Raw genomic sequence first — 243,793 nt, forward strand, 5'->3', positions numbered from 1 at the left:
CCGTACACAAAACCATACTGACTGTCTCTAATTAGGCCACTCTTTTCCAATTACACATAAATCCTTTCCCTCACAATTCTCTCTAAAAGCTTCCCAATCACTGAAGTAAGAGACACAGGTCTATTGTTTCCTGTATTATCCCTATTTCCCTTCTTGAACAGAGGAACAAAATTAGCTACTCACCAGTCCTCCAGGACTTGTCCAGTGGCTAATGAGGTTACAAAGATCTTGAAGAAAGTGAAGACTGCAAATGCTGGAGATCAGAGTCAAAATGTGTGGTGCATTAGGTCAGGCAATATCCGAGGAGCAGGAGAATCGACATTTCAGTCATAAGCCTGACAAAGGCTTACAAAGATCTTGGTCCATCGCTGCTCTTGCCTTTCTCAATAACCTGGGTTAGATACCATCAGGCCCTGGGGAACTTATCCTCATTAACATTCATTAAGAGACCCAACATTACTTCTTTCGTGATCTCAAAATGCCCTAACATATTTGCATGTTCCATAGTAATGTCACTATCCTCTATACTTTCTCATAGTTAAATACTGATACAAAGTACTCATTTTGTGCCCTCCTTTATCCTTGAGTGGTCCTACCTTCTCCCTCGTTATCATATTGTTTTTAATGTATGTATAGAATGCCTTGGGATTTTCTTTAAGTCTAATTGCCAAGGTAATTTCATCACCCTTCCTTGTTCTCCTAATTCCCTGGAGTTTTTGCCTGTTTTATTTATATTCATCACAGGCCCTGTCCAATTTTAACTTCCTAAATCTTACATATGCAAGGTAGGAGGAGACCTTGCAAGCGGTGGCATCCCCTTGTTTCTGCTGACTTGGTCGAGCTATAGGTATAAGCAGCCATGGGTTTGGAAGATGCTGTCTTAGGAACCTTAGTGAATTCCTGAAATGCATCCTGTATTTTTGTACTCATAGATCATGGGCAGCACTAGTTGGCCAACATTTATTGCCCATCCCTAGTTTCCCTTGAGAAGGTAGTGGTGAGCTACCTTCTTAAACCACTGCAGTCCTTGTGCTCAAGGTTGACCCCAAATGCTGTCAGGGTGGGAATTCACTGTCACCTAGTGACAGTGAAGGAATGGCGATTTATTTCCAAGTCAGGATAGTGAATGGCTGAAGGGGAATTGCAGGTGGTGGTGTTTCCATGTATCTGCTGTCCTTGTCCTTCTAACTGGAAGTAGTTGTAGGTTTGGAAGCTGCTGTCTTGGTGAATTTCTGCAGTGCATCTTGCAGATAATAGTTAAAAATCACCAACACCAGGTTATTGTCCAACAGGTTTATTTGTAAGCACTAGCTTTCAGAGCGCCGCTCCTTCATCAGGTGATTGTGAAGTATAAGATCATAAGACATATAATGTAGAGCAAAAGATTGCAGTGTCATACATTGATATATTGAACAAACCTGGATTGTTAAGTATTTCATCTTTTAGAAAGCAGGTTTTGGTTCATTAATATGTAAATCCCAGAACATTTTTTAAGTCACCTTCTCAAGATAACTTAAGGTTTTATAACAAAGTGACATCTAAGCTCAGACAATGCAATGTAAGGTCAGAGTCTGTTTGTATCCCAATCTTGAGTCAAATTGGTTCTATTTCCAATGTGGAATTTACAAAATATTACATGGATAGACTGCTTGCATTTACTGCTTGCAGATTGTGCATTTTTGAGCAAAATAAAATATATCAGTAAATGTAATTCTGCAAATACAAATTCACCCTATAGACTTATATGTGTGTGCGTGCGTGCGAGAGACAGAGAGAGAGATTGCGCATATGAGTGTGTGTATTTGTGTAAAGTGGGTGTCTGGTGTGATGGAGTATAAGCATGTGAGAGGGTATGTGCATGCGCGAGAGTGTGGGGGGGGTATGTGTATGTGTGTATGAGAGAGAGCGTTTATATGAGAGTAGGTCTGCATGAGTGTGTAAGACTGTGTGAGTGTGTGTGCATAATAGAGAGTATATAATGTAGTTGGGTCACTGTAGTGCAACATGAACCCAAGATCCCAGTTGAGGCCATCCTCATGGGTACCAACAGACTCTGACCTTTGATTCCGGGAGATTCAAAGTGGTGATGCCGTTGAATGACAAGAGGTAATGGTTAGATTCTTTCTTGTTGGAGATTATCGTTGCCCAACATTTGCTTGGCACGAATGTTACTTGTCACTTGTCAGCCCAAGTCTGGGTAAGGTCCTAGGGAATGTTGCTGAACAAAGACACCTTGGAATGCAGGTTCATAGCTCCTTGAAAGTGGAGTCACAGGCAGTTAGGATAGTGAAGAAGGCATTGGTATGCTTTCCTTTATTGGTCAGAGTATTGAGTACAGGAGTTAGGAGGTCATGTTGCGGCTGTACAGGACATTGGTTAGGCCACTGTTGGAATATTGCATGCAATTCTGGTCTCCTTCCTATCGGAAAGATGTTGTGAAACTTGAAAGGGTTCAGAAAAGATTTACAAGGATGTTGCCAGGGTTGGAGGATTTGAGCTATAGGGGGAGGCTGAACAGGCTGGGGCTATTTCCCTGGAGTGTCTGAGGCTGAGGGGTGACCTTATAGAGGTTTACAAAATTATGAGGGGCATGGATAGGATAAATAGACAAAGTCTTTTCCTTGGGATCGGGGAGTCCAGAACTAGAGGGCATAGGTTTAGGGCGAGAGGGGAAAGATATAAAAGAGACCTAAAGGGCAACTTTTTCACGCAGAGGTTAGTACGTGTATGGAATGAGCTGCCAGAGGATGTGGTGGAGGCTGGTACAATTGCAACATTTAAGAGGCATTTGGACGGGTATATGAATAGGAAGGGTTTGGAGGGTTATGGGCCAGGTGCTGGTAGGTGGGACTAGATTGGATAGGGATATCTAGTCGGTCTGGATGGGTTGGACCAAAGGGTCTGTTTCCATCCTGTACATCTCTATGACTCTAATGTCCAAGACTTATTGCAGACTGGTCAGTGTGGACTTGTTGGCCAACTGGCCTGTTTCCACACTGTAAGGGATTCTATGATAGGAATAGGAAGATAAGTAACATGAATATGTGGCTAATGGAAAGGTGTAGGAGGGAGGGTTTTACAGTTTTGGATCACTGGGACAGCTTCTGGGGTAGGTGAGACCTGTACAAGCTAGATAGGCTACACCTGAACCTTGCGGGATTTGTTTGTACTGTTGGGGAAATTTTAAACTAATTTGACAGGGATTAGGACACACAAGTTGTAAAGTTGGGAGCAAGGTCCAATCAGATATAAAAGGAATGCTAGGACAGCCCAGGAGGTGGAAAGGACATGACAAGTTAAACATATGGAAAGTCCAGAAAGCTAAATTGCTTTAATGCAAGGTGCTTGACTGATTGGGCAGATGAACTTAGAGCATTGATCAGCACATGGGAATAAGATATTGTTATTATTATCACTGAGACACAGTTGAAGGAAAGGCAGGACTGGCAGTTCAACATTCGTGAGCATAGGTGCAATAAGGGGAGAAGTAAGCGAAGTGAAGGCATTGTATTATTCATAAAGGAGACCATCATTGCAGTAATGAAGGAGGATTTTCCGGAAAGGTCTTCAAATGAGGCCATCTCGGCAGAGCTTAAAAATAAAAATGGGCAGATACCTTGCTGGGATTATACTGCAGGCCTTCCACCAGTTAGAGGGAGATAGAGTAGACATGTAGGCAAACCAAAGAAAGATGTGAGAGTTAAAGGATAAGAGGGGATTTCAACTTTGTTAACATTAAACTGGAGTCACCTTAGCGTGAAAGGATTAGATGGGTGGATTCTTAAAATTGCATCAGGAGAGCTTTTTGTGCTACTGTGTAGATAGTCCTACTACAGATGAGGCAATGCTATACCTAATCCTAGGGAATTAAGTTGTTGAGGTTTCAGTGGACAAGCCTTTTGGGGAAAACGACTATTAGTCAGTAGGTTTATGGAAAGGGTTGCGTAGAAGTTAAATTGCGGGAATGCCGATTTCAATTTCAATATCAATAGACATAATCTGCACAACATTGCAGGTAAGTCTACATTAGGAATGTGGGAGTTGTGTAACGTAGAATTAGTGAGAATGCAGGGCCTGCATCTTCCTCTAAGAATGAAGGCAAGGATAGCAGGCCCAAGGGACCATGGATACCAAGGAATATCAAGAGTTTGATAAAGAAAAAGGAAGCATGTGTCAGGTACAGCGTATTGAATCAAAGGAGATCCTTCAAAATTGTAGAGAATGTAGGGGATTACTTAAAAAGGAAATTTGGAGCCAACGAGCAGCCACAAAATATCTTGGCAGATGGGTTCAAGGCAAACCTCAAGGCTATTTATGAACATATTAAGGGTAAGAATGGGAAAGACTGGGAAAGAGTGGAGCCTATTGGAGAGCAAAGGGCCAACCTGTCTTAGATGAGGTCTTAAATGAATACTTTTCAGCTGTATTCACATAGGAGAAAGACATTATAGCTAGCTATTTCAATCAAGATAGTGACGTTCTAAAGCATGTTGAAGCTTAATAAGGAGGAGAATTAGATGTTTTAATGGGCATAAGGGTACACAAGTCCTTAGGCCCTGATGGATTTATATGCCAGGCTACTGTGGGAGGCAAGGGAAGAGATTGCTGGGCTCTGGCAGAGACATTTAATATCTCACTGGTCACAGGTGAAGTGCCAGATGACTGGAGCTAATGTGGCTCCTTTGTTCAAGAAGTGCAGCAGGGCTAGGTCAGATAATTACAGACCAGTTGGTCAAAGGTGAGATATTATTAGAACAAATTGTAAAGGATAGGATTAATCAATACTTGAATTGTCTGGGATTGATCAGGAATAACAGATTTGATAAAGGGAATTCTGTCTGACTAATTTATTTGAGCTTTTTGAAAAGGTGAATAAATGTATTGATGAGGGTAATGCAGTTGATGCGGTTTACCTGGACTTCAGTAAAGACTTTGACAAGGGTGGCACAAGGAAGGCTGGTCCAGAAGATAACAGCCCATGGGATACAAGGCAAATTGACAAAGTGGATCCAAAATTATCTTACAAATAGGAGGCAAAGGATGATGGTTGAGTATTGCTTTTGTGATTGGATACCTGTGGCCAACTATGTACCATAAGGATCAATGCTAGGACTCTTACTGTTTGTTATGTACATTAATGACTTGGATGTGAATGTAGAAGATATAATTAGTAAGATTGCAGATGACATGAAAATTAGTGGTGTTGTTGATCGGAGGATGGTTTTAGTCTACAGTCTGATATTGATAGGAAGGTAAATTGAGCAAAGCAATGGAATTTAATCCCAGTAAGTGTGAATTAATGCATTTCAGGAGATCTAATAAGGGAAGGACATACACAATAAATGGTAGGTACCCTGGGAGCATTGAGGAACAAAGGGACATTGGTGTACATATCCGTAGATCCTTGAAGGTGTCAGCACAAGTATACAGGGTTGTGAAGATAGCATAAAGAATGCTTGCTTTCATTAGCCAGTGCATAAAATACAGGAGTAAGATAGTCTTGTTACATCTTTATAAAACATTTGGTTAAGGTAAAGATGGAATACTGTATGCAGTTCTGGTTGCCACACCAATGGAAGAATATGATTGCACTGAAGAGGATGCAAGGAGGTTCACTAGGATGTTACTTTCATGAAAAGTCTCAATTATGAGGAGAGTCTAGATTGGCTTTGTTTTCCTTGGAGCAGAGAAGGCTGAGGGGTAATCTGATTGCAGTAAACATAATTATGTGAGGCATAAACAGAATAGGTTGTGAGAATGTTTTCCGCATGGCAGATGGACATACGTTTATGGTGAGGAGCAAGTTCTTTAGAGGAGATCGGAGAAAGAATTTTTTTCACCCAGAGGATGGTAGAAATATAGAATATGTTGCATGAGAAGGTGTTGGAGACTGATATTCTTGCAACATTTAAGAAGTAGCTGGATGAGCATTTAAAATCCCAGGGCATAGATAGTCAGCTCTGAACCAAGTGCAGGTGAATGAGATGAGTGTGTTTGGTGCACCGAATGATCTATGCTGTATAATTTTCTCTCCTTCTTTAAATAAGGAATCTAATATTCCAGATATAGCTTCATCAATACAGCCCTTTACACCTGAACAACAACCTCCCCACTTTTTAGGACATTTTCTAGCCAACCTGTTCAGAGCTGTATTACACACCTCTGGAGAAGGTGAGACTTGAACCCAAGCCTCCTGGCTTTGAGGCAGGGTCGTTACTATTGCATTACAAGAACCGCCTTCTTTTGTATTCATTCCACATATAACAAATGATTACAATCCATTAGTGCTACTAATTACTTGCTCTACCAACATAGTAACCTTCTGTGATTCACACACGAGGACACAAGGAAAATGGGTTTAGAATGGTTAGGTCGAGAGTGTGGCGCTGGAAAAGCACAGCAGGTCAGGCAGCATCCGAGGAACAGGAGATTCGACTTTTTTGGGCATAAGCCCTTCATCAGGAATGATGGTTGTGGGCTGAGAGGCTGAGAGATAAATGCAAGGGAGTGGACCTGGGGGGAAGATAGCTGAGAATGTGATAGGTAGGTGAAAGTGGGGGAGAAGGTGATAGGTCAGAGAGGAGGGTGGAGTGGATAGATGAGAATGTTGATAGATAGATCAAGAGAGTGGTGCTGAGTTGGAGGCTTGGGACTAGGTTAAGATGGGGGAGAGGGGAAATGAGAAAACTAGTGAAATCCACATTTATCCCGTGTGCTTGCAGGGTGCAAGATGGAAGATAAGGCGTTCTTCCCACAGGATCGGATGGTTTGGGTTTGGCCCAGGACCTGCATGTCCTTCTTGGAGTGGGAGGGAGAGTTGAAATGTTCAGCCATGGGGCGATGGAGTTCATTGGTGTGGACATCCCAGAGAAGTTCTCTGACACGATCTGCAAGTTAGCATCTTGTCTCCCCGATGTAGAGAGACCACATCGGGTGCAATGGATACAAGTAAATGACGTTTGTGGGGGAACAAATAGATTTCTGTCAGATGTGGAAGGATCCTTTGGGGCATTGGAAGGAGGTGTGGACACAGATTTTGCATTTCCTGCAGTGGCAGGGGAAAGTGCCAGGAGTGGGGTGAGGGCTGCTGGGGAAGCGTGGATCTGACAAGAGAGTCATGGAGGGAATGGTCTCTCTGAAACACTGATAGGGGTGGGAGGAAAATATATCCCTAGTGGTGAGGTCTGTTTGTAGATGGCACAAGTGACGGAGGATGATGCGATGTATACGGAGGTTAGTGGGATGAAACGTGAGGACCATGGGGGTTCCTAAGTATTTGCTGCCTTTGCCTTTGTAAATGGAAGTTGCCTTGGGTTTGGAAGCTTCTATTTAAGGGTTCGTGCTGTTCCGTTTCAGGTACAACTCATCAGTATTGCACAGGTCCCACCATCCCCAGAAATGAACCCAGTGATCAAGAAATCTAAAGCCCTCCCTTCTACTCCAACTTTTCAGCGACACATTCACCTGTTCTATCCTCCTATGCCAGTACTCATTTGCATGTGGCACCATGCAAAATTATTTAGTAGAATAGATAGAGGAAAAAGTATGTTTAGTGGTTGAGTCAATAAAAAGATAAATTCAAACTCCTTCACAAACAAACTAGAAGTGGTACAAGAATTTGTTTCACTCACTGAGCATTTGGAATGTGTGATGCTGTACATTAAAAGGTGAAAGCTAATTATGTAAATAATTTTAAAACTTAGTTCAACAGGTAATAGTAAAAGAAACTTAGTGTTAACAGATGAAAAGTGGAGATGTAGGACTAAATAATCCTCTTTCAAAGAGCCAGCACATGCACAATAGGCCAAATGGCAGTCTGCTGTAATTTTCCATGATTAAATGGAGCTCATCAATCCCACATTATGCATAGGTCAAAGAATCAACAAATCAATATGATAACCCTGTTTGTCCCTTTGACAGCTCTATGAACAGATTAACATGGACTCAATTTAGCTTTCTTTTGAAAGGAGCGCCTCAATTTGCACAACTCATTCTTTACTGCAGCATATGAATAATTAACTAACTCGTGATCTTTTGACCAAGCTGACAGTTGGTATAAACACAGTAAATCATTAAAACCAGATTTTTAAAGTTTCCAGTGTCTCCTGGGGAAATCATCTTAATTTAAATATGTAGAGATCAATTAGATTCCCTACAGTATGAAACAGGCCATTCGGCCCAACAAGTCCACACCGACCTCCGAAGAGTAACCCACCCAGACCAATTTCCCTACCCTACATTTACCCCTGACTAATGCACCTAACACTATGGGCAATTTAGCATGGCCAATTCACCTGACCTGCACATCTTTGGCCTGTGGGAGGAAACTGGAGCACCCAGAGGAAACTCATGGAGACAATATGCAAACTCCACACACAATCACCTGAAGCAGGAATCAAACCCAGCTCCCCGGTGCTGTGAGGCAGCAGTGCTAAGCACTGAGCCTAAAGGATGTTCCTCCTTTTCCAATTCTAGAAATATTTAAACTGTTAACTATTGTGAAATTAAAGCTAAATGATGAACTTGTAGTGAATCATACAGTTTAAAGATAAGATTTTGTACAGTGCTTCCGCATGATTGATTTTATGTGTTTTTACTTAGTTATGTTTCTTTTCATTGCAATTAAGTTGACAAAAACAACCATTATAACTAAATTCAGTAAACATAAGTTGGTTTGCTGTCCCAGTCTTATGATTGCATTTTATACAAGTATCCTGGTAGAAATTATTTGTATTCTGTGTTGATACATAATGGCAATCAAAGACTGAAATATCTCACCTTTAACTTAGTACAAGTACAATAAAATTTAGGGAGGAGCAAATCAGTTTAGACAATTCATGCTTTTGTTGCTATAAAGGTTTGCTGAACAGTGCCTAGAAATATGATGACTTAAAGTGCTCTGTAAGTTATAAAAGTTTAGGAATATTTTGCATTCAAAAAGAGTACAGCTTTTTAAAAAACATTTTCTCCCTTCCCCTGTACTAGAGGGCTTGGTTCTGTTTTCCTGTTACTAAAATGCACATCCATAGCTTTGCAGAGTATAGTAATGATTGGAACTTAATGCAAGATGATGATGAGACCTCTCCCCATCCCTTCTCTCTTTTGTCTGTACTCACTCAGGTCCAAGCCTATTATGGGCAGGAAGAATTTTAATCCACAGGATATTTACTGTTTGTATCAAGAATTGGTACATCCAAACTACCAAAATGAGCCACAACTAATGTCAGAATTTTCTCTTCCCAGGGATAATTTGCCCTGATCTAGGCTATCAATTAAAATGAACTAACCTGAGCAAAGACCCAGGTTAAGGATTTCATTTTGATTTCTATGACTCAAAGTTGACCTTATCTTTGCATCCTTCTAAATCAATGTTAATTATTATTTTTTCAATACCAAGCAAATCCTGCAGAATCATTTTTTAGAACCTATGCTTTTCTTTATTTTTACTTAGTTTGGTACAAGTATGATGAGTGCATCACTACTCAACCTACATTTGAGTTGTCTTTCATTTCCTTCCAGAGTGTGCAGATACCACTTGGAAAATTGGTATGCTATGAATGAGGGATTATATTTATGGTTCGACCTGTTAAAGGTGAGATTCCTAAAAAGAACATCTTAAACCACTTCTTTTTGACATCTTATTTAATATAATTCTAATGCAGAGTCATATCTGGTTTCTAAACTATTCATAAGGCTTGGTGGCTCAGTGGTTAGCACTGCTGCCTCTCAGTGCCTAGCACTGCTGCCTCTCAGTGCCAGGGACCTGGTTTCGATTCCTGCCTAGGTGATAGACTGTGTGGAATTTGCACATTATTCCCATGTCTGCGTGGGTTTCCTCCCACAATCCAAAGATGTGCTGTTCAGGTGAATTGGCCATACAAAATTGCCCACAGTGTTAGGTGCATTAGTCAGGGGTAAATATAGGGTGGGTTACTCTTCGGAGGGTTGGTGTGTATTTGTTGGGCCGAAGGGCCTGTTTCCATTCCGTAGGGAATCTAATCTAAAATAGAAACAAGTGTAGTTACAGCGCAGTGCAGGTCCTTTGGTCCATGATGAGGCCATTCTGCTCCTAGGTTCTACTAATAGAATATAATAAGATCATGGCTGATCCAACATTCCTCATATTCACTTTTTTACATTTTCCCCATAACCCTTGATTCCTCTATTGAACCAGAATCTATCGATCTCAGTCTTAAATATACAAAAGGACTCTGTCCTATAGCTCTCTATGGCAAGGTGTTCCAAAGTCTCGCAACCCTCTGAGGAAGAAATATCTTCATATTCTCAGTCTTAAATTGGCACCTCTTTATTCTGAGACTTTGCCTTCTAGTCTGAGACTTTCCCATGATGGGAAACACCCTCTCAGCATTTGCCCTCCCAAACCCCTTAAGAAGCCTTTTCTTTATTCTTCTAAATTCCAGTGTGTAGAATCCCAACATGATTAGCCTTTGCCCATAAGACAATCCTTCCATACAAGGAATCATTCTCATGAACTTCCTCCAAACTGCCTCCAATGAAATGATATCTTTCCTTAAATAAGCGGACAAAAACTGTTCACAGTACTCCTGATGGGGTCTCACCAGCACTTTGTATAGCTCTTATACTCCAACTCCTTTGAAATAAGAGCTAATATTCCATCAGCCTGATTATCTGCTGCATCTGTGTGCTAGTGTTCTGTGCTTCATACACAAGTTCTCCCAAATCTGTGTTGTACCTTTCTGCATTTTTCTTTATTTAAATAATACTGTGCTTTTGTTCTCCCTTCAAAAAGTGAACAACTCTACATTTTCTCACATTTTACTTCATTTGCCAACTTCTTGCCCATTATTTAACCCATCAATATCTCTCTGTTTGCGTCCATCTCGCAACCTGACTTTCCTTATTTTTTGTGTTGTCTGCAAATTTGACAACAGTATATTCACTTCCTTCCTCCAAGTCATTAGTATATACTGTAAACTGTTGTGGACCCAGCATCGATCCCTGTGGAATCCCACTGATCACAGGTCACTAATCAGAAAAATAATTCCTTATCCTCACTTGCTGTTTCCTGCCCTTGAGCCAATTCTCTGTCCATGCAAATATACTTCTGCAAAACCAAGGACTGTTATCTTATGATTTACATGAAGTACCTTGTCAGAGAGCTTCTGAAGACCAAATACAACACATCTACTGGTTCCTCTCTATCCATTCTGTCTGAGACTTCCTCAAAAATCTCTAATAAGTTAATCAGAAATAATTTCTCTTTCATGAAACCATGCTCTGTTTGGTTAGATTATGATTTTCAAAATGTTCTGCTATTACTTCCCTAGTAACGTATTCCAGTACAATAATCAACCTATTGTCCCTGCATTTTGCCTCCTGTCTCTTTTGAATAGGGGTGTCACATTAACAGTTTCTCAATCCTCTCCAGAACCCAACGATTTTGGAAAATTACAACCAATGCATCCACAATCTCTGTAGCCACTCTTTTAGGATCCAAAGATGCAAATCATCAGGCCAGTGGATTTATCTACCTCAGGGCCCATTAGTTTGACTAATACTACTTCTTTAGTGATGGCAATGATACTTAATTCCTTTCCTCATATTCTTTAGTACTAGTGGGATCTTCACACTCTTCCATTGTTAAGTCTGTTCAGGATTGGATCTCCTGGGACCATATTAAATTAGAACATAGAAGAATACAGCGCAGTACAGGCCCTTTGGCCCTCGATGTTGCGCCGATCCAAGCCCACCTAACCTATACTAACCCACTATCCTCCATATACCTATCCAATGCCCGCTTAAATGCCCATAAAGAGGGAGAGTCCACCACTGCTGCTGGCAAGGCATTCCATGAACTTACGACTCGCTGAGTGAAGAACCTACCCCTAACTTCTGTCCTATATCTACCCCCCCTTAATTTAAAGCTATGCCCCCTTGTAATACCCGACTCCATACGCGGGAAAAGGTTCACACTGTCAACCCTATCTAACCCCCTAATCATCTTGTACACCTCAATCAAGTCACCCCTAAACCTTCTTTTCTCTAATGAAAACAGCCCCAAGTGTCTCAGTCTTTCCTCATACGATCTTCCTTCCATACCAGGCAACATCCTGGTAAACCTCCTCTGCACCCGTTCCAGTGCCTCCACATCCTTCCTATAGTATGGCGACCAAAACTGCACACAATATTCCAGATGCGGCCGCACCAGAGTCTTATACAACTGCATCATGACCTCAGGACTCCGGAACTCAATTCCTCTACCAATAAAAGCAAGTACGCCATATGCCTTCCTCACCGCACTATTTACCTGGGTGGCAACTTTCAGAGATCTCTGTACATGGACACCAAGATCCCTCTGCTCATCCACACTACCAAGTATCCGACCATTAGCCCAGTACCCCATCTTTTTGTTATTCTTCCCAAAGTGAATCACCTCACACTTAGCTACATTGAATTCCATTTGCCACCTTTCTGCCCAGCTCTGCAGCTTCTCTATATCCTGCTGTAACCTGCCACATCCTTCCTCACTGTCAACAACTCCTCCGACTTTCATATCATCCGCAAACTTGCTCACCCAACCTTCTAACCCCTCTTCCAGGTCATTTATAAAAATGACAACCAGCAATGGTCCCAAAACAGATCCTTGCGGAACACCGCTAGTGACGGCACTCCATGAAGAAACTCTGCCATCAACTACTACCCTCTGTCTTCTTCCATCCAGCCAATTCCTAATCCAAACCTCCAACTCACCCTCAATGCCATATCTCCGTATTTTCTGCAGTAGCCTACCATGGGGAACCTTATCAAACGCCTTACTAAAATCCATATATACCACATCTACCGCTTTCCCCTCATCAACCTCCTTCGTCACCTTTTCAAAGAATTCAATAAGGTTTGTGAGGCACGACCTGCCCTTCACAAAACCATGCTGACTATCCTTGATCACATTATTCCTATCCAGATGTTCATAAATCCTATCCCTTACAATTCTCTCTAAGACTTTACCCACAACAGAAGTGAGACTCACCGGCCTATAGTTACTAGGGTTATCCCTACTCCCCTTTTTGAACAAGGGAACCACATTTGCTATCCTCCAGTCTTCTGGCACTACTCCTGTAGACAAAGAGGACATAAAAATCAAGGCCAATGGCTCTGCAATCTCCTCCCTTGCTTCCCAGAGAATCCTAGGATAAATGCCATCAGGCCCAGGGGACTTATCTATTTTCACCTTTTCCAGGATTTCCAACACCTCTTCTCTACATACCTCAAAGCCATCCATTCTACTTATTTGTGACTCAGTATTCACATCGACGACAATGCCCTGTTCCTGAGTAAATACTGAAGAAAAGTATTCATTCAGTGTCTCCCCAATCTCTTCCGCCTCCACACGCAACTTCCCACTACTATCCTTGACTGGACCTATTCCTACCCTAGGTCATTCTTTTATTCCTAACATACCTATAGAAAGCTTTAGGGTTTTCCCTAATCCTACCGACTAAGGACCTTTCATGTCCCCTCCTTAGCTGCTCTTAGCTCTCTCTTCAGGTCCTTCCTGGCTACCCTATAACTCTCAATCGCCCCAATTGAACCTTCACGTCTCATCTTGAGATAGGCCGCCCTCTTCCATTTAACAAGGGATTCCAATTCCTTATTAAACCACGGCTTCCTCGCACGACCCTTTCCTCCCTGCCTGACAGGTACATAATTATCAAGGACACTCAATAGTTGCTCCTTGAACAAGCTCCACATATCATTAACACTCTTGCCTTGGAGTCTACTTTTCCAAGCCACACATCCTAAGTCATGCCTCACCGCATCATAATTTCCCTGACCCCAGCTATAACTCTTGCCCTGTAGTACACACTTATCCCTCTCCATCACGAGAGTAAAAATCACCGAATTATGGTCACTATCCCCAAAGTGCTCACCTACCTCTAATTCTAACACCTGGCCTGGTTCGTTCCCCAGAACCAAATCCAGTATGGCCTCACCTCTTGTTGGCCTGTCTACATATTGTGTCAGGAAACTCTCCTGCACACATTGAACAAACACTGACCCATCTAACGAACTTGAGCTATAGCTTTCCCAATCAATATCAGGAAAGTTAAAGTCCCCCATAACAACCACCCTATTACTGTCACTCATCTCCTGAATCACCTTCCCTATCCTTTCTTCAATGATTCTAGGACTATTAGGAGGCCTGTAAAAGACTCCTAACAGGGTGACCTCACCTTTCCTATTCCTAACCTCAGCCCAAACTACCTCAGATGGCAAGTCCTCATCCATCGTCCTTTCCACCACTGTAATACTATCTTTGACAAGCAATGCCACACCTCCCCCTCTTTTACCCCCACCTCTGACCCTACTAAAACATTTAAATCCTGGAACCTGCAACAGCCAATCCTGTCCCTGTTCTAGCCATGTCTCCGTAATAGCCACAACATCGAAGTCCCAGGTACCAACCCACGCTGCAAGTTCAGTGTAGTAATCTGATCTCAGTGTAGACGTGTACCTTCCCTACTGTTCAACCTTTCAAGTAACTAATTCTTGCAAGGGAGGTTCATGAGCTCAGTAACCTCAGTGATCTTTCCTGGGTGGGACCAATAAAATTAGTCAGGTGGTAGATAAGCAATGCAAATTGCTTTTCCTACTTCAAACCAGTGCAAATGAGTCCTAAGTTGCAAGGAGGTTGTGAAAAATATCCTAGAGTCATTTATGACATAGCAAGAGGCCATTCAGTCCATCAGATTCATGCTAGTTGTCCACAGATCAATCTAGTCAGTCAAAATTCATAACTCAGTCTTTAAAAACCAAAATAATTGTGGATGCTGTAAATCAGAAACAAAAGCAGAAATTGGCAGAAAAGCTCAGCAGGTCAGGTGGCATCTGCAAAGAGAAATCAAAGTTAACATTTCAGGTCAGGTGACCCTTTCTCAGAACTGATGGTAGCTAAGAAAATATTTTTTTATGCAGAAGATGGGGTGGGGGAAGGGGGTAAGGAGTAAACGATAGGTGATTGGGATAGAGCCCAAAAATGTTTGCAACGGTTGGACAGAAAGAGGAATAGATAATGATCTGGCTAGGGAGGGTGAATATAACTGTTAATGGAGACTGTTAGTGGCTAATAATCCCCTCCACTTCCTTGTCCATCTCCTGCAGGGACCGTTCCCTCTGGGCCACCCTGGTCCACTCTTCCTTCGCTCCTAATAAACCCCCACAGCCCCATGGCACCTTCCCCTGCAACAGCAGAAGAATCACAAAGAAGAACAAAGAAAATTTACAGCCCAGGAACAGGCCCTTCGGTCCTTCAAGCCTGAGCCGATCCAAATGTCCTGTCTAAACCTGTCAGTCAATTCCTAAGCATTTGTATCCCTCTGCTCCCCACCTACTCATGCATCTGTCCAGACGCATCTTATATGAATGTACCTTGCCTGCCTCTACCAGCTCTGCTGGCAACGTGTTTCAAATGCCCACCACCCTCTGTGTAAAGTACTTGCCGCGTGTATCCCCCTTAAACTTTCCACCTCTCAGCTTGAAAACATGACCTCTTGTTATTGAATCCTTCACCCTGGGAAAAAGCTTGTCTCTATCCACCCTGTCTATACCCTCCATGATTTTTAAACCTCAGTCAGGTCTCCCCTCAATCTTCTTTTTTCTAGTGAAAATTAACCTAACCTACTCAACCTCTCTTCATAGCTAGCACCTTCCATACCAGGCAACATCCTCGTAAACCTTCTCTGCACCCCCTCCAAAGCGTCCACATTCTTTTGGTAATGTGGCGACCAGAACTGTTCACAGTATTCTAAATGAGGCTGAACCAATGTCTTGTACAATTTTAGAGGAGAAAGTGAGGTCTGCAGATGCTGGAGATCAAAGTTGAAACTTTATTGCTGGAACAGCACAGCAGGTCAGGCAGCATCCAGGGAACAGGAGATTCGACGTTTCGGGCACAGGCCCTTCTTCAGGAATGAGCAGAGAAGCAGAGAGTGTTCAGCAGGAGAAGATAAAAGGTAGGGAGGAGGGACTTGGAGGAGGGGCGTTGGAAATGTGATAGGTGGAAAGAGGTCAAGGTGAGGGTGATAGGTCGGAGTAGGATGGAGGCGGAGAGGTCAACCCTTGCAACCGCAGGAGGTGCAACACTTGCGCCCACACCTCCCCCCTCACTTCTCTCCAAGGCCCCAAAGGAAACTTCCATATCCGCCACAGATTCACCTGCACCTCCACCCACATCATCTACTGCATCCGCTGCAGCCGGTGTGGCCTCCTCTATATTGGGGAGACAGGCCGCCTACTTGCGGAGCGATTCAGAGAGCACCTCTGGGCCACCCGGACGAACCAACCCAACCACCCTGTAGCACAGCATTTCAACTCCCCCTCCCACTCCACCGAGGATATGCAGGTCATTGGACTCATCCACCGCCAAACCACAACAACCCGACGGTCGGAGGAGGAGCGTCTTATCTTCCGACTGGGAACCCTCCAACCACAGGGGATGAACTTGGACTTCACCAGTTTCTTCATCCCCCCTCCCCCCACCTTGTCTCAGCCGAATCCCTCCAGCCCGGCACCGCCTTCCTGACCTGCAGTCTTCTTCTTGACCTCTCCGCCTCCATCCTACTCCGACCTATCACCCTCACCTTGACCTCTTTCCACCTATCACATTTCCAACGCCCCTCCTCCAAGTCCCTCCTCCCTACCTTTTATCTTCTCCTGCTGAACACTCTCTGCTTCTCTGCTCATTCCTGAAGAAGGGCCTGTGCCCGAAACGTCGAATCTCCTGTTCCCTGGATGCTGCCTGACCTGCTGTGCTGTTCCAGCAATAAAGTTTCAACTTGTACAATTTTAACATGACTTACCAGCTCTTATACACAATACCCCGTCCAATAAGAGCAAGCATACTATACGCCTTCTTGACCACTCTATCCACCTGTGCAGCAGGGTACAATGGACCTGCACTCCCAGATCTCTTTGCCCATCAACTTTTCCCAAGGCTCTTCCATTCATTGTATACAAGGAGGTGTAACGTTTGCCCATTTACCTCCTCCCTCCTAATATCCAAGGGCCCAAGTCTTCCTTCACCTCCCTTTACCTATACCTCACACAATCTAGTCTACTGCATTTGCTGCTCATAATGTGGTCTCCTCTACACTGGGGAATTGAAGGGTAGACTGTGAAGCAGAACACTGTATTCAGCTTGCAAAAATGACCCTGAGCTTCCAGTTGCCTGCCAATTCAACAGACCACCTTGTTCCCTGGTCTCAGGCTTGCCAGAGTGCTCCAGAGAAGCTCAGCGTAAGCTGGAAGAACAACACCTCATTTTCTGCTTGAAGACCCTGCAGCTTTCTGGACTCAATATTGAGTTCAATAACTTTAAGGTTTCAACTCATGTTCTAACCCCCAACCCACACACCAGGACTTGTGATCACAGTCTGCTATTACACACAACCCATTGTTAGCCACTAACGGTCTCCATTAACAGCTATTCACCCTCCTATCCAGATCGCTATCCATTCCTTTGTCTGTCTAACTGTTCTGCTCTGTGTTTGGGACGGCACGGTGGCTCAGTGGTTAGCACTGCTGCCTCAAAACACTGCTGCAGTTAGCACTGCTGCCTGGCACCAGGGTCCCAGGTTTGATTCTGGCCTTGGGTGACTGTGTGGAGTTTGCACGTTCTCCCAGTGTCTGCGTGGGTTTCCTCGGGGTGTTCCAGTTTCCTCCCACAGTCCAAAGATGTGCAGGTCAGGTGAATTGGCCGTGCTAAATTGCCCATAGTTTGGGGGCATTAGGGAAATGGGACTGGGTGGGTTACTCTTCAGAAGGTCAGTGTGGACTTATTGGGCCAAAGGGCCTGTTTCCACACTGTAGGAAATCTAATCTAAATCACCTATCATTTACTCCTTACCCTATCTTCTGCATAAAAACCAAAATTTTTCTAGCGAACATCAGTTCTGAGGAAGGATCACCAGACATGAAACATTAACTCTGATTTCTCTTTACAAATGCTGCCAGATCTGCTGATCTTTTCCAGAAATTTCTGTTTTTATAATTCAGTCTTTGTAGCCCTGTAGGTTTATTTTCTTCAAGTATTCATCCATTTTCTTTTGAAAGTATTGTTTCCTCATCTTCATCTTACATTGAGCTCCATGTCATTACCACACTGTGCAAAACTATCACAATGCATTTCTTACTCAGATTTTGTACCCACATTCACTCAATCCTTGATAATCAGCTAATTAGACAAGCTTTTCTTTGCCTACTTAATCTAAATTTATCATAAACTTGTACACCAATTTCACCTCAATCTCTTTGATCCAAAGAGAACAGCCCCAACATTTCCAACCAAGCCTTTAAGTAAACACTGGAACCTTCCTAGTAAATTTCAAAATCCTTCACATATTTTGTCAAGTGTAGTGAGCAGCAATAGTTGAGAGAGAATGTGAGTTTTATAAAGGTTCAGCATAATTCCCCTGCTTTTGTACTCACTCCCTCTATTTATGAAGGCCATGGTTTGCTGATCATCCTTATACTGATCAACATTTACATTCACATTGCAAGGTTTATTAACAACTATTTATTAGGCCCTATTATTCTTATATATCTCAACTCTCCATTCATAAATTTACAACTGGTGTTATACAATGATGAATATTTTATCCCTATTGATAGCTGTTTCCAGGACCCTATCAGCTGATGCTGTTCAATATCATACACACTAGTTAGGAGATTTCATTTGTGCTACAGATCAACAAGGAAGGGGAAAATGTCATGTTAATAGATATCTTAGGCTCTTGTGACAGAATTTTTTGAATGTAAACTCAAGTGAAAGAGACAAACTCACTGTTAAAATATACTAAACCTAGGACATGCATTTTCTTTAGTATTAGTGACCATGGATTTTTGAACTGCTGGTCTAACTCAATAGTGGTGCAATTGTGCAGGCACACACAAAGAGTATCATACTTTCTGAGAAATAATCATGTGAATATGTTTCATCCTGTACAGTTAATTAAAATATTGCCATCAATTAATAAACCTGAGAGAAACAATAGAGTACTTCCCAGTTTGTGCCTCTTATAAAGGGTCCCACCTCTATCCTTACTACTGATTCACAGAGGGGTGTGGCTCACATTTTGTTTTCTAATCATCACATGCATTCAAGGTTATGCAAGGAAGTTACGACACCAACAAAAAAATATGCAAGTTGACATTTGTTGTTATAGAGACATAGAGATATACAGCACAGAAACACACCTTTCTGTCTGATTCATCCATCCTGACCAGATATTTATATGAATCTATTCCCATTTGTCAGCTTTTGGCCCATATCCCTCTAAACTCTTCCTATTCATACACCCATCCAGAAGCCTTTTAAATGTTGTAATCATATCAGCCTCCACCACTTCCTCTGGCAGCTAATTTCATACAAGCACCATCCACAGTGTGAAAACGTTGCCCCTTAGGTCTCTTTTATATCTTTCCTCTCTCCACCTTAACCTATGCCCTCTAGTTTTGGACTTACCACCACAAGAATCAGTGCTAGGTCCACTTCTTTCATCATTTATATAAATGATTTGGATGTGAACATTGGAGGTATAGTTACTAAGTTTGCACATGACACTAAAATTGGAGGTGTAGTGGACAGCAAAGAAGATTATCTCTCAGAGTGCAACAGAATCCTGATTAGATGTGCCAATAGGCCGACGAGTGGCAGACAGAATTTAACTTAGATAAATAAGAGGTGCTGCTTTTTGGAAAGGCATAATCAGAACAGGATTTTTATACGTAATGGTAAGGTCCTGGGAATGTTGCTGAATAAAGAGACCTTTGAGTGCAGGTTCATAGTTCCTTGAAAGTGGAGTCGGAGGTAAATAGGATAGTGAAGGCGGCATTTGGTGTGCTTTCCTTTATTGGTCAGTCCATTCAGTATAGGAGTTGAGAGGTAATTTTGTGGCTACACATGACATTGGCTAGGCCACTTTTGGAATATTGCGTACAATTCTGGTCTGCCTGCTATAGGAAGGATATTGTGAAACTTGAAAGGGTTCAGAAGTGATTTATGAGGAAGCTGCCAGGATTAGAGAATTTGAGCTAAAGGGAGAGGCTGATTAGGCTGAAGCTATTTTCCCTGGGGTGTCAGAGTCTGAGGGGTGACCTTATAGATGTTTATAAAATTACAAGGGGCATGGATAGGGTAAATCAGAGAATCCCTACAGTGTGGGAACACTGAAGAGTAACCCACCTCCTACCCCACATATCCTTAAACACCATGGGCAATTCAGCAAGGCCAATTCCCCTAACCTGTACAGCTTTGGATTATGGGAGGAAACCAGAGCAACCCTACACAGAAATAGGGAGAATGTGCAAACTCCACACAGACAGTCGCCTGAGGCTGGAATCGAACCCAGATCCCTGGTGCTGTGAGGCAGCAGTGCTAACCACTGAGCCCAAGCTTGTTAAAGGGGTATTGTTAATTCTGGTAAGATGTTTCCAATGTTTGTAAACAGAGTGTACACAACACCATCAGGAGATTCTTAGGCTACATCACGACAGATGACATCCCAGTGGTTTTAATAAGTAGTTTATGAGTGAAAACATGGTTACTGAGATATTTGTGCTGCAGCAGTTGAAGTAGACCAACATTAAAGCATCTGCTGCAAAGAACACTGATATGTTACATGACATAATGATACTCTTTAGTACGTTTCAGGGTCATGTGTTGACAACCTCTCTTTCAATTCTGACACTCAGCAGTCTGAATCAACTACATCTCAAGACTTACATTCATTAAATGTTGGCGGAGATGGGTTTTAATATTTTAGATTAGATTAGATTACTTACAGTGTGGAAACAGGCCCTTCGGCCCAACAAGTCCACACCGCCCCGCCGAAGCGCAACCCACCCATACATTTACCCCTTACCTAACACTACGGGCAATTTAGCATGGCCAATTCACCTGACCTGCACATCTTTGGATTGTGGGAGGAAACCGGAGCACCCGGAGGAAACCCACGTAGACACGGGGAGAACGTGCAAACTCCACACAGTCAGTCGCCTGAGGCGGGAACTGAACCCGGGTCTCTGACGCTGTGAGGCAGCAGTGCTAACCACTGTGCCACCGTGCCGCCCACAAAATTTTGCCTTCAACATTTCTTGTTCAGCTGTTTTTTACACTGTACCAATGTACCACAAACTTCATATTCTTAGTGAAAAAACAGAACTAGCATTATTGGACATTTAATATTTATAGGCTTTATCAAATCTTGTCAAAGGGTTATGATGTAGCAAAACTAGGAACCTATATAAGTTAACAAGCACAAAGGTTATCCGGACTTAGAACATAGAACATAGAACATTACAGCACAGAACAGGCCCTTTGGCCCACGATATTGTGCCGAACATTTGTCCTAGCTTAAGCACCCATCCATGTACCTATCCTACTGCCGCTTAAAGGTCACCAAAGATTCTGACTCTACCACTCCCACAGGCAGCGCATTCCATGCCCCCACCACTCTCTGGGTAAAGAACCCACCCTTGACATCTTCCCTATACCTTCCACCCTTCACCTTAAATTTATGTCCCCTTGTAACACTCTGTTGTACCCGGGGAAAAAGTTTCTGACTGTCTACTCTATCTATTCCTCTGATCATCTTATAAACCTCTATCAAGTCACCCCTCATCCTTCGCCGTTCCAACGAGAAAAGGCCTAGCACTCCCAACCTATCCTCGTACGACCTATTCTCCATTCCAGGCAACATCCTGGTAAATCTTCTCTGCACCCTCTCCAAAGCTTCCACATCTTTCCGAAAGTGAGGCGACCAGAACTGTACACAGTACTCCAAATGTGGCCTAACCAAAGTCCTGTACAGTTGCAACATCACTTCACGACTCTTGAATTCAGTCCCTCTGCTAATGAACGCTAATACACCATAGGCCTTCTTACAAGCTCTATCCACCTGAGTGGCAACTTTCAAAGATCTATGAACATAGACCCCAAGATCCCTCTGTTCCTCCACCTCACTAAGAACCCTACCGTTAACCCTGTATTCCGCATTCTTATTTGTCTTTCCAAAATGGACAATCTCACACTTGGCAGGGTTGAACTCCATCTGCCATTCCTCAGCCCAGCTCTGCATCATATCGAAGTCCCTTTGCAGCCGACAACAGCCCTCCTCACTATCCACAACTCCACCAATCTTCGTATCATCTGCAAATTTACTGACCCACCCTTCGACTCCCTCATCCAAGTCATTAATAAAAATTACGAACAGCAGAGGACCCAGAACTGATCCCTGCGGAACTCCACTTGTAACTGGGCTCCAAGCTGAATATTTACCATCTACCACCACTCTCTGACTATCCAATTGGCCAAATTTCCCTCTATCCCATGACTCCTGACTTTCCGCATAAGCCTACCATGGGAACCTTACCAAATGCCTTACTAAAATCCATGTACACTACATCCACTGCTCTACCCTCATCCACATGCTTGGTCACCTCCTCGAAGAATTCAATAAGACTTGTAAGGCAAGACCTACCCTTCACAAATCCATGCTGGCTGTCCCTAATCAAGCAATGTCTTTCCAGAAACTCATAAATCCTATCCCTCAGTACCCTTTCCATTACTTTACCTACCACCGAAGTAAGACCAACTGGCCTGTAATTCCAGGGGTTATCCCTATTCCCTTTTTTGAACAGGGGCACTCTCGCCACTCTCCAGTCCCCTGGTACCACCCCCGTTGACAGTGAAGACGAAAAGATCATTGCCAACGGTACTGCAATTTCCTCTCTTGCTTCCCACATAATCCTAGGATATATCCCGTCAGACCCGGGGGACTTGTCTATCCTCAAGTTGTTCAAAATGTCCAACACATCTTCCTTCCTAACAGGTATCTCCTCTAGCTTACCAGTCCGTTTCACACTCTCCTCTTCAACAATACGGTCCCTCTTGTTCGTAAATACTGAAGAAAAGTACTCATTCAAGACCTCTCCTATCTCTTCCGACTCAATACACAGTCTCCCACTACTGTCCTTGATCGGACCTACCCTCGTTCTCGTCATTCTCATGTTTCTCATACGCATAAAATGCCTTTGGGTTATCCTTGATCCTATCCGTCAAAGATTTTTCATGCCCTCTCTTAGCTCTCTTAATCCCTTTCTTCAGCTCCCTCCTGGCTATCCTGTATCCCTCCAATGCTCTGTCTGAATGCTGTTTCCTCAACCTTATGTAAGCCTCCTTCTTCCTCTTTACAAGACATTCAACCTCCCTCGTCAACCAAGGTTCCCTCACACGACCATTTCTTTCCTGCCTGACAGGTACATGTCGTATCTGTTCCTTGAAAAAGTTCCACATTTCCACGACATCCTTCTCTGACAGCCTATGCTCCCAACTTATGCTCCTCAGATCCTGTCTTACAGCATCGTAATTACCCTTCCCCCAATTGTAAAACTTACCCTGTTGAACGCACCTATCTCTCTCCATAACCAAGGTGAAAGTCACAGAATTGTGGTCACCATCACCAAAATGTTCACCCGCTAACAAGCCCATCACTTGTCCCGGTTCATTACCGAGTACCAAATCCAATATGGCCTCCCCTCTGGTCAGACAATCTTCATACCGAGTTAGAAAAGCTTCCTGGACACACTGCGCAAACACCGCCCCATCCAATCTACTTGATTTAAAGAGCTTCCAATCAATATTTGGGAAGTTGAAATCGCCCATGACTACTACCCTGTGGCTTCTGCACCTTTCCAAAACCTGTTTCCCAATCTGTTTCTCCACATCTCTGCTGGTATTGGGGGGGCCTATAGTGAACACCCAACAAGGTGACTGCTCCTTTCCTATTTCTGACTTCAGCCCATACTACCTCCAAAGGCAGATCCCCCTCGAACTGCCTTTCTGCAGCCGTTATACCATTTCTAATTAGCAATGCCACCCCCCCTCCTTTTTTACCACACTCCCTAATCTTACTGAAACATCTGTAACCAGGAACCTCCAACAACCATTCCTGTCCCTCTTCTATCCACGTTTCCGTGATGGCCACAACATCGTAGTCCCAGGTACCGATCCATGCCTTAAGTTCACCCACCTTATTTCTGATACTCCTTGCGTTGAAGTATACGCACTTGAGCCCATCTCTGTGTCCGCAAGTAGTCCCTGTCAGTGCTACCTTCTCCACAGCCTCCCTACAATCTTGGACAGCCTGACAAACAGCTAGCCTACTTGCTGGACTACAAGTCCGGATCCCATCCCCCTGCCAAATTAGTTTAAACCCCCCCGAAGAGTGCCAGCAAACCTACCCCCCAGGATATTGGTGCCCTTCTGGTTCAGGTGCAACCCATCCTGCTTGTACAGGTCCCACCTTCCCCAGAATGCAGTCCAATTGTCCAAATACCTGAAGCCCTCCCTCCTACACCATTCTTGCAGCCACGTGTTCAACTGCACTCTCTCCCTATTCCTTGCCTCACTGTCACGTGGCACCGGCAACAACCCAGAGATGACGACTCTGTCTGTCCTAGCTCTTAGCTTCCAGCCTAACTCCCTGAGCTCTTGAATGATCTCCCCACCCCTCTTCCTACCTATGTCGTTGGTGCCAACGTGCACCACGACTTCTGGATGCACACCCTCCCCCTTAGGGATTCTGAAGACACGATCCGAGACGACTCGGACCCTGGCGCCCGGAGGCAACAAACCAACCAAGAGTCTCGCCATGTCCACAGAACCACCTGTCCGTCCCTCTAACTAGAGAGTCTCCTATAACTAGCGCTCTCCTCCTCTCCCCCTTTCCCTTCTGAGTCTCAGAGCCAGACCTCGCACCACAGACCCGGTCACTGCAGCTTACCCCTGCTAGGCCGTCCCCCCCAACTGTATCCAAAGCGGTATACCTATTGTTTAGGGGAATGACTACAGGGGATCCCTGCACTGCCTGCTTCCTCCCCTTCCCACCTCTAACTGTTACCCAGCTACCTCTGTTCTCTGGCGTAGCTATGTCCCTGTAGCTTCTATCTATCACCCTCTCAGCCTCTCGAATAATCCTCAGTTCATCCAACTCCAGTTCCAGCTCCCTAACTCGTTCTGTGAGGAGCAGGTGCATTTCCTGTAGATGAAGTCGGCAGGAGTATCGGTGGTCACCCCTACCTCAAACATCCTGCAGGAGGAACATTCCACTGCCTGCGCTGCCATTACTCTACACCTCGTTTCCAAAACAAGAACACTGAGTAGCTTACCTGTGGACTTTAAAATTAGGTTAGAGGAGGAGGATGGGAGGGAGGCCCTACTATGTAGGGCCTGGGGTCTAGAACACACCCACTCAAATATCAATCACTTACCTTCCCGACCAGCTCTGCGCTCCAACTCACTTCCGCCCAGCTCGCGCCGCTCTCTGCTGTGAAAAAAAGACTTGATGTGACGTAAGGCAATGGCAGCAGAGTATTTGATAACTACATGATTGGAACAATGTCAGCCATATGGATCTCACAGAATATAAGTTTTCTGATTGGGGCTGTTAACCTGATCCAATCAGGGAGTCTTGGCTGACAGAAAAAACATTTGTGTCCGAGCCCAGGTGTCACTGGAGAAGGAGCACATGGTGTCTACCAATACCCTGGAGCTGTTCAGGGAGAAGTGGGCACCGCAGGGAGTGGAGCATTTTATTTCTCCCTTCAACTCTCTTGATTTAACCCAGACCCCTTTCACTTTTTTGATCACCCAGCATTGCCCTTTGATGTGAAGGGCACTGCTTGTCACTGGCCACTCGGGTGTTTGCCTATCTTGAGAGTTGGATCAGTGTGAGTGTGAGTGCACACGTGCAAGGACTCTCCTCCTTGAAGGGGACGGAGAGGAAGGGGACTGTCCCTGGACTAGCTGCCCCACATTGAGAGAGAGAAGGAGGAAGAAGAGGAAGCAGAAGGAGGTGAGAGCTTTAGAGTCTGGGGCCTACGTTTGGAGCTGTAGCCTGGGCCTCACCCAGGTCAAGGGTGTGTTGCTGCTGACCTGGGGCCCACTCCCACTGCGGGTCTCTGGGACCCCGCCCGGACCTGCCTCAGCTGTTGCTGCTTGGGGCCTGCCTCACTGCTGCTGCCTGGGACTTGCCTTGGGGCCCCTCCCAGGACCTCCACTACTGCTGTTGTTATTACAGGCCCACCTCCACTGCTGCTGCCTGGGACTTAATTTTGGGGCTGCCTGGGACTTGCCTTGGGGACCCTCCCCAACAGGTCTGCCCCCAACTGTTGCAACCAAGGGCCTGCCTAGGACTTGCCAGAGGCCTGCCTCCACTGCTGCTGTTGCCTGAGGCCTGCCTCCACCACCGCTGCCTGGGACTCGCCTTGGGCCCATCTCCACCACTACTGCTGCCTGGGACTTGCCTTGGGGACTCTCCCCAACAGGTCTGCCCCCCACCGCTGTGACTGAGGGCCTACCTGGGACTCGCCCGAGGCCTGCCTCCACCGCTGCTGTTGCCTGAGGCCGGTCTTCACCGTCGCTGCCTGGGACTCGCCTTGGGCCCCTCCCCACAACCTCCACCACTGCTGCTACCAGGGGCCCACCTCCACCGCTGCTACCTGGGACACATCAACATCCAGCAGCAGAGTATGGTGAGCCCGAAGGTCACGGGGCCCAGCCGCACCTACGCCGGGGTAGCCGCTGCCTTAGGCTCGGCTGTCCCAACCTCGGCCGCAACCAGGACCCCCTTCTGGCACTTAACCAAACACCTGGGGGTGAAGGCCTATCCCCACCCCAATATAACCATCGAGGCCTGCAGCAAGGCCATGGCCAGTGTGGTCGGCCCACTGGCCATCGTCGCTGCGGCCCGGATGTACGGGAAGGCCGTCATTTTTCTTAAGACCGAGCAGGCGGTCCACCTGGCCGTGGAGAGGGGGCTGACTGGGGCGGGACACATCTGCCCGTCGACCCTTTGGAGGTTACGGCCCAGAGGGTCGTGATCTCCAACGTCCCACCCTTCATTGCAAGTGAACTCCTTCTTCCCCACCTCAACAGCTTGGGGGAGATCCGGTCGGGTGTCCAACTGCTCCTGCTCGGTCTTAAGGACCCCGCCCTCCGACACATATACTCCTTCCGACACCAGGTGTTTATTTGCCTGGCCCGGGAGGAGGTCACCGAGGGCTCTTTCACCCTCCTCCATGAGGGCGCAGCCCAAGCGCCTTCTGGATGGCGGACGGCATGCGGTGCCACCTGTGCCGTGAGGTGGGGCACATAAGAAAAACTGCCCCACCCAGAAGGCTGCCCAGCCCACGCCAACGGCTGATGTTGGTGCCACCGCACCCACTACCCCTCCCCCGAAGTCAACACCACAAGCCCCGGCACCGGAGGCTAAGCCGGAGGCATCCAATGCTCCAGCCTCTGGCAGGGAGGGGGTGGGGGGTGAGCGTCTGGCCGGCCAGAAGGCGCTGAAGAAGACGCGACGCGTCATGCCCGCCCATGGGGAGACCACCCTATCCCCTTCCCCGACCCCTAGCCCACGACCTGCCCCGCTCCGGCACGACAATGCCCCTGCGACCGTGCCAGCGTCGCCCCGGCACGGGAACCCTGACCGCCAAACCACGAAACCCGTATCTGACCCTGGCCCCATTGACCCCAAATCCACCCCCCACCCCGATAGAAACCCCTGGGACTTCAACACCTGCCCCTAGCATTGTAACACCTGGCCCAGGCGCGCACGAGTCTGAGGCCCACCCCACCCAGCCACACCCTGGCACTAACCTGGGGGGAACCACCGCTGCCCCATCTCCTGCGGCGACCGTGTCTCCGGACCCCGGAGAGGGAACTGGGCCCCTGCCCCACCATCACCTGGTAAACCAGGGTCAGGGCAGGAAGTGACATGGCTGACCCTCCCCACCCTGGCCACGCACCCTGTCTTCCCCCAGCCAATCGTATTCCAGGAAAGGCGGGGGGGGGGGGGGTGGGGGGGAACCTCGGGCCCCATGACCACCAAAGCGGGCGGGGAGGGGAAGGCCCATAAATTCCCCCCTGCCCACCTGGGGAAGAGGGACAGGCCCTTGGAGGAGAGTGATACTCTAGTAGCACACCGGTGGTGCTGCCGCCCCTCTCCAGGGATTGAGCCAATGGTGCCTCTTGACTGTCCTGCACTGCGGCCTGACCTACCAAAACCCCCAGGGGCTACAGTAGGGCCTCCTGCTGCCTCAACTCCTCTGGCCCCTGGGAAGGTCTTTAACAACCACACGGGCCACGGTGTGGGCGACGACGGAGGACCCTCTGCTGGGTAGTCGAGCGGTGGAGGGGAGGAAGGTGTTATCCTTGCTCCTCCCTCCCAGACTATTTCCAGGAGCCTTGGCCCTGGGGGATGACCTTTTCCTGGGGGAGGACCTCTTCTGAGGAGCCGGGCATCCTGGTGTCGGGAGAGGAGCGGGGCCCCGAGCCTCTGCCGCCTGACGACCTGAACTCGGGGTGTTCTGGGAAGGGGTGTGCTGTGGAAGGTACCGCCGGTGACCCTGGGGGTGGGGTCGCTGGGGTTTGAGGCCAGTTGGCGGCGCCGGACCAGCCCCATCCTCTCAGTGGGGGAGGGGTCGGTGACCGAGGGCGACCTCCCAGAGGAGGGTTCGGGATCGGTGGTGGACACCGGGGACGACGTGGACACTGTCTGCAGTGACATTTTCGAGTCCCAGGTGCCCCCCACTGATCTCCCCCTCATCCCCCTTGAGGAACTCTGGGAATTTGTCAAGGAAACTCGGTGTCGCCGGGATAGAGCCCAACTGGTGCTCGACCGCTGGAGTCCTTTGAAAGAGTTTTCTGGTCAGCCCACGCTGCTTGCCAGGCACCTGGGCTCAATGTCAATGAGCGAAAGCGAGTCAGGAACTTTCTGGGGGCGCTCCTGGTGAGGGTGACGGACTTCTGTGCCCCTCTCTTGTCCTCCCAGTAAATATGTATATAGGTTTTTAACTGTACTGGTGGTGGTTGCACAATGCTTCCGACATGGAGACAACTATAGCCAGCCTCAACATCAATGGCAGCAGGTAGTCACAGCGCAGATTCCAGACCCTCTCGGTCCTTCGGGACGGGAGGTATGCGGTGTGCTTCCTGCAAGAAACCCACACTACCCCGGGAGACGAAGCCACCTGGCTCCTGGAGTGGCAAGGGGGGGTCTACATGAGTCACCTCACCTGCAGATCTGGTGGGGTGGCTATCCTGTTTGGCCCTGCATTTTCAGCCAGAGATCTTGGGGGGCAGGGGGCCCGTGCCACACCGTTTGCTTCACCTGACGGTTCGGCTGGGGGGGCGCGGTGCTTCGCTTGGTGAACGTCTACGTTCCCCTGGCCGGGCCGAGGCAAGCGAGCTTCTTTGAAGAAGTGTCCGCTCATCTCGCTTCCATCGACGAGAACCAGTGCGTCGTCCTTGAGGGCAGGGACCACAGCGGTGCCCACACTGGCTTGGCGTGGGGAAGGAGGTTGGGGGACTTGGTCAAGTCCTTCGACCTGGTGGACGTCTGGCGGAATCTCCATCCCGACTCCATCACCTTCACTTTCGTGAGGCCTGGGGTCGGAGCGTCTAGAATCGACTGCCTGTACGTTTCGCGGGCGTACGCCTCCTGTTTTCCACAGGCCTCCATGCGGCAGGTGTCGTGCACGGACCATCACCTGGCGTGGGCAGAACTCCTTCCGTTCGGCGCCAGGCTCGGCTCCGTGTACTGGCACTTTAACAACCTGCTGCTGGAGGACGGGCAGTTCCGGGACTCGTTTCGTCGTTTCTGGGCCGGCTGGAGAAGGAAGCGGGGAAGCTTCCCCTCCCTGAGGCTATGGTGGGACGTGGGCAAGGCTCACGTCCGCGTCTTCTGTCAGGAGTACGCGAGGGGGTCGACGAAGAGGCGGAAATCCAGGATCGGGGCGTACGAAGAGAAGAAGGCCGCGGTCCGGGACCTGCAGCTCGTCAGGGCTCGGGGCGCATACGTGAGGTCGCGGATCCAGCTCCTCCAGGAGCTGGACCGCGGCTCCCCCTTCTTCTACTCGCTGGAAAAAAGGCATGGCACCCTTCAGCAGCTCCTTGTGCTGCTGGCCGACGACGTGGGCTGCATCAGGGCCCACGTCCGAAACTATTACACGGCTCTGTCCTCTCCGGATCCGTCCAGCGAGGATGTTCGCAGAGTTCTGTGGGAGGACCTGCCGCAGCTCAGCCCGGAGGACGCCGGAAGGCTCGACGCTCCCGTCACTTTAGAGGAGCTGACCGGCGCTCTCGAGAGGCAAGTCCCCGGGGCTGGACGGGCTGACTGTGGAGTTCATCAGGGCGATCTGGGACGTCCTGGGGCGCAACTACGCTCTGGTCCTGGGGGAGTGTCTAAATGCCGGAAAGCTGCCCCTTTCTTGGCGCAGGGCGGTCATCGTCCAGCTGCCAAAGAAGGGGGACCTTCATTTCTTGAACTGGCATCCAGTCTTCCTCCTTAGCACGGACTATAAAATCTTCGCCAGGGTGTTGTCTTCTCGCCTGGCCTCCGTACTGGCCCACATGATTCACCCGGACCAGTCCAACACGGTCCCGGGCCGGAGGATACACGACAACGTTCACCTGGTCCGGGACCTGATCCATTTCTGTCGACGGGCTGGTCTGCCGAGCGCCTTCCTGTCTCTCGACCAGGAGAAGGCATTCGACAGGGTCGATCACGAGTACCTGCTCGGGACTCTGCGGTTCGGGACGCAGTTCGTCGCCCGGATTTGACTTTTGTACGCTGCCGCACAGTGTCTGGTTCAAGTTAACAGGTCGCTGACGGCGCCCCTTCGCCCCTGTCCGGCCAGCTGTATTCCCTGTGCGTGGAGCCTTTCCTGTGCCTCTTGCGGAGGAGGTTGTCGGGGCTGGTTCTGCGCAGCGTGGGCACGGGGGTGGTCCTCTCTGCCTACGCCGATGACATGCTCCTCACTTTCACCGACCCGGCTGACCTGGGGAGGATGCGTGAATGCCAGGCCATGTACTCGGCAGCGTCCTCCACCAGGATCAACTGGGCCAAGTGTTCTGGACTACTGGTCGGCCCGTGGTGGGTGGACTCTCTGCCGGAGGAGTTACGGGGGTTCAGCTGGAGTACCACCCATCTCCTCTACCTGGGGACCTACCTCAGCCCGGCTGAGGAATCCTCGCCGGCCAACTGGCAGGAGCTGGAGGCCAAAGTCTCTGCTCGCCTAGGCCGCTGGACAGGACTGCTCCGAGTGCTATCTTACAGGAGTCGAGTGCTGGTCATAAACCAGCTGGTGGCCGCCATGCTGTGGTACCAGCTGGTCACTTTGGTCCCTCCTCCTGGCTTTGTCGCTGACATCCAGAGAACGTTGGTTGACTTCTTCTGGGACAAAAAGATGCACTGGGTCACTGCGCAGGTTCTGAGTCTCCCTATTGAGGAGGGCGGTCAGTCGCTGGTGTACGTCTGCACCCAGGTCGCAACATTCCGCCTTCAGACCTTGCGGCGACACCTTTACGTCAAGCCTCCTCCTAGGTGGTGCGCCCTGGCGACGTATTTTTTCCACCAGGTGCGTAACCTCAACTACGACACGCAGCTCCTGTTCGTCGACCGTGATGGTTTGGAGGTCGCCCTCAAGACGCTTACCAGGACCTGATCACTGTCTGGAACATGGTCGAATTGCGTCGCGCCTACCCTCCGGCTGGAGTAGCGGCTGTCGTCAGGGAGCCTTTGTGCAGGAATCCACACCTCCGTACTCGCGGGTTCGAGTGGCTGCTGGAGGGGAGGGCGTGGAGGCAAGGGTGACCAGGGTCGGGGACGTGCTGGGTGCCGGGGGCCTGGGCTGGACGCTGCCGCAGGTCATAGCGAGCAGGGCAGCGGTAGACGTCCAGTACATGGCCACCGCCATCCGACGCCTTAAAACGGCGGTGCTCGGACCCGACGTAGTACACCAGTTGGAGGACGCTCAGGTGTGCGGTGGGATCCCGTCCGCGCTCACCCCAGCCCGGACGGAATTTCACATTGGGCCCCAAGGTCCCGTACTTCCCGCGGGAGCCTGTGCCCCACAACCTGAGCCGCCTCCGGAATTTTAATTTTGTTCCCTTCCAGGGGGTAAAAAGGAGGGCCTTATATCGACTGCTGCTGCACACCGTCCACCTCTTCTCCCTCACCCACCGTCCGGACACGCCTTGGCGTGCCCATTTGCCACCGGGCGGTGGGGATCCCCAGTGGAGGGCTCTCTACGCTGGAGTCCTCCCCCTTTCTCTCGGGGATCTGGGGTGGAGGGTGCTGCACGCAGCAGTCCCCTGCAACCGCAGATTGTGGTGGTTCACGGACTCCCAGCCCAACTGCTTGTTCTGTGGCGCTGTGGAGTCCGTGGACCACGTATATATTGGGTGTGGGCGTTTGCACTCCCTTTTGATTTTCTGAAAAACCTCCTCCTCTGCTTTTTGGTTGCACTTCAGTCCCACGCTCCTGATCTTCGGGCACCCGGTACGCAGGAGGGAGGGAGGGCGATTCTGAAAACCTCCTTGTGGGTCTGCTCCTGGGCCTGGCCAAATTGGCCATTAACAGGTCCAGGCAGCAGGCCATGGAGGGGGTCGTTAGGGCCGACTGCCTGCCCCTCTTCCGCAGTTACGTTAGAGCCCGGGTGTCCTTGGAAAAGGAGCACGCGGTGTCCACCACCACCACCACCCTGGAGTTGTTCAGGGAGAGGTGGGTGCCACAGGGAGTGGAGTGCATTATTTCCCCCTCCAACTCTATTTTGATTTAGTCCCTACACTCCCTTTCACTGTTTGATCACACAGCATTGCCCTTTGTGAAGGGCACTGCTTGTCACTGGCCACTTGGATGTTTTCCTATCTTCCTGGTGGTGGAAATCGAATAAAGATTCGTACACCTTGTGTCTCTCACTGTGTCTCACACCTGCGCACACACCCACCCTGGTGCTGGGGATAAAATAAGCACTGCTGCAGTTAGGTGGTAGTGTGGGGGTTATAGAAAGGAAAAAAAAACAGAAACAGCATTAAAAAAGAAAATTAAAAAAAAAATAAACAAACACGAGTGTCCGAGCCCGGGTGTCACTGGAGAAGGAGCACATGGTGTCTACCAATACCCTGGAGCTGTTCAGGGAGAAGTGGGCACCGCAGGGAGTGGAGCATTTTATTTCTCCCTTCAATTCTCTTGATTTAACCCAGACCCCTTTCACTTTTTTGATCACCCAGCATTGCCCTTTGATGAGAAGGAGACTGCTTGTCATTGGCCACTCGAGTGTTTCCTTTCTTCCTGGTGGTGGAAAATGAATAAAGATTTATACACCTGTTGTCTTTCACTGTGTCTCACATCTGTACACACACATTATCGCTGCTGGGGAAAATGTTAGGCAGTTCAACAGTAGTGTGGGGAAAATTTTTTAAAATATATATAAACATGAGTGTCAGGGGTTTTGTTCACTCTAGGAGATAGCTCTGAGCTAGCGGAATCAGTGTCCTATTCTATTCATGCATAAGTAAAGGGTAACTTGGAGTTACTTCAGTGGCGAAAAGAAAAAAAACCGCCACTGAAGAGATTTGCTTGCAAAAATCGTCTTTGAGTTAGGGTAAACATTTCTTGCATCGTGATGCTATTTGGGAAGCTTGACTCATTCGATCCTGCCTTCAAAAGACTGGCCCAGTATGTGGAAAGAATACATTATTTTTTCCAGGCAATTGACATTGGATCAGATGAAAAGCAACAAGTAATTCTCCTGACAGCTTGAGGACCTTCAGCTTTTTCAGTTATTAAGAGTCTAACTTTCCCTAAAGGGTGGCACAGTGGCTGAGTGGTTGGTACTGCTGCCTCACAGTGCTAGGGACCCAGGCACCCACCCTTGGGCAACTGTCTGTGTGGGGTTTGCACATTCTCCTCATTCTGTGTGGATTTCCTCCAGGTGCTCCAGTTTCCTCCGACAATCCAAAGATGTGCAGGTTAGGTGAATTGGCCATGCTAAATTGCCCATAGTGTCCAGGGATGTACAGGTTAGGTGCACAGTCAGAGTAAATATAGGGTAGGTGAATGGGTCTGGGTTGGTTATTCTTCAGATGGTTGGTGTGGACTTGCTGGGCCTAAGGGCCTGTTTCCACATTTTAGTATCTCATCTCAGAATAGAATCCTTACAACCTTTCAAGAGTTGATGGATTCGACTAAGGAATATTACAAATCCAAGTTTCCTCTATTTCTGAGATGCTTTTGGTTTTACTCGACAGTTTGAAAACCAGGGCAATCCTTATTGGGATTTTTGATGAGGTTAAAATGACATGCGACTTTGGATTAACCCAAAGTGACATAGAGAGACTGTTTGGTATGTGGGGTTAATCATGTGTTCATGCAAAATGTGTGGCAGCTGAAGTCCAACTGGACTTCAAACAAACAGAACAATTGGCATTGTCATTAGAAAATGTGACAAATGGAACTTATGAATTCCAGAGCATTCGACAGAAGTAGGCACCTTTGCCAGGCCAATTGAGCTTGGGGAACACCACCTGCATGATGGCAGTTTTGTAGACTCACTCAGAACATATCTTCAACGGAGGGATTTTAGGTCAACCAACAGCAAAGCCCCAAAACACAGCCAAGCCCCTGTCAAATGGTTAAAATTTTCGACAGTATGGGCCAGCAGGCCATTGTAGTTGCTGCCTTTACACAGACCCAAGACAGCAAATGAGTCCACTAGTCCTGCAATAAGTAAGAGAACTCAAAGGCATCTGTTATGTCTGCATAACAAGGTTTGCTCGGCAGACAAAGTCCACACGCACTCAACCCATGTGGCGGTGTGGCCCAGCACTGGCAGGCGTCAAATTATGTATTTTTCTCAGTGTTAATGGTGTTTAAATTTCACTTTGAAAATGCCAAAAAGAGCTGCAGGTGCACCTATGCCTAACAATAATAAGAAGCAAACGAAGCATCTGACGTTATCAGTAACGCAGAAAGTGGAGTTATTGCAGAAGCTTGATCGTGGTATGTCTGTGCAGCATCTTACTGAAGAATATGGTGTCGGAACTATCACTGTGCATGACTTAAAGAAACAGAAAGATGAGCTACTGAAGGTTTTATGGTCACAGTGATGACCATAAAATAATGAAGAATAAGAAAACACTGCATAGGGCAAAAAAATGAAGATCTTAATTGATGGAGTGGATTCGACAAGGAAGAAGTCAACGTACGCCACTGACTGGTTTGTTGGTCACAAATCAAGCTGGAAAATATCATAAAGAACTGAACATTAAAGATGAGTGTCAATATTCAGAAGGTTGGCTGCAGAAATTTACGATGTGTAATGGTGTAAAATATCTGAAAATCTGTGGTGAAAAGACTTCTGCTGACAATGAAGCAGCTGAAAATTATATTGACGAATTTGCCAAGATAATATCTGAGAAAGCCTTAGTCCTGAACAAATTTACAATGTTGATGAAACAGCTCCCTACTGGCACTACAGCCCTAGAAAACCATTAATCATAGCTGATGAGAGAGCACCAACAGGTTTTAAGGATACTAAGGACAGGTTAATTATTCTTGGGTGTGCCAATGCTGCAGACACACACAAGGTGAAGTTGACAGTGATTGGAAAAAGCAAACATGCGAGATGTCTGAAAGGTTTACACAATCTACCTGTGCATTATCATGCAAACAAGAAAACAGGATAACTCGGGAAGTGTAACTGGTTCAGTAATCGCTTTGTACATTAAAAGCTCATTGCAGACAAAGCTGGACTGGAAGAAAAGTGTGAAATGTTATCGTTCCTGGACAACTGATCCGCACATCCCCCGCTGAACGTCTTGTGAAAAGTAATGTTTTTGACATTTACTTGCCCCCTAATGTGACATCTGTATTACAGTCTTGTGACCAAGGAATTTTACGCTCCATGAAGAGACTATTTTTTAAACTGTATGCTTACTGCAGTCAACAGAGAGGTAGGAATCCAAGAATTCCTGAAAGAGTTTATAGTGTTAAAGATGCCATTTACGCAGTTGCTAATGCTTGGAAGTATGTTGATAAATCAACATTAACACATGCTTGTACAGACTCTGGTCTACAATGACGGTTGATGTAAGTGTACCTACAGATGAAGACTTTGAAGGATTTTGTGTTACTGAAGAGAAAAAGATGATAGCAAACCCTGTAAATGATGCACAAAGTTTATCGGATGCAAGTGTAAATAAGTTACAGGAAGCTGACATTGAAGAACTGCTGAACATTGACAATGATGCACCTATTGTGCATTTCTTGAGCAATGGGAAAATTGCTGGTATGGTTTTAAATACACATAAGTGTGAGGAGAGTAATGATAATGACGACTACTATGTGAACACAGTTGAAGAAGTCCCCATACTCGATATGGTGAAAATGTGTGATCAGTTAATTGCTGGCCTTGAACAATGTCCACTTATCTGTGAGCAAGAGATTATGGCAAATCAGTCAATTAAACAGAGATTGCTTAGACAGAAACCTATGTTAAATGAGACAGATGACACTTGAAGTCTTTAAAAACGCCATCTGCCATAGTGCTGAAGCTGTGTAAGTTTTATTGAATGTTTTTCTTGGAATTTTTTTTTCTGAAAATCAGTATATTACTCTACAATTAAACTGTGGTAGTATTTGTAGTCTTAATTTATCCCACTTAGTGTGAGTATTCATATGTTTTTGCCACAGTATTGGTACTTGATTACGAGGTGCTGCCCTGGACCCAACAGGGGCACTACATTTGTTCTGAAATCCGAAAAATACCAAATTCTGAAAAACAGCTGGCCCTGATGATTTTGGATAAAGGATTGTCTATCTGTATCAGAGCTAAGTCTTTGCTTGGGTTGGTGAATTATTATGGAAAATTCATAATTAATCTGGACTCCATCCTGGCACCCTTACATTTGCTATTGAAAAAGGATCAGCCTTGGAAATGGTCACATAGCCAAGATGTAGACTCTAGGGAAGTGAAGAAGCAGCTGTTGTCAACTCAGGTGATGGCACACTACCATCCTAAGCAAGATGCGGTGTTGACATACAATGCCTCCCCATACGGCATTGGGATAGTGTTAGCTCACCAGTGGCCCAGCAGACAGGAATGCACGATAATGTATGCTTCCTGGACTTCAGCTGATGCCAAACAATAGAGAATAGACAATGGACAATAGGTGCAGGAGTAGGCCATTCAGCCCTTCGAGCCAGCACCACCATTCATTATGATCATGGCTGATCATCCACAATCAGTATCCTATTCCTGCCGTATCCCCATAACCCTTGATTCCACTATCTTTAAGAGCTCTATCCAACTCTTTCTTGAAAGCAGAGACTTGGCCTCCACTGCTTTCTGGGGCAGAGCATTCCATATATCCACCACTTCCTGGGTGAAGAAGTTTCTCCTCAACTCTGTTCTCAATGGCCTACCCCTTATTTTTAAAGGGTGTCCTCTGGTTCTGGACTCACCCATCAACGGAAACATGCTTCCTGCCTCCAGAGTGTCCAATCCTTTAATAATCTTATACTTCTCAATCAGATTCCCTCTCATCCTTCTAAACTCAAGTGTATACAAGCCCAGTCACTCCAATCTTTCAACATATGAAAGTCCCACCATTCCAGGAATTGACCTCGTGAACCTATGCTGCACTCCCTCAATAGCCAGAATGTCCTTCCTCAAACTTGGAGACCAAAACTGCAGATAATATTCCAGGTGCAGTCTCACCAGAGCCCTGTACAGTTGCAGAAGGTCCTCTTTGCACCTATATTCAATTCCTCTTGTTATGAAGGTCAGCATGCCATTAGCTTTCTTCACTGCCTGCTGTACCTGAATGCTTGCTTTCATTGACTGATGTACAAGAGCATCTAGATCTCGTTATACTTCCCTTTTACCTAACCTGACTCCATTTAGATAGTAATCTGCCTTTCTTTTCTGGCAAAGTGGATAACCACACATTTATCCACATTAAACTGCATCTGCCATGCATCCGTCCACTCACCTAGCCTGTCCAAGTCACCCTGTATTCTCATAACATCCTCCTCACATTTCACTCTGCCACCCAGTTTTGTGCCATCAGCAAATTTGCTAAATCCACATCTAACATGTGGGAGTCTTTTAAAGGCCAGTTGATCAGAGTTCAGGAACAGCATGTGAGGATGATAACAAGGACAGCAGCATTCTAGAACCTTGGATGACAAGAGATATTGAAAGTTTAGTCCAAAAGGAAAAGGAAGCATTTGTAAGGTTTAGGAAACTAAGCTCAAGCAAGGCCCTTAAAGAGTATAGAGGAAGCAGAAAAGAATTTAATAAAGAAATTAGGAAGACTATTAGGGATCATGAAATATCCTTGGTATGTATGATTAGGGAGAATTTTGTAGGCATTTTGTATATTTTTAGGAGCAAGAGAGTAACTAGGGAAGTCTACTCAAGGACAAAGGAGGGTATTTATCCCTGGGCAAGGAAAAGTGGGTGGCTTCCTTAGTAAGTATTCAGCTTTCATCAGAAATGTCACAAAGAAAGAAAGACGATGTTAAGTCTGTTTCTTTTCTTGCCCTGAAGCAGTCTGTCCAACTTACTTCAAATCTAGCAACTTTTTATCCACAACCATGAGAACAGCATGGTGGCTTAGATATTACCACTGCTGCCTCACAGCACCAGCAATCCGGGTTTGATTCCAGCATTGAGCAAATATGTGTGTGGAGTTTGCACATTCTCCCTGTGTCTGTATGGGTTTCTTCCCACAGTCTAAAGATGTGCAGGTTAGGTAGATTGGCCATAGTAAATTACATATAGTGCTCAAGGATGTGAAGGCTAGGTGGATTAGCCATAGGAAATATAGAGTTATAGGGTAGGGGGATGGGTCTGGACCTGGACATTTTGCATATTCCCAGTGTTAGAAAAGTCCAAAACAAAAAGGTCACAGTTTAAGAAGCCATTGGGTAAGCCATTCAGGACTAAGATGAGGAAACATTTCTTCACTCGAAGTTGTGAACCTCTATCACAGGCAGCTGTTGGGGCTAGTTCATTCGGCGGCACGGTAGCACAGTGGTTAGCACTGCTGCCTCACAGCCGCAGAGACCCGGCTTCAATTCCCGCCTCAGGCAACTGTGTGTGGAGTTTGCACATTCTCCCAGTATCTATGTGGGTTTCCTCCCGGTGCTCTGGTTTCCTCCCACAGTCCAAAGATGTGCTGGTTAGGTGAATTGGTCATGCTAAATTGTCCGTAGTGTTAGGTGAAGGGGTAAATGTAGGGGAATGGGTCTGGGTGGGTAGCTCTTTGGAGGGTCGGTGTGGACTTGTTGGGCCGAAGGGGCCTGTTTCCACACAGTAAGTAATCTAATCATATATTCAAGAGGAAGCTGAACATGACTAAAGGAATCAAGGGATATGGGGAGAGGGCAGCATGGGATACTGAGATTCCATGATCAGCCATGATTGTATTGTATGGTGGTGCAGGCTCCAACAGTCAAACAGCCTACTCTTGCACCTTTTTCTTTGTTTTTATCCTTCAAGAGCTGGAAAACATAATGCAAATATGAACATGTTTCAGAGCATAAGAGTGGTCCCACACTTCAGCTATGCCTCTCTGCAGATATTCCTGCAGAGAAAGGTCTGGGAAAAGCGAGGGGTTCTGTTTCTCACTGAATGCAATAGGAGGTCCTCCCATCTGACTAAACATTGAGAGTTAGGACGTCTGGAGCCTACAGCAGAACCTGGGTGTAATTCTGTAAAAGAATGACCAATTTGCTGTGAACCACAAGGATACATGAGATTTAACATTTACAGAAATTTAACACTGTTAAGTGCAGCAAGCTATTGCCATCAACCTTCTCCACCACTTCATCACAAAAATCAATTTGATTAGTCTAGAACAATCTGCCATTTACAAATCCTTAATTAATTAAATCTCTCCAACTACCATTTGATTCTTGTTCCCTTGAATATCCATTCCAAATCTTCATCTACCACTAACTGACTTGTCTAGGATTGTCCTCACACTCTTTCTTGAATAAAGATATCACATTTACCAATCTCAAATCTTCTATTACCTGCACCATCCTCACATTTTGAGGGAAGATTGAAAGATTATGGCAAGCCCTTCAGTTACCTACATCCCTACTTCCTTTTACAAATTGGGTGCAAGCCATCAGGACCAGGTAAATTATTATTTTTCCATGAGGTGCTAGCATTGTTGGCAAAGCCCGCATTTTTGCCCATCCGTAATTGCCTTTGAGAAGCTAGAGGTCAGCTGCCTTCTTCAGTCACTGCAGTCTATGTGATGCAGGTGTACCCATAATGTTATTAAACAGGATGTTGACCCAGTGACAGTGAATAAATGGTGGTATAGTTCCAAGTCAGGAAGGTGTGTGGCTTGGAGGAGAAATTGCAGGGGTAAGTGTATCTATTGTTCTTCCCTTCAAGCTGGTTGAGGTTGTGGGTTTGGAAGATGCTGTAGAATAAAGCTTGATTGCTGCAATGCACTTCATTGGAATGACTGACTATCTAAAGTGGTGGATGGGGTGTTAGTCAAACATTTTTTCTGGATGGTGTTAAGTATTTTTGGACTGCACCCATTGCTGAATAATCATAGAGTTATAGAATCATAGAGTCCAACAGCATGGAGGCAGGCCCTATGGCCAAACTGGTCCATGCCGACCAAAATGTCTGTCCACACTAACCCCATTTCTCTGCAATTGGCCCATATCCTTCTAATTCTTTTCAAGCTATGTATTTGTTCAATTGCCTTTTAAATGTTGTTAACGTACCTGCCTCAACCACTTCAGCTGGCAGAAGTGTACATATGTGTTCTATGTGTTCTATCTGTGCAAAAACGTTGCCCCTTAGGTTCCCTTTAGCTCTTTCCCCTCTAACCTTAAACTGAAAGCCTCTAGTCCTCAATTCCCTAATCCTGGGAAAAAAACTGGGTGCATTCACCTCATCCATGTCTCTTATACACCTCTATAAAGATCCCACTCAGTCTCCTACATGCTAAATAAAAAAGTCTTAGTTTATCCAACCTCTCCCTGTAACTCAGACCATTGAGACCAGGCAACATCCTCGTAAATTTCTTCTGCATTCTTTAATAACACCACATTCCTTACATGTGCCTTGCAGACAATGGGAGAAAGTGAGGATTGCAGATGCTGAAGGTCAGAGTCGAAACGTGTGGTGCTGGAAAAGCACAGCCGGTCAGGTAGCGTCCGAGGAGCAGGAGAATCATCATTTTGAGCATGAATGACACACAGTTCACGTTTGAAATGTCGACTCTCCTGTTCCTCAGATGCTGCCTGACCGGCTGTGCTTTGCCAGTCCCTTACAGACAGTGGACAGGCTTTGAGAGTCAGAAGGTTAATTACTTCTGACAGAATTACCAGCCTCTGACCCAGTTCTTGTAGCCACAGTACTTCTATGGCTGGATCAGTTCAGTTTCAGTCAATGGTAACACCCAGGATGTTGAGGTCAGAGAATTCAGTAATGAAAGTGTAATTGAATGTCAGGAAGAAATGGTTAAATTCTCCTTTTTGGAGATGGTCAATGTTTGGCACTTGTATAGTGTAGATGTTACTTTCCACTTATCAGTCCCAGCCTGAACGTTGTTCTGGTCTTATGCTGAGTATATGCACAATTACTGGTCTGGTAGGAGGAGATGTCAGTCTGTAGTTCTGTAAGTCATGGTTCTTCAAGTAAACATGTAAGTACTTTTTACAGACAAAAACAAAACAGTACAGCACAGTACAGGCCCTTCAGCCCTGGATATTGTGCCGACCTTTACACTACACTAGCATCAAACTAATCAATATACCCTTCAATTTACCATCATCCATGTGCCAATCCAAGAGTCGCTTAAATGTTCCTAATGTAATTGACTCTACTACCACTGCTGGCAGAGAATTCCACGCAACCAAGATCCTTTGTGTAATGAACCAACTTCTGACATCTCCCCTGAACCTTCCTCCAAATCACCTTAAAATTATGTCCCCTTAAGATAGCCATTTCTGCCCTGGGAAAAAGTTTCTATCTATTCACTTTATGCTCTTCAGCATCTTATACACCACTATCAAGTCACTACTCAACCTTCTTCACTTTAAATGAGAAAAGCCCAGCTCCCTCAACCTTTTTCATAAAACATGCCCTCCAGTCCAGGAAGCATCCTAGTAAATCTCCTCTGCAACCTCTAAAACTTTTACATCCTTCCTGTAATGATTCAACCAGAACTGAATACAATATTCCAAGTGTGGTCTAACCAGGGTTCTACAGAGCTGCAGCATAATCTCATGGTTCCTAAATTCAATCCACCTGCTAATGACAGCCAAAACACCATAAGCCTTCTTAACAACCCTATCAACTTAGGTAAAAAAGTGAGGACGGCTGATGCTGGAAATCAGAGTCTAGTTTAGAGTGGTGCTGGAAAAGCACAGCAGGTCAGGAAGCATCCGAGGAGCAGGAAAATTGATGTTTTGAGCAAAAGCCCTTCATCAGGACTGGTGAAGGGCTTTTGCCCGAAACGTCGATTTTCCTGCTCCTTGGATGCTGCCTAACCTGTGTTTTTCCAGCACCACTCTAATCTATCAGCTTGGGTGGCAACTTTGAGGGATCTATGGACATGGACCCCAAGAACCCTCTGTTCCTCCATACTGCAAGAATCCTGCTTTTAACCCTGTATTCTGCATTCAAATTCAACCTTCCAAACTTTCTAAAGCTTCTGTCTTTTCCATGTTTTTGAGCAGTGAACGTCATGCTGCCATTGGTTTTGGTTGCCATGAAGCTATGGCTCCAGTTTCTACTTTGCACAGTAGAAAGATGGCTGTCCTCATTCCTGCTGGTGTCTTAGAACATAGACCAGTACAGCACGGGAATGTTGTGCCGAACATGCCGTCAAATTAAACTGATCCCTTCTGCCTGCCCTTGATCCACATCCCTCCAGTCCTTGTGTATTCGTGTGTTAATTTAAAAGTCGCTTAAATGCCCTGTATCATATCTGCCTCCACCTTGACCCCTGGCAGTGCATTTCAGAAACCTATCACTGTATAAAAAAACTTGCCTCTCACAACTTCTTTGAATTTTCCCCTTCTCACTGAAAATGCATGCCCCTAGTATTAGGCATCTCAACTCTGGAGAAAAAAGATTCTGACCGTCACTCCTATCCATGCTTCTCACTTGTTGTTTGCTTTTGGTTTCCTTTACCCAAGAGTGACTGCTGCCTGACTCACATAGGTTTATGCAAAGTCTTATTTACATTATTGCATAAAATGCTGTTCTTTGCATGTACATCTCTCACTACTAAGAGAATTCTCTTGCACATGACTGCAAATGTAATATTTGATTAGAAAATGAGATGGTAGCATACATCTTAACTACATTTACCACCTTCTGAGTAGAAAACAACTGCTTACTTACACCCCTCTAATCCATTAACAATTACTTGCCTTGACGAGTGCAGCTCCAACAATACTCAAGAAGTTTGACACCATCCAAAATAAAATAGTCTGCTTGATTGACACCACATCCACAAACATACTCCATCACTGGTGCTCAGTAGTAGAAGCACATACAATCTAAAAGATGTACAGCACACATTCACCGAAGTTTCGGTAACAGCACCTTTCATCCAGAAGGACAAAGGCAGCAGATACATGGGACACCACCACCTGCAAGTAACCCTTTCCAACCACTAAATCATTTCTTCCATGTCGCTGGATCAAATCCTGGAATTCCCTCTCCACCAGCATTGTGAGCCTACCTAAAGTACATGGACTGCAGTGGCTCAAGAAGGAAATTCACCACCTTCATGAGGGCAATTAGGGGAAGGCAATGAATGTCAGCCCAGCTACCACAGCCACGAGTGAATAAAACACTAAATTATGCCCCTAACTTTAGACCCCTCTGCTAAGAAAAATATTTCATGTCTATATACTGAATTGAGGCCCTTCATAACCTTATGCAACACAAATCAATCACCCCTGTGTCCTTTGTCCCAAGGAAAACCCCAGCCTTCTATTTTTTTCCTTATAGCTAACATTATCCAGTTCTGTCAAGAGCCTTGTAAATCTCTTCCTCACTATCTCCAGTGCTATCGCATCATTCATTTGATGTAATGTGATCTAATTTGTGTTTTATATAATGCTGGCTCTTATATTCCAGGCCTCAGTTATTAAAGAAAGGCCCTATGACTTCTTAACTACCAAGGTAATGATGTTAATTGATACCTTGACAAACTCAAGCACAAAGCTTCAACATGATCCCTTAATAGAATCGTAGAGATGTACAGCACAGAAACAGACCCTTCAGTCCAACTTGCCTATGCCATCCAGATATCCCAACCTAATTTAGTCCCACTTCCCCCCAGCACACAGCCCATATCCCTCCAAACCCTTCCTATTCATATACCCATCCAGATGCCTTTTAAATGTTGTAATTGTACTAGCCTCCGCGACTTCTTCTGGCAGCTCATTCCGTATATGTACCACTCTCTGCGTGAAAAAGTTGCCCCTTAGTTGTGTTTTATATTTTTCCCCTCTCACCCTAAACCTAGACCCCTCTTGTTCTAGACTCCCCCATGCATGGGGAAAGAGCTTGCCTATTATCCTATCCATGCCCCTCATGATTTTATAAACCTCTATAAGGTCACTCCTCAGCCTCCAACGCTCCAGGCAAAACCTCTATTCAACCTCTCCCTATAGCTCAAATCCTCCAACACTGGCAACATCCTTGTAAATCTTTCTGAACCCTTTCAAGTTTCACAACATCTTTCCGATAAGAAGACTAGAATTACATGCAATATTCCAAACGTGGCCTAACCAATGTCCTGTACAGCCACAACATGACCTCCTAACTCTTATATGCAATACTTTGACCAATAAAGGAAAGCATATCAAATGCCTGCTTCACTATCCTATCTACCTGGGGTTCTACTTTCAAGGAGCTATAAACCTTCTCTAAGGTTTCTTTGTTCAGCAACACTCCCTAGGACCTTACTAGTACATGTAGAAGTCCTGCTAAGATTTGCTTTCCCAAAATGCAGCACCTCACATTCATCTAAATTAAACTCCATCTGCCACTCCTCAGCCCATTGGCCCATCTGATCAAGATCCTGTGTTAATCTGAGGTAACCTTCTTCGCTGTGCACTACACCTCCAATTTTGGTGTCATCTGCAAACTTACTAACTATGCCTCTTATGCTCACATTCGAATCATTTATATAAATGAAGAAAAGTCGTGGACCCGGCACAGATTCTTGTCGCACTCCACTGGTCACAGGCTCCAGTCTGAAAAACAACTCTTCACCACCACCCTCTGTCTTCTACCTTCAAGCCAGTTCTGTATCCAAATGGCTAGTTCTCCCTATATGCCAAGAGATCTAACCTTGCTAACCAGTGTCCCATGGGGAACCTCGTTGAATGCCTTACTGAAGTCCATTCAGATCATGTCCACCCCTCTGCCCTCATCAATCCTCTTTGTTACTACTTCAAAATACTCAATCAAGTTCATGAGACGTGGTTTGCCATGCACAAAGCCATGTTGACTATCTCTAATCAGTCCTTGCTTTTTCAAACACATGTACATCCTGTCCCTTAGTATTCCCTCCAACAACTTGCCCACCACTGATGTCAGGCTCGCCAGTCTATAGTTCCCTGCCTTGTCCTTACCATCTTTCTGAAATAGTAGCATCTCGTTAGCTAACCTGCAATCTTCCAGCACCTCACCTGTGACTATCGTTGATAAAAATATCTCAGCAAAGTGCCCAACAAATCCTAGCTTTCCACAGAGCTCTAGGGTACACTTGATCAGGTCTGGGGATTTATCCACTTTTATGCATTTCAAGACATCAGAACTTCCTCCTCTGTAATACGGACATTTTTTAGGATGTCACCATCTATTTCCCTACATTCTATATCTTCCATGCCCTTCTCCACAGTAGACAATGATGCAAAATACTCATTTAGTATCTCTCCCATCTCCTGCGGTTCCACACAAAGGCCACCTTGCTGATCTGAGGGGGCCTATTCTCTCCATAGTTACCCTTTGTCCTTAATGTATTTTGAATAACCCTTTGGATTCTCCTTAACTCTATTTGCCAAAGCTCTCTCTTTTCGTCCTCCTGATTTCCGTCTTAAGTATCCTCCGACTGCTGTTGTATTTTTCTAAGGATTCACTCGATATATCCTGTCTATACCTGACATACACTTCCCTCTTTTTCTCAACCAAACCCTCAATTTCTTTAGTCATCCAGCATTCCCTGTACCTACCAGCCTTTCCTTTCACCTTGTCTCTGGGCTCTCGTTATCTCATTTCTAAAGGCCTCCCATTTTCTAGCTGTCCCTTTACCTATGAACATATGCCCCCAATCAGCTTTTGAAAGTTCTTGCTTAATACTATCAAAATTGGCATTCCTCCAATTTAGAACTTCAACTTTTTGATCTAGTCTATCCTTTCCATCACTATATTAAAACTAATAGAATTATGGTTGCTGGGCCCAAGGTGCAGATCAAATAGATCGGTTGGAGAGACAGTTAGAAGCAATGAGGAATTCAAAAGAGCAAGGCAGATGTGATGGCAGTTATAGGAAGGGGGAAAAAGTCGCAAATACAGTCACAGATGGGTTAACTCCAGGAAAGGTAAGCAAGGTAGGCAGGTAGTATAGGAGTCTTCTGTGGCTATCCCCATTTCAAACAAGTATGCTGTTTTGGAAAATGTAGGGGGTGATGGATTCTCAGGGGAATGTAGCACAAACAGTCAAGTTTCCGGCCTCAAGATGGGCTCTAATGCAATAAGGTATACATCAGGTTTCAAGAGGTCAATTGTGTTCGGAGACTCTAGTCCAAGGCACAGGCAGACATATCTGTGGCCAGCAGCGAAAAATCAGAAAGATGTATTGCCTTCCTGGTGCCAGGATCAAGGATGTCTCACAGGGTGCAAAATGTTCTCAAGCAGGAGAGGGGCCAGGAGGAGGTTGTTGTACACCTTGGAAACAACGACATAGGAAGGGAAAAGGATGACATTCTGAAGGGAGAATATAGAGAGTTAGGAAGGAATTTAAAAGGCAGATCCTCGAGAGTAGTAATATCTGGATTACTCCCAGTGCTACAAGCTAGTGAGGATAGGAGTATGAGGGTAGAGCAGATGAATGCGTGGCTGAAGAGCTGGTGTATGGGAGAATGATTCACATTTTTGGATCATTGGAATCCCTTCTGGGGTAGAAATCACCTGTACAAGAAGGATGGATTGCACCTGAATTGGAAGGGGACTAATATACTGGCAGGGAGATTTGCTAGAGTTGCTTGAGAGGATTTAAACTAGTAAGATGGGGGTTGGTGTGTGTTGGGACCCAGGGAGATAGTGAGGAAAGAGATCAATCTGAGACTGGTACAGTTGAGAAAAGAAGCGAGTCAAACACAGTCAGTGCAGGCAGGGACAAAAGCAGAGAACAAGGTAGGATTGATAAATTAAACTGCATTTATTTCAATGCAAGAGGCCTAACAGGGAATGCAGATGAACTCAGGGTATGTTTAGGAACATGGTATTGGGATATCATAGTAATTATAGAAACATGTCTCAGGGATGGACAGGTCTGGCAGCTTAATGTTCCAGGATGCAAATGCTACAGGGAGGACAAAAAGCAAGGTAAGACAGGAGGGAGAGTGGTATTTTTGGTAAGGAATACCAATACAGCTGTACTGAGGGAGGATTTTCCTGGAAAACATCCAGGGAAGTAACTTGGGTAGAACTGAGAAATAAGAAAGGGATTGTATTATAGACCCCCTATTAGTCAGCAGGAAATTGAGAAACAAATTTGTAAGGAGATTTCAGTTATCTGTAAGAATAATAGCATGGTGATGGTAGGGGATTTTAACTTTCCAAACAGACTCGGACTGACATAGTGTTAAGGGTTTAGATGGAGAGGAATTTGTTAAGTCTGCACAAGAAAAGTTTCTGATTCAGTATGTAGATGTACCTTCTACAGAAGGTGCAAAACTTGACCTACTCTTGGGAAAGAAGGCAGGACAGGTGACTGAGGTATCAGTAGGGGAGCACTTTGGGGCCAGCAACCATAATTCTATTAGTGTTAAAATAGTGATGGAAAAAGGATTGACCGGATGTAAAAGTTGAAGTTCTAAATTTAAGGAAGGCTAAATTTGACGGTATTAGGCAAGAACTTTCAAAAGCTGATTGAGGGCAGATGCTCGCAGGTAAAGGGACAACTAGAAAATGGGAAGTTTTCAGAAAGGAGATAACGAGAGTTTTCAGAGACAGTGTATTCCTGTTAGGGTGAAAAGAAAGGCTGGTAAGTGTAGGGAATGCTGGATGACAAGAGAAATTGAAGCAAAAAGAGAAAATGTTGGAAAATCTCAGCAGGTCTGGCAGCATCTGTAAGGTGAGAAAAGAGCTGACGTTTTGAGTCTAACTTTGTCAAAGCTAAAAAAGGGAGAAATAGGGAGGTATTTATACTAGACTGAGAGAAGGTGAGTCATGGCTCCAGAAGCCAAGGTAGTAATAAAAAGAGATGATAATGACAGCGGCACGGTGGCACAGTGGTTAGCACTGCTTCCTCACAGCGCCAGAGACCCGGGTTCATTTCCTGACTCAGGCGACTGACTGTGTGGAATTTGCACATTCTCCTCGTGTCTGTGTGGGTTTCCTCCGGGTGCTCCGGTTTCCTCCCACAGTCCAAAGATATGCAGGTCAGGTGAATTAGCCATGCTTAATTGTCTGTAGTGTTAGGTAAAAGGGGTAAATGTAGGAGTATGGGTGGGTTGCGCTTTGGCGGGTCGGTGTGGACTTGTTGGGCCGAAGGGCTTGTTTCCACACTAAATAATCTAATCTAATCTGACAGTGCATAGAGAGATTATCGGGAGATTCAGATCTGTGAATGACCAAGGCTGAAGCCAGTGCTATGTGACAAAATATGTGGGGGATGGGTGAAGCAGAGGCTAATTGGAAAACAGGGGAAAGGGGTAGTCATCGATGACTATGTCGGTGCAGCTTCATGCTCTCGTCCTGACCTGGAAAAATTCATAAACTTCACTTCCAGTTTTCATCCCTCCATCACCTTCACCTGGTCCATCTCCAAAACCTGCCTTCCTTTCCTTGACCTTTCTGTCTCCAATTCCAGCAATAGTTTATCCACTAATATCCATTACAAGCCCACTGACTCCCACACCATCTGGACTACAGCTCTTCTCACTCTACGTCCTGTAAGGACTCGATCCCCTTCTCTCAGCTCCTTCGCCTCCGCCGCATTTGTTCCGATGAGGCCGCTTTCCAAAGTGGTGCTCTTAATATGTGTTCCTTCTTCTCTAACCGTGGCTTCCCACCTACAGTTGTTGACAGGGCTCTCGACAGCGTGTGGTCCATCTCCCATGCCATGACCCTCACCCCCTCCCTCCTCTCCCAGAACAAGGATAGGGTCCCTCTTGTTCTCACCTTTCACCCCACCAGCCTTCACATGCAAAGAATACTCCTCCGCTATTTTCGTCAACTCCAACACGACACCACCACTAAACACATCTTCCCTTCCCTCCCCCTGTCTGCATTCCGCAGAGATCGTTCCCTCCGGGACAACCTAGTCCACTCCTCCATCACACCTAACACCTCTCCCATACACACGGCACCTTCCCATGCAATCGCAGAAGGCGCAACACCTGCCCCTTTACCTCTTCCATGCTCACCATCCAAGGCCCCAAACACTCATTTCAGATTAAGCAACGTTTCACTTGTACCTCTTTCAATTTGGTCTATTGCATTTGTTGCTCCCAATATGGTCTCCTCTACATCGGAGAGACAAAACACTAACTGGGTGATCGCTTTGCTGAGCACCATTGGTCTGTACACAATCAGGTCCCAGACCTTCCCATGGCTTGCCACTTCAACCCACAATGCTGTTCCCATGCCCACATGTCTGTCCTTGGCCTGCTGCAATGTTCCAGTGAAGCTCAAGCTTGGGGGGAGGTTTGCTAGTGCTCTTGGGGAGGGTTTAAACTAACTCTGCAGGGGCATGGGAACCCAGATTGTAGCTTCAGGGTGCAGGGCCTGGAGTGTAGGGAGGTTAGGAACATGGCATCAATTTCCAAGGAGGGTGCCTGTAAACAGGAAAGTGGCTTGAAGTGTGTATACTTCAATGCAAGAAGTATACGAAATAAGGTAGGTGAACTTGCAGCGTGGGTTGGTACCTGGGACTTCGATGTTGTGGCTATTACGGAGACATGGCTAGAACAGGGACAGGATTGGCTGTTGCAGGTTCCAGGATTTAAATGTTTTAGTAGGGTCAGAGGTGGGGGTAAAAGAGGGGGAGGTGTGGCATTGCTTGTCAAAGATAGTATTACAGTGGTGGAAAGGACGATGGATGAGGACTTGCCATCTGAGGTAGTTTGGGCTGAGGTTAGGAATAGGAAAGGTGAGGTCACCCTGTTAGGAGTCTTTTACAGGCCTCCTAATAGTCCTAGAATCATTGAAGAAAGGATAGGGAAGGTGATTCAGGAGATGAGTGACAGTAATAGGGTGGTTGTTATGGGGGACTTTAACTTTCCTGATATTGATTGGGAAAGCTATAGCTCAAGTTCGTTAGATGGGTCAGTGTTTGTTCAATGTGTGCAGGAGAGTTTCCTGACACAATATGTAGACAGGCCAACAAGAGGTGAGGCCATACTGGATTTGGTTCTGGGGAACGAACCAGGCCAGGTGTTAGAATTAGAGGTAGGTGAGCACTTTGGGGATAGTGACCATAATTCGGTGATTTTTACTCTCGTGATGGAGAGGGATAAGTGTGTACTACAGGGCAAGAGTTATAGCTGGGGTCAGGGAAATTATGATGCGGTGAGGCATGACTTAGGATGTGTGGCTTGGAAAAGTAGACTCCAAGGCAAGAGTGTTAATGATATGTGGAGCTTGTTCAAGGAGCAACTATTGAGTGTCCTTGATAATTATGTACCTGTCAGGCAGGGAGGAAAGGGTCGTGCGAGGGAGCCGTGGTTTAATAAGGAATTGGAATCCCTTGTTAAATGGAAGAGGGCGGCCTATCTCAAGATGAGACGTGAAGGTTCAATTGGGGCGATTGAGAGTTATAGGGTAGCCAGGAAGGACCTGAAGAGAGAGCTAAGAGCAACAAGGAGGGGACATGAAAGGTCCTTAGTCGGTAGGATTAAGGAAAACCCTAAGGCTTTCTATAGGTATGTTAGGAATAAAAGAATGACTAGGGTAGGAATAAGTCCAGTCAAGGATAGTAGTGGGAAGTTGCGTGTGGAGGCGGAAGAGATTGGGGAGACACTGAATGAATACTTTTCTTCAGTATTTACTCAGGAACAGGGCATTGTCGTCGATGCGAATACTGAGTCACAAATAAGTAGAATGGATGGCTTTGAGGTATGTAGAGAAGAGGTGTTGGAAATCCTGGAAAAGGTGAAAATAGATAAGTCCCCTGGGCCTGATGGCATTTATCCTAGGATTCTCTGGGAAGCAAGGGAGGAGATTGCAGAGCCATTGGCCTTGATTTTTATGTCCTCTTTGTCTACAGGAGTAGTGCCAGAAGACTGGAGGATAGCAAATGTGGTTCCCTTGTTCAAAAAGGGGAGTAGGGATAACCCTAGTAACTATAGGCCGGTGAGTCTCACTTCTGTTGTGGGCAAAGTCTTAGAGAGAATTGTAAGGGATAGGATTTATGCACATCTGGATAGGAATAATGTGATCAAGGATAGTCAGCATGGTTTTGTGAAGGGCAGGTCGTGCCTCACAAACCTTATTGAATTCTTTGAAAAGGTGACGAAGGAGGTTGATGAGGGGAAAGCGGTAGATGTGGTATATATGGATTTTAGTAAGGCGTTTGATAAGGTTCCCCATGGTAGGCTACTGCAGAAAATACGGAGATATGGCATTGAGGGTGAGTTGGAGGTTTGGATTAGGAATTGGCTGGATGGAAGAAGACAGAGGGTAGTAGTTGATGGCAGAGTTTCTTCATGGAGTGCCGTCACTAGCGGTGTTCCGCAAGGATCTGTTTTGGGACCATTGCTGTTTGTCATTTTTATAAATGACCTGGAAGAGGGGTTAGAAGGTTGGGTGAGCAAGTTTGCGGATGATACGAAAGTCGGAGGAGTTGTTGACAGTGAGGAAGGATGTGGCAGGTTACAGCAGGATATCGAGAAGCTGCAGAGCTGGGCAGAAAGGTGGCAAATGGAATTCAATGTAGCTAAGTGTGAGGTGATTCACTTTGGGAAGAATAACAAAAAGATGGGGTACTGGGCTAATGGTCGGATACTTGGTAGTGTGGATGAGCAGAGGGATCTTGGTGTCCATGTACACAGATCTCTGAAAGTTGCCACCCAGGTAAATAGTGCGGTGAGGAAGGCATATGGCGTACTGGCTTTTATTGGTAGAGGAATTGAGTTCCGGAGTCCTCAGGTCATGATGCAGTTGTATAAGACTCTGGTGCGGCCGCATCTGGAATATTGTGTGCAGTTTTGGTCGCCATACTATAGGAAGGACGTGGAGGCACTGGAACGGGTGCAGAGGAGGTTTACCAGGTTGTTGCCTGGTATGGAAGGAAGATCGTATGAGGAAAGACTGAGACACTTGGGGCTGTTTTCATTAGAGAAAAGACGGTTTAGGGGTGACTTGATTGAGGTGTACAAGATGATTAGGGGGTTAGATAGGGTTGACAGTGTGAACCTTTTCCCGCGTATGGAGTCGGGTATTACAAGAGGGCATAGCTTTAAATTAAGGGGGGGTAGATATAGGACTGAAGTTAGGGGTAGGTTCTTCACTCAGCGAGTCGTAAGTTCATGGAATGCCCTGCCAGTAGCAGTGGTGGACTCTCCCTCTTTATGGGCATTTAAGCGGGCATTGGATAGGTATATGGAGGATAGTGGGTTAGTATAGGTTAGGTGGGCTTGGATCGGCGCAACATCGAGGGCCAAAGGGCCTGTACTGCGCTGTATTCTTCTATGTTCTATGTTCTATGTTCAACGCAAACTGGAGGAACAGTATCTCATCTTCCGATTAGGCACATTACAGCCTGCCGGTCTCAACATTGAATTCAACAGCTTCAGATGATTATCCCATCTCAACCCCTCTGTTTTCATTCTGCTCCAGAATTTCATTTCATCTAATTTTATTTATCTTTATAAGTTTTTTTTTCACTGTTCTGTACCTCTTACATCTTGATTGTCTCTCTTTCTCTCACTCCCCACTCTCTCACCACCTTTTTTAGCTTTGACAAAAGGGTCAGTTAGACTCAAAACGTCAGCTCTTTTCTCTCCTTACAGATGCTGCCAGACCCGCTGAGATTTTCCAGCATTTTCTCTTTTGGTTTCAGATTCCAGCATCTGCAGTAATTTGCTTTTATTAAGAGAAATTGAAGGTTTGGTTGAGAAAAAGAAGGATAGACAGGATAGGTATAGACAGGATAGATCGAGTTAATCTTTAGAAGAGTATAAAGGGAGTAGGAATAATCTTAAAAGGCAAATCACGAGAGCAAAAAGGGGACATGAGATAGCTTTGGTATATTTATATTTTTCGTCCATATCCCCACACCAAACCAAACAATAAAAGTTCCCTATAATTGGTTCCAAATTGCTCGAGCTGCCTTTCAAATCTTTATGAATGTTCTACAGATTGTGTATCATTTTCATGTTCTAAAGCTGATGTGGAAGAAAGAGGGTGAAGTTCACAGTTTGTCAGAGGAGATAAGTACTCAAGAGGATCTAATCACTGATAATGTATTCCAAACATATTTTACAACTTCTGTAAAGCACAGACTATGCTTCTGACAATTTTTCAAAGGCATTGCAAACTAATGAATTGACATGAGGTTTTTCATTCCAACTGTGGTGCTGTTTTGACAAATTGTTTTACTTCCCTACTCAAAATGTGCATGAGGAGATGAGGTGCTACTGAGCCAAGCATATTTTTTGGGTGTTATGTGGTCCCCTGAGGATTTCAAAATGGTGTCACACACCCAAAAGGAGTTTAATCTTGTGGATGTGATTTGGGAGGACATGGGGAAGATCATGGCTGGCTGAAAAGCTGGGGAGATCTACATGTTAGCTTGTTTTGAGATGACCTAGTAACTTCTATGCCACTCAGATCCCCACCAAGACAGTAGTGAGCCTTCCCTGGAATCAAAAACCCTAGTGGAGGTCTCACTCACAAAGAAAAGTGAACCAATCTGAGGCTGGCACTTCTTCTCTCCTTAGAAATGTCATCTTCTCGATAGTGACTGCCACAACACCCCCTGAGATTTTGGATCAAGTGTACCCAGGTGAGCGATAATAGAAAGAAAATTACAGGCTGGGGGTCACAAGAATTTTGATCAGCACAAAACTCAGGTTGGTTTTCAGTGGTTTTAAGAGTTTTATTGTAAACATATTGGTGTAAACATTCATTTTCAGCTTTCCCTTCTGGACCCTTTCCCTCTCCAGAAGGCCTACTTGGGATAAATTCAGCTCTTTTTACTTAAATAAATGAAATTAAAAATGTTACTAGCCACAAAAAAAAAAGGGAACTAAATCAAAGTAATTTTACAGGTTGAAATGATGCACTCCTGTCTCTGTGGTGATTTTCTATCCTGAAAAGTTTTAAGGGTACCAAGAGACACCATGTACTTCCTGTTGGGAACAAGGGGAGGGGAGCTAAATGAAAATAGTGTTGATGGGTGGGATAATGAATCCAGCTTCCTTCCATGGTGTTCACCTAACCCAAAATACTTCAAGGCTACCAGTTAGAATTGAGCTGTTTTAAAATTTTTAGCATCTCCTCAGAGACCAGGCTCAGGATCAGGTCCATGAGGATATCTTTGGATGTGCCTGGTCTCTATATACTGAATGAAGATCTCAGCTCTTTTTTCAAAACCTCTGTAGTAACCCAGTGCACCTTCTTAGCCCAGAAGAATGAACTATCATCTTCTGGATGTTTGTGATAAAGCTAGGAGGAGGGATCAAAGGAACCAGCAGGTATCACAATGTGAAGTTCACCAGCTGGTTTATGACTAGTACCCAACTCCTGTAAGGGATAGTTAAAGGTTGTTAAAGTGCCAGCATGCAGATCCCAGCCAGCCATAAAATGCAATCTGTTCTGCCCACACCAAGTGATGGTCTGAACACGGCACTGGCCAGTCAAAGCTGTTGGAACATAGGAGCTGCTGGAACAAGCACATTATTCAGGCATATATCCAAGGAGCAGGAAAATTGACGTTTCGGGCCTGCAGTCCTGATGAAGGATTTTTGCCCGAAACATCAATTTTCCTGCTCAGCATCTGCAGTCCTCTTTTTGCCTATATTACACAGGCGGTCAATTCTCAAAACTGACTTCAGGTCTCAACAAGGAGAGAGATCTATCAGGTCGAAAGACATGATGAAGTCCCTCAAACTCTTCCACAATGCTAAGCCAATCTGGCTATCTCTGCGATTCTTGTCCTCAGGGATGCAGTTGAAACCAACCCCTAAAGTCTCCAAACTCACCTGTTGCAATTAGCCATTTTTTGCTCTCAATCAACTCTGGAGATGTTCAGGTTGACCCTTAAAAACTTAATTTCTAACACTGGAACAAATAATAAAGCTGATGTCCATTTGAGTCCATCTTCACCAAAAGTGCAAAATAGATTGTCCATTTCAACATCCTCCAGGGATTCACAGCATCACTGTCCCCATGTTAAGATATGAGGACAACAAGCCAACCAAATCAGCCTTACTATCATTGGATTCACAACATTGTGAAATTAAAATATTCAATGACCCTCAAAATTGCTCAATTGTTCCTAACCAGACATTATGTATAACAGATTTTGGACACCAAGTTTATGGTCAAACAAAAATTGACAATTTATTAATATTGTAACTTTAGCAGGACAAAGCTAAAGGACAAAGTAATGCAATTAATGTTTGTGATTTAAACCTAATTTTTGGTCATAACCTCCACTCGCAGACAGACAAACAGTTAAGGGACGAACTAAAATAAAGAAATTGTAATTTGCCTGTTGAACTAAACAGTTTCAAATGATGGATGCTTCATGCCTTCATGCAATCCTTGGATAATGAGCTGTTCACAAGTTCATAGCCATATATCTAATTTTTAAGTCACTGGTGAATGTGAAGCCTCATTAGACTTCAAGAAATATTTACTTATTTCTTACAGACTGGGATCTTGTTTTCAGAATATCCAACAATTTGATAACTGGATAGAAAACTAGAGAGACTGAAAAAACAGCTGTCAGTTCCAGTACTTCCAAAAATCACTGTGCCTGTGAAAGCCAGTCAGAACTGGTTTTCTCTTTTTTAATCAATATTCTCTGTGGTTGGCTGGTTAGCACCCGTCCTCCATTGATTGGCCAACTCAACATCAAAGCAACTGCCAATCCTCAACACCAAATGGTTCACAATGTTCTTCAGACTAAGAATTAAATTGTATAATCTCCTCAGCCAGTCACCAACAGCAAACATCTGCATTCAATTTTTTTTCCTCTTTTAAAACACTCAGCTGTTCAAAGTTTAATTAACCCTAAACTCAACTCATGGTTCCACACAAAATGAGTAAAATAACAAAACAACAGCCTCTATACCAGTCTTCAGTCAATATGTTACAAAAAACTGACTGAAGGCACTGAATACTGTTTGGGCCTGACAAGATTCGAGCAATAACACTGACACTGTGCTCCAGAACTAGCTGCACACCTAGCCAAACTGTTCAAGTACAGCCACAATCCTGGCATTGACCCAGCAATGTGGAAAATTGCCTGTATATAAAAAAAAGAAAATCAAATCCAACTTGGACAATTATTGTTCCACTAGTTGGTTTATATTCGGAAGATAGGTTGGGGCGAAGCGATAAGGAGTAAATAATAGGTGGAGAGAGAGCCCAAAAAGAGAAAAAACAGTTAGACACACAAAGGAGTGGATAACAGTCTGGCCCCTTCCCCTCCCTTGTCAGTCTTCGACAGGGACCAATCATTCCAGACATTCTGGTCACTCTTCCTGCACTCCCCGCCATTGCGTTACAGCCTGTGATCACAGAAGGTGTATTACTTGCCCATTAACTTTCTCCCTCCTCAATATCCAAGGGCCCACCTTCCAAGTGAAGCGACTCTTCACCTGCACTTCACACAATCTGGTCTCTGCATTCGCTGCTCACAATATGGTTTCTTCCACAATTGGGAAACGAAGTGTAGGCTGGGTGATCGCTTTGCAGAATGCCCACATTCTGTCCACAAAAAAGACCCAGCGCTTCCAGTTGGCTGCCACTTTAACACAGCACCCTGTTCCCTGGCCAACATCTGTGTCTCAGACTTGCTACAGTGCTCCAGCAAAGCTCAGGACAAGCTGGAAATAAAGTACCTAATTTTCTACCTGGAGACCCTGCAGCCTTCTGGACTCGGTATGGAGTTCAATAACTTTAGGGCTTGAGCGCTCCCATATCCTTGCCCCAACACCCACACACAGGCCTTGTTATTACATAGTCTGCTATTACACACAACCCATTGTCAGCCATTAACAGTCCCCATTCATCCTCCTATCCAGATTGTTCTTCACACTTTCTGTCCAGCTGTTCTTTTTCTCTTTTTGGAATAAATCCACACTTCTTGTTTACTCCTTACCCCTTCCCACGACCCTATTTTCTGCATAAAGACCAACATTTTCCTGATTTGGAGATGCCGGTGTTGGACTGGGGTGTACAAAGTTAAGAATCACAACACCAGGTTATAGTCCAACAGGTTTAATTGGAAGCTAGTGTGCTTCCAATTAAACCTGTTGGACTATAACCTGGTATTGTGATTTTTAATATTTTCCTCACTACCATCAGTTCTGAGGAAGGGTCACTTGACCTGAAACGTTAACTCTGACCTCTCTCCAGAGGCTGCCCGACCTGCTGAGCTATTCCAGCAATTTCTGTTTTTATTTCCCATTACAGCATGCACAATTCTTTCGGTTTTTACTGTTCCATCGGTTCCTGACTTCATTAGTCCAAACATGGACAAAAAAGCTGATTTGGGGCCCCTAGCAGAACTATTTTAACCATGTATAAACACAGGTGAAGTACTGAAGGACTGGAGGGTGACTAATGTGACATTGTTTACAAAAGGCTGTAAGGAGAAGCATGGAAACTATAGACCTGCGATTCTGACATTGGTGATAGGTAAGTTGTTGGTGATGATTCTGTAAGGTAGGCAAAGATCAAATAAAGATGGTAAGCTTGGTTTTGTGCAAAGAAAACTGTGTCTCACAACCTGATTGAGTTTTTTAAAAAAGTAACCAAAATAATTGAGTGCACAGCAATAAACATTGTTTGCTTGGACTCTAGTAAAGCTTTTGACAAAGTTTCTGCATGGTATACTAATTAGTAAAGTTAGATCCCATGGGGTTTAGGGTGAGTTTGCAAATTGGATACAAAATAAACTTTATTGTAAGGGACAGAATATGGTGGTGGAGGGTTGGTTTTTGGACTGGAGGCCTGTGACCAGTGCTGTTCCACCAGGATCAGTACTGGGTCCACTGATAGTAGTCAGTTTTGTTTGTCATTTATATAAAGGATTTGGATGAGAATATAGGAGGCATGGTTAGTCAGTTTGCAGAATACACCAAAATTGATGGTATAGTGGACAGTGAAGGTTATCTAAGATTACAAAGAAATCTTGATCAATTAGGCCAATGGGCTGAGGAATGGCAAATGGAGTTTAATTTGAATAAATGTGAGGTAATACAAACAAGTACAGGACTTAAACAATTAATGGTAGGGCCATGGGTAATATTGTAGAACAGAGAGATCTAGGGTTCCGGTACATAATTCTTTGAAATTTGCATCACAGGAAGACAGGATGGGTTGCATTTAGCACAGATTTTCATTGCTCAGACCTTTGAGTATAGGAGTTGGGACATCATATTGAGGTTGTACAGGACGTTGGTGAGGCCCCTGCTGGAGTATTGTGTGCAGTTCTGATCACCCAGTTATAAGAAGGATATTAGTAAACAGGAGAGGGTTCAGAATAGATTTACTAGGATGTCGGCAGGAATGGAGGATTTGAGATATAAAAATAGACTGGCACAGATGTGACATTTTTCATTGGAGCGTGGGTGGTTGAGATGTAACCTTATTGAGTTTTATAAAATCATGAGGGGCATAGATAAAATGAATGGCAAGAGTCTTTTCCCTAGGATGGGGAGTTCAAAACTGGGGCTGAGAGGAGAAAGATTTTAAAAAGACAAGGGGCAAACATGCTACACAGAGAGTGGTTCATGTGTGGTATGAACTGCCAGAGAAAGTGGTCGACACATTCAATGTTCATAAGTAGGGGAGTTTTGGAGGGATATGGGCCAAGAGCAGGCAGGTTTATTTTAGTTTGGGAATATAGTTGACATGCACTGGTTATAGCAAAGGATCTGTTTCCATGCTGCAGGACTCCAGAGGTGATGTGAAAGTAAATTGATATCGAGACAGTTTTTGGGCAAGGGGACCTTACAAAACTGGATCTCTGCTGGTAGTGAAAGATTGCTCAACTAGAAATTGGTTGAGATTTTTGAGGATAATCTTCATGGTCCCAGGACATCTGTTTCGGAGCTCATCGGGCTATTTTCCTCCACCCAACTTGAATGTTGAATGTTTGCCTGAAAGCTCGTGTCTAATGCATTTTCTAAAATTCCATTTTATCCTCCTGCTGTTTGGCATGAAATGCCAAAAGACCTATGCAACATTCATGCTTGAACTGTTGAACCATACATAGCATTTTCCTTCCAATGAAATGCCCACTTCTGACATTATGGTTTTATTTAAGATGCTGCTAAAATGTCCTGTCACTGAGATGATTGGCCTCCCAAACTACAACCATCTTCCATTATGTTAAGTATAACTCCAGCTTACAGAGAAGGTTTCCCATGATTACCATTGACTCCAGTTTTACTAAGACAATTTTTCAGTGTTGGAAAATGAAGTCACCATACAAGAACAGCTTGTCCAGGGGTTTGGAGACAGTAAGGACTGCAGATGCTAGAAGTCAGAGTCAATAGAGATGGATCTGGAAAAGCACAGCAAGTCACACAGATTCTGAGGAGTAGGAAAGTCAATGTTTCAGGCCGAAACATTGACTTTCCTACTTCTCAGATGCTGTCTGACCTGCTATGCTTTTCCAGCTCCACATCTATTGAGCTTGTCCGGGGAACAGCTACCTCTGGAACATAGGTTATCAATATGATAATCGTTCATACCCATACTGTGTTTAGTGCATTTATATATTTCTTGATAGCATATGGAGTGAATTAATTTAGTTCAAGATTGGCATTTGTGATGATGAGCTTCAAGAGGGGACCAAGATAGATCATCCTTTTGGTACTTGTGGTTTGTAAACACAAGCTGTGCATTTTACATGGTGTGCTAGCCTCCACTATCATTGAGGATGGGGATGTTTATTGAATCATCATAACCTTTAGTTATAGAATCATGAAGCTTTACAGCATAGAAACAGGTCCTTCACCCCACCAAGTTTATTCTGACATAAGTGCTCATCCAGATGCTTCTTAAATGTGGTAAGTGTAGCTGCCTCTTTCACCGTCTCAGGCAGCACATTCATATTTCTATTACTATCTAATGAAATAATTCACTCAGGTCTCCTCTAAACCACTTATTACTCACCTTAAAAGTAGTTGGGATATCATGTTGCAACTGTACAAGACATTGGTGAGGCTATTTTGGAACACTGTGTACAATTGTGGTTACCCTCCTCTAGGAAGGATGTTGTTAAACTAGAAATGTGCAGAAAAAGAATTACAAGGATGTTACCGGGGACTGGAGGATTTGAGTTATAAGGAGAGGCTGGAGAGACGAGGACTTTTCCTCTAGAAGCATCGGAGGTTCAGGGATACCCTTAGAGGTTTACAAAGTCATGAAGGGCATAGATAAGGTGAATAGCCATAGTCTTTCCCCAGAGTAGGGGAGTACAAAACTAGATAAGTTTAAAGTGAGAGGAGAAAGATTTAAAAGGGACCTGAGGGGCAACTTTTTCAAAGAGGGTGGAGTGCTGGTTTGACATGAACTGCCAGAGGAAGTGGTAGCAGCAGATTCAATTACAACACAAGACATTTGGACAGGTACATGAATACAAAGGGTTGTGAGCTCTGCTGAAGGGTCATCTAAACTCCAAACATTAACTTGCTATCGCTCCATGGATGCTGCCTGAGCTACTGTGATTTCCAGCTTTTTTGTTTTCAGGTTTAGAGGGATATGGACAAAATTCAGACAAATGGGATTAGTTAAGTTTGGGGTCAGCATGGACGCAAAGGTCCAAAGGGTCTGTTTCTGTAGTGTGAGTCTATGACATCTGCCAATTTGGAAAAGATTCTCATGACCTACCCCAACTATGCCTCAATTTTCTATTCCTCAAATCAGATCTTTCTTCAGCCTTCTCTGCTCTAAAGAAAAACCAACCTAGTCCAACAGTCTTCATAACTGAAACCTTTTATCCATGGATAATGAGTTCTGTATGCTCTTCACTGTAATCAAATCCTTCCAATATTGCTAACCAGAATTGCTAACGTTTTACAAAGTTGAAGACTTCTTCAAACATCCTGTAAGCTTCTTCACCACCCTGTCTCCTTGTACTAACACTTTCAAGGATCTATTGCTCATCCAAGTCCTTCAGTTCCTCAGTACTCCCTAGAGACCTACCTTTCATGTGTATATCCTTCAATTATTGGACTTCCCAAAATGCATCACCTCACACCTATTAGGATTAAATACCATATGCTACTGCTCTGCCCACATTACTGACTGATTAATATCTGCAGCCTAAGACCATCTTCCTCACTAGCAATATTATTTTTTGTTTATTCAGCAAACTTACTAAATTATATCCCTGCTCGTTAGCTGGTTACAAATTATTAACCAGTCCACCATCCTTCAATTCTGAATGAGTGGCAACTATAGACCTGCAACCAGATGAGTTTTGTTTGGGGGCTTCTACATCAGTACTGTGGAGAGGGAGGGAGCCCAGAAGTAAATAGAGGGAAGAGGGTGGGGCTGAGGGAAGAGTAGGTGGGATGGTGGTAGGTTGATGCAGGTAGGAGGTTAATATAATTCATCCATGAGAAGGGCAGAGCATTTAGATGAATAGGAAGATGGACAGGTTAGGTCAGATCAGAGCATCAAGGAGGGAGAGTTTCCCCTCAGTAATTAAGGTTGCCCTCAACAACTCCTGTTTCCCACACTTCTGCACTCAAACCACCCCGTCCCCAACAAGGATACCACCTCACTAACCTCCAAAACCAATGCATCATCCTCTGACATTTCCACCACTTACAATCAGACCCCACCAGCAAAAAAGATACATCCTTCCCCACCCCTGTCCACTTTCTGCAGGGACCATTAATTCTGCAACTCCCTTGTCAACTCTACACTCCCCACCAAACCTTTCCATGTGACCTCATGACATGCAAAACCCACCCATACACCTCCCCTTTCACTTCTGTTCAAGGCCCCAAACAATCCTGCCAGATCCAGAAGAGATTCACTTGCACTTCATCCAACCTGATCTATTGTATCCATTCCTCCCAATGTGGTCTCCTCTGTATTGGGGAGACCAAATGCAGACTTGGGCATCAATTCAGAGCATCTGTGCTCTGCATGCATCAACAAACCCAAACTTCTGGTTACCATCCATTTTAATTCTCCCACCCACTTCCCTTCCATCCTTGGCCTCCTTCACTGTCAGAATGAGGCTAAGCTGCCCTTAACTCACCCCTTCCCTCAATTTACTATCAGACTCCTCAGTCCTGAAGGGTTTCCACCTGAAATGTTGACTTTCCTGCTCCTCAGATGCTGTCTGACCTGCTGTCCTTTTCCAGCTTCACATTTATCTCTGGCTTATAGCATCTGCAGTTCTTACTGTCTCCAGAGAGACAACTGGTGGTGGTTTAATTTATCAAGGACTATGTGTCTAGAAGATACTCTTAGCCATCCTCTGGAGTGTTTTAAATACCTCCAGGATCAATCATGACACTGTAGGTATGGTCACACATTAACTGTATGTTATGATTGTGATTCTGTTGTACTATTCATTTAAAATGTGGAACCTGCAGTATTATATGTATGCATTCAATGGCTCAAGGCACTACTGGAATTTCAGAATCCTGGCTGATCTCCAAGCTTGTCTTCTGGTCAGAGAAGACTGTAAAGACCCCTTTCCTGGCATGGAGGAAAACTGTTCCTGATGCAGAGGGACACAAAGTGGAACATGCTGACAATGTAATTTGAGGGTGACAGTTACTTTGATTACTGGTACTGCCATCTTACACCCTGCTCTGCAGCTACAGATCCCATTGAAGCAGCTAGCTTGCAGTCTCCTTTATGGACAATACACACCTTAGACATTGCTTCTGGCTAAAAAAGTGCTCTCTTGGGGTAAAAGCCTCCTTACACAATCCTTAGGCACAGCTTTGCCACTCTGCAGTCTGCTGCATTTCCCTGTCGCCAAGAGAAATTGCAACTTTACTGCTTCAGTTATCTCTAATCGACTTTCGTACACATGACGACTGATCGCACTGCCTGCATGTGGAGATGCTCCCCTCAAAAATTCAGTCTCGGAACTGCTGCAAGAACTCTGCACAGTATTTCACAATCTTTGCAAGACACTTTGTCCATAAGTTGGATGACCGTGCCTTGAAGATAAATTGGGTGCAATGTATCCCTCGTTGACGACCCCATCCCTCACACTAAAAAAAAATGCCATGATGCGGATAAAATTATTAGCTTACATAGCAGACTTCCTGGTTTCACTACTTGGCCGAGCAGAGGCTGATAACTAAGTTCAGTACCCATAGGGAGGGCCTCAACTGGAACCTTGGGTTCATGTCACATTACAGGTGATCACCATTGCACTACACACACACACACACAGATACAGGTAGACAGACATGCACACAAACACCACCACACACCCTTATGGACACACACAATCCCACATGCACCCCCTCATAGACTTAAGACACTGCACTCACCACACACACAATGGTTAATTTGTACTTGCAGAGTTACATTGCACTTTGCTCAAAAACTGCATAATTCATGTAGAACTCTGAGCTCAAGAACTGCATGAATTTATGTAAAACTCTTATCTCACTTTTTAGATTAGAATCAATCTAAACGTCAGGTCAGAGAACACAGGGGGCTAACACCTTCAACATATTGTCTAGCTATCACCATTGTTAACAGCTAACCCGAGAATGCAACTTAAAAAAAAAGGGTTTTGTGATTTACACATGAAAGAAGTGAAACTATCACTGTATTCTAACAGATGAAAGGCTTAACAGACAATCAATTTTGCAATGTATACTTTCAGTTACATCACATTGCAAATTTTTGCCATAAATTCTGAGTTACGATCGAGCCCTCCACAATCACCTGATGAAGGAGCATCGTGCCGAAAGCTAGTGTGCTTCCAATTAAACCTGTTGGACTATAACCTGGTTTCACTACAACAGTCAAATGCATTGAACACAACGTCCCAATCTCACACCTTGAACTCCAATAGTAGTTTGTTTTTTGCCTGTATTATTACGTAACAACAAAAGACTATAGCATTAACCACGACGTGAAAACGGAACAGCTGACACTGCAAAGGAACGCGCTCCAGCCTTCCTTTTATAGTTACCTATTTATAATGTCCTGAACCCATTGGCCAAGAGCATAATAAGGCGTTCCCTGTGTAAGCATTCCAGGAATTTGCACCAATCAGGTGATTGACTCTAATTAATGCTCTCTGCCGATAAACCTTGAGCTAATCCTCTTGCATCGCAGTAACTCTGCCGTTACCTGACACCTAGCCAGTTACCATGGTCACAATGTTTGTGGACAAACCTCAGACAGGGTTCAGCCGTCACCTGATGGATTCAACAATCAAGATTACATTTCTCACAGTAATTTATCTGGAACCAGCAACCAGCCCAAAGTGTTCTGCATCTGTACGTTTCCAAATTCTGATGTTTAACTGAGTGCAGCCAATGATATTTTCCAATCCTTAACAATCCTCTTTTCCATCTGTGTAAAGAGATTACTTCCTGCTTCAACTGAAATAGTTTTACATTAGGGGGATTCCTACAGCACTTAATTTTCTCATTTGTATAGAAGATTTGTATAGAAGGAATGACTTACTAATATGAATTCCAAAGCACCTGGGTTTGTAAACAAAATTATACTGATCTTTCTGTCTCTTTCTGAAAACTATTTTCTTAATTGTTTAAGAAGTTATTCAACAAATTAGGTTTTCTGTATAATCACCTGTGTTTGGACAAACATGAGCTCCAGTTACTTATCTAGTTGTTTTCTAATTTTGTGATTGTCCATTGCACAACTAGCAATGAAAACAGAATCTAGTCACTTAGATTATAAATAGTTTACTACAAGGCCCCAAAAGCTGAAGCACAACCAAAGGCTGACCAGGAGGGGTTGAAGTAGTCAGAGACAAGGGAGCAGTCTCTGAAGCAATCCACAATTAGGAGTAGGTTTTGGAGTGGCACGGGCCTGGGGAACAGGTTCTGGAGTGGCCATAGTCTCTTGGGCAAATTTAGAAGTGGATGAGGACTGGGAGAAGGTGCTGAAGCAACCCAAGACTGGGAAGCAGGCTCCAGAGTGACCTGAGACTGAGGATTAAAGTCTAGAGTGGCCCTGGGAGAATCAAGCAGGCCAGGGCTGAGGAAGCTGATTTTGGGCCAGCCACAGACTGTTGAACAGAGTTTGGAGCAGGCAGGGCAGATTTTGGGGTAGCACTGGACTGTCAAGCATTCTGGAGCAGTCAGGGTATGGCGAATAGATTTTGGGGTGGCCACAGACTGAGGAGCAGATTCTGCAGAGGTTTGGGCCAGCAGAGTAGTGTCTGGAATGGCCTGAGACTGGGAAGTAGTTTCTAGAACCCCTTGAAAATGGGGGAGCAGGTTCAGGAGTGGACTGAGCCTGGGAGCAGATTCTAGAGTGGCCCCAGATTTGTGAGCAAGTACCAAGGCAACCCCAGAATGGAGAGAAGGCTGTGGAACCGCTTAGACTGGAATAAAGTTCTAGAGTGAGCCCAAATAGGACAGCAGTTTCTGGAGTGGCCAGAGACTGGGGAGTAGGTTTTAGTCTATGAGAATGGGGAGCAGGTATCAGAGCAACTTCAGAATGGGGAACAGGATCCTGAGTGGCCCAATACAGGGGAACAGGTCTGGAGGTGGCCTAGACATGGAAACAGGTTTCAAGGTGGCCAGAGACTGGGGAATAGTTAGAGTGGTCCAAGACGGGAAAGCATATTCTGGAATGGACTGATACTGGGGAGTATGTTTTGGACAAACCAAAGTAGGACTTGGTGCAGTTGCATTGCCAAATGCACTAATGGCATATGCTACACACAGTCTAAGAGAACTGTATGCTTTAAGTTTACCACACAGGCAGAACTACTGCCCTACCCTGCCCAAGGATATCACTAGCAGTTACTACACACAACCAGGATCAATTACGAAAATAGAATGGAAAGGGGATAATTAGGGGGTTGAGAAAATGAAGATAGTTTTGGGGAATGACTTCCCTTGGGAGCACACAGCAAAATAAGTCTTTTTGTTATTAGCATGACGGTCTAACAATCTGAGGTAACTGACCAGGAAGTGACACCCAGATCTCTCTTTCCTAGCATAAAATAGAGCCCTTTGCTTTCTTTCTTTCCCCCAAATCATCTGTGGTTAAATATAGTAGGACAGATAAAATACACCATTGTGAACAGTCTGTTGACATCAAACAAAAACAAGGGGTGGGGGTTCCAGGCTGTTCAAAAGTTCCATTTTTCTCCTCTCTCCTGTACAGAAAAGTGGTGAGTCTTTCATGCACACTAATCCAGCTCTCTCAGAGTGAACAGAACATCAAGCCATTTTTATCTGGGCACAGCTATCTGGAAAACACCTTCTCAATTAACATCAATTGCAGTGGGTGGCTCATCTCACGCTGGAAAGCTTCCAAGTGAATACTTAGTATCACCTGCTTGTGACCTTAATGGAACAGGAAATCTGACTCTGCCAAGTAAATTGGGACGACAATTCAAAATTACAATTAAAAGAAATGTTAAACCTCCCCCAGCACCACCCGGAGATGCCTTTATTTGCTCATTTGCCAGTAGGCAGTGGGGCTCCCCAGTAGAGGGCTCGCTACATGGGAGTGCTCCCCCTTTCGCTCAGAGATCTGGGCTGGAAGTGCTGCACACAGCAGTCCCCTGCAATCACAGATTGCGGTGGTTCATGGACTCTCAGCCCAACTGCTTGTTCTGTGGTGCTGTGAAATCCATAGACTATGTATATATGGGGTGTGGGCGTTTGCACTCCCTTATTGTTTTTTAGAAAACCTTCTCCTCTGCTCCTGATCTTTGGGCATCCAGTGCAGAGAGGGGAGGGTAGGTCAGAGGATCTCCTCGTGGGTCTGCTCCTGGACCTGGCCAAACTGGCCATAAACAGGTCCAGGCAGAGGGCAGTGGAGGGGGTTATTATGGCCGATTGCCTGCCCCTCTTCCACAGTTACCAACACCCTTGAGCTGTTCAGGGAGGGTGGGCACCACAGGGAGAGGAGTGCTTTATTTCCCCCTCCAATTCTATTTTGAATTAATCCCTGCCCTCCTCCTCATTTTTTTTATCATGCAGCATTGCCCTTTGATGAGAAGGGCATTATTTTTCACTGGTCACCCTGGTATTTCCTTTCTTCCTGATGGTGGAAAATGAATAAAGATTTATACACCTCTTGTCTTTCCCTGTGTCTCACACCTGTGCACACACACACACACACACACCATGGGTGTTGGGGAAAATATAACTACTTCCGCTGTTAGGTGGTAGTGTGGGGGAAATAAATAAAATAAGCAGGAGATTTAGAATCTCATTAGTAAGGAAAAAGAAAACCTCTCCCAACTCTACTCCCACCCCAACCCATACCCGCAAGTCTCTAAAGGTAGGTTCCAATCCAGGTAAGCCAGTCTGCAGTCTTGTTTCCATTTGCAAAGCAGAAAATCAGCCAGGAACCTAAACATAATAATGTTCATTTGAGCTGAAATGTATCATGTGAACACAGCCTAGCTAGAACTTACTTAATAGTAGGGACAGTGGGGCAGCTTAAAATGCCACATTCTCAATTGAAATAAATTGAACTAGTTTGCACTTTTTCTTTGGCAAAGTTCAAATGTGCTGCAAGGATTTTTTGTAAATGGTATAAATACCATATAAGTTAGAAAAAAGGTCTTCTGAGAAACAACATGAGTAGCCACATATCTCTGGGATTATAACTATGTTATGTAGGATATTGAATTGTTAATGAGTTAATTCAAATCATGTAACAAGCTAGTCATTTGTTAGAACATGTTGTATGATGTTGAATCACATCATAACTTGTTCTCACATTCAGCCTCATGGAAGATATAAGCCAGAACAGTGTAATGTGTTCCAGTAAGGCTTCTATGGCATATGTCTATAGACTCATTGTGTTTTTTTTTTAATCAATTTAACACAATAAGGGTGGAATTTTATAGAGGTCTAAGTATGGGCAATGGCACAAGTTTTCACAGAATCATGCAATAAATCTGGCAAAGCCTAACTATCTAACATCAGGAGCAACTTACTATATCTCTAATGCATTTGCTGAGCAGCAAGGTGAGATTCATATTAGGCAGCAACAAGTTACCAATTCAGGGGGATTCTTGCTTGTTAAATGCCTTATTAATGCAGTAACCACTCACCTCATAAATATTCAGCTTCCTTTCTTAGCAAACACACTGAATAAGTTGATGTCAAGGATTATTGACATAAAAGTCAAAGCTGTAGGTTTGATATCCAGACATTTCATTACCTAGCTAGGTAACATCATCTGTAGCAACCTCCAAGTGAAGCAAAGCTGTTGTCTCCTGCTTTCTATTTATATGTTTGTCCTGGATGGGGTTCCTGGGGTTTATGGTGATGTCATTTCCTGTTCGTTTTCTGAGGGATTGATAGATGGTATCTAGCTCTGTGTGTTTGTTGATGGTGTTGCCAGAGAATTCCTAGAGGCCTGGCACTCCAACCACAACATCTTGCTGAGATATTTGTATCATCAATAGTCACAGGTGAGGTGTCAGGAGATTGAAGGTTGGCTACTGTGGTGCCACTATTTAAGAAAGGTGGTAAGGAAAAGCCAGGGAACTAGGCCAGTGAGCACGACATTGCTGGTGGGCAAGATGTTGGAGGGACAGGATGTACATGCATTTGGAAAGGCAAGGACTGATTAGGAATAGTCAACATGGCTTTGTGCGTGGGAAATCATGCATCATGAATTTGATTGAGTTCTTTGAAGAAGTAGCAAAGAGAATTGATGAGGACAGAGCATTGGACGTGATCTGTATAGACCTCAGTAAGGCGTTTGACAAGGTTCCCCATGGTATACTGGTTAGAAAGGTTGGATCTCGTGGAATACAGGGAGAACTAGACATTTGGATACAGAACCGGCTCAAAGGTAGAAGACATAGGGTGGTGGTGGAGGGTTGTTTTTCAGACTGGAGGCCTGTGACCAGTGGAGTGCCACAAGGGTCCACTACTTTTCGTCATTTTATAAATGATTTGGATATGAGCATAAGAGATATAGTTAGTAAGTTTGCAGATGACACCAAAATTGGAGGTGTAGTGGACAGCGAAGAATGTTACCTTAGATTACAACGGGATCTTGATCAGATGGGCTGAGGAGTGGCAGGTGGAGTTCAATTCAGATAAATATGAGGTTATGCATTTTGGAAAGGCAAATCAGAGCAGGACTTACATACTTAATCGAAACGACCTGGGGAGTGTTGCTGAACAAAGAGACATTAGAGTGCAGGTTCATAGTTCCTTGAAAGTAGAGTCGGAGGTTGATAGGATTGTGAAGAAGGCGTTTGGTATGCTTTCCTTTATTAGTCAGAGCATTGAGTTTAGCAGTTGGGAGGTTATGTTGTGGATACACAGGGCATTGGTTAGGCCACTTTTGCAATATTGTGTGCAATTCTGATCTTCCTCCTATCGGAAGTATGTTGTGAAACTTGGAAGGGTTAAGAAAAGATTTACAAGGATGTTGCTAGGGTTGCAGGATTTGAGCTATAGGGAGAGGCTGAATAAGCTGGGGCTGTTTTCCCTGGAGCATCAGAAGCTGAGGGGTGACCTTACAGACGTTTATAAGATCATAAGAGGCATGAATGGGATAAATAGACAAGGTCTTTTCTCTGGGGTGGGCGAATCCAGAACAAGAGGGCATAGGTTTAGGATGAGTGGGGGATAATTTAAAAGGGAGCTAGGAGCAACCTTTTCAGGCAGAGGATGGGGCATGTATGGAATGAACTGCCAGAAGAAGGGAGGCTGGTACAATTACAACATTTAAAAGGCATCTGGATGGGTGTAAAGGAAGGGTTTAGAAGGATATCGGTCAAGTCCTAATAAATGGGACTAGATTAGGATATCTGGTCATTATGGACGAGTTTGACCGAAGGGTCTGTTTCCATGCTTTACATCTCTATGTCTCTATGACCTGAAGGGTCCCTATCCTTGGTGATCTAATGCATCGGCTCCTTGTGTGTCTGCCTCCTCAGCAAGATATCACTGATCCCTTTCATACCAACACATTTGGGCTCAAAGGCATCTTTATTTGGAATGTTTTAGGACAAGGATTATTGGCGTTCGCAGGACCCATAGACTTACATAGTCCTTAAACTAAAGTAATGAAGAGCAGGTGCTGGAAACCTGAAGTGAAACTAGAAATTGCTGGAGAATCTCAGCAGTCGAATGGCATCTGGAGAGAAAAGGCAGAGATAATGTTTCGATCACTGAACTCAAAACATTAACTCTGATTTCTCTCCACAGATGCTGCCTGTTGAGTTTCACCAGCAATTTATTTTTTATATAGATTTTGTTCCTCTATCTTCCACAAGTGGCAATTGGCTCTCAACACAGATGTTGATTCATGGCACTCCTGTATGGAGAAGAAATTTGGTATCATGCCTACACAGTTATGTCCAAACTTCAGAGTCAAACAAATAGTTGCAGTACAAAAACAATCAAATGTACACTCACATGCAACTTTATATACAGTGCAATGTCATCTGTGCCATCAAAGTGCCCTCAATAGTTTTTTTCTTTCTCACTCTTCCAATACACTTCATGCAGTCCCACCTGGGATGGAGGGAGCCTGTTCAGCTGTGAAGCCCATTGACCCTGAAAGCTTGGTCAGGCAACTCCAGAGACATTAGTTTCTGTATAACCCTGGCATGCTGATGGTCTCCTTTTAAGACGCTAGTGCATGCTTTTGAGCTTCCAAACGTTAGAGATTGGATAGACAGATTAGAGGTGGGGGACCCAACAACTCTGCAGCATTCTGAGTGGAAAGTTCAAAGGGCCTGTGTGTGGTTTCATCTCTGCTAGGTACCTCTGGCATTGCCCTGTCTCCTTGTGAGGAAGGGACACCTGAAGTGTGCTCCATGTTGCCAGTCCCTAGGCCACCATGCCTTGGATCCTGAAGACCAATGGCTGAGGCAGGAGTGTCTCCTGTCTATATCCAACCCGTCCATAGAAGCCACCAGACAATTGCATGCTGGGATAGCTGAGTTCATGCAGCATCTGGGCTAAGAGAACCATTAGGTTCCATTTACATGTGTAACTGCTCCTATTCGTCCCCATGCATGTGGATGAAGTTCCTGATTTCCGACACCATTGGGTCCTCTCTTGCCTGGGGCTGAGCAGTTTGGGGCATTCCTTCCATGGCCAGTTGTCGAGCTGAGTCAGTGAGGTCTGCACCACACTTTCTAATGCTAACATTCCCCACCAAGGAGTCAGTATCTGAGCTAAAGGGGTGCAGGAGGCAGCCTTGCCGACACTTCCTCTGAGGCCTTGGTACTCTTGTCCTCAGAGTTCAGGGAGATGGCTTCTCGTGGAATAGTTCATTGCTCCAAGAAGGCTGTGGACATCATGCTCGTACCTGCAAGACAAAAAAAAAGCATGCATTTGACCAGTGGCTAGAAGTGGTTTGCAATGAAAGACCCTGACAATGAGGTTAATGGGAGAGTTGCAGTAGAATGAAGAATGGTTGATGGACATGAATATCTCAGCATTCCTGCAGAAGCAATCATGTCCTTTTCTTCTTAAAGAGCCAGGGCTTTCTCATCACAGAAGCTTAGAAATTTGTTGGACACGCCTCCACCTGTCCAGAGGAGGCATGTCCACCTCTGATCTATTGTAGGCTATTTTCTTCCAGTATTGACAGAAAGGGAGTAAGGAAATAAACTGAAAATGGGTGTCATGGTTGTTAGTGCTGGTGTAGGTGGTAGGAACATGGTGAAGTGATCCAAGGTAGTGAGTAGATAGCACAGAGGACATGCAGGATTGGTGATATGGAAGGTTGGAGTGGTGAGAGTCAGTGAGGGAAGATATGTGCAGTAATGATAGTGATAGTGCATGAATCCTTGTAGGAGGTGGGTGATGTATGCATGCAATTTCATCTATAGCAGTGATAGAGACATAGAGTCATAGAGATGTACAGCATGGAAACAGACTCTTCAGTCCAACCTGTCCACGCCGACCAGATATCCCAACCCAATCTAGTCCCACCTGCCAGAACCCGACCCATATCCCTCCAAACCCTTGCTAGTCATATACCCATCCAAATGCCTCTTAATGTTGCAATTGTACCAGCTTCCACCACGTCCTCTGGCAGCTCATTCCATACACATACCACCCTCTGCGTGAAAAGGTTGCCCTTAGGTCTCTTTTATATCTTTCACCTCTCACACTAAACCTATCCCCTCTAGTTCTGGAGTACCCAATCCCAGGGAAAAGACTTTGTCTATTTATCCTATCCATGCCCCTCATAATTTTGTAAACCTCTATAAGGTCATCCCTCAGCCTCCAACGCTCCACGGAAAACAGCCCCAGCCTGTTCAGCCTCTCCCTATAGCTCAAATCCTCCAATCCTCGCAACATCCTTGTAAATCTTTTCTGAACCCTTTCAAGTTTCACAACATCTTTCCGAAGGAAGGAGACCAGAATTGCACGCAATACTCCAACAGTGGCCTAACCAATGTCCTGTACAGCCACAATATGACCTCCCAACTCCTGTACTCAATACTCTGACCAATAAATGAAAGCATATCAAACGCCTTCTTCACTATCCTAACTACCTGCGACTCCACTTTCAAGGAGCGATGAACCTGCACTCCAAGGTCTCTTTGTTCAGCAACACACCCTAGGACCTTACCATTATGTGTATAAGTCCTGCTAAGATTTGCTTTCCCAAAATACAGCACCTTGCATTTATCTGAATTAAACTCCATCTGCCACTTCTCAGCCCATTGGCCCATCTGGTCCAGATCCTGTTGTAATCTGAGGTAACCCTCTTCGCTGTCCACTTCACCTCCAATTTTGGTGTAATCTGCAAACTTACTAACTGTACCTCTTATGCTCACATCCAAATCATTTATGTAAATGACAGAAAGTAGAGGGCCCAGCACCAATCCTTGTGGCACTCCACTGGTCACAGGCCTCCAGTCTGAAAAACAACCCTCCACCACCACCCTCTGTCTTCTACCTTTGAGCCAGTTCTGTATCCAAATGGCTAGTTCTCCCTGTATTCCATGAGATCAAACCTTGCTAATCAATCTCCCATGGGGAACCTTGTCGGCGTCTTACTGAAGTCCATATAGATCACATCTACTGCTCCGCCCTCATCAATCTTCTTTGTTACTTCTTCAAAAAACTCAATCAAGTTTGTGAGACATGATTTCCCACGCACAAAGCCATGTTGACTATCCCTAATCAGTCCTTGCCTTTCCAAATACTTGTACATCCTGTCCCTCAGGGTTCCCTAGTTACCCTTTTGTCCTTAATGTATTTGTAAAAACTCTTTGGATTCTCCTTAATTCAATTTGGCAAAGCTATCTCATGTCCCCTTTTTGCCCTCCTGATTTCCCTCTTACGTATACTCCTACTTTCTTTATACTCTTCTAAGGATTCACTCAATCTATCCTGTCTATACCTGACATATGCTTCCTTCTTTTTCTTAACCAAACCTTCAATTTATTTAGTCATCCACCATTCCCTATTCCTACCAACCTTCCCTTTCACCCTGACAGGAATTTACTTTCTCTGGATTCTTGTTGTCTCATTTCTGAAGGCTTCCCACTTTCTAACCGTCCCTTTACCTGTGAACATCTGCCTCCAATCAGCTTTCGAAAGTTCTTGCCTAATACCATCAAAATTGGCCTTTCTCCAGTTTAGAACTTCAACTTTTAGATCTGGTCTATCCTTTTCCATCACGATTTTAAAACAAATAGAATTATGGTTGCTGGCCCCAAAGTGCTCCCCCACTGACACCTCAGTCACCTGCCCTGACTTATTTCCCAAGAGTAGGTCAAGTTTTGCACCTTCTCTAGTAGGTACATCCACATACTGAATCAGAAAATTGTCTTGTACGCACTTAAGAAATTCCTCTCCATCTAAACCTTTAACACTATGGCAGTCTCAGTCGATGTTTGGAAAGTTAAAATCCCCTACCATAACTACCCTATTATTCTTAGCTGAGATCTCCTTACAAGTTTGTTTCTCAATTTCCCTCTGACTATTAGGGAGTCTATAATACAATCCCAAAATGGTGATCATCCCTTTCTTATTTCTCAGTTCCACCCAAATAACTTCCCTGGATGTATTTCCAGGAATATCCTCCCTCAGCGCAGCTGTAATGCTATCCCTTATCAAAAATGTCACTTCCCCTCCTCTCTTGCCTCCCTTCCTGTAGCATTTGTATCCTGGAACATTAAGCTGCCAGTCCTGCCCATCCCTGAGCCATGTTTCTGTAATTGCTATGATATCCCAGTCCCATATTCCTACCCATGCCCTGAGTTCATCTGCCTTCCCTGTTAGGCCCCTTGCATTGAAATAAATGCAGTTCAATTTATTGGTCCTACCTTGTCCCTGCCTGCCCTGACTGTTTGACTCGCTCCTGTTCTCAACGGTACCAGTCTCAGATTGATCTCTTTCCTCACTGCCAGTATTTCCCTGCCAGTATATTATTCCCCTTCCAATTTAGGTTTAATCCGTCCTTCTTGTACAGGTCACTTCTATCCAAAAGAGATTCCAATGATCCAAAAATGTGAATCCTTCTCCCATACACCAGCTCCTCAGCCATGCATTCATCTGCTCTATCCTACTATTTCTGCCCTCACTAGCTCGTAGCACTGGGAGTAATCCAGAAATTACTACCCTTGAGGACCTCATTTTTAAATTTCCCATATTTCTCTGTATTCTCCCGTCATAATCTCAACCTTTTCCCTTCCAATGTCGTTGGTTCCAATGAGGACAATGACCTCCTGCTGGCCCCTCTCCCCCGTGAGAACATTCCGCACCCTCTCTGAGACATCCTTGATTCTGGCACCAGGGAAACAACACACCATTCTGCTTTTTCTCTGCTGGCCACAGAAACATCTGTCTGTACCTCTGACTACAGAATCCCCCATAAAAATTTGATCTCTTGGAAGCTGACGTACCCCTCGTTGCATTAGAGCCAGTCTCAATACCAGAAACTTGGCTGTTCGTGCTACGTTCCCCTGAGAATCCATCACCCCCTACATTTTCCAAAACAGCATACCTGTTTGAAATGGGTATATCCACAAAAGATTCCTGCCCTACGTGCCGACCTCTCTCACCCTTCCTGGAGTTAACCCATCTATGTGACTATATCTGAGACTTTCCCCCCTTCCTATAACTGCCATCCATCACATACTGTTGCTGTTGCAAATTCCTCATTGCTTCTATCTGTCTCTCCAATCGATCCACTCGATCTGATAACATTCACATCCAACAGCATTTATGGCAGGTATAATCCACAGTAACCCTTAAACTCTCTTTAGACTCCCACATCTGACAAGAAGTACATATCACTGCAAAGGCCATTTTTGCTCCTTCACAATCTACGGACCCAGAAAATAACACTGTCTTATTCCTCTACAAACATTGCCCCAGGTTAAATTAAGAGCTATGGCTTATATTTTAAGTTTAATCAAGAGACTTATCTCCAAAAACATATAATCAAGAAAGAACCCACTGTACTCAATAATACAACCTTTCTCTTGGACAGACTTAAAACAACAATTAACTTATCTGATTCTGTGTTGTGAACTTCATCCAAACCGGTTCCTCCAAGATTAGTTGTGAAATTCACTGTTTGTTAATTTTTCCAGATGCACTCCGACATCCAGCGACACATGAATTCAAAAACAGCAAAGGCAGTGATTGTGCAGGTTTTCTCTCCCTCTCTCTCTCTCTCTCTCTCTCTCTCCAGCACTGTCCTCACCATGTGCTTCCTTTGTCTGCTCTTCTCCCTTTTAAAACTGCTGTTGTTTTGACTTTTTTTCCCAAAGTTCCAAAACAATGCAACAGCATATAAAACAGTAATTGCTGCTCCTGGAATTCGAGGAAATCACCTCCAGCACCTAAAATACCTCAAAAAAAGGAGCAGCTCTTACAGCCAGAAATTTTTCCCATCCTCCATCTTGGATTATCCAGAATCCAGAGCCGATAGAGTGAATATGAGATATCAGAGAGAAGGTGGTGGCACTTACCCCAGTGAAACAGAAAGTTGTTGACCTTCTTGCGACACTACTGAACTGCGACACCAGTCCTCCCCACCATGGAGACTGCACTGGCCTCGGACTATGCTGAAAAGTCTAGTGACATGGCCTTCTTTATTAATCTCCAGGAAGAAGAGAGTGTGGCAATCTCCTGGCCAGGGCATGGTGGTCTCTTAGCCTGGTGTGGCGGTTTTCAACCGTATGGTCTCAGTGTGGACTTCCGGCCTCAAGGCAATTCCACAGCAATTCCTCCCAACCTTGAGAGCCTCGAGAGCCTGGCATAGCCTGGAGTCAAGGCCTGGCGTGGACTGAAGAGAAAGCGTTAACATGGACTGGATTGTGTTCCAAACCTTTTATTTCTCCATTTTCTAATTTATTCCTACGATTTGTAATGCTGGACTTTTATTTCTTTACTTTTCTACTTTTTCCTAAGAACTTGTACTGAATAATCTGTACCTAGGTACAGATGGCCCATAAGTGGAGACTTATAAATTTTTAACTGTACTTGCTTGAGTAAATTTGACAATAAAACTAATTCAGTTCAATTCTTTCAGATACGCTTAGCAAAGTAGGCCATTTTACTTCACATCCATTTCACTGACAGAGACTGAAGAGATTATGAAGTGATAGAGAAAGGAGAATTATCTGTCTCATGACCTGATGATAAATCCATGGAACATGTTCTTGGCCTCCACCTCATGATAGAAATATTTGATATGCAACTCAACAACTAAATGAAACAGCAGCAATCTGATTTAAAGTCTGTTTTAAAAATGTACCTCAGATCAGAGATTATACACCATTGAAATCAATTCTCAATAGGGCAATAAACACAGAGAACACTGTGTATCTGATGATTTATTAATCTTTGTGAACAAAGTAGTGATTCAAAAAATACTAAGATACAACATACCACAATGTGCCACAGTGGCTCAGTGGTTAGCACTGTTGTCTCATGGTGCCAGGGACCCAGGTTTCATTCCAGGCTTGAGTTATTGTCAGTGTGGACTTGGCATATTATAACTGTGGCATATTATAACTATGGGTTTCCTCTAAGTGTTCTGATATCCTCCCTCAGTCCAAAGATGTGTAGGTTAGGTGGATTGTCCATTCTAAATTGCCCCTCATTGTCTAGGGATGTGCAAGCCAGGTAGACAAGGGATGGGATTGATTGGGGTGCTGGGTCTGGGCGGGATGATCTTCTGTGAGTCAGTGCAGACTTCATAGTCTGAATGACCTCTTTCTGCATTGTAGGGGTTCTGAACCGGTACCAAAATGTCAAGTCAGGATAAAGATATTTCATTTGGTGGCCAGATCTCTGCAAATCATTCTGTATGATATCAGCATTAACACTTGTGCTGTTTATTATCAGGAGACCAAAGAAATATTGGTGTCATCTTCGTTCCCATTGCAACTGTTGTAATATTTTCAGATGGATCTTTTCTGAAGAAGAACTGTGATATTCAACAGGTAGTTTTGAGCAATTGTTCAACTTCACTTCAGAATGGTCTAGCCATGTAAAATCCTCATAGGAAAAGGTTTTACATCTCTACACTCTCACGTACATTCATGCAACAAGTACAAGCTAATGATTTAGAAAAATTGAGAGAAAGGGAACAACTATCAATATCATCGAAGCCAGTTGTGAAAGCATGACAAATGTGACAAATTGTACAATGGCATGCAACTTGCCATTTCTCCAGCTAGGAAAACTAGTTTGGATTGAAGACTAAGCTGATGTGGACAAGTGGTTCAACAAGCATCACATCTGCAGTCCGACCTTCATCCAAACAGAGTATGGTACAGTACGATAGAAAATACAAGCATTGGTTGCCATATGGAAGCATCTATCTAATCCATGAAACAGTCATCTACCCAATCTAAGCTGCCATGAATGTTGCATTCATCCATCAAATAGTGGAATGGAGTTTCAAATTCATTTCCTGCCCAGCAGAGTCTGAGGAACCACCTGCAGAGTTCAAATCCCCAATTCCCTATAAAGCAGGAGAGGGTTCATTCGGGTAGCTTCATGAATTCAACGCAGCAGTTGTCTATATCGGTAGAAGGGAGGAAAGAAGTAAACAAGATTATGTACTGCAAAGCACCAGAATTTCAAATGGTGGTTTGTTTGATCTTCATCACAAAGAAATAGGAATTAGTCTGAGGGGAGAAATGGAGTGTAACATGTTATTTGGATATTGGATTATTAAATATTAATCAGGAGTAGGTCTAGGCCATTCAGACCCTTTATTTCCAGATGAAGGCCTTATGCCTGAAACATCGATTTTCCTGCTCCTCGGATGCTGTGCTTTTCCAGCATGATACTCTTGACTCTAATCTCCCGCATCTGCGGTCCTCACTTTCACCCATTTAGACCCTTTAGCCTGCTCTGCCATTCAATCAGATCATTGTTGATCTTATTGTGGTCTCACCTCTACATTACTGCCTATCCATGAAACCTTTTACCTCTCTTGTTGGTCAAAAATCTATATTCCTGCCTTCTACCACTCTCTAAGAAAAAGATTTCCACAGATTCACAACCCTCCAGGAGAAATACGTCTTCTCATTTTCAGTTTAAATGAGAAACCCTTTATTTTTAAACTGTGTCCTCTTGTTTTAGTCTCTCCCACATGGGGAAACATTCTTTCAGCATTCATCCTCTCAAATCGCCTCAGGTTCTTGAATATTTTAATAATAGCACCTCTCAATCTTCTAAATCCCAATGGATAAAACCTCAAATTAACAATCCTTTCCTTAGTGGAAAACCTCTCATCCCAGGAATCAGTTAGCTAACTTTCTCTGAGCATATTCTGTTGTAATGATGACCTTTCTTGAAAAAGGAGACCAAAACTTACCACAGTAGGCTAGGTGGGATCCCACGAAAGCCTCGTTCAATTGTAGCAAAACATGCCTACATTTTATATTCCATTCCCCTTTCAATAAGAGATAATTCCATTTGCTTTCCTAACGACTTGCTGTATGTATGAAGTAGCTTTTAGTGATTTATATTCCATGTCACCCAGCTTTGGATGACCCCAGAGGTGGTTATACTCTCAAGATTTAAATAATATGTTGCTTTTCTATTTTTCCCACTAAAGAGGACAACTTCACATTTTCCCTCATTGCACTCCAACTACCAATGTTCTTAACTAGTCACTTAATCTTCAAGGGCATTTTGGAAAATTAAAATCAGCACATCTATCTCAGCAGCCATTTATTTTAAAGTCCATCAAGTCTGAGGACTTGTCAACTTTTAGTTCTAGTACTTTTCTCAGTACCTTTTCGCCAGTGATGTATTTATTTTAAGTCCCTTCATCCCCATCACTTCATCATAGAATGGTTACAGCACAGAATGAGGTCATGTAGCCCTTCCGTCCATACCAGCTCTCATTTAGCTAGTCCTATAACCCCCTTTTCCCTGCAGTGTAGCATGTTTTTATGTTCAAATAATTATCCAATACTCTTGAAAACCACACTTTAATCTGCCTCCAAACACTCTCACATATATTCCAGATCCCTACCAATCACTGTGGAAAAACGATTTTCCTCCTGTTGTCATTGACTTCTTTCACCTTAACGAGATGTCCTCCATTTTTGACCCTTCTACCAATAGAAACAATGTCTCCCTATTTACTCTTTCCAGACTTGTAATTGAAATAACTCCACAGAAGCTGGTATCTTGCCACCAAGTCACCCTTTATTAACATGTGGAGGGTCCTTGACACTCATTTAGCTCTCTCAGAGCCAACTTTCAGAGTAAGTAGGATGTCTGACACTCCTGTTCTTATCTGTAGCCAGACGTCCCTGATTGGACCAGATTAACAGACCAAATCAGAGAACCCATAATCTATGAGATCCATCTGGCTGGCTTCATTACGATTACTATTTCCTTCCCCGTCTGAGTCCAAGGACATAGGCTGATTCTTCTTTTTGTGGTAGCTCCTCTTGAGAGTTCTAGCACTAGGTTCCTCCAACTATGCCTCTGATATAGGTAGTGTTTAATGCACAGTGGCTCGTGGATTGTGCCTGCAGCATCTCAGAATAAATTCATTGTCTCCTTCAGGGTGCAAAGGCATCAAGTTGGCGACATCTGCCATGTCATAGAGTTATAGAGATGTACAGCATGGAAACAGACCCTTCAGTCCAACCTGTCCATGCCAACCAGATATCCCAACCCAATCTAGTCACACCTGCCAGCACCCAACCCATATCCCTCCAAACCTTCCTATTCATATACCCATCCAAATGCCTCTTAAATGTTGCAATTGTACCAGCCTCCACCACATCCTCTGGCAGCTCATTCCATACACATACGACCCTCTGTGTGAAAAAGTTACCCCTTAGATCTCTTTTATATCTTTCCCCTCTCACCCTAAACCTATGGCCTCTAGTTCTGGACTCTCCGACCCCAGGGAAAAGACTTTTGTCTATTTATCCTATCTACGCCCCTCATAATTTTGTAAACCTCTATAAGGTCACCCCTCAGCTTCCGACGCTCCAGGGAAAACAGCCCCAGACTGTTCAGCCTCTCCCTATAGCTCAAATCCTCCAACCCTGGCAACATCCTTGTCAATCTTTTCTGAACCCTTTCAAGTTTTCACAACATCTTTCAGATATCTTCAAATGCTTGATAGAGGGAGAACCCAGGGATTCTGGAATAGTTGGAAAGGCTGTCAAGGAACCAGGCATATTTTGTTCCTACATCATTGCGAGGTTACAGTTTTCATATGTTCCACATGCTTCTTCAGGACTGTTGCACCTATCTGAACTTTATACATCACTGGACTTAACCTCATATCAACCATGCCTCTCACCAAGAGCCATTCCTGTGATTCCAAAACCAAACTTTGTCCAGAGGTAAACTGTCTCTCTTGTATAGTGGAGTTTTGTGTCTGTTATTGGCGTTGCTGATGCTGATTCATTCTCCCCTCCAGGTCCAGTAAGATCAGATTTAACCTGGTGTGGAGTCTTGTCCCCATTAGCAACTCTGCTGGAGCTATCCTTGTAGTTGCATAATCAAAATAAGGACAGGGATAGTTAGGTACGTAGTGAAGCTATAGGTTGTTTCTTTAAGCCTGCCTTCAAAGTTCGGACTGCCCTTTCTGTCAGACTATTGGATAATGGATGGTATGGTACAATCCTTATGCATCAAATGCCATTTGACTTTAGGTAATACTCAAATTCCCTACTGGTAAATGAGGGCTCACTTTCTGAGACCAACACTTCCGAGCGAATGTGTGTTGCAAAGTTTTCTATCAGCGTCCCCATGTTTGATGAATTAACTCTCTGCATGTCCAGCCACTTTGAGTAAGCATCCACAATCACTAAGAACATTGAGCCCATTAAAGGACTTGCATAGTTGAAGTGTAACCAAGTCCTGGATTTACAGGCCATTTCCACAAATGTTGGGGAGTGGCTGGTGGTACTTTCCATCCCTGCTAGCACTCTTGGAACTGCCACACCAAGGCAGTTATGTCTGCATCTAATCCTAGACAATGGACATAACTTCTTGCCAACATCTTCATTTTGGAAATCCCTGAAAGACACTGAAAGAGGTCAACCAGTATCTGGTGGTGACCTTTGCTTAGGACAATCACTCTTGCTCCACGTAATATGCCATTCTCTATTGTGATCTGGCCTCTTTGAGTCCAAAAATGTTTCAATTCTAGTTGTGATGGCCCTTTGGTTTCCCCTATCACTACCAACTGTTTCAGTTTTGTTAAGACCAGATCTTTCTACATCCGAGGTCTAATCTTGTCAGCTGTGACTGGAAGTGTGTACAGAAAATTTAAAAACATTACAGACTCTTCCAGTGATGGTACAACCTGTGGTGCATCTGCCAGTGGGAGATGGCTCAATGCATCCGCATTTGCTACTTGGCCTCCCAGGCAGTATACCAACTTGTAATAATATGCACTTAGTATTATAGTCCACCACTGAATTTGTCCTGATGCTATGGGTGGCACTGCTTTGTCCTCTTGAAGTAGACTGAGCAGGGGTTTGTGGTCTGTTATAATTTCAAATGTGCCTCTGAAAAGATATTGGTGGAACTACCTGACTCCAAATATGACCGCCAAATCTTTCTTCTTTATCTGGGCATGTTTACAGTCTGCATTAGCTAAAGTCCCAAATTCATACACTATTGGAAGTTCCTCTCCATTTGGCCACCAATGAATTAACACTACCCCAATGCCGTATAGAGAGGTATCACATCTCAATACCTAGTATGCCAACACCTTAGAGAATGATAGATGTTTCTTCACTTCCCTGAAAGCTATGGCTTGGCCATGTGACCATTTCAAAAGCTGACCTTTTCAACAGTTGATGCAAAGATACGAGGATGGAGGCTAGGTTATATTCGAACCTTCCATAGTAATTCACCAGCCCAAGGAAAGACCTAAATTCTGGTACCTCCGTGGGAGCGGGCATCTTTGATTGCCCTTATATTATCTTCCAACAGGTGTAACCTGGTCTCATTAACTCTGTAGCCCAAGTAGGTTACTTGTGATCAAAAACAGAAATTGAGGAAAAAGTTCAGCAAGTCTGGCAGTGTTTGTGGAAAGAAATCAGAGTTAACATTTTGGGTTGAGTGACCCTTCCTCAGAAGGCTTTGATTTAGGTCACTTGCGATGCCTGAAATGCACACTTTTTCCCTTCTAAGTCACAGGCTCACCTGGGAGAAATGTCTAAGGACTATGACCAAGCTCTCTCGGTGCTTCTTACTGGTCTTTTCTGTTATTTGCATATCATCTAATTAAACTGAGACCTGAGATAGACATTGAAAACGTTCTCCATTATATGTTGAAAAATTGCACAGGCTGACGATACCCCAAATGGCAGTCTCGTATATTTGTGCAATCGCTTATGGGTATTAATAGTAGCTTACTTCTGGAAATCTTCTTCTAACTGTAATTGCAAGTATGCATAGCTCCTTCCAGCTTTATTGATAGGTCCTCTATGCAAGGGATTGGGTATTTATCCAGCTGTGAAAACTGGTTTCCCGTTTGTTTCAAATCCCCACAAAGACAAACCAACCCATTTGTAAAACTGGTGCTGCCCATTCCATCGGCTGGACTGGTTTGATGATTCTTTTGCTTTCTGGCCTTCTTGATTTCTGCGTCTACTTTTTCCAATAGGTAAATGACATTGGACAGGCCTTGCAGAATCGTGAATTGCTTGTTGGTCAACATCCAAGGTGGCCTTGATTCCTTTGATAGTCCCTGGACCTTCCTGAAAAACATTTGGATGTTTAATCAGGGCTTCACTAAGGCAGCCATTTTCTAACTGAAAAATGTTGAGCCAATCTAGATGAATCTTTCTCAACCAATTCACCCCATCAAGCTTGGGCCCAAGCCTTCTACTACAGTTAGTGGTAACTGAATCAGTTGGTTTTCATAGGAGTCCCATGCCAAATTTGAACCCTTAATCTGTAAAGGTTCCCCTGTATTAGGTTCTCAGAGTAGCCGAGGGTTTGTGCAAACATAAGCGTTGGTGTATAAAGTGATTTTTGTTAAAGACTAGTTCTGCAATTACTGAAATAGCCTTGCCAATATCCACCTCCATTAAAAATGGGTGACCATTTAACCAATGTTTATTTTGATTGATTCTGATTTGAATGTTGCTAAGCAATTTGATGGTTCCAAACCAGATGGAGGTGGACTTTCCAAGATGTGCACTCTCTTGGATGCCAGCCTATGAGTGATCTTATTCAATTCAGGCTTAGCAGCACCCTTTAGCTGTCTCAAATCTGCATAACAGCAGCAACTACAATGGTTTGGCGGCCTGTATCATGAAGAATATTTTAACTATTTGGCTGAGGCTTCGCTTTGTTTTGGGCTTTTGGCTGTGGGCTGACCTAGACTTACTGCTTCCCGGATGCTGCCTGAATTGCTGTGCTCTTCCAGCTCCATTTATCCAGAATCCCTCTGATATGACCTGAGTGAGGCTATGCAATTACCTTCACTCGAGTGCTGTTCCCCAAGCTCAGCTGGACTGCCAAAGGTGTCCACTTCCATTGGAATATCCTGCAACCCATATGCCACCCTTGCTGCATTTTTCAAAGATATAGCCAATTATAGTACCTGTTGGAAGTCCAGTTGGGTTTCAGCTAGTAGGCTCTTTTACATGGTTGCATCATTAATCCCATATACCAGATGGTCTCTCAGCACTTTTTAAAGCATTAAACCAAGGTCACATGCCTCTGCCAGTCATCTTAACATTGTCAAAAATTCCGATACAGATTCCCCGGTTCTTGAATTGCCAAGTAACACCAATAACATCTCAGAATTAGAGTCACAGAACCCTAGTGTACTACAGCACAAAGACAGGCCCTTTGGCCCAAACTGGTCCATGCCGACCAAAACATTCATCCATCCATCCCATTTCCCTGCACTTGGCCCATATCCTTCTAAACCTTTCCTATGTATTTGTCCAAATACTTTTTAGATTTTCTGAAAGTACTTGCATCAACCATTTCCAATGGCAGATCATTCCATATGCATACCACCCTCTGTGGAAAAACGTTGCCCCTTAGATTCCCTTTTATTCTTTCCCCTCTAACCTTAAACTGATGTTCTCTAGTCCTTTATTTCCCAACGCTGGGAAAAAGGCTGACTGCATTCACCCTATCCATGCCTCTTATGATCTTATATAATTATATAAGATTCCCCCCCCAATCTGTTATGCTCTAAAGGAAAATATCCTCGCTTGTTCAACTTCTCCCTAAAACTCAGAGTGTTGAGTCCTGGCAATATCCTTGTCAATTTCTTCTGCACTCTTTCCAGTTTAATAGCATCCTTCCTAGAACAAGGTGACCAAACTGAACACAATACTCCAAGTGCAGCCTCATCAACATCTTGTACAACTGCAAAATAACTTCCCAACTTCTATACTCAATGCCCTGGCTGATGAAGGCCAGTGTTACCAAAAGCCTTCTTCACTGCCCTGTCTACCTGTGACTCCACTTTCAAGAACTGTGCACCTGAACTCCAAGGTCCCTCTGTTCACTACACTCCTTAAGACTCTACTGTTCACCATGAAACTCCTACCTTGATTTGACTTGAATTGGAAGAGGTTTGGGATCATAGCATTCCTTAACTAAATCCATCAACTCTTGAAAGGTTTAATTTCTTGTGCCTCAGAGAAAGTTAGGCTCCTAGTAACCAAAAGGATCCACAAGCTGTCAGGAGAATTACTTGTTGCTTTTCATCTGGCCTAATATCATTTGCCTGGAAAGAATAATATATTCTTTCCACATACTGGACCCAGTCTTCACTGGCTGGATCGAATGAGTCAAGCTTCCCAAATTACGGCATGGTGCCCAAAATGCTTACCCCAAATCAAAGGTGATTGTTGTCAGAAAATTTCTTCAGAAAAACGCTTTACTCTGCTAGCTTTTAATTCTCTTAAAGGTAGAGTACACCCACATCTTCATAACAATATTGAGACTTTGACCAGACAAAAGGAGGAGGCATGGCTCAGGTACAGGCAGCTGAGGTCAAATGAATCCACTGAAGGTATAAGGGATACAGAATTTACCGAAGAAGGAAATCAGGAGGGTGAAAAGAGGGCATGAGATAGCCTTGGCAGAGAAGATTAGGGTGAATTCAAAGAGATTCTTTAAGTATATTAAAGGAAAAATAATAACCATAGAGAAGATAGGACCCCTCTACTACCAAAGTGGATATGTATGTGTGGAACTACAGGAGATGAGTGAGGTTCTCAATGAATGTTCCTCCTCTGTTTACCATGGAGAAAGACATGAAGGCTTGGAACATGAGGAAGTTAGAGGTGATATGGACTGTCCAAGTTATCACAATAGAGGAAGTGTTGGACACATTAGAATGTATGAAGGTGGATAAATCTCTTGGTTGTGACCAGATATACCCAAGAACCCTGCATGAAGCTAGAGAAGAAATTGGGAACTATAGACCCGTAAGCTTAATATCTGTGGTAGGTAAATTACTTGAAAAGATTTAGAGACATAAGATATACATGCATTTAGAATGACAGGGTTTGATTAGGAGTAGTCAGCATGGCTTTGTGCATGGGAGATCATGCCTCACAAATTTGTTAGCATTCTAGGAAAGTTGATGATGGCAGCACAGTAGACCTAGTCTGTGGATTTCAGTAAGGCCTTTGATAAGATTCCACGTGGTATGCTGCTCTGGAAAGAGAGATCACATGGAATCCAGGTGGAACTGGCAAACTGGATACAAAATTGGCTTCATGGTAGGACTTAGAAAGTAATAGTGGAAGGATGGTTGTTGGACTAGAGGCCTATAACTGGTGGAGTGCCTCAGAGGTCAGTGTTAGGTCCATTGCTGTTTGTCATCTATATTAATGATTTGGATGAGAATATACACAGCATGATTAGTAAGTTTGCAGATGACACTAAAATAGGTGGTATTGTGGACAGAGGACGGTTATCAAATTGCAGCAGGACTTTGATCAGCTGGGGAAATGGACTGAGAAATGGCAAATGGAATTTAATATTGATAAGTGTGAAGTTTTGCATTTTGGAAAGTCAAATCAAGGGAGGAGTTTCATGGTGAATGGTAGCACCTTAAGGAGTATAATAGAACAGGAGGGATCTTGGAGTTCACGTGCACAAGTAGACAGGACAGTGAAGTTGGCTTTTGGCACACTGGTCTTCCATCAGGGCACTGAGTATAGAGGTTGGGAAGTTATGTTGCAGTTGTACAGGACATTGGTGAGGCTGCATTTGGAGTATTTTGTTCAATTTTGGCCACGTTCTTATGGGAAGGATGCTATTAAACTGGAAAGAGTACAGAAGAAATTTACAAGGATGTTGCAAGTATTTAAGAGTCTGAGTTAAAGGAAGAGGTCAGACAAACTAGGACGTTTTTTCTTTAGAGTATAGGAGACAGGGGATTCTTAGATAAGTGTATAAGATCATGAGAAGTATAGATAGGGTGAACACATGCAGTATTTTTTCTCCAGGATTGGGGAAATCAGCTTAAGGTAAGAAAGGAAAGAATAAATGGGAATCTGAGGGTCATTTTTTTTTAAACACACTGGGTGGTATGCATATGGAATGAGCTGCCAGCATAAGTGGTTGATGTGAGTCAATTAACATTTAAAAGGCATATTGGCAAATACATGGTTAGGAAATGTTTAGAAGGCTATTGGCATAACATGGATGGACATTTTGGTCGCCATGAACCGGTTTGGGCTGAAAGGCCTGTCTCTGTGCTATAGGACTTTATGACTATGACGTGGAATTCAGGGAGAGCTTGACAATTCGAGATGAAAATAGAAATTGCTAGAAAAGCTCAGGTGTGGCAGCATCTGTGAGGAGAAATCAGAGTTAATATTTCAGGTCGAATAGCTCTTCCTCAGAACTCAGTTAAATATTAAAATGTGAAACATTAATGATTTCTCTCCACAGATGGCATCACACCTGCTGAGCTTTTCCAGCAATTTCTATTTTCGTCTCAGATTTACAGCACCCACAGTTCTTTCAGCTTAATAATTGGATGTAACATTGGCTTGATGGTAGGAGACAGAGTGTGGTGGTTTCTCAGACAGTAAGCCTGTGACTAGCAGTGGTCCACAAGGATCAGTGGTGGGTCTGCCTGTTGTTAATATGCATATAAACAATTTTATGAGAATTTAGGAGGCATGGTTGGTAAGTTGGTGGATGGCACCAAATTTGGTGGCATAATGGACAGTGAAGAAGGTTATCTAAGATTAAAAAGGAATCTTGACCAATTGAGCCAATGGTCTGAGCTATGGTAGTTGGAATTTAATTTGAATAAATGTGACAAATTGTATTTTGGTAAAACTAACAAGGGCAGGACTTACAGGGTTAATGGCAGAGTCTTGGATAGCATTGTCAAACAGAAATCTAGTGATTTAGGAACATAGCTTAGCACACTTGCCTCCATTGCTCAGACCTTTGATGTCACATTGAGGTTGTACAGGATGTTGTTCACACTACTTTCAGAGTACTATGTATAGTTCTGGTTGCCCTGCTATAGGAACAATATTAAATTGGAGAGGGTTCTGAAAAGATTTAAGGATATTGCCAGGAAGGGAGGATTTGAGTTATAAAGAGAGGCTGGAGAGGCTGAGATTTCTTTTCACTGGAGCGTAGGAGGTTGAAGGGTGACCTCACCGAGGTTTATAAAATCACAAAGGGCATAGATTAGATTAGATTACTTACAGTGTGGAAACAGACCCTTCAGCCCAACAAGTCCACACCAACCCACCCCCACTCCCCTACATTTACCCTTGCACCTAATACTATGGACAATTTAGCATGGCCAATTCACCTAACCTGCACATTTTTGGACTGTGGGAGGAAACCCATGCAGACACGGGGAGAATGTGCAAACTCCACACAGTCAGTCGCCGAAGGCAGGAATTGAACCCGGGTCTCTGGCACTGTGAGGCAGCAGTGCTAACCATTGTGCCATCGTGCCGCATAGATAAGGTGAATAGCGAAAGGTCATTAAGTTCAAAGTTAAAAGATATATTAAGGAGAGTTAAAAATCGCACAACGCCAGGTTATCTTCCAACAGGTTTATTTGGAAGCATTAGCTTTTGGAGAGCTGCTCCTTCAGCCGTTGATTGTGGAGTATAAGATTGTAGGACACAGAATTTATGGCAAAAGTTTACAGTGTGATGTAACTGAAATTATATACTGAAAAAGACCTGGATTGTTTGTTAAGTGTCTCATCTTTCAGAATGAATACATTGCTTTCAGTTTTCATATGTAAATCCCAGAACTTTTTAAAAATTACATTCTCAAGTGAACTTTAACAATTGGTGTCATGTCAGCCCAGATAATGCACTGAAGGTGTGAGGTGCCCTGCGTGAGACTGTCTGTGCCACAATGTTCAGACTGATTCTAATCTAAAAATCAGATTTACAGAATCTTACATGGATTCATGTAAGTTTTTGAGCAAAATAAAATGTAATTCTACAAGTACAAATTCATCCCACAAACTTATATGTGTGTTTGTGCATGTGGGTGTATGTGTGTGTGTGTTTGTTGGGGGGGCGGGGGGGAGGAGGTGGGAGGGAGGTTCATGAGTGTCTGTGAGAGAGTGTGTATATGTGTGTGATTGTGAGTATAAAGGGGTATAAGTCTGTCAGAGGGTCTGTGTGTGCGTGTGAGTGTGGGACTGTATATATGAGCATATGAGAGACAGCTTGTGTATGAGAGAAAGTCTGTATGCGTGTACGGGTCTGTAGAAGTGTGTGTGTGTCTGTGTCTCTGTGTGTGTATTCCCTGAGATGGGGAACTGGAGAAACAAGTGTTAGTTACTGCCCCGCAGAGTGAGAACTCAAATCCAGATGTCGTGGAGTTTGGTGTACCTCAAAATACGTTAAACAATGAGGAAATCCTTGAGGAATGGGATAGGTGAGTGAACTATCTGTCTCAGGAGCAAAGAACCCAGTTGAAAGATTTGTTGCAGCAGTACGAGGATGCAGGAATAAAATGCGGAAGACTAATACTATTGTGCATGAGGTGGAAGTAGGGAATGGTGTTCCGATAAAAAAAACACTCCTTCAGATGTAATCCTTCCAAAGCCACACAGGTCCAGAAGGAAGTGGATGCAATGCTCAATGAAAATATCATGAATCAAGTCACAGTGAGTGGAGTTTACCAATCGTGTTAGTTCCCAAATCTCACTAGACTCAATTATTTTGTCTGGACTATCAGAAGGTCAATGCAGTAATAAAATCAGACTCATGCCCAATACCAAGATTGGAGGATTGTGTAGAGCAAGTTGGATAAGCCAGTTATATCACAAAGTAAGACTTAGTGCATGGTTATTGGCAGATACCTGTATCAGAGAAAGTGTGTTTGTAACTCCAAATGGGCTACATCAACTCAAAGTGATGCCTTTGGAATGAAGAACACACCAGCCATATTCCAAACACTCACGAACAGAGTTGTGGCTGGATTAACAACTGTGCACTTTATTTGGATGACGTAATGATCTTTAGCGAGTCATGGAAAGATCACATGGTACATTTGGTAGAGCTCTTTGAACAATTACGAGAAACAAAACTGATAATAAACTTAAAGAAAACTGAATTCACAAAGGCAGAGGTGACTTTCTTGGGACATAACATCGGTCATGGAAGGTTGATCCCAAAGAATGCCAAACAAATGCCATCAAGGAATTTCCATGACCAACCTCAAAGAAAGAAGTGCTTCAATTTTTGGGACTAAGTGAATTTTACTGTAAGTTTGTTCCAAACTTCAGCAGCATGGTGGCACTGCTAATAGATTTACTGAAGAAGAACACAACATTTTGGTGAACAGAACAATGCCAGGAAGCATTTGAGAATTTAAAGGTAGCATTAACCACTGCACCAGTTTTAGCTACACCAAATTTTTTGAAAGCATTCAGAGTTGCAATTGATGCTAGTGATAAAGGAATTGGAGCTGTACTGCTACAGGAAGATAGGAGAAAGTGAGGACTGCAGATGCTGGAGATCAGAGCTGAAACTGTGTTGCTGAAAAAGCGCAGCAGGTCAGGCAGCATCCAAGGAACAGGAGAATCGACGTTTCGGGAGATGATGATGGAATTGAACAGCCAATTGGATACTTTTCAAAGAAACTCAACACCCACTAGAGAAAATACGCTACCATGGAAAACGAATTATTGAGTTTGGTACCAGCCTTGCAACAGTTTAATGTTTACGTGATGAACAATGTGTTGGAGACAACTGTGGACCCGGATCACAATCCTCTTACAGTCTTGGAACAATTTAAAACAACAACATGAGACTGTTTCATTGGAGTATATGTTACAGACATTTAATTTACAATTTTCATGTTGCAGGTCGTAAAAATGTGATAGCAGATGCTTTATCATGGATTTAAAGGATAAGATTGGACAGATTCCAAGGTTATATATATGTGTGCAGAAATTAATATGAATTTAGATTAATGTCTTTTGTACTTCGTTGTAATGGGATTAAGAAACAGGAAAAAAAAAGAAACCATCTTTTCATTATGAAGTGGGGAGGTGTTATGAAGTTGAAGGCGTGTCTTGTACCTTAAAGAGAGAGTGAATGCTGTTTGCACTGAGAGCTTACAAGCACCTGTCATATGACGAACCAGCAGTCCCAGAATATACTGGAAAATTGAAAATACATTTGGCTGTGAAATAGATACATGAGATGGTTGCTGTTTTGACAACTTGAACTTAACCAATCAGTTTAAATTATGCCTCAGGATACTAAAACCCAATCGAGTTTAAATATATTGTTTTGCCAACCTTGAATCAATGAGACAATCCAATGTGTGGGGTATTAAAAAAGACAGGCATTTTGAAAATCAGAGAGAGTAACTGCCATCAATAGAGTAACTACCATCAAAACACTCTCTATCAAAGATACCTTTACATTTGAAAAATACTCGCAGTAAAAGAAAGATGACGACCCAGGGAGATCTTCAGCTGGAAGACAAACACTGACAACAGCCACATGCGCTTTTGAAATTAAGTTGAGGTAAGTTTAATAAGGGTTTTTATTGGAACAATATATTGTCATAGAGTTGGAGGCAGATAATAAGCAGTTAAGAGAAAGGGAGGCTTAGAGTTGTGAATAGTTGTTGTTTAATGTGCACTTTTTGAGTTAAAAAATTTATTTTATTGATTTGATTTTATTTTCTTTAAATAATGGAATTTGGGAGTTTCTGTCAGTCATATTTTAACAGGTCATGAAGCGAGGTGAGCTTTCCTGGGTGGTTGGTGTAAGAAACAGAAGGGTTCACCGCCGTTTCATAACAATAGGGCTCGGGATGGTATTAGCTCATAGATGGCCTAATGGAGAGGTATGCCCATTCACTTATGTATTCAGGGCTTTCACTAATACAAAGTGTAAATCCATCCAGATAGATAAAGAAGGAATGACAATCATATTTGGAGTCAGGAAAATCCACAATTCCTTTATGGATGAAGATTTGTAATTATCATGGACCATGGTCTGTTTAAAGAGGACAAGGCAGTGCTGCCTATAGCTTCAGGCCACATTCAGTTGTGGTCTCTAATACTAACTGCTTGTAATTATAAGTTACAACATCATCAAGGAGGTCAAGTAGCAAATGCGGATGCATTGAGCCACCCTGCATAAGCAGATACACCATCAATGACACATCCAAAAGAAAAGTCTGTACTGATATTAAATTTTCTGTACACACTTCCAGTCACAGCTAACAATATCAGACCTTGGAGACAAGACGATCCAATCCTTTCCAAACTGCAATGACTAATATTAATGGAGGGGGGGTGGGGGGGGTGGTGGGGCGGGGGGGAGGTGGTGGTGGTGGTGGTGGTGGTGACAGGGGAAGCTGAAGGGCCATCAGAACTGGAATTGAAACCTTTTTTGACCTAGGCACACCAGTTCATGGTAGCAGTATTGTTATGGGGAGCAAGAGTAATTACCCCAAGCAAAGGTTGCTGTCAAATATTGGCTGAATTCCACCAGGGCGATCCAGGGGTCTCCAAAATGAGTGAGATATTATGTCTAGTGGCCAGGCTTGGATGTACATATAGCTGCATTAGTGGGATAGTGCCCAGAGTGCCAACAAGGACAAAATTACCACTAGCAGCCCTCCCAGATCTTGGGGAGTGGCTGGATAAACCTTGGACTGAGTTGCACATCGACAGTGCAGGTTCTTTTAGGGGTTCAATTTTCTTACTGATTACAAATGCCCACTCAAAGTGGTTGGATGTACGTAGTATCCATACATCAAACACAGGGATGAAAAACTGCCTGCATCCTTTGCAACACATGGAGTTCCAGAAGTGTTGGTCACAGATAATGGGTCATTGTTTACAGCAGAGACTTTGGTTATTTCTTAAAGTTGAAGGGGATTCAAAATAAAATGGCAGCTCCATACGACCCAAGGTCCAATGACCTGGCAGAAACAGAGGTCCAAACTTGAAGGCTGGATTGAAGAAATAGTGTACATCATCATTAGATACCATTCTGTCACAATTATTATTTGATTATTGGACCACTCCATATGCAACTACAGGGATAGTACCGGCTGGGTTGTTCATGGGTAGAAGACTCTGCTCCAAGTTATCTAATATTCCAAAACTTGGAGGGGAAGGTGAAATGGCATCAGGAACTCCAATGCCAGTCTCAAGACTCTGCCAGGTGAGAGAGGCAGTTTGATACAGGGGACAAGGTTTAGTATAAGAATCATGAGTAAGAGACATGGTCGCGCAAGATCAGGACCAGTGATATATTAAGTTTGGGTAGTTGCAAAGATCCTGAATAAGCATCTGGACCATATGAAAGATGCAAATTCTCAAACAGTGCAGGGGCAAAACACGCCCTGCCCATTGGAGCCTTCGCAAATGCTGCCAGAACCCATGAATTCGCCCTCTCAGTCAATCATTCTCGAGTCCTTTGGATCAATGATGGAAGTAATGGAAGTAGCCTTTGATGCCAGAAAGAAAGTGAAATTTTATCGAGGTGTACCTGGTGCAAAAGGTGAGTTCTGGTGTGTTACACGTTGTCGATGTTGGATGCCAAGTTGGAGGAACCTGATTAGATTACTTACTTACAGTGTGGAAACAGGTCCTTTGGCCCAATAAGGCCACACCAACTCTCCGAAGCGAAACCCACCCAGACCCATTCCCCTACACCTAACACTACGGGCAACTTAGTATGGCCAATTCACCTGACCTGCACATTTTTGGATTGTCGGAGGAAACCGGAGCACACCCATGCAGACATGGAGAGAATATGCAAACTCCACACAGAGAATCGCCTGAGGCTGGAATTGAACCTGGGTCTCTGGCGCTGTGAGGCAGCAGTGCTAACCACTATGCCACCGTGTCGCCCATGAGGCTAAAGCGCCCCAGGAGGCTCTGCAAGAGGAAGAACTCATTGTTCCGTACCCTGGAAGTCCAAACACATCTAGCTTGGAATAGTTTAAATTGCTTAGCAACAGCCAAATCAGAACCAATCAAATGGACATCTGGTTAAATGGTCATTCGGTTCTAATGGATGTCGATACCAATGCAGCCTTTTTGGTGATTGCAGAACCAGAATTCACTCTGGATTCCAACCCTTAAAGCTGTGAAAGACCTAGGCTTGATTGAGAACCTATACTGGGGAACCTTTACAGATTAACAGTACAACTTTGTTTCCAGTCTCTTATGAGAAGGAGATCATTCAGTTACCAGTGATTGTAGTAAAAGACTCGGGTCCAAGCTTGATGGGATGATATTGGTTGAGAAAGATTCACCGAGATTGACTCTAAGTTAGAAAATAACTGCCCGAGTGAAGTCATAATTAAACACTCAGAAGGTTTTCAGGAAAGACTATGGACTATCAATGGAGCCAACTTTTCATGTTGACCAGGAAACAATTCCACAATTCTGCAAGGTCTGCCCAATGTCATTTGCTTTAGAGGCAAAAGTAGAGGCAGAAATCAAGACTAAAGGTGAAGGAATCATCAAACCAGTCCAGTTTGGGGAACAGGCAGCACCAGTCAGACAAATTCTGAAGCCTCGTGGATCGGTTCACCTTTGTGGAGATTTCAAACAAACGATAAACCACTTTTTGTAGCCTCATAAATACCCAGTTCCTCACAAAGCTGGTTGGGGAGCTGTTCTTCAAGAAGCTGGTCATGAGCCATGTATACTTGCAATTGCAATTAGATGAGGATTCCCAGAAGTATGCTACTCCCATAAGAGTTTGGTAGTATGAGACTACCTTAGGAGTATCATGGAGAAATTTTAGAAGGTCTACCCAGGTTACCATTTATTTATATGACTAATAACAAGGAAGACCAAAAAGTGTGATTAAAGGACATTGTGGTTCTTGTACAGAAAAATGGTTCTTGTACAGTCCTCCCAGGTGGTTGTACACCTGTGAAGGGAAAAATGTATGTTCTATGCACCCCAAGTGACATACTTGGGCTACAGAGTGGATAAGACTGGGTTATACCCATTGGAAGATTAAGTGAGGGTGATCAAAGCTTTCACATCTGTACTGGAGCTTAGATCTTTCCTTAGGCTGGTGAGTTATTTTGGAAAATTTCAGACATAAACAGGCTTCCATCTAGGTACCTTTGCGTCAACTCTTAAAAAAGGATCAGCCTTGGAATTGGTCATGTTGCCAGGGAAGTGAAGAAGCAGCTATCGTCCAAGTGAGATCTAGGTATTGACTCACAATGACTCCCCATATGGCATCAGAGTAGTATTAGTTCATAGGTGACCCAACACAGAGGATGCCCATTAGCATGTGCATCCAAGATTTTATCTAATACAAACCATGAAAACACTCAAATAGAGAAGGAAGGTTTGGAATATTTGGAATCAGGAAGTTCCATCATTGCATTTATGTATATAAATTTTTAATAATAATAGACCACAAACCCTCGCTAGGTCTAGTTAAAGAGGATGAGATAGTGTCATCCACAGGTTCAGGCCAAATTCTGTGGTGGACACAAATTCTAAGTGTGTGTAATTACAAGTTGGAATACCTTCTGGGAGGAGAAAGTGAGGACTGCAGATGCTGGAGATCAGAGTCGAAGAGTGTGGTGCTGGAAAAGCACAGCAGGTCAGGTAGCATTCGAGGAGCAGGCGAATCGGTATTTCGGGCTTTTTGCCTTTATTAGGAATGTGTGGGAGTGGATGGGGGCTGAGAGATTAATAGGAGGGGGGTTGGGACTGGGGTGAAGGTTACTGGGAAGGTGATAGGAAGATTCAGGTGGGGGTGATGTTGATAGGTTGGAGCAGAAGGTAGAGCGATAGGTGGGAAGGAAGATTGGCAGGTGGTACAATTCAAGAGGGTGGTGCAAAGTTGGAGAGTTGAACCTGGGATGAGGTGGGGGGAGGGGAGATGAAATCAACATTGATCCCATATGGTTGGAGGGTCCCAAGATAGAAGATAAGGCGTTCTTCCTCCAAGTGTCAGGTGGCTAGGATTTGGAGGTCCTAGCTTGTTCTTGGCAGAGTGGGAGGGAGAGGTGAAGCTATTGGCCAAAGGGCAATAGGGTTGTTTGGTGCTTGTGTCCTGGAGATGTTCTCAGAAATGTTTATTTCAGGTATGTAGACCGTATGAAAGCAGCAAACTTGCGAGCAGTGTGGGAGCAAATCATGCCCGGCTCCTTGACTGCCTTTCTGACTGTTCCAGAAACTCCCTTTCCATAAAGCATGAAGGTACCACAGAATCTCAGATGTCACCTGAAGAGGAGAATAAATGTCTCCTGTGATGCTTCTGGCATAAAAGGCAAGGCACTGTGCATTACATGCCCCCATATCAGATGTACAGTTGGAGGAACCTGACCTGGTGCTGAAACGTTCCAAGAAGACCTACAAAGAAAAGAACTGGCCTATGTCCTCAGACTCAGAGGGGCACGGATGTAGTGATTGTAAAAAATTCAACCAGGGGATCTCGTAGAATATGAGTTCCTTTGGGCTGTTAATCTGGTCCAATGGAGTCTTGGCTGACATTTATAAACAAAAGTGCCAGGGGTTCTGTTAACTCTGAGAACTGACTCCAAGGAAGCTAGATCAGTGTCAAGGACTCTCCACATGTAAATAAAGGTGACTTGGTGATGGGCCAGTCTCTGTGAAGCTATTTTAATCAGCCCAACTGACCAGCCGAACTAATACTGTAAACCAAGGCTATCCTCCATACTGTTTACCATCCCACCAATTCTTGGATCATCTGAAAACCTACTAGTCAATCCTCCTATATTCAAATCTAAATCATTTATATTAGCCACAAACAGCAAGGGCCTCAACACTCAACACCTGTGGGACCCCACTGGACACAGGCTTCCAGTCACAAAACCACTCCTCAACCATCATATTGTGCCTCTTGTGGCTTGGTCCGTGTTGATCCAATTTGTCAAGTGTCCTTGGATCCCATGCACTCTTACTATTTCTTGCAGTCTACCATATGAGATCTTATCAAAAGTCTTGCTGAAGTCCAAGTAGCTGACAATGAATGTATTATCCTCATCTATCCTCCTGGCATCTTCTTTGAAAAGTTGGTTGAACATAACCGCTCCTTAACAAAACGTATTGACTATTCTTGATTAATCATTGCCTCTACAAATTAATTCTGTCTCTCTGAATTGCTTCCAATAGTATCCCCACCACCAAAGGGCAGCACGGTGGCATCGTGGTTAGCACTGCTGCCTCATAGTGCCAGAGACCTGGGTTCAATTCCTGCCTCAGGCAACTGTCTGTGTGAAGTTTGCACATTCTCCCTGTGTCTGCGTGGGTTTCTTCCAGGTTCTCTGGTTTCCTCCCACAGCCCAAAAATGTGCAGGTTAGGTGAGTTGGCCATGCTAAATTGCCCATAGTGTAGGGGTAAATGTAGGTGAATGGGTCTGGGTGGGTTGCTCTTTGGAGGATCGGTGTGGACTTGTTGGGCCGAAGGGCCTGTTTACACACTGTAAGTAATCTAATCTAATCAAAGTTAATCTGACCAGCCTATAGTTTTCTGGTTTATCCCATGCTCTCTTCTTGAATAATGGTATCACAATGACCCATCCAGCACCTCTCTTGTGGCCAGAGAGAAATTGAAAACATTTGCAAGCACCCCTGTTATTTTCTCCTTGCCTCATTCAACAACCTGGGATATATTTCAGTCAGAATTGGAGATTTATCTACTTTAAGTATGCCAGACAAATCAGAACCTTCTCTGTCTATGCTAATTTCCTTAATTGTATCCCAGACCTTTTCCCTAATTTTGATACCCACGTAATTCATCTCACTAGAGAACATCAACCCAAAGTATTCAAAAACCCTACCTACATCCTTTGGCTCCAAGCACAAATTACTGCTGTGGTCTTTAATGGGTCCAATTCTTTCCCTTATTATTCTCCTATCCTTAATGGATCTGTAAAACAATTTAGGATTTTATTTTATTCTACCTGCCAGTATCCTTTCATTTATCTGTCCTAATCACCTTCTTTAAGTTCTCTCTTGCATATTCTTTACTCCACTAGGACTTTAACAGTTTTGAGCCCTTGATATCTGCCTGAACCCTCTCTTTTTCTGTTAATTCAATGCTGTATAACCCTTATTATCTAGGGTTCACCAGATTTGATGGTCCCACCTTTTTTTCTTTATTGGAACATGGTGGTCCTCTATTCTCTACATTTCCTTCTTGAACACATTGCACTGTTCTGAGACCTGAAAGTATCGGCTCCCAGTTCAGCCTCACCAAAAAATATCTGATCTTATTAAAAACAGCCTTTCCCCAGTTGAGAACTTTGATTTCAGGCCCATCCTTATCCTTTTCCACAACAATCTTAAATTTAACAGTGTTATGATCTCTGTCTGCAAAATGCGTTTTTACTGACACTTCAACCAATTGCCCAGTTTTGTTACCTACGATTAAATCCAGGACTGTACTCTCTATTTTTGGCCGTCTATGGGGGGGCTGGCTTAAAAGCTGATCTGGATATATTTCAAGACACATATCTGCTCCTCAGCCTGTCAGGGGACTTGTAATGCACGAATATACAGAAATTAATCATAAACTAAACTGAGAGTGATTAATGATTCTTATAAATTTGGAGGAACTGGGAGGAGCTTCTGTAGATTGCATATTCAGCTATGCAGGTTTAAGACTGAAGTTAACTAGAATGACAAGAATCCATCTGGCAGAACACGCATTAATAACAACACTATATTGTCTTGTGGCATCACCACACAGCCTAATACATGTTCCCTTTTGCTTCAATGTATCCAAGAAGTGAAACCTGTTTAGATATTGAAAGAACAGCAAGAGGATAGTGAAGATAAAGACACATTATCACTTGATTCCACAGTTACGAGGTCAAACACTGGCACTGTACTTAAGTTAGATTAAAGCAGTGAAGTGAAATCTACACACGGTGAGTTATTGGGAACAAGTGTTGGGAACAAACACAAGAGGGAAAATGGATACTGCAGGTGCCAACTTGTTAGAAGTAAGATTGCACATGGTCAGGTCATCAGGGACACCACTGCAGAAGCAATATGAAAGACGAAAAGCACACTGAGGGACTTGCAGCTTGTCAGGTCCCATGGGTCACACATAAGGCCACAGAAGCAGTTCCTTCAAGACTTAGACTGCAACTTTCCCTTCTTCTACTCACTGTGGAAGAGCAAGGGAAACCACAAACAGCTGCTCACTCTGTTGGCTGACATGGAAGGTGTCATACCTTCGATCCAAGCTTATGCTGCTTTGTTTTCTCCAGATTCACCTTATGGAATGGTTGCAGAATTTTATTGGAGGATTTCACCCATCAGCCCACAACATGCCAAGAAACTCAATGCCTCATTTAATAGGTCAGAGCTGACCAGCATCCTCAAGAAATTATCATGGGGTAAGTCACTAGAGCTGGTCAGCCTGATTAGGGTGTTCTGGGATGTTATAATTCAACTTATAGTCACCATGTTGTGCTGCTGGTTGGTCATTTTAATTCTTCCCCTGGAGTTTGTTGCGAAGGTACAGGAGAAGTTAATTGATTTCTTTTGGAACAAAAAGATGCACAGCATTGCTGCTGAAGTACTGAACCTCCCAATTTCGGACAGTGCTGCAGGGTTAGTGTGCCTTTGCACCAAGATGATTTAGTTTCTTTAAAGAGGTACTCTTATATCAAGCCCCGTTCTAGCTGATGTGCTTTCACACCATATTTATTCTGCCAGATGTACAGTTCTCAGTTATGGCATGCAGATCCAGTTTATTGACCTGGGATGTCTCTGTGCCTTCTTGTGGGATTTGTTTGACTTTTACCACGAGCCAATTAAAATCTGTAACATAGTTTCCTGAAACTAGAGCTTCTTCCCAATGGCAGCAATGGAGCTCTCATAGGAAATTAGAAATCCACACTCCACCAATATAAGTCCATGAAGCTGATGGAAGGGAGAGCTCAGGCAGCTGGGCAGCCAGAGTTAGGGACATTTTAAATGGTGGAAGAGCAGGCTAGATGTCACCAGAAGAATGTGTGAGTTGTATGCGAGTGTCCAATCTACAAGTAAATGATCTAGAAAACATAGTGCACAGCCTTCACTGCAATTATGGTATCAGGCAGTTTTATCATATGCTGTCCAAACTGAAACCATTCAGAATTATTCATTAGCCCCAGGTTCAAAACTATCCTCTGAAACTTAGGCACTGCAATTTGAGCCATCTTGCAGAAATTCCCAATGTCTCATTCCAATCTGTGCAAAAGGGTTTCTTGTAATATCTAGAGTTTTGTACCCTCCACTTCCTCACCATAATTGGCCATTCAACATATTGTGGCATTCCTGATCAGTCATCCAAAGAAGGCAAAAAGCCCTAATAGATGACTCTCCATGTGAGAGCCCTCCTCTTTGACATCATTTGATATGATGGGTGTTGCATGCAGCCGTTCTGTAAACTGTAGGTTAAGTGACTCAAGACTTCTTAACCCTGAGGATTCCAGATTTTCTTTTACTAGATTCCCTATAGCGTGGAAACAGCCCCATCGGCCCAACACATCCACACTGATCCTCCGAAGAGTAACCCTCTGACTAATGCACCTAACACTATGGGCAATTTAGTATGGCCAATTCACCCAACCTGCACATCTTTGGACTGTGGGAGGAAACCCATGCAAACTCCTTAAAGACAGCCGCCCAAGGCTGGTATCGAACCTGGGTCCCTGGCAATATGAGGCAGCAGTGCTAACCACTGAGCCACCCTGCCACTCATGTTTACTAAGATTGTGTATGAGGTAGCAGCCCCCTGTGCATTATTTGAGGGGGTTGCTACTCAGATTTCAGTTGCAATTCAGCGCCATGTTGTTGGCTTTTGGCCATACATTGCTTGACAGATCATGGAAAATCAGTTGCTCTCCCTATGTGTCCACTTCTTGAACCTGGCCAGGGAGGCAATAAACAAGTCCGGGCAGCAGGTACTTGAGGGAGTCATTTGTCCTGATTGCTTGCCCCTCTTTCAAAATTACATTCGTACTTGGGTGTACAGTATGCTTGAGCCTCCCACAACCAGTGGACAATACAGTACATCTTCTTCCCCAAACATGATTTCATTTGATAAGTTTCCTTTCAGTTGTGTTTTTGTACACAAGGGAAGGTCCTTTAATTAATTAGCTTACCTGTTTTTCTTGAAGCATCACAGAATATGAAGACAAACTGTAATCCAAGATGGAGGATGGGAGAAAATTGCGGTTGTGAAAGTTGCTCCTTTTTTGAGGTATTTTAGGTGTTAGAGGTAATTTCCTCAAATTCCAGGAGCAGCAATTCCTGTTTTATATGCTATTGCATTATTTTGGAACTTTGGGGAAAAAAGTCAAAACACTTCAGAAAGAGAGAAGAACAGACAAAGGGCAATGAGCACATGATCAGTGAGGGATAGAGAGAAAGAAACCTACACTGCTAACTGACACAACAGTGAATTTGCACAGTTATTGCCTTTGTTGTTTGAGTTAATATATCTCTGGACAGCAGAGTATGTCTAGGAAAAATTAACAAACAGTGAAATTCACAGCTGACCTTGGAGGAAACTATGTGGGAGAACTCACAGCACAGGAACAAAGAAGTGCATAGTTTTTAACAAGTAACCTTGCTGTGTGTCTACAGTAGTGAGAAGAGTGGGTTCTTTCTTGATTATATCTTTTATTGAAATCTGTCTCTTGATTAAATTTCAAAAATACAAAACGGAATTACTAGGTTAGCCTGGTGAACTTGCAGCATGAGTTGATACCTGGGATTTCAATGTTGTGACCATTTCAGAGACATGGGTAGAGCAGGGACAGGCATGGTTATTACAGATCCTGGGATTTAGATATTTCAGTAAGAACAGAGAAAATGGTAAAAGAGGTGGTGGTGTGGCACTGTTAACCAAGGGCAGTATTGCGGTTGCAGGAAGGACGTTTGAGGGCTCATCTACTGAGGTAGTATAAGAAGTTATTAGAAACAGGAAAGGAGAAGTTACCCTGTTGAGAGTTTTCTATAGGCCTCCAAATAGTTCCAGAGATGTAGGGGATAGGATAGCAAAGATAATCCTCGATAGCAGTGAGAGTGACAGAGTAGTTGTTATGGAAGACTTTAACTTTCCAATATTGACTGGGAATTCCATAGTTTAAGTACTTTAGGTGGGTCCGTTTTTGTCCAATGTGTGCAGAAGGATTTCCTGATGCAATATGTAGACATGACAACAAGGGGCGAGGCCACATTAGATTTGGTGCTCGGTAATGAACCAGGCCAGGTGTTAGATTTGGAGGTAGGTGAACACTTTGATGATAGTGACCACAATTCAATTATGTTTACTTTCATGATGGAAAAGGATGGATGTATACCGCAGGGCAAGAGTTACAGCTGGTAGAAAGGCAATTATGATGCAATTAGGAAAGATTTAGGATGCATAGGATGGGGAAGGAAACTGCAGACGATGTGCAAAATTGAAATGTGGAACTTATCGAAGCTGCATCAGAACATTATTTCAATGAGCCAACACACACTGCAGCACAGTGGAACTGCACAGGGCAGAGGAAAATCACCTATACCGTGTATTAAAAAAGAACGGGTACCCAATGAACACAATCCACCGATCTCTCAGCAGCAAACCCAAACAAGTGAACAAAACACGTCCAGAAACCCTAGCCACTCTCCCCTACATCAAAGACATCTCAGACATCTCAGAAATGACTGCCAGACTACTCAGACCCTTAGCATCATGGTGGCCCAGAAACCCACCAACACACTAAAACAGCAGCTAATGAACTTGAAAGACCCTATACAAACAACAAGTAAAACTAATGTCATTTACAAAATACAGTGAAAGAATTGTAATAAACACTACATTGGACAAACAGGCAGAAAACTAGCCATCAGGATATACGAACACCAACTAGCCACAAAATGACATGACCCTCTCTCACTAGTGTCCTTACATACAGATAAGGAAGGACACCACTTCGACTGGGACAAGACATCCATCTAGGACAAGCCAAACAAAGACATGCACAAGAATTCCTAGAAGCATGGTATTCTAACTGGAACTCTATCAACAAACACATCACGTTAGACCCCATCTACCACCCTCTGAGAAAAAGAACAGGAAATGACATCACAAACCCAAAGAAACCCAAATATATAAAGAGAAAACAGGAATCATGTACACTGCTTCGCTGGAGGCCCACTGAAGATGGTGCCTAGTAGGGTGACAAAACGTCTGGAAATGAACCTGCCAGCTCAGCGAGCAAATCTACATCCAGAACCTTAACCTGAGCTACAAATCATCTCAAAACTCGCTATGGAACTTATTCAAGGACCAGCTACTGCGGGTCCTTGATAGGAATGTACCGGTCAGGCAGGGAGGACATTGTCGAGCGCGGGTGCCATGGTTTACTAAGGAAGTTGAATCTCTCTTCAAGAGAAAGAAAAAGGCTTATATTAGGACGGGCACCAAGGACCTGGGTTCAATTCCAGCCTCGGGCAACTGTCTGTGCGGAGTTTGAACATTCTCCCAGTGTGGGTTTCCTCTGGGTGCTCTGGTTTCCTCCCATAGTCCAAAGATGTGCAGGTTAGGTGAAATGGCCATGCTAAATTGCCCATAGTGTTAAGTGCATTAGTCAGAGGGAAATGGGTCTGGGTGGTTACTCTTCGTAGGGTGGATGTGGACTTGTTTGGCCGAAGGGCCTGTTTCCACACGGTAGGGAATTTAATCTCTCAGGTCGATCGAGTTGTGTATAATGACGAAGAATGTTGTAAGTTACAGAGAGACATAGATAGGCTGCAGAGCTGGGCTGAGAAGTGGCAAATGGAGTTTAACACAGAAAACTGTGAGGTGATTCACTTTGGAAGGAGTAAGAGGAATGCGGAGTACTGGGCTAATGGTAAGATTCTTGGTAGTGTAGATGAACAGAGAGATCTCAGAGTCCAGGTACATAAATCCTTGAAATTTGCCACTCAGGTTGACAGGGTAACTAAGAAGGCTATTATTAGTAGAAGGATTGAGTTTTGGAACCATGAGATCATGCTACAGCTATACAAAACTCTGGTGTGGCCACATTTGGAGTATTGCATATAGTTCTGGTCGCTGCATTATAGAAAGGATGTGGAAGCTTTGGAAAGGGTTCAGAGGAGATTTACAAGGATGTTGCCTGGTATGGAGGGAAAGTTTTATGAGGAAAGGCTGAGGGACCTAAGGCTATTTTCATTAGAGAGAAGGTTGAGAGGCAACTTAATTGAGACATATAAGATAATCGGAGGGTTAGATAAATTGGACAGAGACAGTCTTTTTTCTTGGATGGCAATGGTTAGCACGAGGGGACAGTTTGAAATTGAAGGTTGATAGACACAGGACAGATGTCAGAGGCTTGTTTCTTTACTCAGAGAGTAGTTAGAGTGTGGAATGCACTGCCTGCAACAGTAGCAGACTAGCCAAATTTAAGGGCATTTAAATGGTCATTGGATAGGCATATGGATGACAATGGAATAGTGTAGGTTAAATGGGCTTCGGATTGATTCCACAGGTCAGCACAACATCAAGGGCCAAAGGGCCTGTACTGCGCTTGAATGTATCTGAGTTCTATGTTCTAGCATTTTTTTTAGAGCAATAAGACGGTGCTATTTTCTGGGTCTGAAGATTGTGAAGGGGCAAAGATGGCCTTCAGTAGAGTAATGTGCTCTTCTGTTGGATGTGGGAGTTTACAGCAAGTTTCCGTGTTAGTGATGATTATGTCTGCAGTAACTGTCTTTGGTTGCGAATTCTATCAGATCGCATGAATCAGTTAGAGGCAATGAGGAATTTACAAGAGCTAGTGGGTGTGATGGATGGCAGTTATAGGAAGGGAGAAAAGTCACAGATACAGTCGGGTAGATGGGTTAACTCCAAAAAAGGTAGGAGGGAAAGGCAGGTAGTGCATGAGTCTTCTGAGGCTATCCCCATTTCAAACAAGTATGATGTTTCTGGCATTGAGACAGGCATTAATGTAAAGAGGGGTATGTCGGGTTTCAAGCAAACAATTATGATAGGGGACTCTCTGGTCACAACCACAAACAGATGTTTCTGCAGCCAGCAGTGAAAAATCAGAATGGTGCATTGCCTCCCTGCTGCCAGGATCAAGGATGTCTCAGACAGGGTGCAGAATGTTCTTAAAGGGGAGAGGGAAATAAGTAGCCTGAGGGTAAGGGCAAAGGTAAACCAGGTTCACTTTATCTGGTGAGGTAATGTATGACTTCAACTGCAGAAAACTCAAATGAGGAACTTCAGTAGAGTGATTTAACAATGAACTACAGATCACCACCACTTTTTCAGTGCAGTTAGTGAGGAGCAACAAATGTTGACCTTGCCACCGGTGTGAATGAATTTAAAAAAGGGCTGATGGGCATACACAATGAAATGGTTTATGAAAAGCTTTGGAAGTTCTGTCCCAGGTCAGTTTGGAACCTCAGTCTACTCTCTTACACTCTCAGATTGCTGTTATGAATGGTCAGACTACTGCCACAACAGCTGTAAATTCTAGTATTGAAATTAATTTGTAGAACATCACACCAGTTTAGCGATCTATTTGCTAACAAGTTACTAAAATTCCTGAGGGGGAGAGGTGGTAAAATCATGCAACCTGCTAACTACTTCAATGTGACAGTATTCTTTCTCCCACCCATTAACTAATGCCTTCACTATTGCATATAACGCAGTCCATTGTTGCTACTGTCAATGCGGAGATTCACTACTCGGCCATTCAGGGACTTTGAGGTCATCCTGAAAGCCATACACAATTTCCTACACTGAAAACTAATTGGAAAGTTAAGCCAATTAAGTAATACAGTTTAGACATAGGACAGACACCAAGGGAATGCACAAAGTTATCATAATCATGTCAGTAAGGAAAGGATTTTGGCTCAGAAGATTATGAAGTAGATCAATATGGATGAGATTAGGAATAGCAAGAGTCAGAAAAGGTAGTCACACCTTTAAACAGAACATTAAACAAGAAATTGTTTGAGCTTGTAATAAAAATGTAATAATTGTGGGGACTTTTAATCTTCATTTGGCTGGACCAATAAAATTGGCAAAGTTGATCTGGAAGATGGCTTTGTAGTATGCTTTCATGGCAGTTTCCAGGACCAATATACTGTGGAACAAATGAGTTATTTTAAGTTGTTATTGTTATTGAAGTTATTTTACATCTGGTATTATGTAATGAAGCAGTGTTAATTAGCGATCTCACAGTAAAAGAACTGTTTGGAATCAAAAATAACACGTTTGAAATCATGTAATGCTTGAAACTGAAAAAGTCCAATCACAAGCAAAAATCTTAAATATAAACACAGGCAATTACATAGATATGAGAGAAGAACTTGCTAAGATTGGTTGGATAAATTGATTTAAATGTATGGCAATAAATAAGGTGGGAAATATTTAAAGGAAATAATTGGATATAAAATTGGATGAGCGATTGGAAACAGGGAATGTTGATTGGTGGCTATTTTTCAGGCTGTACAGCTCCAATATAACCCCTTTATTTGTGATAATCTCTGTCTTGAATGGTAAAAAGCATGGCTTCTTAACTATACTATGAAGTTCAAAGCACCTTCATAAATCTATGGACAAGCACCCCAAGACCTCTCTACTCCTCTGAGCTTCCAAGTTTTGAGTACTCCCTTGTCTTGTTGCTTCCTCCAAAGTGTATCACCTCACATTTATCAGGGTTAAACTCCTTCTGCACTTATCTGACCATCTGACCAACCAGTCTATATATTCCTATAACATAAAATATCCATCCTCACTGTCAACCACCTGGCCAATCTTTATGTCATCTGCAAACTTACTGATCATGTCGCTTCCAGTCTCACAAACAAAGAGACCCAGCATTGGTTCAAACTTTGAAAGCATTGTAAACTGTGAGAAGAATGATGTAGAACTTGAAAAGAACAAAGAACAACACAGCATATGCCCTCCAAGCCTGTGCATTTTGCAGATATCAAAACTGTCTCACTTATGGGATCCCTTCCTGTTCATGTATTCATCCAGATACTTCTTGAATACTGCTATTGTACTTGCTTCCACCATCTCCTCTGACAACGTGTTCCAGGCATTCACCATGCTCTGTGTGAAAAGCTTTCCTCGCACATCTCTTTTAAACTCCATCCACCCACCATCACATCTTGAACTTGTATTCTTAGTAATTAACCCCTCCACCCTGGGAAAAAGCCTCATACTTTCCATTCCATCCACAAACTTATAAATTTATATCAGGTTGCCCCTTAACCTCCTTGCATTCCAGTGCAAGCAGATCCAGTCTATTCAGCCTTTCTTCATCACAAAAATCCCCCATACGAAGCAACATCCTGATAAGACTTTTCTATACCCTCTCCAAAGCATCCACATCCTTCTGGTAGTGTGGTGACCAGAACTGTACACAATATTCCACATGTGGCCTAACTAAAGTTCTATAAAGCTGCAGCATAACTTGCCTATCTTTATATTCAACTCCCATCCCAATAAAGGCAAGAATGCCGTAGGCCTTTTTTTTAACTACCTTATCTACCTGCACTGCCGCCTTCAGGGATTTATGGACCTACACACACAGATCCCTCTGCATAACAATACACATAAGGGTTAGGAACATTGACAAGTTGGAGGAGTTGATGACAAATGAAATTCAAAAAGGTGTTGTGAAACTTGAAAGGGTTCATAAAAGATATACAAGGATGTTGCCAGGGTTGGAGGATTTGAGCTATAGGGAGAGGTTGAATAGACTAGGGCTGTTTTCCCTGGAGTGTTGGAGGCTGAGGGGTGACCTTTATAGAGGTTAATAAAATCATGAGGGGCATGGATAGGATAAATAGACAAAGTCTTTTCCTTGGGGTAGGGTGTCCAGAAGTAGAGGGCATAGGTTTAGCGTGAGAGAGGAAAGATATAACGGAGACGTAAGGGGCAACTTTTTCACTCAGAGGGTAGTACGTGTATGGAACAAGCTGGCAGAGGAAGTGGTGGAAGCTTGTACAATTGCAACATTTAAAAGGCATCTGGATGGGTATATGAATAGGAAGGGTTTAGAGGGATATGGGCCAGGTGCTGGCAGGTGGGACTAGAATGGGTTGGGATATCTGGTCGGCATGAACCAAAGGGTCTGTTTCCATGCTGTACATCTCTATGACTCTATAAAGCATGAGGTAATACATTTTCATAGCAAGAACATGAATAGATAGTATAAAATTATGGGTACTATTCCAAAGGGTATGTGCAGCAGAGACATCTGGGAATATATTTGCATTAATCATTTAAAGTGGCATAATAGATGGAGAGAACAGTTAATAAAGCATCTGATATCCTATATTTTATTAATAGTGACATTGACTACAAGAGCTGGAAGGTTATCTGAAGATGTATAAGACACAGTTCTGGACATGCACACTTAGGAAGGATGCAAAGGCATTACAGACAGAGTACAGAAGAGAGTTCTGAGAATGGGTACAGAATTGAGAAACTGCAGTCATGGAGATAGATTTTTCCTTGGAGAGGAGAAATAGAATAAGATTAATTGAAGTATTAAAAGTTATGAAAAGTCTGGATAGTCAAGACAGAAGAAACTTGCTGCTCATAAACAGATCAAAAATATGAAAGCTTCAATCCTGAAATTGAAGATACTGTATGAATAATTCCCTGACACCTGGAACCCTCCAAATATCGCCATTTAAACTGGAGAATTTGGATGGTTCCGTTGAAATTAAGTAAATTAATAGTTACTCAGGAAATATTAGCTTATCAAGTACATGGCCTAGTTCCTCAGTAACTCTTCAACTGATTCTATACTTATATCATATGTCCCCAACGACAACTCTTCTAGAGCTGTTACTTCTCCGAGATCCTGACCTGACACCGCCTCTCTCCAAAGGACCCAATAACTTCTTCTCCTGCTCTACATCCCAGCCCCCATTTCCCTGCCATCTTCCTAAGTTCCACACTCATCTACCCTTCACCTGCTGCTAGCCCTAACCGCCACCTAAGAACGAACATCCAGCAACCCCCTCACCGCTCCGCTTCTCCCACCCCGCCCACACCCCCACCCCACCCAACCCCCGACCCAAATTCCTACCACATTCCTGGCTTCTTTGCCACATTGTATTCTGCTTACCTGGCATTGTGTTTACCTGGTATCCTACCTTCTACCCTTCTGGCATCTTACATCCTTGCACCCCAATCCCTAGCCAGCTGGAAACCAAACCAGCTGGAACACTTGGCTAGCTTCCTACTTATCTGGCCGTACCTTACCCCATACTAATCTGGCACCTTAGCTTTTCGGCACCCTAACAATACATTTGCCTGTATACTTATTGTTTGACAGCAGCTGTCAAAGTGGCCATGTGGAACTTTATTTTTCAGGCAACTGATTGGCGGGAAAGGGGAGTGGTTTGCCTTTCCCCAACAGATCTTCACTATGAAGGAAGTACAGTTGCACGTTTCTGAAGGATCTCTATCAGAAACACAGAACTCTCTGCTTTTGTGAAAAAAAGAATGAGGGGAATGGCAATTTGCATGTGATTGCCACTCCTTTGAAAATCTGGTCAATGATGTTTATTCGGAGAGCAAGTGCAGGCATAACGGGCAGAATAGCATTCTTCTGCTCTATACCAATTTGGTGGTTCAACTCAACAAACATTTAATAAAAATATATTCTATTGTCAAACAAAACACATATCCATTGTAAAACAAAAACTCAGCAAGAAAGATTCATTTCTGGCTTACATAGCAAGTTAAAGGTTGTGTTAGATTAAAAGAAAAGGCTTATAATGTTGCATTAAAGAAGTCTGAGGATAGATATTGATAAGAAGCCAGCAATGGGGCACTAAAAAAATTGATTAAAAAAAGGAATAGAAGAGGAACCTTAACAGATATGAAACCAGATTATAAGAGATTTTATAGGCTTTATACTAAATAAGTGACAAAGCTGCTAAACATTGAACCCTTGGAAACTTAGATAGGAGAACTCAGTATTGGAATGAGAAAATGGCAGAGATATTGAATAAATATTTTAAGTTTGTTTTCATAGTAGAAGACAGAACTTACTTACCAGTTTGTAATCTAGGTACTGAAAAAAGTGGGGAAATGAAGGTAATTAATAACAATTTTTTAAGAAGTATTGGAGAAAATTAAGGGTCTAAAATCCAATAAATTCCCAGAATTTGATGATCGAAATTCTAAAGAGCCAGTGAATGTACTATAAAATAAAGTGATTCTGTTGAAGTATTCAGTGAGTAAATTTGCAGATGACACTAAAATCGGAGGTATAGTGGACAACGAAGATGATTACCTCAGAGTACAATGGGATCTTGATCAGATGGGCCAATGGGCTGAAGAGTGGCAGATAGAGTTTAATTTAAATAAATGTGAGGTGCTGCATTTTGGAAAAGCAATCAGAACAGGACTTATACACTTAATGGTAATGTCCTGGGGAGTGTTGCTGAACAAAGAGACCTTGGAGTGCAGGTTCATAGTTCTGTGAAAGTAGAGTCTAAGGTAGATAGGATAGTGAAGGTATGCTTTCCTTTATTGGTCAGAGTATAGAGTATAGGAGTTGGGAGGTCATGCTGCAGCTGTACAGAACATTGGTTATGCCACTTTTGGAATATTGTATACCATTCTGCTCTCCTTCCTATCAGAAGGGTGTTGAGAAACTTGAAAGGGTTCAGAAAAGATTTTCAAGGATGTTACCAGGGTTGGATGATTTGAGCTAAAGGGAGAGGCTGAATAGGCTGGGGCTGTTTTCCCTGGAGTGTTGGAGGCTGAGGGGTGACCTTATACAGGTTTTTAAAATCATGAGGGGCATGAATAGGATAAATTGACAAGATCTTTTCCCTGGGCTGGGGGAGTCCAAAACTAGAGGGTTTAGGGTGAGAGGGGAGAGATATAAAAGGGATCTAAGGGGCAACCTTTTCACCCAGAGGGTGCGTGTATGGAATGAGCTGCCAGAGGAAGTGGTGGAGGCTGGTACAATTACAACAAGCTGCCAGAGGAAGTAGTAGAAGCTAGCACAATTACGACATTTCAACGGCATCTGCATGGGTATACAAATAGGAAGGGTTTAGAGGGATATGGGTCAAGTGCTGGCAAATGGGACTAGATTAGATTGGGATATCTGGTCGGCATGGACGAGTTGGACCAAAGGGTCTGCACCTGTGCTGTACATCTTCATGACCCTTTTCACAGGGGAATCTGGAACAAGAGATATTGAGAGATAACAGTTGAATGTACAGCTAAAGGACAGCTTCAAACCTGTGTCTACAGAAAAACCACACATATGGACCAAAAGCAATCACCCCAACACCTACAAACGAAGCTGCATCAAGACATTATTCTGACGAGCTACATCACACTGCAACACCCAAGAACTACAAAAAGCAGAAGAAAAATACCTATACAACATTTTCAAGAAAAATAGGTCCCCAGTAAACACAATCCACCTTTTCCTCAGAAACAAACCCAAACAAGCAGACAACGCAACGAAAAACTAAGCCACATTACCTTACATCAAAGACATATCAGAAATCACTTCCAGACTACTCAGACCCCTTGGCATCATGGTAGCCCATGAACCTACCAACACACTTAAACAGCAACTAATGAACCTAAAAGATCCAATAGATAACAGCAGCAAAACTAACTTCATTTACAAGATACCATGCAAGAACTGTAAAAAACACTACATCAGACAAACTAGCAGGACACTTGCCACCAGGATACGTGAACACCAGCTGGCCACCAAAAGACATGACCCACTATCACTAGTTTTTATACATACAGACAAAGAAGGATGCCACTTTGACTGAGACAACACACACATTCTCAGACAGGTAAAACAAAAACATGCATGAGAATTCTTAGAGGCATGGCACTCTAACCAGAACTCCATCAATAAACACATCGATTTAGATCCTATCTACCTTCCCTTGAAAAAAATAACATCACCCACCTTAAGAAACCAAGCCCTATAAATAGAGAGGTGGGACATACCACCAGCTCTTCACCAGAGACACTTACTGACTGACCATGTTACTTAGTATGGTGTCTGAAAACAAACCCTCAAGCTTAGCGAGTTAATTTACATATTTATCATCAACCTGAGCTACAAATCTTCTCAAAAATCGCTAAGATATAGTTTCTTTCAGTATCAGGAAACAATCAAGTGGGATGAGATTAGGAGAATTTTCATGACCACAAAAAAACCATAGATCTTTGGAATTCTCTATCCCAGAAAGTTGTGGATGCTCCGTTGTTGTTATATTGAAGTTTCTTTATAGATCTTTGTTCTCTTGAAAGTTCAGAGATTCGAGGAGTGGATGGCAAAGTGGAGCTGAAGTTCTGTCATGATCCTGATGGGAAGTCGGCGTTGGTGATCAAATCCCATTATTTCATGTTAAAAATCACACAACACCAGGTTATAGTCCAACAGGTTTAATTGGAAGCACACTAACTTTCGGAGCGACGCTCCTTCATCAGGTGATTGTGGAGGGCTGATGAAGGAGCGTCGCTCCGAAAGCTAGTGTGCTTCCAATTAAACCTGTTGGACTATAACCTGGTGTTGTGTGATTTTTAACTTTGTACACCCCAGTCCAACACCGGCATCTCCGAATCATTATTTCATGAGTTGTTACAAACATGTAAATGATCAAGATGGTTAATTTTTTATGACCTCTATCAATATTAAGATAAAAGAAACACAAACCAGGTTTCATCAATAAACAAGGTATTATAACAAATATATTCTTTAACATGGCAAAAATTGATTATTAATTACTAATATGCAACCCTAAATTACCCTCCCTTTACATCCAAATGTGAACACATTCATTCACAGACAATTTTAAATAAATATTATTGTTGAATGACATAGGCATTCTATGGATCAAGAGTCCAAACCAAAAAGTGGTGGAATGAAGTGGCTTTACTCAGTTCTCTTGATTTTGGTAATGATATCATGTTATTGTCAACTATTTTGAACCTCAATTTGGTAGCTGGTCAGTCAGACCTAGGTCTTTTGGTTCTTGTTTTCAGATTCTTTTAACACTGGTTTTCCTCCATTCACTTCTTCACTCCATCTTCTGTCCATTAGCTGTTTTGACAAGCATTGTGATCTCAAAATTACATACAATGTGGCACAACGAATCAGACAAATGCCAGAAGCCCCTTCCATCGTGAGCCATTGTGTCTTATGATCACATATGGCAGCCTGAAATAAAAACAGAAAGTGCTGCAAATAAAGGAATTCTATTGTTATTTGAGATTTCTAGCAACTGGAGTATTCTATTTTTGTGTTTTGTGATACTCTGTTTCCCTTTATACGTATACTGCCTACGTTTGTGTTTGTTATTCTGCAGTTACACAAGGTCAGTGGCCATCACTCTGTCTACCCTTTAGACACACTGTACTTTGATACTTAGCTCAAATAAAACACAATCAGACAAACGTAAATTCAAGTCCCATTCCAGACTTTTGAGTTCATAATGCCCACATTCCAGTAAAGAGGTGAGGGAACACTTTGCTCTCACAGAGATCTTTTTCTGATAAGACATTAAATAAATGAGCCATTTGAACGGAACAAGAAAGATTCCACCGTTTTCGTTAAGAGAAAATGAATTATCCCAATGCCCTGATCAACTTCTGTCCTTTAATCAAACATAACAAAAGCAGATAACCTGGTCATTTGTATTGATTTTGTGAGAGCTATTTTTCCAAAAATTCCAACAATCTAAAGGTGCTACCTAAATGAAAGTCGGTTCTCCCTAATGCTGTAGTATTGGAAGCGGGTGGAAGGCAGCGCCACTGAGAAAAGGAGCGGCACCATTACAGGGGAGTGGCAGTAAGAGTAAAGCAGGTAGAGAGCGAGACAGGATCAGGTAAGACGGAACAGCCAGCCATATTGGAAAGAGCCAAGCGTAGGTGACTTGTATGCAGGTGAGGAGCTGAATTATGGGGGAAAAGTTAGAATGCCAGGGAGGTAGTAAGGAGCGGCAAGAGTGGGATTTTCAATTGCGCTGTGATTGATGCACGTCCGGCCCAATCTCTGCCGAGACTGTGATACTTCTTTCACCGAGTTTTCGGTGGAGGAAATGCGACGGGCATGGGTGGAACACCAGGCGTAACAGTTTAGAAAAGTTTTTCTTCTTCTTGAATCGAATTCATCTACAATAAAACTAATTGAGATAGCAAATTTAAAATAAGTTCTGAAAAGTATTTAAAATTTGGATCCAAACTATACTGTCAGAATTGTAAATAAGTTAACAATTTGAGGTAAATGTCAGCGTACACACGGAATCCACCTGAATTAAGTGTTCATACCTTAAACCGTTCAAGGCCTGATTTAACCTCCTAAATATCGGGGGAATGTCAATTTAATTAACCCCGGACGACCCGGGACCGAGCCCAGGATTATTTATCTTCTCACAGTCCTCTACCTCACCACCTGCCTCCCTGGAGGCATTTTGCGAGTGGGCGGTACCTGCTGTTAGTGGATTTACTGGCTGTACCCTGTTCGCCAGCCGAAAGTTTCTGGTGGTGAATCACTGCAAGCTGCAGCCTTTACCAGGCCGGAGGATCTCTCCGGGCCAAGCACTACCGACCGAGCTCCTCACCTTACTTTCTATTTTGTGGCAGGTGATTGAGTGGACCTCAAATCCTAGGCTCTTGGATTTCTTCAAACAGAAAAAAGCTTTAGAAGACCGAAAATGCCGAAACCGGTAAGTGGTTAAAAGTCTGTAGTTTTCTATTTTGGAAAGCCAGGCGTGTTTAAAACTCCTTTTTTTTTAACTAACTTAAGATGGTGTCTTGCGAAATAAGTCGCAGAAATCACTGCATTGCATTACATATAATCTAACGCTTACACCCTCCCCTAGATTTTCTTTTCCCTATTATGTAATTCTGACTGGGAAAGCAGTTTTCAAAAAGTAATCTTGCTTTAACTGAAGCATTACAGGTTGCTCTGGTTAATAACTTATGTTGAATAGTTGCTGTTAGTTAAGCCTGGCAATAAGCTGTTCCTTTAACAGTATCTTGTTTTTCCTTTTTTGGACTTTACCACCCTACAGTAAGTTTTTTTTTAAGTAATTCCCCTTCCAAGTTTCAGAGGTGGCTTAAATATGATGAACAAAGCCTACATTTGTACTAGAGTAAAGTGCTTCAAAAGTTTTGAGTTGGTTACTGTGGAAACACTAGAGGGTATTATTTAATTGATCCAAAAAATGGATTACTCCTGCCTTCAAGAAGAATGTAGTAGGCATGAGCTTTGGGTGTGTTTTTTTTACTCTTCTACTTTCAATGTTTTCCTTAAATGTGGATGGCTTATTTAACTCTTCTTGGATACATGAAAGTTCATAATGCTTTCTGATTTAACAAATTAGGTCATACATTTTGTTCAATAATTAATTGTGGTTATTCTCATAATTTATAAATTTTAACATTTGAATCTTCATGTGAGTTTTTTGGTTTTAATTTAAATGTTTCTCCAGTTTGAGCCATACCTTGCACTCCAATAGTTTTGCCAATTCTGGATTGTACCTCTTTTAATGTATAAAATACATTGTACTAGATTAGTTAAATGTAACTTGAAAGAAGACATGTTCACCTTTAATACTAAGGATACAGATTTCAAACACTATGTAACAAAGCTTTTTTTTTACACTGGCAATGGCTAGGAGCTTGTTGCCTACAAGAGTAGTTGGAACAAAGACACATGTTTTTCAAAAGGAAATTGGGCAGTAGAAGACAGTCAATTTTCAGGGCTGTGGGATAGAGCAGGGGAATTCTGGTGTACAGCCAGCATGGACGCAATAGCCACATTCTGTGCTGAAATGATTCAAAATCTGGGAAGATTTTGAAACTGAAAGAGGGGAGAAAATAACTTGGCATGTAACCTTTTTTTTTATTTTCATGACCAAGATCTTTGGCTAGTTATTTAAACAGTTTAGAATTTTCAAAGGTAATGATTAACATTTCAGAACAGAAATGTGGAGACATTTCTTCAGCCAGAGAATGGTGGGTGTGTGGAGTTCATTGCCGCAGAGTGCAATGGAGGCCGGGACGCTAAGTGTCTTCAAGGCAGAGATTGATAAATTCTTGATGTCACAAGGAATTAAGGGCTATGGGCAGAATGCGGATAAGTGGAGTTGAAATGCTCATCAGCCATGATTGAATGGCGGAGTGGACTCGATGGACTGAATGGCCTTACTTCCACTCCTATGTCTTATGGTCTTATGTCAAGAACTCCTGCATTTTGTGCATGTAACTGACCAATATTAAATGGATTAAGGTTGAATATGCCAGGAACTGAATTGAAACTAATGTAGAGGAAGTATATTGTCACCACTACTAAACTGGAGATTGAGCTGAACAAAGGTAATCAGGATTTAAGATGATTCCAGGCAGCTTTTAACAAAACATTTTTTTCTCATTAAGATTTCAAAAGACTGAAGTTTTTTTTTTAAAGCATTTTTAAATAAATAGTTGATGTAATGGTGAATCTATGAAGCAATTTAGTAAGTCAGTTAGGTATTATGTTCAGTTTTTGATTCCATATTTCAGGATGGATTTGAGGCAATAATGAGGTTAACAGCAGACTTATTAAAGACCCATTCCCCTATGTCAGGATGTTTTAATGGGGTAGCGGTGTGCAAAAAGAACTTGTAACACTGGAGTGTTTTTCATTAGATCAAACAATTTGTAAAATCCTCAGCATTCTGTAATTATGAAGGGATGACAAAATAGAAGCAATTGGTTTTTGGCAGTTAGTATAAACTTAAGATTCTGAACAGCACAGGGGGAGGTCTTTGCAGAGAGGGTGGTGGGATGCACTGCTGGTATTGCTTGACGTAGGAAATGACAATACAGAATAGGTAGCTGAAGGATGGGTGGGTGCATGCAATTAGGGTTACTCATTGCATGTCAGCATGAGTTAACTGGTCTAAGTAGCCAGTTTTGTCACCTGTTCCAGAAAGTTAAATATACTTGCTGGTTGTTTTTGTGATGTATTGTGCGCTTGAGTTTTCATTTCTTTAGGGACAATTACTGGAATGTGGTATCAGCAATTATGGAGGGTTGATTGGTACACAGGCTGTTTTTCTCCTCCAGGATCAAAATAACTTACGACATAACAATTTTTTAAAATCTTCAATTAATATAACTTTTTTTTGTAAGCCAATATTTAAAACTTTTAACATGTTATTAAATGCATTGAAATGTCCCAAGATGTTTCACATGAGTATTCGGGTGGCACAGTGGTTAGCACTGCTGCCTCAGCGCCAGAGACTTGGGTTCAATTCCCACCTCAGGCGACTGACTGACTGTGTGGAGTTTGCATGTTCTCCCCGTGTCTGCACGGGTTTTCTCCGGTGCTCCGGTTTCCTCCCACAGTCCAAAGATGTGCAGGTCAGGTGAATTGGCCATGCTAAATTGCCCGTAGTGTTAGGTAAGGGGTAAATGTAGTGGTATGGATGGGTTGAGCTTCGGCAGGGTGGTGTGGACTTGTTGGGCCGAAGGGCCTGTTTCCACACTGTAAGCAATCTAATCTAATGTGTCACCTAGCTACAAATAGCTTTAGTTGCTGAAAGCTGAGTCAAAGGGATGCTTTGATATGTGTTAAAGGAGAAAAGCAAAGCCAAAAGAGGTGAAGGAAGAGGATTCCAATGCAGGGAGCTTAAGTAACTGAAAGTGTGGTCATTAGTTAGTGACCAACTCTGTAGAGTTCACATGTTCTTCCTAAACATTGCCCTGTAGTATCCAAGGACGTGCAGCTGGAGTGGGTTGACTATGGTTTTAAATCCCCATGTGCAGTTAGGGGGATGGGATAGAATGGGGTGCTTTTTAAAGCGTCAGCGCAGGTTTGATAATCTAAATCTTTTTTAAGATGTCATCCATGGCTCAATGGTATCACTGTTCAATACTCAAACCCAGGTTATCAAACTTGACTGTAAAGACTTGATGTAGGTCCACACTAAGGTTAAGGATATGCTGTTTTGAGATTGTTAAATTGAACATTAAAAGGTTCTGTGCATAGTGGTGAAATTGTTCACAGTGACATCATTGTCATTTATCAATGTCTCAAACATTTGAATATTTTATTTCATTGATGTTTGTGGGATCTTGTGTAGAAATGGGCTGCAGTGTTTTATCATGTTATGACAGTAGCTATGCTTGGGTTTGCTCAAGTATTTTTGGATGTCAGTGTTGCCAAGTGCTATACAAGAAAAATTGTGATGACTTGAAAATAATTTCTTGATTTTTAAGTGTCTTGGATCACTCATGAACTAGAGTAGCCAAATGGGTTTGGTTTTATATTTTCTGATCAACTTGTCTTGAGACTTGAACCCATCTCTCCTGGCTTAGAGATGGGAAGAGAAAGTGGGGACTGTAGATGCTGGAGATCAGAGTCAAAACATGTGCTGGAAAAGCATGGCTGGTCAGGCACATCCAAGGAGCAGGAGAGTTGATGTTTTGAGCAAAAGCCCTTCAGGAATGAGGTGGTGGCCCAAGGGAGTGGAGGTAAATGAGGGGTGGGGCTGGGAAAGGTAGCTGGGAATGCAATAGGTAGATGGAGGTGGGGGGGGGGGGGTGATGTACAGTTTGAAGGTGGTGCTAGGATAAGAGGAGGGGGAAATGAAGAAACTGATGAAATCAACATGGATCCCATGTAGTTGGAGGGTCCCAAGGTGGAAGGTGGTGGTCTTTAGGCATTGGGTGGCTAGAGTTTGGTGGTGGAGGAGGCCCATGGGAGCACTATCATTGCACCACAACAGTCCTAACTTGGTTCGGTTTAACATAACTGAGGGGGAGATCCAAGGTGGCAACGTTCTAGGAGGATCATGTTGCAGAGCTCCGCACCACAACACAAGTGGGACGAATTTCTAACCCGCCTAACCTGGGCCATCGTGATATCCTGGGACTCGAGAAAGGTCGTGGAGTCCCAGGAAACTGAAAAATTGACTTACCTGCATTTTTGCCACCCAGAGATGCTGGAGGAGGAGCGTCTGAGGCTGGGCCTGCATGCCAGCCTGCAGAATCCTCTGACTCCATTACCTACTAGGCCCTGGTGAATGAACTCGCAAAATCTCACGAGATGCTGGGTAAGCAGATAGAGGATAAGCTGGCCCCGATCTCTATCATGCTGCAGAAGCATGAACAGCAGCTGGGAGGCCTGGAAAAGAGGATGGATGAGGTTCAACACAATCACAGTGGTGGAAGCTGATGCTAATTCCTCCAAGGATCGGATTCAAGCTCTGGAAACGCAGGTCCATAATTTGTGACCAAGTGGATGATCTTGAACAGGGGCAGGAGGAAAAAAAATTGGATCGTCTGTCTACCTGAGTGTAAGGACGGTGAGCGGCCGGTGAAATTTATTGAGGACTGGTTGCCGAAATTCCTTAACTTTGAGGCTTGAAGATGGGCTGACCGGGTCACTGTGCGCAGATCAGGTCTGGATCAATGTCCTCGTCCTCTCCTGGTATGGCTTCATCACTACAAAGGCACACACAATTGTGGAAGCTTCCAGAATCCAGGGGAAGGATCGATGGGCCCTAATTTACGAGGGCTCTAAGATAACATTCTTCCAGGACTTCTCAGCAGTGGTGACCCAGAAAAGAGAATCCTATCTTTGAAGAGAAGACTGAGGGAGCTAGGGATTCAATACTCTGAGGTATCTGGCAGTGCTCAGATCCCCTTAAATGGAGCTGTACATCTCTTTGACATGTCGGAGAAAGCAAGAAACTTTGTGGAAACTAACCTAATCTGAATAATTTAGTATGTACAAATAAGTGTTTTGTGTATATCTTTTTTAAAAAACAGGAAGTCCAGTTGGAGCTTGCTTTTCCTATTTCTTTCTATTGATTGTTTAAACCAAATTACCAATGTTTGGCGACAGTTGAGATGTGTACTTTCAATTTCTAAGTTATACCAAAGGACGGGTGGGATATTTACCCTTTTTTTTTCTTTAAAAACAATTTTCTTTATTCATATTGCTATTCCATGGTGTATTTTTCTGCTTGTTTGCAGTGTGTGGCTCTAACTAGAAGGAGGGAAAATGGTTGGGATGACTAGATGCCTACTTATGGGCAGTTTGGGATGGGTAGTTGTCCCTTTGGGCAGGGGTGAGTTCCCCTTTTCAGTGCTATTGGTGCTTTATTTTGGGTTGTTTTTTTTTCTTTTTATTAGGCTTGTTTAAGTGTAGTTTTTTTCCTGTTTTGGATCATGTGACACTAAGGTTCAGTGATTTGTGGTTAGAGTTCCTCCTCTCTGGAATTTTTAAATGTTACTGCAGAAGATTTGTGGCTAATGACTTGACTTTATTTAAAATAGTGTACCTGGAATATCAAAGGAGGTCACTCACCAATTAAGAGGAAGAAGGTACTCTTGATTCTTAAAAAGGAGAAGGTGGATATTGCTTTGTTACAGGAGACTCCCTTGGATGATAGGGAGCATTTGAAATTACAGAATGGCTTTGATCGGGTTTACTTTTCATCCTTTAATGCCAGAAGTAGGGGAGTGGCTTTATTGGTGAGGAGGAATCTCCAGTTCTAATTTAGAGTGTGTTAAAGACATACGGAGGTTTGTAATTCTTAAAGCCTTGATAAATGGGGAAGAATATGGTGTTTCAAATGTTTTATTGCCCTCGAGCTCATCACCTCAAATTTTTGGTAGATGCATTTTCTAAACTGATCAGTCTCATCCTGGCATATCATATTTTATAGCAGGAGATTTTAACTGTCTTGTGGATCTCACAGTTGCTCAAAGGCCCCTCGATACTCCATCTACTGGATCTGTGTGTGGAGTTAGGGTTTGTGAACGTCTGGCGGTGTCTTCACCTTACAGGCAGGGAATTTACATTTTTCTCTTTCCAACTCGCACAGATATCAGACCAGGATTATGGTTTTTTTTCCCCCTCTGTGGCAACCCTAGATTTGGTGGCATCTTGTGTGATTGGTAATACTACCATCTGATCATGCTCCAGTGTAAGATTAAGGACGTTACAGTGAAGGACTGGTGAATGGATCCCTTTTATCCTCCAGGGAAAGAAGCTTCTGGAGTATTTCTCTAGGGAATTCCTAGACATTAACTCAGGCTCAATTAGTACCCCATCCGTCCTTTGGGAAACTGCCAAAGCCTATGCCAGAGGGTTAGTTATTTCCTACGCCACCAGTAGGAAGTGGCAGAAGGGTAAGCAGCAACATCTCTTCTAAGCATGGTTGAAGGCAGCCAAGAAGGCTTAGTTCGACAGGCCCTCCATGGTCCAATGGAGGATTACAGCGCTGCTGTCTGCATTGAATTCCATGCTCTCTGCTTTGCAAAAGCAACCTTCTTTGTTGTCTCAGAGAGCATGGTGACAGGCCAGGCAAATACTTTGCAAATCTCGCTTGGAAAAGGAGTGCCCCACAGGCCATTATGGTGATCAGGGAAGGGTCTGGGAACCTAACATGTGCCTCCAAAAAGATTTAATGTGGCATTCCAGAGATTTTACTCTAAGTTATACCAATCTGAGGGTTGAGGAGGGGTGGGCCAAAATGGAATCTTTAAAGATCTGGAGCTCCCTGGCGTGACCCCCCCCCCCCCCCCCCCCCCAGAGTCCTTTTCCAATGTCATCTCCTCCGAGCAAGAGGTGCAGGAAATTGTGAAACCGCTTCAGAGTAGAAAGGCGCCCGGTCCTGATAGACTTCCCAGTGAGTTCTGTAAGGAATTTATAAACATGCCATCAGGCCTGATGCTCAACATGTTTAATTACTCATAGCCATGATTGTCTCCCGCCATCTGAAAGGCTAATATTTCGCCCTTTTTTTTTGAAAAAGGGTCCTAGAGGACTGTGCTTCGTACAGGCCCATTTCACTTTTAAATGTGGAGTTTAACATCCTAAGACACTCTCATTTAAGGCTAGAGACTGTGTTACCCTCTATTGTTAAAGAGGACCAGATGGGCTTCATAAAGGGCCACGTCCTCCAATAATGTTAGGCTGCTTAATGTAATTCAAGCATGTCAATACAGGGATTGGTGATTTCTTGCGATGCAGAGAAGGCTTTTGACTGAGTTGAATGATCATACCTTTTCTACACTCTCTAGAGGTGGTTTGGTTTGAGTGAAGTCTTTATAGGATGGGTGAAAGTTCTCGACAGTCCCTCTCGCTGCAGTCATCACTAGTGGGGTATGATCAAGCAATTTTAAGGACAGCTGGCAGGGCTGTCCCCATCGCCACTGCTGGTGATTGAACCATTGGCAGAGGCCATTCATAGGGATACTAATGTATCAGCTCCAGAATTGGGGTCAAAATTACATAAGATTTTATATCCGAATGATGTCCTAATATTTTTCTAATCCAGCAGTTTCAGTGCCTCGCCAAATACAATGCATCTGTGTGTTTGGTGCCTTTTTGGGGTACAAGATTAATCTTTCAAAATCAGAGGCTATACCTATGGGTGGTCTTATGAAGGTGCTAGGTCTTGAGAGTGAATATAGATTTCCCATTTAAGTGGTCACAGGGGTGTTTTGTGCATTTGGGCATATTCATTACTCTAATTCTGGATCAGCTGTTCAAAGCCAATTTTATTCAATTATTTGACTAAAAATCAAACAAGACCTTCAAAGATGGGAGGCCTTCTAGTCCTGTGGTTGGGTCGGATAGCGCTTAATAAGATGAATATTCTCCCCTGAGTTTTCAATAAGCAAACATTTCAGGAGGCTGGCTGGTTAGGCTCCTTTTTTTTATTTGGCATCGTAAACAGCCCCTCATTTAAATTTAACTGAACTGCAACTATCTTAGATTGGGGGAGTGGACCTTAGCAAACTTAGTTGGAAGTTTTTTTTTAATCCTACATGAGTGAGCCTTTGGGGGCCCTCTTTCAGTATGGTTAGATAGCGAAATCTCCCAGGCAAGGTGCCCCCTTACTAACTTGCTGTTTCTGGACTAAATGAGGACAGTTGGGGAATATTGCCATAACCCAATAGTTATCGATACGGTTTAAAGCATGGAGGGCAATTCAGCAGAAGGAAGGCAATATTGGCAAAACATCTTTTACACCTATAATGGGTATGCCACTTTTCACCCCGGGGATGATAGATTCTGGATTCAAACGTTGGGCATCTTGCATGGGTGATTTGAGTGAGAGACAATGATGCCCTTCAATCAGTTAGCATGGAAATACAAGCTATCCAACAGGGATCTCTTTTTTTTCAAGTTGGGGGACTTTATTTTAAAAAAATCCACACTTTTGATCTCTACAAATCCAACATAGGGTGCTCGGTGCTAAGAGTACACTTTCTGTTGGCACTTTATAATCAGTTGAGGGGTTTGACTGAGCAGGGTGTGGAAGAGAGCTAGGCATTGAAGTCTCCTCCGGCATGGGAAGGTATTTGGGGAAAATGCAAGGAAGCTATCCATTTGCAATAGGATCCATGCTTTGCATTGAAGATTTCCCCATAGGGTCCACTTGGCTCCAGACTGTTTTGTGTCAAAATTTTAAGCCACAGGTATCTTCATGTCCCAAGTGCAAGGTCAGTATGGGCGCTCTCGCTCTTCTTCCCTCCTTGGCCTGCCCAGTTTATCCTCACTTTTTTTTTGAGCAAGGAAGGAAGATCGTTTTGGGTATCTGAAAAATCCCCCAGGCCTTTTGGGTTGGTGGAAGATTGTTATGGATTTTCTCAAGTATGGTACACCCCACACTGAGAATTTTTACAAGACATTGCAGCCCTTTTCAGAATATCTGGACACCGATTTATCTGTCACACTAATAAGGACTTTTATATAGCCGTAATAATTGTTTTATTTTGAAACCAGTATTCAGGGAGGAGGAACTATGAATGTTTTGTTTGGCTGAATTGAATTTTTGTATTTATTTATTAAGTTGGGTTTTTATTATTTTTCTGTATATTTATTTATACACGAGGGTCGGTTGTTTTTACTTGTGTTCTTTGTACTGTTTTGAATTGTTTTGTTTTCTATTTGTAATGTTAAATTTTATTTTTTTCAATAAAATATATTTTTTTTAAAAAATAACTGCTGAAGGGTAACAACTGCTTTTCTCAGTTTAAATTTCCAACTGAAAGACTGACCTTCTAACAATGCAGTGCAAGCCTTATCAGTCTGGATTATTAATTAAGACCACAGCAATGGGGATTGGCTAACCCTAATCTAATTGCTATCAAATCAACTAAAATGACATCCAGTTGTTTAATTCATCTAACTTAAATGTGTGGCACCACTCTAATTTTTAATTTTAATTTCCTTTTTCAATACATGTATAGTTTTAAATACTATCTTTTTTTAAGATCCTTTTTAATTACAATTGAAAATATGTTCCTTTTCAATGGCGTTGGTTTCAAAAGTTCAAAAGGAGTGCTTTATTTCTCTAACATACAATGGGTGATTCTAATGTGAGTCATATATTGAGCAAGTTCCAGCAAATTAATCAGACTTTTAAAGAAGTCTCCCTGTTTATTTTTCCAGATATGGAAAGTAATGAATGCTGCGGTGTATTAAAGAACACAGTAAAGTTTTTTACTCTGGGCTTTGAACACCTGAAAATGTTCCTGAATAGCTTGGATTTGGTAGTTGCTTCAAACTTCTCCCACTGCCCCTATACAGTAGATTTGAATAGAGTTGAGGATCCTTTTTATGCAAATATTCAAAAATCAAACTGTATTGGAGCTCAGTTAAACTTTTTTAAAAAACCTTTTCAGTGCTGCTACTATTGGTGAATTCTTAATTACCTTTTTAAATGTCATTAATTGTACCAGCCTCCCTTCCTCTGGCAGCTCATTCCATACATTCACCACCCTTTGCTTGAAAACGTTGCCCCTTAGGTCTCTTTTGTATGTTTCCCCTCACCCTAAACCTATGCCCACTAGTTCTGGACTCCCTATTCACCCTATCCATGCCCCTTTATGATTTTGTAAACCTCTAAGGTCACCCCTCTGCCTCTGCTCCCAAGGAAAACGGCAAAAGTTAAACACTACTTTTTTTGCGGTTTGTTGTGTTTTTTAAGATGTTTTTGTACTGTTTGTAACAAAATACATGTGATAATACAACTGGGCCTGGTAGAAACCTCTGCTCCAAAAACAGTGCAGTAAACCTCTCACCAGGACATGGCACCTGCAGCCATGTACGTTTGCTGCCCTCTTCACTGGTTTTTAAAAAAACTCTAGTGACGAGAGCCAAACAGAGCCCTGAACTGATTTTTGCCTCATGAATATCCATCTTGTCATGGTGAACTGGATAGCTGTACTGAGAACAGCACATATTGCATAGATTTACTGGCAGTGATTAATAACCAGTGCATGACTGTTAGAGAACAGGTGAATAGCCACAAGAAGCAGGAGAGGTGATTATCCCTTTATTCTAATGGGCTTGCTGTTAACATAGGTTATCTTGTTTAGTGACTTTCTTTAACTATCTTCTACAAGGTGATTTTCGATAGCATGAGGTTGCAGAGGATCACAACTGTCACTTTAGAGCTGAACGACCTGGGTCCCTTGAAGTATATAGGGACAGTAGGAAAGAACTTAAACAAGAAATTAGGGAAAAAAGGGGTCATGAAAAGTTAGCAAATAAGGTTAAGGAGAATCCCAAGGTTTTTATATACCCTTTAAAAAAGCAAGCAGGTAGCTAGTGAAAGGTTGGCCAGCACTAGGACAAAAGAGTGAAGCCAGAAGTAGTAGGTGAGGTCCTAAACAAGTACTCTGGTATTCACTAAAGAGAAGGAATTAGCGGAGAATGATCTGAAGGAAGGGAGACTCTTTAGGAATTTTAAAGAGTTGCTGTCAAAAAAAAACAAGATGCTATGTGCCCTAAGATAGAAGTCCGTGTCCTGATGGGATCTATTCCAGAATATTGATTGAGGCAAGAGAACAAATTGGAGCATTAACAGAACTTTTGTATCATCTTTGGCCACAAGTGAGGTCCCAGGGACTGGACAACCATGTCCCATTGTTTAAGTACAGTAGAAGGGATAATTCTGAAAATTACAGGTCTGTGAACCTCACGTCTGTAGAAGAGAAATTATTGGAAAAAAATTCTCAGGGACAAGATCTCTCCCCATTTTTAGAAGCAAATGTACTTAGCATGCTTTTGTTTCGGAGGTTGTGCCTCTTAACTGGATTGAGTATTTTTTTTGAGGTGATGAAGATTTGAAGGAAAAGCAGTTGATTTGTCTACATGAAGTTCAATAAAGCCTTTTGACTAGTGTTGTGGTAGACTAGTACAAAAGGTGAGGTCGCCCGGTATCTGGTGATCTGGCAAGATGGATACAGATCTGACTCTGTCTTAGACAGGGTAGTGGTGGAAGGATGCTTTTTGGACTAGAAGTTTGTGACTGGTGTTTCTTGGGGATCAATGCTGGGACCTCTGCTGTCCATGGTCTACATAAATGATTTGGAAGAAAACATGGCTGGTCTAATGAGTGTGTTTGCCCATACAGAAGTGGGTGGCGTTGTGGACAATGAGGATTGTCAGAATACAGCAGGATATTGATCAGTTGGTTTGGGGGGGGTGTGGGCACAGGCAGAAAACCTGGCATATGGAGTTTAATCTGGACAAATAGGTGATGCATTTTGGAAAGTAGAGTACAGTAAATGGCAGAACCCTTCTGCATATTGATACGCAGTGATTTGGGTGTGTAGGTCCACAATTACTGAAGGTGGCAGCACTGATAAGGTGTTTTTTTTATAAATAAGGCCTATAGCACGCTTGCCTTCATTTTGGAGGGACATTCAGTATAAGAATAGGCAAGTTATGTTGCAGCTTTGTAGAAGTTAACTTTGGCCATACTTGGACTACTGTGTGCAATTCTGATTGTCACACTAACAAAAGGATGTGGATGTTTTGGAGAGGGGACAGAAAAGGTTTACTAGGATGTTGCCTGTAATAAGGGATTGTAACTATTGGAAAAAAGGTTTGATAGATGTTTGGTTTGTTTGTCTGTCACTAGAATGCAGGGGATTGAGGGGTAACCTGAAGTTTATAAGATTGTGTGAATGGAGTGGAATGTTGGCTTCCCCCCTGTGTGGAGCGCTCCATTTAATAAGTGGGGAGGGGGAAGGTAGTGGTTGTGAGGAGTGGGAGTTTGAGATGTGCAAGTCCAGCTTTTCTCATGAAGGGTGGTGAGTATGCTGCCAGAAGATGTAGTGGAAGCAGATGCACTAATAGCATTCAGGAAGTACCTGGATGCCTACATGAATAGGAAGGGAATAGAGAGATGTAGATCCTGTAAGTGAAGACCATTTTCAGTATGGAAGAGCAAAATGCATCAGCCCAGGCTTGAAGGGTCTATTCTAGTACCATGGAAGAACAATATCCTTCCTACAGAAGGGCAACCAGAACTGGACACTACTCCAGAAGAGACTCCCCAGCGTCATGTACAACCTCAATATAGCATCTGAACGCCACACGCAATGGCCTGAGCAATGAAGGCAAGCATGCTAAATGCTGCCTTAACCACCCTGTCTACCTGTGACACAAATTTCAAAGAACTGAGGTTTCTGCTCTGCAATGCTCTCCAAGGCCCTCCCATTAACTGTAAGTCCTCCCCTTGTTTGTTTTTTAACAAAATACCTTGCATTCATCCAAATTAAATTCCATCTGCTGCCACTCACCCCATTGAGCCAATTAATCTCTTTGTAAACTTGGATAAGCTTCTTTTACTGTCCACTATACCACCAATTATGTGTTATTTGCAAACTATGTTCTCATTTAAAATCACTTAATGAACAAAATTGGACCCAATAAGCTTTCAATTGATTTTCTTCAAGTATATTTCAGAAAATGTTTTTTCACACTAAAGGAATGTTGAGATATATGTAGATTATAAACTAGATATGGTTTTTGAATGTTGACTTAATTATTCCTGAGTAAGTATTGATCATGAGTCCTGCCCTAAGTAATTTATTTTGGTAGGTAATGAGGAAAACTTAGGTTGACTTCTATTTTATATAGCAAATTCCATGACCTCCGGATACCAGACACTTCACAGCTAATGAAATTTTGAAATGTAGCTCTTCCCACATAGCAAGCTGCCAAAAACAGTGATCATGAGCTGCTAATCTGTTAGTGATTTTTGCTTGTTTTGAAGCTTTGTTTTGAGGCATAAGTATTGGACACTGAAGAAAACCTTCCTCTTGTTCAGAGTAATATATTCCCTTTCTTTTAGGGCTCAATGTAGGAGCAATAAGTTGAGAGCACCCTGGATGTCTAAAAATATTCGGAACTGGTTAAGAAAGATTAGCATACAAATGAAAAAATCAACCGAGGCTGTAATCACGTAGAATGTGTGCAGGGATGGTGCTTAAGGAAATAATTAGAGCAAAGACTCGTCATGCAAGATTTAGTGAGAATCTCAAGATATTTGAGAATATCAAGGGCAAGAGAATAACCAGGGAAAGAATTGAGCAAATCCGGTCCTCTGTCTGATGTGGTTTCATTTACTTTTTAATAAAAGGATGGTAGAGAATCCAAGGAAATAAAAGGCAGCAAGTCTCGTTAGTGATAGGAAAGCTGTTGGGGGGAAAAAAGAATTCTGAAAGAGAATTGAATTTCTAACTTAAATGCTAGATGTACAGCACAGAAACTGACCCTTCAGTCCACCTCATCCATGCTGACTACATATCCTAATCTATTCCAGTCCTATTTGCCAGCACTTGGCCCATATATCCCTCCAAACCCTTCCTATTCGTATACCTATCCAGATGCCTTTTTAAATATTGCCATTGTACTAGCCTCCACTAAATCCTCTGGGATTCTGGATCAGTGGTGCTGGAAGAGCACAGCAATTCAGGCAGCATCCGAGGACAGGCAAAATTGACATTTTGGGCAAAAGCCCTTTTTATTCCTGATGAAGGGCTTTTGCCCAAAACGTCGATTTTTGCCTGTCCTCGGATGCTGCCTGAATTGCTGTGCTCTTCCAGCACCACTGATCCAGAATCTGGTTTCCAGCATCTGCAGTCATTGTTTTTACCTAAATCCTCTGGGAGCTCATTCCATACACGCACCACCCTCTGTGTGAAAAAGTTGCCCTTATCTAAATTAAACTCCATCTGCCACTCCTCAGCCCATTGGCCAAGCTGATCAAATCCCGATGTACTCTGGTATCCTTCGCTGTGCACTACACTTCCAATTTTGGTGTCATCTGCAAATTAACTAACATTTCCTCCTATGTTCACGCCCAAATCACACTCACTGATCCTTGTGGCACACCACTGGTCACAGACCTCCAGTCTGAAAAGCAATCTTCCATCACTATGCTGTCTTCTATCTTTTTTGAGCTAGTTCTGTATCCAAATGGTTAGTTCTCCCTGTATGCCATGAAATCTAACCTTGCTAACCAGTCTCCCATGAGGAACTTTGTCGGACACCTTACTGAAGTCCATATAGATGACGTCCATCGCTCTACCTTCATCAATCCTCTTTGTTACTTCGAAAAGCTCAAGCAAGTTTGATACATGAACATGGAAAGTAATGGGTGGGTGTCCTGGAGATGTTCCCTAAAGCGCTCCACCACCAGGGATATATTTCCCTCCCCACCCCTTTCTGCCTTCTGCAAAGACTGTTCCCTCCGTGACTACCTGGTCAGGTTCACGCCCCCCCACCCCCAAAACCCACCCTCCCATCCTGGCACCTTGCCCTTCCACCGCAGGAACTGCAAAACCTGTGCCCACACCTCCTCCCTCGCCTCCATCCAAGGCCTTAAAGGAGCCTTCCACATCCATCAGTTTTACCTGCACATCCACTAATATCACTTATTGTATCCGTTGCTCCTGATGTGGTCCCTACGTTGGGGAGACTGGAGACCTCCTGTCAGAGCGCTTTTGGGAACGTCTCCGGGACACCCGCACCAATCAACCACACCGCCCTGTGGCCCAACATTTCAACTCCCCCCTCCCACTCTGCCGAGGACATGGAGGTCCTGGGCCTCCTTCACTGCTGCTCCGTCACCACCAGACACCTGGAGGAAGAACACCTCATCTTCCGCCTCGGAACACTTCAACCCCAGGGCATCAATGTGGATTTCAACAGTTTCCTCATTTTCCCCTTCCCCCACCTCACCCTAGTTCTAAACTTCCAGCTCAGCACTGACCTACCTGCCACCTATCTTTTCCACCTATCCCCTCCACCCTCCCCCGACCTATCACCTTCATCCCCTCCTCCAATCACCTATTGTACTCTATGCTACTTTCTCCACCCCCACCCTCCTCTAGCTTATCTCTCCATGCTTCAGGCTCTCTGCCTTTATTCCTGATGAAGGGCTTTTGCCTGAAACGTCGATTTTTACTGCTCCTCGGATGCTGCCTGAACTGCTGTGCTCTTCCAGCACCACTAATCCAGGTATGTAGATAAGGCTAATGCAGTTGATGTGGTTTATATGGATTTCAGGAATGTCTTTGACAACGTTGCACATAAGTGATAGGGTAACTTGGCAAGTCAGATTCAAATTAGACTTGGGAGACTGGGTGGCAGTGGAAGAGTTTGTGCAGCTGGAGGCCACTGTTATGCGATGTACAGCAGGGATCAATATTGGGACCTTTTTTATTGTTTGTGATCTGTATAACTGCTATAGGTGAGAATATTGTTCCCTTTTGAAATTTCAAAGAACAACTGTTTAAACTGAGCAAAGGGCATTAATTAGCAGGATGACTATTGGTAAAGTTAAAAATCTCAACACCAGGTTATAGTCCGACAGGTGTATTTGGAAGTGCTAGCTTTCAGAGTGCTGCTCCTTAAGTAACTGTGGACCAGGGTCATGAGGCACAGAATTTATAGCACAAGATCAGCATCATGCATGCAACAAATGCAATATATTGAACAAACGTAGATTGCTGTAAAGTCTTTCATCTTTAGAATGGGTTGCAGGTTTTGGTTCATTAATGTGTAAATCCCAAACTACTTTCTAATACATTCTCTAACTTAAGGCTTTAGAAAAAAAGTGACATCTCAGCTCAGTGCATTAAAGGTGTGAGGTTAGAGTCTGTCTGTATCCCAATTTTGAGTCAGACTGGTTCTATATCTAAAAGTAGGAATTTATAAAATGTTACATTGGTTGACTGCCTGTGGATTGTGCTTTTTGAACAAAATACAATGTATCTGCGAATGTAAATTTACCCTACACTTTTGTGTAAGCATGTGCCTCTTGTTGGGGGGGTAGTGACAGAGGGTATGCATGAGTGTATAGTGTAATGGGGTAACCTGTTGTGTGACATGAACCCAAGGTCCTGGTTGAGGCCATCCTCCTGAGTACTGAACTTGGCTATCAGCCTCTACTCGGCCACTTGGTGGTGGTGTTGTGTATCTTTGAAATCCGCCTTGGAGGATAGTCACTCAGAAATCTGAAGCCAAATGTCCTTAACTGCTGAAGTATTCCCCAACTATGAGGGAACATCCCTGTCTGATGTATGGATGCTAAGCAGATGCTGTGACAATTTTTGGTCTCACCAATGTAACATGACTTGAGGCTTCCTTGCCTGCAGCGTATGAGACAACATTGGCTGAGTCACATGAGTACCTGCTGTTACATGGTGAGTGGTTTCATCAGGTGTAATGGTAATATCCATGTCATGTCTTGCAGTAGTTGCCCTGAGTGCTGTGTGGAGGTAGTGTTAATGTGACCCTACAGGTGACCCCACTACACTATATATATGGGGTGAATTTGCAGCATTGTAATTGAGGGTACGTTCTACTGTGCACTTTTTGAACAAAATCTGTAGGTAGTCAATCTGTGATTCTATAATTTAAATTCCTACTTTGGAAATAGAACCAGTCTGACTCAAGATTGGGATACAGACAGACTCTAATCTCTCCTTTTTTTTTAATATATTGAGCTGAGATGTCACTTTTATAAAACCTCCAAGTTATTGTGTGAATATGATTTGAAAGATGTTCTGGGATTTACTTATTAATGAACTGAAACCTGCAACCCATTCTAAAGACTTAACAGCAATCTAGGTTTGTTCATTATATCTATTAGTTGCATGCGTGACACTGATCTTTTGCTATAAATTGTCTTACGACCCAATTCCACTCCTTACCTGATGAAGGAGCAGCACTCCAAAAGCTAGTGCTTCAAAATTAAACGTGCTGGACTATAACCTAGTGTTGTGATTTTAACTTTGTCCACGCCAGTCTAATACTTGGTCCTCCACATCATGACTATTGTCAAGTCATTGCACTTTGCATTCCATATGGCAATACATGTTTGGTTTTGTTTGCAGAGGGCAGGTCATTGTGTATCAATGTGTAAGTGAACTATGCTTAATGTGTTGCATTTTGCATTTCTTGCGGTTGCAGGGGAAGGTGGAGGGAGTGGTTTTTCCAGAACGCTGATGGGGGTGGGGAGGGAAATATATCCTTGGTGGTGGGGTCTGTTTGGAACACTTTAACTCCCACTCCGCCACGGACATGCAGGTCCTTGGCCGCTTCCATCGCCAGACCATGGCAACACGACGCCTGGAGGAAGAGCGCCTCACCTTCCGCCTAGGAACCCTCCAATTACAAGGGATGAATGCAGATTTCTCCAGCTTTCTCATTTCCCCTCCCCCCACCTTTTCTCAGTCCCAACCCTCAGACTCAGCACCGCCTTCTTGACCTGCAATCTTCTTCCTGACCTCTCTGCCCCCACCCCCTCTCCGGCCTATCACCCTCACCTTAACCTCCTTCCTCATATCGTATTCCCAACCCCCCTCCCCCCAAGTCCCTCCTCCCTACCTTTTATCTTAGCCTGCTTGGCACACCCTCCTCATTCCTGAAGAAGGGTTTATGCCCGAAACGTCGATTCTCCTGTTCCTTTGATGCTGCCTGACCTGCTGCGCTTTTCCAGCAACACATTTTTAAGCTCTCATCTCCAGCATCTGCAGTCCTCACTTTCTCCATGTAAGTGAACTATACCGAACCTGCCTGATTTTGGTTTTACACTTTTTTTGTGAATCCTAGCACTTGCAAGTGTAGATTATTTAAATCCGTCACTTAAGTTGTCACGACTAAACAAGAGCCCACCCGCTCAGACATGGTCTTAAAAGAAGAATACACAAGTGTGTGTTGATATTTTTAAACAGAGTTCATTTAGGTGAGGGTGGATGGTGGTGGTCCTGGCCCAAAACATTGACTTTTCTTGCTTGATGCTGTCTGACCTGTAATCCTCCAGCCTCAAATATTGATTAGATTAGATTACTTAGTGTGGAAACAGGCCCTTCGGCCCAACAAGTCCACACCGACCCGCCGAAGCGCGACCCACCCATACCCTACATTTACCCCTTTAACCTAACACTACGGGCAATATAGCATGGCCAATTCACCTGACCCACACATTTTTGGACTGTGGGAGGAAACCGGAGCACCCGGAGGAAACCCACGCAGACACAGGGAGAATGTGCAAACTCCACACAGTCAGCCGCCTGAGTCGGGAATTGAACCCGGGTCTCTGGCGCTGTGAGGCAGCAATGCTAACCACTGTGCTACCATGCCGCCCATTGGTTCTGTATTCAATGAGATATTAGGAGTTTAGTAGTGTTTTCTGAGCTCCATACATTAATGTCCTTTATCATTGCCTGATTATTGTAGTGAAGTTCTTTCATAAGAACTAGGAGCAGGTGTAGGCCATCTGGCCCTTCAAGCCTGCTCAGCCACAATCTTATTGAATTGCGGATCATTTTGTGGCCTCAGCTCTGCTAACCCACCCTCTCACCATAACCCTTAATTGCTTTACTGTTCCTATATTTCAGAATAATGCTTCATCTGACTGCACCTTCACCTTCAATCACCTTCCTAACCCTCTTTATTGAGTTAGTGAAGTATATTTTGAAATCTTCTGTGGAATTCAGTCCACTTGGATCTCTCCCTGCCTCCTCAGCCTATCCTTGTTAGATCTTTAATAGGAATGCTAGTATGATGTCCATCTCCATTTGTTAACTCTGACTCAGTCTAATGAATTTACCTGAGTGTAGCATTCATTTCTCCAGTTGAACATTGATATTAAATATGTTTGTGATGATTTCCCATACTGCTACCGATATGGCCATTTCTGGAGATCTTCCCTTCAAGACTAACCACCTTTGCTGCTTCTACCTTCACATGATCCACATCAAGACTAAACAAATCCATCCCGTCAGCTTATTCACAAAGATTTGTCTTTTTTCCCGTCCAATTTCTTCTTATCCACTTATACAACATTTTACGATGCCCTCCTGCATTTTCTGACCCTAACTGTCCCCTTTTTTCCACAAGCAAATATAAATTGGATGATGGTTCTGTGGATTCTGTCCAGTCTGCAAGTGTGACCCTAAGTTTCCTGTTGCTTCTAATTTTAATGCAATGCTCCCACATTAAACACTCCGCTTCCTACATTCATCCTGTGAAGCTGAGGATGAGCTCCTAATTTCTTTACAGTATTCTCGGCTCTATATTAAATTTGACAACTTCGACTATCTCTATCATTTCCTTTTTCGAACAGCAACTGTTGATTTTTCTCCTACTGCTGTTTAAATAGCCTCCAGTTCTTCATTCCTCCTGAATGCTGTCCCTCATTCATTTTCCTTTTTCTTCACACAACCCCCCCCCCCCCCCCAAACTCCCAGAGCATTAGCTTGTATCTAACCTGTTAATCTTGAATTCTTCCATTTTGATGGAAAACGTGGAGAGTCGAGCTTCTGTTTTCCACAGATTTGCTCAATCAGAATTAAAGCCACTGAATAAGTATTGATTGTTACTGTTGACCTTTTTTAAAATCAATACTGAAACTCCCTCTATACAGTGCAAGTGGACCTCATAGAGGCAAATTTTTATTTTTGAAATTCTAGTAGTTTAACTTTTTTTGAGTATCTTGATGAAAACAATTCATCGTGTCACCTTTTGGAATTGAATAAATGCTAACTGAGGTTTTTTGAGGTACAAATTTATTCTGCAGCTAACTTACTAAACAAAACCTGAGCTATTTATATATTGTCCATTACCATTTTCCCACCTCTTTAGAGTGGTAATCTTGCATTCAACAGGTGTCATTGTCTGGTTGTCATTGTATATTTTTGGCATTGGCAAGTTGTCAAACTACTTTACTGGATTGGCTGCCAGACCTGCTGAGTTCCTGCACTTTGTTTTGATTTCGATCCCCAGCATCGCAGTACTTTGTTTATGTAACTTGGAGTTTGGCGCAGTGATGCGTATTTTGGGATTTAATTTAATGCAAGGATGCATTAAATTAAAATCCCATGATATTTTCCACAGTTTGTTTGTTTTTGCTGAGGTGGAATCCTTTTGAGTCTATTTTGAGCTTTTAGATGGAGGAAAACGTGATTCAGGACAGATTTTTAAGTTTAGTTCCTTTTGTTCAACTTTTTAAAAAAGTATCGTCATTGCTGCTTTTTATAAAAAAAACCATGACATTGCATGTCGTGGATTCCATTTTAATATCTCTGGGCTCCTTTCTGTGATCATATTCAAAATTGATGTAAAGTGAAAGATGCTGTATAGAAAATGGAAGGAATATGTTAAATTTACAGAATGGACATTTGACAAACTAGCTTCAATATAAGTAAAAGCAAGAATATCCCCATCTCATGCTTTCTAATAAGCATCTTCGGGTGAGAGGGACAGAGGAATCTGGGGGAATAAATCACTAAACATAGCACTACAGGGCAATGAAGATAATTTAAAACACAACAGGAGCAGGAGTGAACTACGTGGAATTTGTCTTTGGTGTCATTCAATAATCAGTGACCTCCATCCATTTTCCAGAATTGTTTCCTGACAATCAGCAACAGGACCACTTGCTTAACACTTCAATACTGAAAGTGGAAGGAATATGTTCCCTCACAAATACATCCCTCACTGATGTTTTTGTGCTAAATCCTGTTGAGCACTGCTTGAAGTGCCTAAAGAATAATAAGAGTATGTACTCTGGATAGAGTCAGTGGTGCTGGAAAAGCACAGCCAGTCAGGAGAGTTGATGTCTCGAGCATAAGCTCCTGATGAAGAGCTTATGCTCAAAACATCAACTGTCTTGCTCCTCTGCTGCCTGACTGGCTGGCTGTGTTTTTCCAGCACCACTTTTTTTTTGACTCTGACTCTGATCGCCAGCATCTGTAGTCCTCACTTTCTCCTGTACTCTGGATAATCACTTGCAGTGCCTATCACCAAGAGGGACTTGACACTAAACTGGCCATGTCCTGGAGGACATCACTTGTGGCAGGACTTATCCAGCAGTTATGAGGGAGAACCCACTTGTAACAATTTGTCGCAGATATCTGGACATGACAGTATTGATATGTGACCACCGTAAAGTCCTTGTGAAGTTGTCCTCTCTTTGCACTCTGGGTATAGATCTAACAGCTCAGTATTAGACATCCCAGGTCTGTTGTGTGCCGTCACCAGAATTGCATTAATCAATTAGTAATTTCAAGGCCTGGGTATAAGTACCCATTTTAAGGTTTTTTTGTTAATTTTGAAGTCATGATTTCTAGGACTGGAATTCCAATTTAAGTTCAGCTGTAAGTAATTTTGATTGTTCTACATTTTGCGTTGAATTGACTCCTGGTCATGTGACTTTGGCACCATTCTGAATCTGTTGCAAGGATAGTGATTTGATCACCGTCAGGTTGATGGTTTTGTTTGAAAGATTTGAGGGAGGGGGTGTTATGGAACTTTTTTTTTCAAGAAGATTAAGTGAATCAGCTTTTTGTTTTGAGGAAGGTGGGGCTTGGGTCACTGAAATCTGCAAGCTGATATTTAAACTTTGGAACTCCAGCTGTGCCCGTGGTGAAACTCCATGTCAGTTGAGGCAAAGGCCATTTTCAAGTCTTTTGAAGGAGCTGGAGCAGTTGCTACCGTACCATAAACATGTTGGGACTGAAAAATACAGGGTTCTCTCAGAAGTTTAATTCTGCAATGTTCTGATTTTAATTTGGAGCTCCAAGTCTGGCCCTGGTTCAACTCAGCATTAGTTGAAGGCAAGAGCCCTGCAGGAATGCTAATCACTTTGTCATTCCAACTGAATATTTTAGGAATGTCCTCCAAAAGGACCCTGAATAGGTTGGATATCTCCACTGACTCTGGGATCAAAATGGGAAAAGTTTTTGTGGAAGGCACCAAATAGACGACTTCAAGAGCATGCAGAGTCAGTTGTGGTACTGGTGAGAGTACAAACACCTTTCAAGTGACTTGCCTGATTGACCTTCTCAACATCTACCTAATATGGTAATCAGCCAATCATGCATTAATTTAGCACCCATCTTGGAATTCATTTAAACTTAATGTGGGAGTAAGTCATCCTTGATCTTTTGAGGGCAAGAAACTGGTGATTATCTAATTTGAAGTTGTATAATGTTTCTTTTTATATGTAGTATTTTCCAAATATTTTAGCTGGGCATGCACAATATTGTACCTTTTTGGTGTAATTTTTTTTCCAGTGAGATTACTGAAGGAACCTATTCACTTTAAAGTTGTTTCACTAAACGAAGTGAGAACATAATGTACCATAACCATCTTTTTCAGGAATTCACCCCAGATTCAAAAAAGTGCTGGCAAGGCATCCCATAGTTGATTTCCATCTATTCTTCAGCATTTGTTTGACTTAAAAAAAAAAGTAGCAGTTACTTCCCCTGCGGTTACGAGGGTAATGGTCTAATTTACACTATATTGTTATTAATCTGGGGACCTGAGTTTGAATCCCATCCTTGCAGATGGTGGACTTTTAATTTCTGAAATTATTAAATTAGAGTCTAAAGATAACTGTCCAAAATGGTGTTATCCACACTATGCAGGAGAAATTCAACCTGGTGCTTTGCTGTCCCATTAGTCTACATGTCCAGCAATAAAGCATTGTCAACAGCAAAATTATTAAACCAGAGTTTGGAGACTGTCATGGTCACCTTCCAAACTGTATGTTTTAAGATTAGGAAACTTGCGCACTTGTCATTAAAATAAGGAATTTTGTAAATCAGTTGATTTATCTTAAGGAACAGATTTTGACTGGGACTGTCAAATACATTAAGGATATTGAAGTGACTATTGGATAGGCACATGGATGATAGTAATATGTAGGTTAGTTTGACCGTTAGTAGGATAAAAGGTCAAGATAAAGGCACAACAAAGGGCCTGAACTAGGCTGTACTAGTCTATGAAATCCAAGACCTCCAATCTAACACAAAGCTTACTGTCTACTGAGCAGCTGGGGTCCCCACTCTCCTGCATGCATCAGAAGCGTGCACCATGTCAAATTCCCAGAGGGTTATCACCCAGTGCTGCCTTCATGTTCTGCAACTTCACTGACTGGTTAGGTGTGACAATGTGAGCATCCTCCCACAGGACAATACTCCTAGTATCAAGTCACATATGTGACCAGCTGCAATTGGTGGGCCACATTGTTTGCATGCCTAACACATGCCCCTAACCAAGAGCTGTACTCCAACCTCTATAATGCTAAGCAGTCACTAGGACAGCAGGAGAAACTCTGACACCCTGTGAGCATCTCTAAACAAATGCAACTTTCCCAGTAATGTGTGAATCACTTCTCCTAGAACACGCAAATTGGAGAAGCAGCATCCACTAAGATATCGATCATTTTGTGTGTCACTAAGTGAAGCATGGGGAGACATAGCACAAGCAGCAGTGATCAGAATTCAGTGCCCAATCCGCCTGCCTTATCAAACATCACCTATAGCAGGGATCTGCAGCTCCAGGGTTGGACTATTCAACCACTACAATTCTCCAGTATGGAAGCAAATCAGCCTTGACCATGAGGAACAACCAAAGAAGGTAAGTTTGTTTTAAAAGTTCCTTCATGGGATGTGGGCAAGGTCAGAATTTTACTGCCTATCCATAACTGTTCTAAGTGTGCTCAATGCTTTTGAGATAAATTTTCTAAGATCTTGACCAGCAACTGTCCTGTGAAAAAAGTTCTCTCCAATTTTAGCAATAAGGTAGACTTGCAGGAGTGACAAGGCTGTATTTAATTCACGGAAATCCCAGATCCACTGAACACACTTAAACTTTTAAACCATTGCTTGTACATATTATTCCTTGCATTTGAACAAAAAGGCAGTTGTGTCCAAACACAATCCACACTCTGTAAAATTTGTCTTAAACTGATAGATGTAACTTGAGGGCAGAAATGAGAAATCCTAAAAATTTTGGAAGCTGATTTTTGAAAAGCCAGATTAAATGGAGTGACAGCAAGGACCAGTGGACGGTCAGGAGGGTAAATTTAAAAATTATATAAACTTACCCAGCAGTTCTGTGTCTGCTCCTGTTCAGCATATGCTCCAGCTATTAGAGGTAAGTGAGGTAATATATTTGGGTGGTTGCTTTACCCAAAATGCTACTTAGTGTCTCCCACCCATCCTTCTCCGAACGAAAAGAAAGGGTTGTGTGCACCAGATTGGTAAGGTAATGGGTTTGCTTTTATTTTTTCAATATCCTCTGTGGAAATTCAGAATAGTGGGAATGGAGGTTAAGGCAGTTGAATGTTCCTCCTGCAGAATGTGAGGGGTAAGGGTCACTCCTAGTAACCCTGCTGACTTCATTTGTGGGAAGTGCACCCAACTCCAGATCCTCAAACAGGGTTGGGGAACTGGAGCTGGATGAACTTTGGATCATTCGGGAGGCAGAAGGGAGTTGTAGGGAGGTAGTCACACCTAGAGTACAAGAAAAAGGCAGACTGTCAGGAGACAGAAAGGGAAATGGCAGACATTGAGGGGAATGGCCAGAGGATCCCTGCAGTAACAAGTATACCATTTTGGGTACTGTTTGGGGGAGGAGGGGTGGGGGGGGTTGGGTGCTGACTTGCCTGTGGAAAGTCATGGTGGTACAGGTCTATGGCAAAGAGTCTGTCCCTGTTATTCAGAAGTGGGGGTGGGGGAGCAGAACATTTTAGTCATTGGGGACTCCATAGTTAGAAGTTCTGTGGGAAGAGAGACTCTCGGTTGGTATGTTGTCTCACAGGGTTCTTGATGTCTCTATTCATGTTTTCGGGATCCTTAGGGGGAGGGGAGTTAGCCCCAAGTCGTATTCCAAGTAGGTACTAATGACATGGGTAAGAAAAGGATGGGGATTTCAGGCAGAAATTCAGAGCTAGGGTAGAAGCTTAAAGCTGGAACAAAGTTGTTATCTCTGGTTTGTTACCTGTGCCACATGCTAGCAAGGTGAGGAATAGAAAGAGATGGAATACTGCAGGAGGGAGGGTTTTAGATACTTGGATAGTGGGGGCTCCTTCTGGGGTAGTTTGGACCTCCTATAAACAGGATGATCTATTCCTGAACCAGAGGGGTACCAATATCCAGGGTGGAAACTTGCTTATGCTCTTTTGAGAGGGTTTAAACTAATTTAGATTAGATTCCCTACATGTATGGAAACAGGCCCTTAGGTCCAACAAGTCCACACTAACCCTCCAAAGAGTAACCCATCCAGATCCATTCTCCTACCCTATATTTACCCCTGACTAATGTACCTGACACTGTGGGTGATTTTAGCATGGCCAATTCACCTGACCTGCACATCTTTGGATTGTGGGAGGAAACCCACGCAGACACTGGGAGAATGTGCAAACTCCACCTCCCAGGTTAACCAGTGAGGCACCATGCTGCCCACCAGGGCGATGTGAATCTAACCCATAGTGCCAATATCCAGGAGTTTGAGAGTTGTGATGTCAGAAATAAGGTGGTTTCAAGGTCACCAGACTGCATCAGCAAGCTGGAAGGTGATTTGAAGTGTGTCTACTTCAATGCCAGGAGCATCCAGAATTAAGGTGGGTGAACATGCAGTATGTGTGAGTACGTGGGACTTCAATTGTGTGGCCATTTCAGAGACATGGATAGAGCAGGGACAGGAATGATTGCTGCAGGTTCTAGGATTTAGATTTTTCAGTAAGAACAGAGAAGATAGTAAAAGAGATGGTGAGGTGTGGACCGTGGCAGAATGGATGTTTTGAGGCCTTGTCTACGGAAGTATGGGCTGAGGTTAGAAATAGGAAAGGAGAGGTCACTCTGGGAGTTTTCTATAGGCCTCTGAATAGTTCGCGAGATGTAGAGGAAAGGATAGCAAAGATGACTGTGGATAGGAGCAAGAGTAACCTGGTAGTTATGGGAGACTTCAACTAACTTCCCCAATATTGACTGGAATACTATAGTTTGAGTACTTTAGATTGGACAAAAAACGGACCCATGTGTGCAGGAGGGTTTTCTGACATACACAGGCCAACAAGGGATGAGGCCACATTCGACTTAGTACTGGGTAATGAACCCGGCCAAGTGTGAGATTTTGGAGGTAGATGAGCACTTTGGTGATAGTGACCACAATGTTTACTTTAGTGATGGAAAGGGATAGGTATATACTGCAGGGCAAGAGTTATTGCTGGGGAAAAAGGCAATTATATCATTAGGCAAGATTTAGGATGGGGAAGGAAACTACAGGGGATGAGCTCAATTGAAATGTGTAGTTTTATTCCAGGAACAGCTACTGCGGGTCCTTAAGTATGTACCTGTCGAGCACGGAAGCTTTGGCTTACTAAAGAAGTTGAATGTCTTGTCAAGAGGAAGAAGGTGTATGAGATGAGACATGAAGGCTCAGTTAGGGTGCTTGAGAGTTGCACATTAGCCAGAAAAGACCTAAAGAGTGCTAAGAATAGCCAGGAAGAGATGAGAAATCATTGGCAGGTAGGATCAAGGAAAACCCGAAAGCTTTATAGAAGTATGTCAGGATTAAAAGAATGGCCCTAATCTTTCTGTAGTTAATCAAGGATAGTAGTGGGAAGTTGTGCGTGGAATCTGAAGAAATAGGGGAAGTGCTAAATGAATGTCTTCAGTGTGAATACTGACAAAAAAGCCAGAGAATACTGGGATACAGGCAACGCGTCTAGATGGGATTGAGGCTCACAAGCAGGTGTTAGCAATTCTGGAAAGTGTGAAAATAAGCCCCTGTGCCAGACTGGATTTGTCCTAGGATTCTCTGGGAAGTCAGGGAGGAGATTATATAGCCTTTAGCTTTGATCTTTGTTGTCATTGTTGACAGGAATAGTGCCAGAAGACTGGAGGATAGGCAATGTTGTCCACTTGTTCAAGGAGGAGAGTAGGGACAACCCTGGTAATTATAGACCAGTGAGCCTTACTTCGGTTGTGGGTAAAGTGTTGGGTAAAGAGAGGATTTATAATCATCTAGAGAGGAATAAGTTGATTAGGGATAGACAATACGGTTTTGTGAAGAGTACGTCATGCCTTAAACCTTTATTGGGTTCTTTGAGAAGGTGCCCAAATAGGTGGATGAGGGTAAAGCGGTTGATGTGATGTATATGGATTTCAACAGTAAGGCATTTGATAAGGTTTCCCATCGTAGGCTATTACACAAAATTATGAAGGCAAGGGATTGAGGGTGATTTAGCAGTTTGGATGAGAAATTGGCTAGCTGAAAGAAGTCAGGGTGGTGGTTGATGGGAAATGTTTATCCTGGAGTTCAGTTACTAGTGTATACCACAAGGATCTTTTTTTTGGGGTCCACTGCTATTTTGTCTTTTTTTTTAATCAATGATCTGGATGAGTGTAGAAGGATGGATTAGTAAATTTGCAGGTGAAACCTAAGCTCAGTGGAGTTGTGGATTATACTGAAGGTGCAAATTAGAGGGACATGGATAAGCTGCAGAGCTGGGCTGAGAGGTGGCAAATGGAGTTTAATTGTGGAAAAGTGAGGTGATTCTCTTTGGAAGAAATAACAGGAATGCAGAGTATTGGGCTAATGGTAAGATTCTTGGTAGTGTAGGTGAGCAGAGAGATCTTGGTGTTCATGTACGTAGATCCTTGAAAATTGCGACCCAGGTTGATAGGGTTGTTAAGAAGGCATAAGGTGTATTAGCTTTTATTGGTAGAGGGATTGAATTTTCGTGCCATGAGATCACGCTGTAGCTGTACAAAACTCTGGTGCAGCTGCACTTGAAGTATTGTGTACAGTTCTGGTCACCGCTTTATAATAAGGATGTGGAAGCTTTGGAAAGGCTTCAGAGGAGATTTAATAGGATGTGGAGGTATGGAGGTATGGAGGGAAGGTCTTATGCGGAAGGGCTGAGGTACCTGAGGTTGTTTTTGTTCGAGAGAAGTGACTTAATTGAGACATAAGGTAACCGGGGGTTAGAGGAGGTAGATAGCGAGAGCCTTTTTCCTCTGATCATGATGGCTAGAATGAGGCGACCTAGATTTAACTTGAAGGGTGATAGGTATAGGACAGATGTCAGAGGGAGTTTCTTTACTCAGTAGTAGGGGTGTGGAAGCCATAGTCGCAACAGTAGACTCTCCAACTTTAAAGGCATTTAAATGGTCATTGGATAAACGTGGATGAAAATAGAATAATGTAGGATAGATGGGCTTCAGATTGCAGACCTGTAGAACTACAACATCCAGGGCCGAAGGGCCTGTACTGTGCTGTAATATTCTATAATGTTCTATGTTCTAACCGGAGAAGTGAGCTGAGAAATGGCACGTGGAATTGAATATAGATAAGTGTAGCTGTTGCATTTTGGAAAGTCAAATGCAGGTGGGAGTTTCTGGTAGGGCATTAAGGAGTGTAGTGGAATAGAAAGACCTTTTGGTGTTCAGGTACACATTTCTCTGAAAGTGGAGTCACAGACAAGGCAGTGAAGGCAGCTTTTGGCACACTGGCCTTCAGCCAGGACACTGAGTATAGAAGTTGGGAATTTGTTGCAGTAATACAGAATGTTGGTGTTCAGTTTTGATCGCTTTGCTATAGAAAGGATGTTACTAAACTGGAAAGAATGCAGAAGAAATTTACAAGGATGTTGCCAGGGCTCGACAATCTGAGGTTGAAGTTGGTCAAGCTAACATTACTTTTCTTTTAAAGCCTAGGAGACTGAGGGGAGGATCTTTTTATTAGAGGCAGATAAGATCATGAGGTATGGATAGGGTGATTGCACTTATTAACCACCCGACCCCACACTCAACACTGCACTCAGTCTTTTCCCCCAGGTTGGGGAGCCAAGGGGAAGGGGGAGGGGAAAATACATGGGAACCTGAGGGACAAGTATTTTTAAGCAGGATGGTATCCAAGTGGAATGAGTAGGTGAAAGTGAGGACTCTAGATCCTGGAGATTTAGAGTCAAGGTTAGTGTGGTGCTGGAAATGCATAGGTCAGGCAGCATCGGAGGAATAGAAAAATTGACATTTCGGGCAGGAGCACTTCATCAGGAATGAGGCTGGAAGCCTCTGAGGTAGAGAGATAAATGGAGGGGTGGGGCTGGGGAGAAGGTAGCTGGGAGTGCAATATAGCTGGATGGAAGAAGGGGTAAAGCTGATAGGTCGGAAAGGAGGGTGGAGCGGATAGGTGGGACATGTCATGAGGATGGTGCTGAGCTGGAAGTTTGGAACTGGGGTAAGGTGTGGGGAGGGGAAATGATGCCCTGGGGTTGAAGGGTCCTGAGGTGGAAGCGCTTTTGCCCGAAATGTCGAGTCTCTGGACTCTAATCTCCAGCATCTGCGGTCCTCACCTTTTGCCCTGTTTAGGTGCATTAGTCAGGAGTAAATATAAGGTATGGGAATGGGTCTGGGTAGGTTATTCTTCGGAGGGTTGGTGTGAACTTGTTGGGCTGAAGGAAGTGTTTCCATACTGTAGGGAATCTAATCTAAACCTCACTTGATACTAAACTACCCTGGTTCCTGTTTAATTATAGGACCACCCCTCAAGGGAATGGTGGTGGTTCAGCTGTTTGAAATGGCAGCAGGAGCACCTGTGCAGGCCATGTGCTTCAGAGTTTGGTGCTAGAACCAAGGAAATGGCCCAGTATGGGTATAATGCGTGATCAAGTTCAGGTAGTTGAGGTAGTCTTGAGCAAACATATAGATCATCTGAAAGCTGCTGCTGCACAAACAGAGCAGGAGCAAAACATTCCTGACCCCTCTAAACAGCCAGAAAAGCTGTCCAAAACCATGGGTTCACACCACCTCTCATCTTGCATAGAAGAAACCTCTAGAGGCTGAAATGGATGCAGCCTCGATTTGCTCAAGCGCATGCTTGCTAAACGTGTCCCAGGACACACTGAGAGAGAGCAGGCCTATATCTCAGGCTTTGGCAGGTCAGGATGTAATGATTGGAACCAGGGCCATGTGAATCTCATTGACTGAGACCCTTGATTTTGACTCAGGTTAACATCCCCAATTGGGGAGCCCTGCCTGCTAGAAACAGGAGGTGCAGAGGGTTGTCTCATTCTAGGGAATTCTGGGTAATCCAAGACAGAGGATGGAGAAAAATTTCTGACTAACAGGCAATTTCTTTTGAGGTATTTTAGGTGTTTGAGGTGGTTTTCTCTAATTCCAGGAGCAGCAATTACTGTTTTGTATACTATTGTATTGCATTGTTTTGGAACTTTGAGGAAAAAAAAGTCAAAACAACAGCACTTGTAAAAGGGAGAGGCACAGACAAAAGCAGCACATGGTCAATCAGTGCACGGGAGAGAGAGAGAGAAAGAAACCCACATTGCTTCCTGACACAGCTGTGAACCTGCACAGTTACTACCTTTTTTGCTCTTTTGAATTAATGTGTTGCTGGACAACTGAGTGTCTGGGAAAATTTAACAACGTGAAATTCTTAACTGATCTTGGAGGAACCTGTTTGGGAGAGGTGACAGCACAAAACCAGATGTGAATAGTTTGGTATGGTCTTAAAGTCTGCAGTAGTGAGTAGAATGGGTTCTTTCTTGATTATGTTTTATGGAGGTATCTCATGGCAATTTTAAGTTAGCCTGGAGCAGTGTTTTGTAGAGGAATAAGACAGTGCTATTTTCTGTGTCTATAGATTGAAAGAAGCAAAAGTGGCCTTTAGTAGAGTGATTTGCTTTTGTATGATGTGGGAGTTTCGAGAGTTTGTGATACTAAGGATTATATCTGCATAAATGCCGTTGGTTGAGAATCCTATCAGATCGAATGGATTGGTTGGAGAGACTGAGAGAAGCAATGAGGAATTTACAAGAGCAAGGGGGTGTGATGGATAGTGGTTATAGGAAGGGAGAAAAGCTGCAGATACAGTCACCCAGGTAGATTAACTCCAAAAAAGGTAAGAGGTAGGCAGGTAGTGCAGACATCTTCTGTTGTTATACCCATTTCAAACAAGTATGTTGTGCTGGAAAATGTGATGGTTTCTCCGGGGAATGTAGCATGAACAGCCAAGTTTCTGGTATCAAGACTGGCTCTAATGCAATGCGGGGTATGTCGGGTTCAAAGAGATTAATTGCATTAGGGGACTGTCGTCTGAGACACAGATGTTTCTGTGGCCAGCAGCGAAAGATAAGAATGGTGCATTGTCTCCCTGGTGCCAGGATTAAGGATGTCTGAGGGTGCAGAATGCCTTCAAAAGAGGAGGGGGCTCAGCAGGTGGTCACTGTATACCTTGGAACCAATGAAGGGGAAAGGATTAGATTCTGAAGGGCGACTATAGTGTTAGGCAGGAATTTTAAAAAGGTCTTCCAATTTGGATTACTCCTGGTGCTGCAAGCTAGTGAAGGTAGGAATAGGAGGATAGAGCAGATAAATGAGGAGCTGGTGTATGGGAGAAGGATTCAATTTTTGGATCATTGGAATCTGTTCTGGGGTAGAACTGACCTGTACAAGAAGGACAGATTGCATCTGAATTGGAAGGAGACTAATATACTGGCAAAGAGATTAGCTGGAGCTGTTCAGGAGGGCTTAAACTAGTAAGGCGGTGGGGGGTGGGACCCAAGGAGATAGTGAGGGAAGAGATTAATCTGAGACTGGTACATTTTCAGAAAGGAAGAGAGTGAAACCGTCTGGGCAAGCAGGGACAGAGCAGATAACAAGGTAGGATTGATGAATTAAACTGCATTTATTTCAATGCAAGAGACCTAATTGGGAAGGAAGATGAACTCAGGGCATAGTTAGAACATTGGGACTGAGATATCATAGCAATTACAGAATGTGGCTCAGGAATGGACAGGACTGGCAGCTTAATGTTCCAGGATATAAATGCTCCAAGAAGGACTGAAAGGGGACAAGAGCGGAAGGGAAGTGGTGTTTTTGATCAGGGATACCATTACGACTGTACTGAGGGAGAATATTCCTGGTAATACATCCAGGGAAGTTATTTGAGTGGAAGTGAGATACATAGGGATGATCACCTTTATTGGGATTGTATCGTAGACCCCCCTAATAGTCAGCAGGAAATTGAGAAACAAATTTGAGGAGATCTATTATCTGTAAGAATAATAGGATGGTTATGGTGGAGGATTCTCTACCTCTATGGTAGAGGACAGAGAGAGAGAGAGAGATTTTAGTTTTAGAATAGCGATTAGAAAAGGATGGACCAGATCTAAATGTTGACGTTCTAAATTGGAGGAAGGCTAATTTTGATGGTATTAGGCAAGAACTTTCGAAAGCTGATTGGGGGCAGATGTTCACAGGTAAAGGGACGACTGGAAAATGGGTAGCCTTCAGGCATGACATAACGAGAGTCCAGAGAAAGTATATTCCTGTTAGGGTGAAAGGAAAGGCTGGTAGGTGTCGGGAATGCTGGATGACTAAAGAAATTAAGGGTTTGGTTAAGAAAAAGGAGTCCTTTTAAAGTATAAAGGTGGTAAGAGTATACTCTAGGGAATTCAGGAGAGCAAAAAGGGGACATGAGATAGCTTTGGCAAATAGGGTTAAGGAGAATCCAAAGGGTTTTTACAAATACATTAAAGACAAACTGGTGAATAGGGCTCCTCAAAGATCAGCAAGGCGTCCTTTGTGTGGAGCTGCAGGAGATACTAAACAAGTATTTTGCATCAGTGTTTTCTGTGAAGGACATGAAAACATAGAATGGAGGGAAATAGATGGTGACATCTTGGGGGAAAAAAAATGTCCAGTATTACAGAAGAGGAGATGCTGGATGTCTTGAAATTCTTAAGTGGATAAATCCCCAGAACCTGATCAGGCATACCCTAGAACTCTGTGGGAAGCTCGGGTAGTGATTAGGCTCCTTGCTGAGATATTTGTATCATCGATAGTCACAAGTGAAGTGCCAGAATACTGGAGGTTGGCTAATGTGATGCCACTATTTCAGCAAGGTGGTAAGCATAAACCAGGGAATTGTAGACCAGTGAGCCTGATGTCAGTGGTGAGAAAGTGAGGTCTGCAGATGCTGGAGATCAAAGCTGGAAATGTGTTGCTGGAAAAGCGCAGCAGGTCAGGCAGCATCCAGGGAACAGGAGAATCGATGTTTCGGGTATAAGCCCTTCTTCAGGAAGGTCAGTGGTGGGCAAATTGTTAGAGGGAATCCTGAAGGACAGGGTTAGGGATAGTCGTCATGGCTTTGAGTGGGAAATCATGTCAAGAGGATTGATATGGGCAGAGCAGTAGACTTATCTATATGGACTTCAGTAAGGTGTTTGACAAGGGTACCCATGAGAGACTGGTTAGAAAGGTTAAATCTCATTGAATACAGGGAGAGCTAGCCATTTGGATACAGAACTGGCTTGAAGGTAGAAGACAGAGGGTGGAGGATTGTCTTTCAGACTGGAGGCCTGTGACCAGTGAAGTGCCACAAGAATCGGTGTTGGGTCCACTACTTTTCGTTATTTATACAAATGACTTGGATGTGAGCATAAGAGGTATAGTTAGTAAGTTTGCAGATGACACCAAAATTGGAGGTATGGTGGACAGCAAAGAAGGTTACCTCTGATTACGATGGGATCTTAATCAAATGGGCCAATTGACTGAGTGGCAGATGGAGTTTAATTTAGATATTCATGAGGTGCTGCATTTTGGGAAAGCAAATCTTAGCAGGACTTATACACTTAATGGTAAGGTCCTGGGGAGTGTTGCTGAACAAAGAGACCTTGGAGTGCAGGTTCATAGCTCCTTGAAAGTGGAGTCACAGGTAGATTGCAAACACTCTTCACTATCCTATCCTATGCTTTCCTTTATCAGTCAGAGTATTGAGTACAGGCGTTTGGGTGGTCATGTGGCTGTACAGGACATTGGTTAGGCCACCGTTGGAATATTGCGTGCAATTATGGTCGTCTTTCTATCAGAAAGATGTTGTGAAACTTGGAAGGGTTCAGAAAAGATTTACAAGGATTTTGCCAGAGTTGGAGGATTTGAGCTACAGGGAGAAGTGAAAGGCGGAGCTGTTTTTCCCTGGACCGTCAGGCTGAGGGCTGACCTCCTAGAGGTTTATAAAAACACCAAAGGGCATGGAGTGGGGAGTCCAGAACTAGAGGGCATAGGTTTAGAGTGAGGGGAAAGATATGAGCGACCCAAAGGGGCAACGTTTTCACTCAGGGTGGTACGTGTATGGAATGAGCTGCCAGGGGAAGTGTTGGAGGCTAGTACAATTGCAACACTTATAAGGCATCTGGATGGGTATATCAATAAGAATGTTTTGGAGAGATATGCGACGGGTGCTGGCAGATGGGTTGGGATATTTGGTCGAAACTTAATTGCTGGAACAGCACAGCAGGTCAGGCAGCATTCAGGGAACAGGAGATTCAACGTTTCGGGCACAGGCCCTTCTTCAGGGATATTTGGTCGGCATGGACGAGCTGAACTGAAGGGTCTGTTTCCATGCAGTTTCTGACTCTATATACGTTTCAAAGCCTACCCAATAAAGTCACTTTGGGATTACCCAATTTTTTTTTCAGTTGTGGGATGAATATGTCACTGGCCGGGCAGTATTACTGCTCAATGCCCAATCACCTGTTGCTGTAGGTCTAGAGTCACCTGTAGACCGGGCCAAGGATGGCAGCATCCTCCACTAAAGGAAATTAATGAACCAATGGATTCATTGTCATCATATGACTCTTAATTGAATTTTTTAAAAATCTAAATTCAGTTCCATTATGTGCTGTGGCAGGATTCAAACCCACGTCTCCAGCACTTTATCTAGGTTAACAGTCCAGTGATAATGGCCTCCCTTATATTGTTGTGTGTGTGTGTGTGTGTGTGTGTGTGTGTGTGTATATATATAGATTATCTGGTTTTTTTTTTAAAAGTTTCACATGGAACATTTGAAGCATTGAGCAGAATTATTAAATTGACTTCAGGTGGCAGACTTGGTGATTTCATTAAAAACCCAAATCTTGTACCTGGGCAATATCATTGGACATGGACAGGATGGTCCCACAGGATGTGAAAAGACAAGTTACTGGGGGGTTTCTCATACTGCTGATTAAGAGGGAAATACTACCATAACTGGTATGAGTGTTTATTGTTTTGACTTTGAGCAGTGAGGTTGCTGCACTGCTCTGAAGTGCAGAAAAGTTTAGTGGACAGGAGTGTCAGAAGATATTTGGCAACCTGAAAGCTGTGATGACCACTGCTCTAATGTTAGCAACAATGGAATCTAGGGAGAGCTAGCCACTTGGATACAAAAATCTCTCCAAGATTGGAGACAGGATGGTAGCAGAAGGTTGTCTTTTTTTTTTTCAGTCGCAGGCCTGTGACCCAGCGATGGTCAATCAGGATTGGTGTTGGGTCTACTGCTCTGTCAATTAAATGTGTAATTTGGATGTGAATACAGGAGGAATGTTAATAAGTTTGCAGGTGACACCAAAATTGGAGTTACCTCCAAAAGAGGTTATCTCATAGCCCTTTGATCAAATGGGCCAATGAGCTTGGAGTGCCAGACACCGTTTAATTTTGAATGTGAGGTGCTGCATTCTGGAAAGACAAACCCAGGGTAGGGCTTACACCTTTTTTTTAATGGTAAGGTCCTGAAAGTGTTGTCTAACAGAGTTAATGATTGAAGTTGGAGTTACAGATGGGATAATGAAGACAATATTTGGTACCCTTGCCTTTGTCAGTGTGGCATGCAGGAATTGGGAGGTTGTGTTGTGGCAGTACAGAACATTGGTTAGGCCACTTTTGGAATAAATGTATAATTTCTGGCCTCCCTGCTATGGAAGCATGTTGTGAAACTTGAAAGGGTTCAGAAAAGATGTTGCCAGGGTTGGAAGATTTGAGCTATAGGAATAGGCTAGGGCTATTTTCCCTGGAAGGTTGGAGGCTGAGCAATGACCTTTGATCTTTTTTAATAGAGGCTTATAAAATCTTGAGGGGGCATGGCTAGAATGAATAGCCAAGGTCTCGTCTCTTTCCACACAACACCACCTCCTCCCGTCCCCTCCCCGTTCCCCCACTGCAGGGTAGAGGAGACCAAAATGAGAGACATAGAGCTTGTGACTCTGTTTGACACTGTCTCGTTTTGGTCTCCTCTTCCCTGGGGGAAAACAAAAAGACCTTGGCTATTCATTCTATGCGTGCCCCCCCATTCTTTTTATAAAAAGATCATCCCTCAGCCTCTAATGTTCTAGGCGAAATAGCCCCAGCCTATCCCTATAGCTCAAACCCTCCTTTTAAATCTTTCTCCTCCACCTTTGAAAAGGGATACAAGGTGTCCCTCTTTTTTTCCAAAGGGCAGTGCCCGTATGGAGTAAACCGGCAGAGGAAGTGGGGGAGGCTTGTACAATCAAACCTTTTTTTTTTAAAAAGGCATCTGAATATGGGTATATTAATAGGAAAGGTTTAGAGGGATATGGCCAGATGCTAGTAAATGGGACTCGATTTAATTTAAGATACCTTGTTTGCATGGAATAGCTGAATTGAAAGGGGTCAATTCTATGCTGTACAAGTCCATGACTCTGGCTCTTAACTATGCAAGGCAGTTCAAAGTGACGATCGATGTGAGTGACGTATATGTCAGTGATGTACTTCTATGAGAAGATAGAGACCTATTCAACAAACACAATATTACACCATTTGACAGACCTTGCATTTGATGTTGGTGTTGCAGAATTTCAACATTACTGGCAACATATGTATCTGAGACAAATTTAGATACTGATCATAACCTGTTAACATTTTGGAAAAAATTAAAAATAAAATACCAGACTCTCTAGTGTTTGTTATACCATTCAATTTGAAAATTTAAACATGTGGCAGGACAAGAGAAGTGTAATTGCTGAGATGTCACTACTTTTGAAGGAAGCAGGTGTTCAGTAACTGAGGAAATTGACTCTGGACTGTAGTATTGAATGTTTGCATGCTTCAGTTTGGTGGAATACATCTATATTGGTTCTAAGAGAGTGAGACTGGAGGCTTTGAAAATGAAGTTATCTTTTCTTTACTGGAATTCTTTTTAGCAGGGTAAGTTGTGACCGTCGGTGCCTTTTTAAGGATTTGTTCCATCCTATTTCTCCTTGAGGGGTATTTTTCAAACTGGTGCCACAATTTCTATTCCATTGAAAGCAGAAGAAATAGCTTTTGGGTTTTGTTTTTAAATTTTAGACCAAAGAAGCATGATTTGGGTCAAGTCAGACTCTTCCAGACCCAGGGTTTTAGTTTGGCTTTTATTTGAAGTTGGGGTTTTGAGGTTGGAGTTGCTAGTTTGCGCTCTCGAGCGATTCATTCTTTTGGGGTTTTGTTTCTCTTTAGACTGGAAGAGATAGCAAGTGAGCAAATCGGTTAGCTGAATTTGCTTTTGTCAAGGGTCTGTTTTATTGGATGCTACTGTATTGAAACAGTTGAGTAGCATAGTGAGCCCTGTATCCACAGAATCGTTTTCCACAGTTTGTTACCTGTGGTTTGCTGCAGCCCAATCATCTTATAGGGAACCTTCAAGAACCAGGAGGCTGCCGGAAGATAAATTTCCCACGAAACGAATGGGTTCACTCCTATCTGCGGTTTCGGGATTTTGCAGTAGGTCATAGAATGTATCCCCTGCAGGTATGGGGGATCTACTGTAATTAATACTTTAAAGTTTTTTAATAGTTATGCCAATTATCTTGTATTTTAACAGGTGTAAGAATAAAGTGTGTCTTGCTTAAAGCAGAGTAGTTTGACCAATCAAATCATATCACACCTGAACATAAGACCCTAACTTTTTTTTTTATCGGTGACTTATATTTTGAGGGGGTTTGGTCTGGTCCATAACACCTTGCAAGGTCTCGTGGTAACCTAATCTTTGGTCATGCTTGTTGAGATGTAAGGCTACTGAGTGAAGCTATTTGCTTCTCTTCAAACTACTAGGGTAAAGGGCCTTCATTTAATGACAGCACCTCTTGACAATATAGTACTGTTGCCCAAAATGGCACCATAGCTGGGATGGTGGAATTAGAAAAATTATCTCCCAATTCACTTGCTTGCAAAATCCTTATTTCCACCATTTGATCCTCCTTCTTGTCACTTTTCTGCAATGACTTATTTGCTCAACTGTACTTGACTGTTATGCCCTTTTTATCTGAAATAAAAACCATTATTTTCTTTCACCTGTTCATCATCTTCTCCCTGAATTCTGTTTTCCTCAAGTCACTTCAAGAAACTCCTTCAGCAAATACAATGACTGCTTTAGCTCTTCAGTGTTAGATCTGGTACGACTTAGACTCATCAGCCAAAACTCTAACATTTGAGACCATCCAGTTAACTGCCTCTTCTAAATTCCTCTCTTCACAGGCCCATTGAGTCATACTTGAGTTACTCTCCTCGGACTGTGTTCTAGTGCAATATAATGTGATGATCAGAACTCTGTGCAGTACTCTGGCTGATGCTGAACAAATTAAGAACCTCTAATAAATGTACACTGTCACTTCAGAACCTGGTTAATGGATTGTATGAATCCAATTGTCCAATTTTTTTTTCTCACAATATTGGACAACAACTGAATGCATTTTTCAATAACAGCATATATCTCCTTAATGACAAAGTTATGAACTCTTCTAGAAGTTCTTGTGCTTTTCATTAAAACTGGTGTATTATTGCTCTGAAGGTTTGTCACAGAGATCCTGCTTTTGTAAAAGTGAAACAATACTTTTTTTTTTGGAGAAAAAGTGACTATAAACCTAACTATGTAATTAAAAGTATAATATGGAACTTTGAAAATGAAGTTTGTGGCATGAAAGCAATCTTTCAATGTTGCTATGTGCTTCAAGATGTCCCTATAAACCTCTTTTGTAGGGGATGCGCAACTGTTGTCCTCGTGTTGCATCCAAAACAAATCCATGATAATTAATTCACATGTCAATCCCAGAATTTGTACACTTTTTTTGATGAAGGCATGCTACATCACCTGTATGTGGTTTGAGTTATTGATATAATCCAGTGAGCGCTTGGAATTGTGCCCCAATATTTAGCTAAAAGAAACAAAGTTTATTACTGTGAGATGAAAAGTATCGTCACATGGTCCTGAACTTTTCAAAGTTGTTAAATTTAACTTTAATATTGCAGTAGAGAATATTTGATCTCAACACAAGCCTTCCTCTAATTTTGATCAGAACCATAGACTTTTGCTGCAGAGCATGAAGTCACTTGGTGGATCATGACACTCCCTACAGTTTGCTAGAATAATCCAAAAACTAATCTTTACCTTGCTGCCCTAAAGGTTTGTATTTTTTTGCTTCCAATGTTTATCTAACCTTCCAAAAGATGAACTTGTTTCAGAATCGGCTATTAATGTGATAAAACCATTTTCTGCTCTATCTATTAATGTTATCCTTGGGTTTTCTTTTCTGTATGCTCTCCCCTCAAAAACCTTGCTGGTTAGTCCAAGTTGCTGACGTCTCCTCACTCAGGTGAAAAACCTTCTTTTTTTTTCCTTAATGACCTTTTCATAACTTTTTAAAAAAAAATCAAATAATGGTACTGCTGCTGTACTTTCTATGCAGTATGTCTCCACTCATCTGAGCATCAAAGTATGGGACAATAAGCTACGGTCCCTGTTTCTGGTTAAAAATACCTGAATGTTTAGTTACCAGGTTAGCAGATTTTGTTACATCATGATACCTGCTAGGGATGGGTCTTGACAATGTGGTGCATCCTATTTAAAATTGCAAAATTCCTGGGTAAGGAGGGATAAGCTGATCCCTTTTTTTTTTACCCCCATTCTTTGCCCTCCACACCAAGGTTAATCTTGCAAATGGTCTCCTCTCTTCAAAACCAAACACTACTTTGTTTTATGGAGGAACCAATTTTAACCAGGCTGTTTTGAGTTAACAAGTGTGTTAGTAATAAATGCAAATAATAATACAAACAGACACACAAGAGGTTAGACCAGGGTTGAAGCTTGCTTTTAACATCTGCCCTGTGTATTTTTGAAGCAATGACTGTGTCTCTTCCCAGGCTGATCCATATTTTTAACCATATCCACAATCTTGGGTTAAGTATTTTTGACTGAAAAATCACATTAGGAGTAGCCGCTGTTTTGAGATTTGGATTTAAATTTCATCAATAGTAAATCAATCTTGCAGAGTTTTTGGATGATTCATCCAGTCACAAGAAAACTGCTTTCAGCATTGTCTACATGAACTTGCAGGCCCAGAAAATTTCAAGTGACTAACCAATATGCAATCTGTCAGGCCACCTGTGATAATTTCAATGCAAAAGGTCAGTTGAGGATTTGGTGAGCTGTTGGCTCTACAGACTTAATCCTGTTTCCTTTTTTTTATTGACCACCCAATGTTATTCATTATGTTTCATAGAAACATAGAAATTAAGAGCCTCATAGTGAATGATCTATGATCACAACTGATCCCCTCCCTCAAAGCTATATTTTGCATTTCTTCCCATATTCCTTGATTCCTTCTAATGTCTTAACAAAACTCGATCTTGAATATGTTCAGTGACTTGGCCTTCACAACCTTCTGTGGTAGAGATTTCCACAGGTTTATTACAGAGTGAAAATGGTCTACCCTGTATCCTGACATTGTATCCCATGGCTCCAGACTTCCAACCAAGGGAAATGTCCTCCTTGCATCCTAGCCTCCTCGATCTCTCCTTGCACCTGAGGCATGTTGATCCTCTGGTTAAACCACTGGTGTTTTTCCCCCAAGGAGGCAGTACTATGGTCTGGTAGGCCGATGGCAACTTTAGCTCTTTCACTTCATCTGAGTTGCATTAACTCCTGGATTTTCATTGGGAAGCACTGAGATTTTTAAATTATGATTTGATTCATCTAATAACAATAAATCTTTAGGAGAAAATTTAAAGATTTCAAATTGAAATATCAATAGGAGACCATTTTGGAGACAGCAGTTTTAGTTACGTTACATTGAAGATTTGTTATGGAAAATTGAGCCTGAAAATTCTCAACAGGGGAAAGCTCATTTTAATAAAATGACTTGGTCAGAGTGGACTAAAAGCAGAGTTTCAGGTAAATCTGTCTCTGAATAGTGAGATGCATTCAAGCCAGGAATTTGTGTAGGGCTAACCTCTTTATTAAAAGAATTCTTTATATTCTATGAACTCTGAATATCAATTGATATGTATGCATTAGAAAAAGGGGAAAAAGTAAGACTTGTGGCAGGTACTGTGGGGTCAAAACAGCAGATTCTGAGAAGTGTAATGTATCCAGGAGGAAGCTTCAAAAGGGAGAATATGGAGAGCTAATAAAGGAAATGAAAGGGTACCGGTAGGGAAAATAAAGGAAGATCTGAGAGTAGGGCTCACTATAGAACATAGTGCATGGAGCCAGAGGATCTTAGGGTTCCAAACTAATTGTTAGGTCAGTATCACTCAAGAGGGACAATATGGGTACAGAAGTCTGAAATCTGTGTAATAACTAGCCCAATTACTGAGTTACACTTGGCCATGGCCAGTCAGGACAATGCTCAGTGTTCTAAAAGTTTTTTGCTTTGTGTTCTCAATATGGCTCCAAAATGGGTAGTCCACTTCTTTCATGCAATTGATATTCTCTTCGCTACTTCTGCGAGGGAGCTTGTGACTCAAACTGCTGGTTTTGCAACCCTGACTGGAATTGAAGCCCACTGTTTAGAGTTTGTGCTCTGCATCAGTGATGTCCAAAGTTTCCTCCCTGCAGCTCTCCACCTCTTTTTTTTTCTCCTTTTTTAAGACACACTCCTTTAAAACGTTGACATTTTTGGCACAGTTTAATGATTTGCCATATCTCAATTTGAGTCCTGTCTCTTGAAATACTTTATTAAAGGTGCCACATAAATCTAATTGTCTAACAACACTTCCATTTGGCATCACATTTTAAATGGTGAAAGTCAATCTAGTTTAACAGCTCCAACTTCAAATTTGTAACATAGGGCCATGTGTAACCTGTGGAATTGTTCAATGTGGCAGGAATTGTTTTTTCATCTACCTAAAGGGTGTGCACTTCTGATGTTTCTTCATTGTGACCTATCAATGATATAATCATTATATCCACTGAGCCATTTTGTGGATACAGAAAATATAGCAGGATAACAACAGCAAGAAAATTAGTGACTGTTTAATCTGTTTCAATGATTGGTCAAGGTGGGAATGTTGGGCAGGATGAAAACTCAAGAATGCTTGTGCCAGGAACTCTGTAGTACACATGAATAGGCATAAAAGACTTTTTTATTTTGATTTTATTCTGTTTTCAATGATCCTGATGCCTGTTGCTAAAGCCAAGCTCCTTTTTGGAGCATACTGTAATTCCTTGGGATTCCAGTTGTTTTTGTGTCCATTTTCACTTGGTATATGGATAACTCTCTCTTCCTTTCTTAATACCTATTGGACTTATTATCTTAAGACACTTCTGAACCTTCAAACCTTGGAGGCATCTAGAGGACAGATCTTGATATCTAGCTTTTAAATGATTTCTAGGAAGGCACTGGTGTACTGGTATTAATGCTGGACAAGGTAACCATAGAATCCCTACAGTGTGGAAAGTGGCCATTGGGCCCAACAAGTCCACACCGACCCTTTTGAAGAGTAATCCACCTAGACTCGTTCTCCTACCCTATTATTCTACACTTACCCCTGACAAATGCACCTAACCTACACATCCCTGAACACTGGGGCAATTTAGCATGGATAATTCACCTAACCTGCACATCTTTGAATATTGGGAGGAAACCGGAGCTGCTGAAAGAAACCCACTCCCAGACACTGGGAGAATGTGCAAACTCCACACAGTCGGTTACCTGAGGCTAGAATCGAACCTGGATCTCTGGTGTTGTGAGCCACCATCCCACCACAGCAGTTTGTGGAAGTTGAAATCAATAATCATGATATCTGGAATTTAAGTCTACATTAAATCATTTAGACAAACAAATCAACATTATCTTTTTTTTTAGGGTAGGTAATTCTTACCTGGTCTGACCTACATGTGACTTCAGACCCACAGCAATGGTGACTCTTAACTGCCCTGTTGAAATGGTGTAGCAAGCTACTCCAATGTTTCAATTGCTATAAAGTCTCTCAAAACTGGATGCTCAGCCTAGGCAGTGGAAACAATAGCACCGCTGTGAAATCATCTTAATTTTGGCACTAGCCATTAAATATTAATAGAGTTGTCACAAACTAGTTGTAGTCATTTGGAATCATACCTTAAGACACTACCCAGAGATGGTGATAGTAGTATCTCCTGTCCCACCAGCAGAACAAATGCAGCAGATGGTACACAGTCAGATGGGAACTGCCCTTTCAATCCTCAGCATGGTATTAGGACAAACTTGGGCAAGACAGACTCCTGCTGATCACAATGTTCTGTCTTCCTGGAGCTGATTGTTTCCTCCAAGCAACATGCAATAATTAGGAGCATCAATACAGAGGATGGCATGGGCATAGGATGTACTTTTGGGTTAGGGATTTCAACATCCACTAGGAATGCCTCAGCAGCATCACTATCGATCACACTGGCTTTTAAAAGACTAAACTGGTTGCTGTGGTTCTGTTTGCCGAGCTGGAAGTTTTTGTTGCAATAAACACCAGAGGAAACATCAAAGAAGCGCTTCGCAGGAGGCTCCCAAGCACTGATGATGTCGCCTAGCCAGGGGACGAAACGTTTGCAACAAAAACTTCCAGCTCGGCGAACAGAACCACAGCAACGAACACCCAAGCTACAAATCTTCGCACAAACTTTGAAGACTAGATTGGACTAAACCTCTAGACTGGATCTGTGGCAGGTGGTATGGGGATAATCCATATTTGAACTCATTGCTTTCAATCTGCCAATAGCAGATACGGCTATATGTGACAGTACCAGTAAGACTGACCATCTCTCACTCTTGTGGAGACAAAAGTTTGTCTTTGTGTTGACAATACCTTGCATTATTTTATGTGGCACTTTTTCAATTATATAAAAATGGGATAGATTCCAAACCTGTCTGGTAATCTGATGTGCCAAGAACCACTAGCAGCAGCAGAAGAATCATACTCCAACACAATCTACAACCTCATGGCCTGTTAATTTTTCCACTCTACCATTGTCATTGAGTCAGGGTTGATTACCATTGCCATCAAGCCAGGAGGAGTTCAGGAGGGCATGCTCGGAACAGCAGCAAACATTCCTAAAAATGAGTGGTCAACCTGGTGAAACTACACAATGTTTAACAAAAACCGAAAAGGAGACATAAGCAATTTTCCCCGTCAACTAATCTAATCTAAATTCTGTAGTCCTGCTACGTCCAGTTGTGAATGGTAGTGAACGGTTAAGCAACTTGCTGGAGGAAGACTCTCTACAATGATGGAGTCCAGTGCATCAGTGTAAAATTTACAATTCCTTTTTAACCAGGAGTGTTGTGGGCTCCACCAGAGCTCCCTGCAACACAGATGCCAGCCCTCAGCCAATTTGATTCATTCCATCTGATGTCAAGAAACAGCTGTGGGTACGGACAATAGTACTGAAGATGCGCCAAACTTCCTGCACCCTGAGCCAAGCTGTTACAGTAAAACTACAATGTGACATCTACTTAACAATCTAGATTGTTTTTACAGGAGATACCGGACAACTACCATCCATCTACTCTTGATTATCAGTGATGGAAGATCTAATCAACAGTGCTATCATGCAGCACTTGCTTAGTAACCTGTTCTCACACCCACTCGCATGGTTTGGGTTCTAGCATAGCCACTCCGCTCCCAACCTCATTTACAGCAATGATTCAAATATAGACTGAATTTGAGCAGCACTAAGAATGCTGTCCTAGCCATCAAAGCCACATTTGACAGTGGTATCTGAGAGCTGTAGCAAATTCTGGCACTAAGGAAGAAGGTTGGCATTGTTGTAGGTCAGTCGCCTCCAATTATAGGACAAGTCAGGATTATGATGGAAACCCTTCACCATCCCCACCTCCACCCCACCATTGCTTTTCCTGCTTTGAAAACATGAATGTTCCTAGCTTTTGCTTGAATTTTTTTTTTAAAACCTGCTTAGAACCACCAGTCCTGATCTATTCTTAGACCTTTTTTAAAACACCTGGTGATCTGCAAGAATTCTTGCATCGAAGTTATCAAGGGTAATTAACTTGTCTTTTGTCTCTTCTGACTGACGTCATTTACAAAATACCGTGCAAGGACTGTAGCAAACACTACATTGGACAAACAGGCAGAAAACTAGCCATCAGGATACATGAACACCAACTCGCCACAAAAAGACATGATCTTCTCTCAATAGTATCCTCACATACAGATGAGAAAGGACACCGCTTCGACTGGGACGACATATCCATCCTAGGACAAGCCAAACAAGGACACGCACAAGAATTCCTAGAAGCATGGCATTTCAACCAGAACTCTATCAACAAACACATCGTGTTAGACACCATCTACCACCCCCTGAGAAAAGGAACAAATGACTTCACCACAGGAAATGACATCAACCCAAAGAAACCCAAACACAAATAGAAAGCAGGAATTTTCGGCATTGCTTCGCATGAGGCCCACTGAAGATGTTACCTAGTAAGGTAATGAAACGTCTGAAAATGAACCTCCAAGCTCAGCGAGCAAACTTGCATCCAAAACCTCAACCTGAGCTACAAATCTTCTCAAAACTCACTAATCTATAAGATGTATTGCAGAAATTTACCAAAGATCCTCAGACAGCACTTTCCAGACCCACAGCCACTTCCACTTAGAAGGACAAGGGCAGTAGATATATGGAAACGCCACTGCCTACAACCTTGCTCCATGCTGCTTGCTGTTCTGACTCAGACACTAAAGAAATTATGTATTTCAACCTACAGTACCCATTCTTCAAAATACCCATGTATTTAAAAAGAATGGATACCCAATGAACACAGTCCACAGATTTCTCAGCAACAAACCCAAACAAGCAGACAAAACTCATCCAGAAACCCTAGCCACTCTCCCCTACATCAAAGGCACCTCAGAAATGACTGCCAGACTACTCCGATCCCTTGGCATCATGGTAGCCAACAAACCCACCAACACTCTAAAATAGCAGCTATTGAACTTGAAAGATCCTATACAGACAACAAGCAAAGCTAACGTCACTTACAAAATACCGTGCAAGGAATGTAACAAACACTACATTGGACAAACGGGCAGAAAGCTAGCCACCAGGATACATGAACATCAACTAGCCACAAAATGTGGCTTTTCTCACGAGTATCCTTATGTACAGATTAGGAAAGAACCACTTCGACTGGGACAACACATCTATTCTAGGACAAGCCCAACAGAGACACTCTCGAATTCCTAGAAGCATGGCATTCCAACTGGAGCTCTATCAACAAGCAGAGTTGAACCCCAACCACCACCCCTAAGAAAAAAAAACAGGAAATGATGTCACCACAGGAAATGACATCAACCCAAAGAAACCCAAACATTTGAATAGAAAGCAGGAATTATCAGCAGTGCTTCGTCCAGAGGTCCAATGAAGATGTTACTTAGTGGGCAATGAAACATCTGAAAATGAACCTTCCAGCTCAGTGAAATTGAAGTATTAAGTTACCCCCTCCTTTTGATTATTGACTCCAATTTCCTCCCCACTAATGTTAGACTAATTGTTGTCATACAGCATGGAAATCAACCCTTCGGTCCCAGCCATGTTCCCAAACGAAACTACTCCCACTGTCCTGTACTTGGCCCATTTCCCTAAACCTGTCCTTTTCATGAAGTTATCCATATGTCTTTTAAATATTGTAACTGTATCTGCATTCACTAAATTCTCTGGCAGTACATTCTGCACACAAACCATTTTTTTAAAAAGAAAGTTGCTACTCTGTCCTCTTTCAACCTTTCATCTTAAAATTATATACAGTCATAGAGATGTACAGCACAGAAACAGACCCTTTGATCCCCAACCCGTCCATGCTGACAAGATATCCCAACCCAAACTAGTCCCACCTGCCAGCACCGGGCCATATCCCTTCAAACCCTTCCTATTCATATACCCATCCAAATGCCTCTTAAATGTTGCAATTGTACTAGCCTCCTCCACTTCCTCTGGCAGCTCATTCCATAAACATGCCACCCTCTGTGAAAAGGTTGCCCCATAGGTCCCTTTATATCTTTCCCCTCTCGCCCTAAACCTGTGCCCTCTAGTTCCGGACTTTATCCTCTAGTATTGAGTTCCCCTACTTGAGGGAAAAGACCTTAAACTGTGCCCCTCATGATTTTATAAGCCTCCATAGGGAATCTCTCCACTTCCTATGCTCCAGCAGGAAACAAAGTCCCAGATATCCAGTGTTTTTATATCTCAAATCCTCCATTCCTTGCAACATTCCAGTAAATCTTTTTTGAACCCCCCTCCAGTTTAAAAACATCCTTCCTATGACAGGGTGACGAGGGTTGGCCTTGCCAACCTTGCCTGGTTTTCCTCTTTCGTACTGTTTAAAAAGCAGCATGTGCAATTTTGTAATCTAGAAGGGTGTCTCCTGAACCTAGGGATTTTTGAAAGATTGTAGCTAGGGTATCTAAAATGTGATCTCTTTCTTTCTTTCTTTCTTTCTTTCTTTAGTGCCTCTTTTGGATGCAAACCATCAGGTTCTGGAGATTTGTCAATTTTTTTTTCAGTTTTATTAATTTTCTCAATGTTTTCCTTAGTTTTAACTTCTTCAGTCCCTGTCCCTAATCCACTATTGAATTCCTCAGGACTTCTCCAAGCTCTCCTCTTTTCTACTGTAAATACTGAAGCAAAGCAATTATTCAACACATCTGCTATTTTCCCCATAGTCATTAACAATATTCCCTTTTAGTGGGCCAACATTGTTCCTGATTACTTAAAATTACTTATTAATTTTGTCCCTTGCAAGTTCCCGATTGTAATCTGTTTTCAGTAGCTCTTGTTAGCTTCTTTGTGACCCTATGATTTTTATCTTTTTCATTCGGCAATATCTGTGCTGGCTGCTTTTTTTGCTTTTAAGCTCTTTAGGTTTCTGCTTTGCCTATCTCTTTAGTTGTCTGTAGCTTTTTTCCTCTGGTAAGTGAAACTTTTTTTTCATTATGAACTGGTTTTGTATTGGTTTATATGTTTTATGATTTTAGAGGTACCAGTGTTGGACTGGGGTAGATAAAGTTACCTGGTGGAGTATAATCTGGTGTTATGCAAATTTTTTCTTGTAAATGTTTTAAGTGTCCATCTTGGTTCTTCAGTTTTAACCATTTACAGATTTTCCCAGTTTACTGTAGACAGTCTTTGTCTCATTACTGAAGTTGGCCAAAATCTAAAATTCTGGTAGTTGATTCATGCTTTTTGCATTCAAACACTACATTGAACTCTATCAAATTATGATCACAGTTTGATAGATTATTCATGTGCAGTTAGGTTACTAAGTAAATCTGGTTCATGACTCATTAGGAGATCCAATATGTCATTTGTCCCCTTGCGTCCAGGACACATTGCTGTTGGAAAATATCCCAAATGTACTCTTAAAAGTTCACTACCTTTTACTGACCGGTGCTTATATGCCTCTCCCTATCTATCAAAGTTAGAATCCCCCATTAATACTACTCTGCCTTTGCACATAACTAACTTCTACATTTGTGCTATTAAGCACTTAATGCTGCTACCAGGGGTTTATACACATCACCCATTATTTTATCCTTCCTCAGTTCCACCCGTAAGGTCTCTACTGGACGTTTCCGTTATATCCTCTCTCACTATTTGAAGTGATTTTGTTTCTGAATCTTTCATTTTTGAATTAGTAAGGCCATTGTTTTTACCTAGGGAGGATGCAATGACTGCAGATGCTGGAAACCATATTCTGGATTAGTGTTGCTTGCTGAGCACAGCAGTTCAGGCAGCATCCGAGGAGCAGTAAAATCAATGTTTCGGGCAAAAGCCCTGCATCCTCCTTGCCTTTTTTCCCCCGTCCCTCCTATACACTTTATCTGGTGTATTTAGTTCCCAGTCCTGACTATAAAGCAGCCATGTCTCTGCAATGGCTACAATATCATAGCTTCCGATTTGAATTTGTGTCTGCAGCTCAATTAATTTATTCTTGTACTCAATGCTTGTGGGGTACTGTTTTCTGGGTCATATCCTCTAACCTGTCCCTCAGCACCTGATGATGCTTTCAACTATTTTATTATTAAAAAATGTTATTTAATTTTGCCATTCTATTCCATACCTGAAGTTGGATTCCTGTCTGTTTCTTTAATCTGTTCTATTTTCTTTTGAAGCTATATAGACTTGCCTCAAGTCTACCCCCATTATACTAGGTTTGAAGTTTTTGTGACCACTGTATCTGTCTTTTCCACTAGGACACTGGTCCCAGATCAGTTCAGGTGAAGCCTGTCCCAAATAGTTCCTACTTGTCCCAATACTGAGGCCAGTATGCCATGCAATAGAACACCTCCTACCTGTACCACTCCTTTTAGCCACATACTTGCCTAATTTTCTTATGTCAATTTTCACATTGGCTCAGGTAAGAATAGAGATTATAAGCCTTGAGGTCCAGTTCTCAAATTTTGTTCCTAATTATTGATATTCCACAAACTGACCTCTTGCCTACTCTTCCCTATGTTATTAGTGCCAACTTGGGACCTAACATCCCCAAAAACTAGATATTCCCCCTTCTACTCCAGTATCTTTTAAGGCCATTGAAATATTCCTTACCTTGGCATTAGGTAGGCAACACCATACAGATACTCAGTCCTGTTTTACAAAGGTTGCTATTTGAACCCTTAATTATAGAATCCCTTGGTATTGTCATTTTTTTTTTCTTTTTGCTCCCCTGCTTCAGTGGCCTCCTGTACCCAGGTGCATGTTGAGTTTGCTCATCCTCCCTATAAACTTGTTCCTCGTCCACACAGGGAGCAAGTACACTACATGTTAGACAAGGTTAAAGCTGAGGTTCTCCCAATGTTAATTTCAGGATCCCTCTACTCTCATCGCTCATTGTCACTATTTCCTGTCCCTGACTACTGGCTACATTTGACTTACTTAACCTATGAGAGGTGACTACCTGAACACTATCAGGCAACTCTCCTCTGCATGATGTGTTCCAGGGTCTGAAGCTCCGTTTCCAACTCGTCAGTTCTGAATCCGCGTTCTTCAAGCAACCAAAGCTTGCTACAGTTGTGTAACTAAGAGCTACAATAGGGTCCTGCAGGTACAACACCTCACCTGGCCCTGCATCTGTACTTTTCCAATTGTATGTGTATATGTGTTTATTTATTTGTATTTCCCTCCTAGTTTTTTTTTATTTGGAAGAAAGTACTCTCTCTGCACCTGCGTACTAACTTTTGTGATCTGTGCACCAGAACACCTAGATCTCTCTACAACTGTTATCTCCATTTTAGCTATACTCCACACTTTCATTCTTGCTGCCAAAAGAAGCAATATTCAGCTTTTCCTACACTATCCTTCTGCTATATTTTACTCACTCACTTTTTTTCTCAAAGTATATCTGCAACTACCATCCATAATCTTCTTTAATTTCTACATCAGTTGTTAACCAAAAATTTAGCTACTATGTCATCTCTTCCAATTCACTAAATTTTAAAGCAAAACATTAGAGACCTCCCTACAGACATCTGTGGAACTCCTCATATCCTGCCAATCGGGTAATAACTCCTGATTTCAATCAGCCATCCAGCTTTCTATCAGTGCTAATGTTGTTCACTACATTTTACGAGCAAAGACTGGTACAATGCCAAGACTGACATGTTGTCTTTCTAAACTAAAATCCTTTTACATCTGCACGGTCTGTATTACTGTTCCCTGACTCTTCACGTATCTGTTAACGTGCATCTTAAATTTGCTATTAATCTGCCTCCACCACCTCTGGCACATTCCAGGAACTTGCCACTTTTTTATGAAGAAACCACTTGCCCCTCTCATCATTTTAAACTGACTGTTTCTTTTTAACTTTAAACCTACATCCCCTCGTATTTGACATTTCTACCCTGGTGGAAAAAGGCTCTTGACTTATCCATTCTATCCATGCCCCTCAATTTTGTAAAATTCTATCGGGTCATCACTCCTTCAATGCTTAAGTGAAAACTAACCAAGTTTGTCTAATCTCTCAAAAAATACCCTCCAAATCAGGCAGCATCCAGGTAAACCATTTCTGTACCTTTTGCAAAGCCTCTCGATCCTTCTGGTAATGTGGTAACGAGAACTCTGCATAATATTCCAAATGTGACCTAACTGAAGTTATAAACAGCTGCGACATGACTTGCCATGATTTTATACTCTGCCCTGACTAAGGCTGTATACCTTTTGACCACCTTACCTATTTGTGTTGCCACTTCCAGGGAACTGTGGACTTGCATACCAATGTTACTTTATATGTAAATACTTCTTAGTGTTCAACCATTTACTGAAGAAGGGCTTATGCCTGAAACGTCGATTCTCCTGCTCCTTGGATGCTGCCTGACCTGCGCTTTTCCAGCAACACTTTTTTTTTCTCTGTTCTACCATTTTACTGCATACTTCCCTCCTGCATTTAGATCTTGCAAAATGCATTGTGGTGCATTTGGCTGGACTAAACTGCCCAAGGCTCCAGCCTATGTACTTCCTGCTGTATCCTCTGGCAATCTTCATTTTCTGCAACTTGCTCAATCTTTGTGTTGTCTGCAGCCTTATTAACCAGGCCACTAGCATTCTTCAAATTATGTGTCAACGGGATCACAGTGGATCACAATCCCTGTGGAACACCATGTATTTTTATTTCAAATATCCTTTTATTCATAAAGGATATCTAATGTATATACATAATCACAAATTCAAACTGGTCTGTATCATAGCCTATCAAGAAAACAAACATTAGAGTTTGACTATCCAAAAATAACCAAAGGCATTTCTTTCTTGAACCAGGCTATATTTGTGTATTTGAGGTGCTAAGAGTCTGATAACTGAATAGACCCCATTTAACTTCAGAAAGACCTCAGGTAGTTGCCTTTCCCTGCTGCACCTTGGCGACAGCTGCCCTAAGCTTTCGTGCCTCAGCATGTAGTCCTGGACCTTTGGAACATGCTGGTCTGCAACACTCGGTCAGGGTCAACTCCTTATTCTGGAACACCAAGTTTCAGGCAGACCAATGAACATCTCTTAGAGTTGATGATCCTCCCAGGCATTTAATGTTTGTTTGTAGTGGTGTGTCCCAGAGACCAGATCAGAGCACAAAGTCCAGTCATGGAGCTGCTTGGGGGAAAAACCTCAACAAAAACTGTATCTTTCTCCAGGCTGTGTTTGCAAAGGCGTGTTCCAAAAGGAGATGTGTGACAGTCTCTAACAACATTCACCACCCCAACCCCAAAAAGGGGCCCAAGCATGTGTGAAGGATCTCTGTGTCCTGCTCACCACCTGCCAAACAATGTTGTGGTGTTTGTTGGAAAGTTCTGTTAAGTCATTCTTTCAAATTCATTTGGCAGTTTGCTCAGGGAACGGCACTATATGACCCACACTCTCCTTTTTCCTGTGGCGTTTTAACACTGCTTGTTGACCACTTTCTAATAGACTTGTGGTCAAAGGTGTTCTTTGCAAATTTCTCCATGAAGGGCAGGTGATAGTGGTCCAACTGCTTGCAGTGTTCCATGGCAATGAGGCCAGTCCCATCATTTGCAACAATCGGGTCAAACAGAACCTCAGCACGTAGTGACAGTGTGTGCGTGTACCAAGGATTTATACACCGCTTGATGCAGCTGCACACAAAGGTGACCATCAGGGTGAAGGCAGTGTTGGGTGCGTTCGTACCCTGCCCCTTTATCCAGCATTTTGTGCAAGGCATTCCTGTGGTCACAGGCCATCTTAGATTTCCAGATGAATAACCTTTTTATGTGGCACCTTGTCAAATGTCTTCTGGAGATCCAAGCACAGTGCGCCAACAGATTCCCCTTATCCACAGTGTGATTTCCTTTCAAAGGATTCCAATAAATAGGTTAAATGTCTTTTCTTTCCACAAACTAGGTTCTTGCTTTCTCTTTCCCTTTCTGAATTTTTCCAAGTGCTCAGCTACATCTTCTATGATTCTAGCACCTATCCCAAAGCAGACATCAAGATGGCCAAGAGTTTCCTATTTTTCAGTCCTCTAATGGCAAAAGCCTGTGTAAGTAAATAAGTGATGTTAAATTTAATTGTTTGCCGTCTAACTAAGAAGGCACTCAAAGTATGGGAGCTAACTTTCTATGGTTAATGTAAAATTGCTTTTTTAATCCAAAGTTTTTTTGTCTTTGCTGTCTTTCAGATCAGTGTGCGCGTTACAACAATGGATGCAGAGCTGGAGTTTTCCATCCAACCCAGCACTACAGGCAAGCAGCTCTTTGACCAAGTAAGTCTAAGGATTTTTATTTGTGTATACTATTGTATGATCTTAATATGCCCCATACCATGTATGTAATGGTAAGCTGTGGATCACTAGGTACTTGCCAGGGAAGGAAAATAAAAGCTTTCATTGGGCAATGATGGGATTAAGATAAATTGGAGAAGCAGTGAATTAATTATCCCTCTTTCAATACAAAATGGATAAGAGGTTCTGAAAGAGCCTCCAGTGTTTGGGTTGAAACACAATATTCAATGTGATGCATTGAAGAATCTTAACCAAAACATCTCTTTTTAACAGGTTAGAACTGAGAAAACAATGCCTGTCTAAGTCTTTTTCCCCTTTATTTGAAGCCATCTGTAGTGGTGATTATTAATAGCACCAATTGGTATTAATGCATTTCAATGTAATAAATCGTGGTGCACTTCAGAGGGACATTATAAAGCAGAATTTGACATCCAGCCATAACAAAACAGTGAGTACTTGACCAAAACCCATGGTTGATGAGGCAGATTTTATGATAAACCTTTTGAGAAGTCACAAGTGATAGAGGTCGAAGCTAGCCTGGCAGCTAGCTTCAGTACATTATTAAACAATAGTAATGGTGAGGAAGAAAATTTGGGCAATGAAGGGAAAGAAACTGTCTTTAGTCCTTATACAGGACAAGGCATGGACCATGAAAGGGAACAGGGAATCATAAGAGCTGAAATCCAGAAGGAGGTGGGTGAGTTTAAACATTTTTCTGAAATTGGGCCAATAATTTAAACAACTTCTGGGGTGATGAAGTACTGTGATTTAATAGTTTAAATGCTTAAATTATTTAATTTTGCATGATTGTAACTGTTTCCAAACATTAAACCCTAATAATTTGAACAAATTACAATAAAGATGGCAGGGCAGTTGGGGGATACCAGAGTGATATTTAGCAACCACATCTCTAGTTTGAGTTTGAAGTTCAAGAAACTTTGGCGCAATAGTTGAGCAAGATTGAAAACTCTGCATTTAAATAGGGAGAAAGGTTCCTGGAACTTTATTTTTGAAAAAGTTTTATATCCCATGAATTGGGTGTTTCAAGTAATAGCATGCTGAGCATGAAGGTTTGTTTTCAGACATTTTGTCACCACACTAGTAACATAATCAGTGAGAGCCTCTGGTGAAGCGCTGGTTGTATGTTCTGCCTCTTTATTTATAGGTCTTGTTGTTTTAAGGTGGGTGATGTCATTTCCAGTTCTTGCTTTCCCAAGGGAAGGTAGATAGGATCTAAATCAATGTGTTTATTGATGGAGTTCTGGTTAGGATGCCATGCCTCTAAGAATTCTCGTGTGTGCCAGGTGAAACAAAGACACAGTCTGAAAACAAACCAAGCTCAGCGAGCTAACTTACATATCTACCTTTTTTTTTCCTCCGCTACATTGATGACTGCATCGGTGCCACCTTGTGCTCCCACGAGGAGGTTGAACAGTTCAACTTCAACACATTCCACCCCAACATAATTCATCTGGACCATCTTTGACACCTCCCTTCACTTCCTGGACCTCTCTATCTCCATCAATGGTGACTGACTCAACACTGACATTTTCTACAAACCCACCGACTCCCACAGTGGATTAGGTCAGGCAGCATCCAGGGAACAGGAGAATCGACGTTTCGGGCATAAGCCCTTCTTCAGGAATGAGGAAAGTTTGTCCAGCAGGCTAAGATAAAAGGTAGGGAGGAGGGACTTGGGGGAGGGGTGTCGGAAATGTGATAGGTGGAAAGAGGTCAAGGTGAGGGTGATAGGTCAGACTGGGGTGGGGGTGGAGAGGTCGGGAAGAAGATTGCAGGTTAGGAAGGCGGTGCTGAATTTGATGGATTTGACTGAGACAGGGTGGGGGGAGGGGAAATGAGGAAACTGGTGAAATCCGAGTTCATCCCTTGTGGTTGGAGGGTTCCTAGCCGGAAGATGAGGCGTTCTTCCTCCAACCGTCGTTTTGTTGTGGTCTGACGATGGAGGAGTCCAAAGACCTGCATATCCTTGGTGGAGTGGGAGGGGGAATTGAAATGTTAAGCTACAGGGTGGTTGGGTTGGTTGGTCTGGGTGTCCCAGAGGTGTTCTCTGAAACGCTCCGCAAGTAGCCGGCCTGTCTCCCCAATATAGAGGAGGCCACATCGGGTCCCCAATATAGAGGAGGCATACCCGATGTGGCCTCCTCTATATTGGGGAGACAGGCCGGCTACTTGCGGAGCGTTTCGGAGAACACCTCTGGGACACCCGGACCAACCAACCCTGTAGCTCAACATTTCAATTCCCCCTCCCACTCCACCAAGGATATGCAGGTCTTTGGACTCCTCCATCGTCAGACCACAACAAAACGACGGTTGGAGGAAGAACGCCTCATCTTCCGGCTAGGAACCCTCCAACCACAAGGGACGAACTCTGATTTCACCAGTTTCCTCATTTCCCCTCCCCCCACCCTGTCTCAGTCAAATCCATCAAATTCAGCACCGCCTTCCTAACCTGCAATCTTCTTCCCGACCTCTCCGCCCCCACCCCAGTCTGACCTATCACCCTCACCTTGACCTCTTTCCACCTATCACATTTCCTACACCCCTCCCCCAAGTCCCTCCTCCCGACCTTTTTATCTTAGCCTGCTGGGCAAACTTTCCTCATTCCTGAAGAAGGGCTTATGCCCGAAACGTAGATTCTCCTGTTCCCTGGATGCTGCCTGACCTACTGCGCTTTTCCAGCAACACATCTCCGGCTCTGATCTCCAGCATCTGCAGACCTCACTTTCTCCCCACAGTGGATTACCCAACCTCCTGCAAAAATGCTATCCTTTATTCCCAATTCCTCTACCTCCACCGCATCTGCTCCCAGGAGGACCTGTTCCACCACAGAACACACCAGATGGCCTCCTTCTTTAAAGACCAATTTCCCCTCCCACGTGGGGGTTGATACCCTCCAGCGCATCTCATCCACTTCCTACACTTCTGCCCTTGAACCCCCACCCCTCCAACCGCGATGACAGAACCCCCTACTCCTCACCATCATCCTTTATCCTCTTTATCATCCTCCACCATTTCCACAACCTACCCCAGCACCAGAGATATTTCCCTCCCCACCCCACCTGCTTTCCATAAAGACAGAAGTTAAGTTCCCTCCACAACTGCATCGTCAGGTCCACGCCCCCCCCACCCCAACTTCATCCTAAGCCCCAAAGAAGCCATCAAAGTTTCACCTGCACTTCCATACATCTCACTTACTGTATCCATTGCTGCTGATGCAGTCTCCTCTGCGTTGAGGAGATAGGATACCTACTCACCGAGCGTTTCAACGAATGTCTCTTAAACACCCGGACCAACCAACTCCACCAGCCCGTGGCTGAACACATCAACTTCCCCTCCTGCTTTGCTGAGGGCATGCAGGTCCTGGGCCGCCTCCACTGCCACTCCTTATCACCCAATGCCTGGAGGAAGAATGCCTCATCCTCTGCTTCGGGACTCCAACTCTATGATATCAATGTGGATTTCACCAGTTTCATCATTTTTCTTTCCCCCCCCGCGCCCCACCTTATCCCAGTTCCAACCTTCCAGCTTAGCACCGCCTTCATGACCTGTCCCATCTGTCTATCTTCCTTACAACCTATCACCTTTTAACCCCACCTATTGCACTCTCCAATACCGTTCTCCCCCAGCCCCACCGTCCTCCCGTTTCCACCCGAGGCTCCCAGCCTCATGCCTGATGAAGGGCTTTTGCCTGAAACGTCAATTTTCCTGCTCCTTGGATGCTGCCTGAGCTGTGTTTTTCCAGCACCACACTCTCTTGACCCTTGCATGTCATCAACCTGAGCTACAAATATTCTCAAATCGTTAGGTGTATCAATTTTAGGCTGTGGCCAACCGCTGGAAGATGGGAAAAGGAATAGGCCATCTGGCCCCTTGAGGCTGCTTTGCTGTTCAATAGGTTCTTGGTTGATCTTTTTGTGGACTCACTCCACTTACCCACCTGCTCACTATGATCTTCAATTCCTTTACTATTCAAAAATCTGTCTACCTTTTGCCTTAAATACATTCAACAACATAACTTCAGTTGCTTTACTGGATAGAGAATTCCACAGATTCACAACCTTTTGGGAGAAGAAGTTTCTCCTCAACTCATTCCTAAATCCGCTCCCCCTTTTTATTTTTGAGGCTGTGACCCCTAGTTCTAGTTTCACCTGGTAGTGGAAACAACCTCTCTGTTTCTATCTTATCTATTCTCTTCATAATTATAAGTTTCTACAAGCTTCCCCACCATTCTAAATTCCAATGTGTATAGTCCCAGTCTACTCTCTCTCCTCATAAGCCAACTATCCCCATTCCAGAATCAACGTAGTGATCTCTTCAACACCCCTTCCAGTGCTAATATATCCTTTTTCAAGTAAGGAGATCAAAACTGTATGCAATATTCCAGGTGTGATTTCACCAGCTGCAGCGTAACCACCTTGTTTTTAAACTCTTGCCCTCTAGCAATGAAGGACAGTATTCCATTTGCCTCCTTAATTATCTGTGCCTGCAGATCAATGTTGTGTGATTCATGCACAAGGACACCCAGGTCCCTCTGCACAGCAGCATGCTGTAATTTTTTTTACCACTTTTTATATTCCATTTTGCTGTTTATTCCAACCAAAGTGGATGACCTCCCATTTATTGAATTTGTACTCCATCTGCCAGACCCATTCTATATTCTACTGCAGACTTTCAATGTCCTCTGTACACTTCACTGGACTACTCATTTTAGTGTCATCTGTGAATTTTGACACATTACACTTGATCCACAACTCCAAATCATCTCTAAATTGTAAACAATTGCAGCCCAAACACTCAGCTCCATATAGAAAAGCACCTGTTTGTCCCCACTCTTGTGCTGTTAACCAATCCTCTATACATCCTTATACATTACCTGAAATGCTGTGTCTTACACAGCAGCCTTGTGTGCAGGACTTAGTCGAATTCTTTCTGAAAATCCACAAAACACCCCATCCACTGGTTCCCATTGTCCACTGCACTCACAATGTCCTCAAAGAATTTGAATAAATTAGTTCAACGTGACCAATCTTTTCATGAACCAGTGCTGCTTGAATAGTTTGTCTGAATGTCTCACTATTTATTCCTTAATAGATTCACGCATTTTTCCCACTACAAAAATTAAGCTAACAGTTCTATAGTTAACCTATCTTTTGTCTACCTCCATTTTCTAAACAGTGGTGTTGCTTGCTAGTTTCCAATCTGCTGTAACTGCCCCCAAAGTCCATCAAATTTAGTGAATTACCATGAGCGCATTTGCTATTTCCCCTACCCTGGGATGCATTTCATCAGGTTCTGAATCAGTGGTGCTGGAAGAGCACAGCAATTCAGGCAGCATCCGAGGACAGGCAGCCTGAATTGTTGTGCTCTTCCAGCACCACTGATCCAGAATCTGGTTTCCAGCATCTGCAGTCATTGTTTTTACCTGCATTTCATCAGGGCCAGGCGATGTCTGTCTTTAGTCTCATTAGCTTGCCTAACGTTACCTGATTAGTGACAATGATCGATCCTCTGTCTTCACCTTCCATAGCCTCCTTGTCACCAATTATTGGCCTGTTTATTGTCTTCAAATGTGAAGACTGATACAAAACACCTGTTCAATGCATCAGCCATTTCCTCACATCCATTATTAAATGTGCCTTCAAATCCTCTAAAGGACCAATGTTTATCTTAGCCTCTATTTTTGGCTTTATATATTTATAAACATTTTTGCTATCTGTTTTTATATTATGAGCTAATTTACCCTCAATCCATCTTGCCTTTCTTTAGTGGTTTTTTTGTGTGGCTTTCCTTTTTACCACTTAAAGATTTCCCAATCCTTTAGTTTCTACTCATCTTTGCAACTCTGTATTTGCTTCCAATTTTATACCCTCCTTTTCTTTCCTTTAGTTATCTATGGCTAATTATCCCTTTCCTAGTCTTTCCTTTTTCAGTGGTAGAATATTTTTGCTGAACAATGAAAAATTTTGAAAGTGCTCCTCTGTTCCTCAATTATCCCACCATATAGTTCTTGCTCCCAGTCTACCTTAGTCACCACCAACCCCCCCCCCCCCCCCCAGCCCCAAACCATCCCACTGTAGTCTCCTCTGTTTAAGCGCAAGACATTGGTATTGGATTTTTGCTTCTCTCCCACCATCTGTATTTTAAATTCAACCCTACTGTTATTGCTCCTTCAGAGAAGGTCCTTAACTGAGACATTAATTATTCCTGTCACTTTTTTATACGGGACCAGATCTAGGATAGCTTATTCCCTCGTAGGTTCCTCGAACAATGGGTAATGGAACCTATCGTGGATACATTCTCGAGGAACTTCTCCTCAAGGCTGCCTTGACTGACCTTGTTTTGACCAATCAATATGTAGATTAAAATTCCCCATAATAATTGTTGTACCATTTTCACATCAATTGTTTTCTTTTATTGCCTGTTCCACCGTGGTATTTGGTGGCCTATAGACTACGTCTATCGATGACATTTTCTCCTTTTTATTATTTCTAATTTCCACCCACATAGTTCTGTAGAGGGTGGCACGGTGGCTCAGTGGTTAGCAATGCTGTCTCTCAGTGCCAGGGACCTGGGTTCAATTCCTGCCTCTGGCAACTGTCTGTGTGGAGTTTGCACATTCTGTGTCTGTGTGGGTTTCCTCTCACAATCCAAAGATGTACAGGTTAGGTGAATTGGCTATTCTAAATTGGCTATTCTAAATTGCCTGTAGTGTTAGGTGGATTAGTCAGGGCAATGGGTCTTGGTGGGTTGCTCTTTGGAGGGTCGGTGTGGACTGGTTGGGCCAAAGGGCCTGTTTCCACACTAAGAGAATCTAATCTAATCTGTAAGGAATCAATGTCATCTCTCACTGCCATCCTGATGTGTTCCTTAAATATTAGAACTGCTTTGTGATTTGTACTGTCAACTCATTTGCTTTGTTTTAAATGCTACAAGCATTCCAGTAAAGTGCCCTTATGCTCATTTTAATTCCTTTTTAGCTTCTTCTGGTAGAATTAAGATTCATTGTCCTTAAACATTCTCACTTTTCTGTCACTACCTGGTTTCCACTCATCTTAATGCTACATTGCTCAGCTGCTTCTTGCTTTTTATGTACTATGCTCAGCTGCTTCTTGCTTTTTATGTACTATCTTAATTCTTTTCTCAAGCTCTCACTCACTCTTGCTAACTCAGAGCCTTAGGTTCCCATTCCTCTGCCAAACTAGTTTAAAGTCCACCCAACAGTGATGACACCAATATTCTTGCAGGTGGTTTTGCTACACTGGGCGAAGACCGTCTCTCTTCAACAGGTCCCATCTTTCCTAGAAACTGACCCAATTATTCAGAAATCTAAAGCCCCCTCCTACCCCACTTCCCAGCTACCAAATCTACCAATTCCTAGCCTCGCCAGATGGCGCAAGTAACAATCAGGAGATTACTACCTTTTTTTGAGAACCTAGTTTTCCATCTAGCTCCTAATTTCTCCAAGTTTAGCTCTCTGGATCACCATGCCTCGTTTTTAACCTAGGTCATTGATACCAATGTGTAACACAACTGATGGTTGTCTCCCTTCCACACCCCCAAACCACCCTCACTTATCACTACAGTCCTAACAGCCTTTTTCTACCTGGTTGGTGCAGTTGAGCATCCTGTGATACTGCAGGTTTTGGTTTGCTGCAATTCCTTAAGGCATTATCACCATCACCAGAATTCAGCACAGAGTACCGATTTGGCTATTGGAATGGCCTTGGGGTTGGGGTCTGCTGGATTACTTACCTCACCTTTGTGTGTGTGACAGTTACCCATTCTCCATCCTGCCACGCTTACCAGGATGTTACATAGTATGGAGGGAAGGCCTTATGAGGATTTGAGGCTGTTTTTGTAAGAGAGAAGGAGGTTGAGAGGTGACTTAATTGATACATCAGATAATCAGGGTGAGGTAGGATGCACAGTGAGAGCATTTTTTTCCTTTGGTGACGGTTAGCACAAAGGGACCTCGCTTAAAATTGAGGGGTAATAGATATTGGACAGATGTCAGAGGTAGGTTCTGTAGGGATGTGGAATGCCCTGCCTACAACAATAATAGATTTGTCGTCATTAAAGGCATTTAAATGGTCATTGGATAACCGTATGGATGATGATGAAATAGTGTAGGTTAGATGGGCTTCAGATTGGTTTCACAGGTTAGCGTGACATCAAGGGCCAAAGTACCTGTACTGCACTGCAATGTTCTACGTTCTGTTGTCTGAGACAATCCTCCTCACTTTCAACAACAACGCCAAGCTGTGTCTTCTGCAAACTTTGACTATAGAGGGTATAATCCCATTCAAGTCATTAATGATCATCATAAACAAGGATACTAGCACTGATCCCTGTCGTACATCACTAGTTAGACTTACATTCACACAAACCAGCTGCATCCATCAGCCTTTTGCCTTCTATTTGCAAACCAGTTTTACATCCACTTTGCCAACTTGTCTTGGGTCCCATGGGCTCTACCTTTTCTTTTTGGCCCAGCCTTCCATGTGGGACCTTTTCAAAAGCCTTAATGAAGTCCATGTAGACATCAAATGCACTGCCCTTATCAAAATATTTAATCACCTTATCAAAAAAACTTGTCAAGCAAAATCTTCCTCTAACAAAACCATGCTGACTATCCTGTCTCTCAAAATCTCTTCCAATAATTCCCCTGTAACTGTCATACTACCAGGTCTGTAATGACCTGGCATAAGCCTGCTGTCCGTCCTGAACAAAGGTACTAAATAGCCAGCCTTCAGCCATCTGGCACTTCACCTATGGCCAGCAAAGTATTAAATATCTCGGCAAGCTCAGCACCTCAGCAAGCTACTCCCTTGCCTCTTGTTGCAGCAGGGATGCATCTTCTCAGGCCTTTTGGATTTATTCACTTTTTTATTTGCCTGCTAGATCATCTAATATATTTTATTAATCTTAACATATTCCAGGATCTCAATACACCAACTGAAATCCCCAGCTTCAATGTCTTCCTACTTCGTGAATACAGATAAGAAATATTTATTTAAGACCTCACCCACATCCATGCTCAGTTTGCCCCTTTAGTTTGTAATAGTCCCCTTGGTAATCATCTTTGACTCAATATACTTGCTAAACCCCAAGGCATTTTCCTTAACCCTATGTGCCAAGGGTATTACATCACCTCTTTTTGCCATCCTCCTTTTAAGCACCCCTCATCCTCCTGAAGGCTATGCTGTTTTAAGTACTGTACCAAACATTTCTTCCTCCTTTATCAAACTGTCTATCCCCTGACATCTAAGGTTTCCTGCACTTGCTACTCTTGCCCTTGCTCTTAGAGGAACACCTTGGCTCTACATTCTTGCTTTTCCAAATGTAGACTTGCTTGCAAATAGCTGCTCCCGATCTGTTTGCCAGATCCTATATATCTATTCTTAGAGGAGAAAGTGAGGTCTGCAGATGCTGGAGATCAGAGCTGAAAATGTGTTGCTGGAAAAGCGCAGCGCTGCACTTTTCATATCTATTCTTAGCCCTTTCATAATGACTTTGAAACTCCCCAAAATGCTCACTCACTTGACTGGTTCATTCCCCTAAAATTAGGTCTATCTATATACAGGCACAAAAAGCTCTTGTGATTGCACTTTAAAAATTCCAGCCCATCTTATTCTTTCACACTAAAGCAATCCTAGATAATGTTGGTGCATTTGAATTTCCCCTAAGAGTTTGTCTCACTACTTGTGATTTGCGTACATATTTGCTCCTTTCATTCCTTCTGGAAGGCCAGCAGTATAATACCAACAAAGCAATTGAATGCTTTATTTTTGCTTTCTTTCTAAGCTGCTTCGAGCACTGCCTCATCCGCAGAGCCTGTTAGGACATCATCTCTCACATCATTGATGGTTTCCTTTTTAATCAATAATGCAGTGCCTCCACTACCTTTTCTCTCATCCATATCCACCCCCAACTAACCAATCACACCTGAGCTTTTATACCCTGGAAAGTTTGAGGTGCTAGCCTGCCCTTCAACTATGTCTCATTTGATTGCAACAATATACAGATCAATGTTTAACGTTAGTCTTACCAGTCAGGCTCCAAGCATTAAAATAGATGCAGTTCAGCTCTTACTTCCACATGCCTTATCATGCCTAGGTCTCTTCCACTTGCTAGACTGTCCTAGTATGTGTCCTACATCTGAATGGTCTTTGATCCTGACGTTGCCTCTACTCTGTGCACCATCCCCTCCCAAAGTAATTAAATCTCTTCAACAGCAGGAGAAACTGTTCCAGCCAAGCTATTGGCCCATTCCAGTTCACCAGCCCAGCTTGTACAGGCCCCACCTCCACCATAAATATGCCAGTGATCCAAAAGGCAAAAACTCTCCTTCCTACATAACCCTTTTAACCAGGCATTCATGTGACATTTGCTATTCCTATAAGAAGCATGAGGCACCAAAAGCAATCTGGAGATTACAACTTTATTACTCGTCGTCTTCAGTCTACCATTTCTCGCTCCAATCATGTTGCAGGATCTTACTCTTTTTGTATCATGTCTTACTTGCTAATATTCATTAGCAATCATTGGCTAACGAGTATGATTATCCATCTAGAAATTGTCACTAATCATGGGTTCTGTGGATCCTTCCACAGCTGATGAGCTCCATTCTAGAGCAACATCTTCAACCATACATGTAGGCAGGTGTTTTTGGGAGGCAAATGTGGCCCTTGGCCTTGAGATTATTGGCATTCCTTTCTCTGGTTCCTTTTCCATACTTCCTCTTTCTAATGGGTGTTGTGAAAGAATTGTGCCCTTTCATACAGGGGTTTCCTCCGAGCATGTTCCATGCATTGATATTTAAGTTGCATTTCTTGAGAAGCCTTCAGGGAGTTTGGAAGTGCTTCCTTTGTCCTCTTGTTTGAGTACCTGGAGTTGGATGAAGATTATTTGTTTTGGCAATTGAAACTCTAGCAACCTAAATATATGGCTGGCCTAGCAGAATTTGTTTCAGATGATTCACTTCAATGCTGATAGCTGCTTCAGGAATGTTGACGTTAGTATGTTTTGTTCGCCCAACGAATGTAGAGAATCTGTCTCAACAGTATTCGTGGTACTTCCCAAGGGCCTTAAGGTGTTGTCCATATGTTTTCTAAGTTTCAGAGCCATATAGAAGAGTCAGGATAATGACTGCCTTATACACAAGGATCTTGGTATCCGTACCAAGGTCATGTTTGGCAAAGACTTTCATCCTTTGGGCATCCAAAGAAAGTGCTCATAAATGGATGCCTCATTAAATCTCTGCATTGATGTCAGCCTTAGCTTCCCAAGTAAGGGGCTTGTTCCATGTTTTGGGAGGATTTTCCATTGATCTTTAATGGATAGATGAGGCAAAATTTGACTGGGGTGAGGTTGGTAAAGGAGTTGTCTTAAGATTGAGGCTGAGACTGACCAGTATGCTTCCATGTAATCATTAAGTGAGGCTTGAAGATTTGAGAACAGAGTTGACATTTCCTGGCTACTGAAGTTGAGTGACGTTGGTGTCATTTTCTTCTTGGATTTTAACTAGTTAAGGTTGAAAGTTTTTCATTAATCCTGGAGAGTGACTACACCACTAGAAGTTTCATCTTGACAAGATGACGAATGGTGGCAATGAAGATGGAGAAAAGGGTGGGGTGATGACTCCTTTCTGCTTGACCTCCTGACTCAACATCAGAATTGTGATATTGCTGTCTGTGAGGACCATTGCTGTCATCTGGCTGTGGATGAGACGGGATCTGATTGAATTTGACTGGGGACAGCCAGCATTTGACAGTGCTGTCATTAGCCCTTTTTTTTGATTTAGCTCTGTCAAATTGGAGGCCATGTAGCATGGATGGTATTGATCCTGGTATTCCTTTTGGAGTAGCTAAGCAGTGAAAATCATATCTGTGGTTTGATTGGAAGCCACATTGACTTTCAAGCAGAATTTCCTCAGACTAGGAGACTAGCAAGGATTTGGGCAATGGAAAGTAGAGAGATCCCTTGACAGTTCCCACAATCCACTTTGCCTCCTTTCTTGGCAATGGCAGCATCCCTGAGATCAGCTTGGCTTTCTTCTTTGTCCCAGATTTTCAGGTACAGTTGATGGAGGTGTTCAGTAAGTCCTGATGTCCCAAGTTTAAAAATATCCCATTTATTCCTATGGCTTTTCCAATCTTCTTGTGTATTTAATGGCAGTTTCAACTTCCACCATGCTAGAGGGGAGTCCAAGACCACCATTGGAGAGTTGAGGGATTTCCCCAGACATGTTCTTGTCAACGATTGTATTGTAGTTTAGAAATTATATTAAGTGTTCCTTCTGTTTTGGAGGCTGATGCTTTTCCCCCACAAAAAGCTTCCATCCTTACTGCATATCAGTTTGAGGCCAAGGATGTTGAGTCTGTATATTTCCTTAGCACTGAAGAAATTCCAGGTGTTCTTGTCAGCAAAGAGTTACAACTCCTTTTAGCCTTCTCGGTATTGTATTTTATTCTGGATTTCTCTCGTTCTCCTTCATAATTCCACCTTTTGTTTCAGGAGTTCTCCTCTGCCTCACTGGCAATGTTTTTTCCAGGATGGAAAGCTTTCCTCTTGTCAGTGAGGTCTTTGATGTGATCATTCTTTTCAAACCAGTCTTAGAGCGTCCTTGTCTTAGCTGATGGTTTCTTCACAGTATGATATGGCTATCTTCAGCTCTTTTCAGGTTTCCTATGCTCTGTTACGATGGAGATTTTGGTGAAGACATTGGATGTTCGCTCTTGAAGCCACTCAACCTTGAGATTTTTCTCAACTGTTTCTTCAGCTGCTTTTGGTGGTATTTGATGGGCACTAAAAGGTTGATGAACCAGTGGTCTGGCCAGTGGTCATCTGCACTGTTGTTGCTTTGGTTAAGTCAATTTTGTGCCAGTAGTTTTGATTGTGGAGGACTCCAAGAAATCTTGAACTTTTTGGCAGGACAGTGTTGGTGATGACTGGCTGATGTTCCACACATGTGTTAAGCAGGAGAGTCCTGTTGCAGTTGCAATTCCTCACTGCTTTGTTCTCTAGTCCTTTCCAGAATTGTCCTTTCCAACCCTGGTGCTCAAGTATTCAATGGTGATTTTTATCATCTTTAGGAAGCTTCCTTTTGAGCTCATGGCATCAAAGCGTGGAGTGGAGGCAGCCATTTCCATGGCAATTTCTCAATGGAGAATCCTGACATAATAGTTGCTGCTGAGAGTCAGTTGACCAGTTTGTTCTTGATGATTAATCCAATTCTATTCATCCTGGGTTGCTCCTCCAGTAGATCCCTAAAGGTGTCAGCACAGGTTGGTAGGGTGATAAAAGCATGCAGATGTTTTCCTTCACTAGCTGGAGCATAAAATATAGCAGCAGGTCCTGTTGCACCTTGATAGAACATTGGTTCAATCTCAGATGGAATGCTGTGTGCGCCATCCTATTGAAAGGATGTGATTGTACTGGGGAGGGTGCAGGGGAGGTTCACCAGGATGCTGGCTGAGTTGAAAAGATCGTGTTATGAGGAGAGACAGGCGAGGTTGGGTTTGTTTTCCTGGAGCAGAGGAGGCTGAGGTAGTATCTAGTCAAAATCCTCAAAATTGAGGCATGTATAGGTTGGGTCATGAGACAGGTCTGCCATGGGGAGAGGATTCCAAAACTATAGGGCAAACTTTGGAAGGTGAGGATTAAGTAATTTTAGTGGAGGTCTGAGGAAACCTTTTTTCATTTCATCTACAAGACGGTAGAAATATAGAATGTGCTGCCTGAGGGGGTAGTGGAGGCAGGTACTGAATGTTTTAAGAAGCATCTGGATGAACACTTAAGATAAAGTGTGAGTGAAGGTGATTAGTATAGTTTGATGTCTATTTGGTGTATACATAGGAGGCTAAAGGACCTTTTTTTTCTAAGCTGTATGACTGAGTATGAAATAGAATATGATTGTATATTTTGTTTTTGTAATTATAATTGAAGTGGCTCTCTCTTATTAAGAGAAGACCTGAGTACATCGCAAACAGTTTAAAGAAGGTATACCTGACTGATTCATGGGATGAAGGGACACTTACAAACATGATCCTGCTTGAAGTTGACAAGAATGGTGAAAGAATGCTATTGCTGGAGGGGAAACTAGAACTAAGCAAAGCAGTTTCAAAAGGGATCTGGAAGCTTAAAATAGAGGTGAAATAGATAAGCGATGAATGTCACAAAGGGAACCGTTTTTAACTGCCTCTAGTCTACATCTTAATTAACCTATTGGCATCTTCCTATTTGTCTTGGTAGTTCCTTTTGTTTTCAATAGCTTTTATTTTGCTCTCAGCATTGCTGACTGTCAAACCTAGTCTTAGACTTTGTGGAGTACTCCACAATCGCCTGATGAAGGAGCAGCGCTCCAAAAGCTAGCGCTTCCAATTAAACCTGTTGGACTATAACCTGGTGTTGTGATTTTTAACTTTGTACACCCTAGTCCAACACCGGCGTCTCCAAATCATTTTCTATAAGATAATTCCATTTTTTTGGTGCACCATATTCGTAAGGAAGTCCAGGGGATATATATTCCCTAACTATCCATTATGTATCGTGAACAAATTTGAATGCTTTTCTTTTGCCATCCTGTTGACATCAAAATTTTTTCCCTAATTTTTTTTCAGACACTGCATGTCATTTGTGTATGTAAAGTACTTCATGGATAACTTGGTGATTAGTATCAACTCACAGCTCTGAAGTTGTGCTGCCTGTAAGGGTGATGAGTCGACTCTCCTGCTGCAGAACCAGCAAGAGTGATTTCTATTCAAGGAGAATTTTATCCTGCAGCTGCTATTGTACCTGAGTTAAATGTAGGTCAGAGAGCAGGTAATGAATGCGCAAGTCTTTTGGCAAGTTAGCATCAGTCCAGCTGTTCAGATGAGTTTATGTTCACATAGCATGGAAAGATAAAGTGGCCAGAATTTATTTAAAATTTATTCAAATTTATTTCTAAATTGCCCATAGTGTTAGGTGCATTAGTCAGAGGGAATGGGTCTGGATGGGTTAGTGTTCGGAGGGTTGGTGTGGACTTGTTGGGCTAAAGGGCCTGTTTCCATACTGTAGGGAATCTAATATTATCTAATCTAAATAGTCAAGTCCTGAGACTTGAGAGTTTTGGAAAGAAATGAGCTAAGGCACAGTGGTTAGCACTGCTGCCTCACAGCGCCAGAGACCCGGGTACAATTCCCGCCTCAGGCAACTGACTGTGTGGAGTTTGCACATTCTCCCCGTGTCTGCGTGGGTTTCCTCCGGGTGCTCCGGTTTCCTCCCACAATCCAAAAATGTGCAGGTTAGGTGAATTGGCCATGCTAAATTGCCCGTAGTGTTATGTGAAGGGGTATATGTAGGAGAATGGGTATGGTGGGTTACGCTTCGGTGGGTCGGTGTGGACTTGTTGGGCCAAAGGGCCTGTTTCCACACTGTAAGTAATCTAATCTAATCAATATTACATGAAGATAGGCTTGACAGAGGAGAGAGGTTGGTTGATCAGAAAGTTACCTTAGGATCAATAAGACAATAACTTGGGAACTGTCTATTTCAGCTAGTCAAGGAAACAAATGGAATGAGAGCCAATCAAATGACTGAGAGATGACCGTGGAGAGAGACAGCTGGCTGCAGTTAATTTACATGTATAGGTTGACCCCATGCTGGCACAAGAGGCAACAAGAGATCCTCTGGATAATTCTCAATTAACTGATGGCATCGAGAGATGCCATTGTTGAGGATATTCTGACCATAACTGGATAGTTAAATCTAGGTCTAACTGAATGTCGTTTCATCAAGATGGATAATGAAGATAATGCTGTGAATAGTTGTGTTGAAAGCTACAAACTGGTTGACGAGGATAATGCTGTATTGTAACAATTGTAGAATGTGCCCTCAGTGACTTGGCTGAATCTGAAATTTTACATTTTATTTCTTATTCAAAGAACACCAGCTTAATGTGGAAATAAATTTTTGCTCAGGTAAAAGTTTCTGAAGCTGAGCTCGGCTTCAATCAGTAAACTGCTTCCTTAAATTCTTCAGAGCTGCGTTATTGAACCTGGGAATGGTTGCAAATATTGAATTCCGCTAATTCTCTCCACTGCTATGTTTCTACCCACACATCAGTGACCTCTGTAATTTAGAACAACTGTGTCAATACTGCCCAAACATTTAATCATATCTGTGTTACCCGAGACCAGAACAAGTGGATCCCCGTGACCCAAACTGCATGTTGCCTTTCCTGTGCTATCTTGTTCTTTGATCTTTCGAGAGTAATCGAGTCATAGAGATGTACAGCATGGAATCAGACCCTTCGGTCCAACCCGTCCATGCCGACCAGATATCCCAACCCAATCTAGTCCCACCTGCGAGCATCTGGCCCATATCCCTCCAAACCCTTCCTATTCATATACCCATCCAAATGCCTCTTAAATGTTGCAATTGTATCAGCCTCCTCCACTTCCTCTGGCAGCTCATTCCAAACACATACTATTCTCTGTGTGAAAACGTTGCCCCTTAGGTCTCTCTGACTTTGTCTATTTATCCTATCCATGCCCCTCACAATTTTGTAAACCTCTATAAGGTCACCCCTCAGCCTCCGACGCTCCAGGGAAAACAGCCCGAGCCTGTTCAGCCTCTCCCTGTAGTTCAGATCCTCCAACCCTGGCAACATCCTTGTAAATCTTTTCTGAACCCTTTCAAGTTTCACAACATCTTTCCGATAGGAAGGAGACCAGAATTGCACGCAATATTCCAACAGTGGCCTGACCAATGTCCTGTACAGCCGCAACATGACCTCCCAACTCCTGTACTCAATACGTTGTCCAATAAAGGAAAGCATACACTGCCTTCACTATCCTATCTACCTGTGACTCCACTTTCAAGGAGCTATGAACCTGCTCTCCAAGGTCTCTTTGTTTAGCAACACTCCCTAGGACCTTACCATTAAGTGTATAAGTCCTGCTAAGATGTGCTTTCCCAAAATGCAATGCCTCACATTTATCTGAATTAAACTCCATCTGCCACTTCTCAGCCCATTGGCCCATCTGGTAACCCTCTTCGCTGTCCACTACCCCTCCAAGTTTGGTGTCATCTGCAAACTTACTAACTGTACCTCTTATGCTCACATCATTGGCTGAGTTCATCCTTCTAGTCCTCCTTAAATGTGGATGTATCTCCAGCTATTGTCCAACTCCATTGTACTTGCATAATTGAGGACTGAATGGGCCCAAACCAGTGCTCTCTCCTTTACGGCAACAATTGGAATGCAAGCATTAGACTCCAGATTCACTTCATGAAATTTTCTACTTTACAGAACTTCTATTCTCTCATTATTCTTAAAAAAAAAAAAAAAATTCATTCCCTCAAAAAAAACCAAATTTACAACCTATTGTACATGTAGGATAGAAAGCATTGATTTTTGAAAACATCCTGAACTAGTTTTAGATTTTTCATGACCTCAGCTGGCACATGACTGCAACATAGACTCTTACTATGGCTTGGTGTGTCAATATTTCCAGTTCCTAGATCTTACAATAAGGCAGTTTGACATGGTTGATGGCTGCCATGGTAGCATCTACATTTATGACTTTGAAACCTAGCTTGGCTGACGGGGCCTGAGTCTTGTGATATCCAGTCGGTCTCCCTGCCAGCTCAGGAAAATATCTCCCTTGAAAGTTGCAACTGTCCTTTCTGCCATTTCCATGACTGTGGTCTCAACATTGTACCTTTTTCCATGTCAAGTTCCTTTGGTCAAAATCTTGGTTGTTCTTTAAGTCTCCTATAGACTTTTCTTGTAAAAGTCATTTATCTTAATTTAAATCATGCCCACCATGCCAAGTTTTTTAATTAAGAGTATAATCTGCAAATATTTCTTGGCAACAGCTTCCTTTAATGGACTATAAGAACCCTCAGTGAAATTTCACTGTTAGTCATGATGAGTCTAGAATGTTATTAATTTCAACATATTTCATAGTACTGCAATTTCTTAGACAACTTGGCTACAGAAAAATCAAATCCCATCTTGGTGAGGAAAATATTTGCTTCATCTTCTTTTTGTTCATGTAACCCTGCATATCCCTGGATACTAAGGGAATTTAGTATAGCCAATCCATCTGATAGACACATCTCTGAATTGAGAAAACCATGTAGAAATAGGAGAACATGCAAACTCCACACATGCTATCACTTGAGGTTTGAATCAAACCTGGGTTTCTGATGCTGTGAGGCAGAGCTAGCCACAGTACCATCGTGCTGCCCAAATATTTCTTCTTAGCCATTTTTACCATTGTGTGATGTGTTGAACCACTAAAACTGAATATGAAGTTCACACAGAACAATCTTTAAGTTACTTAAAATTCCTTCAAATAAATTTTAGAAGCTTCAATAATGTTAATGTTTCTTCCCTCTTATTCTTTTCCCCAAAAGCTTGTATTGTTAACCATCGTATTAGTGGTACTTTTAACAAATGCTTTCTTAAAATTCATAAACCAAATCCATTACATTCCTGTCTGGTCTTGTATTCTTTGCACCTTGGAGTGGGGTTTCTGTGGGACAGGGCGTGGTGTTGATCTACACTGGATGTATTTAGTTCAATTTTAACTTGGCCCAACATTCTCCTCCATTCCAAACCATAAAAGTTAAGCATCTGGCTATGTGACATCAAACAATGTTAAGATTGCTGTATCTTATTGTACATTATACCATTGACTGCAGATGACATCTTATTTATCAAAGAGTGTCATCATGATGCCAATAGTAATAGCATCCAAGATAACCAGATGTATTTAAACGCTTTTTTTATATATGCAGTGCTGCTAATAAACTGCATTATGTATCTTACAAGAAACTAACTGTACATGGGGCGGCACGGTAGCTCAGTGGTTAGCACTGCTGCCTCACAGCTCCAAGGACCTGGGTTCGATCCCAACCTTGGGTGACTGTCTGTGTGGGGTTTGTCTATTCTTCTCGTGTGTGTGGATTTCCTCTGGGTGCTTTGGTTTCCTCCCAGAAGTATTGGCCTTGCTAAATTGCCCATAGCTTTCAAGAAGCTGTAGGTTAGGTGCATTAGTCAGGGGTAAATATGGAGTAATCCGGTAGGGGAATGGGTTTGGGTGGGATAACTCATCAGAGGGTGGTTGCGGGCTTCTTGGGCCTCGGGGCCTGTTTCCACACTGTAGGGATTCTAAGAAAACATCTATAGAATCAGCATGATTAAATATAGACCACTAAATTAAAGAGATACGAATTCTCATTGTAACCATGTACACCGACCTTATTTCAATCTAATATTTTATTTCTGTGCCAAGCGTTTAGTTTTTTAAAAAAAAAACCTGGCCTTGTCTCCTTTTTAATTGTGTACCCTGTGGTGAATGGGGAGGCCAACAAAGCTGGCAAACATTTTAATGAGAGAGGCTGTATACAAAGGACAAAAACAGCTGTAGTAAATAATTGTTTTTCAGACCAGAGGATTGCCTTTTGCAGACAAGTCAACATTTTAATTTTGAATCCGTTGAGACTGCTTGTTTGTTTTTCCATTGAACCATAGCTAACAAAGGGCTGGGATATAAAATATTTCCAAGCAGCAATGCACAGCCTTTCCATCTTCGGTGGTCTTGATGAAGACATTCCTCTGCCAAACCAATTTATTTATTCCCTTACTGCCTACATAAAACTGAGTGCAATATTGATATTTATTAAAGGAGTCTTCAAAAGCACTGTTGCTTTAGGCTGTCTATCAGCCCAATAACACATTTTGCTTCAAAATTGGTTGATTCCATTTAATTAGGTTCCAATGGAAATAACTCCACAGAGCCCAGTACCCTTCACCAAGTAACACTTTATGTACACATGCATGGTACTTGACACTGGCCTGGCTTCCTTGGAGCCAGCTCCGAGAGGACAAAACCTCTAATAGTCCTCTAACAGAACCAGGTTAACTACCCTAATCAGGAAACTCATTTTGAGGTTCACCTGGCTGACCCTTGTTACAATCATTACTCTTCTACTCCAAGTTTCAGTTGTGAACTTTTGTTCTGATGCTGTTTTCCTATCCCATGGAAAGCTCAAAGCTGAATGTAATATATAGTTCGAAAAGACTCCTGTGAACAACTCCAATAATCCTGCAGGCTTAAAATTGATGTTTATACTTTTTTTTTTCTCTACAGGTAGTTAAAACAGTTGGCCTACGAGAGATCTGGTATTTTGGACTCCAGTATATAGACAACAAAGGATATCCCAACTGGTTAAAGCTTGAGAAAAAGGTAAATGCACTTTTAAGTCTTGATTATGATCAGAGTAGTTCTTTTTCATTTCAAGCAGGTGATCTTGGTGATTTTTCCCCCCCCCCCCATCTAATTTTAATTTAATTTTTCTTTTCTCAATGACAGGGATAAAAGTAACTTATTCAAAACTACCCTCCTTGTTTTTGCCATCAAAGTAGAATGTGATTTAATGCTCTTCTACAGGATGTTACAGTTTAGTACTTTCATACAAAGTATGATGTTGGCTTTTGCATGTCAAGGAATGGTTGTCATTGTGGATGTGGATTTTTCAGGTCCAGAGTACCAGGTGTAATGTAAACTTTGTGTTTGCAATATTGGTGGTAAACTGAATTGTGCAAATTGAAAGAAGCTGGAGACGGTCAGGACTACAAATGCTGGAAACCAAAGTATGTCAGTGTGAAGCTGGAAAAGCACAGCAGGTTAGACAGCATCTAAGACTGCTGTGTTTTTCCAGATTCACAGCTATTGAAAGAAGCTGGCCACTTGCTTTCTATATTTAAAGCATAGAAATCAAGAGGAAAAACTTGTTCATTACTCAAGTTTTCAGTTTATAAATATTTTTCAAAGTTCTCAACCTCTTGCTTTTGGGTTAATTCGACTAAAATATAGTTGCTGATTGAGGGATATAACCATGGAAGTCTTGCATTGACGCACGTGATCAATCACCCAGTTCTATGCACATTAGCTTGTTGCTAAAACAATCCAATAATATTCAGTCTGTTACCCCTGGTTGTACCATAACTTTCCTGTGGTGAGTATTCCATATGCTAACAAAGCTTTGCTATTTTTCATCGGTGCAGAAAAGAAGCTAATTATTTAGCCTGTTGTTCCTGTGCCAGCAATCTGAAAGATTTGTCCACTGAGTACCATTTCTACAATATCCTCAAACTTTGTAAATTTTCCTTCAACTTTTTATCAAGTTCTTGATTCTGCTCCCACTGCCTCTTTTAGATCCTAGATCATGGTTGGAAAAAACTGTATGTCACGAAGTCCTCTGAATTGTCACACGGCTGTCATGCTGATTTGTGTAGAGTGTTGTGACCAAATAGATGCTTGGCGTTTTAATGTTTACGACAACAGCATATTGCATTAATTGCATTCTTTAATTTTAAAATGTTTAAAAGGAGTTAAAATTGTGTTGATCATTTTCTTTAAAGATCAAAATTCAACTTTGTGAACCACTTCTGACAATATTTTACTTATAATTTAAACCAATATTCAATTTAAAGCTGCCTAATTGAAAATCCATCTTGTGTATTGATCTTGAACAGCTGCATCAAGTCTCTCCAACTGGGCTTTGCCATCCCTAGTACTGTCCTAGTCCATCTCTTCTGTCCCCTTTCTCAGGCAATGAAATCATTCTTAAAATGTGCCTAGAATTTAATGCAGCACAGTAACTTAAATCTAAAATATATTTTTGGAAAGGTTTAGCATAACTTTGTACTGTGCTTCTATAAAGCCAAGAGCTTATGTTTCACACTAACTTCAAATATTTGTGTGCACATTTCTCCTCCTCACAGACAGTTACCACACTCCCTTAGTAAAACTGTATTAGTACTTGTTACAGAAATGCACCACAAGGTGCTTTCCAGAGCCCTTGTTTGTCCTGTCCAATTGCATCCTACGTCATTTATCTGGATTGCATTCTGTTTGACTTTTGGTAAAAGGGAGTAAGTTTTTAAAGGTGATATAAAACAAATCTTTGCAAGAAGACTGAGCTTCTGGTTGCCTACCATTTCAATGCAGCACCATGTTTCCTGACCAATATTCCTGTCTTGGGCTTGATAAGTGCTTCAGCAAAGCTCTGTGCAAGCTGAAAGAACAGCATCTTATTTTTCAGCTTTGACAAAGGGTCAGTTAGACTTGAAATGTCAGCTCTTTTCTCTCCTTGCAGATGCTGCCAGACCTGCTGAGATTTTCCAGCATTTTCTCTTTGGTTTCAGATTCCAACATCTGCAGTAATTTGCTTTTATCTTATTTTTCTACTTGGGAACTCTGCAACCTTCTTGACTCAAATATAGGGCCCTACAACTTGGTGCCTGTGCACTTTCTCCCACATCCTCGGTAGAACCAGACACTGCCATCATGTGGACTGCGAGCATAAACAATCCATTGTCAGCCACTAATGGTCACCATTAGCAGCAATCCATTATCCCAGGCTGACCTTTTATCCATTCCTTAGCTCAACTGGTTTTCTCTCTGAGCTTCATCTCTACTTATCACTGAATCCCCTAATTGCCACAAGCACGTGCGCACCTTCTCTAGCATGTATGCCAACTTTTCCCAGCCACAATCAGCTCTGAAGAGGGGTCACAGGATCAATGTAAATCCTGCTTTCTCTTCACTGATGCTGCCAGATCAAGTTTTTTTTCCAGCAATTTGATTTTGTTTACAATTTGTAAACTGCATAACATATATTTTTTCAAACCAGTCTTGCTATTGCTTATGCAACCTTTAAAGATTTATGATAGGAGCAACAATACAGATCAGAAGAGAGAGACACTTCAAAATGCTGCCATTTTATAGGGTGCCATCTTTCCACATTAGTCCCTTCAAAGTTCATTACATGTAACTTCTATTTGGTTAACCTCCATCTGCTGTTACGTTCACAATCTTTTGTCGTCATGTAATCTGGTAATTATCTTCACTCAGTTTACTGCTTTGTCAACTTTCATACAGTTTTAAAGCTTTGTTTTTCGTTTGTTCATGTGTTTGCTACTCTTATGGCAAAGTTTTAAGAAAAAGGGAGATTTAATGAGCCCAGTATTGACCATTGGTAGATTGAGCATTTGGTGTCCATGCAAATGCAAACTATTTTCCAATCGGGGAAGGGGGGGAAATCACTGCCACCATTTTTTTTTTGATTGCTGTCATTCAAGTCAATTTATTCATTCATGCCATTACTTCTATTTCAATTGTTTCCTTCTGTTTGGTACTTCCTTAAATACCTTCCGAAGCTGCATAATTTTTCCGCGGTTTCAGTTACCTGTGGTTTCCCGTGGCCCGAACATATCTGGAACCTTCTGGAATCAGGAGGCTGCCAGAAAGGTATGTTTCCCATTTTAAATAAATGGGCTTGCCCCTGTCTGCGGTTTTGGACTTCCATAGTAGATCGTGCAACGTATCACCGGGGGGAGGGGGGGAGGTGGTGGTGGAGGTGGAGAGAAACTAATGTACTATTACATCAATGTTTATGTTGATTTTAACTTTTTATTTCCTTTTGTAATTCCATTTGTTTGTTTGAACTACAAACTTTGAAATTCTCCTAGAAAGCCAAGTCCTCATCCTCTAATGTTGTTTGAAAATATTATGATAGCTCAGTGGTTAGCATTGTTGCCTCACAGTAACAGGTACCTGGGATTGATTCCACCCTTGAATCACTGTGCCTTTGTAGAGTTTGAACATTTTTTTTTCCCCCGTGCTTTTCCTCCAAAGATCATAGATGCGTAGGTTAGGTTGATTGGCTGTGCTAACTCGCCTCTTGGTATCCAAGGAAGTCCTAGGCTAGGTGGATTAGCCATGGTAAGTGTGAGGTTACGGGATATGGTAGAGTGGGTGGGATGCTGTTCAATAGAGTTTGTATCAGTCTTGAAACAACAATCAAATTGCGTCTGGAACACATCTAGCACTTGCATTTAAAATAAGAAAAAGTAAAGATCTAAGCTATCCTCTTAATATTTTGAGGGGGTTTGGTCTGATCCATAACACACACTAGGGGCTCTTGGCTTGAATTAAAAAATCTCACTTTATAGGTTGGATTTAAGGTTGTTGGACTCAAAGGCAGTGAGTGGTGAGATTTGTTTTCTTTTAATTTCAAGTATTGCATTTGGTTGGTTTAAACCGGGTGTGAAAGTGAGGTCTGCAGATGCTGGAGATCAAAGTTGAAACTTTATTGCTGGAACAGCACAGCAGGTCAGGCAGCATCCAGGGAACAGGAGATTCCTTGTGCTTACCAGTAAGATATGCTTATCAGTAAGAGTTTCCTAGGGGTGGAGCTGGGATGTGTACAGGTCCAATGTGCAACCTTTAAAGGGAAATGTAGGAGCAATAAGGTCAGAGAACCCTGGATTCAGGGCTGGAAAAAGAAAAATAGGATTTTTAGCAAGTCTGAAAGGAAAAGCTTCAATTGTGGCTAAATACAGGAAGTACAGGAGGGAACTGAAGATGTGATAGTACTATGGCTTTAAAAGTCACTTCAGGAGATTTACAGAAAGTGAGCAAGGTGGTTTTTAGAATTGGTAAACAAGCAGTTGGGGTTGCCTGAGTCTGTGAGGAAAGGAGAAAGGAATTCTGGTAATCATGCAACATTTGCATGCCGGAATCCCATCTGACGCTTTACAAATGGTTAAAATTCAGTTACAAATGAAACCGCTTGAAGGTGTAAAGGAAACTAAACAGTTTGGATTATAAATGAAAGCAGAAGAAAAGCAAGGGGGGTAAAACATCAGGATAAAGATATGGCACCAGAGCAGGAAATTGGGATTTGTGCATTTTCTAGTGTTACTTATGAAAGTCTCCTTCTTTTGAACATCTGACCCATAACTCTGGATTTATTTCTCATTCATGCTTTGCTAGTTTCTAAAATTTCATCCTACCCTTGACTTTGCTCAATTTATGATATGTTCATCTTTCTTTCTTGTTTTTTTTTTCTCCATTGAATATACCTTTAAGAATTTTTTTTGTATGTCTTTACCAGCTTCCCCCTTTAATCTATTTTCCCCTATGCATCCTTACTAACTTGGTTGGCTTTGACTTGGTTACCTTGATGTGGGGTTGTCGTACTAATTTCAGATCCAACTTTGTCACTTAATTTGAATGTGCAGTTCTTCATATGATCATGCTTCCATGAGGAACCTTTAACTATGAAGTTATTCTTTACTCAGTATAGAGTCATAGAGATGTACAGCATGGAAACAGACCCTTCAGTCCAACACGTTCATGCCAACCAGATATCCCAATCCAATCTAGTCCCACCTGCCAGCACCCGGCCCATATCCCTCCAAACCCTTCCTATTCATATACCCATCCAAATACCTCTTAAATGTTGCAATTGTACCAGCCTCCTGGCAGTTCATTCCATACACATACCACCCTCTGCGTGAAAACATTGCCCCTTAGGTCTCTTTTATATCTTTCCCCTCTCATCCTAAACCTATGCCCTCTAGTTCTGGACTCCCCGACCCCAGGGAAAAGACTTTGTCTATTTATCCTATTCATGCCCCTCATAATTTTGTAAACTTCTATAAGGTCACCCCTCAGTCTCTGACGCTCCAGGGAAAACAGCCCCAGCCTGTTCAGCCTCTCCCTGTAGCTCAAATCCTCCAACCCTGGCAACATCCTTGTAAATCTCTTCTGAGCGCTTTCAAGTTTCACAACACCGGGTGGCACGGTGGCACATCGGTTAGCACTGCTGCCTCACAGCGCCAGAGACCCGGGTTCAATTCCCGCCTCAGGCGACTGACTGTGTGGAGTTTGCACATTCTGCCCGTGTCTGCGTGGTTTTCCTCCGGGTGCTCCGGTTTCCTCCCACAGTCCAAAGATGTGCAGGTCAGGTGAATTGGCCATGCTAAATTGCCCATAGTGTTACGTGAAGGGGTAAATGTATGGGTGGATTGTGCTTCGGCGGGACGGTGTGGACTTGTTGGGCCGAAGGGCCTGTTTCCACACTAAGTAATCTAATCTAAACACCTTTTCGATAGGAAGGGGACCAGAATTGCATGCAATATTCCAACAGTGGCCTAACCAGTGTCCTGTACAGCCGCAACATGACCTCCTGTACTCGATACTCTGACCAATAAAGGAAAGCATACCAAATGCTGCCTTCACTATCCTATCTACCTGTGACTCCACTTTCAAGGAGCTATGAACCTGCACTCCAAGGTCTCTTTGTTCAGCAACACTCCCTTGGACCTTGCCATTAAGTGTATAAGTCCTGCGAGGATTTGTTTTCACAAAATGCAGCACCTCGCATTTATCTGGATTAAACTCCATCTGCCACTTCTCAGCCCATTGGCCCATCTGGTCAAGATCCTGTTGTAATCTGAGGTGACCCTCTTTGCTGTCCATTACACCTCCAATTTTGGTGTCATCTGCAAACTTACTAGCTGTACCTCTTATGCTCGCATCCAAATCATTTATGTAAATGATAAAAAGTAGAGGGCCCAGCACCGATCCTTGTGGCACACCACTGGTCACAGGCCTCCAGTCTGAAAAACAACTCTCCACTACTACCCTCTGTCTTCTACCTTTTGAGCCAGTTCTGTATCCAATGGCTAGTTCTCCCTGTATTCCATGAGATCTAACCTTGCTAATCAGTCTCCCAAGGGGACCCTTGTTGAACTGCTTACTGAACTCCTTACTGAAGTCTATATAGATCACATCTACTGCTCTGCCCTCATCAATCTTCTTTGTTACTACTTCAAAAAAATGCAATCAAGTTTGAGAGACATGATTTCCCACGCACAAAGCCATGTTGACTATCTCTAATCAATCCTTGCCTTTCCAAATACATGTACATCCTGTCCCTCAGGATTCCCTCTTAACAACTTGCCTCCACCGAGGTCAGGCTCACCGGTCTATAGTTCCCTGGCTTGTCTTTGCTGCCCTTAAACAGTGACACCACGTTTGCCAATTTCCAGTCTTCCGGCACCTCACCTGTGACTATCGATAACACAAATATCTTGGCAAGAGGCCCAGCAATCACTCCTCTAGCTTCCCACAGAGTTCTTTGGTACACCTGATCAGGTACTAGGGATTTATCCACCTTTAACTGTTTCAAGGCATCCAGCACTTCCTCCTCTGTAATCTGAGCTCTTTGAAGGATTAAGACAGTCGATCAGAGGGTACAGCAATTGATATTGCAAATATCAATTTCGCAAAATGTCCCCATCTATTTCCCTACAATCTATATCTTCCATATCCTTTTCCACAGAGTAGGTAGTAATATCTGGATTACTCCCGATGCTATGAGCTAGTGAGGGCAGGAATAGGAGGATTGAGCAGATGAATGCATGGCTGAGGAGCTGGTGTATGGAGAAGGATTCACATTTTTGGATCATTGGAATCTCTTTTGGATAGAAGTGACCTGTACAAGAAGGACAGATTGCACCTAAATTGGAAGGGGACTAATATACTGGCAGGGAAATTTGCTTGAACTGCTTGGGAGGATTTAAACTAGTAAGGTGTGGGGGTGGGACCCAGGGAGATAGTGAGGAAAGAGATCAATCTGAGACAGGTACAGCTGAGAACAGAAGTAAGTAAACAGTCAGGGACAAGGTAGGACTAATAAGTTGAACTGCATTTATTTCAATGCAAGGGGCCTAACAGGGAAGGCAGATGAACTCAGGGCATGGTTAGGAACATCGGACTGGTAGGGGCATGGAACGCACTGCCTGCAGCAGCAGTAGACTCGCCAACTTTAAGGGCATTTAAATGGTCATTGTTTTTACCCATATGTCTATCCAATGACTGCAGATGCTGGAAACCAGTGTCTAGATTAGAATGGTGCTGGAAAAGCACAGCAGATCAGGCAGCATCCGAGGAGCAGTAAAATCAACGTTTCGGGCAGAAGCGCTTCTGAAGGGCTTCTGCCCGAAACGTTGATTTTACTGCTCCTCGGATGCTGCCTGAACTACTGTGCTTTTCCAGCACCATTCTAATCTAGACATTCCATAGACATATGGAAGAGAATGGAATAGTGTAAGTTGGATGTGCTTCAGATTGGTTCCACATTTCGGCACAACATCAAGGGCCAAAGGGCCTGTACTGCGCTGCCCTGTTCAATATTGATTACTTTTGTTTCATCGACTATCTGAACTCTTAACATGTTTCTCCTTTGACTCCACAACGAATTGATCGAATAAATTTATGCTGAGTAATTTAAAATGCCTTTCAAAGGATCATATTTGCAATATCAATTGCTGTACCCTCTGATCAACTGTCTTAATCTTTCATCAAAGAGCTCAGTCTGGTGCACACTTTTTTTTGTTTTGCTTTGGAGTCCACTTTGAATTTGGTAGGCCACACAATGATTAGATATAACCATTGTGGGATCTTTAGCTGCAGATGCTTTTCCTTTTTAGTCATAGAAGTCTCCACAATAGAAAATGGCCCATCAAGTCTGCACTTGTCAAAACCATCACATTCTAATTCCATTTACCAGCACCTCGCCCACAGCCTTGTATGTTTTGCCACTGCAAATGCACATCTCATTCATTTTAAATCTGTGAAGCTTTGTGTGTCTATCAATATAATAGGCAAAAAAAACCTTTTACCTTGCATCCACTGCTAAATCTGCTGCTTAGCCTAAAATTTTGTCAGCTAGTCATTGGTCCCACCATCAAGGGAAAAAATTTCTTCTGGTCTTCAACCCCCCCGCCCCCGCCATGTCCCTCTTACAAAAAGATGTAACTCAATCATGTACCCTCAGTTTCCTCTGCTGCAAGGAAATCCACTGCAGTTTATGCAATCTCTCTTCATCATTAAAACTCTTCAGCCCAGACAGCATCCTAGCAAATTTCCTCACACCTTTCTGCAGTACAATCATGTCTATCCTAAAATGTGAATTCCAGAACTGTACAAAATGCTGTAGCTATGGCTTGTAAAGTTACAGCTTTGCTTACCTGCTCTTAAACACTGCCTCACATTCCATATACTGCCTTAATGGCTCTATCCTCTTATCCAGATACCGTTTTAAGGTACAAGAAGGCGTGCACTTCCAGTTTCCCCCTTTTTTAACCACTTCCATGTTGCTCTTTTCCTGTTTTGCTCAATTTTATTTTTGTTGATCCCATTCCATTTATGCCTGATCTTTTTTAGACTGAAGGAAGTTAACTTTCATCCTAGGCTATCCTTTTCCATAACTGTTCTAAAGTTTATATTCATCTAAGCTTTCCCAACAATGTTCTGATATACTTGAAACATCAATGATAATGTTTTCTTGATTTTTCATTTGCTGAAGCATTTCATTTAGTCAACATTATCCAGAGCCAGATACAACCCTGCTCCTATGTTGCTGGATTGAAATTCAGTGATAGGCACATATGAATTGGGAGCAGGATAGGCTATTTGGATCCTCTTACTCTGCCTGTAAGATCATGGCTTATCTGATTGTGGCCTTAAATCCATGTTCACACCTATTCTTTTGTATACTTTATACCATTATTTGTTCTTTGCTCATTTTGCATTGTTTCTCTGGGTCAGAAGAGCCACCTGTGCTGGAAGTGTTTCAACAGGTCTGATCAAGTTGTTTCAAACTACTATCGCCAATAATTCTGTCTATGAACTCTTAACTACGTCCTCTTTCTGTAGTCCCTCCTTTGTTTTTCTCAACATTTCTATATCATTTGAAGTTAGGAGCATTTTATGTTCTTAGTCCTCTTTTTTGAGATCGGTGCCTCTCTTACTGTTACTTTATCATATTCCAGCTTGGTAACGTGTATCACCCAGCATTTTATTTTATGCTTTGTGCATTCCCAATGCAAAATGAGCTTACTAGTATCTAATTGAATAAGACAAAACTGTATTCAATTGAAAGTAAAAACATACAATAGGACCAAGATTAAGTAGTAGGCCAGAAGACTGGGACAATTTTTAAAAGCAATAAAGCATGAATAAGAAGAATTTAGAATTAGAATTTTAGAATAAAGAGGCTATAAGATGAAAATGAGATATCTTTAGAATGCTTTGAATCTTTAGAATTTTCTCCTGCAGATACTGGACTGCAGAGCCATTGAACTTACTCAAAGCTTGTGAAGAACAGGTACGAAAATGGAGTTGTGGCCATGATCCAATCATCATATATTTTCAAATGATGAAACAATATTGAGAAAATGCCTGCTTTGCATTTGCTCCTGTGATTCCCTTTTTTTAACTATTCTTTATTCAGTACAATTTAACTTTTCCCAACTAGTGAGTAAGCATAGTAGCATTTTGGAAGATAAAGACACAGCAAATGAAAATTGAAGAACTGATGCTGAAGTGATGCATGCTGGTAGTCAAAATGAGGGACAACATGAACAAAAATGATGCCATTTTAAATTCTGTTTAAAAAGGTAGAATGATATAGTATGCCTTAAAAATTGAGAACATTTTAAAACCGTTGTTTGACTTCAACTGAAATATGCAACCACTTCTGAGTGCCATATATTAGAAAAGATAGCAAAGATGGTGCAAGAGGAGGCATACTGGAGTGGTACTGGTGAAGATATTAGACCAACTGTTTCACCTTTTTCGAGCAAAGTTAAAAGAAAAATTTGCATCTTCAAAAACCATAGGGCGATATGGTGGCTCAGTGGTTAGCACTGCTGCCTCAGCATAGAGACCCGGGTTCGGTTCCCACCTCGGGCCACTGTATGGAGTTTGCACATTCTTTCTGTGTCTGCGTGGGTTTCCTCCCACAAATCAAAGATATGCAAGTCAGGTAAATTGGCCATGCCAAATTGCCCATCGTGTTAGGTGCATTAATCGGGTAGATACAAGTTAGGGGAATGGGTCTGGGTGGGTTTCTCTTTGGAGGATCAGTGTGGACTTATTGGGCCAAAGGGCCTGTTTCCATACTGTAGGTAATCTAACCATGGTGCTTTGATAGTGAGTATGGTGATGTCATTATTTCAAGCAGCAGAAGCTGGAGAATAAACAGTAAATGCAGAGCTGACATGAAAGGAAGGAAATGTTTATATAATCTGTAATGGGTGTCAACAATGACTTTATTTCAGTTCAACAACCTTTTACTATGCTCCTGATGTTATATACTTGCTCTAATATCAATATCTCTCATTCTACCCAGTAACTTTGCTATTTCTGTTGGTTGGTTGGTTGGTTGGTTGTTCCAATACTGCTGTCCTCTGAATTTTGTATCCCTTTCTAATGCTGAATCAAAGCTAATTAGTTTGTGCTTCTCCACAAGGTTACTAGCCACCTTGAATTAACATTAGTTTCAACACACCTGACATCCCCTTCCCCCCCCCCCCCCCTCCACCCCCCCGCCTTCTCTTCCCCCCCCCCTTCTCTCTCTTTCCCCCCCCCCCCTTCTCTCTCTTTCCCCCCCACCCCTTTCTCTGTCTTCCCCCCCCCCACCCCTTTCTCTGTCTTCCCCCCCCCCCTTCTCTCTGTCTTCCCCCCCCCCCTTCTCTCTCTTCCCTCCCCCCCCCTTCTCTCTCTTCCCTCCCCCCCCCTTCTCTCTCTTCCCTCCCCCCCCTTCTCTCTCTTCCCTCCCCCCCCTTCTCTCTCTTCTCCCCCCCCCCTTTCTCTGTCTTCCCCCCCCCTTTCTCTGTCTTCCCCCCCCCCCCTTCTCTCTCTCCCCCCCCCCCCTTCTCTCTCTTCCCCCCCCCCCCCTTCTCTCTCTTCCCCCCCCCCCCCCCCCTTCTCTCTCTTCCCCCCCCCCCCCCTTCTCTCTCTTCCCCCCCCCCCCCCCTTCTCTCTCTTCCCCCCCCCCCCCTTCTCTCTCTTCCCCCCCCCCCCTTCTCTCTCTTCCCCCCCCCCCCTTCTCTCTCTTCCCCCCCCCCCCTTCTCTCTCTTCCCCCCCCCCTTCTCTCTCTTCCCCCCCCCCCCCCCTTCTCTCTCTTCCCCCCCCCCCCCCCCTTCTCTCTCTTCCCCCCCCCCCCCCCCCTTCTCTCTCTTCCCCCCCCCCTTCTCTCTCTTCCCCCCCCCCCCTTCTCTCTCTTCCCCCCCCCTTCTCTCTCTTCCCCCCCCCCCTTTCTCTCTCTTCCCCCCCCCCCCCCCTTCTCTCTCTTCCCCCCCCCCCCCCCTTCTCTCTTTCCCCCCCCCCTTTCTCTCTTTCCCCCCCCCTTTCTCTCTCTCCCCCCCCCCCCTTTCTCTCTCCCCCCCCCCCCCTTTCTCTCTCTCCCCCCCCCCCCCTTTCTCTCTCTCCCCCCCCCCCCCCTTTCTCTCTCCTCCCCCCCCCCTTTCTCTCCCCCCCCCCTTTCTTTCTCTCCCCCCCCCCCCCCCCTTTCTTTCTCTCCCCCCCCCCCCCCTTTCTTTCTCTCCCCCCCCCCCCCCTTTCTTTCTCTTCCCCCCCCCCCCCCCTTTCTTTCTTTCTCTCTCCCACCCCCCCTTTCTCTCCCCCCCCCCCTTTCTCTCTCCCACCCCCCCCCCCCCCCGAAAGGTACACATGTCCTGCATGATCCATTTATGACTGCTCCAACGACTAAACAACCTGTGATTGTTGCTTTCTACATAATGCAGTTCTCCTTGTCCATTTGATAATGGGCTACTCATGAGCTATTAACTCTGAAGGTTAGTTTGACAATCACTCACTTTATTTATATGCCTGACTGGATACCAGCTGGCCTTTTATTGTGGTATTGAAAATGCACCTGCACAGTCTGGGTGAATGTGTGGCCTCTTGTAGCTATATCAAACTACTCTGCATACTACCACTCTTTCCTGCCACATGTCATTTAAAAACTGGTCATTTTCTTGTGTAAAAGATTACATCTGTGACACATCTTGCTTTGTTTGGGTGTTCTCGTGAATGTCAGTTCAGTTTGTACTTTAGATTCCCTACAGTGTGTAAACAGGCCCTTCGGCCCAAGAAGTCCATACCTGACCCTTCGAAGAGTAACCCACCCAGACCCATTTCCCTCTGACTAATACACCTAACACTATGGGCAATTTAGAATGGCCAATTCACCTAACCTGCACATCTTTGGACTGTGGGAGGAAACCAGAGCACCTGGAGGAAACCCACACAGATACTGGGAGAATGTGCAAACTCCATACAGACAGTCGTGAGGCAGCAGTGCTAGCCACTGAGTCACCATGCCACCCATATCCACCTTCAGTAGCTCTTCAATGCTATGTATCTTTGGTTTCTCTAACACCTCTCTTTGGAATGCTTCCAAATGGGTAGATGTAACTAATGACTCAATTCTCCTTTCTAGCACTCCCATCTGAAAATCACCAAGGTTTTTTCTCTGCATCTCCTCTCAAAATGGTCGATGGACTCTAGATTTCTGTTTTCTTAAAAAAACAGAACTTCTAATGGATTTGAATATGGAAATTTTTTTGGGAATCTTTTAATGCTTCGGTTAATCCTGACTTGTGTAGACCTTTGCTCCCAATCTTTAAAGGCTTGTTTTTATGCATCTAACACCCAAATCTAGAAACTAAAGCACCAAATTATTGTGTTTTTGGGAGTTCTGCTATATTTTAATTTAAATGAGGGAATTTTGTGAACATTGTGACAGCATCTTAATCTTGTGTGCTATCAATCTGGCACAACCTGATCAGTTGCTTTTCTTGTGAATTAAATGTGCCTCTCAATACGAATTGGTCTGTTTACCAGCAAGCTGTGTTTTTGGGTCACTACCATAATGACCAAAGGTATCTGGTTGTCTCGTGCAATTTAACACTGCTTAAGATGGGCTGTCTGTGTATTATGCTGTATATTAAGTTGCTGACTGTTCAGCCATAATAGGCCTCATTAGCATGATGTTTTCCTGTTATTTCACCATGTCATGTTGGTCTTATATCAATCCCTGAGGAGCAATGATTGATTTAACTCTGGTTGGTTTCTTTGTGTTCTACGTTTTTGTGATGTGAATGTTACAGCGCACAGATATTTCTGTGCAACTTGCAAAGACATTGCAGACTAATTGCAGTCACAGTTTCACACACAGCATGTGGAATCCTATTTAAACGTGAACCCTTTTTATTTGAAGGTGAAGAATACATGGGCAGTCTAGAGTACACTTGCAACACCAGTGAGTGTCATGTTGACAGGTTTTTGCACTGCCTGCATCTTTCTAACCATGTAGGAGGCTTTCCACTTACTATTCTTTTATGAACTCTCTGTAGCTACTGGCTGTCTGCTCCTGGAACATCAGATCCAAGAAATTTTCTGCATCCTGTATGAGCTTCATTGATTCTAGCCCACCCTTGATCTCCAACTCAGGTTGAAGCAATTGGAAATACTTTTTCCACAATTCTTCACGTGAAGTGTCCATAATTTCCGCGCAGCAAACAAAATGCAGGTTTAAGACATAGCAATCCACCTTGTGAAAATGGGCAGATGGCAATGAATTTAACCAAATTATCCATTTAAGGTCAAATTTCATAGGTATCCGAACTGCTATGACTTTCTTTGAATAAGATTCTGAAACGTCACCAGATTTAACTTTGTTTTTTGATAACTTCTGAATGAATTTCCACATCTAGCAAACAAAATTACAACTTTTTGTTCTACATAGCATCTACCCTCTGCAATATATTCTCCAGTCTTTCCAAATTCTTCTTGTCACTCTGCAGATTCTCTCAAATTGCTTTAACAAACAACTTTTCAACTAGATTGACAGCTCATTAGTTAACTGTAATCCACAATAATTAAAACTTGGTTGGGGGAACACAGCCTATTAACTGTTGTTGAGCTGCAATTGAAAAGTAGGAAAGAGATGTTGCATTTCACATTAATTTGTATAAATGTGTTATCAATGTACTACCATTCTCACTCAATAAGTTCACTTCAGCAAAGTTAAAAATTTCAACACCAAGTTATAGTCCAAAAGGTTTATTTAGAAGCACGAGATTTTAAAGTGCTGCTCCCTCGTTGGGTATCTAGTGTCCACCCAACACCAGCACCTCTACCGTGACTCTTTTTTAGCAAACCATACTAGTTAACAGCTCCACCAACTTTCATCCAGTTCTCTACACTCAGCACATTCCACACTGCTAACTGATTTGTCAACCCACCCTAAGGTTTAGTGCTAGACTTTACATGTTGGGATTGATTCAATCTGAAAAATTGACCAATCAGAATTCAAAGGTTTTGTTGTGGTAATATATTGCCATCTTGCAATTGTCTTGTGTTTCATTTACATTTTGTAAATATGCTAAAGCTTGGTTGTTTATTTACTTTTATTGAAATCTTTTATTGTGAATTAATTTTTACTTTAATTAATTTGAATATGACAGACATGTTTGAAAACTGTCAAAGTGTAGACCTGGAAAACCACAGCAGGTCAGGCAGCGTCAAAGGAGCAGGAAAATCTAACATTCCTGATGAAAGGTTTATGCCCTAAATGTCGACTCTCCTGCTCCTTGGATCCTGGCTGACCTGCTGTGGTTTTGCAGGGCCACAGTGTTTGACTCTGATTTTCAGCACCTACAGTCCTCACTTCTCTCAAGTGTTTTTTAAAAACTGACCTCATTAACTATTGGTTCAAGGAGTGGAGATGTGAGGTTTTTGGTGAGAGATGAAAATGGAATTTAAGGACGAATATCCAAAAACCGGGCATGGCAATAACCTGGAAGTTGTTGTGAGAAACAAAAGCTCACTCACTTCAATAATTTCAGTCAGAGACTAAAAATCTGAACTAGTAGTGCCGCTTTATTTGTACACTTGCAAGTGGGTGCAATGTCTAATGCCAGGTAAGACAATGACAAATGCACATCAAATCCAACAAACTCTCAATTTATACAGTTTGAATCCCCATATTTTTTCTTATTCCATTGTTTGCCCCCTCTTCCGCTTACGTCACTCATTTCCTTAAGACTGATCCCACAACTTCTGTTTATCCGGCCTTGTCAGTGACAAATGTCTATCTCTGCCTCCCATAAGGTTGTTTGACGTCATCCCATTCTTTGCTTACCATTATCTACTCCCTCCATCTGCGCTGCCCCTCACAGCATCTTATCACTAAGCCCTTTTAATTGGGGTTTGTTCCTGTCTGTACAAGTGGGAAACCTACTGTTTATAAAGGCCTTTTTTTTCACAGCATTTTATCTAGTGCCTGTATTTCTACCATTGTTCTGTAATCACGTCTCATGCTAAGTCCTTCCTCTATGTAGTTCCCATTCTTGCTAACTCAGCTCCTAGCTGAGAAAACAATCACAGACTAATGTGAATTCATTTACTCTGTATCAGAACTTATAATTTGCAGAAATAACATTAATTCACCTATATCCCACATTGTTGTGCAAAAGGAAACTGATAACAAAAAATTCAAAAGGATGTTTAATGGGCTTTTTAGGAGGTAAGCTTGTAGCACTACTGGAATAGAACGGTGGAATTGCAGCACAGATTGTCAACATAGACGTGAAGGGCTGATTGGTGTCTTTTTTTCATGCTTGAATTATCCTATAATTCTTCTATTCATTTTACTAGTGGACTGTCACCTTTCAGTTTCATTTTGAGAAATAATCAAAGTTTCTGTCTTGCTGATAGGTATCTCATCAAGATTTGAAGAAAGAAAATCCTGCTCAGTTCAAGTTTCGTGCCAAGTTCTTTCCCGAGGATGTGGCCGAGGAGCTAATCCAGGAGGTTACTCAGAAGCTCTTTTTCCTTCAGGTCAAGGAAGGCATTCTTTCTGATGAAATGTACTGCCCTCCTGAAACAGCTGTGTTGCTTGCTTCCTATGCAGTCCAGGCCAAGTTTGGAGATTTCAGTGTGGAAACACACAAGACGGGTTACCTTACATCTGACCGCCTGCTCCCACAGCGGTAGGTAGATGTATAGGATGTTGTGACTTGTGATTTAGGCTGGAGAAAGCTTCAAACCTCAACTTCTACATAGCTCAGCATTTAAAAATGTTATATTTTAATAATGCACAGGCCCTGAATTTCCACAGGGGTTGTAATTTGGGAAGTCAATTAATGGAATCTCCTCAAGGTGATGGCTGCTGTTTGGATAGAGAAGAGTGTTGTTGATACACCAGAATGAAGTAGAACATAGAACCGTGTGGAAGAAGGCCATTTGGCCCATTGAGTCCATACAACATTCAGAGCATCCCATCCAGACCCAGACCCTTACTGCATCCCTGTAACCCTGCATATCTCTCAGCTGACCCATCTAACTAGTATTGCCCTGGACATTATGGACAATTTTAGCATGACCAATCTGCCTAACTTGCACATCTTTTGGACTGGGGGAGGAAACCAGAGCACCTGGAGGAAACCCATTTCAATGCTGGGAGAACGTGCAAACTCCATGCATATTGTTCGACTCCACACTCGGGCAACTGAGGTCCCTGGCACTGAGGCAGCAGTGCTAACCACTTAGCCACTATGCTGCCCCTGAGAGATTGGATTCTGCTTTCACAACTGTTTCCATTTGGATATTGTTCTAGTAGTAATCAATTCCTCTATAGGTAGCAATCTCCATTTTGTTCAAGGTCACCATGATTTCACTTCAGGGAAAGGTAAGGATGCGAGCCCCACATTTAGCTCAACCAAGGCCACAATTAAAACCATCACTTTTGGCTTTATTCTGAATCTGTTTTCTACCAATTCCCTTAACTCTCATGGTTAACAAGAAATTTATTGATCTTGTTAATTTTAGAGCCAGCATTAATTGCATTTTGCGCAAAAGCTCCTCACAAATTAATCCTTGAAAGTGGAGGGAATGAAAGATGAATTCACCACAACATTGACTCAAAGTTCCAAAGTTATATTTCTCTAGATCTGATCACCCATATACCAGGTGTGGTCAACTTAGAACTTTGTATTGCTGGTATATGACCTCTGCACTTGTGTTCTAAGACTCGATTTAAAAATAACAATTTTCTATTTGCCGCCTTAATTTTCTGTAACTACTGTGACATTTTAGTGATGCATAAATCTGCACTCCTATGACTCTTGTTAGACCACCATTATTGGTTTTCTGGCTGAAGGAATTATCTGAATTACCAGATTTTCTCATTTTCAAAGCTTGAGCACATTCCATATACAACCCAGAAGGTGGGGAGTGTCTGGAATTTGCTGCTGAACTGGTTGAGACAAATTCTTAGCTTGTTTAAAATGCTCGTTTAAGTGCCTCAAGTGCAGATCTAACTTGCAAGGCTATAGACCATGGGCAAGAAAATAGGATTAGAATTAATGGTTTATTTATTCAATGAGCTGTGTGCCTTTCTTCTGTGCTGGTCCTAACTGTTAAACTACCAGGTGTCTCTTTTCTTAGTGTCATAGATCAGCATAAACTTACCCGAGAGCAATGGGAGGAGAGAATCCAGGTTTGGCACGAAGAACACCGTGGCATGCACAAGTGAGTTTTGGACTAATCCAGTTGGCTAATGGGAAGTATTTTTATTAAGGTGGAATCACTTTTATTGAAGTTGAGAAAGAGTTATAAGACTGTGTGGTAGAAATTTGAACAACTTGAATTGATTTGTGGAAATGTTGGGTGTTTGGAGACTGAGTTTGCTCTCAGCTCCTGGAGTTAAGGATTCAGAATAATGAGATCCTTACAGGCAGAATGTATAAGCCCAATGACACAGCTAAGCAAACCACTTTTGGGGTTTTAGATAATCCCTATCCCTTCCCAAAGAAATGGTGCAAGGATAATAATGAGATTACTCCATGCCCATCACTACACTTGCAGACAGAGCACCCATTTTGTGCTTTGCCACATTCTTTTAGTGTAGGTTTTTGGGCGTTTCCTTCAACCCAATCAACCTCTGCAGCATGCACACCAGAGATGTAAACAGAAGCTATTTTGAATCTCTAAGATCACCTCTTCCATGCAAAACCAGATGTCGTGTACCTAGATTTTGCAACTTTTCACACTTCATAATCTATCTTAATTGAATTGGTAGTTGAAATATTAAAGTTTACATGGTACATTGGCAATAGCATTAAGGGAGCTTGTCATAGGATTGGAAAATACTGTTTGTTTCAGTCCAGCAGGAGAAAGTGAGGACTGCAGATGCTGGAGATCAGAGTTGGAGTGTGGTGCTGGAAAAGCACACAGTCTGGCAACATTCCAGAAGCAGGAGAATCATGTTTGTGGCATAAGCCCTTCATCAGGAAGGGGAGTTGAAGTGTTCAGTCACAGGGTGGTGGGGTTGGTTAGTGCAGGTGTCCCAGAGATGTTCTCTGAAATGATTTGTATCTCTGTGACACCCGCACTAACCAATCCCATCGCCTTGTGGCTGAACACTTCAATTCCCCCTCCCATTCTGCCAAGGACATGCAAGTCCTGGACCACCTCCCATCGCCAAACCTTAATCATCCAATGCCTGGTGGAAGAATGCCTCATCTTCCGCCTTGGGACTCTCCAACCACACGGCATCAAAGTGGATTTCACCAGTTTCCCTATTTTCCCCATCTTCTCTTCTCTCTCTTTCTTTCCTCCCACCCCCCCACCCCACCCAACCTTCCAACTGGGCACTGCCCTCTTACACAATCCTACCTGTCCACCTTCCTTCCTACCTATCTGCTCCACTCTCCTCTAACCTATCACTTTCAGCTCCACCTTCATCTACCTCCCCCCATCGACCTCCCATTTATCTCTTGGCCCACCAGCCTCATTCCTGATGAAGGGACTATGCCCGAAATGTCAGTTCTCCTCTTTGGATGCTGCCTGACCAGCTGTGATTTTCCAGCACCACACTCTTCGATTGTGTTTCAATCCAGTGTTTGATTTGTAACCAAACCAGTGGGCTGACAGTTCCCCTCTTTACTAACTCAGTGAGAACCTACTGAGAGCTATGTAAATAGTCATACATGTGAGAAACAAGTAATAGTTGTCATTCTAGAACCCTAGGCCAATAAAAAACATATATACTTTTGTTCTAATTGTGGGACAAAGCAAGAGAAGTTTTTAATTTGACATCTGTAATCAATTTAATGTAAGGAAAAATAAAAATAAGAATTTAAAGATTATCGGTATTCTCTTGCCTATGATTGCTTGGTCTCTAATTTTAAAATATATGAAAACTCTAATTTTTGGAGAAATTCAGTCATTGTTCACTTATTTGGTTTTAAATTGTTCATCTCCTCAACAGAGAGGATGCCATGTTAGAGTATCTGAAGATTGCCCAGGATCTAGAAATGTATGGTGTTAACTACTTTGACATCAAAAATAAGAAGGGAACAGACTTATGGTTGGGTGTTGATGCTTTGGGTCTCAATATCTATGAGAAAGAGGACAGGTAAGTGCAGCCTTTTAATCTCTCAAATGTTCATCTCTCCATATTCATTTGCAATGCATGAGCTTTGACTGAATTAATCTCAATGAAAGATATTAGATCTGTATAGAATGCATTTTACGTCTAAATTGTTTAGAATTTATGCCTTTTCAGTAAAGAGTGTGGCACCTATGGTATTCAGCTGAGTGAATATAGAAAGTATTTCGTTTGATTGGGGCAATCTTTGTAGATGTAACCTGAGCTACATCAATTGGTTTTTGAATTGCAATGGAACATGGTAGAATAAATATGATGTTATGCTCACAGTTTAGTTGTTTTTTGCTTCAGCTATTAATTGGTATAAAACAGTTTTGGATCTTTCCTGTCAAGGTGTGTATGGATAGCCTGTCTTGCCAACAAGTTGCTTAGTGTCTTTAATGTCATAGAAAATTTGAGCAGGAGAAGTTTGTTGAAGGCAGCTCTGTGGTTAGCACTGCTGCCTCACAGCACCGGGGACCCAGGTTCGATTCCATCCTTGGGTGATTGTCTATGTGGAGTTTGTATGTTCTCTCCATGTCTGCATGGGTTTCCTCCCACAGTCCAAAGGTGTGCAGTTTAGGTGGATCAGCTATGCTACATTGCCCATATGTCCAGGATGTGCAGGCAAGGTAGATAAGCCACAGGAAATTAAGGATTACAAGGATAGAGTAGGGAGATGGGTCTTGGTGAGATGTGCTCAGAGGGTCAGTCTGGAGTCAATGGGCTGAATGGCCTGTTTTCACACTGTAGAGATTCTATGCTCCTCTACTCGTTGTGGCTATGGTTGATCATTCAACTTGTCCCCACCATTCTGCCATATCCTTCAATCACTTTTAGCTCCAAGTGTTATACCCAACCCCTCCTTGAAATCATACAAGGTTTTGACATTGACTGCTTTCTATGGTAGTAAATTCTGTAGGCTGGCCACTCCCTCTTGGTGAATAAATTTTTCTTTTATCTCTTCTAAAATGGTTTACCCAATATTCTTTAGACTGTATCCTCTGGTTCTGAACTCAATTGGGAATGTCCTACGTGTATCTAGTCCTGGATTTCTATGACATCACCTTTTATTCTTCTGAGCTCCAATGATTTATATTTCTAACTGCTTTAGCCTTTCCTTGTGTGTCAGTCTAGCCATTCCCAATGTTGATAATCTCCCATCTATCCACATTTGTTCACTCAGCTTGTCCAAATCACACTGAAACATCTTTGCATCTGCCTCACAGCTCATCGTCGCACCCAGCTTTGTCTGCAAATTTAGTGGTATTTACATGTTTTTTTTCCCCTATTTAAATCATTAATATATATTGTGAACAGCTGGGGTCCTAGCCCTTCTCCCAACTAGTCATTGGGGCAGGGACTATTTTAACCAAGACCTGTTTATTCTTTCTTTGTTTCCTGTGCCAAACAGTTTTCTATCCATGTCCCTACACTATCCCCCAATGCCATGTGCTTTAATTTTACATGCTAAACTGTTACGTTAGAGTTTGTTGAAAACCTCCTGTAAGGCCAAATAAACTACACATATTTATCAACTTTACTAGGTACATTCTTGAAGAATCCCAGTAGATTTGTCCAGTATGCTTTCATGAATCCTTGCTGACTCTTTCCAATCTGCCACTATTTTCCAAGTGTGTAGCTATTAAATCTTTTACAATAGGCACTATCATATAATAAATAACATTTTAACTCTATGGTAAAACCTTCCAAGGGGCTTTTTCAACATGTTTTACACTATGCTCCATAAAGAGATATTGGGACAAGTGACCCAATGCTGAAGAGCAGTTTCAGGACAGAGCCAGACTTGCATAAGGGTTGGGGAAAACAAACAGTTGAGGCCTGAGAGCAAGAGCAGAGAGAGATAAAGATTAGGTGAGAGTAGATGAACCACTTTAGGGGAGCAGAGAATAATCCATTTGACATCATTTAAATGATTGCTATCTTTTTCTCTAAGCTAGACCATTTATATAAACTACAGGTGGAAATTCAAAAATTTCCATTGAATTAAGTGTGGATCATGAATTAATGTGTAGTTTCACAGAACCACATTCTAGGCATTAAAGTTATTCCCCTCCATCTAATTTGTACCTTGTTCAAACTTGTAGGTTTTTTTTTAACATGAATTACATGAACCTTTTTGAACTTCCACGAACATCATTGTCTTGGTGGGTTTCACGTGTGGAAGAATCTCCACCTTGAGTTCAAGCATAGTGCTCCCAAAATTAAAGGGAAACTAGAGCCCAAGCAGAGTATCAAGCAAGTGGAGGGTTCCCTTGGTCTTTCTGGGTTTAGTTGTCACAGACACAGGTTTAGGTTCGTAGATGGTCGCCACCTAAAATAATGGGATGTGCCACTTTCAACATTTGAACATTTTGGAATAGATAGTCACAAGTACAAACATTAGTATCCCTACCTCTAGAGCAGAAGGCCTGGGCTCAACACTACCTTCTTCAGAGTTTTGTCATAATCCATCTAAACAGGTGCATTTAAAAACAGATGTTAGCAGGAGTAGGCCATTTAGCCCCTGAGGCTGCTCTGACATTTGATAAGATCATGCTAATCTGATTTGTAGTTTCAACTCTACTTCGTCTGGCCCCCACACCCCTGGACTACCTTGACCGTCAATACTTGGTTAGATATGCAAGTACATAGCCTCTACTTCTCTCGGGAAAGGGAATTCCACATTTACAAACCTTAGAGGAAGCAAAATTCTTCACTTGTCCAACTTGGTCAATGTTCCCTTATGATCCTTCATTCAAGGAATGAGTCAAGTGAATTTTCGTTGACCTTTTTTATAGTACAACATTGAAACCAAAGTTGTACAAGGTATTCCAAATGTGTAACAAAATTCCTATTTAGCTATAGTAACAGTTCTCTACTTCTATTTTCTATCCCCTTTTAATACATTGTATTTCTTTTGTCTTCCTAATGGCTTGCAGTTCTTGCAGACTATTCTTTTTGAGATTTAATTACCAGGGCACCCAGAAAGTCTGTAGTCGCTCCATTCAAATAAGGTACCTATCTATTATTAAGGTGACACATTGTCACCTTTCGTTAAAATGATTAATATAGGTTGCCAACAGTTAATCCCTGTGGCATACTACTAACTTGCCAACCTAAAGGTTTTCCACTTAGCCCTACCAACTACTTATCCCATCTGCTCCAAAGGTGTGTGAGAATATTGCTTTTAAAAAAACTAAAATTTGGAGGACTGACCAGAAATATGGTGACCATAATGAATCCTCCTCCATTTTCAGATTGTGTAGAGGATAAGTGAGATGATTTTTAGCAAGGTGAACCAATGCCAGGCTTTCTTGATGTAGGAGATAGATCCATGCTGTATGTTAGGGGAATTCTTTGGGAGAAATCAATCAGTACAAAAGTTTACAAATGAAGAGAAGAATGCAAGTAACAAAGTATGTAAGAGCAGAATGGCAGTCCCCCTGTGCACCCCCCCCCCCCCCCCGGAATCGAAGAAGAGCTTATGCCCGAAATGTCGATTCTCTTGCTCCTTGGATGCTGCCTGACCTGTTGTGCTTTTCCAACAACACATGTTTCAAGTTAGACATTTTGAGTAAATAATGCTACACACTCAAAGTCTAGTATCTATAGAGAAACTGATCTACTGTGTTTAGTCCAGTGATTCTTTAGAACTTTTGAGTACTCCCTGTAGGTGAGAACAAAATACAGTTGAATTGGAGCAAGTGAAAATTAATAGGCAGAATCATTAAATCATACTGTACAGGATTGGATAAAGAGAAGGGGAGGCTTCTGTAGAAACCATAAACTAGGGTGGCAGGGGGCTGGGACCAGAGCAACAGTTTCGCAAGAGGAGAGATTGAGGGGGAAGGTAGATGATAGGACCAGTAAATTAGAAAGGATGGATAGGTAGAGACAGGTAAATGAACATGATGCTACTAATGGGCTGAAGTATGTTCATTTTAATGCAAGGAGTATTTATAGGTAAGGCAGAGGAGCCTAGAGCCTGGATCAATATATGACTATGATGTTAGGGCCATTAGAGACTTGGTTGAGAGGGGGACAGGACTGGCTGATCAACATTCCAAGACTTCATTTGTTTTAGATGAGATAGAGAGGAAGGTAAGAGTTGGAGGAGTTGCATTACTAATCAGGGAGAATATTGGGTCTGCACTCAACATTGCCTCAATGGATGTGGGTGGAGCTCAAAAATAAGATGGGTGTAGTCGCTGTGATAGGATTATATTATAGTCTTCCTCTCCTCTCTCTACAAGTGGACTTCAACAGTTTCCTCATTTCCCCTTCTCCCAGCTCACCCCAGTTCCAAACTTCCAGCTCAGCACTGTCCCCATGATTTGTCCTACCTGCCTATCTTCTTTTCCACCTATCCACTCCACCCTCCTCCTTGACCTATCACCTTCATCCCCTCCACAACTCACCTATTGTACTCTATGCTACTTTCTCCCCACCCCCGCCCTTCTCTCATTTATCTCTCCACCCTTCAGGCACTCTGCCTGTATTCCTGCTGTAGGGCTTTTGCCCAAAACGTCGATTTTACTGCTCCTCGGATGCTGCCTGAACTGCTGTGCTCTTCCAGCACCACTAATCCAGAGTCTGGTTTCCAGCATCTGCAGTCATTGTTTTTACTTTATATTATAGTCCTCCTGACAGCCACTGAGATTGAGGAACAGATCTGTAGCAGATTGTAGAAAGATGCAATAAAAACAAAGTTGCCATAGTGGGTGACTTTAACTACCCAACATTGACTGGGACTTAGAGCAAAAGGCTTATACCGGGCAGAATTTAAGTGCATCCAAAAGGGTTTCTTGAAATAGTATGTGGATAGTCCAACTAGAGAATGGGCCATAATAGACCGTGTACTGGCTAATGAACCTGGCCAGGTGGCTGACCTTTCAGTAGGAGAATATTTTGGAAACCGTGATCGCAACTCTTTTTTTTCAAGGCAGCTATGAATAAGGATAAGTCAGGACCTTGTGTTACTAAACTGGGGAAGAGCAAATTATGTCTGTATAAGGCAGGAGCTAAGGACTGTTATTTTGGAGAAGCTGTTATCAGGCGAGTCCACATTTTGATATGTGGGAGTTTAAAGACCTGATCAGAATTCAGGACTGGCATGTTCCAGTAAGGAGGAAGGACAAGGATGGCAAGGTAAGAGACTCCTGGATAATGACGTTGTGAATTTAATCGAGAGGAGAAAAGAAGCATACATAAGGTTTAGGAAACTAAAATCAGCCAGGGCCCATGAGGAATATAAAGCAAGAAAGAACTTGAGCAAGAAGGGGCCATGAAATGACCTTGGCAAGAAGTGTTAAAGAGGATCCCAAGGCATTCTATACATTCATCAAAAACTAGTGGATAAAGGAGGGGAAAAAAGCAAATTACTGCGGATGCTGGAATCTGAAACCAAAAGAGAAAATGCTGGAAAATCTTAGGTGGTCTGGCAGCATCTAAGGAAGAAAAGAGCTGACATTGAGTCTCACTGACCCTTTGTCAAAACTTTAAAAAAGGGGAGAAATAGGGAGGTATTTCGGCTAGGCTGAGAGGGGGTGGGTGAACAGTGGAAAAAAATATATAAAAAGATACAAATGAAAATAATTTTCATTTTATTTTAAAATTTTTTCACTGTTCTTTACCTCTTATTTCTTGATTGATTTGTCTCTCTTTCTCTCGCTCCCCACTCTCATCACCTTTTTCCTCTCCTCTTCCCCCTTTGCTACCCTTCTGTTTTCCATTTTGCCTCTGCTTCACCCATTTTCCCCCCCCCCCATATTTTGTCATATAGCACTGGCTTCAGCCTTGGTTATTCACAGCTCCTAATCTCCCTATAACCTCTCTATGCACTGTCATTATCACCTCTTTATTACTACCTTGGCTTCTGGAGCCATGACTCACCTTCTCTCAGCCTAGCATAAATACCTTCCTATTTCTCCCCCTTTTTTTAGCTTTGACAAAGTGTCAGTTAGACTCAAAGCGTCAGCTCTTTTCTCTCCTTACAGACACTGCCAATAAAGGAGGGAAATTGTGCTTGGTGGCAGAGGATATGAGTGAGATCATAAGTATTTTGCATTCCATATTCAAACAGGATAAGAATATTGGGGTTAGTGAGATTTATGTGAAGCATGATGATATGCTATGGCATTTTGAGATTGAGGAAGAAGTGGTGTTGGGTCTCTTGAAGAGCATTAAGGTGGTATGTCCCCAGGGCCTGATGGTATCTACCCCAGGTTATTTAGAGAAGCAAAAGATTGCTGGGATCTTGACCAAGATCTTTGTATCCTTGTTAGCCACTGGAGAGGTCTTTGAATGCTGGTGAGTAGCTAAATTTGTTCATCTGTTCAAGAATGAAAGCAGGGATTATCCAGGAAATTATAGACCGGTGAGTCTGCATCGATGGTTGGTTGTGAAGCTGTTGGAAAGAATTATTAGGGATCGGATTTGCATGCATTTGGAAAAGCATGGCCTAATTAGGGACAGTCAGCATGGCTCTGTGCAGGGAGGTCATGCCTTACTAACTTGATTGTTACCTCAAAATTCAAAGGTGATTGAAAGGGTAGAACAGTGGATGTTATCTACGTGGATTTTAGTAAGGTTTTTGACCCCCATAGAAAGTAGGTGGAGGAGTAGGCCATTCAGCCCCTCTAGCCTGCACCACCATTCAATACAATCATGGCTGATCGTGCAATTTCAGTATCCCATTCCTGCTTGCTCCTTTGATCCTTTTAGCCTCGAGGACTACATCCAGCTCCCCCTTGAAAATATGTAATGAACTGGCCCCTACAGTTTCTTGTGGGAGAATTCCACAGGTTCACAACTCTGTCAATGAAGAATGTCTTCCTTGTCTCAGTCCTGAGTGGGTTATCCCTTATTCTTGGACAGTGACCTCTTGCTTTGGATTTCCCCAGCATTTGGAAACTTCTTCCCCACACCCAGCCTTTCAAGTCCCGTCAGGATTGAATGTCTAAAGATCTCTCATCCTGTCCCACCCCCATCTTCTAAATTCAGCAAATGCAAGCCCGGTCTTTCCTTTTATATGTCAGTCCTGCTGTGGGTGGCACAGTGGTTAGCACTGCTGCCTCACAGCGCCAGAGACCCGGGTTCAATTCCCGCCTCAGGCGACTGACTGTGTGGAGTTTGCACGTTCTCCCCGTGTCTGCGTGGGTTTCCTCCGGGTGCTCCGGTTTCCTCCCACAGTCCAAAGATGTGCAGGGTCAGGTGAATTGGCCATACTAAATTGCCCGTAGTGTTAGGTAAGGGGTAAATGTAGGGGTATGGGTGGGTTTCGCTTCGGCGGGTCGGTGTGGACTTGTTGGGCCGAAGGGCCTGTTTCCACACTGTAATCTAATCTAATCTAATCTGTCCCAGGAATCAATCTGGTGAACTTGTTCAATAGCAAGATGTCCATCTTTTAGACAAGGAGACCAAACATGCACACAAGGTGTGGCTTCACAAAGGCCCTGTGTAACTGCAGCAAAACATCCTTACTCCAATACTCAATCCTCTTGCCTTGAAGGAGCGCATGCCATTAGCTTTCCTCATAGGTTCATCCAGAAGATTTTAAGATAACACGGCATCCACGATGATTTGGCCGCATGAATTCAGAATTGCCTTGCACATAGAAGGCAGAGGGTAGTGGTAGAAGGTTGGAGTTCTATGACTAGTGGTGTTCCACAGGCATCTGTACTGGGACCTCTATGACATATAAATGACGTGGATGAAAATGTAGATGGTTGGATTAGTAAGTTTGTAGATGATCCAAAGATCAGTGGAGTGGTGGATAGTGTAGAAGTTTGTCAAAGGATACAGTCTGATATGGTTGTAGGTATAGGTGAAGAAACAGCAGCTGCACTTTGGGCAATCAAATGTTATGGAAAAGTTTATAGCTAATGGCAGGCCCTGAACAACATTGGTGTACAGAGTGATCTTGGGGTTCCAAGTCCATAGCTCCCTGAAGGTGGCCACATAGGTAGGGTGGAAAAGAAAAGACTTTGGTTTGGCCACACTTGGAGTATTGTGTTCAATTCCAGTTGCTACTTTACAAGCTTTGGAGAGGGAATATGAGATTCACCAGGATGCTGCCTAGATTAGAGGGTATTTATTTGTGTTAATAAGAGGCTAGAAAAACTGAGGTGGTTTTGTCTAGTGGTGGAGGCTGAGGATTGACTTGATAGAAGGTATAAAATTATGATAATTATAGTTAGGATTGACAGTCAAATCTTTTTCCCCCCAGAGTTGCAATGCTTAATACATTTAAGGTGAGAGGGGGAAAGTTCAAATGAGATGTGAGGGCAGGATTTCAACAGTGGTAGTAGTCTTCCAGAGGTGGTGATGGAGGCAGGTTCGTTAGGAGTGTTGAAGAGGCTCTTGCATAATCACATGAATATGCAAGGAATGGAAGGATATGGACTACAGGCATGCAGATGGGATTGATTAAACATGTGTCTCATGTTTGGTATGATATTGTGGGCTGAAGGGTCTGTTCCTGTGTTGTATTCTATGCTGAGGGCTCAAAACACTGAAGCCATAGAGGAGTACAGTTTATGCAAGGGACAACTTAAAGGAAGTCAGGAGAGCAAAAAGGGAACATGAAATAAATCTGGAAGAATTAAGAAAAATCCGGAGTTATTTTACAGTTAGATTAAGGATAGAAAAGAAGAGAGTAGGGCCTATTTAAGGATGACGTTTGTGCATGGAGTCACACAACATGGGTAGAATTTTAAGAGAATGCTTTGTCAGACTTCACTAGTGAGAAGGATGAGGTGAGTACAAAAATCGGGGAGGACTGTGATACACCAAATGAAGTTCGCATAGACAAAGGAGGTTCTGACTGGTCTGATAACTGGGGTGGTAAGGCTAGCCTGAGGCTACAGAAGAATATAGATGGGCTTGTCAGTGGCAAATGAAATTCAATCTGAATAAATGATCATTTGGGCAGAACAACGAAATACATGATGCACGGTGGGACCCTAAGTATCCCTACATTATGTAGAGATGCCAGAGTTTTGGAAATGGCAAACCCTTTATCAAGAAAAGTAAGGAAGGCAGGGCAACTTACATTAGTTGTAGGAAATAATTGGGGGCATAATTAACAGGCATTTCGGAGTGGTTTCAGAACTGGCATGGATTTCCAAAAGGCATTCTCTTTGACTAATTAAATGTTTTGATGAATTAATGAACATGGTTGATGGGAATTTGGTAAACTATGTCTGTAGATTTTAAGTTTTGAAAGTGGTTGACAAAATTGAGGCTCAATCAAAGGGCAGTGGGTGTCAGCTTAGGTTTTTTTAAAAATGGCTTTAAGAACAGAAAATAGCAAATATATTAAATAGTTCAATAATGAAATACAGGGAAATTTCAATTTTTGCTTTTTTTATCCTCCTGCTGTCTGCTTCAGCCAAACGCCACCTATCCCATGTTTCTGGAAACCTTTTTTAATACCATCAAAACCCTCCATGATTTCATCAACCTCTTAAATATGTTCACCTTTTCCCCTTGTACCCTTCTGATCCAAGGTAAATAACCTCAACCTTTCCAGAATGCACCACAGCAGTCTCAATTGTGCACCATAGGAAATCACTAAACCAACTCCAGTCCTTGTTCTTCAAGAATTGCACTCGCGACTCTGAGGGTTGCTTTCTTGTTTTAAAGAAAAGCCAGTCAATAAAATATTGTTTAGAGTAAAGAAACCAAAAATAGGTTCAATTGCATAACTAAATTCCATCATTCCTGTTCTTTTTATTCAAGCAAGATTTAAATTGGGAGGTAGAAGAGAAGATTTGCATTCTGAGACTAAATTGATAACTGTCTGTCTCGGAATTTCACTTCCAAATTTTAATGACAATCAAATGACAAGTTCTAAGATTTCACCTGTTTAAATGATTACTTTTTCTCAATGTACAGAAAATTCAGCTCAAATAATAATAGGTCTATAATGACTGGACAGTTGCCGATTATGTATGGAATTAAATCCTTTAGTTGATGCCCAGCCTAAAACTGAAGATGTCTTTTCAATCTTAGATTAACACCCAAGATTGGTTTCCCATGGAGTGAAATCCGCAATATCTCATTCAATGACAAGAAATTTGTCATCAAACCCATTGACAAGAAAGCACCGGTGAGTTCTCCAAGGATTAGTTCTTGTATGGAAAGATTGTTTCTGAATGTTTAGAACTGTTACTGTTGCACTAATTCTTGGATTTCATGTGCACTTAATCTGTTTTATTTAACAGGATTGACTATTTTCCACTGGTGCTATTTTGTTAAGTTAATACTTCAGAGTAAAAGTTTGTCTCTGTTCTTGTTTTATAAAGGCCCAAACGGTGGGCGGCACAGTGGTTAGCACTGCTGCCTCACAGCGCCAGAGATCCGGGTTCAATTCCCACCTCAGGCGACTGACTGTGTGGAGTTTGCACGTTCTCCCCATGTCTGCGTGGGTTTCCTCCGGGTACTCCGGTTTCCTCCCACCATCCAAAAGATGTGCAGGGTCAGGTGAATTGGCCATACTAAATTGCCTGTAGTGTTAGGTAAGGGGTAAATGTAGGGGTAGGGGTGGGTTTCGCTTCGGCGGGTCGGTGTGGACTTGTTGGGCCGAAGGGCCTGTTTCCACACTAATCTAATCTAAACCACGTGCCTTACTCGTTTTCTCAGCCACGCCCCCACCCCAATTTCTTTTAATTTGCGCGCAGGTACTTCTAGGTAACTCTTGGAATTGCGCGCTTTAGTTTTTATTGCCTTTCATTGTTCTTCTTCCCAAGATGAATCACTTCACAACTCTGCATTAAATTTAATGAGCACTCATTGTCCATTCCACCAGCCTGTGTACTTCTGAAGTTTGCCATGCTAATATGTTTATCAGTTGCATGTTTTGAAATTGTCCTACCTGTCCAAGTTTACATTCTTATAGGTCAAATAAGCAACCTCGGGTGCACTGCTATATGTTTTGTTCAAGACCAGGTTTGCACCTTCTCCTCTTCCTTCACACTCCTCCACCTTGTGTTTTCTGCCCCATTGCCTGGTCTCTCTCACTTAAGCAATCCCCACCTCACTCTGTCTTTCACCTGATCTGTCACCCTCCCCAAACCAGCACAAATTCCCTCTTTAATGCGAGTTCTTAGTTTTCCCTATTTTCAATTAAACTTCATCCCCAAAATCAACCAAGGCCTCCAGATCAGAGGAAATTAGAGGTTCATATTAGTTACAAAACATTGCTTCCAAATATAATTGACATTTGCTTCTACCCGTTAAATAAACTTAGAATACTCTGTTCATGAGCATTGTTTTAATTGTACATCTTCTCCAATAAGTTTTTTTTTGTTTTGTGACACTCTCAAAAGACATTTGACAGTTCTTTTTGAGATTCTCTTTTATTAACTAGTAATTCTCCAAACTATTCACTTTGATAGTCTGGTATAGCCATTGTACAGCCACTGACATTGGCTGTAATAACTAGGATTATCCATCTCTTGTTTGTTGAACAGTGGCAAAAGATTTGCAGTTCTCAATTTCCACTCTTGGTTAGTTTGAAATAAGAGCAACAAAAGGTGGAATCTTGTTCGTAGTTTCTTGATTTGGAGATTACATACTAAATTTGGTTCTTCAGATTTATAGTCCCCCCCCCCCCCCCCCCCCCCCCGACCTTTTGGGGTAATAAAAGAATGTTGGACTCTGATTCCATGGAAGGAAGTGAATGTCTACCTGAAGACCGATTTTCAGATTTGTTGGGGCAAAGCTTAGATATGGAAATAAATTGAACACACTTATACTGTTTACAGGATTTTATTTTCTATGCTCCACGTCTAAGAATAAACAAAAGAATCTTGCAGTTGTGTATGGGCAACCATGAGTTGTACATGAAGCGTCGAAAACCTGATACCATTGAAGTACAGCAGATGAAGGCCCAGGCTCGTGAGGAAAAGCACAAGAGACAATTGGAAAGGTATTGGACCTTATGTATCCTTTTCTCCATACTTGACAAAAGAAGTGATTTTGATTCATTCTTGACTCAAAGATAGCACACTCACTCAAGGTGATGTATTTAATGAGATGTTATTCCCAGGCTCCATCTACTTATTCTGCTAGATGGCACTATGGAAAGCAAAGTATGGTATACAGCCCAGCGTTTAGCCCGGAGACTTGTTTCTTTAGCTCATCGATTGTTGTGGAACTTGATTACAGGTTGTCTACTCTTTTCTATATAGAGTCATAGAGATGTACAGCATAGAAACAGACCCTTTGGCCCAACTCATCCACATCGACCTGATATTCCAACCCAATCTAGTCCCATTTGTCAACATTTGGCCCATGTCCCTCTAAACCGGTCTTATTTGTATTCCCATCCAGATGCCTTTTTAAATGCTGCAATTATAATGGCCTCCAGCACTTCTGGCAGCTCATTCCATACACTCATCACCCTCTGCATGAAAAAGTTGTCCCTTTTATATCCTTTCCCTCTTTCACCCTAAACCTATGCCATCTAGTTCTGGACTCCACCCATCTCAGAGGCAGGACCTTGTCTATTTATACTATCCATGCCTGTCATGATTTTATAAACCTCCATAAGGTCACCCCTCAGCCTCTGGCACTCCAGGGAAAACTGCTCCAAGACAATTCAATCTCTCCCTACAGCTCTAATTCCTCCAACCCTGGCAACATCCTTGTAAATCTTTTCTGAACCTTTTCAAGTTTTACAACATCCTTCCTACAGAAGGAGACCAGAATTGCACGCAATGTTCCAACAGTGGCCTAACCAATGCCCCAACATGACCTCCCAACTCCTATACTCGGTGCTTTCCTTTATTGGTCAGAACATTATGCTTCACTATGCTATCTACTTCACTATGCCTTCACTATGCTATCTACCTGCAACGCCACTTCCAAGGAACTATGAACCTGCACTTCAAGGTCTCTTTGTTTAGCAGCACTCCCTAGGACCTTACCATTAAGTGTAGAAGTCCTACTCTGATTTGCTTTCCCAAAATGCATCACCCCTCATTTCTCTAAATTTAAACTCCATCTGCCACTCCATCAGCCCATTGGCCCATCTGATCAAGATCTCGTTGTAATCTGAGGTAATCTTCTTTGCTGTGCACTACTCCAATTTTGGTGTCATCTGCAAACTTACTAACTGTAATGCTCACATCCAAATTGCTTATATAAATGACGAAAAGTAGTGGATCCACACCAATTCTTGTGGCACTCTACTGGTCGCAAGCCTCCAGTCTGAAAAACAACCCTCCACCACCACCCTCTGTCTTCTACCTTTTGAGCCAGGTCTGTATCCAAATGGCAATTTCTCCCTGTATTCCATGAAATCTAACCTTGCTCACCAGTCTCCCATGGGGAATCTTGTCGAACGCCTTACTGAAGTCCATATAGATCACATCTACTGCTATGCCCTCATCAATCTTCTTTGAAGAATAACAAAAAACTCAAGTTTGAGAGACATGATTTCCCACACACACAACCATGTTGATTTATTCCTTAATCAGTCCTTGCCTTTCCAAATAACTGTACATCCTGTCCCTCAGGATTCCCTTCAACTTGCCCACCACCAACATCAGGCTCACCAATCTATAGTGCCCTGGATTATCCTTACCACCTTTCTTAAATAGTGGTACCATGTTAGCCAACTTCGTCTTCTGGCACCTCACCTGTGACTATCGATGATACAAACATCCCAGCAAGAGGCCCAGCAATCCCTTCCCTAGCTTCCCACAGAGTTCTCTGGTACACCTGATCAGGTCCTGGGGATTTATCCACCTTTATGCGTTTCAAGACATCCAACATTTCCTCCTCTCTAATATGGACATTTTTCAAGATGTCACCATCTATTTCCCTCCATTCGATATTCTTCACGTTCTTCTCCACAGTAAATACTGATGCAAAATACTCATTTAGTATCTTCCCTCATTTTCTACTGCTCTGAACAGTTTGCCTTGCTGATCTTTGAGGGACCCTATTCTCTCCCTAGTTACCCTTTTGTCCTTAATGTATTTGTAAAAACCCTTTTTTAATTCTCCTTAACCCTATTTGCAAAGCTATCTCATGTCCCCTTTTTGCCCTCCTGATTTCCCTCTTAAAGTATAAGGCAGTAGGAGTATACTTTTGAATTGACTATCTATCCTGTTTATACCTGACACTATTCCTTCTTTTCCTTAACCAAAACCTATTTCTCTAGTCATCCAGCATTCCCTACACCTACCAGACTTTCCTTTCTCCCTAACAGGAATATACTTTCATCCCCTACAGGATGACTTTCATCTCATCTCTGAAGGCTTCTCACTTTTCAGCCATCCTTTTATCTATGAGCATCAGCCCCCAATTAGCTTTTGAAAGTTCTTGCCTAAAACTGTCAAAATTAGCCTTCCTCCAATTTAGAACTTCAACTTTTAGATCTGGTCCATCCTTTTCTCACTGTTTTGCAACTAATAGAATTATGATTGCTGGCCCCAAAGTGCTCCCCCAATGACACATCAGTCACCTGCCCTGCCTTATTTCCCAAGAATAGGTCAAGTTTTGCACCATCTCTCTCAGGTACATCCACATTCTGAATCAGAAAATTTTCTTGTACACACTTAACAAATTCTCTCCATCTAAACCTTTAACACTATGGCAGTCCCAGTCTATGTTTGGAAAGTTAAAATCCCCTACCATAGCCACTTTATTGTTCTTACAGATAACTGAAATTTCCTGACAAATTTGTTTCTCAGTTTCCCACTGACTACTAGGGGATCTATAGTACAATCCCCATAAGGTATGGTACATAACCCTTTTCTTATTTCTCAGTTCCACCCAAATAATTTCCCTGGATGTATTTCCAGGAATATTCTGCCTATGCACAGCTGTAATACTATCCCTTATCAAAAATGCCACACCCTTCCTCTCTTGCCTACCTTTATAGCCTTCCTGCAGCATTTGTATCCTGGAGCATTAAGCTGCCATTCCTGTCCATCCCTGGGCCACGTTTCTGTAATTGCTATGATATCCCAGTCCCATGTTCCTAACCATGCCCTGAGTTCATCTGCCTTCCCTGTTCGGCCTCTTGCATTGAAATAAATGCAGTTTAATTTATCAGTCCTATCGTTGTTCTTTTCATCCCTGCCTGCCCTGACTGTTTGACTGGCTTCTTTTTTCAACTGTACTGGTCTCTGGTCTTTTTCCTCACTATCTCCCTGGATCCCATACCCCCAGCTTACTAATTTTAAATTCTCCCAAGCAGCTCTTGCAAATCTCCCTGCCAGTATCTTAGTCCCCTTCCAATTCGGGTACAATCCATCCTCCTTGTACAGGTCGCTTCTCCCCTAGAATCTCCTCCTTCAGAATTTCAAACTTTTTCCTTTCTACACATTGGAATCAATGTAGGATGACCTCCTGCTGGTCCCTGTCCCCTTTGAGCACATTCTGCACCCTCTGAGACATCCTTGATCCTGGCGCCAAGGAGGCAACATTCCATTGAGTTTTCACTGCTAGCCACAGAAGTGTCTATCTGTGCCTAGGACTAGAGAGTCCCTTAACCTAATAATTTACTTGGAATCCAACGTACCCCTCGTTACATTACAGCCTGCCTTGATACCAGAAACTTAGCTGTTTGTGCTACATTCCCCTGAGAACCTATCCACACTCTACATTTTCCAAAACAACCTATTTGTTTGAAATGGGGATAGCTACAGCAGTCTCCTATACTACCTGCCTAGCTCACGTATGTTTCCTGGAGTTAACCAATCTGTGACTGTACCTGTGGCATTTCTCCCTTCCTATAACTGCTATCCATCCACACCCCCTTTGCTCTTGTAAATTCCTCATTGCCTCTATCTGTCACTCCAGTCGATCCATTCGATCTGATTAGGATTCGCAACCAATGGCACTTATTGCTGATATAATCCTTAATAACACATCAACTCTCTCAACTCCCACATTTGACAAAGAGTATACCACTCTACTCCGGGCCATTTTTACTCCTCCCAATCTGCAGACTCCGAAAATAGCATTGTCTTTTTGCTCTATAAAACACTGTTCCAGGCTAACTTAATACTTGCGATTTATTTTTAAAATGTAATCAAGAGACCGATCTCACATATAATCAACAAAGAGCCACTCTACACACTATTGTAAATTTACAGCAAAGCTGCACTTATCTGTTTCTGTGCTGTGATCTCTCCCAAAGAGAATCCTTCAAAATCAGTTGTGAATTTTGTTCTTTAAGTTTTCCTAGATGCATTCTGATGTCTCGCAATACATGAATTCAAATAGCAAATTCACTCTTATGTCAGTTAGCAGTGTGGGTCATAATTACTTTACCAGAAGGTAAACAGTAGTAGACTCCTTTTTTCTGTGATTTTCTGTAAAATATTCTGAATTCTGTTCTTCACATTACTTTCTTTCATAGTTCTTTTTTCTTTAGGGGCAACATTTTGTTTTTGTTTTATAACATTGATTCCCCACCATGTAAGAACAAAACCTGGGTAGCTTTAAAACCTGGGTAGCTTTTGTGGATCATTCATCCAATTAGATGTTTAACTACTTGATTCAATACTTCGTACAGAGGGAACCTAATCTACCACTTTGGCCTGAATTATTATTAACAATATTACAGATGAGAGCATAATGTTGTCAACCAAGGGTTTCATAATGTCATATGCTCTCATATTAAACATTATATCAAGCACTTAACCTTTTTTTGGAACCCAATGGCCATAATCTTGAAGGTGCATCATTTGATTCTCCATGATCATTACTTCTTGAGCATTTTAAAATTCTGCCCAGTAGTTGATGTAATGATTTATGACCTTAAGAAAATTTGAGGTTGATATGACTATGAAGTGACAATCTCATTGCTTTAACTTGAATTATTTGAACCTCTTCTATCTGAAGAAGAAACCACTGTTTCCAATGATTTTGGATGCATTTTTGAGTTTAAAATTCTCTTCATTCCCTAACTGATACAAACAAAAGTAATCACTTACACTTCTCAAATCACCAACAAATAGTGAAAGAGATGGGTTGTGTGATGCAGGATGAGAACAATGAGTAAAAGTAGGAACAGAATTGATAATAGACCCATGCACAAATAAGCTAAATTGGCAGCTTTGTGCAGCTTGTACACTTAGCTCAATTTTTTACAAAAATTCTGCCTACAACACAAGTATAAAAAAGACCTGTCAAAAATCAAGCTTTTGCTATTTAGTGAGCAGTCAATCTTTAAATCTTTACCTGTTCTGTGTGTAGGGCACAGTTGGAGCAAGAGAAGCAGAAGCGGGAGATAATAGAGAAAGAAAAAGAACAGATGGAAAAGGAAACTAGAGATCTGATGCTGAAGCTGAAACTGTACGAAGATCAGACAAAGAAAGCTGAAAAGGGTAAGAGTAAAATCTTAATGTTCTCTTGTCCAGTCTCAAAATTAGCATGATGGAAACTGAGTATTCTCTGGTTCTTAATTGGTTCGAAGGTTGTTCCTGTTCTGATATTTTTCACATGAAATGGAGGCAGTCGTCATTGATTGTATACAGTGTTGAAAGATATGTGATAACGTTAAAATCCAGACTCTAGAAAATAATTTTCTAATGGGTTTCGATTCAAAAACCATAGTTTTTAAACCTGAACGCGTCAGTGAACAGATGACTTAAGACCTCCTGGATGTTAATGGAAGTTTGTTTCTATTTTGTGGCTTATTCAGGGGAAAAAAGCCATTAGGTTAGCAGAAGCTAGGATTGGCAAGTATTTTTTCTTTAAATTAGTTGAGATTGAGTTCAGAAAGAGTCTTGACTGAACATAAATGCAAAAATAGTTTCTCCTAGAAAAAGGAGTTTGTTCAAAGCAGTTATTGGGATTAAAGTTATCTCCAGGATGGGGGATTCAATTTGTGGCAACTTTGAGACCAGCAGTGGTTAGAGATCACATTGATTAGTCAAAGCTATGAAAGTCTGAGCTCTTATTGAGAGTCAAAAGTCAGGACTGGAAAAGAAATAGTTAAGTAAAATAGGCAGAAAATTTCTTCAAGTTTTGATTAATTGTAAAATGGTGTTTGGGACTTTGTTGCCAGGAATCTGAAGTTTTAAGCTGTTATATGTATATAGTTTGGTTTGTTCTGTTTCACTTCTCTTTCCTTTGCATAATAAACTTTTATTGTTGAACCCAAATCTACACCTTTGTGTATGTTTCAGTGAAAAAAAAAGATCAGTTTTTAAGTTTACTTTAAATTTTACTGATTTCTTTGAAAGAGAATTTGTAATTACATGCCTTGATTCACCATTTGGTACTCTTGTTTATCAGTAATGTAACAATCCTGTAATTATTGTGCACTTAATGATTTCACTCCACGCTTTTCTCACTTCTCCATGTAACCTTGCCATTTAATCCAGGGATAAGGGAAAAAGGTTTATTCTTATGAACCTTTTCTTGCATTCTCCCTAAAACTAAAATGTGGTGCTGAGAACTGGATGCAAAGTTCCCTTTTGAGGCCAAACCTGTTTTATACAAATCGATCAGAAGTTCTTTTGTTCCTTTGCATCCCTGTCTAAAACGCCCAGGATTCTATATGCTTTATTAGCCATACATTATATTCAGCTTTCTGTTCTTATGCAAAGTATGATTTGCCCGCATAGCATGCAAAACAATGCTTTTCACTGTATCTTCATACATGTGGTGATAAATAAAATATAATCTCTCAACCTGCCCTGTCCGCTTCAGTGATTTTATGCACGTATGCACTTCAGATCCTGCATCTTTTAGTATTGTATTTAGTTTACATTTTGCCCCTGCTGCTACTTGCCAAATGAATCACTTCACATCTCTTACATTAAACTTCATTGACCTATTTTTGTTCCATCAGTCTTTTTAATGTTTTGTGATATTTTCCCCGTTGTGCACTGTGCTTCCAGTTCCATGCCATGCATAGATTTTGAAATTGTATCATGTACACCCAAATCTGAAACCCAATTTGGGCCACCTCCTTCCAGTTCAACAAAAAAGGGAGCATGCACCTGTCACTTTGCTGGCAGTTGGCCATTTTTGTACCAAGCTTGCTTCCAAACCCTATAATCTACAAGCTGTGATGTTGTGTACATACGTAATTGATGTGTGCCACTCATATTAGATGTGTTGTGGATGTCCATATAGTCTACATCAATTGTAATACACACATTTACCATTTCTGTTGCCTGATCAAAAAACTAATGTGAATTAGTTAAAATACTATTAGAACATCTTGCATCCATGCTGGCTTTCCTTTAATTATTTGGCCAGGTTATTGATTCTAAAGGTTTCTCGTCACCTAAGGTGCATAAGGCTATGGACCAATGCGAGAAAATTGGATTAGAAAATTTTGAAGTGGTTGTTTTTGACTGATGTGGATGCAATGGGCCAGAGACTTAACTCTTAGACTCTAAGCAAGATTAAACTGACTAGTCTGTAGGTGCTGGATTTATTCATAGAATCCCTACAGAATGGAAACAGGCCATTTGGCCCAACAATTCCACTTCGACCCTTTGAAGAGTAACCCACCCAGACCCATTCCCCTTCCATAATTATTTGACATTTACCCCTGACTAATGTACTGAACCTATACATTCTGGGACACTATGGGCAGTTTAGCATTGCCAATTTACCTAAACTGCGCGTCTTTGGATTATGGAAGGAAGCCGGAGCACCCGGAGGAAACGCACACAGTAACAAGGAGAATGTGCAAATTCCACACAGTCGCCCGAGGCTAGAATCGAATCCAGTGCTGTGAGGCAGCAGTGCTAACTGCTGAGCCATTGTGCTGCCCAAACTACACAGCCTTTTCTCAAATTAGGGTACCACATTTGCAATTCTCTCATCTTCTAGAATGACTTAGAGACTGAAAATTAAAAAATAATAGCCATTGCCTCTGCAGTTAATGCCCACCTTCCTTCAGTATACTTTGTTCATCTCATCTTGTCCTGGTGACTGAGCCTCGTTGTATTTAAAAGTTATCAAATACTACTTATCAATTTACACCCAACCATTATCTCAAATTGCTCTTCTTTTGTAATGACTTGAGCAGTATCTTGTACCTTGGTTAAAGATAGATGCAAAGTATTGATTTAGCATCTCCCATTATATGACTTGCCTTCATCTGTTAGGGACCTAACAGGCTAATTAGTTTCAGTCTCTTTATTTTTCTACAATCTTTTCATAACGTGTGCCAAATAGAAATAACTTCTTTATGGTAGTTGCCAGTCTCTTCTCATCTTGTCTAATTCACTTTTTTGTTTCTTTTGTGATTTTCCACTTCCATTTCTGAGAATCCAGTTGAATGTAGGTTCAACTTTTTGCATAAACTATCCTATGCACCCTCTTTCTGCATCCTCCTCTGTCTCTGTCGTCAATCAGGGCGACTCTGATGGAATATATTTTAATTGTGCTCTGTCATCTTTAAAGGCAATCTGTTTTTCACTTGCCATTTTGCTTGTTGTTCTTTGTTTCTAATTTATCTAGCAATCCTTTCTCTCTCTGTTGAAACTGACATTTCCATCCTTCCCACAGCCCTCTTCATTTACTCTCGCACTCTTGTTCTTCTTCCCGTACTCCTCAACCCACCTCTCTTTCCCCACCCCCCCCCCCCCCCCCCCCCCCCACCCTGGGAAAGACAAATGTTAATTATTGTACTGTGGCTTGATTTTAATTTTCTATCACTGTTGTTCCACTCTGGCCTTCCTCATTCCCAAGAATCAGTTCCAGGAATGCCTCCTTTGCTGGACTGTTGTAAAAAAATGCTGTTCAACTTATTCCCCTTTTCTGCTGTTTACACTATTCCTGTTTCGGGCTATATTAGGATAACTGCAACCACTCTAATTCTTCCACTTCCCTGTAATTTTCTTCCAAATTTGTTCCTCCACAAGTTGGTAGCTTATTCGCTGCACACAACAATGTAAGAGTACCTCTCCATTTTCTTGGCTTCAACCAACTAGCCTTTTCACCCCTCTGGGACAGTCATTTTCTTCAGCACCCTCTTTATTTTAATTAATTAATATTGCTGACAGCCTTTCCTTTCCTACATTTTCTGAACACTTGCACCAGAAATATTTAATATATAGTTCTGTTTTGTTGTCCCATGTCTCCATTATTGCCACCATATTTTCATTCCTGATAGAGGGATGATTCTCCTGCTTCTTGAGCGCTGCCTGATCGGCTGTGCTTTTCCAGCGCCACACTTTTCGACTTTGACCTCCAGTTTCTGCAGTCCTCAATTCTCCTACTATATTTTTACATGGCAACTCTGGATTTGCAGCAAATTTTGGATATGTTGTCACAGTAGGATTTGCAGCAATTGATTGCACTTTTTTAAAAAAAAAACTGTTTACTTTGGACGCTAGACTTGGCTGAGCAGATGCAGCGAGCATTTGAACTGGAAGAAGAGAGGAAAAAAGCACAATTTGAGGCTGAGCGTCTAGAAGCTGAACGCTTGGAAGCTCTTCAAGCAAAAGAAGAGTTGCAGAGACAGGCTGAGGAACAAATGAAAAGCCAGGAGCAATTGGTAAGAGCTGGTTTGCTCTAACTGAAGCAATATGGCTTCACAAAGTTTGCGCAGTTGTTTATTTAATGACACTTGTGTTCCAATTGTTCCTGCTTTCTGTCTACTATGATGGCAGATGGGCCTTTCCACGGCACTAAACTTAGACACCCAAGCTTGTTTGTGTGTGAATTGAAAGTACTGGTGAACTGAGTGTCAAGTAAATAGCCTTTACACAAGTCAAAGAATTGGATTTAAAAGCTTATTTATTTTTGTATGAAGAATATCTTACATTTTAGTCCTAGTCATGCAACATAGAAAACAGACCCTTCGGTCCAATGAGTCTATGCTATGCTCCCAAGCTACACTAATCCTACTTCCCTGCTTTTGGCCGTATCCCTTCAAACCTTTCCTATTCCTGAATTTATCCAAATACCTTTTAAACATTGTAACTAAACCTGTATCCACCAGTTTCTCTGACCGTTCATTTCCACAAACTAATCACTTTTTTCCTTTTTAAAAAAAAAAGTTCCTCCTCCTATCTTTTTTTTTAAAACCTTTCCTCCTCTTGCTTTTCTATTAAAAAAAAAAGTGTCTTAGTTTGGAGCTCCACCCCACAGTAGGGAGAAGACCCTTGTTATTCACCTTTTGTGATGTTGCTTATGATTTATGTACCTCAATAAGGTCACCCCTCAACCTCATATACATTCCTGTAGAAAAGGTTCCAACTTTTCCAGTCTATTTCTTTTTATCAAGCCCTACATTCCTGGCAACATCCTGCTAAATCTTTTGAGCCATCTCCAATTTAATAATATCGTTCCTATAACAGAGCAACTTGAACAGCATGCAGTACTTCAGAAGAGGTCATACCAATGTCCTGTATAACCTCAATGCGTCCCAACTCCTTTACTCCAAGTTGAAAACTATCAAGCTGGAAAAGCACAGCAGGTCAGACAGCATCAGAGGAGCAGGAGAGTCAGCATTTTGGGCATAAGCCCTTCAGGAATGTGAAGGGGAATAGAGGGAAGATAGCGGAGAAGGTAAATGTGGGGGGTGATTATCTTGGAGGAGAGGGTGGAGTGGATAGCTGGGAAGGAAGATGTACAAGTCAAGAGGAGGGTTGGATCTGGGACGGGGTGGGGAGAGGAGATGAGGTAACTGTTGCTGTGTAGTTGCAGGATCCCCAAGGCTGAAGATGAGGTATTCCTCCTCCAGTTGTCAGGTGGCTTGTGTTTGGTAGTGGAGGCAGCGTATCCTTGCATGACCTTGGCAGAGTGGGAGGGGGAGTTGATGTGGTCATCCACAGGGTGGTAGGATTGTTTGGTGTCCCAGAGATATTCCCTGAAAGGTTCAGCGAGTTGATGTCCTGAGTCCCCAATGTAGAGGAGACCACATCAAGAGCAATGGATGCAATTGATAAGGTATTTGGATGTGCTGGGAAATCTCTGCCAGATGTGGATGGTTCCTTTTGGGGCCTTGGACCGAGGTGAAGGCAGAGGTGTTGATGCAGGTTTTGCACCTCTTGGAGTGGCAATGGAAGACCTCAGAAGTGGAGTGTGGGTTGGTGGGCAGCATAGATCTTATGAGGGAGTCACGGAGGGAATAGTGCCTCTTGAATCCAGGTAGGGGTGGGAAGAGAAATATATCTCTCTGGGTGTAGTCTAATTGTAGGTGGTGGAAATTGGCAAAGGATAATGTGCTGATTCTGGAGATTATGGGGTGGAAGGTGAAGACCAGGGGTGTTGAATCCTTGTTGTGGTTAGAGGGTTACAGTTCATGGGAGGAGATGCAGGAAGTGGAGGAGATGCATTGGAGGACATTGTTGATCACATGGAAGGAGAAATTGCAGTCTTTGAAGTAGGAATCCGCCGAGGATGGCTTGGAGTGAAATTGTGCCTCCTGGCAGAGGCAGAAGAATTTGGATTAAGGGATAGTGTTTCTACAGGAGGGGGAGGTGGGAGGAGGTGTAGGAGCTGTGGGAGTCGGTGGGTTTGAAGTAGATGTCGGTTGCCAGAGATGGAGACTCTCTGGTCTGGGGGGGATGGGTGGTGGGGCGGGTGCCTGAGGTGGTCCAGGTGAACTTGAGGCCATTTGTGAAGTTTTGCTGTTTAACTACCTTGTGGGAGCATGAGGTGACGCCAATATAGTCATCGATGTAGCCGAGGGAAAGGTGGGATAGTGCCAGTGTAACTGTGGAAAATGGACATGTATTCGATGAAGAAGCAAGCTCGGCTGGGGCCCATGCAGGTGTCCTTGCCTACCCCCTTTGGTCTGAATGGAGTGAGAGGATTTCAAGGAGAAGTTGTGGGAGAATTTTGGGAGGTGAGGTGGTGGTCGAAGGGTCAGTAGAAGGAAGTGCCTATAAGTTGGTGCCTCCCCTCCCATGGCCAGATCATTCACAATCTCATCACCTAAGGGGATCTCCCATTCACAGCCTCCAACCTCCATAGTCCCGGAACCCTGCACTGCAAGGTTCTACTTTTTTTTTAAAATCCAAAATTCACCAACCTGTCTGCCCTGCTGGAGCCATCATCTCTGCCTGTTCCTGCCCCACTGAAATTAACTCTTGACACCATCCTGTACCCATTTCATCCAGGAACTCCCCTCATTCGGGACACCGCACATGTGCTCCACTTCCATGAGTTTTGTTTCTCCAGCCTTATCTTCACCCAGGACGTCCAGTCCCTATACATGTCCATTCACTGTGATGAAGGCCTCCAAGCCCTCTTTCTTCCTCTCCTGCTGACCCAGCCAGTACCCCTCCATCTTGATTGGTGGAACTAGTCCTCACCCTTGACAACTACTACTTTTGCTTTTTGTCCTTCGATACAAAATTGTTAATGTATTCCTCCCAAAATTGCACAAAATTTCATGTCTGCCTCTATTCTCCTAATGTAGAGTTAGAGATGTACATGGGAACGGACCTTTTCAGTCTAACTCGTCCATGTCCACCAGATATCCGAAATAAATCTCGTCTCATTTTGCCAGTTTTTGGCCCATATCCACCTCAACCCTTCCTCTTTAAATGTTGTAATTGTACCAGCCTCCTCCACTTCTGGCAGTTCATTCCATACACATGTCACCTTCTGTGTGGAAAAAGTTGCCCCTTAGGACCCTGTTTTAAAATCTCTTCCCCCTCATCTTTTAAATTTATGACCTCTAGTTTTGAAATCTATTCCACATAAGCCATGTTGACTATCCTTAATCAGTTCTTCTACTTCACATTGACCATAGTGTTAGGTGTGTCCATTTAAGACCAATGATATCTACTTGTCCCTGTATGGTAGCACCTACTTCAACCTTCACTCAAGTTTCTTTTAATGTATCCCTTGTAAATTTTTTCCTTAACTACTTGTTCATTTCCAACCCATATTTCTGAATTTTACTTGTTCCATGATGTTTTGCATCTCTTCTGACTTTTGCCAGTAGCATTTTATTGTCAGTGTATTACAAGCTCACTTTCTTGCCCAATTGTTTACTCCAAGAATTACATCTAATTCTCTGAATATTAATTCTGTGTAGAGGTTCATTTGGAAACAGTGCACAGCCTTGTTTTATTTATCTTCTCCCTTGAAACATTATCCAATTATCTATCTTGCCTGATGATCAAAACTTCGACCCAACAGAAACTTTGGATAATCTCTCCTCATTACTGTCAAGTTTGCATTTCAGTATCTGGTCTATTAACTGCTTATCAATGCAATGGTGTGTTTTTCCTTTGCCTGTGAAGTGTATGTTCTCCGCCTCTTGTCCCTACCCCAGGTCTAAATCCAAATTCTTTTACTTGCTTGAGCTTCGTTGCATTATTTATTTACATTGTGGCTTTAAGTTCTGAACTCACTGCACAGTCCATCGTTTTAGATAGTTTAGCAAATAATGAATGTATCCCTTTGGTATATATTTGTCAAATGTTTCTGTTCTAACATCTAAATTTGTTTTTACACAAACTTTTAGATGTTTAACTATACTTTTCCCATACTCATCATTTCCAAGCAGACTTCACGTCTGTCTTGTTTAGTCCTTCATTGTCTTTATATCTTAAGGACTGCTTCTATTAGGAAAGTAAAATATTTGACTAGAGGGGATTAACTGTAGAGTAAAATATTATTTGAAAAGGACAGCAAAAATGTAACTCTAATTTTGTTCCACCTCTAATACCATTTCTCTTTACCCTGCCTATATACATTTTTAATTTTAATTTCATCATAATCCTAGATGTTTCTCTTCTGATTACTTTAAAGATAAAGTACAATGAGCTCAGATAATTAGAATCTAGAAACTAAACTAGATTCTTTAAATCCTTTTTTTTCTTCTATACCCATTAGACTTGCACTGAAACTCAAGTCTAAATTGGAAGATTTATAAATTGGTCTGAGTGCTCTGAATATTATTTTAAGAGTTTATGCCTTCATCTTTCCAACTATCCTAAGTTGCAAACTTCCAATTCAGCTGGTATCTCCAGCATCTTAAAACACTACTGCTGCACCACATGAACCCTCTACATCCCCATTTTTTTAGAATCTAAAACTTAACTACTAAAATGTAGAGCCACCCCAATAATTGACTTTACTTTTTAAATTATCTTTGAGGCAGCCTGATCGCTTGATCATTTTAGAACCCAGATGCTTAACAATAACTCCCCTTTCAGAGGGTTGTTGTTTTTTGAAGAAACCATTGTCTCAAGATAAAATATAGTTTTCCCCAAAATTAGTTGGCCATATCAGAGACAAACTCTATAACTGGTTTGAGGAAAGGAAAAAGCCATTGAATGAAAAGCCCAGCTGTACTGGTCCAAACAAAAATAATGTTTTAGATTGAACTATTATGTAAGTAATTAAAGGAATATTTTTTGTAAGCTTTCCTTTTACAAGATATCAGAATTGATTAAAGCATAATATTTGCACAAAGCCTTTCACCAATTATGTTTCAATTCCCAGAAGGGAAAGGATAGTTTTTAAATTTAATTTTTATTTCTATTCTAAGGCATCAGAGTTATCAGAATATACAGCCAAGATTGAAGAACTAGAAGATGCCAGAAGAGTGAAAGAGGAAGAGGCACAGGAATGGCAGGAACGGGTGAAGAGCTATTATTTGATATCTTGTATTTATGTGGAAATAAGGAAGCAGTTGTTTCAATCTGACTTTGTCAAATCCATGGAATTAGCTAATTTTAAGGTCCTTTTTTTTAAAATATGCTATGCATTTGTGACCCTCTGCTGCTACTTGCCATTTCATTATAGTGATGACTTTCTAGGATGATTTAAGAAAGAGCACAGAACATGACATCACTCTTTTCCCCCCCCCCCCCCCCAACCTCCAGTTGTTGAATATAGTGTTCTCAAAAAAAGGATGACTGTTTTTTGTGGGCTGCATAGCCCTTGCATAAATTATACTGAAGTGCCACTGATTGTGAGCCTGACACACTTGAAAGTGATATGCCTCGGTAAAGAGTTGATCCAGAAGTGAAACTGCATTGGTCCCTGTGGAACATCACTAGTTACAGCCCTCATTCCACACTACTACCCTCTGTCTCCTATGAATAAGCCAGTTTAGTATCCATCTTGCCAGCTTGCCCCTGATATCATGGGTACCCCTCACCTTTCATGCTAGTCTGCTGTGTGGGACCTTGTCAAAACTTTTACTGAAGTCCATGTAGACACCAACCACTTTTCCTTCATCAGTCATCATCACCTCTTCAAAACTCAATCAGATTAGTGTGACACCACCTCCCCTGCACAAAACCATATTGTTTATTGCCATTTGCTTCTAAATGTTTATAGATCCTGTCCCTGAGAATATTTTCCAATAACTTCCCTACCACTGACGTAAGGCTCACAGGCCTCCATTTCCTAGATTATTCCTGTTACCCAAATTAGACAATAGGACAAGATTAGCTATTTTTAGTCCTTTCTTACATCACCTGTTTACTTAAGCTGGCAAGCAAATTCTTGAATGATAAAATATTGCAGCTTTCTCACTTGGAGTAATTCTATAATGAGAGAACACCTCTGAAAGCTAATGTAAACAGTGTACACAAAAGTATCTTATTTTTTTGTTCTGCTATTTCCAATATTGTTTTGGTACAAATTTCACTTATGGCTTGAATTGCTCCTTCTGCCATATCTTGCACATTTGCAAGATGTGGAAGGAGGGCAATTTGGAGTGAGCAGAATTGTATTTCGTTACAATGCTAGAAAATTGCTTGAGAATTCAATGACTTGGAGGGATGCAGCTGTGAAAATTGTGGATTTCCTGGTCTGAAGGTGCAAACCTTGTATCATTTTACCCACAATGTTCTCTCAACCTAATAACATTAGGGCCCTTCCAACCAGGAGTGTTTCTTGAGCTAATGTTGGAGCTTTGACATGTAGGCACAATGGTTCAACAAAACAGGAATTAATGTGTTCTGCTTGTTGTAACTGAATCCAGCACTTGTAAACATTTTGCTATGTTTGTACATTATTCATTTCAGGCAAGAATGGTCCAGGGTGATTTGGACAAAACAAAGGAAGAACTGCACATGGTATTATCTGCCCCTGCACCACTCCCACCTCCACCCCCTCCTCCAATCTACGAGCACCTGGAAGAGAATGAACATGATGATGCTGAAGAGAATCATTCCACGTACAGTGCTGACCTTGCAACTGAAGGCATCTTGGATCACAGATATGAAGAAGAGCGAGTGACTGAAGTGGAGAAAAATGAACGAGTGCAACAGCAACTGATGGTAAGGAGCTGTATTGCCTGTGGTGGATAATACACCGTATCATAAATGGGAATGCATTTAGAATCCTAAGATTCCTACAGTATGGAGACAGGCAATTTGGCCCATTGAGTCTGCACTGCCCCTCAAAGGGCATTCCACCCAGCTCCCCCACACCAAACCCCCCCCCACCCACTTTCCATGGCTAATCCAACTATCCTGCACATCCCTGAACACTGTGGGCAATTTAGTGTGGGGTTTAGATCAGAGTAGTGTTGAAAAAACAAAGCAGGTCAGGCAGCATCAGAGGAGCAGGAAAATCGACGTTTCGGACAAAAGCCCTTCATTGGGAATAGAGGCAGGGAGCCTCCAGAGTGGAGAGCTAAATGGGGGTTGGGGCTGGGGTGAAGATAGCGAAGAGTACAATAGGTGAATGGGGGTGGGGATGGAGGTGATAGGTCACAGGGGAGGGTAGAGCGGAGAGGTGGGAAGGGAGATTGGCAGGTAGGACAGGTCATGAGGACAGTGCTGAGCTGGAAGGTTGGAACTGGGGTAAGGTGGGGGGTGGGGAAATGAGGAAACTGAAGTCCACATTGATGCCCTGGGGTTGAAGTGTTCCAAGGTGGAAGATGAGGCGTTCTTCCTCCAGGCGTCGGGTCGTGAGGGACTGACGGTGGAGGACGCCCAGGACCTGCATGGGGAGGGGGGAGTTGAAATGTTGAGCTATGGGGCAGTGGGGTTGACTGGTGTGAGTGTCCCGGACATGTTCCCTGGACGCCTCCTCGCAGAGTGCTTCAGTCTCCCCAATGTAGAGGAGTCCACATCAGGAGCAACGGATACGATAATTGCATTGGTGGATGTGCAGGTGAAACTTTGGATGTGGAAGGCTCCTTTGGGGCCTTGGATGGAGGTGAGGGGAGGAGGTGTGGGTGCAGGGTTTGCAATTCCTGCGGTGGCAGGGGAAGGTGCCAGGATGGGAGGGTGGGTTGTTGGGGGTCATGGACCTGATCAGGTCTACCTGACCCAGGAGGACCAGTCCCACCACAGAACACACCAGATGGCCATCTTTATTAGAGATCGTAATTTCCCTTCCCACACGGTTGAAGATGCCCTCCAACACATCTCATCCACATCTCGCACCTCTGCCCTCACCCCACCCCTTCAACCATAACAAGGACAGAACCCCCCAGTCCTCACTTTCCACCCTACCAACCTTCACATAAACTGCATCATCTGTTGACATTTCTGCCACCTCCAAACGGACCCCACCACCAGAGATATTTCCCTCCCCACCACTTTCCGCAAAAACCGTTACCACCGTGTACTCTTTGCTAACTTCTCCCTAGCGCCTCTATTCCTGATGAAGGGCTTTTGACCGAAAAGTCGATTTTCCTGCTCCTCGGATGCTGCCTGACATGCTATGCTTTTCCAGCACCACACTGATCTAAACTCTGGTTTCCAGCATCTGCAGTCCTCACTTTTGCCTAGCAATTTAGTGTGGCCAATTCACCTAACCTGCACATCTTTAGACTTTGGAAGGAAACCAGAGCACCCAGAGGAAATCCACTCAGACGTGGGGCATTTATGCAAACTCCACATAGATTGTTGCCTCAGAGTGGAACTGAACCCAAATCCCTGCTGCTGTGAGGTAGCAGTGCTAACCAGTGAGCTACCATGCCACCCTTTGGGTTGAACATCGTTAACTAGTCAAATATCTAGTCAGGAATTGCTCTGTGTAGTGTTTTCTTTCTCTCTTCATTCTCTTGTGGGAGAATACTGGCTGGCCAGCATTTATTGCCTATCACTAGTGGGCCTTGAGAAAGTGGTGGTGAGCTTCTGCCTTCAATTGCTGCAGTTTCTATTCTGTAGATAGATCCAAAATGCCATCAGGAAGGAATTTGGATTTTGATCCAGCAACATGGTGAGTTGCTTGGAGGGGAATCTATAGATAGTGTAAGGATGTATGTACTGCCCTTTCCTTTGAGATAGAAGTGTTAGAAGGTTTGGAATGTGCTGTCATAAGATCATTGGTGAGTTTCTGCAATGCATTTTTTTTTTAAAAGTACACCTTTTACATAATACACGTTGCAATTGAGCATCAACGGTGGAGACAGTGGATTTGTCATTTGAACAGACTGCTTTGTCCTGGATGGTGTCCAGCTTCTTGAGTCCTGGAGCTGCACCCACCTAGGCAAGTGGGGGAGCATTCTGTCACACTCCTCTGTGTGTCTTGTAGATGGACAGATTTCGGGGAGTCAGGAATTGAGTTGTTTTCTGTAGTATTCCTAGACTCTGACCTGCTCTTATAACCACTGTGTGCTCATTTGAGTTTCTGCTCAGTGGTAACCCTTAGGATGTTGATTTTAATATGGATTCCAGTGTTGCTAACACAATAGAATAATATCTGGGGGCCATGGTTAGATAGTCATTGCCTTGCAGTTGTGTGGTGTAAAAGTTACTAGCCACTTCTCAGCCCTTGTGCTGCTCAACTGTGGAAATTTTATATCAAACTGATAAGCATAGAATGAACCTCGGTGAGGGGGAAATTCCAATTTCATTTTTGGTACCTTTATCACTTTCATGAATCTAACCCAAATAGATTTCTTGACATACAAATTGGTGAAAGGGAAAAAAAACACTCCATTCTATGGTACATCTGGGACATACTAGTTTAGCTGCTTTAATAGGCATTGAATTGTCTGGGAAAGTCTCTAATTTGGAGCAACTTTGTTCTGGGCTTTGAAAGTGAAAGGTGGGATCTTAAAATACTAAATAGGATCAATAGATGAATAATTCAAATTGAAGCTAACATTCAGATAAAAGGAATTTAAGATCATTCAGAAACCTTTTTTGAATATGATGAACTGTGAACATGATAAACGGAGAGAAACTAGTTTGGGTAAGAATGTTTTAGGGATCGAATGCATTGCTTAATTTTGAGTTTTATTTGCCATGTGATCTCCTTAAGGGAACTTGACGTGATTTTTTTTTTCTCTTCCCACCCCACCCCCAAAAAATGCAAAGCTTTTGAGCAGTGAGCTTGCACAAGCCAGAGATGAGAGCAAGAAAACGTCCAATGACATAATTCACATGGAAAATGTCCGGAAAGGTCAAGACAAATATAAGACGCTTCGCCAGATCCGGCGAGGCAACACCAAACAGAGGGTGGATGAGTTTGAATCAATGTAAAATTTCACTGACAGCAGTACGTTTGCTTGTACAGGATGATAATCTATTTGAAGTATTTACTTTTCCTGGTGATCACTGGAGAAAACAGCTTGGATTATTTAGTAACGAGATTGTTGGCCACAACCTGAAATTTTTTTCTCTCAAACTGGTTCTGCTATATTTCCATTTTTATAAATTTTTTGAATGGTTTCTGTTTTGAGTTTCTTCCATTTTTGCACTGTGAAATGGATAGTTGGTCACATGCTGTAAACATTGAAATGTTTACAGATTGAAATGTGCTGCAGTACAAAAATAGTTTGCTTTGGGTGCCAAATGTAGTTAACAAGCAAGTATCGTTTTGGATAGGGAAGGAAATTATGTCCAAATGTTATAGATGAGATGAAGGTTGTGAATTAGAAAACAGAATTTTCACTGGAAGCAAGTTGCTTTATTTCATCACTTGAATGCAGTGCCACAAGCCCATGATCGCTCAGGTGAAAAGATGATTTTGAATAGTATTTGCCACTCTGCAGATGAGAATTCCTATTATACCTTCCAAATATTAATGGACACATGGCCATAATGTGACTATACTGAAATGATCAATGGTAGATACATAATTTAAACACTTTAGATGCTATCACCTTTCTCTGCAGATGCAGATTATAAACTTAGGTTTTAATGTAATATCACAACTTATCAATGACATTGGTGGGGAAATGTTCCTGCTTTGTGTATTTTTGCTCTTCAAAAATTTGGGCTTCAACACTTGTAAACATTTAAATGAATAACAATAAATGGTAGTTCTGTGATATTAAAGAAAATCTGACATTTTATAGAACTGAATCTATTTCTAAATATTTTAGGCCAAATGGGTAATAGAGCATGTTTGTAAAAATTCAATAACAAGAGCAAAATCTAATGTTTTATTTAATCTGGACAACTAATAAAGACAATCACTGTAGCTAAATATGCCAACCTCTTGACATTTTGAAAATTCATATGTAAAGGTTTGTAATTCAGTATTGTTGCATGTTCTCCATATCTTTGAATTGAAATTGTTGTACTATATTATCACTACACTTTCATAATAGTGTACTTATCAGAATGATAACTGTGTTCCTCTGATCTGTACTTTGGGTGTCCTGCACTTTGTACTAGTAACTCTCATACTAAATGTTCTTCACAATGTTGAATTGCATCTAATAAAGATTTTGGCAATGATTTGGACTTTGGGCATTTATACACAGCCTTGCTTCTGTCAGTCATCCACTTGTGTTCTGAATAAATGTGCACATTCTTAATATTGGCATATTCCACATCACACTTGTTTTACAGTTTTTCAGGCTGAAGGCAGGCAAATCGCAATTTCGAGATATGGCCAACATTTTTTAAGCTTGTGAGCCTCCTCTGTTGTGGAATAGTGTAGAGATAGCCATTCTGTAACTGAAAGACTACCGCACTCTGCAAAGTGTCTGCATTTGTCTCCATAAGTGCACTAAAATGAACATTCAGTTGCATCTTTGTGCTGACTTGCTTGTTACAAAGGGTTAGGCCAGATAGAGATATTGCATCAATATTACTTTGAATGTTAGCTTGGGTGAGATTCCTGTGGTGATTCATTTGAGTTTATAGAGTGATTAGCTGAGTCCTGCAGATTAGCAAGGACTATTCTAAGTGATTATTTCTTGCCAACACTCTTGTGCCCTCCACTGATATGAAAATGAATATTTTGTAAAGAAATGACTTGTGCAGTAAAATGGTTTAATAATTAGCATGCATTTTTGGATGAATAGAGTACACATTTGTAGAAATGACAGTCGCAGAAATTGGCAAAAAATGCTCTTTAGAAAGGTAAAAATTGGCGAGGGTTTAAGGAAAGGGTAAGTTATGATAAAGTGAAATTGGAATGCAAATATTTAGTATCCCTAGAGATTGGCTTGGAAACTTCCTAATATTGGTACCTGTATGGCAAAGGAAACATGGGCCAGCCACCATGCAATCTTTTGTGGACGATATTTCTAGATGAGTTTATGGGAAGTTTTAATTCTTGATTTTAGTCAGGATGTCCTGGGTACTCTGACATAAAGAAACTGAATTCTGCGTTCCAGCATTCCACTACAGAGGAACCTCAATTATCTGGCATTCGATTATCCAGCAAGAACATCAGGTTCTAATGCTTGGCTAGTTATCCAGCATTCGATTAACCAGAAAAAAATACTTCACGCCCATGTCCTTCAGATAATTGAGGTTGCTCTGAATTCCTTAAGCAATTGTAAAATGTGGAACCATAATGTCTAGTTAGTATTCCAAATGCATACATAAGGAGTAGAGTGGTGGATTTGCTTTAATGCCCTGGTTTTGAATTGTCACTGGATTTGCAGTTCTTTTTGTTATATGAGCGATGTCAGTTTGGTCATAGCTTTGCCAACGATTTTGGGTATTGAGGATTCGCCTTTCCACTGTGGACGGATATACAATGATTTTGATATTTAGTTGGTCACTACACACTTGCTGTTCTGAGCATCTTTTACACAATGAAATGTTCCACTTTTTTTTCTGGTTTGAGAACCAGGCTGCAGTGTTTGAAGATATGTGTATTTTGGATTAGCTATTGCTATGTGTGCATTATACCCAAGAAATGTGTTAGACTTATTTGTACAGTTTCTTGTCAGCTTGGAAAATCAATGGGGTATCATAACACATCAATTATAGAGGAAAATATTGAGAACACTTTATTGTATCACAATAGATGTTGATGGTATAGAAGCCACCATTCTTTTTGTATGCCTTTAAGTGAAGTAAAGAAAGGTTACAGATTCCTATTTTAGTCAAGTTAAACCTTGCATTTTCAAGGCACAGAAAACCAATGCAGTCAGCCAAAGTTTAAACCATGCAGTCTTTGTTTTCTGCTAACCTCTTGTGTTCTGATGGATGGATAAACGTAACATCCTGTTACATCTTTCCAGTATTTTAAAATGTGCAGTGACATAATAGCTTTGATCTTTCAACCCATCTTTATACTTTATGGCTTTTCGAACACTCTCTCTAAATGTGAATGATACTAGCAAAGCTCTAGTTTGTGTGCCATTAGTAGGGATGCTGGAAACTTTCTTCCCTGGCCACAGAAGAGGTGCTAGGAATCTGGAGGACAGCAAATATGCTACTGTCCTTCAAGATGGGAAGAATGGATAAACCAGGAACCGACATGCCAGTCAGCCTAACCTCCATTGTCAAGAGACCATTGAGTGAAATAATTCACTTACACTTAAAGGAGCAGGGATCAATCAAGAATAGCACAATTTTATTTAAGGAAGTTATGTCAGAGGTGACTAGATGTATAGATGGGGGCAATGCATTTGCTATGGTCTACTTGAACTTCAGGGCTTTTGATTAAGGTCTCATGTGGGAGCCCATAGGATCCAAGGAAACTTTGGCTAATTCAACCCAGAGT

At 42.7% G+C, this 243,793-nt stretch overlaps 1 protein-coding gene across 2 annotated transcripts; it reads left to right on the forward strand.

Moving 5' to 3' along the window:
• The first annotated feature begins 114,293 nt into the window (after positions 1-114,293).
• On the forward strand, positions 114,294-241,563 carry ezrb (ezrin b). Of its 2 annotated transcripts, none has more exons than XM_043696173.2 (14): positions 114,294-114,352; positions 115,052-115,134; positions 168,736-168,819; positions 189,006-189,101; positions 205,285-205,559; positions 207,016-207,099; positions 208,841-208,987; positions 219,017-219,113; positions 220,771-220,934; positions 226,223-226,353; positions 230,332-230,492; positions 235,452-235,544; positions 236,941-237,195; positions 240,196-241,563. In XM_043696173.2, the coding sequence occupies exons 2-14, from the start codon at positions 115,123-115,125 to the stop codon at positions 240,358-240,360; spliced, it is 1,764 nt and encodes a 587-aa protein (XP_043552108.2). In that variant the 5' UTR covers positions 114,294-114,352; positions 115,052-115,122; the 3' UTR covers positions 240,361-241,563. The 2 variants fall into 2 exon arrangements, with proteins under 2 accessions (XP_043552108.2, XP_043552110.2); XM_043696175.2 differs by lacking the exon at positions 114,294-114,352 and adding an exon at positions 114,516-114,688.
• The last annotated feature ends 2,230 nt before the right edge of the window (positions 241,564-243,793 follow it).

The sequence above is a fragment of the Chiloscyllium plagiosum genome, unplaced genomic scaffold, assembly GCF_037043375.1.
Source record: "Chiloscyllium plagiosum isolate Xiang-an unplaced genomic scaffold, Cpla_swu_hap1 HiC_scaffold_10, whole genome shotgun sequence".
NCBI classification, from domain to species: Eukaryota; Metazoa; Chordata; class Chondrichthyes; order Orectolobiformes; family Hemiscylliidae; genus Chiloscyllium; species Chiloscyllium plagiosum.

What these genes read in the sequence shown, in the direction of transcription:
- ezrb (XM_043696173.2), top strand. An exon ending in GACAAAGAAAGCTGAAAAGG is followed by an intron (nt 226,354 to 230,331) that starts GTAAGAGTAAAA and finishes TTTGGACGCTAG; the next exon opens with ACTTGGCTGAGCAGATGCAG. An exon ending in TGAAAAGCCAGGAGCAATTG is followed by an intron (nt 230,493 to 235,451) that starts GTAAGAGCTGGT and finishes TTCTATTCTAAG; the next exon opens with GCATCAGAGTTATCAGAATA.